Source organism: Salmo trutta, chromosome 13, assembly GCF_901001165.1.
Source record: "Salmo trutta chromosome 13, fSalTru1.1, whole genome shotgun sequence".
NCBI lineage: Eukaryota > Metazoa > Chordata > Actinopteri > Salmoniformes > Salmonidae > Salmo > Salmo trutta.
In genome coordinates, this window is record NC_042969.1 from 72,208,589 (window position 1) to 72,496,946 (window position 288,358).

The 288,358-nt window shown below is 43.9% G+C and overlaps 8 protein-coding genes across 21 annotated transcripts in view; 4 read left to right on the plus strand and 4 right to left on the minus strand.

The window, feature by feature from the left end:
- Nucleotides 1-9,142, minus strand: part of LOC115206480 (WD repeat and SOCS box-containing protein 1) — a 28,990-nt gene extending 19,848 nt beyond the window's left edge. For both annotated transcript variants that reach the window (XM_029773521.1, XM_029773522.1), the window contains exons 1-3: nt 8,726-9,142; nt 6,191-6,359; nt 1-5 (exon numbers count right to left, since the gene is read on the minus strand). The exon at nt 1-5 is cut by the window's left edge and continues 264 nt beyond it. In XM_029773521.1, coding sequence (XP_029629381.1) covers nt 1-5; nt 6,191-6,359; nt 8,726-8,765 — 214 coding nt within the window. In that variant the 5' untranslated portion in view covers nt 8,766-9,142. The remainder of the gene's footprint in view (nt 6-6,190; nt 6,360-8,725) is intronic.
- Nucleotides 9,143-20,612: 11,470 nt separating this feature from the next.
- cuedc1b (CUE domain containing 1b) lies at nt 20,613-65,804 on the minus strand. 3 transcript variants are annotated; one of them, XM_029773523.1, is made up of 10 exons: nt 65,582-65,804; nt 32,076-32,727; nt 31,205-31,332; nt 30,127-30,253; nt 29,706-29,985; nt 29,308-29,379; nt 23,577-23,666; nt 23,337-23,430; nt 23,036-23,158; nt 20,613-22,880 (listed from the first exon to the last, which is right to left on the minus strand). In XM_029773523.1, coding segments are annotated over exons 2-10 (1,227 nt in total). In that variant the 5' UTR covers nt 32,388-32,727; nt 65,582-65,804; the 3' UTR covers nt 20,613-22,879. The 3 variants fall into 3 exon arrangements, with proteins under 3 accessions (XP_029629383.1, XP_029629385.1, XP_029629384.1); XM_029773525.1 differs by lacking the exon at nt 65,582-65,804 and adding an exon at nt 46,419-46,475; XM_029773524.1 differs by lacking the exon at nt 65,582-65,804 and adding an exon at nt 35,510-35,733.
- A 2,500-nt stretch (nt 65,805-68,304) lies between these two features.
- Nucleotides 68,305-87,925, minus strand: LOC115206482 (vascular endothelial zinc finger 1). 6 transcript variants are annotated; one of them, XM_029773526.1, is made up of 8 exons: nt 87,815-87,925; nt 83,601-83,660; nt 76,601-77,403; nt 74,389-74,458; nt 73,815-73,980; nt 72,472-72,516; nt 71,989-72,057; nt 68,305-71,792 (listed from the first exon to the last, which is right to left on the minus strand). In XM_029773526.1, exons 1-8 carry the CDS (start codon nt 87,845-87,847, stop codon nt 71,470-71,472), a joined length of 1,569 nt encoding a protein of 522 aa, XP_029629386.1. In that variant the 5' UTR covers nt 87,848-87,925; the 3' UTR covers nt 68,305-71,469. The 6 variants fall into 6 exon arrangements, with proteins under 6 accessions (XP_029629386.1, XP_029629388.1, XP_029629389.1 ...); XM_029773528.1 differs by lacking the exons at nt 83,601-83,660; nt 87,815-87,925 and adding exons at nt 78,184-78,251; nt 78,896-78,906; XM_029773529.1 differs by lacking the exon at nt 83,601-83,660.
- Nucleotides 87,926-93,789: 5,864 nt separating this feature from the next.
- LOC115206840 (gap junction delta-2 protein-like) lies at nt 93,790-94,893 on the plus strand. Its single transcript, XM_029774019.1, has one exon. It carries the CDS (start codon nt 93,790-93,792, stop codon nt 94,891-94,893), a length of 1,104 nt encoding a protein of 367 aa, XP_029629879.1.
- A 23,054-nt stretch (nt 94,894-117,947) lies between these two features.
- On the plus strand, nt 117,948-217,845 carry nf1a (neurofibromin 1a). 5 transcript variants are annotated; one of them, XM_029773533.1, is made up of 55 exons: nt 117,948-118,191; nt 128,302-128,445; nt 130,124-130,207; nt 132,707-132,897; nt 135,479-135,585; nt 135,702-135,769; nt 139,104-139,179; nt 139,408-139,565; nt 139,643-139,816; nt 140,246-140,374; nt 140,498-140,572; nt 140,712-140,843; nt 140,987-141,124; nt 141,287-141,400; nt 141,553-141,632; nt 141,772-141,895; nt 142,084-142,330; nt 142,445-142,518; nt 142,613-142,696; nt 142,810-143,190; nt 143,390-143,529; nt 143,673-143,795; nt 146,768-146,968; nt 147,218-147,399; nt 147,607-147,818; nt 148,109-148,270; nt 148,380-148,483; nt 148,719-148,854; nt 157,198-157,260; nt 160,295-160,453; nt 160,623-160,720; nt 161,103-161,249; nt 161,355-161,501; nt 161,623-161,733; nt 190,500-190,932; nt 191,670-192,010; nt 192,178-192,380; nt 192,783-192,976; nt 193,614-193,754; nt 195,031-195,310; nt 195,599-195,813; nt 195,925-195,986; nt 200,280-200,421; nt 201,009-201,110; nt 201,416-201,556; nt 201,672-201,798; nt 202,295-202,426; nt 207,591-207,726; nt 207,928-208,085; nt 208,416-208,657; nt 209,071-209,171; nt 210,131-210,273; nt 210,721-210,767; nt 212,680-212,896; nt 216,775-217,845. In XM_029773533.1, the coding sequence occupies exons 1-55, from the start codon at nt 118,132-118,134 to the stop codon at nt 216,915-216,917; spliced, it is 8,325 nt and encodes a 2,774-aa protein (XP_029629393.1). In that variant the 5' UTR covers nt 117,948-118,131; the 3' UTR covers nt 216,918-217,845. The 5 variants fall into 5 exon arrangements, with proteins under 5 accessions (XP_029629393.1, XP_029629394.1, XP_029629396.1 ...); XM_029773534.1 differs by lacking the exon at nt 157,198-157,260; XM_029773535.1 differs by lacking the exons at nt 117,948-118,191; nt 128,302-128,445; nt 130,124-130,207; ... (6 more) ...; nt 140,246-140,374; nt 140,498-140,572 and having other exon boundaries at nt 140,769-140,843; nt 141,003-141,124.
- On the minus strand, nt 174,419-177,978 carry LOC115206484 (uncharacterized protein PB18E9.04c). Its single transcript, XM_029773538.1, has 2 exons — nt 177,769-177,978; nt 174,419-177,249 (listed from the first exon to the last, which is right to left on the minus strand). The coding sequence occupies exon 2, from the start codon at nt 177,204-177,206 to the stop codon at nt 175,785-175,787; it is 1,422 nt and encodes a 473-aa protein (XP_029629398.1). The 5' UTR covers nt 177,207-177,249; nt 177,769-177,978; the 3' UTR covers nt 174,419-175,784.
- A 3,829-nt stretch (nt 217,846-221,674) lies between the features above and the next one.
- Nucleotides 221,675-236,989, plus strand: akap1b (A kinase (PRKA) anchor protein 1b). Of its 2 annotated transcripts, XM_029773540.1 has the most exons (11): nt 221,696-221,876; nt 228,049-229,811; nt 231,871-231,995; nt 232,153-232,279; nt 232,382-232,509; nt 233,009-233,186; nt 233,316-233,466; nt 233,916-233,983; nt 234,173-234,246; nt 234,810-234,875; nt 235,142-236,989. In XM_029773540.1, exons 2-11 carry the CDS (start codon nt 228,074-228,076, stop codon nt 235,202-235,204), a joined length of 2,718 nt encoding a protein of 905 aa, XP_029629400.1. In that variant the 5' UTR covers nt 221,696-221,876; nt 228,049-228,073; the 3' UTR covers nt 235,205-236,989. The 2 variants fall into 2 exon arrangements, with proteins under 2 accessions (XP_029629401.1, XP_029629400.1); XM_029773541.1 differs by lacking the exons at nt 233,009-233,186; nt 233,316-233,466; nt 233,916-233,983; ... (1 more) ...; nt 234,810-234,875; nt 235,142-236,989 and adding an exon at nt 232,734-233,000 and having other exon boundaries at nt 221,675-221,876.
- Nucleotides 236,990-248,936: 11,947 nt separating this feature from the next.
- Nucleotides 248,937-288,358, plus strand: part of LOC115206486 (RNA-binding protein Musashi homolog 2) — a 406,246-nt gene continuing 366,824 nt past the window's right edge. Inside the window, exons 1-5 of the mRNA XM_029773542.1 lie at nt 248,937-249,130; nt 249,462-249,502; nt 249,798-249,879; nt 250,444-250,528; nt 255,972-256,013. Of these exons, the coding sequence (XP_029629402.1) occupies nt 249,066-249,130; nt 249,462-249,502; nt 249,798-249,879; nt 250,444-250,528; nt 255,972-256,013 (315 nt within the window). The 5' untranslated portion in view covers nt 248,937-249,065. The remainder of the gene's footprint in view (nt 249,131-249,461; nt 249,503-249,797; nt 249,880-250,443; nt 250,529-255,971; nt 256,014-288,358) is intronic.

Genomic DNA, 288,358 nt, shown 5'->3' on the forward strand with positions numbered 1-288,358 from the left:
CAACACTGGAGAGTGGGATAGAAAGAGAGGAAGGAGAGGGGTCATGTGGAAAGACAGGGAGTGAGATGGAGAGAGGGCAGAAAAAGAGAAGGGACAGAAATGGAGAACAGGGAAATGAGGGTAATGGAGAGAAAGGAGAGGGAGAAAGGTGAGTTACATGTAGGCCATGATCACATTACTTTTTAATGTAACGCACCTGAATTCAATAGATCCAGGTGCCAAACAGCTAAAAGAATTATGCACATACAGGAGGAGAGCACAGTGATACATGCAGTCTAAAGTGGTGAGAGAGGGTTGGCTAACTTGGTCCGTGAGTTTCATATTGTTAAGAAAGATGTTCTGATGATTATTCCCTATTGGAATTTGGCCTCCAGGTAACCTCTAAGGACAGAAGTCATCATAAACAGGTCTTAGTAACTGATATCTGGGCCAATGAGCCACAAAATCAGCCATGGGTGTCCTTTAAAAATGTATAGTCTATTGAACCTCGAGGTCTCAGCCTTGATTCAATGTTTTGACCAAGGGCAGGGAAGGATGAGACAACAAACATAAGGAGGAGTATTTAGGTCTACACTCCCTGCTGGAAGGAGAACGATTTGCTGCGAACCTCTTAAGAGCAGCCTCTCTCAAACCCCGGTCTGTGGAGGAATGCTTGCCGGTCCGCGGCACATTTGTCTTGAATATGATTGGGTCTTTCTTTGGTCTGCGGCATATTTGAATCGAATAAATACTTGCCATAGGCCTGCTTGGGCAATGCGCTCAACTACGCATGCTGCAGTAAAATAATGGTGTTGCCATGACGAAGTATAGTTACACCACACACATGCGCACGCGCGCTCGCCCTGGAATTGTTTTAAATGACAGTTGCCCACCAAAAGCGGTCTGTCAGACTTGCCTCAACAAAGCATCCCCATCTCAAGAATGAACCAGATGATATTTATTTTACGAGAAAGAGATGAGACCAACCCCCCCAAAAATGTTCACAATAATTTCAGACAACACTTTACTGAGGGCATCGTACTCTCTCAAAACATTTCCAAATGCCAGGCTCCTTTCGCTATAGTTGAAAAGCTGGTGATGCCATCAGACGTGGATGCTTGCCGAGAGGTTTTAGGCCCAACTGATGCGACAAAGGTCAGTGAAATCCTACTTTACAATAACACTGTCACACCTAGAATCCACAATATGGCAGATGATATTGAATCACAGGTTTTAGACAGCCCGTGCATCAAATTGGTTTGCAATCCAATTAGATGACTGACATTTCATACGCCCGCTTCTTGTGCGTGTGTGTGTATGCTACACTTATGAAGAATGTATTTGTTTTCAAGAAATGCCTCAGAATACAGCTGCAGGTGAAATATTCTGTGTTCTGAACAAGTAGGCCTACATAACGGGACATGGATTACGATGGGACATTATATCGGACTCTGTACCAACGGGACTGCTCCTCAAATTTGGTGAGAATAAAAAGAATGCGGGACACTCGTTTTAATGAGATGCGCCTTTCCACATTCTGGCTGTTCAGCAGCAGAGAATACCCACAACTCAGCGAGATGGCAGTGAAGACATTAGGCCCTTTCATTCTACATACTTATGTGAGACAGGCTTCTCTCTTGCTGCAACAAAATCTAAATATTGCAGCAGACTAGCTGTTAAAACCCCCCTCCGTGTCCCTCTCCTCCTCCCTCTGAGGTTTGACCTGTTGTTGTCCAAGAGACAGGCACACCAGTCTCAATGATTGAGTGAGTCAAACATCTTGTAATATTCTATTTATTTAACATTGTATATATTGATAGATTGTTATTTGTTTATAAAGATTCAGTTGCTATTAGTGATGCACCGATATGATATTTTCCTTGCCCAAAAAAACTGATACTGATAATTTGTTTTGTGGCCTTAAGCATTCTAGTACAGTTAAATCGTTAACACACACGGACACAGCGGTCTAAGGCACTGCATCGCAGTGCAAGAGGCATCACTACAGTCCCTGGTTCGAAACCAGGCTGTATCACATCCGGTCGTGATTGGGAGTCCCATAGGGCAGTGCACAATTGGCCCAGCATCGTCCAGGTTTGGCCGTCATTGGAAATAACAACTTGTTCTTAATAACTGACTTGCCTAGATAAATAAAGGTTACACACAACAAAAAGTTATTTTGTCGGCATTTACGTATGTCCCCATTACCAGTAAAACATAATCAAAACCTGTTTCTTTCACTTACTTGCTGTGCTGTTTCGTTGTTCATTTGTTCAGATGTTTCATTCTCAACCAGGATTTCATCATACATGTCAAGCAGTGAAGTTTCAGCTCTGTCTGTGGCCTCTTCCTCGGAGCGCACTGTCACTGTGTCCGTTTCCATCTTGTCCAGCTGTGTATGTAACATTTCATGTAAACCCTGTTTCTTGTCTACATCACAGTAGCGGTCCTTGTACATAACATCGAGCATGGTGGCGACACAGTAAAAAGAGAATGCCACCGAATCGCTTGTTCACAGCCTGTGTGGGCCGGTTTGTTGCCGGGGCAAACTGTTGTCAATGGCAACTGTTTCATACGCCAATGTGGGCCAGTAAAAACATCCAACTCGTCAGGAAAAGGGGCCACCTTCACTCCATAGAAAATAGTCAGCATTAATGCCGCATGCTAGCTAACTGGTTAGCTTAGCATTGACGAAGTCAGAATGGGCATACGCACTCCACTGTTATGTGACAGAATCGGTGGCGTTAGAAAATATATAAATGCAACATGTAAAGTGTTGGTCCCATGTTTCATGAGCTGAAAAAAAAGATGCCAGAAATTTTACACACACACATAAAGCTTCTCAGATTTTGTGCACATTTGTTTACATCCTTGTCAGTTGTGTTGAGCAGGCGTTTCAATGCCATGACAGAGGGTATCACGTCTACTGCAGGCGCGGTTGATGAGCTTATTTCTCCAGTCAGTTATTCGAATGGATCTAGCTAGTGTGTTCATGTTTCAAACATGTTCTCAAATGCCATTTAAATGGCAGCAGCGGAATGACAACCAGCATATTCCTGAGCATACAACTTCCTCAGTACGAAATCCTCGATGACCCACTCTGCTGTCAGACTTAGCATGCTCATAGGGCTGATATCGCTGGTCCAAATGTCAGTCGTGAAGCTAATAGCAGTGACGCTATTACCTTGTAACATCTGGAAAATGTGCACTTGGTAGTGTGTACCGGTGCTCGACCAGTTGGCGAAAGCCAACATCACCCACGACAGAGAACGGTTGATTGTCAAGGGCAATGCATTCCATTATCTGCCGTTAATGGATTTCGCTTTTGAGTTGTCTCGCTGAAATGTCCTTACTCTTTCAAATGACTGCTTGACTTGTTGACTGCTCGATCCACACATCAGACATTGTAGGCTAGGTGAGGAATGCTGTGTTGCATGTGTATTGCAACATTTTAGGTGGTGTCATTACATCATGTACCTACGTTATATAGGTATGCACGTCAGCTTCGACATCGTCTTTGCATATCGGCGTTAAACTAGACATCGGGCCGATACCGATGTTGGCATTTTTAGCTAATATCGTCCGATTCCGATATATCATGCATCCCAAGTTGCTATATTGTTTTTATTGACAACACAGGTAATGTGATTGTGTATAATGACTAAATTATATTATAATTTTTTGGTCATTTATAGACAGACAGCCAGCCCCTGAAGACAGCACAGACAGAGCAACACTGCCCATGAGTACAACAGACAAACCATGAAAGAAGCCAATTAAATACATAATTCATTAATTTAGTGTAAAGTAAAAAATGAATGTTCATAAAGAAAAAGCAATTATGAATTATAAAAAAAATATGTAAAGTCCCCAGAGGAAAAAGCCCATGCCTTGCTGGTCCCTGGCACAAAAAAGTTTGAGAAAGGCTATCTTCCCATATTAATATCTCTGTCTATGTCTGTCTATTAAACATTTAAATATGGAAGTTGTTCCCTTATATTCTGCATCTAGTATATCTCTACACCTTGACCGGTTTTCAATTTCTAAACAATCTCTCTCCACTAGACAGGACTTGCCTAATCCATTCTGGACTAGCTAATCACAACATCCAATAGGTAATACCAAACAGTGTACTACAACATGTCTACTATACAATAAGCCCTTTTTGCTCAGACTTGTTGAAAAGGTTCTGGGGAGGTCACAAGGCTTTATTGTGTGGAAAAAGAGCCAGATCTGCAGAAAGGCAACTGATAATACATGCCACGTGTCCTTGGCAGCTTGCTACACAGCCCACTGCGCTCTGTTTCCTCCTCACAGGGAAGGATTGCACAAGTAATGAACTACAACTACTAGAATATTCTAGAACGAGACCAAGAACTCAACTAGAACTGTAAACAACAATTTGGACTGTCAGAATCTAGAATGAATTTTCAGTTCTGTGGTGTTATAGAATGGTTGTGGATATTAGAAAATCAGATTGGATGCACCTAGGCCTTAGTCTGACTGACACCTAACTCGAAGTCCTCCTGACTTTAGAGTCTGGATAGGCTCTTTTGATGTCAGCACGATGCCTCAATAATGAAGGGGGCTGTTTTTTTTTATTTTTTATGATTAGTTATCTTGTGTCTTTCTCACTCAAATACCCACATGGTGAGCCACATACAGCCCCTGAACTGTTGGATTTTCAAAACCAAACAATGTGAAGTCTCAACCCCCCATGAAAAAAAACCTATCAGAGAACCAATCAAAGCTCAGCAAGAATGAAGCACAAATACTGCATTTACAACAGCCTCCTGTACAGACCAGGGTCGGAGCTCCCTCTCTGACCACGTGAGCCGCGCCAGCCAGGCTACCCTGGCCTGTTACTCGAATTAAAAAGGAAGTAGGCTGTAGCCCCCCACTGGTACTGTATATAAATAGACAAATCCCCCCCATGGTAAAATAAAGAAAAATCCCCCCATGGTAAAATAAAGAAAAATCCCCCCATGGTAAAATAAAGAAAAATCCCCCCATGGTAAAATAAAGAAAAATCCCCCCATGGTAAAATAAAGAAAAATCGTTGAATGAGTACGTTTGTTGTTGCTTCATTCCTGTCTCCTAATGTTTCTTACGATATGCTCTTTTGTTTTGCTTGAATATCTTGGTGTTCTGTACTAGATTCTGCTATTTTTAAAGCAGCAGCTGATGGTTGATATCGTAGAGTGGACTTTCATTAATGAGGAGTTCTCGCTAAACCAAGTTAGAGGAAAGGAGACGCTGCTTCTTGTTATTCAGAAGTGGATAGATACTCAAGAGCCTTGTGTTATTTTAGCCTATAATTTTAGCACGTTGGAAAAGCTTCTGTAAAGTGCAGTCAAACTTTTACAGAAACGGTCTTGTCTTTGGCAAGAGAAAGCAACATGCAGCAGCTTAGGGTTTTATTACTGTATTCTTACGTTGTAAAATAATGTAAGGTTTACTGCCATGAAGTCAACTACTATGGGTCAGGTTGTAAACAATGACACATCAGATCAATACTAAATAATGTAAGGTTTACTGCCATGAAGCAAACTACTATGTGTCAGGCTGTAAACCCTTCTGTAAACAATGACACATCAAATCAATACTAAAGGAAGGCTGAGGGCTATAAATGCACTTTTACATTATTTCAGGGCTACTTCCTTTTTAATTTGAGTAACAGGCCAGGGTAGCCTGGCTGGCGCGGCTCACGTGGTCAGAGAGGGAGCTCCGACCCTGGTCTGGACAGGAGGCTGTTGTAAATGCAGTATTTGTGCTTCATTCTTGTTGAAGCCTTTGGAAGTGTGCCGTAGCCTTTGGAAGTGTCCCGTGCGACCTGTTAAAGTAAGAGTGGAGGAGCGCTGAAAGGGCCTTGAAACACCAGACAATGAAACAGGCAGGGCAGCCGCCAAATGAATACCCAGTGGGCACCAGCAACACACCAGCACATGCCACATTCACTGTCTCTCTTGCTCCCCTGCTCTCTACTGCTGTCTCTGCCAAATAGGTCTCCACACCAGTCAGTGCATTCATTGCACAGACAAATTAGTTAGGCTATTCAGACATTTTAAACTGTTGAATTTCAAAACTCAAAATGAATAGTTGCTTCTGGAGGCCTCCCTCAAAATGTAAACAGACCTTTGAAGTAACCTCTTACTTTCTGATCACAATTGTACTGACCAAGAATGTGGTTAGGCCTAGTACAGGTACTTACAAATTCTTCAGGCATTTTGACCAGGGAACGAGCGTCACAATGCGATGCCCTTGAGACCAAGCGAAATAGGAACCATCAGGTGCAAAGGCTACAGTCCAGGTCTCTCGCCCAGACTTCTGGTCAAAGGGAGCAACAGGCACTAAGAGTTCACCAATGAACTTAGCCTTACCTGAAAACAGAAACAAGAGGTCCGTCAGGGATCAATAGCACAAATACCATGATGCTTGTGAGCAACATCTGAATGACAGTGTAGAAAATACACTTTGGGGCCAACTGACCTAAGCCTGGTGGAACCAGCCTGATCACTGCTTTCATCAATCTATTTCACCAGCCTGATCACTGCTTTCATCATTCTATTTCACCAGCCTGGTCGCTGCATTCATCAATCTATTTCACCAGCCTGGTCGCTGCATTCATCAATCTATTTCACCAGCCTGGTCGCTGCATTCATCAATCTATTTCACCAGCCTGGTCGCTGCATTCATCAATCTATTTCACCAGCCTGATCACTGCTTTCATCATTCTATTTCACCAGCCTGGTCGCTGCATTCATCAATCTATTTCACCAGCCTGGTCGCTGCATTCATCATTCTATTTCACCAGCCTGGTCGCTGCATTCATCAATCTATTTCACCAGCCTGGTCGCTGCATTCATCAATCTATTTCACCAGCCTGGTCGCTGCATTCATCATTCTATTTCACCAGCCTGGTCGCTGCATTCATCAATCTATTTCACCAGCCTGGTCGCTGCATTCATCAATCTATTTCACCAGCCTGGTCGCTGCATTCATCAATTTATTTCACCAGCCTGGTCGCTGCATTCATCAATCTATTTCACCAGCCTGGTCGCTGCATTCATCATTCTATTTCACCAGCCTGGTCGCTGCATTCATCAATCTATTTCACCAGCCTGGTCGCTGCATTCATCAATCTATTTCACCAGCCTGGTCGCTGCATTCATCAATCTATTTCACCAGGCTGGTCGCTGCATTCATCAATCTATTTCACCAGCCTGGTCGCTGCATTCATCATTCTATTTCACCAGCCTGGTCGCTGCATTCATCAATCTATTTCACCAGCCTGGTCGCTGCATTCATCAATCTATTTCACCAGCCTGGTCGCTGCATTCATCAATCTATTTCACCAGCCTGGTCGCTGCATTCATCATTCTATTTCACCAACCTGGTCGCTGCATTCATCAATCTATTTCACCAGCCTGATCACTGCATTCATCATTCTATTTCACCAGCCTGGTCACTGCATTCATCATTCTATTTCACCAGCCTGATCACTGCTTTCATCAATCTATTTCACCAGCCTGATCGCTGCTTTCATCATTCTATTTCACCAACCTGGTCGCTGCATTCATCAATCTATTTCACCAGCCTGATCACTGCATTCATCATTCTATTTCACCAGCCTGGTCACTGCATTCATCATTCTATTTCACCAGCCTGATCGCTGCTTTCATCAATCTATTTCACCAGCCTGATCACTGCTTTCATCAATCTATTTCACCAGCCTGGTCGCTGCATTCATCAATCTATTTCACCAGCCTGGTCGCTGCATTCATCAATCTATTTCACCAGCCTGATCACTGCTTTCATCAATCTATTTCACCAGCCTGGTCGCTGCATTCATCAATCTATTTCGAAAGGCGAACACAGATCAGGCTGGTTCCACCACCCTAAACTGGCCTCTCGTGTAGCTGGATATGAATGTTCAATGTCAGAATTGATGCTTAAAAGTAATTTTACTGAGAGATTCTGAGAGTCAATACTGTTTTGTTATTTGACATGCCATTAGAAATGTAAATCAATGATAATGAAGTTGGCTATAACACAACATATTATTAGCCCAAATACACTTATTTTAACTGGGTACCATAAAGATATGGTTGACCAAGTAGCTAAATGAGACATCATATATCACTTTGATTTATTACGCAGTGTTGCAACAAAACACACTATTGTATGTATTTATTATTAGCCGTACTTATTTCAACTGGGTAACATAAACATTCGGTTGGAATATAAATGAGACATCATATATCACTTTAATGTATTACGCAATAGAAGTGTTGCAACAAAACACCCATTTTATACATTAGCTACCTGATAAATCAGTGCGCTTCCCCGACTAATGAGGAATGAGTCATACTGCAGAAACCTCGTTACCGCCGTCGCCTCCACCACCGAATGACATGCGAAACAGTGTGCCGACTGCTCGGGTACAGAGTTTCTTCCGTACGGTCTCCACCGAGTATAATACACGGGTGAATCGTGAATATGTGACAGGCGGTTACTGTAGTGTGAGTCTCTAGTCTAGTAAATAGGTTATAGGCTATGGAAGAAACGACCTGACCTACAATAGAAAATAAAGACTACCTATGACGTCACCGACTGATGAAAGGCGTAACATAGTGGCTAGTTAGCGATCTAGGTTAATGTATCTTAGATAGCGAGATGAACATTAACGTTTGCAACCCCTCCACCTCAAACACAGAGCAAGATAGTGAAAACGATCTCAACTTACCTATTTCATTTTCGTTTACAGAATTTGGGAAGCTTGCCATCTAAATAGAAACCGGATCCGTAGAGAAAAGCCTATTGGTTTAATAACAAAAGTTTGGTGGAAAATAAACAAAGTAGCTAGCTTTATAATTAGCCAGAGAGAAAGCTGGATTCTATTCCGACGTCTGGAATGCTGTGCACGTCGCGCACGTAGCCTGCTGCAAATTGTAATATCGCGTGAGCCCTAAAAAAATATATTTTAGGAATTCTCTAATTTAAAATCCGTGTGCAGAATAGGTTTTGTTCAATTCAACTGGATGGCTAAAATCTGCGTTTATTGAAATCCACGAAATGACTGTGTTACCGCACACCGTTGAAATCCAATGGCTGAAGAGTAGACTTGATGGCATCTTTTCTTTCACTGGGGAGGTCTGTCTGAGTGGCAGTTTTTTCTAAAACGTCATCACAGCTACCAAGGTCATAAAATGGCACCTCCCCTTCATTTGTAACCGTTTTCCACTCTCATTTACAAATATTTATATATTTCTCTCTTACTGTGCACTGTTCCATTGCAACGGCAAATGGTTATATATAACAAATATATTTCAAACCAGAGCTCTTTTTCTGTTGAAGCTTAAAGCTGTGGGAAGGGGGACAACAAAATTAAATGTGCATCATTTACATTTGGGGATTTGTATTTATTTGATGTATTAATTTAACCTTTATTTACAGTTGAAGTCGGAAGTTTACATACACCTTAGCCAAATACATTTAAACTCAGTTTTTCACAATTCCTGACATTTAATCATAGTAAAAATTCCCTGTCAGTTAGGATCAACACTTTATTTTAAGAATGTGAAATGTCAGAATAATAGTAGAGAGAATGATTTATTTCAGTTTTTATTTCTTTCATTACATTCCCAGTGGGTCAGAAGTTACATACACTCAATTAGTATTTGGTAGCATTGCCTTTAAATTGTTTAACTTGAGTCAAACGTTTTGGGTAGCTTTGTACAAGCTTCCCACAATAAGTTGGGTGAATTTTGGACCATTCCTCCTGACAGAGCTGGTGCAACTGAGTCAGGTTTGTAGGCCTCCTTGCTCGCACACGCCTTTTCAGTTCTGCCCACAAATTTTCTATAGGATTGAGGTCAGGGCTTTGTGATGGCCACTCCAATAGCTTGACTTTGTTGTCCTTAAGCCATTTTGCCACAACTTTGGAAGTATGCTTGTGGTCATTGTCCATTTAGAAGACCAATTTGCGACTAAGCTTTAACCTCCTGACTGATGTCTTGAGATGTTGCTTCAATATATCCACCTAATTTTCCTACCTCATGATGCCATCTATTTTGTGAAGTGCACCAGTCCCTCCTGCAGCAAAGCACCCCCACAACATGATGCTGCCACCCCTGTGCTTTACGGTTGGGATGGTGTTCTTTGGCTTGCAAGCCTCCCCCTTTTTCCTCCAAACACAACGATGGTCATTATGGCCAAACAGTTCTATTTTTGTTTCATCAGACCAGAGGACATTTCTCCAAAAAGTACAATCTTTGTCCCCATGTGCAGTTGTAAACCGTAGTCTGGCTTTTTATGGCGGTTTTGGAGCAGTGGCTTCTTCCTTGCTGAGTGGCCTTTCAGGTTATGTCGATATTGGACTCGTTTAACAGTGGATATAGATACTTTTGTACGTTTCCTCCAGCCTCTTCACAAGGTCCCTTGCTGTTGTTCTGGGATTGATTTGCACTTTTCGCACCAAAGAGCGCGTCTCCTTCCTAAGCGGTATGACGGCTGCGTGGTCCCATGGTGTTTATACTTGCGTACTATTGTTTTTACAGATGAGGGTGGTACCTTCAGGCGTTTACAAATTGCTCCCAAGGATGAATCAGACTTGTGGAAGTCTACAAGTTTTTTCTGAGGTCTTGGCTGATTTCTTTTGATTTTCCCATGATGTCAAGCAAAGAAGCACTGCGTTTGAAGGAAGGCCTTGAAATACATCCACAGGTACACCTCCAATTGACTCAAATTATGTAAATTAGCCTATCAGAAGCTGTGATACAGTGAATTATAAGTGAAATAATCTGTCTGTAAACAATTGTTGGAAAAATTACTTGCGTCTTGCACAAAGTAGATGTCCTAACCAACTTGCCAAAACTATAGTTTGTTAACAAGAAATTTGTGAAGTGGTTGAAAACGAGTTTTAATGACTCCAACCTAAGTGTATGTAAACTTCAGACTTCAACTGTAACTAGGCAAATCAGTTAAGAACAAATTCTTATTTACAACGACTGCCTACCAAAAGGCATCCTGCGGGGACGTGGGCTGGAATTAAAAATAAATAAAAAATATATAAATATAGGACAAAACACATCACGACAAGAGACAACACTACATAAAGAGAGACGTAAGACAACAACATAGCAAGGCAGCAACACATGACAACACACCATGGTGGTAACGTAACATGACAACAGCTGCACAAAACATGGTACAAACATTATTGGGCACAGACAAAGCACAAAGGACAAGAAGGTAGAGACAACAATACATCACGCAAAGCAGCCATAAGTGTCAGGAAGAGTGTCCATGATTGAGTCTTTGAATGAAGATATGGAGATAAAACAGTCCAGTTTGAGTGTTGGTTACAGCTCGTTCCAGTCGCTAGCTGCAGCAAACAAAAAATACGAGCGACCCAGGGATGTGTGTGCTTTGTGGACCTTTACACAGAATGTGACTGGCAAAACAGGTGTTGTATGTGGAGAATGAGGGCTGCAGTAGATATCTCAGATAGGGGGGAGTGAGGCCTAAGAGGGTTTTATAAATAAGCATCAACCAGTGGGTCTTGTGACAGGTATACAGAGATTACCAGTTTACAGAGGAGTATAGAGTGCAGTGATGTGTCCTATAAGGAGCATTGGTGGCAAACCTGATGGCGAATGGTAAAGAACATCTAGCCGCTTGAGCGCACCCTTACCTGGCGATCTATAAATGATGTCTCCGTAATCTAGCATGGGTAGGATGGTCATCTGAATCAGGGTTAGTTTGGCAATACACAGCTTTGGTGAAAAAGGAGCGATTACGATAGAGAAAACCAAGTCTAGATTTAACTTTAGCCTGCAACTTTGATATATGCTGAGAGAAGGACAGTGTACCGTCTAGCCATACACCCAAGTACTTGTATGAGGTAATCACACCTGTGGGGAGAGGGGCATTATTCTTACCAAACCACAAAACCTTTGTTTTGGAGGTGATCAGAACAAGATTAAGGGTAGAGAAAGCTTGTTGGACACTGAGATATCTTTGTTGTAGAGCATTTAACACAAAATCTTGGGAGGGCCTGCTGAGTATAAGACTGTATCATCTGCATATTCATGGATAAGAGATCTTCCTACTGCCTGAGCTATGTTGGTGATGTAAATTGAGAAGAGTGTGGGGCCTAGGATTGAGCCTTGGGGTACTCCTTTGGTGACAGGCAGTGGCTGAGACAGCAGATATATTGACTTTATACACTGCACTCTTTGAGAGGTAGTTAGCAAACCAGGCCAAGGACCCCTCAGAGACACCAATGCTCCTTAGCTGGCCCACAAGAATGGAATGGTCTATCATATCAAAACCTTTGGCCAAGTCAATAAAAATAGCAGCACAACATTGCTTAGAATCAAGGGAAATGGTGACATCATTGAGGAACTTTAAGGTTGCAATGTCCCATCCATAACCTGAGCGGAAACCAGATTGCATACCAGAGAGAATACAAGACATCAAGAAAGCCATTCAATTGATTATTGACAAGTTTTTCCAACACTTTTGATAAACAGGGCAAAATAGAAATAGGCCTATAACAGTTAGGATCAGCTTGATCGCCCTCTTTAAATAAAGGACGGTCCGCGGCTGCCTTCCAAGCAATGGGAACCTCCCCAGAAAGGAGTGAGAGGTTAAAAAGGTTGGAGATATGCTTGGCGATGATCGGGGCAGCAACCTTAAAGAAGAGATTGTCTAAACCATCTGACCCAGATGTTTTTTGGGGGTCAAGTTTAAGGAGCTCCTTTAGCACCTCGGACTCAGTGATTGCCTGCAGGGAGAAACTTTGTAGCGGGGCAGGAGAAAAAGAGGGAGAAGCATCGGGGATAGTCGCATTAGAAGGGGTGGGAGATGAGGATATGTTGGACAGGCAAGGAGGCATGGCTGAGTCAAATAGGAATCCTGACTTAATGAAGTGGTGATTAAAGAGCTCAGCCATGTGCTTCTTGTCAATAACAACCACGTCATCAACATTAAGGGTCATGGGCAGCTGTGAGGCGGAGGGTTTATTCTCCAGGTCTTTAACCATTTCCCAGAACTTCTTTGGGTTAGACCCACAGAGAGAGAATGCTTAATGTGAGTCTGGAAGGAGAGTTTACAGTTTAACCAGACAACTAAGTATTTGTAGTTGTCCACATATTCTAAGTCAGAACCGTCCAAAGTAGTGATGCTAGTCGGGCGGGCGGATGCAGGCAGCGATCGATTAAAGAGCATGCATTTAGTTTTACGAGCATTTAAGAGCAGTTGGAGGCCACGGAAGGAGTGTTGTATGAAGCTCGTCTGGAGGTTTGTTAACACAGTGTCCAAAGAAGGGCCAGAAGTATACAGAATGGTGTCGTCTGCATAGAGGTGGATCAGAGAATCACCAGCAGCAAGAGCGACATCATTGATATATACAAAGAAGAGTCGGCCTGAGAATTGAACCCTGTGGCAACCCCATAGAGACTGCCAGAGGTCCTGACAACAGGCCCTCCGATTTGACACACGGAACTCTGTCTGAGAAGAAGTTGGTGAACCACGCGAGGCAGTCATTTGAGAAACCAAGGCTGTTGAGTCTGCCGACAAGAATGCGGTGATTGACAGAGTCGAAAGCCTTGGCCAGGTTGATGAAGACGGCTGCACAGTATTGTCTTTTATCGATAGCGGTTATGATATCGTTTAGGACCATGAGCGTGGCTGAGGTGCACCAATGACCAGATCGGAAGCCAGATTGCATAGCGGAGAAGGTACGGTGGGATTCAAAATGGTCGGTGATCTGTTTGTTAACTTGGATTTCGAAGACTTTAGAAAGGCAGGGCAGGATAGATACGGGTCTGTAACAGTTTGGGTCAAGAGTGTCCCCTCCTTTGAAGAGGGGGATGACAGCAGATTGCTTTATGCCATACAACTCTCCTTCCGTGGTCTCCAACTGCTCTTAAATACAAGTAAAACTAAATGCATGCTCTTCAACCGATTGCTGCCTGCACCTGCTCGCCTGTCCAGCATCACTACTCTGGACGGTTCTGACATAGAATATGTGGACAACTACAAATACCTAGGTGTCTGGTTAGACTGTAAACTCTCCTTCCAGACTCACATCAAACATCTCCAATCCAAAGTTAAATCTAGAATTGGCTTCCAATTTCACAACAAAGCATCCTTCACTCACGCTGCCAAACATACCCTCGTAAAACTGACCATCCTACCGATCCTCGACTTCGGCGATGTCATTTACAAAATAGCCTCCAATACCCTACTCAACAAACTGGATGCAGTCTATCACAGTGCCATCCATTTTGTCACCAAAGCCCCATATACTACCCACCACTGCGACCTGTACGCTCTTGTTGGCTGGCCCTCGCTTCATACTCGTCGCCAAACCCACTGGCTCCAGGCCATCTACAAGACCCTGCTAGGTAAAGTCCCCCCTTATCTCCGCTCACTGGTCGCCATAGCAGCAACCACCTGTAGCACGCGCTCCAGCAGGTATATCTCTCTGGTCACCCCCAAAGCCAATTCCTCCTTTGGCCATCTCTCCTTCCAGTTCTCTGCTGCCAATGACTGGAACGAACTACAAAAATCTCTGAAACTGGAAACACTTATCTCCCTCACTAGCTTTAAGCACCAGCTGTCAGAGCAGCTCACAGATCACTGCACCTGTACATAGCCCATCTATAATTTAGCCCAAACAACTACCTCTTCCCCTACTGTATTTATTTATTTTGCTCCTTTGCACCCCATTATTTCTATTCTACTTTGCACTTTCTTCTACTACAAATCTACCATTCCAGTGTTTTACTTGCTATATTGTATTTACTTTGCCACCATGGCCTTTTTGCCTTTACCTCCCTTATCTCACCTCATTTGCTCACATTGTATATAGACTTATTTTTCTACTGTATTATTGACTGTATGTTTGTTTTTACTCCATGTGTAACTCTGTTGTTGTGTGTTGTCGAACTGCTTTGCTTTATCTTGGCCAGGTCGCAATTGTAAATGAGAACTTGTTCTCAACTTGCCTACCTGGTTAAATAAAGGTGAAATAAAAAAAATAAAAAATTAAATCACGGGTGTTGATCGGGAGAGCTTAGACAACAATGGGTAAATGGCGATGAATGGGCAGAGAGGGTCGGTTAGGTACGCACAGGACCTGAGTTCGAGGCTGGGGCCGACAGATAAACAAAAAGATGTACCGCGTTAGTGAATAGTCCAGCAGGCATCAGCTGTCTAGCCGAGTGATCATAGGGTCCAATGAGCAGCAATAGCTAAGTCAGGGAGCCGTTCAGTAGTCGCTACTAAGCTAGGCGAGCGGGAGACAACGGCGTTCAGAAAGCTAGCGGGCCGGGGCTTACGGATGGGTCTTATGCGACATCGCAACGAAAAGCCTGTTGAAACCACATCGGATGATTACGTCGGCAGACCAGTCGCGATGGATCGGTGGGGCTCCGTGTCGACAATAAAGGGTCCAGGCCAATTGGCAAAAGAGGTATTGTAGCACAAGAAGTTAGCTGGTATATGGGCATATCTCGAGGCTAGCTCAAGGCTAACTGGTGCTTGCTTCGGGACAGAGGCATTAGCTAACAGTAGCCACTCGATTGCAGCTAGCTAGCTGCAATGATCCGGTGTAATGGTCCAGAGCTTGTGGCAGGAATCCGGTGGTGTGGTAGAGAGAAGCAGTATTGTCCGAGCTAAAGTTGGCTGGTGTCCGAGCTAAAGATGAAGACCGCTAGCCGTGGCTAACAAAGACTGATAGCTAGTAGCTAATTAGCTGGCTAGCTCCTGATGGAAGTTCCAGTTATAAGGAATAAAAATAGCAGATCCGTACCACATTGGGTGAGGCGGGTTGCAGGAAAGTATATTTAGTTACACGGGATAAGACAAAGACATGTCCGACTGCTACGCCATCTTGAAATGAGATGCTACGCCATCTTGAAACATTCAGTCCCCATAAAGTAAAATATATCATTGTGATGTATTTTATATAAATAAAAATAAAACATTTTCTTCTTGGCTTTCAAAATAGCATCAGACCAAATAATGCTCCCTCAGTTTCAGGTTGGATGGTGTCCTCAGGTCTCTGCTGTTTGTTTGCTAGAGCACCCTCCGTAGAGCTTGGAATGGGACACATCATGACATGACATACATTTGTGTCAATGGTCACATGTGATCTTACCATTCATAAAACAAGAATGTCACTATACCAACGATTGTTTATACTGAATCTAAAATTCCTTTCTGAATATAACAAGAAAGGAGTGTGCAAATGGTGCACTAAGGTATGATCGTGGACTACAGGAAAAGGAGGGCTGAACACGCTCCCATTTACATCGATGGGGCTGTAGTGGAGCGGTTTGAGAGCTTCACGTTCCTTGGTGTCCACATCACCAACAAACAATCATGGTCCAAACACACCAAGACAGTTGTGAAGAGGGCACGACAACTCTATTCCCCCTCAGGAGACTGAAAAGATTTGGCATGGGTCCTCAGATCCTCAAAAAGTTATACAACTGCACCATTGAGAGCATCCTGACCGGTTGTATCACCGCATGGTATGGCAACTACTCGGCATTCGACTGTAAGGCGCTACAGAGGGTAGTGCGTACGGCCCAGTACATCACTGGGGCCAAGCTTCCTGCCATCCAGGACTTCCATACAAGGCGGTGTCAGAGGAAGGCCCAAAAAATTGTCAGACTCCAGCCACCCCAGTCATAGACTGTTTTCTCTGCTACCACACAGCAAGCGGTACCGGAGTCTAGGTCCAAAAGGCTCCTTTACAGCTTCTACCCCCAAACCATTAGAATGCAGAACAATTGATCAAATGGCAACCTGGAGTATTTGCATTATTATCTATGCAGTCACTTTATCCCTACCTACAAAATAAGAACTTGTTCTTAACTGACTTGCCTAGTTAAATAAAAAGAGTGGTTTCGGGACAAGTCTCTTTAAGTCCTTGAGTGGCCCAGCCAGAGCCCGGACTTGAAACCAATCAAACATCTCTGGAGAGACCTGAAAACAGCTGTGCAGCAACGCTCCACATCCAATCTGACAGAGTTTAAGAGGAGCGTCATACCCAAGAAGACTCAAGGCTGTAATCGCTGCCAAAGGTGCTTCAATAAAGTACTGAGTAAAGGGTCTGAATACTTATGTAAATGTGATATCAGTTTTTTATTTTTAATACATTTGCAACAAAAAATGTTTGTCATTATGGGGTATTTTTTTAAACTTCAGTTTATTTAGTAAATATTTTCTTAACTCTGCATTCTTTCTTAAAACTGCATTGTTGATTAAGGGCTTGTAAGTATTTCTCGGTAAGGTCTACACCTGTTGTATTCTGCGCATGTGACAAATAAAATTTGATTTAGTATCTATTCCCAAAATGTTTTGTCTTAGCTAGAAACATTTCACTTCAAATCTCGCTCACGAAAGTCCTAGGTCTTTCTTTCTCTTCAAAGAGATAGGCCTCATCTGGAACCTGATGTTGAGTGTTAAGTCATTTTCACTGGTCAGTTGTGACAATCTTGTCTAAGGGATCGATAAACAACTTTAATGAGCAGAATCAGTTAATAAATCTTTACAAATGTCACACAATCACATCAGACAGGGTACAACACAATTTGATTATTTCAATAGCTATAAGAAACTTTCTTAAAGTGTACGTAAAATCTGATCCAGAAATCAATCTTGAGTAAAACAATCACTTAAAGAACCTTAAACATATGTTGTGGGTAGAAACTGGCTTCTGACCTTGGCCTTCCAAAATATGACACAAACAAACATGTTGAATCATTCAAATTCTGAAGTTCTTGAAATGTATATCAGTTTTGATAATGAGCAACGCTTTTCGGATGTTTGACCTACATTTACTGGTAGGATTAGCGACAGTCCTGTTCAGAAACAGATCTACAAAAATGCATGGAGGTTAGAGGCCATAGGGTTTGTTTATGGACAGGCCACACAGATCTCACTGAGTTCCATACCAAACTAAAAACCCTCAGGCCTGTGGTGGTAGTTTTTCAAAGTAACTATGGCATACATTCTTATAATAGGGTTATGAGCCATAGAAGATTGCAGGCTCATGAGTGCATTGTAAACAAGCATGTTGTCTGCTATTACTGGCCTCATCTCTATTCATGTACATTCATAATGAAGCATATCACTCTGTCTGGCACACATACAGTACAATAAAATAATCTGTACTTAGAAACATCTCAACCAAAAAATGATTAACCAAGCATTTGTGGTGCTGCATGTCTAATGGTCAGAAAAGGTTAAAACGTTAAAGTTTTAAATTATTTTTAGTATGCTCTTTTCCGTACAACAACTAGGCCTATATGCAGCTTTTTGGTCTATCGCACAGACCGGTCCAGTATGCATTTGAAATCATGTCTGGCCACCAACATGATATTTGACGCTTCTAAAGAAATAAACTACCAGCTTAAATATACCTTTTCATATTCTTAACTGTGCTTTTACCAAGTCGCACAAATTGGAAATGGAAGAACAGTAAAAAGAAGAGGGGTGCTTCCCTGAGAGGATAACGTATCTACAAGTTTCTATGAGCAGTCGTCAAACATCAAGCCATTTTGAAATCACATCACAAAACCATGCAGACGAGTGTTGCCCTCGACAGTGCAATAACAAAACTGCACTCATGTACAGATGTCAGTCAAAAGCCTGGAACTGAAGATACATTTTTTTTTCACTTCTCTTTTCTGAAAAGAACAAAACTAAGCAATAGACCAATGGAGTGCAAGCACTTGGTGACTTACTGATATCATGTAATGTTGTAATAGACAGACATAAACCTGCTGACTGCTCAGTGGAGAACTGTCACAGGCTTTTGTAAACAAACGTAACCTGCATCTTATCAATGATGCTTTCTCAGCTACTGCAGATATGAGTTAGAATGTCTTCTAAAGAAATAAATGAAAGCACTCCAGTATCATGGGGTGACATTTGAAACATTCTGGTACAGTAAGAGCCAAATATCTCACTACCGTTCAAAAGTTTGGGGTCACTTATAAATGTCCTTGTTTTTGAAAGAAAAGCAGTTTTTTTAGCACAGCTGAAAACTGTTGTCCTGATTGAAGAAGCAATAAAACTGACCTTCTTTAGACTAGTTGAGTATCTGGAGCATCAGCATTTGTGGGTTCAATTACAGGCTCAAAATGGCCAGAAACAAAGCACTTTCTTCTGAAACTCAGTCTATTCTTGTTCTGAGAAAGGAGGGCTATTCCATGCGAAAATTTCTAAGAAACTGAAAATCTTGTACAACGCTGTGTACTACTCCCTTCACAGAAGAGCGTAATCTGGCTCTAACCAGAATAGAAAGAGTGGGAGGCCCCGGTGCACAACTGAGCAAGAGGACAAGTACATCAGAGTGTCTAGTTTGAGAAACAGGTGCCTCACAAGTCCTCAACTGGCTGGCCTTCTAGGCAGAGTTGCAAAGAAAAAGCCATATCTCAGACTGGCCAATAAAAATAAAAGATTAAGATGGGCAAAAGAACACAGACACTGGACAGAGGAACTCTGCCTCGAAGGCCAGCATCCCAGAGTCGCCTCTTCACTGTTGACATTGAGACTGGTATTTTGCGGGTACTATTTAATGAAGCTGCCAGTTGAGGACTAAAAATAAGGCGTCTGTTCCTCAAACTAGACACTAATGTACTTGTCCTCTTGCTCAGTTGTGCACCGGGGCCTCCCACTCTTTCTATTCTGGTTAGAGCCCGTTTGCACTGTTCTGTGAAGGGAGTAGTACACAGCGTTGTACGAGATATTCAGCTTCTTGGCAATTTCTCGAATGGAATAGCCTTCATTTCTCAGAACAAGAATAGACTGACAAGTTTCAGAAGAAAGTTATTTTGTTTCTGGCTATTTTGAGCCTGTAATCAAACCCACAAATGCTGACGCTCCAGATAATCAACTAGTCTAAAGGCCAGTTTTATTGCTTCTTTAATTAGAACAACAGTTTTCAGCTGTGCTAACATAATTGGAAAAATGGTTTTCTAATGATCAATTAGCCTTTTAAAATGATAAACTTGAATTAGCTAACACAAGGTGCCATTGGAACACAGGAGTGACGGTTGCTGATAATGGGCCTCTGTACACCTATGTAGATATTCCATTAAAAATCAGCCGTTTCCAGCTACAATAGTCATTTACAACATTAACAATGTCTACACTGTATTTCTGATCAGTTTGATGTTATTTTAAATGGACAAAAAATGTGCTTTTCTTTCAAAAACAAGGACATTTCTAAGTCACTCCAAACTTTTGAACGGTAGTATATATTACAAAAACCCATTTGAAATACCTATATGAATATGAATCACAGGAGGTTGGTGGCACCTTAATTGGGGAGGACGGGCTTGTGGTAATGGCTGGAGCGGAATCAGTTTAATGGTATCCAACACGTGATTTCTATGTGTTTGATGCCATTCCAATCGCTCCATTCCAGCCATTATTATGAGCCGTCCTCCCCTCAGCAGCCTCCACTGATGTGAATAGCATGACACTAACAATGAAGTCTGGATAGTCTGATGGCAGTTTGAGTAAGCTGGATAATGGCGCCCCCTATCTGCCGCTCAATAACAGTATAAAAGAGTGGGTAACATTATGGCAAATATTTTTCATTATGGCAAGGGCAATAAACACATTTTATTGGCAAACATGTTTAGAGAGTTTGTGAAGACCTATATGAGAAAAATGCTGAGAGCAAAACTAACACACAAGAAAATGATAACAGACAGAAATTGTCAAAGGGGGAAAATTCCAAACCCAATCCATAACATCAAGACTTCAAAAAGAACACTGAAAGGGTCGATTTCAGCCTCCCTTCACACAATCAATACTTGTACATACAAAACTTTCTCCGTATGTTTACCAAACATACCTTTCTCCTTATATACAACACATGACCTATCACCAATGAGGTCTTCTGTCAACATCCTGACAGAGAAGGGGTTAAAACGTGTCTCATTCCTAAATCAAGGAAAAACTGTAAATGGGTGATTTGATTTGAATCATCTTAAATTTCAATAGTAAAAACATAAGTTTCAATCATGGAGCCATCTAGATTGAGAGGTAGCAAATCAAACATTTACATGGAAATCCATTTAAGAAGGTAGAGTGGATGAATTGGTGTTCCAATTCCTCACCCTTCTCCCTAAAGTGTGCACTTGGCTTGCTCACTTTTATGCATCAATTTTAAAACCTAGAATTTTTAGAAGCATAGTGGTGAGAGTTGCCACCATATTTCCTACACCAGTCTGTCTCTTCCTTTTTAACGATCGTGAGCAAAGAGCATCCTTCAGGGAGAAGGCTTCAGAATAAGACAGTAATAATTTCCAATAGTTGGGAAAGTGACAGATCAATGTGAAACCTTGTGAATCAGATAGTGGCTCAAAGGGTTGACTTTAAATCTAGCTCGACTGATTGGTTGACTTTAAATCTAGCTCGACTGATTGGTTGACCTGGCTGATTGGCTGATCGGTTGACTTTAAATCTAGCTCGACTGTCTGTTGAAACTCATATCACAGCGCTGGGTCATCATCAGCCTTCTCCTCTTTTCTACCGATACACCCAACAGCATCTAATCAAGATCAATGCCAGTCCTCACCTCACGGAGGCATCATCCATATCATGTTCTGCTCTCTCCATACCCAACACTTCCCATTACAAACGGTTCATTTCCCATTACACCACATAACAAAAAACACATGTTTATCAACAATGTGCACAGATCACTGGCATATTTGTTTATCAAATATTTCTACTAGTTATATTATTGTGTACTCATTAATAACACGAATTCAGCAATATGCACCCCTCCTTACTCTCAATGAGATAGGGTTAGTATATAAATGCTGTATTGAAAAAGACATGAGAATAGTGAGATATGGCAGTCAGTTAGCTTGAGGGATATTTCAGTTTGCATGAAATCTTAAGTTTGTCAGAGTACCTGAAATGGGATTAAAGGTTACACTTGGCATTTAGTTACACATTGACATAACAATATGGGATGAAATATGACCCGCTTGGAACAAGTGACCCTTTTGGCAGGTTTGAATGCCTCTTTGATATAGGAGGGTGCAGCAGAAGGGTTTGTTGACATTTGAGCAGGGCAACTTGAATAACAACCCCTTGACTGACACACACAGGTCTCTGATGATATCATCTCCTGTCAAATTGCTCCGAGGCAAATCCAGATTTACAAGGGGGAGTCAACTGTAATGTTAGAGTCTCTGTTTACAAGTTGTTTCTGGGTCCTGAACTTTCAGGAAACATGAGATTGAACTTGGATTGAGCTGTGATTCTAGTTGAGATGTTGTTTCAAAACTTGCCACATCATCAATGCTTACTGTCTGTTTAAAACTGTGACCAAATGGGCATAGCAACACATGGGTACTGGGAGTGAACATGGTTTATTATGGGACATTTCAGAGGTGCTTGTGCACACTTTGGCTCTAGAGTGACCTACCCCAGCCATATCAAAGAGATTAGACTGGTAACACTAGATGAGTCCATATGTTAAGATCATCACCAGCAAGGCTGCCAAGCATTCTGCAATGGGGATTAAAGGGAGCTGATACAACAACAAAAAAACAACTGCCAAAAGACTAATGCATCTGCCCTTTACATATGAAATCATATATTAATGAAGAGTTATAATACAGAGATTATAATGGTAATCCAATGCGGTTATGAACAGTCAGAGTTTAGGATAGGTGGTAGCAGTCTGCTTCCTCTCCTCCTGGGTGAGGGGGTGGTCCCAGGTCACTTCTGGGCCTGGGATTGGCTGGTCTGTGTTAGGGGAGGGAGGAGCCAAAGTATTGCGCGGCCACCAGCCATGGGTCATTCTGCTGTCACCATGGAAACCCTGATGTGGTGCAGCCTTGAGGAATCTGAAATGGAGGTGACATGTTTGTCAGATTACAGCCAAAAGGCCTATCTAGAAACAAAGGATGTAAGTCAACAATAATGTTTGATTAGAGCGGTTATAGTAGTTACACAGAGTAAAGTGATACAATTTCCAACAGGGAATGAGACAGGTTTTCACCATGACAAAGGCTCCTTGTGTGGCACATCGTCTTCCTGAGTGTCTGATCTTCTGGGCTGGCCATCTTCTGGGCTTCCCTCCACATCCTCCAGGAGGTTGGCTGTGGAGTTGGCTGTGCCCAGTCTTAGAGGGGATATGGTCAAGGGAAACACCTAAAGGCCTGGATATTGATACATATGCATCTGTATTATACAGTATGTGGTACTTGAACATTGAGTTCTATAAAAAGCCATCACTGCAAAAACGGAACCCATCCAATGTTTCTGATTGGAAATGAATATCGACTGGCAATGAAGGATACGACTGGTGCTTCAGGAGCGTTCTTCTTTTTAACTTTCTTCTCTTTGTCTTGTCAGAGAACGATCTGGCGATTTCAAACAGCTTCTTTCTTGTTGCTAGGTGGGAGAGAAGACAACCATTTGGGGGGTTTTGCATAAGTATGCTGTTCTAGTGATTGAGTTTGTTAACTGGCCATTGCCAGAGAGAGACAGGGGATGGTAATAATGTGTATTGAGTGCCCTGCTGGTAGAGGATGCCTTACATTTGCCCATGTGTTTGAGTTTGTCTCTGAACATGGCGTCATCTGACACAGCAGTACAAGCCTCCATCGACCTCGAAGCACAGTGCTCTCCTGGAAACAAAGAAATGAGTTGTAAAAGACAAACATAGGCATATTATGCACACACAATCACACAAGAAAACACTAACGCAGTAACACACATATAATAATGAACCTGAGTAGTGAACAAACAACATACTTCAACCATTTTTGTAAAGTCTTAATTGGTGACTACAGCCGTCATTAAATATTCTATGGGCACTTTAAGACTTCTTTTTTTTTTATTACTATAGAACAAAGATAAATTATATAAATGTATATGTGTATGTACAGTACCAGTCAAAAGTTTAGACACACAAACTCTGTAGTAACCAGAACTGACAGCCTTTGACCAGTACAAAAACATCCTGTGGCGTACTGCATTAGCATCGAATAGCCCCCGTGATATGCAACTTTTCAGGGAAGTTAGGAACCAATATACACAAGCAGTTAGGAAAGCTAAGGCTTGCTTTTTCAAGCAGAAATTTGCACCCTGTAGCACAAACTCCAAAAAGTTCTGGGACACTAAAGTCCATGGAGAATAAGTGTACCTCCTCCCAGCTGCCCACTGCACTGAGACTAGGAGACACTGTCACCACTGATAAATCTATGATAATCGAGAATTTCAATAAGCATTTTTCTACAGCTGGCCATGCTTTCCACCTGGCTACCCCAACCCCGGTCAACAGCTCTGCACCCCCCACAGCAACTTGCCCAAGCCTCCCCCCATTTCTCCTTCACCCAAATCCAGATAGCTGATGTTCTGAAAGAGCTGCAAAATCTGGATCCCTACATATCAGCCGTGCTAGACAATCTGGACCCTCTCTTTCTAAAATGATCCGCTGCAATTGTTGCAACCTCTATTACTAGCCTGTTCAACCTCTCTTTTGTATCGTCTGAGATCCACCAAAGATTGGAAAGCTGCCACGGTCATGCCCCTCTTCAAAGGGGGAGACTCTCTAGACCCAAACTCTTACAGACCTATATCTATCCTACCTTGCCTTTCTAAAGTCTTCGAAAGCCAAGTTAACAAACAGATCACAGACCATTTAGAATCCCACCGTACGTTCTCTGCTATGCAATCTAGTTTCCGAGCTGGTCATGGGTGCACCTCAGCCACGCTCAAGGTCCTAAACTATATCATAACCGCCATTGATAAAAGACAATACTGTGCAGCCGTCTTCATCAACCTGGCCAAGGCTTTCGACTCTGTCAATCACCGCATTCTTATCGGCAGACGCAACAGTCTTGGTTTCTCAAATGACTGCCTCGCCTGGTTCACCAACTACTTCTCAGACAGAGTTCAGTGTGACAAATCAGAGGGCCTGTTGTCCGGACCTCTGGCAGTCTCTATGGGGGTGCCACAGGGTTCAATTCTCGGGCCGACTCTTTTCTCTGTATACATCAATGATGTCGCTCTTGCTGCTGGTGATTCTCTTATCCACCTCTATGCAGACGACACCATTCTGTATACTTCTGGCCCTTCTTTGGACACTGTGTTAACAAACCTCCAAACGAGCTTCAATGCCATAGAACTCTCCTTCTGTGGCCCCCAACTGCTCTTAAATGCAAGCAAAACTAAATGCATGCTCTTCAACTGATCGCTGCCCACACTAGCTCGCCCGTCTAGCATCACTACTCTGGACGGTTATGACTTAGAATATGTGGACAACTACAAATACCTAGGTGTCTGGTTAGACTGTAAACTCTCCTTCCAGACTCACATTAAGCATCTCCAATCCAAAATTAAATCTAGAACCGGCTTCCTTTTTCGCAACAAAGCATCCTCCACTCATGCAGCCAAACATACCCTCGTAAAGCTGACTATCCTATTGATCCTTGACTTCGGCGATGTCATTTACAAAATAGCCTCCAACACTCTACTCAGCAAATTGGAAGTAGTCTATCACAGTGCCATCCGTTTTGTCACCAAAGCCCCATATACTACCCACCACTGTGACCTGTACGCTCTCGTTGGCTGGCCCTCGCTTCATATTTGTCGCCAAACAAACTGGCTCCAGGTCATCTATAAGTCTTTGCTAGGTAAAGCCCCGCCTTATCTCAGCTCACTGGTCACCATAGCGGCACCCACCTGTAGCACCGCTCCAGCAGGTATATTTCACTGGTCACCCCCAAAGCCATCTCCTAATTGGCTGCCTTTCCTTCCAGTTCTCTGCTGCCAATGACTGGAACGAATTGCATAGTACGGCCATTGCAATTTATTGCCCTGGCCACATCTGCAGTCCTCATGCCTCCTTGCAGCATGCCTAAGGCATCTTCACGTAGATGAGCAGGGACCCTGGGCATCTTTCTTTTGGTGTTTTTCAAAGTCAGTAGAAAGGCCTCTTTAGTGTCCTAAGTTATCATAACTGTGACCTTAATTGCCTACCATCTGTAAGCTGTTAGTGTCTTAACGACCGTTCCACAGGTGCATGTTCATGAATTGTTTATGATTCATTGAACAAGCATGGGAAACAGTGTTTAAACCATGTATAATGAAGATCTGTGAAGTTATTTAGATTTTTACGAATTATCTTTGAAAGACAGGGTCCTTAAAAAGGGGCATTTCTTTTTTTGCTAAGTTTATAGATATATTACATTGATGGAAGCTACAACCACACCATCTGCAATATTAAAGATGATCTACACCCCCAAAAAACTATTTCAAAAATAAATAAATGAGATAAATTATATCAAAGAATGATAGTAAAAAGCTCTGGAGTACCTTAAATGAAATTCTAGGCAAAAAAAGCTAACTCAGCTTTATCCTTCACTGAGGCAGATGGCTTGTTCATAACAAAACCCTTTGATATTGCCAACCACTTTAAGAACTTTTTTGTTGACAAGATTTGCAAATTTAGGCATGTTACGGTGACCGTATTACCGCCACACCGGCGGTCACGAGTCATGACGGCAGTCAAATACCACATGACCGCTTCATCACGGTAATTAGGCTTCTCCAAGCTCTGATGCTGCTGGTCATTAGTAGCCTACCAAACTTGCTAACTGCCTGGTACTCAGCACTCTATTGTCCCTCTAATCACTCTGACATCAACGCAAATGTAATAGAAAATCTAATCAAACACTTGCTGAGAGCCCATGAGTTTACGCAACATTTCTATAGGCTATGCAGAAAACAGAGTTTTGATGGCCTCTATTTAAAAGAGAAGGATCCCATCAGCTTTCTATAGGCTAGGCCTACTATACAGTGCATTCGGAAAGTATTCAGACCCCTTGACTGTTTCCACATTTTGTTACGTTAAAGTCTTATTCTGAAATGGATAACATATTCTATTCCCCCTCAATCTACACACAGTAACCCATATTGACAAAGCAAAAACAGGTTTTTAGAAATCTTTGCAAATGTATTACAAATAAAAAATGAAAATATAGCATTTGCATAAGTATTCAGACCCTTTAATTTTCTTGGTACATTGTTCAATTTCCTTTGGCAGCGATTACAGCATTGTTGGGTATGACAGCACAAGCTTGGCACACCTGTATTTGGGGAGTTTCTCCCATTCTTCTCTGCAGATCCTCTCAAGCTCTGTCAGGTTGGACGGGGAGAGTCGCTGCACAGCTATTTTCAGGTCTCTCCAGGGATGTTTGATTGAGTTCAAGTCCGGGCTTTGGCTGGGCCACTCAAGGACATTGAGACTTGTCCCGAAGCCACTCCTGCGTTGTCTTGGCTGTGTGCTTAGGGCCGTTGTCCTGTTGGAAGGTGAACCTTCACCCCAGTCTGAGGTCCTGAGTGCACTGGAGCAGGTTTTCATCAAGGATCTCTCTGTACTTCATTCTGTTCATCTTTCCCTCGATCCTGACTAGTCTCCCAGTTTCTGCCGCTGAAAAACAATCTTGTTTCTCATGGTCAAAGAGTCTTCTAGGTGCCTTTTCGCAAACTCCAAGCGGGCTGTCATGTGCCTTTTACTGAGGAGTGGCTTCCGTCTAGCCACTCTACCATAAAGGCATGATTGGTGGAGTGCTGCAGGGATGGTTGTCCTTCTGGAAGGTTCTCCCATCTCCACGAGGGCCTCTAGAGCTCTGTCAGAGTGACCATCGGGTTCTTGGTCACCTCCCTGACCAAGTCCCTTCTAACCCGATTGCTCAGTTTGGCCGGGAAGCCAGCTCTAGGAAGAGTCTTGGTGGTACTAAACTTCTTCCATTTAAGAACAATGAAGCCCACTGTGTTCTTGGGGACCTTCAATGCTGCAGACCTTGTTTGGTACTCTTCCCCAGATCTGTGCCTCGACACAATCCTGTCTTGGAGCTCTACGGACAATTCCTTCAACCTCATGGCTTGGATTTTGCTCTGACATGCACTGTCAACTGTGGGACCTTATATAGACAGATGTGTGCCTTTCCAAATCATGTCCAATCAATTGAATTTATCACAGGTGGACTCCAATCAAGTTGTAGAAACATCAAGGATGATTAATGGAAACAGGATGCACCTGAGCTCAATTTCAAGTCTCATAGCAAAGGGTCTGAATACTGATGTAAATAAGGGATCTGTTTTTTATTACTAATACATTTGCAAACATTTCTAAAAAACTGTTTTCGCTTCATCATTATCGGGTATTGTGTGTAGATTGTTGAGGATTATTATATTTTTATTCCATTTTAGAATAAGTCTAACGTAACAAAATTTGGAAAAAGTCAAGGGGTCTGAATACTTTCCCGAAGGCACTGTATATGCTCAATGGCTGCTAAAATGGGAAGAGGTCTGTCCATGATAAGATGCTGCTCTATTTTCATCTAAATCAATGTACACGGAGGGCAAATGTACACGGAGGGCAAATGTACACGGAGGGCAAATGTCAGTGGTATGCATGTCAATCTCTACTGGCTCAAAGTTGACTGCATCACTATTGTCTTTGTGCGAGGTGTTAATGGGCTAAAGGTAACAAACTATCTGTTCAAACAGTTGGACACTCATCGGTACAACACAAGACATGTAACCAGAGGTCTCTTCACAGTCCCCAGGTCCAGATCAGAGGCTGGGAAACACAGTATTAAATAGAGCCATGACTACATGGAACTCTGCGCCATCCCAGGTAACTCAAGCTAGCAATAAAAACTGATAAAAAAAATACAACTGATAAAAGAAAAACTTGCAGCACGACAGGGACTTTAAAGAGACTTAAAAAAAATGTAAATATATATTTTGTATTGTATTATCAAAGCAAAATCAAATCAAATGTTATTTGTCACATGCGCCGAATACAACAGGTTACCGTGAAATGCATACTTACAAGCCCTTAACCAACAATGCAGTTTTAAGAAAAATAAGAGTTAAGAAAATATTTACTAAATAAACTAAAAGTAAAATATAAATAAATAAAATAACAAAATGATGTAAAATATATTAATTTGTTGAGTTTTGTTTCCTGGCAGCGGATATTTGGGGATCCTAATAAAATACTAAACGAATCACTCCAGAGAAAGCCATTTATCGTGTCAACAACTACTTGGAGAAGCATTCACTATACCCAGTGGTAGCGAGCGATAAATATAGGTGGCTAGATATTGGACGTGATCAAAATAAACCCCAAGTCATTGATATGAGTAGGCCTATTGGGTGTTTGAATAAGAATGCGCGTATGCGCGCGCGCGCGCACACACACACACACACACACACACACCTTCACTGGTGAAGCTTATGAATGACATATACCTGCTGTGGAATTCTCCATGTAAGAGGATGAATGATTGGACTTGGATTTCTTTGATTCGTACTTCAAGCGATCTAAAACAGAGAGAGCTGGATGTTATGACGCAATATGGGGACACATAGCAGCATCTAATCTATTATTAAGAAACCTTTATGAAAGTGGGACATGGTTCCCAAATTTAAACTTTTGTAGGATGAAGCATCATGAGATACACTACAACTAGCATAGCATGAAAGAGAGAAGAGCATTTCCAACAGTATCTGACTCGCTCCGTAGAAAGCATAAACTTGACTAATGTACTAGCCTACTGCACTAGCCTACTGTGTCCTGAACATGTATTCTGTGTGTTAAAGTATATCATGCACATGACCATGTATGCCTATCTGTGCATGACACACACCTCTCTCCAGGGCGACGAGGAACTCGCGGTTGCGCTGCAGCTCCCTCATGAACTCCTCGTTCTGGAGGAACAGAGCGATGCGTTCATCATCCAGGTACTGTTTCAGTTTACGCTCCTGCTCCGTGCCTACCCCTGCCATGCCCCCGGGAACGCCTGGCCCTCCAGGTGCCCCTAGGGCTCCACTAGTCCCTGGCTTGGAGACACCTCCCTGGGTTGTCTGCTGGGCAATGGAGGACAGAGAGGAGGAGGAAGAAGGCTGGGACAGACTGCTCTGTGAGCCCTAGAGGAGGAGAGATGGAGAAAGAGAGTTTGAATTTAGTTGCTATTGATTTCTGTAAGCAGGATGTCACCCTGCTGTTAATGATAATGTCATACTGCTAATGTATTTTTGTGTGTGGTTTTCTTTACATCCACTGTGTACCTGTATACTGTCTAGTTGCTGTGGCAGGATCCGCAGGAAATCATCTGGCAGGTTGCCAAGCAACGGTGGATTCCAGTTCCTGTAGCTGCGGACCTGCCGGTGACCTGGAGGGAGCTGGGCCTCAAACCTAGGTCAGACAAGGGTCAAAAGGTTAGGGTCAGACTAGAGAGAGATTCATATGCCATGTCACACTAGAACTAAACTAAATGCACACATCATACATTGTGTACTGATGCTGTGAAAAATGAGCAATGCATGAAAACACAAATAATAATTAATGTCTGTTTGTCTTCACAATAAAATCCCCTTTGAGCAGCAGTCACCACATTTAACACACCACTTTGTACAGTCCAAAAAGTCAATTACTGTGAATCTCTCAGCTGGTGGTGTGAAGCAGAACAAATGTGGACATGGTTTTGATTCATAAATCATGGACAATAGGGCTTGAAGCAAATTCAATTCCATGGATTTTTGTTATTGACTGGTCCAGTGATACACAAGCACCAATCACACACACACACACACACACACACACACACACACACACACACACACACACACCCTTGAGACAGCATTGCACAGTTCTTAAAATGGCCACCAGGTGGAACCTTGAGTAACTATAACAGCATGTGGTCGGCTGTGCTATCCACAGGCCCGAGCATATAAATTCCAGGGCCCCATAGGACCACTTCCTCTGTTCCTCTGGGCTTTATAGAGTACAGGCTAGAGGATTGCATGCAAACAAAAGGTCCTGTCGGGATTTTTAAAACATGCATCCTTCCTTCCTTCCTCCCTTTCATAAAGTAATCAGTGTTCATGTTCCAGATGCACATATTCTATACAGGATTAAAGAATTACCATAGACCGATGACTGATAGGTTAAACTCTTCTCTGGGCATTTTGTAGATCTGTTGAACTGTATAGTATAGTACAGAGGAGGCTGGTGGGAATGGTACCAAACATGTCAAACACATGGAAACAACGTGTTTGACTCCATTCTTTCCATTCCAGCCATGACAATGAGCCTGTTCACCTATAGCTCTTCCCACCAGCCTCCTCTGATAGTATGACAATTTACCTGGGTGGAGGAGTGGGCGGGGCCTCGGGGTACTTCCTGTCGTAGATGTGCATGTCATAAGTGGGCGGTGAGTAGACGGGGGGAGGTTCCTCGTCGGAACTGTCCGGTTCTAACGTCCTCTCCAGAATCTGGCCCGGGGAATGGAGAGACCAAGAGAAAGAGAGAATACACATTTACCCATTCAAATCAGTCATGTCAGTAAGATAAATGATTTCAGTTTTAAGAGAGAAGCTGGTTGGGGGTTAGTGTCTGGTAAGGTAACTGGAGCACACAAAACAGCACTACTTTACTATTTATATTGTAGTGAGACGAACTGGGTTGCAGTTCCTTATTTTTTATGTGTGGTACTGATACACAATGTATTATTTATTATTGACTAAAACCTAGACTACAACAAGAACAGGAGGGGAGAGAGAGAGACGAATTCCGTCTGGCCCCGCGACCTCGCCAATGTTAACCTGTTTAAAAGGTCACAATTGGCCCAGCGTCGTCTGGCCAAACCCTCCCCTAACCCGGACGATGCTGGGCCAATTGTGCGCCGCCCTATGGGACTCCCGATCACGTCTGCAGTGACGCCTCTAGCACTGCGATGCCTCAGACCGCTGCGCCACTCGGGAAGCCCGTGTGAGTAAGACCTTTAAACAGGTTAACATTCGCAAGGTTGCTGGGCCAGACAGAATAACAGGAAGCGTACTCGGAGCATGCACTGACCAGCGGGCAAGGGTCTTCACTACGGCATCTCAAGATGGACAAACAGTACTATTGCCGCTTTTTTCTAGTTTAAGCAAAGATATTTTAAGGGCTTACGTGAGCAAACTTGTTCAGTTCGCCTAGCAAAACATGTGGAAGCCTTGACCCTGCACTAACTGACCTCTGGTGGGATGCTATCATCGGAGTCAGAGCTGTCATCTGATCCCTCTCCGTCGATGCTCATCTGGAGGAGCTGGTCGATGGTGGCGTCCACCGCCCCGTTGTTGGAGCGCAGGACGCACTCGATGACCTCGTAATCCATGGTGGGGAACATGATCTTGAAGTCCTCCATGGCCTGGTTGAACTCCAGGCGCCGCACCTGTCGGTTAGGCCGGCTGTTGTTGAGCTCTCCTGGGGTAGAACCCCCACCACCTCCCCCTCCTCCTCCACCGGAGCCTCCATTACTGTTGCTTCGCCTGAACAGGCTGGTCATCCTGCTGCCTTGACTGGTGCTACCACCTATGGGTCAGGAGGGCACCTTGACACTCACCTCGTACCCTCACTCCTCTTCCTTTCTTTCTCACCCGCTTTCAATCTGCTCCCGTCTGATTGTGTTTCTCCTGACTCACCGTCTCATCATACCACCGCATGGATGGCAGTCCTCTGAATGGAGCAGGAGAGTCCAATGCTCTTTCTTTTTCTCAGCTTGTTATTCAGCTGCATCCAACACGCCTGGCTGTAGCGAAGAGGGTCCTTAGTTTGTGTCCACTCCTCCGTCCCGTCACAAGTTTCTGGTACGGGGACCGGAATCTCTGGTCCAAAACAGTCAATGCCTGAGAGGGAGATAAGGAGGGAGGTTAGCAAAAGTTAACATATCTGTAATATGCACAGTTGATTTTTCCTTTAACAAGCACCTAGGCTCTACACAGAAGCAAACACCTAGGCTCTACTGAGAATAAATCACCTAGGCTCTACTGGGAATAAATCACCTAGGCTCTAAACAGAAGCAAACACCTAGGCTCTACTGGGAATAAATCACCTAGGCTCTAAACAGAAGCAAACACCTAGGCTCTACTGGGAATAAATCACCTAGGCTCTAAACAGAAGCAAACACCTAGGCTCTACTGAGAATAAATCACCTAGGCTCTAAACAGAAGCAAACACCTAGGCTCTACTGGGAATAAATCACCTAGGCTCTACACAGAAGCAAACGCCTAGGCTCTACTGGGAATAAATCACCTAGGCTCTACTGGGAATAAATCACCTAGGCTCTACTGGGAATAAATCACCTAGGCTCTACTGGGAATAAATCACCTAGGCTCTACTGGGAATAAATCACCTAGGCTCTACTGGGAATAAAGCACCTAGGCTCTACTGGGAATAAATCACCTAGGCTCTACTGGGAATAAATCACCTAGGCTCTACTGGGAATAAATCACCTAGGCTCTACTGGGAATAAATCACCTAGGCTCTACTGGGAATAAATCACCTAGGCTCTACTGGGAATAAATCATCTAGGCTCTACTGGGAATAAAGCACCTAGGCTCAATTGAAATACAATTGGGAAAACTGACATGGTTTGACAAGATTTTACATGGCCTTGTCCGAGATGGTGTCTCAGGGCGAAAGATGGACAGTGTCCCCACTCCACCTTTCTGCTCAACCTTGCCAGGCTAGGCCCCTGTGTTACCATGGCAACCCAAATAACATCTGTAGACTAAACAGTTGGCATTTGAATGAAATGGTGACATTTTACATGCCAGCACTGTAGGAGAATTCCATATTTTGAATCACATTATAGGCCTATATTCCAACTCACCAACAAGACTACAAGGCCAAGATGTACAGTTGCAGAGTGCATCTCTTTCCAGTTTCTTGTAAAACAAAGCCTGTTTCTTAATCTCAGAGCCAAGGAAGTGCCATAGAGGGACAAACGTCCTGCCAACTAGGCCTGAAGGAGGAACCCAAATATTGCCCTACACACGTCCAGTCCAGAGACAGTAGGATGGATGGCCAAGCTGCTGCTAACAGACACCCTTAATCCATGGGCCAAGCACCACACACACACACACACACACACACACACACACACACACACACACACACACACACACACACACACACACACACACACACACACACACACACACACACACACACACACACACACACACACACACGCCTATACAACAAGCACAAACTGGTGCCCAGCTTAACCCCCAGTTTACCTTGGACGACTTCAGGCCATGGCAAATTAGTCTAATGAGAGTATGAGACCGACTAGACCACTGAGTGACTGACTGAGATGCTACTCGAACGGCTGGGTAAAGACAGGGAGGGAGTGACAGCTGGAGCAGAAAAATCAACCAGAATCAGCCAGCCACCACAAACCAGGGCAAACACTCGAGAGAGGAAAATAAAAACAGGCAGCAAGAGCAAAGCAAGGTGCCGTCGGTCAATGCGAATGATTACGCACACAAAAATCTGTGATGCATTTAGCACAGGCTTAGTGGTCCCTTTTTCCCTCTCGGACACAATTGAAGGACCTTGTGAGAATTAAGCCTGGTAGAAACAAAGAGGGGTCAATGGGTCTGGATGACCTTGGAAGCCTCAACAGATGGACTGCTTTTTCATAACCAGCAAACAATACATCATGGATATAAGTGAATGGATTTTAACTGGGGATTCACTTGACATTGACACAAACAGATATCCCTTTCATGGCATTCAAACCACTGAAATCATTTCCATTTAACCCACCACTAAATTGAATGTGTGGACAGTTTTTCAAAAAGGTACAAAAATGTATCAGATGAATATCAAGGAAAAGTCCAAACACTAATGTTTGTCATTTCAAAATGTTTTGAGCTTAGACCCATTCTAAAATCAATGTCTCCAACATGACATATCATGGAACATACCAGTCTGTGACCTATTGACCTCCTGACTGGCCATCTGCCACCAGTCTGACTTCTCTCTGGATGTTGAGCATTGGCTGACATGCACTCCAAGGTCTGTCATGCTTGATGGAGCTTCCAAAAATGCACCATTCCACAACTGTTAGCCTGGTTTAGCCTACATTCAGTTCCAGACCTTCTGCCGGATTCTCAGAGGCCAGGGGTGTCATTTTGCCCAGGGGGGGGTTGCAATCGGTCTTCAACGAGGTCCATTGGGCTGCACTGAAAACTGGTTAGATTTCCTTGCCGTCAAAATGTGCAATAAATAGTCCTCCATTTATTGTTTTGCTCCCTGACTGTTGAGCTTTCATTTAGGTAATTATTAGCGAACTGGACACAGTCAAGAAACTTTTCATTATCATTTCTACACAGTTTCAATTTGGTTTTAGTCATTCTAAAGTATGTTGACTTTTTTTGACACCCGTAGGCTGGCGTAATGTTAAATTGAAAACTTGAGTAGGCCTAGTTTCATGCCAGCTGTAGTTTCATGCCAGTTGTTATGGGAGCTCACACCTAGACTCCACGTTAACATGGGTTCTACGTACTCTGACATCTGGTTGGCGCCTGCAGTTGAACTTGATACATATTTACATTGCTAGTTCTAAAAGTTTATGCTACGTAGAGTGAACATTAGAATAGGAAACATAAGATCCTTTACCTTCAGGTTACCTCTCCACAGCTGAAACAGAGAGCAGAGTTTACAGAATCCCTGACTAGGACTACAGCCAGGAGTCGTCTCTGAGTGCCTGGACTTTCCTCATCCTGGTTTCCATTACAAGAAAGAGGCCATGGAGGGAGAGAAAAAAACAGAATTCCAAAAATGTAAGAGTCCTCTGTGGGGAACTGGAGTGTCCTTTCGATGTCCTAGCTAATAGTTATCACTACTCTCCCCCTCTGCTCTGTCACTGTAGTGCTGGGAAGAGAAATCACTGGCTGCAATGGGGGAACAATGCATCCAGTGCCAGCCCAACCCACATGGCAGTGCCAGGCCCCATCCAGCAGCAGCACAGCCAGAGTCTGCAACTTCACCCCCTCTATGCACTACCTCCCCTCTCACCCCCACTTCACCCTCCTCTCCGCACTGCTCTCACCCCTCTCTGCACCGACCCCACACCCTCTCCCCCCCACGTCGCCCTCCTCTATGCACCGCCCCCACCCCTCTCCCCCAAAATCGCCCTCCTCTATGCACCGGCCCCACCCCTCTCCTCCCAAATCGCTCTCCTCTGCACCTCCCCCACTTCGCCCTTCTCTCTGCACTTCCCCCACTTCGCCCTCCTCTCTGCACCGCCCCCACTTCGCCCTCCTCTCTGCACCGCCCCCACTTCGCCCTCCTCTCTGCACCGCCTCCACTTCGCCCTCCTCTCTGCACCGCCCCACTTCGCCCTCCTCTCTGCACCGCCCCACTTCGCCCTCCTCTCTGCACCACCCCCACCCCCTCTCTGCACCACCCCCACCCCCTCTCTGCACCGCCCCCACTTCGCCCTTCTCTCACTTCGCCCTCCTCTCTGCACCGCCCCCACTTCGCCCTTCTCTCACTTCGCCCCCCTTTCTGCACCACCTCCACCCCCTTCCCCCCCACTTCGCCCCCCTCTCTGCACCGCCCCCACTCCTCCCCCCCACTTCGCCCCCTCTCTGCACCGTCCCCACTCCTCCCCCTTTCTGCACCGCCCCCACCCCCCACTTCGCCCTCCTCTCTGCACCGCCCCCACTCCTCCTCCCCACTTCGCCCCCTCTCTGCACCGTCCCCACTCCTCCCCCTTTCTGCACCGCCCCCACCCCCCACTTCGCCCTCCTCTCTGCACCGCCCCCACCCCCCCCACTTCGCCCTCCCCTATGCACTGCCTCCACCCCTCCCCTCCCCCCCACTTCTCCCTCCCCTATGCACTGCCCCCACTCCTCCCTCTATGCAGTGCCCCCACCCCTCTCCCCCCTCTTCTCTTTTACATGAAGACTGGCTCGGATGTAAACAGGGCCATCTTGCCTTGTGTGTGTGCATGTGTGTGTGTGAGAGAGAAAGTGTGAGTGATTGAGACAGCGGGTCTTCTCACAGTTGTGGAAACATTGCGGTAAAGTAGATTATCTCTAGGATGGCACCAATCTCAAAAGGCATTGTTCAAGAGGCCTATTGAAATCAGGGCTGCACATGACTGTTTACTACTAGTGTACTGTGCCTCCTCTCTGCAGCAGACAGTCTGAGGGAAGGCAGGTCATTTCCATGTAACAGGACCCATGAGCACCAACATGTAACAGGACCCATGAGCACCAACATGTAACAGGACCCATGAGCACCAACATGTAACAGGACCCATGAGCACCAACATGTAACAGGACCCATGAGCACCAACATGTGAAGTTCATAGGAGCCAGGGGTTGGACCCGATTCAGGGAACAGAACCGAAAAATAACAAATTACTCGTTTAGAAAATCAGAACCGGAAACAAAAAAGTGATCTATACTGTTCCAGAACAAACCCGTTCTTTTTAAAAGCAAGGGAACCGGTTCGTAACATTATTTTATGTTCTGGGCATTTTTTCCCCCAGTCCCCCCCCCCCCCCCCAAAAAATAATAATAATTGCAACAATGCGCCCATGCAAAGCCCTCATTTGCCACTCACAAACTTATTCCAGGATCTGCCTGCCAGCTGGAAATCTTTGCCAGTGTGTGTGTGCGTGCGTGTAGGTTACGTGCCCCTCCCCCTCAGAAGCATAGGTTACAGTAGCTTTCTGACGACGTTACAAGCATGATTCAGAAATTAGGGAGAGAGGTGTTTAATTAGAGAAGAATGGATCAACTTTTTTAATGCTAGTTAAGGATACTGTAGTTATCATGTTTCACATTGGATTTATGAACTACAAAAAGTTGAGACCGTTTTTAATTATAGTGCTGCTCTGCACACACAAGCTTGTTAGCTTGCTAGCTAGCTAACGTTTTCTCTGGTCCAATGTTAAGACAACTCTTGGAAGTTCTCTGGTCCAATGTAAAGACAACTCTTGGAAGACATTCAAAGGTCCTCCATAGAAGCCACTCCTCCATAAGTATAATTCTGTGGGCCTAAATCAGATCATACAGTTGAAGTCGGAAGTTTACATACACTTAGGTTGGAGCCACAAATTTCTTATTAACAAACTATAGTTTTGGCAAGTCGGTTAGGACATCTACTTTGTGCATGACACAAGTAATTTTTCCAACAATTGTTTACAGACAGATTATTTCACTTATAATTCCCTGTATCACAATTCCAGTGAGAAGTTTACATACACTAAGTTGACTGTGCCTTTAAACAGCTTGGAAATTTTCAGAAAAAGATGTCATGGCTTTAGAAGCTTCTGATAGGCTAATTGACATAATTTGAGTCAATTGGAGGTGTACCTGTGGATGTATTTCAAAGCCTACCTTCAAACTCAGTGCATCTTTGCTTGACATCATGGAAAAAACGAAAGGAATCAGCCAAGACCTCAGAAAAAACATTGTAGACCTCCACAAGTCTGGTTCATCCTTGGGAGCAATTTCCAAACGCCTGAAGGTACCACCCTCATCTGTACAAACATTAGTATGCAAGTATAAACACCATGGGACCACACAGCCATCATACCGCTCAGGAAGGAGACGCATTCCGTCTCCAAGAGACGAACGTACTTTGGTGCGAAAAGTGCAAATCAAACCCAGAACAACAGCAAAGGACCTTGTGAAGATGCTGGAGGAAACAGGTACAAAAGTATCTATATCCACAGTAAAAGGAGTCCTATATCGACATAACCCGAAAGGACACTCAGCAAGGAAGAAGCCACTGCTCCAAAACCGCCATAAAAAAAGCCAGAATACGGTTTGCAACTGCACATGGGGACAAAGATTGTACTTTTTGGAGAAACGTCCTCTGGTCTGATGAAACAAAAATAGAACTGTTTGGCCATAATGACCATCGTTATGTTTGGAGGAAAAAGGGGGAGGCATGCAAGCCGAAGAACATCATCCCAACCGTGAAGCACGGGGGTGGCAGCATCATGTTGTGGGGGTGTTTTGCTGCAGGAGGGACTGGTGCACTTCACAAAATAGATGGCATCATGAGGGAGGAAAATAATGTGGATAATATTTTGAAGCAACATCTCAAGACATCAGTCAAGAAGTTAAAGCTTGGTCGCAAATTGGTCTTCTAAATGGGCAATGACCCATAGCATACTTCCAAAGTTGTGGCAAAATGGCTTAAGGACAACAAAGTCAAGGTATTGGAGTGGCCATTAAAAAAGCCCTGATGTCAAACCTATAGAACATTTGTGAGCAGAACTGAAAAAGCGTGTGCAAGCAAGGTCTACAAACTGACTCAGTTACACCAGCTCTGTCAGGAGGAATGGGCCAAAATTCACCCAACTTATTGTGGGAAGCTTGTAGAAGGCTAACCGAAACATTTGACCCAAGTTAAAGAATTTAAAGGCAATGCTACCAAATACTAATTGAGTGTATGTAAACTTCTGAACCACTGGGAATGTGATGAAAGAAATAAAAGCTGAAATAAATCATTCTCTCTACTATTATTCTGACATTTCACATTTTTAAAATAAAGTGGTGATCCTAACTGACCTAAGACAGGGAATTTTTAATATGATTAAATGTCAGGAATTGTGAACAACTGAGTTTAAATGTATTTGGCTAAGGTGTATGTAAACTTCCAACTTCAACTTCACATGTCATAACAAGATGCCCAGCTCTTCAAGCCAAGCTTCCTCAATTCTCTCTCGCTCTCTCCCAAACCAGCTAAACCTCAGTTGCATCTCGCGCCCTGAACTGGTCTGTCCATAGCGACAAGCAGCACAGTGTGTGTGTGTTTGTCTTTCATTATGATTAAACCATGCCCTTATGGCAAAATACAATTTACCCTTAACGACTTTCTTATGCAGATTAAATACTTTACCCACTCCACAACAAGCTGCTTGAAAAAAAATTGGAGGTTTAAAAAGGATCAGAAAACAAACCTGTTCTTTTTTGCAGTTCCAACCAGTTTAGAACTTTATTTGTGTGGTCTGAACAGTGAAATGGAACTTATAAAATAAATGGTTCTGTTCAGAACGAAACGATTGGAAAATAATTTAGGTTCAAACTCCTGATAGGCGTATATCAAATTGAGAGTCAAATGAAAACTAAGAGTCATATATATGTTTGAGAAATTAAGGCATATAATAGTGCATTCGGAAAGTATTCAGACCCCTTGACTTTTTCATATTTTGTTACGTTACGCTAAAATTGATAAAAAATATTTTTTCCCTCATCAATCTAAACACAATACCCCATAATGACAAAGCAAAAACAGGTTAACAATTTCAGCAAATTTATATAAAATGTATAAAGTATTCAGACCTTTGAATCAGTACTTTGTTGAAGCACCTTTGTCATAGATTACAGCCTCGTGTATGACGCTACAAGCTTGGCACACCTGTACCTTGGGAGTTTCTCCCATTCTTCTCAAGCTCTGTCAGGTTGGATCTGGGGATGTCGCTGCACAGCTATTTTCAGGTCTCTCCAGAGATGCTCAATCAGGTACAAGTCCGGGCTCTGGCTGGGCCACTCAAGGACATTCAGAGACTTGTCCCAAAGCCACTCCTGCGTTGTCTTGGCTGTGTGCTTAGGGTCGTTGTCCTGTTGGAAGGTGAACCTTTGCCCCAGTCGGAGGTCTTGAGTGCTTTGGAGCAGGTTTTCATCAATGATCTCTCTGTACTTTGCTCCGTTCATATTTCTCTTGATCCTGACTAGTCTCCCAGTCCCTGCTGCTGAAAAACATCCCCACACCATGATGCTGCCACCACCATGCTTCACCGTAGGGATGGTGCCAGGGCTCCTCCAGACGTGACTCTTTGCATCCAGGCCAAAGAGTTCAGTCTTGGTTTCATCATACCACAGAATCTTGTTTGGGTACCTTTTCGCAAACTCCAAGCGGGCTGTCATGTGCCTTTTACTGAGGAGTGGCTTTTGTCTGGCCACTCTACCATAAAGGCCTGATTGGTGGCGTGCTGCAGAGATGGTTGTCCTTCTGGAAGGTTCTCCTATCTCCACAGAGGAACTCTAGAGCTCTGTCAGAGTAAACATTGGATTCTTGGTCACCTCCCTGACCAAGGCCCTTCCCCGATTGCTCAGTTTGGTAGGGCGGCCAGCTCTAGGAAGAGTCTTGGTGGGTCCAAACTTCTTCCATTTAAGAATGATGGAGACCACTGTGTTCTTGGGGACCTTCAATGCTGCAGACATTTTTTGGTACCCTTCCCCAGATCTGTGCCTCGACACAATCCTGTCTTGGAGCTCTACGGACAATTCCTTCAACCTCATGGCTTGGTTTTTCCTCTGACATGCACTATCAACTGTGTGACCTTATATAGACAGATGTGTGCCTTTCCAAATCATGTCCAATCAATTGAATTTACACAGGTGGACTCCAGTCAAGTTGTAGAAACAAAGGATGATCAATGGAAACAGGATGTACCTGAGCTCAATTTCAAGTCTCATAGCAAAAGGTCTGAATACTCATGTAAATAAAATACTTGTTTTTAATAAATTAACAAAAATGTCTAAAAACCTTTTACGCTTTGTCATTATGGGGTATTGTGTGTAGATTGATGAGGAAAATATTTTATTTATCAATTTTAGAATAAGGCTGTAACGTAACAAAAAGTGGAAAAAGTCAAGGGGTCTGAATACTTTGCGAATGTACTGTGTACTTTTTCCAAAAAATTCTACACAAAAAATTAAGAATAAGCAAAGGCTTTGATTTCTGGTCTGGAAAGGGGTCTTAGAAAACATCTACAAGAAAAAGTCTTAAAAATGTACCAGAATACATTAAAAACACAATAACGTTGAAGTAAAGACCCCTGCCAACTAATATCAACACATATTTCTTTTTTGAGAAATGTTTACCTTCTGTAAGTTTAAGAAATATTGCCTTGTATTTCTGTTACCAAAAACCAACATCTTTAAGATATGTTCTAACTTCTCATGAGGGAGAGAGAAGATAATGAAACTTCACAGAAGTAACAAGTAAAGGTAGACCTATCAATTCGTGTTTTTACTGATATCAATTGTGTTTGTGAATTAAGTGATTAAAACTAGAAATTCCGTTACCAAATCGGTAACAGAATTTCCCCAAAATTGGTAATGGAATTTCTGCAATTTAACTGGCTACAATGGAAAATCATAGTAGTTACATACCACAAAAAAAGTTTGGTTGGCATGCATTTTAAGTGAAAAATCTGAGCATTAGCACAATTGCGTTTCCGTGGAATTGCCTGGTAGGCAAGTGTGTGTGTGAAAAGTGTGACCAGGGTGCAGTGGCAGCCATTGGAAATCACTTTCATGCTCCAGCTCTGGGACCAGGAGAGCGAGACAGACTCTACAGGTGCATCTCAACAGTCTTAAGTAGGCTGCTCATCCTACTGATTACACATCTGCTCAGATTAAGGAAAGGAGATGAGGACAATATTGAAATGCACCCCATCCTGGGCCTCTGAGGATATTGGCAGTGACCGTCTGAGCCGTGAGCTGGGGCCCAATGTTTATGGACATCCTCTCTATACAGGCCAGGAGATAACCTAACTCTGCTAGGTCTTCATGTTGATTTGTGGAGCAATAAACTCTACATACACCGCAGTGGGCTTCTTTGAACTTCATTTCATCTGGCCTGTAAAGCACCCTCCCACAGTACCTCGCTCAGGGCATACAGCCAGTACACACATACTGCACTACAGTCTCTCTCTATGGACCTTCCCAGCATAAACCTTGAGTCACTGAACTGAGTCCAACTCTCGCAAGTGTGTGGGACTGTTAGGTGTGAATATGTATGTGCCAGAAACAAGCAACCGAGGAATGGCGAGAAAGAAAAAAAGGGGCCACTTTCACATCTAGGAGTGACCTGGAAAATCTCTTCATACCTTCTTACTACTGACATCGTTTGCTTAATTAATCCGAATCCAAATGAATTGGAAAGTGTTTGACTTTGACCTATATCATCCATCCACTCTTTTGGCCTATAGATGTCGATGGGAGATGTCAGCGATAATGCCAGTTAAGCAGAGAGAATTTAAGTGCGTTTCCTGCCCATAGTTGTTTCTACCATGTTACCCTCTGTGCAGCATGTGTGCTCTGGTCTTGTCTGTTGAGGTCACATTCGACCATACAGAGTTGACTTCCTGCTTTGCGCTGCTGAAAGGGCGAGTCACTGTCCCTCCAGCAGCTTGGAAACACTTGGTTCCCTTGGTAAGGACATCACTGGCCAGCAAGGAAACAGGATGTCAGACAATATGATAAACACCCTCTCATGCCTTCACATCATCATGCCAGCAATATTATAGTTCTTCCTTAAGACTACTAACCGCTAGGATATAATGAGGGATGAATACAGAGGCTCAATCCTTCCACTTTCCAATAAAAAATGCTGATTTAGGTGATAATATTATAAGTTCTGCAGCTGGTCCATCTTTGTGCTATAAAAATACATGTAGAAAAACTGATTGTCAGCATTACGGGACCAAAAACCTGTAAACACTTCCCTAGCTACCATAGCTTCCTTCTTTCGGGCTCAACATCCCTATTTTTGTACCAGCAGCCCAAGATTATGCAAACTTGCATATTTTTTTGGTAGAAAGTTCATTATGTATATAAAAGGCATGAAGCGTGTACGTCTCAGCACAGAACCCAGGCCCAGCCCTGGACTCCTCTCTCCCTCACACACAGACCTCTTCACATCAACGAGACCATATTCATCTGCACCTAAGAACCTGCTATATTTAGCATGGGATCCGTTGCTCTTTGTCCTCCTCGGCCTGTATGTGTGGTTGTGGTTGTCTCCCAACACACAGTTAACAAAAGGAAGCAGCAGCACTGCCCTGGTCAACAGAGCTGGGCTTACCTTCCATACATCATATTCACTGTGCTAGAGCAGGTAAGAAGAAAAAATACATTACCCTACGATAGAGTACTAGGAAGTCACCATCTGATGGATTACACTCATCTAAAGTAATTATGTGGAGCAACAGACTCTGAATGACTAAATGCAGCCAGCCATGCACTTTGATGCTGAAGCCCTTTAAGCTGGCCTACATTAACACCGTCAAGCATGAATTAATCTGCTTTCAATACGTAGGAACACGATGACAACAGAAAAATAAACTCAGCAAAAAAAGAAATGTCCTCTCACTGTCAACTGCATTTATTTTCAGCAAACTTAACAGGTGTAAATATTTGCATGAACATAAGATTCAACAACTGAGACATAAACTGAACAAGTTCCACGGACATGTGACTAACAGAAATGGAATAATGTGTCCCTGAACAAAGGGGGGGTCAAAATCAAAAGTAACAGCCAGTATTTGGTGTGGCCACCAGCTGCATTAAGTACTGCAGTGCATCTCCTCCTCATGGAATGCACCAGACTTGCCAGTTCTTGCTGTGAGATGTTACCCCACTCTTCCACCAAGGCACCTGCAAGTTCCCGGATATTTCTGGGGGGAATAGCCCTAGCCCTCACCCTCCGATCCAACAGGTCCCAGACGTGCTCAATGGGATTGAGATCCGGGCTCTTCACTGGCCATGGCAGAACACTGACATTCCGGTCTTGCAGGAAATCATGCACAGAACGAGCAGTATGGCTGGTGGCATTGTCATGCTGGAGGGTCATGTCAGGATGAGCCTGCAGGAAGGGTACCACATGAGGGAGGAGGATGTCTTCACTGTAACGCACAGCGTTGAGATTGCCTGCAATGACAACAAGCTCAGTCCGATGATACCGTGACACACCGCCCCAGACCATGACGGACCCTCCACCTCCAAATCGATCCCTCTCCAGAGTACAGGCCTCTGTGTAACGCTCATTCCTTCGACGATAAACGTGAATCCGACCATCACCCCTGGGGAGACAAAACCGCGACTCGTCAGCGAAGAGCACTTTTTGCCAGTCCTGTCTGGTCCAGCGACGGTGGGTTTGTGCCCATAGGCGACATTGTTGCCTGTGATGTCTGGTGAGGACCTGCCTTACAACAGTCCTACAAGCCCTCAATCCAGCCTCTCTCAGGCTATTGCGGACAGTCTGAGCACTGATGAAGGGATTGTGCATTCCTGGTGTAATTCGAGCAGTTGTTGTTGCCATCCTGTACCTGTCCCGCAGGCGTGATGTTCAGATGTACCGATCATGTGCAGGTGTTGTTAGATGTGGTCTGCCACTGAGGACGATCAGCTGTCCGTCCTGTCTCCCTGTAGCGCTGTCTTATGGGTCTCCCAGTACGGACATTGCAATTTATTTCCCTGGCCACATCTGCAGTCCTCATGCCTCCTTGCAGCATGCTTAAGGCACGTTCATGCAGATGAGCAGGGACCCTAGGCATCTTTCTTTTGGTCTTTTCAGAGTCAGTAGAAAGTCCTCTTTAGTGTCCTAAGTTTTCATAACGGTGACCTTAATTGCCTACCGTCTGTAAGCTGTTACTGTCTTAGCGACCGTTCCACAGGTGCATGTTAATTAATGTTCATTAATGTTCAGGTTGCAAGATTGAGGTTGCAAGATCGAATCCCCGAGCTGACAAGGTAAAAATCTGTCGTTCTGCCCCTGAACAAGGCAGTTAACCCACTGTTCCTAGGCTGTCATTGAAAATAAGAATTTGTTCTTAACTGACTTGCCTAGCTAAATAAAGGTAAAATAAATAAAATAAAATTGTTTATGGTTCATTGAACAAGCATGGGAAACAGTGTTTAAACCCTTTACAATGAAGATCTGTGAAGTTATTTGGATTTTTACGAATTATCTTTGAAAGACAGGGTCCTGAAAAATGGACGTTTCTTCTTTTGCTGAGTTTATTTTTTTTTAAATGACAAAATGCATCTCCTCTCTAAGTAGTGGAGAACAGATCTAATTACAAGGGTTACAGTGTTTTCAGATGGTAGGCTCCATCTCCCAACACAATTACGAGTCCCAGGCTCGTCTGTCCCCATGACAACCAGGCCCCAGCATTCCATCTGGGGCCATCATACTGTAGGTGGGATTCTAATCTCCTGTGTTGACCACTGCTGCTAGACTATTTAGGGCCAGAAAGCTCCACTTATACTGCGTCTCCAATTTACAGGTGAAAAACCAAATTTCAGCTATGATAAATACACACTCTATAAGTGGCACAAGTGGCAGTTGAACAAGAATGAAATTAGATTATTTTTGGATTAGGCCTCATAGTAAATCTCTGATCATCTCTGTAGACAAACTGTACTGTAGTCCCTTACTAAATCCCCCATGGAAATGGTAAGTCTGTCCGTGTCAATACTCTATAGGCCTACAGCTTCACAGACACGTGAGTGAAAGGCCATTGAGTCTTGGCTAAGCTAACTAGATAGATAGATAGATAGATATATCTATCTATCTCAACAGCAATTAAACCCGCAAAAGCAAGCAATGACAGATGAATGCCTTTTAGATTGAAGTAAACAGCAAAAAGGCCTAAACTATACATTACATAAAAATACATCTGCCAAACAACCAGTAGACTTACATGAGGGAAAACCAATGAATGAATAATTCTGCCATGGCGGCCCGGGCCATAAAGGTTGTAGCTTACCATTTAGATGAGTTGCAGCCTCCTCCATGCGGTGTTGAATCTCATGCGAAGTTTGATTCCATTCTCCTTCCTGGTGAAATGTACTTGTCAGGTCCCTTTCAAATACCAGCTGGACAAGCTTGGCTTTTCGTTGATGTAAGATGCTGAGTCTGTGTTCACTGCTATACGTTCTTCAGAGGTGAGAAGGAATTTTATAAATCCCTGTTTCAGTGCCAACAGCACAGACGGCAATGCTGACAAAGGCCCGCCGTATCTTTAAAGAACACTGAGTGAGGTCCATATGTTGTTGCTAGCTGTGGAAGCAATTTCACTTTGTTTCTTGCAAACTCTGCTTCCCCGGTTTAGTTTTGGTTAGAGGCAACAGGTCGTCAGATGCTAATGGCTTGGGTAACAAAGGTGCGGGTGCTTGTTGTGATGTTACCCTCGTGCTGTTGGTGCTAGGTCCTGGCTCTTCTCAATCTTGTTGGTCAACAGTTAGAATGTAATACCTACCCATTCCCCACGCTAACTGGTCCTAGCCCAGCTTTGCCACCCCGTAGAGCCAGCTCTGGCTAGGGCTGTGACTGTCATGGAATTTTGGGTGACGGTTATTGGTCAGCCAAATGACGCGGTCAACGTAAAAAAATTAAAATAATCCTCTCCTCTGCTCCTGACTGCAGGGAAGGGGGTGTTGCCTAAGCAACCAAAGACTTGTTTGTTACAACGCCTTGCTTGTTTCAGCAAGGAGCGACAAAGTTCCATCACTTTGTAGAGGCCATGTAACAGCAGAAAAACACATCCTCACGAATGCCCGGCGGTTCAGTCTTCAGTCAGCTGATCGTTCCACCCCAAAATGATAATACGTTAGGAGGGTCGATTTTCATGACGGTCTTCATCCATAACCGCGGTTATATGGTAATTACGCTATCCCTAGCTACAGCCATGTCACAGGGCAAAAGCTGCACACAGGCACACATACACTGCTCTTTTGAGAATTTAAAAACGTACACGCGGCACGCACACATTCGTTTTTTCTTTACTGTGTCTAATGAAGAGCAAGCGTTCAGATTGTGCACATGATGTAAATTAAAAAAGGGATCAGATCCTGCCTGCACGTTGGCTGCAGGCCAAGCAGCACAGCCAGATGTTGCAGCTCTGGATTCAAGCAGGCTTTGAATCCAGTGCTTGGGCCAGTAGCGTCATCACCGACTCACTCACTAGAGCTGCTTATAAAGAAGCAGAAAATCAATAGTGTGCAATGTTTACTAATATGAGAAGTCTGATTAAAATAGTTAATTGAACATCTGTAGATATTCAAATAGCATGAGGACCACAGGGAATACATCCAGGTGGCCCTCATTATCAAATCTGTCCAAGTCTACGTTTAGTTTGTGTTACCCCCACACAATGAATTCTTACACTGCTACCAGGTTCACATTGGCGCCAGGCCCAGGGGCCCCCAGACTTCCAATAGGGGTGATTCCATGGGACAGGGGGTGGACTCTGTGCCCCTTTGCAAGCAAGACTTCTTCCCATCTCATCTTGTTTTCACAGCTGACAAAAGGAGCCCAAAAGCAACCAGAAAGAGTCTATTTCAACAGAGTCTGGTCCAGACATGATCCCTATCCCCATTAGCACAACAGAGCATCGTGGTGCATTACAATAGGAGCATCCGGCCATGGCCTGACTGTACTGAAGACTAATCCATAAACATAACATTTATTCAGTCATGTGGCTTTGATGTACAAGTAAGTTACAGGCCTTTCAGGGTAATCATATTTTCACTGTGATCTTTTATGCACACCAGCCCTGCATTCATCTATTTATCTGGCTATTATGTTTGTAGCATTATAATTTTTCAATAATTATTTTATATGGCATAGTAGTCTAAATCAAATCTCAGCCATCGCTTAGAAGGGTAAAAGTCATTGCATGTGATGTGTCCAATAAAAACACATTATAAGGCCTGTCTCCCAGATTATCTGTGTCATTTTTATCTATTGTGAAACCTAATAACATATTTTGGAAACATTTGGCTTCCATTGATTTGGTAAGACTTTGGTGCCACAGAGAGAGGCCCTCAATCACTGTGAGGAAATGGGAAACAGGACAAATAACAGGAAGTTGTCAGATGAGATAACCCTTCCACAACAGAAGCAGAAGAAAGAGACGCCTTTAGCGGAGTGGGGGCGAGATTCTGTGAGTCAAGAGAAAGGTCATTGCTTCACACTCTGGGACAATCACCAGAGGTCTTGATATGGAATGAAATCAAGTTGTATTGGTCGCGTACACATATTTTGCAGATGTTAACGCAAGTGCAGCTCCAACAGTGCAGTAATACCTAACAATACAAACAAAAACATTTAAATAAAGAAATATCATAACAAGCAATGTGAGTGCGGAATATAAATATATGTGTACAGTGGCTTGCAAAAGTATTCACCCCCTTGGCATTTTTCCTATTTAGTTGCCTTACAACCTGGAATTAAAATACATTTTTGGGCATTTGTATTATTTGGAGTTACACAACATGCCTACCACTTTGAAGATGCAAAATATTTTTTATTGTGAAACAAACAAGAAATAAGAAAAAAAAAAAAAAACATTCAACTTGAGCGTGCATAACTATTCACCCCCCCAAAGTCAATACTTTGTAGAGCCACCTTTTGCAGCAATTACAACTGCAAGTCTCTTGGGGTATGTCTCTATAAGCTTGGCACATCTAGCAACTGGGATTTTTGCCCATTCTTCAAGGCAAAACTGCTCCAGCGCCTTCAAGTTGGATGGGTTCCGCTGGTGTACAGCAATCTTTAAATCATACCACAGATTCTCAATTGGATTGATGTCTGGGCCATTCCAAGACATTTAAATGTTTCCCCTTAAACAACTCGAGTGTTGCTTTAGCAGTATGCTTAGGGTCATTGTCCTGCTAGAAGGTGAACCTCAGACCCAGTCTCAAATCTATGGAAGACTGAAACAGGTTTCCCTCAAGAATTTCCCTGTATTTAGCGTCATCCGTCATTCCTTCAATTCTGACCAGTTTCCCAGTCCCTGACGATGAAAAACATTCCCACAGCATGATGCTGCCACGACCACCATGCTTCACTGTGGGGATGGTGTTCTCGGGGTGATGAGGTGTTGGGTTTGCACCAGACATTGCGTTTTCCTTGATGGCCAAAAAGCTCAATTTTAGTCTCATCTGACCAGAGTACCTTCTTCCATATGTTTGGGGAGTCTCCCATATGCCTTTTGGTGAACACCAAACATGTTTGCTTATTTTTTTTCTTCAAGCAATGGCTTTTCTGGCCACTCTTCTGTAAAGCCCAGCTCTGTGGAGTGTGTGGCTTAAAGTGGTCCTATGGACAGATACTCCAATCTCCTCTGTGGAGCTTTGCAGCTCCTTCAGGGTTATCTTTGGTCTCTTTGAAGCCTCTCTGATTAATGCCCTCCTTGCCTGGTCTGTGAGTTTTGGTGGGCGGCCCTCTCTTGGCAGGTTTGTTGTGGTGCCATATTCTTTCCATTTTTTAATAATGGATTTAATGGTGCTCCATTAAGTTTCAGATATTTTTTTAGAACCCAACCCTGATCTGTACTTCTCCACAACTTTGTCCCTGACCTGTTTGGAGAGCTCCTTGGTCATCATGGTGCCGCTTGCTTAGTGGCGCCTCTTGCTTTGTGGTGTTGCAGAATCTGGGGCCTTTCAGAACAGGTGTATAAATGTGTATATATACACACACTGAGATCATGTGACACTTAAATAAAGTCCACCTGTGTGCAATCTAACTAATTATGTGACTTTAGAAGGTAATTGGTTGAACCAGATCTTATTTAGGGGCTTCATAGCAAAGGGGGTGAATACATATGCACGCACCACTTTTCAGTTTTTTATTTTGTAGAAATGTTTTAAACAAGTTAAAAAAAAAAATCACTTCACCAATTTGGCCGATTTGTGTATGCCCATTACATGAAATCCAAATAAAAATCCATTTAAATTACAGGTTGTAATGCAACAAAATAGGAAAAACACCAAGAGGGATGAATACTTTTGCAAGGCACTGTATGTAATGGTGTGTATAGACAGTATGGCAAACTACCAGTCAATACATTATTGAATGAGACATTCACAAGAGACTTCGAGACATCGTCTGTTGGCCTAAATCTCACCCATGCAGGCTGTAACACAACTCTAAATTCTGTAGAAGTATCAGACAGAAAGGCTCATAATATAGCTCATTTAACACGATTCTAAAGATGGTAGTTTTGTCATTATTCAGAGGACCTAAAAAGAGGTTTCCGGAATTAAAAAAGGAAATGTTGCATTCAACAACACTGCATAATTTGCACATTGCTCATGCAGCCCCAGCCGACTACAACATCTTGGCGAAGGGATGACAGAATTGACAGGGAAGAGGAGCCAAGACCAAGTGATAGTGAGATGTGGTGTAATAAATCACACAGTCGGTCATGTCTGGCTCCAACTGCCTCCTCCACACCAGAAGCACAGAGGCTTTTAGCAGCCACAGTCAGCCGTGGGACTTGAGAAATATGGAGTTTTAATGGACAAGGAGAAACCAGAACGGCAAATGCCTTTGGTCACACATTCATTTTGAATGAAGTGCAGTTCCTTTGGAGTTTAACCCCCCATCAGGCCCCAGTTCTCTTTCCCTACTCGTCTGTGGAATACACTGCTTCTCCATACAGTAATCACATACACACGTTCCATTAACATTTATTGTGATAGGCCAGTTTGTAGGCCAGTTTGTAGACCTAGTCTGTTTATCGAGGGTACAATAATAACGTTGTAATATTTCTTCATTTTGATGTGTATTTTCAGGTACACCGAATGTGCTCTTTCCATGACAGACGGACCAGGTGAATTCAGGGGAAAGCCATGATCCCTCATTGATGTCACTTCAATCAGTGTAGATGAAGGGGAGGAGACAGGTTAAAGAAGGATGTCTTGAGTCTTGAGACAATTGACACATGGATTGTGTATGTGTGGCATTTAGAGGGTGAATGGGCAAGACAAAGGATGTAAGTGCCATTGAAAAAGGTATGAGGTGACAGGCACACCGATTTCAGTGTGTCAAGAACTGCAACGCTGGCGGGTTCTTCATGCTCAACAGTTTCCTGTGTATCAAGAATGGTCCACCAACCAAAGGATATCCAGCCAACTTGACACAACTGTTGGAAGCAATGGAGTCAACATGGGCCAGCATCCCTGTGGGACACTTGACACCTTGTAGAGTCCATGCCCTGTCTAATTGAGGCTGTTCTGAGGGCAAACGAGGGTGCAACTCAATATTAGGAAGGTGTTCCTAAGGTTTTGTACACTCGGTGTACTGCACTGTTGGAGCTACATTTACATTTAAGTCATTTAGCAGACGCTCTTATCCAGAGCGACTTACAAATTGGTGCATTCACCTATAATATCCAGTAGAACAACCACTTTACAATAGTGCATCTAAATCTTTTAAAGGGGGGGGGGGGGGGGGGGGTTAGAAGGATTACTTTATCCTATCCCAGGTATTCCTTAAAGAGGTGGGGTTTCAGGTGTCTCCGGAAGGTGGTGATTGACTCCGCTGTCCTGGCATCGTGAGGGAGCTTGTTCCACCATTGGGGTGCCAGAGCAGCGAACAGTTTTGATTGGGCTGAGCGGGAACTGTGCTTCCTCAGAGGTAGGGAGGCGAGCAGGCCAGAGGTGGATGAACGCAGTGCCCTTGTTTGGGTGTAGGGCCTGATCAGAGCCTGAAGGTACGGAGGTGCCGTTCCCCTCACAGCTCCGTAGGCAAGCACCATGGTCTTGTAGTGGATGCGAGCTTCAACTGGAAGCCAGTGGAGAGAGCGGAGGAGCGGGGTGACGTGAGAGAACTTGGGAAGGTTGAACACCAGACGGGCTGCGGCGTTCTGGATGAGTTGTAGGGGTTTGATGGCACAGGCAGGGAGCCCAGCCAACAGCGAGTTGCAGTAATCCAGACGGGAGATGACAAGTGCCTGGATTAGGACCTGCGCCGCTTCCTGTGTGAGGCAGGGTCGTACTCTGCGAATGTTGTAGAGCATGAACCTACAGGATCGGGTCACCGCCTTGATGTTAGATGTTAGCTAGAAACATGAAGCATTTTGCTACACCTGCGATAACATCTGCATGTACGCGACCAATAAAAATGCATTTCAACAGCAGTGTTGGATTGGTGAATTGTTCCAACTTCTAGGTCATTGAGGTAAAAGTCTATGCGTAAGAAAAGAAGGAAAAAGCGCTGCCTGCCTCCCTGAACCAACTACAGTAATCACTTGTGACCCATAAGCATGGTGGGAGTGGGACAGAAAGTAGAGACAACAGAGCACTGAACCAAAGCCTCGTGACTAATGTGACAGTGGCAACCCATAATCCTTCCTGTTCAATGACCTGGTTCTGGGGAAGGAGGAGGAAGAGTGTGTGAATGAGGGAGGAGAGCAAGCAAGAGGGAGAGATAGAATGTGAGTAAGTGAGTGTGTGCGTGACTGAGTGAGTGAGTGAGTCGAGGGCACATCGATGTCAGTGGAAGCGTTACTGGAAATGTCAACCCACCCTCTCTCCCATTTGTCCTCCTCCTCTTCCTGTCTTCCTGGAAGCCTTAAATGTGTGTGCCTGCTGCATCTGTCAGAACACACGTTCTAAAACTAATAATGACAATCATGGTTGTAGCAGGCCCTTTCTGGGCCATCTGTCACGCAGGGGAATAGGGAGTTTTTACCTCCTACTACCCCAGGGAGAGTTCAACGACTCACTGAGATGATTCATAGATCTAATTTCACACAACCCAGGGAAGAATGCGCTTGAGATGCCCTTCAATGAAATGGCAAATAAATGGCTTGTTTATTTTTTTACTGGCAAAGCAGAAAGGAGAGTGATAGTGAAACGTTGGATGTTAATACCATGGTTACAAAGACTAAGTGAAAGATTTCATGGTAAAACAGAGAGATGAAATAAATGTAGGGCTACAGCAAGTAGTGAAAACAGCCCATACTAGTCAGTTGGGCCCCACCCAAATCTTTCATCCCCTTATCCACACAGAACTCTGGGATAGAGGAGAACGTTCCCATGTGGCATCACATGGTCACTGATGAGTACCATCGGGTGATAGAAGAGGAGGGGGGACAACATAGGAGAGGGGGTTATCCAGATGGGCCTCACTCTGGCCCGTCTGCCTGCCTTTTCCAGCATCGCCCTGGGAGGGCCAAACGGAGGGTCAGGACTCAGGAGCCATATGCAAATCAGGGGACCCTGTGAAGGGGGAAGGGAGTGGCAGCAGCTAGCTGGGGACCCTGTGAAGGGGGAAGGGAGTGGCAGCAGCTAGCTGGGGACCCTGTGAAGGGGGAAGGGAGTGGCAGCAGCTAGCTGGGGACCCTGTGAAGGGGGAAGGGAGTGGCAGCAGCTAGCTGGGGACCCTGTGAAGGGGGAAGGGAGTGGCAGCAGCTAGCTGGGGCATGCAGCCGTAAAGGAGAAGATACAGGTCAGGTTTTTTAACATGCCTCCTCCTCCATCAGTCTTTATCTCTGATCTGTGGATGGCTAGGCAACACACTATCATCCCATGGAAGGACAGACCATTGGCCTTGTAGGAAGAGAGAGAGAGATCCAGAAGTTATGGTGGTTTCCTTGCAGATAGAAATAAAACCGTACAGAACTGACACAAACCACTCAATTTCATTAGTATGCAATAACAGAGCAATTACTAAAGCACTATGTAACAGTGTAATAAATGTTACTACACAGGAGGATTTCCATTAGTAAAATGTGGCGCCAGACAACATGACCAGGAAGATGTTTTATTTACCATTTGAGAAATCTACCAGACCCATATGCACTGGGTGAGTAACCCATTAGAGCATCCACCCACGGTGCTCAGAATGACACAAATCACATTTACATTATGGTAATGCATCTTAACAGAACATGTAACTCATGTAATGAAGCGGCCAATAAAACTGCACTTTCAAACATTTGCCAAAAAACAATTAGCGAGAACACCATTCTTAAAAGCGCAGCTGATAGTGGTTCCATATGAGACCGATAAAATCTGTTAGAAAGTTAGAAAGAGGGGAATCTGAAGATGCGACAACTGGGATGCGTTGCTAATATGACCAGGATTGTACATTTGGCTTCTGGATAACCAAAGAAAGTGGATATGAAATCCAGTAAAACGGGAGAGAAATGAAATGGCGGTCCAATAGGGAAGTAAATGGAAATACATTTGATAAATTAATTATAAATCACTCCTGTCTATACATAAATAAAATTAATTCAAAATACTTCACCAGCAAGCATGACTTAGCCACAGAGGAACCGAGGACAGGATCATTAGCGTATTTGAAAAAGCTCATAGGCCTATGCCTATTTGGGTAGCCCGCAATTTGGGCAGCACGCGTGGCAATAGGCCTGCCTAGCTGATTACTGACTTGCAGCTGTCAGCGAAAAGCATCTAAAATATATATGTGTGTGACTATAATGTTTGAGTATAATTAAAACAAGAAGGGGTATGTGGCAAAGATGTAGGTGAGTCTCTCTCCAGAATGGCTCAGCTGTCTCCCGCCAACTCTTGCACATTCATTGTGTGTATTGTTTGCCCTCCGATACATTTTTTTAATCAATTCCCCATAACATGTCATCAGTAGTAAATGTACCGTTACTCTTCGTCATTTGGTTACATACATTTCTGTTAATGCATTTATTAAATTAATTATTTACCGTTTTCATTCTCTCAGTTGAAATGTTGTTTGCAGAGTTCAAAACAAGTTAATTTCATAACCATCATTTACGAGATTTGTCAATTTTTTCATTGTCTTTTGTTTGGAGTGCCCCATGTGTCTGGTTTCTCTGTCCTGATAATGTTGAGGTAGCGATTTATCAGGAGGTGCTGCAGTACCCTCAGCACCCCTACATGTTGAGGTAGCGATTTATCAGGAGGTGCTGCAGTACCCTCAGCACCCCTACATGTTGAGGTAGCGATTTATCAGGAGGTGCTGCAGTACCCTCAGCACCCCTACATGTTGAGGTAGCGATTTATCAGGAGGTGCTGCAGTACCCTCAGCACCCCTACATGTTGAGGTAGAGATTTATCAGGAGGTGCTGCAGTACCCTCAGCACCCCTACATGTTGAGGTAGAGATTTATCAGGAGGTGCTTCAGTACCCTCAGCACCCCTACATGTTGAGGTAGAGATTTGTCAGGAGGTGCTGCAGTACCCTCAGCACCCCTACTTCTCACGGCTATAGTAGAAAAGTGTTTATTCAACATCCATTGTGAATGATAATATATCAAAACTATGAAGGGAAAAGGGAGATATCTAGTCAGTTGTACAACTGAATGCATTCAACTGAAATGTGTCTTCTGCATTTAACCCAACCGCTCTGAACCAGAGAGGTGCAGGGGGCTAGTTCCTCAGCGTAAGCTATTTGAAAAATCAATGTGTCCATATGGCAGAGGCAGTTTATCAAATCAAATTTTATTTGTCACATGCGTCAAATAACAGGTGTAGACCTTACAGCAAAATGCTTACTTATAAGCCCTTAACCAACAATGCAGTTAAGAAAAATAAAAGTGTTAAGTAAAAAATAAACAGATAAAAATAACAAATAATTAAAGAGCAGCAGTAAAATAACAGTAGCGAGGCTACATACAGGGGGTACCGGTACAGAGTCAATGTGCGGGGACACAGGTTAGTCGAGGTAATATGTACATGTAGGTAGAGTTAAAGTGACTATGCATAGATAAACAGAGAGTGGCAGCAGCGTAAAAGAGGGGGTGGGATGGGGGGACGACGACAATGCAAGTAGTCTGGGTAGCCATTTGATTAGCTGTTCAGGAATCTTATGGCTTGGGGGTAGAAGCTGTTAAGAAGCCTTTTGGACCTAGACTTGGCGCTCCGGTACAGCTTGCCATGTGGTAGCAGAGAGAACAGTCTATGACAAGGGTGGCTGGAGTCTTTGACACTGTCTTGGTGTGTTTGGACCATGTTAGTTTGTTGGTGATGTGGACACCAAGGAACTCGAAGCTCTCAACCTGCTCCACTGCCCCGTCAGTGAGAATGGGTGCGTGCTCGGTCCTCCTTTTCCTGTAGTCCACAATCATCTCCATTGTCTGGATCACGTTGAGGGAGAGGTTGTTGTCCTGGCACCACACGGCCAGGTCTCTGAGCTCCTCCCTATAGGCTGTCTCATAGTTGTCGGTGATCAGGCCTACCACTGTTGTGTCATCAGCAAACTTAATGGTGTTGGAGTTGTGCCTGGCCATGCAGTCATGTGTGAATAGGGACTACAGGAGAGGACTGAGCACGTACCCCTGAGGGGCCCCCCCGTGTTGAGGATCAGAGTGGCAGATGTGTTGTTACCTACCCTTACCACCTGGGGACGGCCCGTCAGGAGGTCCAGGATCCAGTTGCAGAGGGAGGTGCTTAGTCCCAGGGTCCTTAGCTTACTGATAAGCTATGAGGGCAATATGGTGTTGAACGCTGAGCTGTAGACAAAGAATAGCATTCTCATATACACCACCATTCAAAAGTTTGGGGTCACTTAGAAATGTCCTTGTTTTTGAAAGAAAAACTCAATTTTGTCCATTAAAATAACATCAAACTGATCAGAAATACAGTGTAGACTATTGTAGCTGGAAACGGCTGATTTTTAATAGAGTATCTACATAGGCGTACAGAGGCCCATTATCAGCAACCGTCACTCCTGCGTTCCAATGGCACATTGTGCTAGCAAATCATTTTAAAAGGCTAATTGATCATTAGAAAACCCTTTTTCCAATTATGTTAGCACAGCTGAAAACTGTTGTTCTGATTAAAGAAGCAATAAAACTGGCCATCTTTAGACTAGTTGAGTATCTGGAGCGTCAGCATTTGTGGGTTCGATTACGTGCTCAAAACGGCCAGAAACAAATAACTTTCTTCTGAAACTCACCAGTCTATTCTTGTTCTGAGAAATTAAGCCTATTTCATGTGAGAAATTGCCAAGAAACTGAAGATCTCATACAACGCTGTCTACGACTCCCTTCACAGACCAGCGCAAACTGGCTCTAACCAGAATAGAAAGAGTGGGAGGCCCCGGTGCGCAACTGAGCAAGAGGACAAGTACATTAGAGTCTCCAGTTTGAGAAACAGACGCCTCACAAGTCCTCAACTGGCAGCTTCATTAAATAGTACCCGATTAGCTAACACAATGTGCAATTGGACCACAGGAGTGATGGTTGCTGATAATGGGCCTTTGTACGCCTATGTAGATATTCCATTAAAAATCAGCCGTGTCCAGCTACAATAGTCATTTACAAGATTAACAACGTCTACACTGTATTTCTGATCAATTTGATGTTATTTTAAATGGACAACTTTTTTTGCTTTTCTTTCAAAAACAAGGAAATTTCTAAGTGACCCCAAACTTTTGAGCGGTAGTGTAGGTGTTCCTTTTGTCCAGCTGGGAAAGGGCAGTGTGGAGTGCAATAAAGATTGCATCATCTGTGGATCTGTTGGGGCGGTATGCAAATTGGAGTGGGTCTAGGGTTTCTGGGATAATGGTGTTGATGTGAGATGACCCGCCTTTCAAAGTACTTCATCGTTACAGACCTGATTGCTGCGGGTCGTTAGTCATTTAGGCAGGTTACCTTAGTCCCTGTGCCCAAGAACACTATGGTGGTCTGCTTGAAACATGTTGGTATTACAGACTGACAGGAAGAGGTTGAAAATCTCAGAAGGCACTTGCCAGTTGGTCAACGCATGCTCTGAGTACACGTCTTGGCAATCCGTCTGGCCCTGCAGCCTTGTGAATGTTGACCTGTTTAAAGGTCCTGCTCACATTGGCTACGGAGAGCGTGATCACACAGTCGTCCGGAACAGCTGATGCTCTCATGCATGCTTCAGTGTTGCTTGCCTCAAAGCGAGCATAGAAGTAATTTCGCTCATCTGGTTGGCTCATATCACTGGGCAGCTCGCGGCTGTGTTTGCCTTTGTAGTCTGTAATAGTTTGCAAGACATGCCACATCCAACGAGTGACGGAGCCAGTGTAGTACGATTCAGTCTTAGTCCTGTATTGACGCTTTGCCTGTTTGATGGTTCGTCTCAGGCAATAGAGGTATTTTTTTTTTTTTTTTACAAGTGTCTGGGTTAGAGTCCCGCTCCTTGAAAGCGGCAGATCTACCCTTTAGCTCAATGCGGATGTTGCCTGTAATCCATGACTTCTGGTTGGGGTATGTACGTACAGTCACTGTGGGAATGACGTCATCGATGCACTTATTGATGAAACCAGTGACTGATGTGGCGTACTCCTCAATGCCATCGGAAGAATCCCGGAATATATTCCAGTCCGTGCTAGCAAAACAGACTTGTAGCTTAGTGTCTGCGTCATTTAACCACTTTCTTTATTGACAGAGTCACTGGTGCTTCCTGCTTTTGTTGTTTGTTTGTAAGCCGGAATCAGGAGGATAGAATTATGGTCAGGTTGGTGAATCGAAGGGCAAGGGAGAGTTTTGTATGCATTCTCTGTGTGTGGAGTAAAGGTGGTCTAGAGTTTTTTCCCTCTGGTTGAACATTTAACATGCTGGTAGAAATTAGGTAAAACTGATTTAAGTCTCCCTGTATTAAAGTCCCCAGCCACTAGTAGCGCCGCCTCTGGATGAGCGTTTTCCTGTTTGCTTATGGCAGTATACAGCTCATTGAGTGCGGACTTAGTGCCAGCATCGGTTTGTGGTGGTATGTAGACTAGAGGTCAACCGATTATGATTTTTCGACGCTGATACTGATTAGTGGAGGACCAAGAAAAGCCGATATCGATTAAAAATCGGTCAATTTTTATATATATTTGTAATAATGACAATTACAACAATACTGAATGAACACTTACTTTAACTTAATATAATACATCAATAAAATCTATTTAGTCTCAAATAAATAATGAAACATGTTCAATTTGGTTTAAATAAATGCAAAAACAAAGTGTTGGAGAAGAAAGTAAAAGTGCAATATGTGCCATGTAAAAAAGCTAAGGTTTAAGTTCCTTGCTCAGAACATATGAAAGCTGGTGGTTCCTTTTAACATTAGTCTTCAATATTCCCAGGTAAGAAGTTTTAGGTTGTAGTTATTATAGGACTATTTCTCTCTATACCATTTGTATTTCATATACCTTTGACTATTGGATGTTCTAATAGGTACTTTAGTATTGCCAGCCTAATCTCGGGAGTTGATAGGCTTGAAGTCATAAACAGCGCAATGCTTGAAGCACAGCGAAGAGCTGCTGGCAAATGCAGGACAGTGCTGTTTGCATGAATGCTTACGAGCCTGCTGCTGCCTACCACCGCTCAGTCAGACTGCTCTATCAAATATCAAATCATAGACTTAATTATAATAATCACAGAAACACGAGCCTTAGAATCTATCATTTCGAAAACGAAACGTTCTTTTTTTCAGTGAAATACGGAACCGTTCCGTATTTTATCTAAACGGGTGACATCCCTAAGTCTAAATATTGCTGTTAACATTGAAGGTTGTGCAATGTATGTCATAATTATGTACAATTCTGGCAAATTAAATACGGTCTTTGTTAGGAAGAAATGGTCTTCACACAGTTCGCAACGAGCCAGGCGGCCCAAACTGCTGCATATACCCTGACTCTGCTTGCACAGAACGCAAGAGAAGTGACACAATTTCCCTAGTTAAAAGAAATTCATGTTAGCAGGCAATATTAACTAAATATGCAGGTTTAAAAATATATACTTGTGTATTGATTTTAAGAAAGGCATTGATGTTTATGGTTAGGTACACATTGGTGCAACGACAGTGCTTTTTTCGCAAATGCGCTTTTGTTAAAATCACCCGTTTGGCGAAGTAGGCTGTGATTCAATGATAAATTAACAGGCACCGCATCGATTTATATGCAACGCAGGACAAGCTAGATAAACTAGTAATATCATCAACCATGTGTAGTTAACTTCTCTGGGCTAGGTGGGACGTGACCGTCCCACACTATTCAACAGCCAGTGAAATAGCATGGCGCGAAATACAAAACAGCAAAAATATCAATTTAAATTTCTCAAACATACACTTCTCCTTAATGTAACCACATTGTCCGATTTCAAAAAGGCTTTACAGCGAAAGCAAAACATTAGATTATGGTAGGAGAGTACATAGACAAAAATAACCACACAGCCATTTTCCAAGCAAGGAGATGTGTCAATAAAACCCAAAACACAGCTAAATGAAGCACTAACCTTTGCCGATCTTCATCAGATGACACTCCTAGGACATCATGTTACACAATACATGTATGTTTTGTTCGATAAAGTTCATATTTATATCCAAAAACAGCATTTTACATTGGCGGGTGATGTTCAGAAAATGTATTCCCACCAAAAACTTCCGGTGAATGAGCACATCAATTTACAAAAATACTCATCATAAACGTTGACAAAATACATAACAATTATTTTAAGAACTATAGATACAGTACTCCTTGATGCAACCGCTGTGTCAGATTTTAAAATAGCTTTTCGGCGAAAGCACATTTTTTCAATATTCTGAGTACATAGCTCGCCATCAAAGCAAGCTATACAGACACCCGCCAAGTTCTGGGGTCACCTAAACTCAGAATTAGTATTATAAATATTCTCTTACCTTTGCTGATCTTCATCAGAATGCACTCCCCAGGACTGCTACTCCCACAAGAAATGTTGTTTTTGTTCGAAATAATCCATATTTATGTCCAAATACCTCCATTTTGTTTGTGCATTCAGGTCACTATCCAAAGGCATAATGCGCGAGCGCAATTCGAGACACGAAAAGTCAAAATGTTCCATTACCGTTCGAAGAAGCATGTCAAACGTCCTTTACAATCAATCTTTATGGTATTTTTTACGTAAAAATGCGATAATATTCCAACCGGACAATAGCGTATTCATTCCAGAAGAAAAAGGAGGAGGGGCGCGCTGTCGGGCTCGCGCATAACCAAGTCCTTGGTCCTCAGGCAGTCCACTCATTGACTGAGCTCCTATTCTCTGCCCGGTTACAGGAGAATGATGAAAAAAACTTTCTGATGGCTTTTGACAGCCAATGGAAGCCTTAGGAAGTGCAACGTGACCCCACAGACACTGTAGTTTTGATAGGGATTCAAAAGAAGAACTACAATTCTCAGATCTCCCACTTCCTGGTTGGATTTTTCTCAGGTTTTCGCCTGCCATATGAGTTCTGTTATACTCACAGATCATTCAAACAGTTTTAGAAACTTCAGTGTTTTCTATCCAAATCTACTAATAATATGCATATTCTAGTTTCTGGGCCAGAGTAGTAACCAGTTTAATTTGGGTAGGTTTTTCATCTGGCCGTGAAAATACTGCCCCCTACACCTTGACAGGTTAACTAGTGATTTTGTTAAGATTTATCTCATAAAAAACAATCAGTTTAATGCTAGTTAGCACCATACCTTGGCTCCTTGCTGCACTCGAATAACAGGTAGTCAGCCTGCCACGCAGTCTCCTCGTGGAGTGCAATGTAATCGGCCATAATCGGTGTCCAAAAAAGCAGCTTACCGATTGTTATGAAAACTTGAAATCGGCCCTAAGTAAATCGGCCATTCTGATTAATCGGTCGACCTCTAACGTAGACAGCTACGAAAAATACAGATGAAAACTGTCTTGGTAAATAGTGTGGTCTACAGCTTATCATGAGATACTCTACCTCAGGCAAGCAAAACCTTGAGATGTCCTTAAATTTTGTGCACCAGCTTTTGTTTACAAATATACAGACCGCCACCCCTTGTCTTACCGGAGGCAGCTGTTCTATCTTGCCAAAGCAGCGTAAACCCCACCAGCTGTATGTTATCCGTGTCGTCGTTCAGCCACGACTCAGTGAAACATATGATATTCCAGTTTTTAATGTCCCGTTGGTAGGATATTCGTGATTGTAGCTCATCTATTTTGTTATCCAATGATTGTACGTTGGCTAACACACTCACCGTCGGATCCTTACAAGGCACCCCATACCTACGTCCCTGATATCTCCGTCTCTTTCTGATGCAAATGACGGGGGGGAGGGGTGTTACGTTGCATCGGGCCTTGTCGGATGTCTGAAGTAAATCCTTTGCGTCCGACTCGTTAAAGAAAATATATTTGTCCAGTGCAAGGTGTCCTGATATCCAGAAGCTATTTTTGGTCATAAGAGACAGTGGCAGCAATATTATGTACAAAATAAAAACAAAAGTTACAAATAACGCAAAAAAAAGTATTAAATAAAAAACACACAATAGCACAATTGTTTAGGAGTCGGTAAAACGGCAGCCATCTCCACCGGCGCCATTCTTTCTATTTTTGATTTCGCACTAGTTGACTTATAACTTTTAGATGATCATTTTAATTCCGATTTTTATGATTAACCACATGACAACGATTTTGAGAAACAAAAATGTTATTGAAATAAAACTGTTCCACGAAATTGCGCATCTGAAAATCAGAACTGGCAAGCAGAATGGTAGAAATTGTAATCTTACAACTCACGTGCCGCCTATGAAGTCTTTCTAAAATAATTGCCTCCACGTTTCCATGGTGGGATTTTGCCTATAGGCTCCTTTGAAGTAAGGTAAGATATGCCTCATCATATGAAATAAAACATTAAGGTTTCAAATAATGAAATGTTTTCAAAATGCATACTGCCTCCAGCTCACATTGTAAAGTGGTGGGTGACGCGCTGATAGCCTGTTGCCTGCAATAGAATGAATGGGAGGCGCGCTTCAATGACCAGCTGAGAAATAAAAATAGTAGCTATTTTTAATTCTGCACTAAAACTGTTAACACGTGATTGCATTTAGAATTGTTGTGCAATAATTGGGCTTATAAAAGCATGTTTTAGTCCAGCAGCAACCAGCTGAGAAGCTGCAGGAGAAATCCAGTTCAAAATAGGCTCTGTATGCTGTGCGTGTGTAATAGTTGTGTTGGATAAAGATACATAATGAATAACAAAAACAGACAGGCCAATTTAATTCCACTAAATTACGCAAATTAACCTATAGACTGATAAGCATGACGGTCAAATGTATATACACAATGAATAAAAAGCATCAATGAATAAAAAGCATAATTTTGCGCAGGATTTTTTTTCTCCTGGTCATTTACGTGTGGCAGTGGTCTGGACTCGGTGGTCTCATGTTACAGTTTTATTTATGGGGAGGGGGGGTGCAGAAGCCTGCAATTGTCGGCTAACAGAAACACTGCTACACAGGTAACGCTTAACGTAAAGTAGGCCTATTACAGAACATAGTCTAATTTGACATTGTGGATCCATCGACCAACCACGTGATTGGCTTCAATGTATTGCTAACTTGCACTTTTTCAAAAGATGTGGGAAAATGATAAACAAAACAAGAAGTTAATTTGAGTCATAATGAGAGGAGAGAGAGAGAGAGGCTAACTGCAGTGCAAACCTTCAGAATACCATCTCTGTGATCTCTCAAACCATGGGCAGCGGTCCAAAACATTTCTAATGAACGATAAGAGCTTCTGACACTCATCTGGAAACACGGTGGTGAGTTCTGTTCAGCCTCACCGGGCAATTCATGGGCTGTCGTCTGAAGCTGTTGTATGGAAAAGAGTCAACCAAAGACGAGGAGCCAAAGGTGAGAACAAACTCTTGACCTGGAATATTTTGAAACCTTGAAATCCTTGGAACTGTAAAGAATTTCTAGAGCACGAAGAGGAATATTTATGGATTCAACATCAGTTCAGACTATAGACAGTGGCATCAAAGCAGCCTTGACGCTTTGGCCATATCAGAGCAGTCTGTGTTACACACAATCAATAATGTTGCACTGTTGAGAAGTAGCTGGCACAGTTTAGGAAAGACACACATGATAAATAGCCACTATTCTTTCATAATAATAGGTATACTAGCCTTACTTGCCATTTTATTGTGAAAGCTTTGTTGGCACATGTGAACTTTAATAATATACTGTGCGAGATAATGTAAGGATCTACATCTTATTGATGGTAAATAAATATTTACAGTGTGACTTTATTAACGGTGAACCATCACACCATTGCTCTGGCAGCTGTCTTTGTTCGTGTCGCTGACTAAAAAAATCAGGCATGTGTTGCTTGATCGCTTTATGAACAAATTCCTGTCAACTACAGGTAACAGTCAAAATAAAAGAAACATCAACATAGTCTATTGATAGGGCGGTGGGCCACCACGAGCCATCAGAAAAGCTTCAATGCGCATAGATTCTACAAGTGTCTGGATTCAACGCCATTCTTCCACAAGAAATTCCATAATTGTGTATTTTGTTGATGGTGGTAGAAAACTCTCAGATGCAGCTCCAGATTCTCCAGTAAGTGAGTTAAGATCTGGTGACCGTAAACCCCTTATGCTCCTTTGAGACCCCTCTTTCAAAGTCACAGAACCCACAATAACATTTGCTAAATATGTATACGTGACCAATACAACTTGATCTCTTCTTCTTGCCATGGTAGACAAAATAATGGGCAACTGAGCATTTACATACATTACCCTAAGCATGATGGGATGTTAACTGCTTGATTAAATCAGGCATCACACCTGTGTTGAAGCACCTGCTTTCATTATGCGTTGTATCCCCAATTTACTCAAGTGTTATCTTTATTTTGGCTGATACCTATATATGATGTTTGTTTAGGTTTTGAGTTTACGATATTAAAACATTATTTGACATTTACTGCTTACGAAGACAGCTAACGTTAGCTTGCATTCACTGATTTAGCTAGCTAACTAACGTTAGTTTTGTGGATTGCGTTATGGGAATTAGCTAGCGGAAATACTTTTTAGATAAACTATAGTATAAGCGAATGCGATAGCATTTAAGGCAAGCAAACATCTGTTCACTACTTAGCTAAAGTTATAAAAATATATTGTGTCCCAAGTAGCTAACGTCAACCCTTGTTCTATATGTGACAACTGTGCAATCCTGAGACGCTGCTGTTCTGAAGGGCCTCGCTGACTCCCAATTCCACCATAGAAAACAGACAATCAAGGTTCACTTTACCCAGTGTCCTTTAGCTATTCATAATCTCAGTAAATTGTGAACACTTAAAACGTTACGTCGTTGTTTGAAATCAACTAGTAAAAAAAAAATGCACATTTGGTTAGCGTTTACTTGCTAGCTAGCTGGAAAACAGTCAAATGTAGCTAATGTTACTTACTCATTGAAAAGCAGACAAATGGTTTCCGAAGGGGAACTACGACGGTGATTTCTTCTGTTAATGATATTTTTATTGCCAAACAGATTGTGGATGACTCTTCAGTGACCGTGTTTTGAAAGTCCGAATTATTGCAACAGAGGGATCTCTACAAAACTGTGCCTGTGTTGGCTGATAGTAGTAAACCAGAGCTATGAAAACAATGTCTGCCGGTCGGAGGCACAGAGGCTGCATCATGTTGTCCCAGAAACAAAGAACAACACAGCTTCCTAGCGGACAAATGGGAGAAATACAGTAGTGAGCAGAGAGGGTAGTTCATTTACGTTATAGAGGCGCACGAACAGAATGTACACTTGTGCTTAGCCTCCAGTTGAAAGCATGTATGTTTGATGAATGTCTGAAGACGTAATGACAGAAATGTACTGCACTTTTTACTGAGAAAAAACACATAGGAATACCTTTTCCTTCAGATACCCTATATTGTCCTTTTTTAGGTAAGCAACATATGAGACTGACCCAATGAATCCCTTTGGTGATACCAATAATGTAGCTAGCAAATTTACAAGATAGCGACAGTAGTTCCCTTGGTAACCAAACAAACATACTTGCCAGTTTAGCAACCCAAACCATCAGTCCTAGCTTGCTATTATGAAAATCGAATTGAACAATGACATTTTCAATTCCATTTTTGCTTTCAAAAGCAACTCAAACAAAGAACACATTACCAAAAGTCTCGTTGAACATCTCATTCCAAAATCATGGGCATTAATATGGAGTTGGTCCCCCCCTTTGCTGCTATAACAGCCTCCACACTTCTGGGAAGGCTTTCCACTAGATGTTGGAACATCGCTGCTGGGACTTGCTTCCATTCAGCCACAAGAGCATTAGTGAGGTCAGGCACTGATGTTGGGCGATTAGGCCTGGCTCACAGTCGGTGTTCTAATTCATCCCAAAGGTGTTCAATGGGGTTGAGGTCAGGGCTCTGTGCAGGCCAGTCAAATTCTTCCACACTGGTATCGACAAACCATTCCTGTATGGACCTCGCTCGGAACACTGGGCATTGTCATGCTGAAACAGGAAAGGGCCTTCCCCAAACTGTTGCCACAATGTTGGAAACACAGAATATTCTTCCACCTCCACCAAACTTTACAGTTGGCACTAGGTATTCAGGCAGGTAGCGTTTTCCTGGCAATATTTGGGGTTAACTGTCAAGTGTAAATGTGTTTCTGAATGAGAAGTGACAAATGATGTGATGCGTTTCTTGTGACTTGAATGGTAATGAATGGATCTATTATGCTGCCACATGCCAGGGCCACAACACAATGTATGTGTGGTGGTGCTGGTGGCGGAGTGAAGGTAGACTGCAAATGTACACTCACCAGACAGTTTATTAGGTACACCCATCTAGTATGTGGTCGGACCCCCTTTGCCTCCAGAACACCCTGAATTATTCGGGGCATTGACTCTACAAGTTGGTAAATGTTCCACAGGGATGTTGGTCCATGCTGACATGATGGCAATCATGCAGTTGCTGCAGATTGGACGGCATACACCTTTGACACCAGGCAGGATGGGTCCATGGACTCATGCTGCTTACACCAAATCCTGCCTCTGCCATCAGCATGATGCAACAGGAACCGGGATTCGTTGGACCAGGCAATATTTTTTGACTCAATTGTCCAATGTTTGTGATCACGTGCCCACTGAAGAAACTTCTTGTTTTTAGCTGATACGAGTGGAACCCGGTGTCTTCTGCTTCAATAGCCCATCCGTGACAAAGATCAATGAGTTGTGCGTTCCAAGATGCTGTCTGCACACCACTGTGCCGTTATTGTCTGTTTGTGGCTTGACTGTTGGCTTGCACAATTCTTTCCATTCTCCTTCCACCTCTCATCTATGAGCTGTTTTCACCCACAGGACTACTGCTGACTGTTTTTTTGCACACTTTTCGGATAAACCCTAGACACTGTCGAGCTTGAAAAGCCCAGGAGGGTGGCAGTTTCAGAGATGCTGGATCTGCTTTGCCTGGCACCGACGATCATACCACGCTCAGTTGCTTAGAATGGTTAAAACAAGTGACCTAACGTTCAATCGAAACTGAATGTCTCAATGCCGGCCTGCTTTATATAGTAAGCCACTCATGACCATGAACTCACTATCAGAGCGAGCCATTTTCGTGAACAGGTGGTGTACCTAATAAACTGTCCAGTGTGCGTGTTTAGTCCCCACTCCATCCTCTTCAGTCATGCATCTTTGCCTTCTAAATTACTTGGATCCACACTGACACGAACCTCATCCCCAGGCTAATGTGCACTGAACCAGATTACTTTGACACTAACAGTAGGAGCTGAAGTCTGGACCGCAAAAAGATGAGAAAAAAAACTACAATAGAATACTGTGTGCAGTTCACACAAACAAACAGAGACACCCCATCCAAGTTTCCAAGTTTAATTGATCAATTTAAATGAGTGAAAAGAAGAAAAAAAAACACCCACACACACACAGCATGGTTTGGCACAACACACCCCAAATCCTCTCAATACGCAGTCACACAGGCACTTATCATTCCACCATACTCCAATAGCACGCCAACTGTGAGCCAGGCAGTGTAGACACCTGAGGGGTGGGGGGACGAGAGAAAGAAAGGAGAGACCTTTTTGGAGGTGTTGGGTGAGCCAAATGTTAATTCTGTCCTCCTACACAGACTCAGCATGGACAGTCCACAATCATGTTTTATAGTTCTTTTATTTAGACAACCCAAATAAAAGGCACATAAAAACATTGCGCATATGTTTACAATTATTCTTGACACACATGTAAAAAGAAAAAAAAAAAAAGTAGGAATGTTTACCTTTATGCTAATTAGAAAGCCTAGTCTTCGTATATACAAAATTACCGTTGTTAATGTTCTAATACAAAAAGATTTATAAAAAGGTTGTTTTTTTTCCTTGCATGTGTCTATCATAACTAACATGTCCTCTGAACTAAATGGTTTTGTACAAAGATATACATTCATCAGCCTTCACAGGGCTCCAAGAACTTCCAATTCATGAAGAAAATTGAGAAAGATCAGACCAACCATCATTGCATTTAAAAAATGTAGTGTCATCGTAAACAAATTAAAAGCATTTGGTTAAAAAGAAACTGATGGTGCATAAGAGTAATGGCCCTTTATCTAAAAAAATGATTACAGAACATGTTTTCAAAATGTTTATAACGGTTTAGAATGTTGCTTACAAAACACTTAATTCAATGTAAACCATACTCCCTGCCCCCCAAAATGACAACATATCAATTTGGTTGAGGGGGCTGTCTAGCTCTTAGCCATCTGAACAGTTAAGGCTTCCTTCACCATAGACATTATGGCATCTGTGAGAGCAGAGGCAGCGCCATTGAATTCTGAAATAGTACACTTTCTTCTTCTACTACTTCTATGAGTTGGCAAACAAACTAAAAGGGTGTATACTGCCACCTGGAGTGTGTTGTTAGAACATGTATTAAGCCAAGGTAGGGCGATTTACTGCCACCTGCAGTTATGGAATGTTTCCTCATGAGTATAATTCATTTGCTGATCCCGCCTGATGACCTGGATAGAATTCTGTGATCCTTCCTTAACCCTATAGGAAGTCCCACCTAGTTGACTTCTTCAAAAAGTCCTCAATGGCGCTGCCCATGCTAAAACAGGCTTTTGGGCACTAGTGTTGTCTAAGTCCATCACATCTAGAAGAGGAAGCAGAGGTGTGAAATAGTCTTGTTGTAAAGCAGTTCAGGCACACTAGTTACGGCCACTGCGGAAGGCCAAATGACAAACATACAAGTACTTCAAAACTATTGTTTGTAGTGTTTTCTTAAAAAAAAAAAAAGGAAAAAAGTTGTCAAGTCTAATGACTATTTTTTTTACTCAACCCAAACTTGGACGAGCTCAGACGTCCACATGCAACATCGATGCGAGATCGATGGAAAGGGAATCCAATGCCAACAAGACCACAACTCCATACCAGATTTGAGTAATTCTCTTGGGGCACTGTGTTGGCATGCATGCAATACTAGCAAAGGCCTCATACATCTTGCCTTTCTCAAGACAGAGACACGGGGAAGGCGAGGCCACTGACGAGGGCAGAAGTCTCTGAAGAACGTCCACCAGTTTGACATACAGCCTGATTTTGGGGCAATGGCTCACATCGGTGCCGTGCCGGCTACACGCGTTTCAAAGAGTTCCTGCCAGTTGAGGGAGCGGCCTGTGTACTGAACGTAGGCCTAGGCAGCGCCAGTTGGCACTGGGCTGGGGAAGGAAGCAGCCCTGTGACCCTTGACCCATAACCTTTGACCATTCTAGAACACATGTAGTTGACACAGCCTCTCATCTCTGCTTCCATTCTCTTTCCGGGCACCTTGGGCCCCAGATGGCAGTTTTGGTTCTACAGTAATATAATAAAAGGACCTCAGGAGACAGAAATACTTCCCAGGTTAGTTTGAGGTTAACTATGGAAAAGTAGTCCAATGGACGGTCATATTGACATTGATAAAGTAATTGCAGCCCTGACCTGTGTTGAAGGATATCTACTTTTATTACATTTTTTGAAAGGCAAAGACAAAATAATAAAATAATTGTGTTGTAATATTTACAAAGAATGGGTATAAGGTCAACAAAGGTTGCGTGTTGACCTTAAATTGATCCTTTTACTCTCATCAAAAGAATGGGCTACTCTCAGTACGCTTCCTGAGTTCATACTTATAAGATCCTAAACCTGCAATAAAAAACTAACAAGAGAGGGGGATTAAATGGCCCTACCAAAACCTCTCCCAACATAACTATTTTCACAAAACGTTTTAAAAGGTGAACTTTGGGACTGTTTTTTCAGCATTGTGTCTACTGCGCCACTAGGTGGCTCTGATAGCCTCTACATTAACAAGGCTCACAGCCAACACTACTCATTTTGATTCTTAATAATACTGCTGTTTTCAGGACATTAACCCGGGGATATGCTTTCAGTGCGAGACATTTCCTCCTTGTGTTCCTGTAACATTACCACTGTAATGTCCTCCGGCTACTTTATCAAGTCATCTAAAAATACACCTGACAACTATTCCAAAAACAAAACTAACAAAAAGCATGTATAGGTTTACAGTAACCAGCAGTGAGAATGTGACCATTTTCTAGAGATGGCATCAGGACCTGGGAGAGCTCACCTTATGCAGTCAAAGGCATTGACCTAAGATTGAACTGTTGAGCCTTTGATATTTTTCTCTCCAGAAAAATCACCATCCTGCAAAATGGTAGCCTTTGTCCCTTTTGCTGTACTTAACACCTTACAATGCATACAACTATTAAATACTGATTAGCAGGCTATAATAATAATAACAAAAGGAAAACTAATATAAAAACCATCTGCTCTGTAAGAGAGCATTTAAAAACATTAATACCAGCAATACATTTGTTACAGTTTCATTCCAATGCCAAATGTGCAGGTATGTTCTGACGCAAAAGGCGAGGCATAACTCGTTTGTTTACGTCAGGCATCCACTTGGAGCATCATTCCAAAGCTCCATTCCTCCTTCCGAGACTTCACATGATTTCCAGGACTGTTCTCCTACCGGCAGTTAAAAGGTAATAAAATGCACCAGCATCTACAGGGGCTGGCCAGTCCACCTCTCATCATGCTGCATTCACAGCTGCTCCCACTGCAGCCAGACGAACAGACAGACGGGTACAGCGTCCAGCTAGCCCACCATACTACACCTCTGCTCTACTACAAGATCATCTATAGTACTCCTGGTAAGGAGGAAGGTCTGCTAAAGTAAGGGAGGAAGAGGTGGTGGTTTGGGGGTAGAAGGAGAGAGGTGGGAGGGGTTGATAAAGAGATGCTAACCAGGGGCCAGGGAAGGGGTTACTACCAGGGAGGGGAGGAAGGCAGGACCTGGGAGAGAAAAGGCATGCTATCCATGGGCCGCATGGCGATGTTGAGAGGCCCGGTTATATTCATGGGCATCCCAGAGGTGATGGCCACAGGGTGGGCTATATTCATGGGCCCAGTGATGGTCACTGGGTGCTGCAGGTTGATTGGAGAGGTGATGTTGACCGTGCTGGTGGTGATGTTCATCTGGGCGGCGATGGTTACCGGGTTGCTGGCGTTGCCACGGTTCATCACCGAGGTGATGGCGGCAGAGTTGGTGACGGGCGTCACCGAGCCGGAGTTGTGCACGTTGTTAGAGTCTGAGGAAAGACGAGGGAGGGAAGGAGCGAAAGAAAGACAGAATGAGCTGGATGATCGTTCATTCCAAACCATTTAGGATAGCCCCAAGCTCCACAGGGTTAGAGGGGCCGAGGTTTGAGTCACTGCAACGGTCAACACACACATTAAAATGATTAGACATGATAAAACAAAATGGTAGGATTCTTATGAACCTACCTTGAAAACGAGAGATGTCCATAAGGACTTGGAACGAGTTATTTAAGATCTCTCCTACCGTCAACTCACCTGAGGGGGCAATTCAAAAAGCAGGATCAATGTGCTAGCCAGCTAACTTTCAGCTAATATTCAGAAACACTTGATTTCATACTATAGTCAATTTGAAATGGTATAATTAACTCAATGCTTTAAACAACCCATATTCCACTTAAACCTTCCGAGTTGTAATTTAAGGTTGATCAAAGTCATTTGGCTAGCTAACTTATTGATCCTGCTTAATGAAATAAAACCCTGATACATGAATAGCCATAACACACAAGCATCTGCAACAACTTGGTAGTAAAACCACTAGAACTACACACGCTAGGCTAGAAGACAGATCTGTAGTGGAAAATGGGCCACTTCAATGCATAAGTAAGTATACAGCTACAAATTTGGAGGGGTTGGGATCGGGATGGGTTTCGGCTTTAGCTACTAGATTACCTTTTCGTAGCCCTGAGTGGTGGTTCCACTGCCAGTCACTTAGCCCTATTCAGAGATACAGACAGATAGGGGTTACATTGATTGACAGGACTGATTGGGACAGGGCATCACTTGGTTCTGCGTGCCAGAAGGGCATAGGGGGACACAGGTCATTGGGTTAGATACACGAAGGGCCAATCATTTGGCCTTCTACCAAGTACTAAAATGTTTATAGCACGTCGTAGCTGGTGAGGACAGCAATAGATCGTTGTATAATGTATGCATATCCATTTTATTGGGTAAAATGATTAGGGTCTGCTGAACAATAGATTTTGCCCATGCCATTTTAGAGTGATCAATCCTATGAAAAATGTATCAGAGGGATCTTATTCTTCCAAACTGGACTTCAACACCCATAAGTCAGTGGAGGTTTGACAAACCAACATGAGAGCAGATGTCATAAACCTCAATTTCAACAGCTGAGTAACAAGATACCCACAGAGTCTGAAAACAGCAAGCATACAGAACCATCAACACTTAAGAGGATATTAAGTGTTTTCTTTGGTCGACTCGCATATCGCATTTGAATGACTCGTATTGCTGCACTAGTTTGCTATGTGCGTCAAACGAATTGAACATCCAAAGCCCTTTAAATTTAGACCGTCTCCTACCAGATTTCTTGCTACAGGCTATCCATTTCTTTCAGCAGAGATACTTGTCATCCCCACCACACATGTAAACAACTGGTAAACCAGACAGGGCTGTGGGTTGGCCCCAGCAAACTGACATTATCATGATATGAATCCCTGAATGACTGGTAACACAGTCCTTGTCAGTTGTGGACTGTTGTGCAGTACATTTCAATCTCTAAGTCAATTTGTTGTGGTGCTGCACTGAAGGATATGAATGTCCATGAAATTGGCTAATATAAAGTAGGCCTATTCCTAATCATTGTTTATCCTGACCCAAATATATACAGACATGGGTCACTCTCCACTCCATTTCATGATTCTGAAGAAACTCTTGTATCAAAACAAGAGTTTCTACTGGACAAATTCAGGTAGGTCCCCCTTCATTTCATTCCATTTGCTTCCATTTAAGAAAGGTTAAGCAACAGAATCGGCGGAATGAATACACCCGACAGCGTGCTTTGTGCCTGCCTATGGTGTACAGGACACCACAGAACAATGCATGGGGTGCTTTCAGCATAAAGATAGGGACAGAATAAGTACCTAAAGTATTTTTTAAGAAAACAAATAAGGTTGAATACCTAGGTCTGGAGCACCCCAGGCAAGGTGTGGCTGAGGGGAGAGTGGGAAGGATGGAGGGAGTGGAGGAGGAGAGTGGGAGGCTGCTTGGCGTACCTTTAGTACAGGGGTTGTTGAAGCTGGCCTGGCCGTGGGTCTTGAGGTGGCTGGTAATGTAGGCGGCGCTCAGCATCTTGCCACAGATGTTGCAGGTCACCTTGCCCTCGTGTCGGATCATGTGGGAGCGCAGGCGGTCTTTGGTGGCGAAAGCAGAGGTGCAGGCCTGGGGTGGTATACAGGGACAATGATGGGGATATTAGATGAGATACAGCCTGATACAGATTGTATCACAACCGGCCGTGATTGGAAGTCCCACAAGGCGGCGCACAATTGGCCCAGCATCGTCCGGGTTTGGCGGTCATTGTAAATAAGAATTTGTTCTTAACTGACTTACCTAGTTAAATAAAATAAAAATATATATATAAAAAAATTCACTCAATGAGTTTGTGTGTGTACACTGCAGACATGTCTGCATCTTGAAGACTCAGGAGAGATGACATATTTTACAATTGGGAGTTAGCGTAATAATCTCATCCTTAATCCGACAAACCAGGAGTGAATGTGCGGGACAGGAAAGTGACCATAAACAGGGAAGGTGGCGTCCCGGAGAAGAGGATGCCTGGCTCCTTACCGTTACTTGGCATTTGAAAGGTCTCTCTGATGAATGAACATGCTTCACATGACAGCTTAGATGGTCAGGCCTGCAGGAGGAGAGGACACAGAAGAACACAGGCATTTTGAAACCTGGTATAATAGCTAAAACACCGGTACAGTTTAATCAATAACACCATACACTGACAGTAGCTGGGGCTACTCTGTTGACACTTGATTCAATTAACAAAATGGGCCAACAAAGATTGCAGGCAAATTACAAATTCTCTGTGAACCCACTGTTATACCATAATAGTTACATTTACTGTAGATGTTTTATTTATTAAATGAATGTTAGTCTCATGGCGTCCATATTTGACCCATGGGACACAAGCTATTAGAGCATCAATCCACTACTACACCCCTCCCAAATGCATTCCTTCCCCGAAAGTAATAATTGATATTCTTGCAACAAGACCAGAGAGTTATTCAGTTGAGCCACACCAAAAAATAACCAGAGGAATGGAATTTAGACATTTTTCAAAATCCAACTAGAACTCTCTTCTACAACATCACAACAACAACAAAAATCATCTGTTCTACAGTATACCCTGGAGAAGACAATTATCTGGCAACCACAGCCGTCCATCTGTCGCTCGGTTCTCCTCTGCCCTCACTAAGCCGCACTAGTGAAATGTAGCTACTGGACAAACGCAGCCAGAGAATTCCCCTCCAACAAAGGAGGAGAGTGTGGCTTGAAAATGTCTCTAAGGAGGCGGTTTCACACTAGCAGGCTTTTCGTGATGGCGAGCAGGAGTCCAATCCCATCTCTTCAGGAGTGCAGTGGAGCTGAAAAGCTCATATCTCCCCTCCCACACAACACTCCTTCGTTAAAGAAGAGGGGAATAGTCTCTTTCAGGACTGCCAAGCGTGAAAATGAACATGCACCTCTAGCCGCATAAGAGTAAGATTTGTTACTTTGCACCAAGTCACTATGGTTATGATACAATATCATTCACGTCGCTAGTTGCTAATAATTTAGCTCAAGAACTTCACCATTCACTGACAACTTAATGATGTCTGAAAGGGTTAGGTTGGGGGGGAAATAACAAAATACTCTCCAATATTGGAAAGAACAAAAGGGGTGGAGCTAAATCAATGATTAGAAATCAGACCAGTCAGTGAGTCAGAACACTACCATTGGCCTTGGGAGCTGCAGGAGTGACACTGGAGACCCATCTCTTCTGGTGCTGTCTGGCCCCTGCAGCAGTCTCCCTGTCCCCTGCCGATATCCCTGGGAGGGAGGACACGAGGGACTACTATGTGACGCACGCAAAGCTCCAGATACTGTTTATATACATGGTGGGGCACTGCTTGCATGTCATGAGCCAGTACTATGGTCTGAACAGAAGCTGCGTGGGGCATCGGTAATCATGGCCGAGCTTCATAAAAGCTACACACAAACAAGAGGTGGTCCAGAACAACAATTAAGGACAATGTCTCATAGGGTTACCATATAAATAGGCATTCCGGTATGTGATTTTAGGCATTCAAATTATACTCCACCTTGTTCTTTGATTGAGGAATTTCATTCAAAGTGGAAATTGTACATAACACCTTTTGGCTATGTGCATTAAAGCATCATAGTGGAAACATACTAGTATGCAAAGCAATGTTCCTAAATTCCTATCGATTGAGACTGATTAACCAGTCCAATTCAATTACATTCCAACACAAGATTTCCAAAATTCATCACACCTTTAAATTATTAGGCTACTGACCACTGAATATCAATTTCAAGTGGAATGTTTTTACCAAACCAAGCCCACCATGGACTTGTACCATCCTTATCATATTCATCCAGGGCTACATTTGACAGTTTTATGAGGCTGCACCTGTTGGATACTATCTGCCCTCTTGTCGTCCATTATGCCTGTCAGTTAGGCTTCTTCTTCTACAACATAGTCGTATCCTGAATTAAGACGACTTTCGAAAAGTTGTAATATGGCCCTCTTGCTTTTTCCCCACAATCAGGAAATATATTTGGGGCCCATTGAAATGGAAGCAGTGAAAAAGAGATCACCTTCACAGTGGTGGTAACGGTAAGAAATATGTGAAATTTCAAAAGAACCTTACACAAATCTTTCCCAGAATGCATTATTGACAATTACAGCTCAACATGTACTATGGACAATAACATTTTTTTAGGTGGACTAAAGGGAAACTTGAGTAAGTTGAACTGCGCCACGCACCTGGAGAAGCCCTTCCCACAGACAGAGCAGATGTAAGGTTTGTGAACGCCCCCGTCGTGTGAGCGCACGTGGTAGGTCATGCGGTCCTTCCTCTTGAAGCGCTGTTGGCAGATGGGGCACTCGAAGGGCTTCTCGTCTGAGTGGGACAGCTTGTGACGGTTCAGGTGGTAGACGTCACGGAAGGCCTTGCCACACATCTCACAGCCGTGGTTCTTCTTCACTGGCTTAGCAGGCTTCTTGGGCTGGCTCTGCTGCTGATGATGATGGTGCTGCTGTTGATGCTGGTGTTGCTGGGGCACCATGGTGGGAGACATGATGCTGGAGCCCGTGGAGGCTGAGGTTGTGGCCGTGGTGAGGATGCCAGCGATGGTGGAGATGTAAGAGGGCTGACCGCCGCTGTTCTCACGCTGTGGCACTGTGGAGATCATGGGCACCATGGTGGGCGCCGTCTGCATCTTCTTGGGACGAGACACCATCTTGACGCCCGTATGGCAGGACTCGTGCCGTCTGAGATGGTAACTGTCCCGGAAGGCCTTGTTGCAGTAGCCGCAGATGAAAGGCGTTTTGGACTTGGGCTCTTTCTTCACCACAACAACGGGACCACTGCCTCCTCCGCCGCCTCCCCCCGTCCCACTGGCCACATTGTCCTTGAGGAGCTCTGCGACGCTGACCGGGGGCTTCTGGTCCAAGAGGATGGGCATCACAGGTTTCTGGTCCACAGGTTCTGGTCCTCCTGACTGGAGGAGAGGCAGCAAGCTGTTCTGGGCCACCTGGTGCTGGTGATGCAGGGCTTCATTGGCCTGCTGGAAGGACAACACAAAGACAGCCATGTAGAAGCACATCAGTACACAGTCTACAGTGTCAGTCAGTCACACCCTCAAAGCTACTACAGCTGCATGTAGCAGAGAGAGAGAAAGTGAGACCTGTTTCTGACTGCTCCAGAGAGTTGAAACGGACTGCCTTGTCAGCAGAACTACCGCTGTTTCCAAGATAAGGATGACAGTAAAACAGAACTTCTCATTTTTCAAAGGACTGAGCAGAGTATAACAATTTGATTCACTTTTGTTATTTGAAGAGTCCATTTGGTTGTCAGCTTCCATTTACAGATGTTGATGAATTTCATGAACTAAGCTATAATACTCAAACGCTTTTCTGGTGATATCTAAGGGAAGCCTTGTGGGTGACGTTGACGTTTGAGGCTCAAAAAGAGGTTGCTCAATTTATGCCATTATTTATTTAACTAGGCAAGTCAGTTAAGAACAAATTCTTATTTACAATTGACTGCCTACACCGGCCAAACCCCCGACGACGCTGGGCCAATTGTGCGCCGCCCTATGGGACTCCCAATCACGGCCAGGTGTGATACAGCCTGGAATCGAACCAGGGTGTCTGTAGTGATGCCTCTAGCACTGAGATGCAGTGCCTTAGACAGCTGCGACACTCGGGAGCCCCACCAAAAAAATAATTCCCCTGTGCCATTCAGGCAGCCAAGTTACTACTGCTACAACCCCAGCCCTGTCAGCATGAATGCTGCGTTCTAAGAGGAAGGACAGGCTTTAAAAAGAGGGACATCATTAATTTACCAGAAATAGAAAGGGAGCCATTTCCAGCCAGGGCATCTGAGCTTCTCAGAAAAAACACAAGTGCAGCCCTGATGAATGTGGTGTGAGAAGAGGGTTAGGAGGGGAGAAGAGGGTTAGGAGGGGAGAAGAGGGTTAGGAGGCAGCTGTTCAAGGTGCCATATAACTAATAAGACACAGGAGAGGATTTAAACTCTGAGATTTGAGCTCAGTGGGTGATGTAGTCAGTTATGTCGTGCCAGAATGACACCAACGTACACCTGACCAACTACATACATACAATGAATCAACAGGTTTCACTTTGTAGATGTACACCTCTTGACCTTTTCACCAAATCTCGAGTTTTATTTTTTTTAACTATGATGACTAAATCTAGCGTTGTACACCCAAAATATTCAACTCGAGATCTGCTCAAACGAGTCCATCAAAGATACACAAGTAACAGGCTGTCTACACACACACACACACACACAGCTCCCTGCCACTCAATAATCTAAATCTGTTGCATGTAAGGTGATCTTTTTTCCTCCTCTACTGGTACAGCATCTAGCGCGGGACAACCTGTGTGTTAGCTAACTGTACCTAATAAAAAGCATTAGCTGGAGCACCCCCAGAGAACATTAAATAATGTAGTGCTGACTAACAGAGAACAAACTAGAATAGAGAAAAATAGTCGCGCACACACACACTCCCAGGAATTTATTGGGTAAAATACCAATGTTTCGGCATCACTGTGGGTCATTTGATTAGATGTTCAGTAGTCTTATGGCTTGGGGGTAGAAGCTGTTTAGAAGCCTCTTGGACCTAGACTTGGCGCTCCGGTACAGCTTGCCGTGCGGTAGCAGAGAGAACAGTCTATGACTAGGGTGGCTGGAGTCTGACAATTGTTAGGCCCTTCCTGACACCGCCTGGTATAGAGGTCCTGGATGGCAGGAAGCTTGGCCCCAGTGATGTACTGGGCCGTAGGCACTAGCCTCTGTAGGGCCTTGCTCGGCCTCCAACCGCAGTTGCCATACCAGGCAGTAATGCAACCAGTCAGAATTCTCTCGATGGTGCAGCTGTAGAACCTTTTGAGGATCTGGGGACCCATGCCAAATCTTTTGGCAAACGTACAATCGCTGGATTTGGTTTTGTCATGCCCTCTTCAACTGTCTTGGTGTGCTTGGACCATGTTGGCGATGTGGACAACAAGGAACTTGAAGCTCTCAACCTGCTCCACTACAGCCCCGTCGATGAGAATGGGGGCGTGCTCAGTCCTCCTTTTCCTGTAGTCTACAATTATCTCCTTAGTCTTGACCATGTTGAGAGAGAGGTTGTTGTCCTGGCATCTGACCTCCTCCCTATAAGCTGTCTCGTCATTGTTGGTGATCAGGCCTACCACTGTTGTGTCATCAGCAAACTTAATGATGGTGTTGGAGTCGTGCCTGGCCGTGCAGTCATGAGTGAACAGGGAGTACAGGAGGGGACAGAGCACGCACCCCTGAGGGGCCCCCGTGTTCAGGATCTGAGTGGCTGAGGTGTTGTTACCTACTCTTACCACCTGGGGGAGGCCCATCAGGAAGTCCAGGATCCAGTTGCTGAGGGAGATATTTAGTCCCAGGGTCCTTAGCTTAGTGATGAGCTTGGAGGGCACTATGGTGTTGAATGCTGAGCTGTAGTTAATGAATAGCATTCTCACATTGGTATTCCTTTTGTCCGGATGGGAAAGGCAGTGTGGAGTGCAATAAAGATTGCATCATCTGTGGATCTGTTGGGGTGGTATGCAAATTGGAGTGAGTCTAGGGTTTCTGGGATAATGGTGTTGATGTGAGCCATGACCAGCCTTTCAAAGCACTTCATGGCTACAGACGCGAGTGCTACGGGTCATTCAGGCAGGTTACCTTAGTGTTCTTGGGCACAGGGACTATGGTGGTCTGCTTTAAACATGTTAGTATTACAGACTCAGACAGGGACAGGTTGAAAATGTCAGTGAAGACACTTGCCAGTTGGTCAGCGCATGCTCGGAGTACGCATCCTGGTAATCCGTCTGGCCCTGCGGCCTTGTGAATGTTGACCTGTTTAAAGGTCGTGCTCACATTGGCTACAGAGAGCGTGATCACACAGTTGTCCGGAACAGCTGATGCTCTCATGCATGTTTCAGGGTTACTTGCCTTGAAGCAATCATAGAAGTAGTTTAGGTCGTCTGGTAGGCTCGTGTCACTGGGCAGCTCTCAGCTGTGCTTCACTTTGTAGTCTGTAATAGTTTGCAAGCCCTGCCACATCCGATGAGCGTCAGAGCCGGTGTAGTACAATTCGATCTTAGTCCTGTATTGACACTTTGCCCGTTTGATGGTTCGTCGGAGGGCATAGCGAGATTTTTTATAAGCTTCCGTGTTAGAGTCCTGCTCCTTGAAAGCGGCAGATCTACCCTTTAGCTCAGTGTGGATGTCGCCTCTCATCCATGGCTTCTGGTTGGGGTATGTAGTGTGTATTGTACTGTGTACTGTACTGTGGTGACGGCATTGTCGATGTACTTACTGATGAAGCCAGTGACTGATGTGGTGTACTCCTCAATACCATTGGGAAAATCCTGGAACATATTCCAGTCTGTGCTGGCAAAACAGTCCTGTAGCTTAGCATCTGCTTCATCTGACCACTTTTTTATTGACCAAGTCACTGGTGCTTTCTGCTTTAATTTTTGCTTGTAAGCAGGAGTCAGGAGGATATAATTATGGTCAGATTTGCCAAATGGAGGGCGAGGGAAAGCTTTGTACGCGTCTCTGTGTGTGGAGTAAAAGTGGTCTAGAGTTCTTTCCCTCTGGTTGCACATTTAACGTGCCGAAATTAGATAAAACGGATTTAAGTTCCCCTGCATTAAAGTCCCCAGCCACTAGGAGCGCCGCCTCTGGATGAGGGTTTTCCTGTTTGCTTATGGCGGTATACAACTCATTGAAATTGGTCTTAGTTCCAGCATCGGTCTGTGGTGGTATGTAGACGGCTACGAAGAACATAGATGAAAACTCTCTCGGTAGATAGTGTGGTCTACAGTTTATTATGAGATACTCTACCTCAGGCGAGCAAATGCTCGAGACCTCCTTAGATATCGTGCACCAGCTGTTGTATTCATGTTGTTCAGGCACGACTAAGTGAAACATAAGATATTACAGTTAATGTCCCGTTGGTAGGATATACGTGCTTTTAGTTCATCCAATTTATTATCCAGCGATTGTACGTTGGCCAACAGTACGGATAGCAAGGGGAGATTAGCCACTCATCGGCGGATTCTCACAAGGCACTCCGATCTCTTTCCGCGATACCTCTTCAGTCTTTCACCTGCGAATGACGGGGATGAGGGCCTGTTTGGGTGTCTGGAGTAAATCCCTCTCGTCCGCCTCATTAAAGAGAAATTCTTAGTTAAGTTTAAGGTGAGTAATAGCTGTTCTGATTTCCAGAAGCTCTTTTCAGTCTTAAGACACAGTAGCAGCAACATTATGTACAAAATAAGTTACAAAAAAACAAACAAAATAGCATGGTTGGTTAAGAGCCCATTAAACAGCAGAAATTCCCTCCGGCGCCATCTTTTATTTGATTTGGGGGGGTGTAAATACTGTCCAGAATGGTTGCTTTGACCAATTGGACAAGTTCAGGTAGTTTCTCATCTACTTCAACATTTCCTCCAATGTCATGCCTCCTGAACACGGTATCCATCTGCAATGACGAGCAGACCCTTTACTATTCAGTGCCGCTTTGAATGGCAGTAACAGAACCTACCAATGCTAATTGTTTGAAATGAAACTTGTGTTGTGTCTCAGTACGTGTTGTATAAGCAGCATGTTACATCTGCTATAAATATCCCTTTTGGAGCAATTTCACACCACCTTTATGTGGTGCTGTGGGTGCAGGCTGGTTGAGGCGTCAAACTCTCAAACTAATTACACCCCCCGAATCACAGTCATCCCACTGGCTTATATAACCTACTACAACCATCAACCATATGTAAATAAAACATAACATTTCCTTTAACAAACACTAAATCAGGAAATGTTTCAATAATCACCTACTAATAATCATACACTACCCAAAATGTTGCTGATTGTCTATTGTTTTGCAGTGGTTGAAAAACATGTAGCAGTGTAATGAAAACTGACAAGATAGCAAAACAATGACCCAACACTGGTAGCTAATAGAGCAGTGTACAGAGGACATCTGCAGCTGCTGGCATTGTCCAATTGGTCACGGCAGCCCCCAAAGATTGGGTGGGGGGGGGGGGTTTATGAATATTTTTGGTTGGTGCATGAATAGAGTTTCACATTGTGCCCAGCAACCTTACAACGGGCAAACCAAAGACACCACGATTGAAACGACCTTGTTATTTTCCGTAATCACCATAGGGCAGGGTTAAAGAGCTGACCCCTGGGCTTTCAGGTTCAGCCAAGCATCCCAATACGGTCAGCCAGGCAGGCAAGGGATGGGGTCTGAGCTGGGGGAGTCTGAAAAAATCCAAAATTGTGTTCCTTTTTCTTTATGCTCTTTTGTGGAGCAGTAGAGGACACAAATCCAAGCAGTGATGCACTTACGACCCTCAGGGGGGCCTTTGTGACACCAGTCCTGCCTGATTTGGGGATTGTGTTCAGCTGGCGGCCGCTGCAGACTGCTTAGTGAGGCAGCTGTGCTTTGGGGAATGGGAGAAAAACAGGGTTAAGTCACAGGGTGTCGAGTCCCCTTTTTGTCCTCCGTCCGCACTGTAGTTGGATCCAGACTGGAATTCTTACCACCATTAGCATTTCTTCTAGCTGTGAGAGTGTGTGTGTGTGTGTGTGTGTGTGTGTGTGTGTGTGTGTGTGTGTGTCTGAGACAGCAAGGCTTTCAGACTCAGACGCATAGGGAGCTGAAGCCCGCTGTGCCTTCACGCTGCTCTGATGATTTTGATACAAATCCACTCTGAAGGCTGAGGTCATTCCCAGATAAATTGTGTTGAAACGGAGTGGGGGTGTGGAAAACAACTAAAAAAATACAAAACATATAAAAGCAGCCTGTTCTGTTAGTTCAGTCAGAGATGTGGGGCGGGGCTTTACAATGATAGAGAAGTATCTCATTGACCACAATGCTAATCTGTTTAGATATCAGACAAGGCCCCCAAGAACGCAGCTTGCCATTTGCTCAGACAAGAAGTGCCCACTTTATTTTATGATCCCAGAAACAGTAATAGTTCAAATATATTGGTATTGCTTGAGTTCTCACAAAACCTGAAAAACATACTCAGGCACCAACCTGCATGAGGGAAGCAACAAGATCTGAGTGTTAACCCTGAAACCAGGACTAAGACCTTGACTACATACTTTGTTCTATGTTTTGAGGGCTTGGTTGGGGTCGTGTCATGTGCAGAACATTTTTTTTTTTCACAGGTTACAGGGATTTTACTGTGGAGGACATGAACTTACTCTGATCCCTGTGTAGTAGTCCCTACGTGGATTCCCTGGAACCATGGGACCTACAGAAGACTAATACAAAAGAAAAAGGAAAATACTGGGCTTGTTAATAAAATGTTAACATTAACAGTAAAACAAAACCCTATTACGTATGGTCTTAGGGGAATCCTAAAATGTAAGTTTGTCCTAAAATCGTGAGAAAAGAAATGAGTCATCTTCATCTGATTCAGGAGGATTACGAGAAAACTATTATTGAGAACTGCATAGCTTGACAACCCCCCCCCCCCACCAAGCATAACTTCCGATGCTTACAGAACAGTAACAAGTGACGCACAGCCTCATTAGATGCTTTATCAAATCCAGCGAATCAAATGGAGCCTCCAAATAACAACTACTTAGTTTCCATTTTCCTCCACTGCTCCATCACACCAGCTTCAGGTATTTGTGCCTTGTTAGCCACAAAATAAAAGCATTATCAAGGGTCCTCGGCTCACGCCAATTAACTGGCAGCAGCTGCACCTCTCCAGCGCTGAGGGAACAGAACTAGGCCTACCACTACGGCTGCAATATGATTAGGCAGAGTTGGGAAGAAAGAAAACAAGTGGCAAGTGGTTTGAGGACATACATTTTCAGCACTGGTGTTCACATTTGACCTGGGATTGGGACACTACGCAGTGGGCCATTTGAGATGTTGTGAATAAGGGTCTTCAAAAAGGTCCAATTCATCTAATAATTTAACCGACACTGCATTTTGTAATGCATCTTAGGTTGCCAGATAGATTGGACAGTAAAAGTTACATACATGTCCACAATGACGAAATAGCCTGTTCCCCTTAAGCTAATGATGCACATTCCAGGAAAATAAACATAAAATAGGATGTTTCAAATGTCTAGGCATACATATTCTGGATTCTTAAAATGCAATTCCCCCAGGTGTGATGGAAAGAGAGCCATTTTCAAGATCTAGCTGACACACGTGACTGCTGGTGGTTTAATTACCAATGGTTATGTAATGTCTACAATCTATGAATTTTGTGTACCTGGCAGGTTGACTGCTTTCATGTTTTCTTTCTCCATCAAAGGCAGTTTATTTTTGGGGGGACTGCTGCCCTATGTAGAGTCATTGAACACTGGTGACATTAATAAATGTTTACATGCTGTTTTACCCACTTCATATGTATATGAGCGGCAGGTAGCCTAGTGGTTAGAGCGTTGGGCCAGTAACCAAAAGGTTGCTGGATCGAATCCCCAAGCTGACAAGGTAAAGATCTGTCCTTCTGCCCCTGAATAAGGCAGTTAACTTCTCTAGGGTAGGGGGCAGCATTTTGACGTCCGGATGAAAGGCGTGCCCATAGTAAACTGCCTGCTACTCAGGCTCAGAAGGTAGGATATGCATATTATTAGATTTGGATAGAAAACACTCTGAAGTTTCTAGAACTGTTTGAATGATGTCTGTTAGTATAACAGAACTCATATGGCAGGCAAAAACCTGAGAAAAATCCAACCAAGAAGTGTGGATATCTGAGGTTTGTAGTTTTTCAAGTGATTGCCTATACAGTATACAGTGACTTAGAGTTCATTTTGCACTTCCTAAGGCTTCCACCAGATGTCAACAGTCTTTAGAACGTTGTTTCATGCTTCTACTGTGAATGGGGAGAGAATAAGAGCCACTGGAAGTAAACGACTGAGAAAATGACATGAGCTCAGAGGCGCGCGCTCACATGAGAGTTAGCTGTGTTCCTTTTCTTTTTTGAAAACAAAGGAATCGTCCGGTTGGAATATTACCGAAGATTTATGATAAAAACATCCTAAAGATTGATGCTATACATCGTTTGACATGTTTCTATGAACGTAAATATAACTTTTTTTTACTTTTCGTCGTGACATTTTGCGAGCGCTTCCTGCATTTGGAGTAGTGGACTAAACGCACGAACAAAAAGGAAGTATTTGGACATAAATTATGGACTTTATCGAACAAAAGAAACATTTATTGTGGAACTGAGATTCCTGGGAGTACATTCTGATGAAGATCAAAGGTAAGTGAATATTTATAATGTAATTTTTGTCATTTCTGTTGACTGAAAATGGCGGGTATCTGTATGGCTTGTTTTGATATCTGAGCGCTGTACTCAGATTACTGCAAAATTTGCTTTCGCCGTAAAGCTTTTTTGAAATCTGACACAGCGGTTGCATTAAGGAGAAGTGTATCTATAATTCTTTGAATAACTGTTGAATATTTTCTTAATGTTTATGATGCGTATTTCTGTAAATTGATGTGCTCTTTCACCGGAAGTTTTGGGAGGCAAAACATTTCTGAACATTACACGCCAATGTAAAATGGGGTTTTTGGATATAAATATAAACTTTATCGAGCAAAACATACATGTATTGTGTAACATGAAGTCCTATGAGTGCCATCTGATGAAGATCATCAAAGGTTAGTGATTAATTTTAGCTGTATTTCTGGTTTTTGTGACGCCTCTCCTTGCTTGGAAAATGGCTGTGTGGTTTTTCTTGTCTCGGCGCTGTCCTAACATAATCTAATGTTATGCTTTCGCCGTAAAGCCTTTTTGAAATCGGACAATGTGGTTGGATTAACGAGAAGTGTATCTTTAAAATTGGATATAATAGTTGTATGTTTGAGAAATTTGAATTATGAGATTTTTGTTGTTTTGAATTTGCCACCCAGCTATTTCACTGGCTGTTGAATAGTGTGTCCCACGGGTGGCGTCCCACATACCCCAGAGAGGTTAACCCACTGTTCCCCAGTAGGCCATCACTGTAAATAAGAATTTGTTCTTAACTGACTTGCCTAGTTATATAAAAATAATCTACTGTATTCTAGTCAGGGCTTGTACACATTTTCTACTAATATACCGTCCATACACACACCATCAAATACATATATTCCACACTCTGACATAACTAGTCCTGATATTTCTTAATTCCTTTCTTTTAATTTAGGGGTATTTGTGTATATTGTTAGGTACTGTTGGAGCTAGAAACACAAGCATTTCGCTGCACCTGCAATAACATCTGCAAAATATGTGTACAAGTTTTTATCAGTTGTTTAACGTCTTCTTACAAGCACACATTAGTAAATACTACAACTCCTCTGCATGGACATAGTGCAACAAGAGGATAGGTTTTTACATGGACAACTTTTCACCTACTGCCAGAGGGGCTGATTAAAGGTGCAAGTTGTGCATTGCTAAAAATGCTGTAACCATGTCCAGGAATTCTGAATATGTATAGATTGGCTATAGGTACTTAATAAAATGGTAAATACAAATGGCCATTGATGACTATCCCTATTCCTGGATTTGCAATTTAAATCGCACCAAAGGCTGACACCTAAGGACGTGAATATCCTCCGCAAGCTGCCTAATAGAAATCTCAGACATAGGACAGAGAGAGGGGTTACAAATGATCAGTAGTGCAAGAATTAGCTAGCATCTTGGCTGTAGATTACTGCATAGTTTGAATTCTTTCTCCAACCCGCGGTTACATATTTTGGGACGAGGAAAAGGGGGGAAATTTTAGAATCGGAAGTGCGGGGTATTCCCTCCTCGTGCCCAGCGTGTATACGAGTGCGATTTGCTTAAAGTAGAACATCATTCAAATCCTATCAAAATGTGTAAACAAAATCACTGACTGCGAAAATAAAAAAAACAGCTTTCATGCCACATTCACTCGCTAGCTAGCATGGCTCGCCGCTGGAGGTGGATTGTTCTCGTTCTTTGAGGCTAACTACAACTAGCTGGCTAGCATTCTAACTAACCAACGCGCGGCCATGATCACTTTGCTAGCTTGCTTAGTTTTTATATTTAGCTAAATGGGGCCCATTCCAATGTATCCTGTACTTATAATAAACATGCATTCGACGATTTTGCTTTAAGTATGTATTAACACCAACAATCTACAAAAACTGTGGGGGCACCCAGATCGCCCCCCTCTCCCCTCCCCTCCTCTCTCTCGAGCGTCATCCATATACCTCACAGCTGGAAGTCTGGGATTGATGTAGTGAGCTAGCGAGCTAACGTTAGCTCTTTCAGCGGATTGCTCATAGGCTAGCCAATATTAGCTAACTAGCTAACGCTACCATTGTTTTGCTTGAATAGTTTTACTAGAAATCCACGTTTAAAATCACCATTGGCAACGGTGCATTAGACATCAAGTAACATTTAGATGTAGTTAATCAAATTAACCACTCTGATGACACTTACCTGGAATAAAAATGTACTCCAGCTCGGTTCCATTGCAACACTTAAAATCTGCAGGAAACCTAGACGGAATCTACAACAAAGCAGCAAAACATGGCAGCTGCTACAACTTCCTGTAACCCTCCGGGCTGAACCATTTCTAGTCGACGTTCATGGGACGTTAGAGATTTTTCAGAAATTAACATATTATAAATTGGCTTGTATTAAAATATTGCGGCTGTAAAATGTGTTTCTAATACGTATGTATTGGAAAACGATTGAATGGTATATGATGCGGCGCGTCAATCAACAATAAAATATGTTCGATATGGAACATGTTCCCCCATTTGTCGTGCTTAACTAGTCCATTAGAGCGCCTTCCAGAGATGACATAAAAGTACATTTTCAATATGCCATCGTCAAATATGGTTACTGATTGTGCCTGTATTTATCATTACATTATGTTACAACACAAACACTAGGGGAAAAGCAACATGTTGTTTCTATACAGTTTAGCTACTATTTGTCAACCCCTTGAAATCAAATTTTAAGAAATCCTTTCAAGATTTGCTTGGATTGCAAAATATTGACCTCTAGACACAAATGCTTGCATAACACAATTAGGATGCAACATATGCATAACATGAATTAACTTACAAATGTGCTCAGAGCCTACCTTCATTGTCCATTATCTGATAACCACCATGGCCTTGCTCTATGAACTGTAATACTGTAATGATGAATCACTTACATAGACGTATATAATAATCACTTAACCATAGTAGTCACTTCAAACTAAATCAGTGAAACAATACAACTTAGATTTTTTTTCCAGATTGCATTTGGTTACTGCCATATGTTGCTCTCAGGAAAAAAAGAGAATTGGGAAGATTCCAACCCTAAACAGGAATGTCGTAAAACGTAAATGTATCACTTCCCACTGAATATATGATTAGAAATCAATGCACAAACTCAATAGTTCACAGAAAACCCAAACAGATTTCCACACACAGTGATTGACACCCATTCAAATCAATGATTTGGTCATGCAGCCCAGGGCTTGGCCATCCAACTCAAATATTGCAAGTCAGACACAATCAAATTTGTGGACATACAATTGAGAAGTTTAAATGATTAAAGGCCCTGTGCAGTCAAAAACATGATTTTTCTATGTTTTTTATATATATACATACTTAAACTGATATATATATATATATATGTATATGTATGTGTGTGTGTGTGTGTGTGTGTGTATATATATATGTGTGTATATGTATGTATGTCCAGACTATGTCTGGGGTGGCAGGTCGTCTAGTGGTTAGAGTGTTGGACTAGTAACCGAAAGGTTGCAAGATCAAATCCCAAAGCTGACAAGGAAAAACAACAGTTAACCCACTGTTCCTAGGCCGTCATTGAAAATAAGAATTTGTTCTTAACTGACTTGCCTAGTTAAATAAAGGTAAAATAAATGTGGTTGGAATAATACTGTGAAATTATGATAATGCCCTTTTAGTGTAAGAGCTGGCTGAAAAGACCGCCTGAAATTTCAGCCTGTTTTGTTGGGATAGAGTTTTGGCCTACATGGTGACATCACCCGGCGCTTAATTAGTTAAGAAAGATAGTTCCAAACCTCTGCCAACAACAGCTAATTTACCCCTCCCCACTCAGACTACTCCCAGACAGTCCTAGCAAAATTTTTGCTTGAGCATTTGCTTTTTGCTAAGAAGCTATTTTAATTTCTTATTGACCATTTTCATATAAAACAATCACAGTAAGGTACTTATTTCTTACCCAGAAAGGGTTTGATATTGAGATAAAAACGGCTGTATTGGCCCTTCAAAGAAATCCATTACCTACAGTATACCATACATACTTAAACTGATCTATACATACTTAAACTGATCTATTCATACTTAAACTGATCTATACATACTTAAACTGATCTATGCATACTTAAACTGATCTATACATACTTAAACTGATCTATTCATACTTAAATTGATCTAAACATACTTAAACTGATCTATACATACTTAAACTGATGTGGTACATGATCATAACATTACAGTAGGCACATGTGCTCTCTAGTCAATAGTGCAACACTTTATCTTGCGAGACATTTGCGTATAAATTATTTCTGAAGCATCTACAGTATATAGGTCCTATAAAGGGTTTATTAATTATCAATGGTCTACACCTCTAGGCATGACAATGCTTAGTGCTTAGTTAGTAATTTATGTCTTTGTCTTTCACAGATTGGTGTTTTTCAGAAACCCAAATGCTTCCTCAATATTCTCATTTAGATCAACAATTATTGATCATATTTGGCCCACTGGCACTGGCTGCCCTGTAGTGTTTACATACATTGCATTCGGAAAGTATTCAGGCCGCTTGACTTTTTCCACATTTTGTTATGTTACAGACTAATTCTAAAATTGATTAAATTGTTATTTTCCTCATCAATCTATACACAATACCCAATAATGACAAAGCAAAATCAGGTTTTTAGAAATGTTTGCAAATTTAAAATATCACATTTACATAAGTATTCAGACCTTTTACTCAGTACTTTGTTGAAGCACCTTTGGCAGCAATTACAGCCTTAATAAGTCTTCTTGGGTATGACGCTACAAGCTGGGCACACCTGTATTTGGGGAGTTTCTCCCATTCTTCTCTGCAGATCTTCTTAAGCTCTGTCAGATCGGATGCGGAGCGTTGCTGCACAGCTGTTTTCAGGTCTCTCCAGAGATGTTAGATCGGATTCAAGTCCGGGCTCTGGCCGGGCCACTCAAGGACATTCAGGGACTTGTCCCGAAGTCACTCCTGCGTTGTCTTGGCTGTGTGCTAAGGGTCGTTGTACTGTTGGAAGGTGAACCTTCGCCCCAGTCTGAGGTCTTGGGCATTCTGGAGCAGGTTTTCATCAAGGATCTCTCTGATCTCTCCATTCATCTTTCTCTCGATCCTGACTAGTCTCCCTGTCCCTCCCTTTGTATCTCTGTTCTTTACTGACCAGATAAGTCAGTCAATACAGTCTTTGTTCACAGTCGCTGCTGTCCTTGTCTGTTCCTAAGGATATAACTGAGATGGGGAAACAATCTTTTTCCCATAATGCCCCTTCATCCTGGAACATGCTTCAAAAGATTTTAAAGTTAGGGGAGTTAGTGTCCTTGCCTGTTTTTAAGACTCTGATTGACAACACTGTTTGTCATAACCGCAATTGTTTCTAACACCATGATGCTGCCACCAACATGCTTCACCGTGGGGATGGTGCCAGGGCTCCTCCAGACATGACGCTAGTCATTCAGGCCAAAGAGTTCAATCTTGGTTTCGTCAGACCGGAGAATCTTGTTTCTCATGGTCTGAGAGTCTTTAGGTGCCTTTTGGCAAACTCCAAGCGGGCTGTCATGTGCCTTTTACTGAGGAGTGGTTTCTGTCTGGCCATTACCATAAAGGCCTGATTGGTGGAGTGCTGCAGAGATGGTTGTCCTTCTGGAAGGTTCTCCTATCTCCACAGAGGAACTCTGGAGCTCTGTCGAAGTGACCATCGGGTTCTTTGTCACCACCCTGACCAAGGCCTTTCTCCCCCAATTGCTCAGTTTGGCCAGGTGGCCAGCTCTAGGAAGAGTCTTGGTGGTTCCAAACTTCTTCCATTTAAGAATGATGGCCACTGTGTTCTTGGAGACCTTCAATGATGCAGAAATATTTTGGTACCCTTCCCCAGGTCTGTGCCTCGACACAATCCTGTCTCGGAGCTCTACGGACAATTCCTTTGACCTCATGGCTTGGCTTTTGCTCTGACATGCACTATCAACTGTGGGACCTTATATAGACAAGTGCGTGCCTTCCCAAATCATGTCCAATCAATTGAATTTACCACAGGTGGACTCCAATCAAGTTGTAGAAACATATCAGGATGATCAATGGAAACAGGATGCACCTGAGATCAATTTCGATTCTCATAGCAAAGGGTCTGAATACTATTTCTGTTTTTAATTTTAATACATTTGTAAAAAATTCTAAAAACCTGTTTTGGCTTTGTCATTATGGGTATTGTGTGTAGATTGATGAGAAAATAAATAATTTAATCAATTTTAGAATAAGGCTGTAACGTAACAAGATGAGGAAAAAGTCAAGGGGGTCTGAATACTTTCCGAACGCACTGTATGACACATGGACGAGACCTAATCCAGCCTTTCAGCCCAACCACACAAAGTAACAATTTCATTCCTGCCCTCGCCAACTGCAGGGGAATGGTTGTCATGTCCTCTGTTCCAGAGCCACAGTGGATGGACTACATCATGATGAAGCAGAGTGTCATAGTCCGTGTATGTAGGTGGCAGGGAAGTCAGGCGCAGGAGAAAACAGAGTGGTTAAAAAATTGAGTATTTATTTCCAAAACTAACTCCAAAACCCACGTAGAAAATAATCCAGGTAAACAATAACCCGTCGCACACCGATACATAAACAACACGTACATAACATAACAAACAATCACCGACAGAGAAATGAGGGGAAGCAGAGGGTTAAATACACAACATATAATTACTGGGATATGAAACAGGTGTGTAAAGAGACCAGACAAAACCAATGGAAAATGAAAAACTGATCAATGGTGGCTAGAAGACCGGTGACGTCGATCGCCGAACACCACCCGAACACCACCCGGTAGAAGTCGTGACACAGAGACAGATGCTGCAGAGGATACTGAGGCTTGGTCTTTACATTGGATCCCATGATGGACATTCAAGTGGATGGATAAACTCTTAAAATACTTATTTTAATGGAGATACAACCTGTTCTGTGTGTTTCGTCTGTAGACTTGAATTGGATCCATACGTCATTGATGCAAGCTGCTTGTAGTGTGTTCAGTATACCATTTGAAAGGATACCACAGTCCTGTTTGGTACAGACAGTTCCTGGATGACAATTTTAGTGAACATTATGTATTGTGAGATTTTATCTCTGTGTTAGGTCTATAAGTGGATGGGGCAAAGCACTAAGACTAGAGGTCTACAGAAAGAGAAATGCTGTAGTCATAACTGGTGAATATAAGCCTAAAACTGCTGGATGATTCCTCTAATTTGTCATCACATGTTATCACATTTCATTCCAAGATTGATTGAGCATAATCTGGAAAAGTGCGAAATGTTCAATCTTCCATTTCTCTAAATTGTATTTTTTAAACTGGCGAAGAGCAGAATCTTTGCATAAACTGGCATTGTTTTCCTTTTCCAGTTTGTTCCCTGCTGTTATTGTTTGACTTTTCCCGGCTGTTCAGAAAAGGTGCCTCCCATTATATTTTTAAATCTTTGTTAAACTGTACATTGGCTGCCTTTGTATCCCCATAATACAATGAGAGTTTCAGATAGAGTGGCTGAATATGTCTGGTCAGCCTATTTTCCCATACCAGGCTCAACACGGTTCATATTGTCCATTAAACAGAACTCATATTAATTATAGTCAATGCAGACTGCATGGCAAAGCATTTTTTTACAGATTTGCATTGGAAAGAGACAAACTATCCAGGGGTGAGTGGATTTTTAACTATTTTGTTAGGATTGTTCTTCTCTGTTTGTGTTTTCAATTGTTATGATAAAGGGAAAGGAGGAACAACCTTTTCTGCTGTTACAATTTCCTTTGCATTGTATCCCCCTCACTGATATGGGCATATTCTAGCATTATTGTGTATCAACAACAGCTGTTTGAGAAGTTATGAGATAATGAGTGATATTTTTTGTGAAATTATTTATTCAACCATCTTAGACCAGATAAGAAGTCATTTTCTCTCACTGTTTGCAAAACAGTAGAAAATGTTCCTTTACATACGCTACCGTTCAAAAGTTTGGGGCCACTTAGAAATGTCCTTGTTTTTGAAAGAAAAGCACGCGGGTGTCTTAATCATTCGGACTCTGCTGTTTTAGGTAGCAGTGCACTGAGAGGTTCTGATTCACATGCTTGTCCCTTCTCAAACCTCCCCACCCCTTCCACCAGGTTAAAACATGGGAGACTGGTCCATTCTCGGACGCTTCCTGTCCGAGGTGCAGAACCAATCCACAGTGATCGGCAAGATCTGGCTGACCATGCTGCTGATCTTTCGTATCCTGCTGGTGACCCTGGTAGGGGACGCGGTGTACAGCGATGAGCAGTCCAAGTTCACCTGCAACACCCTGCAGCCCGGCTGCAACAACGTCTGCTACGACACCTTCGCCCCCGTCTCACACTTGCGCTTCTGGGTCTTCCAGATCGTCTTGGTCTCCACGCCGTCCATCTTCTACATCGTTTACGTCCTGCACAAGATCGCCAAGGACGAGAAGCTGGAGATCCAGAGGGGGCAGGTGATGGCTGAGCGGACCGCCAAGAAAGTCTTTGGGCAGCTGGGAAGGGAAGGGCTGGAGAACATGGAGACTGGTATGCCCACCTACTGCCCTGGGTACTGGGAGGAGTGGGTTGGTCAGGAGGGGGTGGAGCAGAGCCTGCTGGAGGAGGACTATGGGGAGTTGGGGGGGGACCCCACTCAGCTTTCCAGCCAGGTGCTGCTCATCTACATCCTGCACGTGCTGCTGCGCTCCGTCATGGAGATCACCTTCCTGGTGGGGCAGTGCTACTTATTTGGCTTCGAGGTGCCCCAACTGTACCGCTGCGAGACCTACCCCTGCCCCACCCGCACAGACTGCTTCGTGTCACGTGCCACTGAGAAGACCATCTTTCTCAACTTCATGTTCAGCATTAGCCTGGGCTGCTTTGTGCTCAACATCGCAGAGCTGCACTTCCTGGGCTGGGTCTACATCTTCCGCATACTGTGCTCCGCTTGCTCCACCTGCTTCCGCCCTGAGAGGGACCCTGTGGGGCTGTACAACCACCACAACCCTCTGCTGCTGCAGCTCAAACACTCTCTGAGGGACAGGCTGGTCCTGCAGACTCCCACTCCCATGGCCCAGGAGAAGGCTGGGGGCCACCTGCTCACTCACGTCCCAGCCATCTCCTTTGAGACCGATTCTACTGTGGAGTGCACCTCCAAGAGGACTCCGGAAGAGAGGGACCGGGTTAAGGTTAAACTGGCCAACATGGCCAAGATGGGACGGACTAAGAAGTCTTGGCTGTGAAAGGCCAATTCTGTGTGATTCTCAATGTAGCATTTTCCACTTTTGAAACAACAATGGGAAAGACAGAGTTTATAGCATAGGTTGCTCAGATTGGGCATTTGGAGAATGAGAGTATACTCCTGATTCAGAAAGAAAGATTCAGCTTTATCATCCATACCATAGCCTAAATTACATAAAGAACATTCAAACTGTTCCTGAGTTTCAAAAGACAGAGAAAAGTAAAACATTTTGCAGGAATATTGTATACATTCAGTTTACAGTCATTATCTTCAGTCTGTTCAGGGTTCTTCAATACAAACACACCTGTTTCATAAAACATGACACGTTTTCACATTCTAACAATGTTTGTGGGATACTTTTCAATAATTCTTTGTAACTGTTGAAATACATAGCTGGCAGAGTAGTTTTGACCTGTGTGCAGACAGTCATTTATGTTGTCTAAAGGGACTTTGTCTCTTATAGCATTATTCTTTATCAGAATAATCTAATCTGATTGACTGGTGGGTAGTCACTAACTATTTGTAGCATGTGTGCCTCTTTTTTATTGATATTTGCATGGTATGTATGTGTATAGATCTTTAGTAATTAATGTTGAAATTATCCAAGGGTTTTTATTAATTGAAATGTTTTTAGTTGGTGTCCCAATCTCAAATGCTCTCATATTTGCCCATAGTATTTAATAAACGGCAGAATCAAACAGTATTGGAACAGTGACTTGTATTTCTCATCCAGAAGTGTAAGAATTTTAGAAGAATGTAATTTCAACAGTCAAATGTTGCACTGTTTGAGAAGACAGTGTATGGAAAACCTGCATTTGAATTAATTTAGTTGTGAGTTTGAAATTTGACCACAAGAGGTCCCTATAATACTTTAATTTATCAAACAGGGTTGTGCTGAAAATCAAATGAACCACAGCAAAATAAATTATTTGTAATTAAGAGGAAGATTAAAAAAGACATGTATAACGTACTTTCTTGATGAAATACATTCTAAAATATAAATATTTGTTTTTATGAGTATGTAGTGCACATATCTGTGAGGATCAGACCCTTTTTTTCAATTTTCACCTAAAATGACAAATCTAACTGCCTGTAGCTCAAGACCTGAAGCAAGGATATGCATATTCTTGATACCATTTGAAAGGAAACACTTTGAAGTTTGTGGAAATGTGAAATTAATGTTGGAGAATATAACACATTAGATCTGGTAAAAGATAATAAAATGAAAAAAACTAGTTTTTTTGTTGTATCATCATCTTTGAAATGCAAGAGAAAGGCCATAATGTATTATTCCAGCCCAGGCGGAATTTAGATTTTGGCCACTAGATGGCAGCAGTGTATGTGCAAAGTTTTAGACTGATCCAATGAACCATTGCATATCTGTTCAAAATTTTGTGTCAAGACCCAGATGTGCCTAATTCGTTTATTAATACATTTTCAAGTTCATAAATGTGCACTCTCCTCAAACAATAGCATGGTATTATTTCACTGTAATAGCTACTGTAAATTGGACCGTGCAGTTAGATTAACAAGAATTTAAGCTTTCTTCCCATATAAAACATGTCTATGTCCTGGGAATTTTTTTTGTTACTTACAACCTCATGCTAATCACATTAGCCTATGTTAGCTCAACCGTCCTGCGGGGGGGGGGGGGGGGGGGGGGACACCAATCCCGTGGAGGTTTTAACTACTTCCTGATAGTTTTGGTTGAAAATACAGAGTACATTCTTCTGCCCAGGCGTGGCTGACTCATTCTGGATTTTACAACGTCTGCATAGGTATTTTGCATGTCAGCTAACCACATCATATGTTATAGCAGTCTGTCAGTGGATGACACAGTCAATGACTTGCACATAACCATTGGTGGATGCATGCAACGTCTGAGCAGGGGAACAAGACCTATATCTACATGGGACACATTCTTTTCACAGCACTTCAATACAAAATTATTTTCGTGGCAGGATAGGAGAGCTTTTTCGCTAACCTTAACCCTTTTCTTAACCTTAATCTCAGTCTCCTAACCTGTAACGTTAATTCTCCTAACCTGCTACGAAAAAGTAACTTAGATATTGAAGTGCTGTGAAAAGAGTGTTTCCCATGTCTACACAGCCCCTTCTAAGAGAGTACCAAACCTTTCTGCCAATAACAGCTAGTTTTACGTTTTCGTCAACCACACCAGACCACTCCCAGACAGTCCTAGCAACATTTTTGCTTGAGAAATATTTTTTGCTAAAAAGTCATTTTCGTGGAAATCTATTACAGTAAAGTACTTAATTGTTACCCAGAAATGATTTGATATTGATATAAAAATGGCTGCATTGGACCTTTAACCCTGATAAAAAAAATTGTTATACTTTTACAGTGTTAGTTTCATCAGCTATTGTACAGTATGATATAAAATCATTTTGACTGCACTGGGCCTTTAAAGGTGGGGAAACAAGTTTTCAGCGTTCAAACTAATTTAGCGGCAGTCAGATTCAGCACCATGGACAGTGAAGATTGGAATACACGCGATCTGAAGATCAGAACAAGAGTTTTTCAAGACATCCAAAGTCACTTTACATCTGCAGGATGAAAATATATAAAATCAAACATTAAAATAAGTAAGTAGGCTATATTAAGGACAGTAAACATAAGGACATACTAACCGTTGAGAACACTAAACATGATTGCAGACTAACCAGGGAAATGAACTAAACAGAGGTTAAAGCTAGGATAACAGAGAATCTGGGTAAGCCTGTGTGAAGAGGTGTGTCTTTAGTGTGGACTTAAATAGTAAACTAGTAGGCCAAGGCTATTTTTACACTGTAAACAAATACATAACTTTGTGTTATGCAGCCCAGTGTAACATGGGTCGTATAAAGGGGACCAAGGCGCAGCGTGTAGAGTGCTCATACTTTTCTTTAATGAAACACTTAACCAAAAACAACAAAACGACAGCCAACAGTTCTGTCGTGTACACTTGACAAAACGGAAAACAACTACCCCCACCCACACATGAAAAACAGGCTGCCTAAGTATGGCTTCCAATCAGAGACAACGATAGACAGCTGCCTCTGATTGGAAACCATACCTGGCCAAAACATAGAACACAAAAACATAGAAAGAGAAATCTAGAAAAACCCCACATAGAAACAGAAAACCCAAAACACCCACCTGTCACGCCCTGACCACTCTACTATGGAAAATGACCTCTTACAATGGTCAGGACATGACAGTACCCCCCCCAAAGGTGCAGACTCTGACTGCACCCAAACAAAACCCAACAAAAACAACCCCAAACACAAAAGGAGGGCAGGGAGGGTGACAAACGTCTATGGCAGCTCATGTGCTACACCCAGAACCTTCCTCTCCCTCCGATCCTCCAGCAATGCAGGTGGCTCTGGCTCAGGGCGTAACACCCATTCCGCCCGCAGATCCCTCCGCTTCCGTAACACTGGCCTGTGGATCATTATCGGAGGAATCGGACTGTAGATCATTACCGGAAGCTCCGTGCTGTAGACCACCGCTGGAGGTTCTGACCTACAGGCCGCCACGGAAGGCTCCGGGCTGCAGACCGCCGCTGGAGGCGCCGGGCTGAGGAGCGTCGCTGGAGACGCCGGGCTGAGGAGCGTCGCTGGAGGCGCAGGGCTGAGGAGCGCCGCTGGAGGCGCCGGGCTGAGGAGCGCCGCTGGAGGCGCCGGGCTGAGGAGCGTCGCTGGAGGCGCCGGGCTGAGGAGCGTCGCTGGAGACCGAGTGCTCAAAGCAGGCACCGGCCGTACTGGGCTATGGGGGCGCACTGGAGGAAGAGTGCGAGGAGCAGGCACAGGACGTACTGGGCTATGGAGGCGCACTGGAGGTCTGGAGCTTGGAGCTGACAAACCCCGTCCTGGCTGGATGGTTATTCTTGCCCAGCACGGGCGGAGCGCTGGTACAGGACGAACTGTGCTGCGCTGGTGAATGGGGGGTACCGTGCGTAGAGCAGGCGCAGGATAACCTGGGCCGAAGAGATGCACTGGAGACCAAATACGCTGAGCCGGCGCACTTCTTCCTGGCTGACGGCCAACTCTCGCACGGCAACGGTGAGGAGCTTGTACCGAGTGCACCGGGCTGTGAGTGCGCATGGATGAAACAGTGCGCATCACCGCATAGCACGGTGCTTGTTCAGTCACTTGCTCCCCACGGTAAGCACGGGAGTTGGCTCAGGTCTTACAACCACCTTAGCCAATCTACCCTTGTGCCACCCCAAAAAATGTTTTGCCGCTGCCTCTCGGCCTCCTGTTGCCTTCCTAGCCGTTCCTCCCAGTATCGCCGTTCCGCCCTCGCTGCCTCTATCTCCTCCGGCGGGCGGCGATACTCTCCCGGCCTTGTCCACGGTCCTGCCCCATCTAGGATCTCCTCCCAGGTCCACTCCTCTGAGCCATACTGCTTGGTCCCGCTCATCCTCCTGGTGAGTGCACGCTGCTTGGTCCGTTGGTGGTGGGTAGTTCTGTCACAAGGGCTGTCTAAAGGGGACCAAGGCGCAGCGTGTAGAGTGCTCATACTTTTCTTTAACGAAACACTTAACCAAAAACGACAGCCAACAGTTCCGTCAGGTACACTTGACAAAACGGAAAACAACTACCCACACATGAAAAACATGAAAAACAGGCTGCCTAAGTATGGCTTCCAATCAGAGACAACGATAAACAGCTGCCTCTGATTGGAAACCATACCTGGCCAAAACATAGAACACAAAAACATAGAAATAGAAATCTAGAAAAACCCCACATAGAAACAGAAAACCTAAAACCACCCAAAACACCCACCTGTCACACCCTGACCACTCTACTATGGAAAATGACCTCTTACAAGGGTCAGGACGTGACACCCAGGTCTATCTAGCCTGCTGCATATTTTTTGTTGTTGTTAGCTCACAGCATCACATGATAACGTAGGAAACAGAAACACTTAAAATCAGTGGATTAAAGTTGAAAGTAATTTCACGTCAAAAGGATGTGCAGGTGATCAAAATGGATGAAGAAGACAAGGTAATTCTAGTGAGTTAATTAAATGACACGGTGTAGCCTGTCAGCGTTGTAGGTTACTGCCTCCACCCATAGGCCTGGGCTTTAGTGGCAGGGGCACAGGTCAATACAGGCGCTCGCCTCTGCACTGAAGGAGCCAAGGGACGAGTCCCCGTTGCAGCTCGCATTTTCTCCTGCTACAGTATGGCCTACAATAATCTATTTGGTGGGGTTTGGCAGCCAATAATAGGATTTTATTGAAAGTTGGTTTGGATTGAGACTAAATCAAAGAATAGAACGATATTGAAATGAATTATATGAACAAATATTTCCCAGAAGATGTTGACTAACGTCTGAGCTTTAGGGTTCCACCTAAGGCTACTTGGCTTATTAAAGTTCTACATGTCGTACCTATATAAACCCACAAGAGAGACAATATAGCAAAGGCAGGACCATATGTTACTGTGTTTTGACCAATGATTGGTTTTGACCAGCCGAGAGTGCTGAAATTATTGGCAGTGCCCAGTGTAATTGTTCGATTGAAGGAGAAGGGGTATCGAAAACGTTTGACAGGGAAATTTCTCTCAATATTATTCCTACTGAGTGGGCAAGTAACCTCCTCCCCAAAATACGATTTGTGATCTCATAAAGTTCTAACATTCCATGACGTAGCATGTAGCCCCAAATTACAGTACCTGCCTGCAATATTGTCCTCACGTTTGACTTGAACTCAACTTGAATGTAACCGACACAAACAAGGACATGCTTTTCGAGATATAAAATAGCTTGAACGGATGAAGGGTAGGCTAAATGCTAAATAAATTGGGGGAAAGTAAAAAAAGAAAAGAAAAGTAATCTAAGCTGATACAGTATTTATTGTAAAAAGCTAGAACATATTGCACAAACGGATGCACTATGGATGCACAAACCCTAACATAAATAATGAATCAGCGATATAGAAATTGGCTTAATTATTTATTTACTAACTAATCAATCACAGAATTATATTATCACACACACAAATAGGTTAGACATTGGTTACTGACATGATAGAAAAGTCCCTAGTGGGCTAAGCCGATATGACGGATTGGTAGACAAAGGAAAGGGGTGGTGACAGTTCAAGAGCAGGAAACTCAGAGAGGATAACTACACTCATATAAATTGCTAATACTTTGAACACGAACAACCGCTCATTCGAAAATAAATGTCAATTTACATATTTACGAGTGTATGTTTTGGCTGTCCCACTCCGCGATCGCCGGTCCGTCTGCTGGATAGTCAGTCGACAGAAAGCCTCTGGTTTGTGACCAGAGATCAGAGTCCGTCGGAGTTGTAGGTTGTTATAATGGATATTTCAGAGTCCCATTCGGAAATGTTATAAGATCGGATGCGTTTAACAGATTAAAGTATTTAAACAGCTGCAGCCTGAATAATTGTTCTTTAGTTTGTAGATTTGTTAGCCATTTCAACATGGGCACCTTGTCCCGGCGTTATCTTGACTTTTGGTAGAGTTGCCAACCATTTCAACATGTAGCGACAGCTCCATATTTTCTGGTCTTATTTAAATTTAGTTGGAAGTGGCTTTTATACTAGAGTAGAAAAGGGGGCGTTCCATTATGCCAATGTAAATGTATGTACTCACGGGGTGTGGTGACGGACTAGTTAAAATTTTATATGAAAACCCATACTCTCATTTCGAAGGCTAACATCACATTTTATATTTTCAAAAGTATTCCTATACTCAATCATTTATTTTATCCAACATTCAGATGCAAACCCCATAATTGAGAAGTGTATACAAACAAAGAAACATTAAAGTGTGTCTCCTGTCCTTCATGAGGTCACCAAATGAAACAAACTCGACATGACTGCCCCTTAAGTGTCTATGGACCATTCCCACATTCTCAAAAACAGAAATATTATTTAATTCTCCAATTTTGGGGATTATGAGTTCTTGCAACCAGAATACTTTGGTTCCCTCTCTCAAAATTGAGAGTTTCTACCAGGAATTTATGGCTGTTGGAAGGAGAGAGAGTAAGAGAAGGGGGAGCCACGATATACAGTCGTGGCCAAAAGTTTTGAGAATGACACAAATATAACTTTTTACATAGTCTGCTGCCTCAGTTTGCATGATGGCAATTTGCATATACTCCAGAATGTTATGAAGAGTGATCAGATGAATTGCAATTAATTGCAAAGTCCCTCTTTGCCATGCAAATGAACTGAATCCCCCAAAAACATTTCCACTGCATTTCAGCCCTGCCACAAAAGGACCAGCTGATATCATGTCAGTGATTCTCTCGTTAACACAGGTGTGAGTGTTGAGGAGTACAAGGATGGAGACAACTCTGTCAGGCTGATTGAGTTTGAATAACAGACTGGAAGCTTCAAAAGAAGGGCGGTGCTTGGAATCATTGTTCTTCCTCTGTCAGCCATGGTTACCTGTAAGGAAACACATGCCGTCATCATTGCTTTGCACAAAAAGGGCTTCACAGGCAAGGATATTGCTGCCAGTAAGATTGCACCTAAATCAACCATTTATCGGATCATCAAGAACTTCAAGGAGAGCGGTTCAATTGTTGTGAAGAAGGCTTCAGGGTGCCCAAGAAAGTCCAGCAAGCGCCAGGACCGTCTCCTAAAGTTGATTCAGCTGCAGGATCGGGGCACCACCAGTACAGAGCTTGCTCAGGAATGGCAGCAGGCAGGTGTGAGTGCATCTGCACGCACAGTGAGGCGAAGACTTTTGGAGGATGGCCTGGTGTCAAGAAGGGCAGGAAAGAAGCCACTTCTCTCCAGGAAAAACATCAGGGACAGACTGATATTCTGCAAAAGGTACAGGGATTGGACTGCTGAGGACTGGGATAAAGTCATTTTCTCTGATGAATCCCCTTTCCAAATGTTTGGGGCATCCGGAAAAAAGCTTGTCCGGAGAAGACAAGGTGAGCGCTACCATCAGTCCTGTGTCATACCAACAGTAAAGCATCCTGAGACCATTCATGTGTGGGGTTGCTTCTCAGCCAAGGGAGTGGGCTCACTCACAATTTTGCCTAAGAACACAGCCATGAATAAAGAATGGTACCAACACATCCTCCGAGAGCAACTTCTCCCAACCATCCAGGAACAGTTTGGTGACAAACAATGCCTTTTCCAGCATGATGGAGCACCTTGCCATTAGTCAAAAGTGATAACTAAGTGGCTCGGGGAACAAAACATCGATATTTTGGGTCCATGGCCAGGAAACTCCCCAGACCTTAATCCCATTGAGAACTTGTGGTCAATCCTCAAGAGGCGGGTGGACAAACAAAAAACACAAATTCTGACAAACTCCAAGCATTGATTATGCAAGAATGGGCTGCCATCAGTCAGGATGTGGCAGAGAAGTTAATTGACAGCATGCCAGGGCGGATTGTAGAGGTCTTGAAAAAGAAGGGTCAACACTGCAAATATTGATCAATGCATCAACTTCATGTAATTGTCAATAAAAGCCTTTGACACTTATGAAATGCTTTTAATTATACTTCAGTATTCCATAGTAACATCTGACAAAAATATCTAAAGACACTGAAGCAGCAAACTTTGTGAAAATTAATATTTGTGTCATTCTCAAAACTTTTGGCCACGACTGTACACCCAAAAGGGCCACGTCATGGCAACGTGATTAAACTGGATCTGTAGAAGAGAAAACACCAGAACAACCTGAAACCAGTAAAAGCGAGGCCATTCTGCAAGAGGTCAACTCAATTGGACTTGGTGCTCTCCTTAAATGCCAAATTGAGAACTCTCAACCATTACTATATCTCTGTTATTCCAAAGAGGTATTTTCCCAGGTTGTGGCTATTCAGCTGAAGTCGGAAGTTTACATACACCTTAGCCAAATACATTTAAACTCAGTTTTTAAAAACTCCTGACATTTAATCCTTGTAAAAATTCCCTGACTTAGGTCAGTTAGGATCACCACTTTATTTTAAGAATGTGAAATGTCAGAATAATAGTAGAGAGAATGATTTATTTCATATTTTATTTCTTTCATCACATTCCCAGTGGGTCAGATGTTTACATACACTCAATTAGTATTTGGTAGCATTGCCTTTAAATTGTTTAACTTGGGTCAAACGTTTCAGGTAGCCTTCCACAAGCTTCCCTCAATAAATTGGGTGAATTTTGGGCCATTCCTCCTGACAGAGCTGGTGTAACTGAGTCAGGTTTATAGGCCTCCTTGCTTGCACACGCTTTTTCAGTTCTGCCCACAAATTTTCTATGGGATTGAGGTCAGGGCTTTGTGATGGCCACTCCAATAGCTTGACTTTGTTGTCCTTAAGCCATTTTGCCACAACTTTGGAAGTATGCTTGGGGTCATTGTCCATTTGGAAGACCCATTTGCGACCAAGCTTTAACTTCCTGACTGATGTCTTGAGATGTTGCTTCAATATATCCACATCATTTTCCATCCTCATGATGCCATCTATTTTGTGAAGTGCACCAGTCCCTCTTGCAGCAAAGCACCCCCACAACATGATGCTGCCACCCCAGTGCTTCACGGTTGGGATGGTGTTCTTCGGCTTGCAAGCCTCCCCCTTTTCCTCCAAACATAACGATGGTCATTATGGCCAAACAGTTCTATTTTTGTTTCTTCAGACCAGAGGACATTTCTCCATGTGGTGCAGTTGCAAACTGTAGTCTGGCTTTTTTTATGGCGGTTTTGGAGTCAATATAGGACTCGTTTTACTGTGGATATAGATACTTTTGTTCCTGTGTCCTCCAGCCTCTTCACAAGGTCCTTTGCTGTTGTTCTGGGATTGATTTGCCCCTTTCGCACCTAAGTACGTTCATCTCTAGGAGACAGAGCGCATCTCCTTCCTGAGCGTTTTGATGGCTGCGTGGTCCTATGGTGTTTAGACTTGCGTACTAATGTTTGTACAGATGAACGTATGTAAGCTTCCGACTTCAACTGTAGGTCAGAGGTGGCAGATTTGAAAAGCACATCATCTGCTGCAGAGAGTTGCTCTTACAACTCCCTTGAAGTTTGTGACTTTTTGGACGGTATCATGTCTTGCCTAGAAGACATGCCTGTGTCCGGTTCCTCGGCGTTGGAGGGATTAAGAGATACTCCAGCCTCTGTCATTCAGAAGCTCTCCAGTGAAGAGTTCCAGATGAACGCTTCCAACAAAGTGCAAAGAATACTGATAAAATCAGTGAGTAGCTTTCACAGGAAAGTCAGTTCCAGCCAGACAGATTCTCAGATGTTGCCAGCAATGTCAACAATTTCCTCCAGGCATACAAATTCAACTGCTTTTGAAATCATTGGATCAATTACAAACTACATGAAGAGCCTTTTCCCACCCACAGAGTCTTCTACTACTCTATGGGAGGCAGACTCTATGCTTCAACAGAGCGATGATAAAAGCTTAGAATTCACTGAGGCAACACCTTAAGGCTCCCAGTCTGGTGTGGAAGTATCTGAGAAGAAGACCTGGACTACTGCAAAGACTATTTACCACAATGTGAAGACATACATGAGGAATTATTTCACATGGCAAAAGCAACAAAGGCTCAAGCCAAAAAGACCCATTTCTGGTTTCAATTCAGAATGAGCTGTCACAATCTGACCAAATGGTGACTGCATGAGAGCTTTCACAAATAGAGAATATGGTTGGAATTATGTTGGAGGACGTTGAGAAGGAAGCAGTGAATGTGGTGAAGAACTGGTCTACCAAGCGCCAGAGCGGTCTTCCTCCTCGTTGTCATCCTCATCTGACAGATCACAGAAGTCAGTGTGGGAATTGGCACTCCCTGGCACTCCCATCCCTTCTGAATGACCAGAAAGTACTACTCAGCCCATTTTGAGATGCTCAGTCATCGACATGGGCAAATCTACAAAGCTAAAAATATTGTTGTGTGATGTCAGGGAAAGCATATCTGCAATATTGAATACCATCATAAATGAGGTATATCCAGAAGATGAAGGGAAGGTTGCATCCCACCCTGATCAAACAGCTGCAATAGCAAGACTGGAGGAGCTCATATCTCAGGGTAGGATTGGTGCTCTCTCCTGTGATCTTACTCACCAAGTCAACTACATAATTTCTGAGAGCAACCCTTTGGTTCTGACAGTGGTGGCTGGGGAGAGTGCATCCGATTCAGTTCTTACGAAGCTGAAGAGGAATGACAAGAAGGTGGGGAAGCCCACAGCTTACGAGCTGGGTATGTGAAGCGCATCCTGCTTCCTAGCCTTGTGCCCTCTTTAGCATCAATGAGTTGGGCTCAGGGATTCAGTGTGACGGCTACCGTATCTGAAGACAGGATTTCATGCTATTTTTCTACATCGGCATTTTGTGACACAGTCAGTCTGTTTACCAAAGTAATGGTAAGCCAAGTCATGGACTTGTGGTTTCTGATGCACAAAGCAGAGGGTCATCTCCGACCTGATATAACTGATAACAGATATAGGTAGTCTACTGAGTGGTAAGCCCTCCCCTCTGCCATCTTTCTCTGCCATCAGCATGGCAACAAGTGAGACCTACAATGCTGCATGACGCCAACATAGATGAGGAAAGGGATGTCACCAGTTGTTCCAGCGTAGCTCAGAGCATTGCTTGTGATCAGATGTCAACCAGCCCAGATGTTGTCAAAGATGTCTTGCTTTCAGCCCCATCCTCTGATAACTTAGGCTGTGATGATGACTTCACTGGCCTCATCAGCATGTCAGTGGTGAGACTTCTGTCAAAAATTCTAACCAAACTGATCTGTACCCAGTTGGCATCACATCACAAAACCTGATTCCAAAATGTATAGCCTTCAGGCTGGTGGTCAGGCTGCTTTGAGAACCAAGCTTATCCCGAGAACCTGAGGATTCATAAAGTCTACAAACATCTGTTGAAGGTGTTTGGCTCAGAGAAGATCCTCCGACTGGCCGTGTCGACTCACGACTCTACATTCAATAGGATTATTGTGAAGTCATTGAGCTAGGACCTTCTCCACAGTTGTGACGAGGCATCAAGGGTAGGCTCAAGAACATCTTTCGAAGCCACCCGGCCTGAGGCTTTTCCCATGGATGTGAAGGCTACCAAAGGGAAGCTGTCTTTCCTACAAAGGCTTGCCAGGCTGAAATTCGACTGAAAGGTACAGCAAACTTATTTAAATTAACAATTGTGTCAATGTGAGTAAACAATGCTATTTTGAGAAAATGTAAAACCATCCATTAATTCCAAAACCATTTATAAATATTGTTGTGCTGGTGTGTAAGATGTGATTGTTATTACCATGATGTTGTTCCGCTGTGACTGTTGTTTTGACATGTTTTTGTCTTTCAACTCTTTCTTGGACATTTAAGATGGGGAACAAGAAGGATTCCAAGAAGAATTCCTGCCACCTTGAATACAAAGACCAGACTACTGCTAAAGATAGCATGTGTAAGTCCATGTTTGAGAAATTGGTGTAATAAATATTATACCCTATATACATTATATATTATCGAGATATATATTAAGAGATTTATGTAAAATGAATTTGTTTCCAAGCCTCAAGATGCTGGTTCTCATTTATTTGTGAAAGTTATGTTGAGTTGAAACTGAGAATACAATATAACATAATTTCCAAATTAAAATGCATGTCAACTTTCTCTCTTCTGTAGTGCCCAGCATAGTGGCACATGCTACCACGTCTGGACTCCCAGAGTATCTTCCCTCCACCTCTCAACAGGAGAAGCCTCGCAAACGTCCCCTTCTAATCAGGATGTTTTCCGCAATCTCCATAGGCAGTGGCAATTTTAGCATGTAAATCTTGGTTGGGCAAATAAAAAGTGGGATGCATGCCAGCAAAGCCACTACACAACACAACACTAAACAATACATTAATTGCACTATAATGGTGACAAACGGTGCTCACAAACTGTTAAGGCCTACATAAAGCTGTCCCAACAGCAGTCCCAACATCTTACCACTGCTACACCTGGCTATCAGTGGAGCCTTGTCTAGCAGCGAAACAGTTCATTCAGCCTCATTTACTGCCTTTTAAAAAAACATAGCTGATTTGGCTGACTTGCTTGAACAAATGTGGTTTCTAATGAAAATTCAGATGTACAAACTATGGCAAAAAGGGACGACAAGCAGATAAGAGGCAATCAGTAATTTAGATGAAGACAATGAGCGAGCTTGAACAGGAAAGTGGCACGGTGGTCCTTAATGGGCAAATTTTGTCATCAAAGTCTGACATTCTCTGGATTTATTTACGGTGGTTTCAAAACAACTGGGAACTCAGAAAAAAACAAGGTTGAATCATGATGACGTCATTGATCTTCTGGTCGTAGCTCTAGAAAGAGGCCGGATTTACAATTCCGAGTTGGATGACCATTCAAAACATATTTTCCCAGTCGGAGCTTGTTTATTCACAACTTCCCAGTTGTCTTCAACTCACTGAAGTCAAGTTTTCGCAGTTCCGAGTTCACAGTTGTTTTGAGCACGGCACAAATCATGCTTCATTGACAGCATGTGTCACGACTTCCGCCGAAGTCGGTTCCTCTCCTTGTTCGGGCGGCGTTCAGCGGTCGGCGTCGCCGGTCTTCTAGCCATCATCGATCCCCTTTTCATTTTCCATTTGTTTTGTCTTGTCTTCCCACACACCTGGTTTCAATTCCCTCATTACATGTTGTGTATTTAACCCTCTGTTCCCCCCATGTCCTTGTCCGGAATTATTTATTGTAAGTGCATGTATCCGGGAGGGAGACGAGTGGAAGACGGCATTCAGTACCACCTCAGGGCATTATGAGTACCTCGTCATGCCGTATGGGTTGATGAATGCTCCATCAGTTTTCCAAGCCTTTGTAGACGAGATTTTCAGGGACCTGCACGGGCAGGGTGTAGTGGTGTATATTGATGACATTCTGATATACTCCGCTACATGCGCCGAGCATGTGTCCCTGGTGCGCAGGGTGCTTGGACGATTGTTGGAGCATGACCTATACGTCAAGGCTGAGAAATGCCTGTTCTTCCAGCAGTCCGTCTCCTTCCTAGGGTACTGCATTTCCACCTCGGGGGTGGAGATGGAGAGTGACCGCATTGCAGCCGTGCGTAATTGTCCGACTCCCACCACGGTAAAGGTGCAGCGGTTTCTTGGGTTTGCCAATTACTACCGGAGGTTTATCTGGAGTTTTGGTCAGGTAGCGGCTCCCATTACTTCACTGCTGAAGGGGGGTCTGGTGAGTTTGCAGTGGTCGGCTGAGGCGGACAGGGCTTTTGGTCACCTGAGCGCTCTGGAAAGGGTGAACACAAAACGGGTGTTCCCGTGCTGGCCCATCCAGATCCCTCTTTGGCATTAGTGGTGGTGGACGCCTCCGAGGCTGGGATAGGAGCCGTGCTCTCTCAGCGCTCGGATACGCCACCGAAGCTCCGCCCCTGTGCCTTCTTCTCGAAGAAGCTCAGCCCGGCGGAGCGAAACTATGACGTGGGGGACCGGGAGCTGTTGGCTGTCGTAAAGGCTCTGAAGGCGTGAAGACATTGGCTTGAGGGGGCTAAACACCCTTTTCTCATCTGGACTGACCACCGCAATCTGGAGTACATCCGGGCAGCGAGGAGACTGAACCCTCGCCAGGCAAGGTGGGCCATGTTTTTCACCCGTTTTGTGTTCACCCTGTCCTACAGACCAGGCTCCCAGAAAGTGAAGGCAGACGCATTGTCCCGGCTGTATGACACAGAGGAGCGGCCCATAGATCTCACCCCCATACTCCCAGTCTCCTGCCTGGTGGTAGTGTGGGAGCTGGACGTGGACATTGAGCAGGCGTTACGTGCAGAGCCCGCTCCCGTCCAGTGTCCCGCTGGGCGTCTGTACGTCCCATCTGCTGTCCGTGACCGGTTGATCTATTGGGCCCACACGTCACCCTCCTCTGGTCAACCTGGGATCGGTTGGACAGTGTGCTGTTTGAGCGGGAGGTACTGGCTAAGGATGTGTGGGTTTATGTTTCCCCCTGCTCGGTGTGCGCCCAGTGTAAGGCTCCTAGGCACCTGCCCAGAGGGAAGCTACACCCCTTACCCGTTCCACAACGGCCTTGGTCGCACCTGTCGGTGGATTTTCTTACCGATCTCCCCCCTCACAGGGTAACACCGTGATCCTGGTCTTTGTGGATCGGTTCTCTAAGTCCTGCCGTCTCCTCCCTCTGCCCTGTCTCCCTACGGTCCTACAGACTGCGGAAGCCTTGTTTACACACGTCTTCCGGCACTACGGGGTGCCTGAGGATATAGTGTCTGATCGAGGTCCCCAGTTCACGTCTAGGGTCTGGAAGGTGTTCATGGAACGTCTGGGGGTCTCGATCAGCCTTAGATCACCCAGAGAGTAATGGGCAGGTGGAGAGAGTAAACCAGGATGTGGGCAGGTTTCTGCGGTCTTATTGCCAGGACCGGCCGGGGGAGTGGTCGGCGTTCGTGCCCTGGGCCGAGATGGCACAGAACTCGCTTCGCCACTCCTCCACTAACCTCTCTCCCTTCCAGTGCGTACTGGCGTACCAGCCGGTTCTGGCGCCTTGGCATCAGAGTCAGACCGAGGCTCCTGCGGTGGACGACTGGTTCAGGTGTGCGGAGGAGACATGGGAAGCTGCCCGTGTTCACCTTCAGCCGGCCGTGCTGCGCCAGAAAGAAAGCACAGACCGTCACAACAGTGAGGCCCCGGTGTTTGCACCGGGGGACCTGGTCTGGCTCTCGACCCGAAACCTGCCCCTCCGCCTGCCCTGTCGGAAGCTGGGTCCACGGTTTGTGGGGCCATTTAAAGTCCTGAGGAGAGTGAACAAGGTTTGTTATAGGTTACAGCTTCCCCTCGATTACCGTATTAACCCCTTGTTCCATGTGTCTCTCCTCAGGCCGGTGGTGGCTGGCCCACTCCAGGAGTCTGAGGTGCGGGAGGTTCCTCCGCCCCCTCTGGACATTGAGGGGGCTCCGGCGTACTCCGTGCGCTCCATACTGGATTCAAGGCGTCGGGCAAGGGGCCTTCAGTATCTCGTGTAGTGGGAGGGTTTCGGTCCGGAGGAGAGGTGCTGGGTTCCGGTCGATGACGTGTTGGACCCTTCAATGCTGCAGGAGTTCCACCATCTTCATCCGGATCGCCCTGCGCCTCACCCTCCGGGTCGTCTCCGAGGCTGGTGTCGGCGCGCTACTGGAGCCGCGCATCAAGGGGGGGTACTGTCACGACTTCCGCCGAAGTCGGTTCCTCTCCTTGTTCGGGCGGCGTTCGGCGTCGCCTGTCTTCTAGCCACCATCGATCCACTTTTCATTTTCCATTTGTTTTGTCTTGTCTTTGCACACACCTGATTTCAATACCCTAATTACATGTTGTGTATTTAACTCTCTGTTTTCCCTATGTCCTTGTCCGGAATTGTTTATTGTAAGTGCATGTGCATGTTTATCTGGTGTGCGACGGGTTTTGTACCCATTGATTGTTTGTTCTGGATGCCGGTGGTTTCATGTATTAAACTGCTCCGTTGTAACCCAGTTTTTGCTCTCCTGCGCCTGACTTCCCTGCTGCCAGTACGCACCCCTTACAGCATGGCCAATGTTGAATTTTTAATTTGGAAAAGGGCCTCTTAATCACAGATTTGGGACTACACAGCCACTCCACTGAATAGCAAGCTAGTGATTGCCTTGCAATGCTTGCAGTTAGCCACTGTCACTGATTCCATCCAAACCACTCATTGTTGAATTTGCGATTTCCAACTTGTGTAATGTTCATGTCCAATGGCCGATGAGCACCGATATGTTTTATCTTTAATTTATCTTCATATGACAAGGATTAAAAAGGATTTGCCAGTAGATCGTCAACTTGATTCATGATGATGACTGCTAGCTAAGATTTTGAAAGTATGATGTTGACATGATCAGTCCAATCAAAGCTACTGTACATATAATGTGATTTGACATAATTTTATCTGTGGTCAATGACCTTGAGCCTTCTTGGATGGGCACTTGTAATGTAACTCTATGGCAGCACCCAAGGGGCTAGAATTTTCTAGCTCTACCCTTAGACTTGGCAGTGAGGTAGTGTCCCCATGAGTGACAGAACACTGAGCCAATCACGGCACAACGCTCCATATTTTCTGCTGGCTTGCCCCACCATCACAGAAAGCACTGAGCTAGGCAGAAACACCTACATTTAGGAGCTGCTTTACTCAAGAAAACAAATAAGATACCTCTCTACATATTCCTCTTCTGTCTCTGCTGCTAAAGCCACTTTCTACCACTCTAAATTCCAAGCATCTGCCTCTAACCCTAGGAAGCTCTTTGCTACCTTCTCCTCCCTCCTGAATCCTCCTCCCCCCCCCCCCTCCTCTCTCTCTGCGGATGACTTCATCAACCATTTTGAAAAGAAGGCTGATGACATCCGATCCTCGTTTGCTAAGCCAAACGACACCGCTGGTCCTGCTCACACTGCCCTACCCTGTGCTTTGACCTCTTTCTCCCCTCTCTCTCCAGATGAAATCTCGCGTCTCGTGACGGCCGGCCGCCCAACAACCTGCCCACTTGACCCTATCTCCTCCTCTCTTCTCCAGACCATTTCCGGAGACCTTCTCCCCTACCTCACCTTGCTCATCAACTCATCCTTGACCGCTGGCTACGTCCCTTCCGTCTTCAAGAGAGCGAGAGTTGCACCCCTTCTGAAAAAACCTACACTCGATCCCTCCGATATCAACAACTACAGACCAGTATCCCTTCTTTCTTTTCTCTCCAAAACTCTTGAACGTGCCGTCCTTGGCCAGCTCTCCTGCTATCTCTCTCAGAATGACCTTCTTGATCCTAATCAGTCAGGTTTCAAGACTGGGCATTCAACTGAGACTGCTCTTCTCTGTGTCACGGAGGCTCTCCGCACTGCTAAAGCTAACTCTCTCTCCTCTGCTCTCATCCTTCTAGACCTATCTGCTGCCTTTGATACCGTGAACCATCAGATCCTATTCTCCACCCTCTCCGAGCTGGGCATCTCCGGCGCGGCCCACGCTTGGATTGCGTCCTACCTGACAGGTCGCTCCTACCAGGTGGCGTGGCGAGAATCTGTCTCCGCACCACGTGCTCTCACCACTGGTGTCCCCCAGGGCTCTGTTCTAGGCCCTCTCCTATTCTCACTATACACCAAGTCACTTGGCTCGGTCATATCCTCACATGGTCTCTCCTATCATTGCTACGCAGACGACACACAATTAATCTTCTCCTTTCCCCCTTCTGATAACCAGGTGGCAAATCGCATCTCTGCATGTCTGGCAGACATATCAGTGTGGATGACGGCTTACCACCTCAAGCTGAACCTCGGCAAGACGGAGCTGCTCCTCCTCCCGGGGAAGGACTGCCCGTTCCATGATCTCACCATCACGGTTGACAACTCCCTTGTGTCCTCCTCCCAGAGTGCTAAGAACCTTGGCGTGACCCTGGACAACACCCTGTCGTTCTCCACTAACATCAAGGCGGTGACCCGATCCTGTAGGTTCATGCTCTACAACATTCGCAGAGTACGACCCTGCCTCACACAGGAAGCGGCGCAGGTCCTAGTCCAGGCACTTGTCATCTCCCGTCTGGATTACTGCAACTCGCTGTTGGCTGGGCTCCCTGCCTGTGCCATTAAACCCCTACAACTCATCCAGAACGCCGCAGCCCGTCTGGTGTTCAACCTTCCCAAGTTCTCTCACGTCACCCCGCTCCTCCGCTCTCTCCACTGGCTTCCAGTTGAAGCTCGCATCCGCTACAAGTCCATGGTGCTTGCCTACGGAGCTGTGAGGGGAACGGCACCTCCGTACCTTCAGGCTCTGATCAGGCCCTACACCCAAACAAGGGCACTGCGTTCATCCACCTCTGGCCTGCTCGCCTCCCTACCTCTGAGGAAGCACAGTTCCCGCTCAGCCCAGTCAAAACTGTTCGCTGCTCTGGCACCCCTATGGTGGAACAAGCTCCCTCACGACGCCAGGACAGCGGAGTCAATCACCACCTTCCGGAGACACCTGAAACCCCACCTCTTTAAGGAATACCTGGGATAGGATAAAGTAATCCTTCTAACCCCCCCCCCCCCCAAAGATTTAGATGCACTATTGTAAAGTGGTTGTTCCACTGGATATCTTAAGGTGAATGCACCAATTTGTAAGTCGCTCTGGATAAGAGCGTCTGCTAAATGACTTAAATGTAATGTAAATGTAATGTTTGTATGCAGCTTTATTAACTCAATGATATATATTTTTTGACATTTTTGCAAACGGATGTGATACGTATTAATGCCAAAATAACAGGCAAAACAGGCAAGCCCCCAAAATGTTAAAAATGTGGGGCTCAAAACAGATGGGCTTTGCCCCACAAATCAAATGAAATTGAATTGAATTTGTCACATGCGCTGAATACCGTGAAATGCTTACTTACAAGCCCGTAACCAACAATGCAGTTCAAGAAATAGAGTTAATAAAATATTTACTAAATAAACTAAAGTTTAAAAAAAAAAGAATCAATCACAAGGTAACACAAGAAATGTACATAACAATAACGAGGATATATACAGGGGGTACCGGTACCAAGTCAATGTGCGGGGTACCGGTTAATCGAGGTAATTTGTAAAGTGACTATGCATAGATAATAAACAGTGAGTAGCAGCAGTGTAAAAACAAAAGTTTGAGTTTATTTCTATTTTTAAGGGGACAGTGTACATGTCATCGTCGTGTGTGTAGGTGGCAGGGAAGTCAGGCGCAGGAGAAACCAACTTGGTATTGCTGGAGTTGTTTTAATAAAATAATAAACAAACAACGAACTCCAAAACCAAAATGTACATAAAATAACATGGGCAACAATACCCATAGCTCACTACTACAAAATACACAGCACAAAATAACGTACAAACAATCTCAGACAAGGACATGAGGGGAAACAGAGGGTTAAATACACAACAGGTAATGAATGGGATTGGAACCAGGTGTGTGTGAAAACAAGACAAAACCAATGGATAATGAAAAATGGATCTGTGATGGCTAGAAGACCGGTGACGTCGATCGCCACTCGAACAAGGGGGGGGGCATCGACTTTGGCAGAAGTCGTGACAGTACATTAATCAACGTTTCAGTAAAAGTGCCGGTTTTAGCCAGCCGGCTAATTTTCAACCGAAGTCCCTGGGCAGGCCATTAAAAACAATTACAATAACAATACAGACAATCAATGAGCAGTGAGCACACGCAGAGCAACATAGGACAAGCAAGACATAGCATGCACACAGAGCAACATAGCACAAAAAGCAACAAGACAAAATCCATAAAAGCAAGAAAGTGTTTCCGCACCTCACAAGCTACAGACAACAGACAACATGGAAAGCGGCAATACACAACTAGGAATTATGTTCACAAGTCTGACTGGCCTTTAGCCATGTTTTTTTTGTGAAAGTGTGATAGGTGGTGTAGTTGTGTGTGTCTGATGGCAGTATATTCCAAACATAGGAAGCTCTCACAGAGAAACAGATTGACTAAAGGTGCTTTTCTTTAAGTGAACTATACAGTCACCTCTCATGGCAGACCTTGTAGATCTGCTGCCATATGTTTGGGTTTTCTGTTTAACAAAAGTACTGAGTGGAGGGGGAGCCAGGCCATTTAGGATCTTGAATACAAGACATGCATCAGTGTATTGAACAATAATTTTCCAACTCAGGAGCTCATGCTTTCTGAGGATGTAACAGTGATGATGGCTATTGGGCTTTCTATCAATCACTTTAAGAGCCTGTTTGTAGACAGACTAAATGGGTTTTAATGTTGTTACAGCAAGCTTGGGCTCAACTAGTCAAGCAGTATGTTAAGTGGGAGAGTATCATAGATTTGAAGTACAGTTTTGATACCTCTGTATTCAAACAATTTTGTATAAATCGGAAATGAGCGAGATTGAATTTGGTTATTTGAGTTACCTTTTTTACCTGAGCGGTTGGAATCAAGTATGATGCCAAAGTTCTTAGAATCAGATACCACCTGGAGCTTCTCCCCTGACACATAGACATCTGGCTCAGTAGCATCAGTTGTCCTCTTTGTGAAGAACATGCAGACAGTTGTTTTCACACTGAGATGCGAACATGAGTCACTGAGCCACTTTGCAACCTGTACCAATACAGTAGTGAGTTCTTGTGCAGCTTGTTGTTTGCTCTTTGCATGCACATATATCACTGTATCATCTGCATACATTTGAACTTCTGACCCACTACAGACAGAAGGCAGATCATGAATGTACAGGCTGAACAGGAGGGGCCCCAGCACTGACCCTTGGGGCACGCCCACATCATAGCTGAGAGTGGGCGACAACTCATTGCTCAATCTGACACGCTGAGTTCTGCCTTCAAGGTATGATTTCATCCATCTCAAGGCATCGGGGGAAAAGTTGAACTTGGACAATTTTGTGATGAGAACCTCATGGTTAACAGTATCAAAAGCCTTCCTTAGGTCCAGAAACATAGCCCCAACAAAGCTCCCTTTGTCCATCTTGGACTTCACATTTTCCAGAAGAAAGCAGTTGGCAGTTTCTGTGGAGTGTTTTGCTCTGAAGCCAAACTGTATGGAGTGTATTGTAAAGGGGCTGTTGTTAAGGTGGGCAATCAGTTGCTCTGTTACACACTTTTCAACAACCTTTGACACCACAGGTAGTATACTAATGGGCCTGTAGTTACTCACGTCAGCAGGGTCACCCAATTTAAAGATGTGGTTATTATTGCCGTCTTCCAGACCCTTGGAAACACCCCCTGACCAACATATATGTTGGTGACCTTAGTAATGGGGCCAATGGGTGCAGTTTTTAAGAAAGGTAGAGTCCAGCCCAAACACATCTTTGGCTTTAGAGCTCTCTAGTGAGCTAATCACCTTGTTCACTTCTGGGGGGGATCTGGGGACCCATGCCAAATCTTTTCAGTCTCCTGAGGGGGAAAAGGTGTTGTTGTGCCCTCTTCACAACAGTCTTGGTGTGTTTGGACCATGATAGTTTGTTGGTGATGTGGACACCAAGGAACACCTGCCCTGAATGACGGGTCGCCAATGTTCATAGGCCTATCCAAGCCATTCAAACGGTCTTCAAAGCAGGCTTAATACAGCGATTTCCCCTAATACAGTAATATTTGCAAGGAATTGATGGCCTTTGTCTTCATTTGTGTTCCCCAGCAAACACATTTGATTAGAAAATACATGGTAGTCTATTATGCAATAATAATCACGTTGTATGCAAAACAGAGTAATGTTGTCCTGAATACTGTGTAGAACATGCCAACACACACACACACACACACACACACACACACACACACACACACACACACACACACACACACTGACCCTGGCATTAGTGTGATTAATGGAACACACACACATAGCACTTCAGATATGTCCCACAACCAACATTCAACCATATATCAATGATTCACTGTAAAATAATTGTCCTGTAAAATAAACCACACTTAATTTACAACAAATAAAATAATAAATGATGCCGGACACTCAGTGAGAAGGGAATGAACTGGTTAAACTTCTCAACAGAAACACTCAAATTTCTATTTTCTGTGGATAGCCTGCATTTACATTTTCTGTGTGCTAGTGTGAACTTTGACCTTTAGATGGTAGTAAAGGTATACTTTTGCTGCAGATCCACTTCTACAGCACAAACCTTTCTGGACAAGTAGCCTACACATTTGTCCCTAGCATGTGTGTGTATGTTTGAGGCAAAAAAATACTGAATATTGCAGTATACTTTTATGATACAGATTCATTCCTCATTCTGTAGCACTGCACAGCTATAGTTTTTTCAAATGCCAAATGTACCTGCAGCATGTTACTGGCTTGGCTTATCTGAGTGACTTGTGTTGTGAGAGGAGAACCAGAATTCAAACAAAAACTCCTGGATGTAATTTTATAATATTGTTAGATCTTTTAAGTAACATATGGTAGCATACACGTTTCACATGGTAGCAAATCAAGCTAGCTAGTTTTATGTTACAACGTTACATTATATTGCCTTGCCAATGTTTGTGTGAATCCTATTCTCGCCTACCTTCCACATCAACAAGCGACGCACGCGCATCTTTGCTCAGCTATCTCCTGTCCCTATCGGTTTCACTGGGAAGACTTCCGGCTGTGTGTCATGGCGGCATGGTAAAGCTTGCTCAAAGGGAAAAATAACCAACCCGTACTGTCTTTTTTAGACAGCGGTTTGGGGATTTATTACGGGCTTAACATAGCCACGAACGTCCACGTTCGTATTGGGAATTGCAAGCACTCATTAGCGGTCTCCATCCGCTCGGCCATGGCGGCACATAAACCAGTGGAATGGGTTCAGGCCGTGATAAATAGATTCGACGAGCAGGTAATAAAGTGTTTATGAGTTGGAAGTGGGAGTAACGTTAGTTAGCAGCAACCAGTTAATCTTTTGTAGATGGCTTGTGTCTGTAGCTAACTTATTTCTGCAATTGCAAAGTGCATGCTATCCTGCTTTCTTGTTTAGTACAGTAGGTAGGTTGGTACTAGTATATAGACAAAGTAACGTTAATAAACGTTAAGACACATTTTTATCTGTGGTTTAGATTGTGTAACAAACGTGCAAGTTACTTTTAGTTAACAAGCTAACTAGTTAGCTACCCATGTAACTAGCTAGCTAGCCAACTAAACATGCATTGTCATGTTCCATAGATTTTGGGTGTCGGTATAGCTAGGACTGTTAATAGAGGTTGCACACAAAGGCTAATATTGACTAATTCTGCCAGACAATTTGGGGAAAAGATGTCACTACCAGCTAGCTACTCATAAAGTTAGCTAACTAAACAAATGAGGTGTGACATGCACTGATTAAAATAAAGTACTCTAGCAGTGGCACCTTGCTACTAGTTTTATTAGGTTTGAGTCAGCTGAATGGACATATGCCTCTCTCCCTCCCTGAAATGTCACATGCAGTGAAAAAAAACGAAGAACACACGCTCCTTGCATGCTGTCAGCCAACAGTCATGTTACCGAATGTGGGTTTGCAACCTGGCCATGTTTCTACTCTGTGGTAAAGGCCTCAATACTAAGATAAAAAAGCATTATGGATCTGTACTAATTGGCAGACATACGTTTTTGTTCAATACCTACTTCTATAATTACTACATCCTTAAAGTAATATATTAGTACTGTGAGTTTCTTAATCAAACACAGATTTGAGTGTGCTTATGTGCTTGTGGTAACCAAAGCAGCTGTCTACAAGGCTCGCCCAACAACCACATATTCTTGGTGACATTGACAAGTCAAGCAACGGTGATTGTTTTAAGTAGATATTGCTAGATTCTGGCAAATAAAGGAACATTCCACCCTAAAACTACTTTTGGTAATTCTTTCATTAGGCCGTTGTTGACATAGTCCCAAAATGTTTTGCTTATCAGCAATCAAGTTTTCAAGCTAGACTATATATACAAAAGTATGTGGCCACCCCTTTCAAATTAGCCATACCCGTTGCTGACAGGTGTATGGAATCGAGCACACAGCCATGCAATCTCCATAGACAAACATTGGCAGTAGAATGGCCTTACTGAAGAGCTCAGTGACGTTCAACGTGGCACCGTCATAGGATGCCATCTTTACAACAAGTCAGTTTGTCAAATTTCTGCCCTGCTAGAGTTGCCCCGGTCAACTGTAAGTGCTGCTATTGTTTAGTGGAGATGTCTAGGAACAACAATGGCTCAGCCGCGAAGTGGTAGGCCACACAAGCTCAGAGAACGGGACCGCTGAATCGTGTAGTGCTTAAAAATTGTCTGTCCTCGGTTGCAACACTCATTACCGAGTTCCAAACTGCCTCTGGAAGCATTGTCAGCACAGGAACTGTTAGTTGGGAGCTTCATGAAATGGGTTTCCATGGCCGAGCAGCCGATCACAATGCAAAGCGTCGGCTGGAGTGGTGTAAAGCTCGCCGCCATTGGACTCTGGAGTCATGGAAGCGCATTCTCTGGGAGTGATGAAAAATGCTTCACCATTTGGCAGTTCGACGGACGAATTTGGGTTTGGCAGATGCCAGGAGAACGCTACCTGCCCGAATGCATAGGGCCAACTGTAAAGTTTGGTGGAGGAGGAATAATGGTCTGGAGCTGTTTTTCATGGTTCGGGCTAGGCCCCTTAGTTACATTGAAGGGAAATCTTAACGCTACAGCATACATTCTAGACGATTCTGTGGTTCCAACTTTGTGGCAACAATTTGGGGAAGGCCCTATCCTGTTTCATCATGACAATGCCCCTGAGCACAAAGTGAGGTCCATACAGAAATGCTTTGTCGATCGGTGTGGAAGAACTTGATTGGCCTGCACGGAGCCCTTAATTCAACCCCATCAAACACCTTTGGGATGAATTTGAACGCCGACTGCGAGCCAGGCCTAATCGCCCAACATCAGTGCCCGACCTCACTAATGCTCTTGTGGCTGAATGGAAGCAAGTCCCAGCAGCAATGTGAGAACATCTAGTGGAAAGCCTTCCCAGAAGAGTGGAGGCTGTTATAGCAGAAAAGGGGGGGACCAACTCCCTATTAATGCCCATGATTTTGAAATGAGATGTGTGACAAGCAGGTGTCTACATACATTTGGTCATGTAGTGTATGTAACTTTCAATATACAGCATATGCTAATGTCCAGAACTGCTACAGTATCCCTTTAAGGGTGCCAAAGATTCCTCTAATGAACTTGAGATTTAAGTTGTGTGAATCATTGGGTCAGGTAGTCTAGCCAGTCCATCAAACATTTTTACACTGTCTGTTGTCCCTAACTGTTTCTCATCAGGAGTCGTTATCAGTCAACATGTATCATATTGTAAGGTTGTAAACTTTCCAACAAATCAGCTGGAGTATTCTATGTTGCTTGAGAGCTGGTATGTCTGTAGAGCAGCTCTGGGTTTCAATTTCATCCATTGGAAACTGGGCTTTGTCTGTTTTGGTCATCGAAGACCCCTGCCAAAGGGACTGAAACAGATGGTTCTGTTGGGATGGTTCTTGCAACCATGCTGCAGTGCAAGCAATGCTGCCAGAAATTCTTCACTTAAAACTAATTTGAGTGAAAGCTGTTGTACAAATAAACTTGGAAAGGGTTAGGCCTAGTTTTGGGCTACCAGAGTTTGCACTATGCAATGGTTTGGATTTAGCCTAAACTTGCTTTAAGTGCCATTGCGCACTGTCAACTGCCCTCAACTCCAGTACAACTTCAGGTATAAGACTCTGTCTCATACCTCCCTTTCTTTGTCTTTTTGAAAGGTAATATCAGCACTTTGTGTTCAGTTTGGGTAGGTTCTGGGCCTCTGGTTTCAGAGGCTACAGAGGGACTCTGTATCACAGAGGGGTATTGTACCCAGACTTAGCGGCTCTGCTCGGTTTATTACAGTTTGATGAAAATATAATAAGGGATTAAAACCACCTTGTGTTAAGACCATTTAGAGGCCTCTAAGTCAGGGGTGCTCGAGTACTATTTGAGAAGGTCTGGTCACACACATTTCCAAGGTGTCAAAGGTCCGGATGGATAATATCATGTATTGGCGTAGTAACAAACCCCCACCTCACAACCCGAAACTGTTCACACCCCTCTTGTTGGTGTTGAGAGAATGTTTCAGTTTGAAAGTCAATTTCCCACAATTCTACACATTTTGCATGGGGCAGAGATTTTTGCTGCTGTTTTTAAAGCTAATTTCCTGGAATTCTATGCATTCTTCCATGTCTTGCGTGTTTATATGATACCAGGGGTTGAAGCCTGACCAAGTAAAAAAATACAATAAATATACAGTGCAGCCTTATCATAAATGGATTAAATAAAACATTTTCCTTCGCAATCGACACACAATATCCCATAATGACAAAGCGAAAACAGTTTTTCAATTTTTTTTTTAACAAATGTATTAAAAAAAATAAATGGATACCTTAAGTATTCAGGCACTTTGCTATGAGACTCGAAATTGAGCTCAGGTGCATCCTTTTTTCATTGAGTATCCTTGATGTTTCTACAACTTGATTGGAGTCCACCTGTCGTACATTCAATTGATTGGGCATGATTTGGAAAGGCACATCTGTTTATATAAAGTCCCACAGTTGACAGTGCATGTCAGAGCAAAAACCAGCATTGAGGTCGAAGGAACTGTCCGTAGAGCTCCGAGACAGGATTGTGTCAAGGTACAGATCTGGGGGAAGGGTACCAAAAAATGTCTGCAGCATTGAAGGTCCCCAAGAACACAGTGGCTTCCATCATTCTTAAATGGAAGAAGTTTGGACCCACCAAGACAATTCCTATATCTGGCTGCCCGGCCAACTGAGACATTGGCGGAGAAGGGCCTTGGTCCGGTAGGTGACCAAGAACCCGATGGTCACTTTGACAGAGCTCCAGAGTTCCTCTGTGGAGATGGGAGAACCTTCCAGAAGGACAACCGTCTCTGCAGCACTCCACCAATCAGGCCTTTATGGTGGAGTGGCCACTCCTCAGTAAAAGGTACATGACAACCCGCTTGGAGTTTGCAAAAGGCACCTAAAGACTCTGACCGTGAGAAACAAGATTCTCTGGTCTGATGAAACCAAGATTGAACTCTTCGGCCTGAATGCAAAGAGTCACGTCTGGAGGAAACCTGGCACCATCTCTACGGTGAAGCATGGTGGTGGCAGCATCATGGTGTGGGGATGTTTTTCAGCTGCAGGGACTGGGAGACTAGTCAGGATCGACAGAAAGATGACTGGAGCAAAGTACAGAGCGATCCTTGATGAAGTCCTGAGCACTCTGGAGCAGGTTCTCAGACTGGGGCAACGGTTCACCTTCCAACAGGACAATGACCCTAAGCCACACAGCCAAGACAATGCAGGAGTGGCTTCGGGACAAGTCTCTGAATGTCCTTGAGTGGCCCAGCCAGAGCCCGGACTTGAACCAAATCAAAAATCTCTGGAATGACCTGAAAATAGCTGTGAAGCAAAGCTCCCCATCCAACCTGACAGAGCTTGAGAGGCTTTGCAGAGAAGAATGGGAGAAACTCCCCAAATACAGGTGTGCCATGCTTATAGCGTCATACCCAAGAAGACTCAAGGCTGTAGTTGCTGCCAAAGGTGCTTCAACAAAGTACTGAGGAAAGGGTCTGAATACTTATGTAAATGTGATATTTCCGTTTAAAAATAAACATAAATTAGCATAAGGTAACTTTTTTATTATGCTGTATTGTGTGTAGATTGAGGGGGGGAAAAAAACAATTACAGACTTTTTCTAAAATTGATGTAAAAAAATGTAGAGGAAGTCAAGGGTCTGAATACACACTATATATATATTTTGACCCCATTCTGGGTCTGTACCCGGTCTGCCAGTTGATGATGGGGGCTGTAAGTCATAGCATTGTATGTGTTGGCTTTATGAGGGGAAGTACATGCTCAGAATCAGAATTTCTGTGTGAACCTTGCTTATTTTGTCCGGAAACAATGAAAGGGTTGTGAACATTGAACAGTAAGTCTAAATCACAGTTGTATGCAACTTCAGATTCCTAAATTGTCTTGGTTGTTATACATGTAAAAAAATCTCCCCCGGGTAGGTTGGCGCATGCCAATGTGATGTACTAGATTAGCGAGAAAGAAGTACCTCAACCTAGTAGTATTTGTCCTCACAGCCCAGAATTGCCATATTTCCTGTCACGAACTCTGATACCTCCTGCGCCTCAACCTGTTGCTTTGACCTATTTATTTATTTATTTGTATTTTGTTCTTAAGTGTTTGTGTCAACACTTTCTGCTAGCCAGCTTGCTAGCTCGGTTGCAATGTAGCCCGCTTCGCTTGGAATAGCAAACAAACATTTCCAGTGCTTTAGAAGCTGAGTGTATTACGCTCTTGTCCGGGGCAATGTTGACAATCCGGAGTTCCAATGCGGCAATTGTTTGCTAGCGAGGATTACAGGAATGAAGTTGCTATTCTAAGCAAGCAAATCAAGGGAGGGACTGTGAGATGTTCTGAGCAGATTGACATAAGGAATAGCTTTCCTGCACTGGTTCCTCCTCTCTTGATCTGACAGGGGGATGTCTGGACCTATCTCCGGTAACCAAAGGCGTACGTTATCCTGCTTCTCGTGGGCCCTTGAAAGGTTCAAAGAATTGTGTAAGGGGTAGGAATGGGCGGATTTCTCCATTCCCTTCTCCGGCCGTTGTATTGGGAACTTCAATGGCGAGATGTCTCAGTCCTTGGAGCAAAAACTTTGCTATCCAGGAGCATGAGTACTGGACATCAATAAGGTGCTCCCAAGCATTTTAAACCAGCATCAGGAAATTGAGTCTCATAGTTAATGTGGGATTCAATGACATTGTGAAGGGTAGCTCAGAACAGCTTTTAAAGAACTGATTGGGTCACCTTTAATATCTGGCCCTCTGCCCTCCCTAAGTCATGGCTTTGAACGTTTCAGCAGACTTTTAGCCCTCCATAACTGACTACGAGACTTGCAGCTCTGGGTGTAAACTTTTTTGGACAATTTTGATTACCTTCTGGAAGCAAAGCAAATTTTATAAGGAAGATGGGATCCACCCAAATCGTTTGGATTCCTGGATCCTCTCAGCATTATAAGACAGCATGGAGACAATTACTTATCATTGACCCAAGCACAGCTTAGTTAATCCCTAACATTGAGATGTCATAATGGTTCAGCAAATGTACATTATCCCAGGGGTGTTGGAAGACCCAATGTAAGTAACCTAATTGATTTCCCACTTACTGCCCTGAATGCCTCTGCTGATCCCACCGCTATTGTATGCAGTAATCACGTGTCTATGAACCAGTTATACTGAGGCGGTGTACCCTAGTAGGAAGTCCACTGTGTGCAGCTCACCCTGCACTAATATAAATAACATGAGCATGTTTACTTCTGCAAAGCTAGCCAGTAAAGCAATGAAAACAATCAAGCATCCCAGAAAGGTGCTAAAAGTAGCCAACGTTAACACATTTTGCTTCAGAAACAAGGTTCATGAAATCAATAATTTGCTAATAACAGATGACAATCTCTGAAACTCACTTAGATAATGCCTTTAATACAATTTATAGTAACACTGTTAACAAGGCATGTCCTATAGGCTGTAGTTTTGTCGCACCTGAATTACTAAATAGAGCCATAGCAACATGGAACTCTAATCCACATCAGTTAACTGATGCAAGCAGTAGAATCGGATAAAAGAAATACAGCTATAAATGCACCTTATGGAACAGCGGGAATGTGAAGAGGCTCATACAGGTACAGACACGCACACGGGCGCTAGCACACACTCTACACACGTACATTGTAATATTGTTGTGTAATGGTATCATACATTTTGTGTTATGGATAACAATTGGTAAGACAGACAAACATTGTTTTATTATATGGTGTCCCTTCCATGAATGGATTGATGGTATTCTAAGAGAAAGGCCCTTGTATTCGCATGAAGATCATTGAGTCAAATGTTTTATGTTACACAAATTATACATAATTCATCTTAATGTGAATGTTCTAAACTTCCCATCGAGGGACAATAACAGTTCTCTTTTCATGAAAAATTGGCCTCACTTTAATTACAGTTCTTCTTGTGGCCCTGTCCTCTCATCCAATGTTCCTCTCCTTTCCCCTGTTTACCCCGATCATGTAATCCGCACACAGTGCATTGGTGTGTACGTATACAATGTTAATCAGCTATGCCAAAGTGCACATAAGGGAAGAGATGGCTCCGTGACCTTTTAGAAATCCAATCCCGGCCTGTGAAACAAAGTGCTTACTGTCTGTGGGCCCGGACGGACCGTAGCTGAACTGGATGTGAAAGATATGAAGCAGGGATGGTTCTGTGTGGACAGTGTGCACTCCAGTTCAGACTCCTGATTATTTTCTTACCCCCGGTCTTGGGACTTTAATTCCCAGGCCCAAGTTTCTCCCTGAGGGGCCCCAGTGGTAGAGTGGATCCTGATAGTAAGCAGTCATAGGTCTGCTGCTTAAAGCTCATTAACACTCCAGCCCTGATGTGCTCTGCATACGCACTTGCCAGCCACACCTCCAGGCAAGCTTAAAGGGGCTCCTCCTGCCCACAAGGTCTGGCCCAGCTGTGGATGTAATGTCTGTGTTCACACAGATGTAGCCTGCAGGTGTACAGCTGTGGGTGTACACCAGAGTTGTGGCAGGGCGAGGTTCTTGATAGCACAGGGCTTCATTGTTCTGACTGCAGGATGACTGTTCCTTGCCCTTCGCCAGGTGTCATAGGCGTCTTCATAGCATGAGAGGTGTGTCATAACACTTCTTGTGTGAAAAATATTTAATGTAGATATTTCTAGTGTGGATAGGTCGAGTGTGGATGTGTAGACGAATGTAAACACAGGATAAGAAGGTGAAACCATGGCTTCATGTAATTCTATTAGGCTTGCTCAAACCTGCTGCATATAGTGCATTTGGAAAGTATTCAGATCCCTTGACTTTTTCCACGTTTTGTTACTTTACCGCCTTATTCTAAAAATAATTTATCAGCAATCTACACACAATACCCCATAATGACGAAGTGAAAACAGGTTTTTCGATTTTTTTTGCAAATGTTTTAAAACAACGTACTTTTAACCCCCTTTTTTTGCCCTTAATTTCGTGATATCCAATTGGTAGTTAGTCTTGTCCCATAGTTGCAACTCCCGTGCGTACTCGGCAGAGGCAAAGGTCGAGAGCCATGCATCCTCCGAAACACGACCCTCGCCAAGCTGCACTGCTTCTTGACACACTGCTCGCTTAACCCAGAAGCCAGCCGCATCAAGATGTGGGTGGAAACACCGTACAACTGGTGACCGAAGCCAGCGCGCATGCACCCGGCCGCCACAAGGAGTTGCTAGAGCGCGATGGGACAAGGACATCCCAGCCGGCCAAACCCTCCGCTAACCCGGACGACTTGGGCCAATTGTGCACCGCCTCATAGGTCTCCCGGTCGCTGCTGGCTGCAACACAGCCGGGGACCAAACCCGGATCTCTAGCGCTGTGATACAGTGTCTTACACTGCAGGCGCTACTCGGGAGGCCGATTTTAGAAATACCTTATTTACATAAGTATTCAGACCCTTTGCTATGAGCCTCGGAATTGAACTCCGGTGCATCCTGTTTCCATTGATTATCCTTGATGTGTCTACAACTTGATTGGAGTCCAGCTGTGTAAATTCAATTGATTGGACATGATTTGGAAAGGCACACATCTGTCTATATAAAGTCCCACAGTTGACAGTGCATGTCAGAGCAAAAACCAAGCATTGAGGTCAAAGGAATTGTCCGTAGAGCTCTGAGAGGCACAGATCTGGGGAAGGGTACCAAAAAATGTATTCAGCATTGAAGATCCCCAAGAAGACAATGGCCTCATCATTCTTAAATGGAAGAAGTTTGGAACAACCAAGACTCTTCCTAGAACTGGTCGCCTGGCCAAACTGCGCAATCGGCGGAGAAGGGCCTTGGTCAGGGAGGTGACCAAGAACCTGATGGTCTCTCTGACAGAGCTCCAGAGTTCCTCTGTGGAGATGGTTGTCCTTCTGGAAGTTTCTCCCATCTTTGCAGCACTCCACCAATCATGCCTTTATGGTAGAGTGGCCAGACGGAAGCCACTCCCCAGTAAAAGGCACATGACAGCCCGCTTGGAGTTTGCAAAAGGCACCTAAAGGACCCTCAGACCATGAAACAAGATTCTCTGGTTTGATGAAACCCTGATTGACCTATTTGGCCTGAATGCCAAGCATCACATCTGGGGGAAACCTGGCACCATCTCTACGGTGAAGCATGGTGGTGGCAGCATCCTGCTGTGGGGATATTTTTCAGGGACTGGGAAACTAGTCAGGATCGAGAGAAAGATGAATGGCGCAAAGTACAGAGATCCTTGATGAAAACTTTCTCCAGAGCGCTCAGGACATCAGACTGGGGGCGAAGGTTCACCTTCCAACAGGACAGCGACCCTAAGCACACAGCCAAGACAATGCAGGAGTGGCTTCAATACAAGTCTCTGAATTTCCTTGAGTGGCCCAGCCAGAGCCTGGACTTGAACCCGATCAAACATCTCTAGAGAGACCTGAAAATATTTGTGCAGCGACGCGCTCCATCCAACCTGACACAGCTTGAGAGGATCTGCAGAGAAGAATGGGAGAAACCCCCCCAAATACAGGTGTGCCATGCTTTTAGCGTCATACCCAAGAAGACTTGAGACTGTAATCGCTTCCGAAGTTGCTTCAACAAAGTACTGAGGAAAGGGTCTGAATACTTATGTAAATAGTCATTTCCGTTCGTAATAAAAATAAATAAAAACATTTGCAAACATTTCTAAAAACCTGTAGATTGTTTATTTCTCAATTTAATCCATTTTAGAATAAGACTAACGTAACAATGTGGGAAAATGTAGGGGTCTGAATACTTTCCGAAGGCACTGTGTGGTCCACTGTCTAACACGTTCACCCGTAGCTAGATTCTCTTGTGACTTTAGAAATATTTTTTTCTTTCTCTTAGCTTCCCGTTAAAACAGGACATCAGAACAACCATACCAAAGTCAGCACAGAGCACAACAAGGAATATCTCATCAACATCTCTAAGTACAAGTTCTCCCTCGTCATCAGTGGACTCACGAACATACTAAAAAATGTGAACAACATGGTAAGGGGAGCTTTTAACTTAACACTTTTAGCTGTTTATTTGACTTTAGCATGAGCAATGGGGATCACTACATTGCACGTCATCAACCCCACTAGAGGTCGACCGAGTAATCGGCATGGCCGATTTTAATTAGGGCCGATTTCAAGTTTTCATAACAATCGGTAATAGGCATTGGACGCCGATTACATTTCAATCCACGAGGAGACTGGCAGGCTGACTACCTGTTATGCGAGTGCAGCAAGGAGCCAAGGTAAGGTGCTAACTAGCATTAAATTTATCTTATAAAAAACTATCAATCTTAACATAATCACTAGTTAACTACACATGGTTGATGATATTACGAGTTACCTTGCTTGTCCTGCGTTGTATATAATCAATGCTATGCCTGTTAATTTGTCATCAAATCACAGCCTACTTCAACTTCGCCAAACGGGTGATGATTTAACAAAAGCGCATTTTCAAAAAAAACACAATTGTTGCACAAATGTACCTAACCATAAACATCAACGCCTTTCTTAAAATCAATACACAAGTATATTTTTTAAAAACCTGCATATTTAGTTAAAATAAATTCATGTTAGCAGGCAATATTAACTAGGGAAATTGTCACTTCTCTTGCGTTCAGTGCAAGCAGAGTCAGGGTATATGCAGCAGTTTGGGCCGCCTGGCTCGTGAACTGTGTGAAGACCATTTCTTCCTAACAAAGACCATAAATACTTTGCCAGTATTTTACATAATTATGACAACATTGAAGGTTGTGCAATTTAACAGCAATATTTAGACTTAGGGATGCCACCCGTTAGATAAAATACGGAACGGTTCCGTATTTCACTGAAAAAAATAACTTTTTGTTTTCATAATGATAGATTCTAAGGCTCGTGTTTCTGTGATTTATTAAAAGTAAGTCTATGATTTGATAGAGCAGTCTGACTGAGCGGTGGTATGCAGCAGCAGGCTCGTAAGCATTCATGTAAACAGCACTGTCCTGCATTTGCCAGCAGCTCTTCGCTGTGCTTCAAGCATTGCGCTGTTTATGACTTCAAGCCTATCAACTCCCGAGATTAGGCTGGCAATATAGTGCCTATAAGAACATCCAATAGTCAAAGGTATATGAAATACGAATGGTATAGAGAGAAATAGTCCTATAATTCCTATAATAACTACAACCTAAAACTTCTTACCTGGGAATATTGAAGACTCATGTTAAAAGGAACCACCAGCTTTCATATGTTCCCATGTTCTGAGCAAGGAGCTTAAACCTTAGCTTTTTTACATGGCACATATTGCACTTTTACTTTCTTCTCCAAAACTTTGTTTTTGCATTTATTTAAACCAAATTGAACATGTTTCATTATTTATTTGAGGCTAAATTGATTTTATTGCTGTATTATATTAAGTTAAAATAAGTGTTCATTCAGTATTGTTGTAATTGTCATTATTACAAATATATATAAAATCGGCCGATTTTTAATCAGTATCGGCTTTTTTTGGTCCTCCAATAATCGGTATCAGCGTTGAAAAATCATAATCGGTCGACCTCTAAACCCTACCTTCTGGTAGGCATGTGTATTGTGTGAAAACTCCAATTCAACTCAAGTGTAGGATGCACACAAAGGGCTGGAAGTGTTGTTTGCTGAATCACTGTGTCATCTGTGTCTGTAACCTCTCCTCTCTCCAGCGTATATTTGGGGAAGCTGCTGAGAAAAACCTCTACCTCTCCCAGCTAATTATCCTGGACACACTGGAGAAGTGCCTGGCATCGGTGAGGAAACCCCCATACAGTCTGCATCCACTGTATCCCTCATTACATTACTTTTAGTTGGTCTGCTAACTTATCCCACTACAGTTGTTTGTGTGCGCTTGTGTATAAACCGTTCTCCATTTTAGTTTTTAGTCCCCCCCAACTCAAACAGTTTTCTGTTATTGAATATTATCAGTCAAGAGCACTGGCCTCAATATATTGGCTCCTATTGCACCAATATTCTAAAACGCCATTGGTCTTCCAACACAACATCCGCATTACATTGGTTAGTTAGATCTCTGTTCTGTCTCTGCTTTTTCCAGACAGACCTCTGTTAATACACTGAAACCCCTTCCTTCAGTCGTGCTTTCTCTTCACCTCTGAAATAGGTGCCTCTGTTCTGCGACGGTGTAGCAGAAGATTACATTTGCAGGTGTTTCCTTGACTTTTGTTAGTGCTTTCACTGCCTCCAATGGGATTCCCGGAAGTTTCCTGTATAGGTTTTTCATTAGTGCATGTTGTCAGATGGAAGCCAGCTGCTCCCCTCATGGACGCTATGGAACTATTTTTGAATTTGTCATCTTACGTTTTAAAATATAAGTATTTTAGTTGTTTTGTTTGACTATTTCCTACATAAGGGTGAGCAACAGGTTTTGAATGCAGTTTTATGCAATCTGTCCTAGTATGAGGCTGCCAGTTTGACCCCACGAGTTTTGGAAATGAGCCAATGGGAGCGCTGGTGAATCCCAGGTGGGACATGCTGTGTTTTTGCACCTGAGAGAGGCACTTAACCCACATGCATGTATTGCATATCCAGCTGGATAAATCCAAAGTACAGTCGTGGCCAAAAGTTTTGAGAATGACACAAATATACATTTTCACAGTCTGCTGCCTCAGTTTGTGATGTCAATTTGCATATACTCCAGAATATTATGAAGAGTGATCAGATGAATTGCAATTAATTGCAAAGTCCCTCTGCCATGCAAATGAACTGAATCCCCAAAAAACATTTCCACTGCATTTCAGCCCTGCCACAAAAGGACCAGCTGACATCATGTCAATGATTCTCTCGTTAACACAGGTGTGAGTGTTGACGAGGACAAGGCTGGAGATCACTCTGTCATGCTGATTGAGTTCGAATAACAGACTGGAAGCTTCAAAAGGAGGGCGGTGCTTGGAATCATTGTTCTTCCTCTGTCAACCATGGTGACCTGCAAGGAAACACGTGCCGTCATCATTGCTTTGCACAAAAAGGGCTTCACAGGCAAGGATATTGTAAGATTGCACCTAAATCAACCATTTATCAGATCATCAAGAACTTCAAGGAGAGCGGTTCAATTGTTGTGAAGAAGGCTTCAGGGCGCCCAAGAAAGTCCAGCAAGCGCCAGGACTGTTTCCTGAAGTTGATTCAGCTGCAGGATCGGGGCACCACCAGTACAGAGCTTGCTCAGGAATGGCAGCAGGCAGGTGTGAGTACATCTGCACGCACAGTGAGGTGAAGACTTTTGGTGGATGGCCTGGTGTCAAGAAGGGCAGGAAAGAAGCCACTTCTCTCCAGGAAAAACATCAGGGACAGACTGATATTCTGCAAAAGGTACAGGGATTGGACTGCTGAGGACTGGGGTAAAGTCATTTTCTCTGATGAATCCCCTTTCCGATTTTTTGGGGTATCTGGAATAAAGCTTGTCTGGAGAAGACAAGGTGAGCGCTACCATCAGTCCTGTGTCATGCCAACAGTAATGCATCCTGAGACCATTCATGTGTGGGGTTGCTTCTCAGCCAAGGGAGTGGGATCACTCACAATTTTGCCTAAGAACACAGCCAAAAATAATGGTACCAACACATCCTCCGAGAGCAACTTCTCCCAACCATCCAGGAACAGTTTGGTGACAAACAATGCCTTTTCCAGCATGATGGAGCACCTTGTCAAAAGTGACAACTAAGTGGCTCGGGGAACAAAACATCGATATTTTGGGTCCATGGCCAGGAAACTCCCCAGACTTTAATCCCATTGAGAACTTGTGGTCAATCCTCAAGAGGCGGGTGGACAAACAAAAACCCACAAATTCTGACAAACTCCAAGCATTGATTATGCAAGAATGGGCTGCCATCAGTCAGGATGTGGCCCAGAAGTTAATTGACAGCATGCCAAGGTGGATTGTAAAGGTCTTGAATAAGAAGGGTCAACACTGCAAATATTGACTCTATGCATCAACTTCATGTAATTGTCATTAAAAGCCTTTGACACATATGCAATGCTTGTAATTATACTTCAGTATTCCATAGTAACATCTGACAAAAATATCTAAAGACACTGAGGCAGCAGACTTTGTGGAAATTAATATTTGTGTCATTCTCAAAACTTTTGGCCATGACTGTATGTGAGAAGTTGCCACTGATGACCTAAAAAGCACTCCTTGTTTTCTCAGAGAACCTAAAATAGCCAGCCTGCACACACACTTTCCTCTCATGGTTTTCCTTCTCTTTTTCTCTGTCTTCCTCTTCCCCCTGTCCCCCCAGCAATCCAAGGACTGCCTACGTCTGGACGAGACCATGCTGGTGAAGCAGCTGCTGCCTGAGATCTGTCACTTCATCCACACGTACCGCGAGGGCCACCAGCACGCTGCAGAACTCCGTGCCGCCGCCTCAGGGGTCCTCTTCTCCCTCAGCTGCAACAACTTCAACGCCGTCTTCAGCCGCATCTCCACCAGGTAATGCTAACCCTGATCCTGAGTAGCTACAGAGTGTGTTGGCTAATTCTGTGTCAATGTCACTGTTGATGAGCAGTTGATCAGGTGTATTAGTACAGGGCTGGAACAAAAGCCTGCCCACCCTGTTGTTCTTCCAAGGTCCATTGCAACTGATCTACGTTATTGTCTTTTGTCAAAAAATGCATTTGTGTCTTTTAAAAAGTTCAGCTAGACCTGATTTTTCCCAGAAGTGTAGTATTACAAATTAATTTATGCCCTCAGAAGTCATGATGAGGACACTGTTTGGGCCCCCATTCCTGCTCATGCCATGTGAGAAGTTAACTTGTTTGTGTACCTAAGCACTTCCGTTTAGCAGCCAGTCATGGACAAGGTCACTGTGACTGAACTGTTAGCCCAGTCATGAACCAAATCCCTCCCTCCCCACCCAGGATGTTCAGGATGGTGCAACGTTACAGAAAGTAAAGAGAGAGTGAACAGGATTTCCTGTTTTATTGTTCTATTAGGTTAATTGTCCCCCATAATGAAATTGGGGAGTGCACTGTGGATCTGTCTCCGTACGTTTGTCACACCCGATTTTGACGAAACTGCGATGAATGATACGTCTAGCCATAGATATCTGGCATTTATAAAATGACACTGATTGGCCCAAGTGGGGTGCTATAGTAATCAACTGTAATTCCAAACTTTGAACAAGCATATCTCCTGTCCCTTTTGAGCTATTGTCATGACATTTTGGTTCATATTTGCAGCCCCTCATGATCAACAAGTTTCCCATGACAACTTATATAATTTCAGTACTTACAAATGAAATGTCTTTCCACACAACATAACTTAGCAAATGCACTGTTTCAGACCCCTTGACTTTTCCACGTTGTTACTTTACAGCCTTATTCTCATCAATCTACACACACAAGCCCATAATGACAAAGCGAAAGCAGGTTTTTAAACATTTTAGAAAAATAAAAAAATGCCTTATTTACAGAAGTATTCTGACCCTTTGCTATGAGACTTGAAATTGAGCTCAGGTGCATCCTGTTTCCATTAATCATCCTTGATGTTTCTACAACTTGATTGGAGTCCACCTGTGGTAAATTAAATTGATTGGACATGATTTGGAAAGGCACACAACTGTCTATATAAGGTCCCACAGTTGACAGTGCATGTCAGAGCAAAAACCAAGCCATGAGGTTGAAGGAATTGTCCGTAGAGCTCCGAGACAGGATTGTTTCGAGGCACAGATCTGGCGAAGGGTACCCAAAAAATGACTGCAGCATTGAAGGTCCCCAAGAACACAGTGGCCTCCATCATTCTTAAATGGAAGAAGTTTGGAACCACCAAGACAATTCCTATATCTGGCTGCCCGGCCAACTGAGAAATTGGCGGAGAAGGGCCTTGGTTCCAGTAGGTGACCAAGAACCCGATGTTCCCTCTGACAGAGCTCCGGAGTTCATATGTGGAGATGGGAGAACCGGAAGCCATTCCTCAGTAAAAGGCACATGACAGCCTGCTTGGAGTTTGTCAAAAGGATTCTCTTATCATGAGAAACAAGATTCTCTGCTCTGATGAAATCATGATTGACCTATTTGGCCTGAATGCCAAGCGTCACATCTGGAGGAAACCTGGCACCATCCCTATGGTGAAGAGTGGTTGCAGCATCATTCTGTGGGGATGTTTTTCAGTGGCAGGGACTGGGAGACTAGTCAGGATTGAGGGAAAGATGAACGGAGCAAAGTACAGAGATCCTTGATGTAAACATGCTCCAGAGCGCTCAGGACCTCAGACTGGGGCAACGGTTCACCTTCCAACAGGGCAACGACCATAAGCACAGAGCCAAGACAACGCAGGAGTGGCTACAATACAAGTCTCTGAATATCCTTGAGTGGCCCAGCCAAAGCACGGACTTGAACCCGATCGAACATCTCCAGAGAGACCTGAAAATAGCTGTGCAGCGACGCTCCCCATCCAACCTGACAGCTTGAGAGGATCTGCAGAGAAGAATGGGAGAAACTCCCCAAATACAGGTGTGCCAAGCTTGTAGTGTCATACCCAAGAAGACTCGAAGCTGTAATCACAGCCAAAGGTGCTAAAACAAAGTACAGAGTAAAGGGTATGTATAGTTATGTAAATGTAAGATATATTTTCAAACATTTCTAAAAACCAGTTTTTGCTTTGTCATTGTGCGGCATAGTGTGTATATTGATGATGGGGGGGCATTTTAATCAATTTCGGAATAAGGCTGTAGAAAACTGTAAATGATCTGAATACTTACCAAATGCACTAAGTTGGAATAATTGAGACAAGGACCGCCACATCATTCGTCAGGGACAACGTTTCTATCTGCAACATTCTGAACGTTTCACATCATTGATACACATGTCAGTGTCTTGTCTTGAATGATCAGGGGATGTCAAAAAGGCAGCCTCTACAAGACTGTCCACTTTTCCCTCTCTTCCACCCTCTTCTTTCCCTCCTTTCTACTGAGAAGCTGTGGTAGAATAAAATCTCAGGATATCATGTTTGACAGGACGAACTTGTTCCCTGGCAGTGTATAAGATTCCTTATCCATTGTGTTCTCCCCCAGGTTGCAGGAGCTGACAGTCTGCTCAGAAGACACTGTGGATGTCCATGATATAGAGCTCATGCAGTACATCAATGTGGACTGCTTTAAACTCAAAAGACTGCTCCAAGGTAGCTACTCTCTCAATTCCCTGTATGTCATACTTCATGTATTTTTGAACTCCTGGATTCGGTGTATTTTGATGTTTTTTGCTAATACTCTATTACTTTTCACTGCGTCCTCTCAGAAACGGTATTCAAATTCAAAGCCCTGAAGAAACCTGCCCAACTTGCTGTCATTAACAGTTTGGAAAAGGTTTGTGCGCCAATACATCTGTGTTCAGTGCTGCTGTTTTATGTTTATGAAGTTGGTGAATAATATAATACATGGTATTCACTACTGCCACCTCTTGGCTGCTGGTGAAATGTTTCAAATACAATGTTCCACTTTGAGGACATCACTATGCAGGTTTCCATTGACCCAGGTTTATTTGGCAAATGATGATGATGAAAACAATATTTTTAAAATAAACGATTGACTAATAATTTCGAAGGTACGTGGGGCATGTGATGCCAGACACAACTATACAACTCCACTAAACAGTTAATTGCTAAATCATTTTTTTTATTTACTTCAAAATAATATTTATTTGCAGGACAAGGATTATCCTGACTTTCAAGAAGGCCTGAATTGCTTTGACTTGCTTTTCTGGTTGGCTGAATGCAAGTTGCACTATCCAATTATTTTACAGGAGTGCAACTTTCACCATGGCACGGACCGTTGCAATACGTTACCACATGACAATGATTTAAATATGGCATGTATTAGTCAATTCTGCATTCTATCCATGCTACCTGAGACATGAAGCAGATAGGAGGGAGGGCAACCTGAGACATGAAGCAGATAGGAGGGAGGGCAACCTGAGACATGAAGCAGATAGGAGGGAGGGCTACCTGAGACATGAAGCAGATAGGAGGGAGGGCAACCTGAGACATGAAGCAGATAGGAGGGAGGGCTACCTGAGACATGAAGCAGATAGGAGGGAGGGCTACCTGAGACATGAAGCAGATAGGAGGGAGGGCTACCTGAGACATGAAGCAGATAGGAGGGAGGGCTACCTGAGACATGAAGCAGATAGGAGGGAGGGCTACCTGAGACATGAAGCAGATAGGAGGGAGGGCTACCTGAGACATGAAGCAGATAGGAGGGAGGGCTACCTGAGACATGAAGCAGATAGGAGGGAGGGCTACCTGAGACATGAAGCAGATAGGAGGGAGGGCTACCTGAGACATGAAGCAGATAGGAGGGAGGGCTACCTGAGACATGAAGCAGATAGGAGGGAGGGCTACCTGAGACATGAAGCAGATGGGAGGGAGGGCTACCTGAGACATGAAGCAGATGGGAGGGAGGGCTACCTGAGACATGAAGCAGATGGGAGGGAGGGCTACCTGAGACATGAAGCAGATGGGAGGGAGGGCTACCTGAGACATGAAGCAGATGGGAGGGAGGGCTACCTGAGACATGAAGCAGATGGGAGGGAGGGCTACCTGAGACATGAAGCAGATGGAGGGAGGGCTACCTGAGACATGAAGCAGATGGGAGGGAGGGCTACCTGAGACATGAAGCAGATGGGAGGGAGGGCTACCTGAGACATGAAGCAGATGGGAGGGAGGGCTACCTGAGACATGAAGCAGATGGGAGGGAGGGCTACCTGAGACATGAAGCAGATGGGAGGGAGGGCTACCTGAGACATGAAGCAGATGGGAGGGAGGGCTACCTGAGACATGAAGCAGATGGGAGGGAGGGCTACCTGAGACATGAAGCAGATGGGAGGGAGGGCTACCTGAGACATGAAGCAGATGGGAGGGAGGGCTACCTGAGACATGAAGCAGATGGGAGGGAGGGCTACCTGAGACATGAAGCAGATGGGAGGGAGGGCTACCTGAGACATGAAGCAGATGGGAGGGAGGGCTACCTGAGACATGAAGCAGATGGGAGGGAGGGCTACCTGAGACATGAAGCAGATGGGAGGGAGGGCTACCTGAGACATGAAGCAGATGGGAGGGAGGGCTACCTGAGACATGAAGCAGATGGGAGGGAGGGCTACCTGAGACATGAAGCAGATAGGAGGGAGGGCATACAGCCTGTCACCAATTTATTAATGCGCAAATTGCCTAAATAAACTTCATGTTTATTCGACAGCTAGGTTTTTGCCCAAATTTTTGTTTGTTTGGGGGGGGGGTTGACGTCATTATGTCCAGCTGTTTTTTATCGACACAAGACGGTTGAATGGAAATGCACCATAGCAGGCAGTTGATATATTTTCTATGCAAACTTTCTAAATGTTGTAAAACAATAACTGGACAAGTTCATGGAAACGTACAGTACCAGTCAAAAGTTTGGACACCTACTCATTCCAGTATTTTTTTTGTATGTTGTTGAAAAATAATGAAGACATCAAAACTAGGAAATAACACATGCAGTCATGTAGTAACCAAAAAAGTGTTAAACGATTCAAAATATATTTGATGTTCTTCAAAGCAGCCACTTTTTGCCTTGATGACAGCTTTGCACACTCTTGGCATTCTCTCAACCAGCTTCATGAGGTAGTCACCTGGAATGCATTTCAATTAACAGGTGTGCCTTGTTAATTTGTGGAATTTCTTTCCTTAATGCATTTCAGCCAATCAGTTGTGTTGTGACATGTAGGGTGGTATACAGAAGGTAGTCCTATTTGGTAAAAGACCAAGTCCATATTATGGCAAGAACAGCTCAAATAAGCAAAGCGAAATAAGTCCATCATTACTTTAAGACATGAAGGTCAGTCAATGCGGAACATTTCAAGAAGTTTCTTCAAGTGCAGTCGCAAAAAACATCAAGCGCTATGATTAAACTGGCTCTCATGAGGACCACCACAGGAAAGACCCAGAGTTACCTCTGCTGCAGAGGATAAGTTCATTAGAGTTACCAGCCTCAGAAATTGCAGCAAAAAATTTAATTCTTCAGAGTTCAAGTAACAGACACATCTCAACATCAACTGATCAGAGGAGACTGTGTGAATCAGGCCTTCATGGTTGAATTTCTGCAAAGAAACCATTAGTAAAGGACACAAATAAGAAGAAGGAACTTGCTTGTGCCAAGAAACATGAGCAATGGTCATTAGACCGGTGTAAATCTGTCCTTTGGTCTGAGTCCAAATTTGAGATTTTTGGTTCCAACCGCGGTGTCTTTATTTAAAATTCAAGACACACTTAACCAGTATGGCTACCACAGCATTCTGCAGCGATACGCCATCCCATCTGGTTTGCGCTTAGTGGGACAATGACCCAAAACACACCTCCAGGCTGTGTAAGGGCTATTTGACCAAAGGAGAGTGATTGAGTCCTGCATCAGATGACCTGGCCTCCACAATCATCCAACCTCAACCCAATCGAGATGGTTTGGGATGAGTTGGACCATGTGGGGACTCCTTCAAGACTGTTGGAAAATCATTCGTCATAGTTTTGATGTCTTCATTATTACTCTCCAATTTAAAAATTAAGAAAAACCCTTGAATGAGTAGGTGTGTCCAAACTTGTGACTGGTACTGCAGCTACTGTCAGTTCAATCCTGTTCTACAGGACAGTTAAATGTTTTTGTTCCTCCGCAGGCCTTTTGGAACTGGGTGGAGAACTACCCTGATGAGTTTACCACGCTCTACCAGAGACCACAGACAGACATGGCAGGTCAGTATTCTCAATAGCCGTGTATTGGACTGAAACAGAATGCAGATCCTGTCACAACATGCACTTTGACAAAAAAGTTCCATGTTAAATCTCAAAACGGATTCAAAGGGACTGTAGGGAACAGTTAAGGACACTCAAGAAGTTAGGTGAGTTTAGGGCTATCTCACGTGTGTGTGTGTGTGTGTGTGTGCGCGTGCGCGTGTGTCTGTCTCTGTGCACTCCCTTTAGATGCTGCGGAGAGGCTGTTTGACCTGGTGGACAGCTTTGCTGAGAGTGCTAAGAGGAAGGCAGCGGTGTGGCCTCTACAGATCATCCTCCTTATCCTCTGTCCCGAGATCACACACATCATCTCTCGAGAGGTGGTGGAGGAGAGCAAGGCCAACAAGGTGAGATGAGAGAACACACACACGCTGAGATTAAATAGGTACTGTGACTGATAGTTGCTTTCTCTGTCTTGCTACAGAAGCTGTTCCTGGAGAGCTTGAGGAAGGCCCTAGCAGGCCAGGGGGGCAGCAAGCAACTAACAGAGAGTGCTGCCATCGCCTGTGTCAAACTGTGCAAGGCCTCCACCTACATCAACTTGGAGGACCACTCGGGCATCTTCCTCCTGGTGCAGTCCTTCGTGGTGGACCTCAAGGTCAGAAAAACCAACCACTCTGTTGCAATCTGGGGGCTAGGGAATGCTACGGCAGTGGTGTCAAATCAAATACACATGGTTAGCAGATGTTATTGCGAGTGTAGCAATGCTTGTGGATGCTTGTCTGGGTTTTATGTTCGTCATTTATGTCATGGAGTAAAATTGACCCTGTCCTTTTCTGTATAGACATTTCTATCTACAACGTCCTGAACGGTAAACCCTGATTGATATGCCTACGGCTACCCCTTAGGCCTTTTGAAGTGCAACTGTTGTGCTAGTGCTACCGCTATGGAGCTATGACCATTTTCTAATACCCATCCAATCATCTCAGACCTACACAAAGCCCCTTGTGGTATGGTTAATTGTGAAATTGGTTCATTTGGATATTGCGGACGGTGACATGCAGCTTCCTCCTATCTATTCCATCAGGCCCTGCTCTTCAGCCCCACCAAGCCCTTCTCTCGCGGGGCAGGCAGCCAGAACGCAGACGTGGACCTCATGATCGACTGCTTCGTCTCCTGTTTCCGTATCAACCCTCACAACAACCACCACTTTAAGGTCAGTCAGTCTGCTCAGCTCAGTGCATCGGTTGAGAAATGTGCAGACCATGTCTAAATGATGCTTTACCTCACTGTCAAAGCGGCAATTTTGACGAAACTTTGTCATTATTAATCTCCTCAGGTCTGTTTGGCCTCGTCATCCCCCTCTACCTTTCACTTTGTTCTGGTCAACTCCCTGCACAGAATCATCACCAATGTAAGTGTGTACCGTCTCCACTACTACTTACTACCAAGTTCAATCTAAGTACAGTTGATAGGACGGTGTTGATCTCAATTGCCGTTCCTACAGCAGTGCAATATTAATGATCTTCTCTTCTATCCTCTTCGTCCTTTAGTCTGATCTGGACTGGTGGTCTAAGATTGATGCAGTGTACTGCTACTCTGGAGAGCTGCGACTAATGTTCTCAGACACTCTGAGCCGAGTGATGCATGGCCTTCACACACACGCCCCACAACGCATGACACCGGTGAGAAAGGGACCACGCACATTCACACTCACTGTCCACCAATTGTTGGAAACCCACTTACCTTTTGTTTTCCTGTATAAGCCAACCTCCTAGGAAAAGTATGTCTTAGTTACATCTTAAGGTTCAACTTATCTCTCTAACAGAGTCTGTCATTTAAAGAGAAGATGACCACCAGCCTTAAGTTCAAAGAGAGAGCCACAGATGTGGACACACGCAGCTACAAGTGCCTCCTCCTCGTCCTGGTCAAACTCATCCACGCCGACCCCAAACTCATGCTGCACGTACGTCTGACACCAACCACACCATACATACTGAGACAATGTCCCTTGGCTCTGTTTGAATAGTTTTACACCCTCCCTTCCACTTGTGTGTATGTTTGTGTTTCCTCTCTACCCTTACTTTCACCCATACATGCATGTTTAACGTGTGTGTGTGTGTTGTAGAACCCAGGGAAGCAGGCTCAGGAGACTCAGAGCAGCACAGCAGAGCTGATCGCAGGCCTGGTGCAGCTGGTGCCCTTGGCCAACACAGCCCAGCTCTCCCAGGAAGCCATGGAGGTCAGTTTACACTCCTTCTCTCTTACTCTCACTCCATCCACTCTGCTTCTTTATTCTTTCTCATTCTGTCCATTTCAACTCTATTCCCTAACATTGAATTGTCAACTTCAAGTAAGGCACATTTCTTTCTGTCTCTGTTTCTCCCTGGCCAGGCTCTGCTGGTGCTGCACCTGCCTGAGACTATTGAGCTGTGGAACCCTGAGGCCCCCATTGAAACCTTCTGGGACATCAGGTACAAGGACATGGTTTAGTTCTATGGGCTTTTCAGTCCATGTAGACACACACTGTTCATGGATTCAGTAGTAGTCCCAGTCTTTAGGGGCTTGTGTTGAGATTCCATTGGGCTCTAACACTGGCCTATCCCATTGCAGCTCCCAGGTTCTCTTCCTGATCTGTAAGAAGCTGATTGGTCACCAGATGGTGAACAGTACAGAGGTGTTGAAGTGGTTGAGGGAGATCCTTATCTGCAGGAACAAGTTCCTCCTCAAGAACAAGGTGAGGTCAAGGACTCTAACCTCACATGAGAATAACCATTGAGGGCTACAAAGCACTTTCAATGGAGAATCTCCATTAAACATTATTTTTAGTCTAGGACGAGGCTTAGGTCTGAAAAACCATCCAGAGAGTTTTGCATGTGTTGGACATGTGTGTTGGACATGTCTAACTCCTCTCTGCTCCTCCAGGAGTGTGCCACGCAGGGCAGTGGAATCCCCATCTGCAGACAGGCCCAGACCAAACTGGAGGTGTGTCTATACATGTTTCTGTGGAGCCCTGACGCCGAGGCCGTGCTGGTGGCCATGTCCTGCTTCAGACACCTGTGTGAGGAGGCTGACATCCGCTCTTCCGCTGACGAGTTGCCCGTCCAGACCATCCTGCCCAACTACGCCACCTTCACAGAGTTTGCCTCCGTCAGCAACATGATGGCCACCGGTCAGTAAAAACATTGTGTTTTGTAGACCACTTTAATGTGGTCTGAGAGTCACTATATAGGCCAACGGTTTCAGAAAATGACTCCCTCTACATGTTCCAATATGTGTTTTGTAGGACGCTCCACCCTGCAGAAGAGAGTGATGGCCTTGTTGAGAAGGATAGAGCACCCCACTACAGGAAACACTGAGGTGTGAAAGAATAGAGAAACATTAAATACAGTTTATCCTTGCTTACATCCCTCTAGTATTTGACGTATCCCTCCTTGTTTCCATCTCACCCCAGGCATGGGAGGACACGCTTGCAAAATGGGAGCAGGACACCAAACAGATTCTTAACTTCCCCAAAAACAAGGTGGAGGATGGTCAGGTAAAAGCACTTCAATTTTAGGACTTAGGTTTGTTTCACCGTTAATAAAAACAACGCAGGGAACCACTGCTCCAAACTCTACCTAAATACCTGATCGCTGTCTCCCCCTGCAGGAGTGGATCAACATGACAGGCTTCCTGTGTGCTCTGGGAGGGGTGTGTCTGTCTCAGCCCAGCAAGCCCTGTGGCCCCGCCACCTACAGCCCCCCCATGGGCCCCATGAGCGAACGCAAGTACTCCATGGTCTCTGTGGGCTCCTGCGATGTCTCCAACGCTGGAACCTCAGCCACCTGCTGCTCCTCCACTGAGACCCCCCTGGGCAGGTTCCTGGACCGCCTGCTGGCTCTGCTGGTATGTGGTCATGAGAGGGTGGGTCTGCACGTCCGCACCAATGTCAAGGAGCTGCTGGGGCTGGAGCTCAGCCCGGTCCTCTACCACATGCTCTTCAACAAGCTCAGGAACAGCATCGGACGCTTCTTCGACACACAGGGGCCGGTGAGTGGCTGGGCAGGAAGATGGGGGCACGTTAACCAATGATTTGAATTGTATTAGCATAGAAAATCTTATTAGGACAGGTAGGGTGCTGCAATCAGCATATCACATTTTATTAGTTCTTTATAAAATATTGTTCCTTTGACATTAGCAGGAATGTAGTTAAGACTGATTTAATGGATTTGTCTCTATACTATTGCAGGTCCCTATCAATGATACTAACACGCAGTTTGTAGAACAGACCATCGCCATCATGAAGAACCTACTGGACAACCATGCTGAGGGCAGCTCAGAGCACCTGGGACAGGCCAGCATAGAGACCATGATGCTCAACCTGGTCAGGTGAGAGACACTCACTCACTCACTCACCCAGGTCGCAGTTGTAGCCTACCTGGTTAAATAAAGGTGAAATAAAACTCAGCTTATGAAATGCTTAATCAGTTGTCCATCTTCAGGACCTTATTCAGTCTCATCTCACCCCCCAGGTACGTGCGTATCCTCGGCAACACATTGCATGCCATCCAGATGAAGACCAAGCTGTGCCAGCTGGTGGAGGTGATGATGGAGAGACGAGACGACCTGTCCTTCTGCCAGGAGATGAAGTTCAGGTGAGAGACAGACAGCACCCCCTCCTGGACAGACCTAAACACTAGCCAAACTAGCTAAACGCTACTTAAAGTGTCAGCAGTTCAAACAATAAAAAAGTGTCTCCCTGTTTTGGTAAAAATCTGACGGATGGGGCTGGAGAAATATAACCACTCTCAAATTCATAGACAGAGCAGACTGACAATCCCTGATATAAAATTATAGTTTTAACCATGTTTTGAGGCTATATTGTTTGTTTACATTTACTTTCTTTCCAAACATTGGAGTAAAACAAGCTTATATTTTGGGTCCAGATTGGGTATGACAGTTGAACGTAGCTCATGAGGCATTTATAAGTTATATTCTTCAAGACTCAATGGGTATACATCAGAGGTGGGACCAAGTCATTGTTTTACAAGTCTGAAGTCAAGTCTCAAGTGCTAAACTTTGAGTTTCGAGTCCTAAACAAGTCATAATGTGCTCTTCACCAAATGTAATACCATTTCATATTTTTAACGAGTAATCGTTAGTATATTACATTTATGCGAATCACGAATGCTTTCTCTATTTATTACTTTCCAGATAAATTTGATTTCAATGGAAATACATGGGTAGCCATGAGAAAGACCCCCCCCCCAAAAAAAAAATAAATAATGATTGACTATCGAGATTTGCTATGGGGCGCAATCGGGCAATGTAGGCTTGTACACAATTCCCCAACAGTAAGCTAACATATGTCAATGGTTTCAGGAACAGCAGTAACATCAGGCAGGATTTAGGCTTCCAACTGCCTGGCCAGTTGTAGCTTTATCCTCTCTAGGGTAGGTGGCACCAAATCGTCCCACCTACGTAACAGCCAGTGGAATCCTGTGGCGCGTTATTCAAATACCTTAGAAATGCTATTACTTCAATTTCTCAAACATATGACTATTTTACAGCATTTTAAAGACAAGACTCTCGTTAATCTAACCACACTGTCCGATTTCAAAAAGGCTTTACAACGAAAGCAAAACATTAGATTATGTCAGCAGAGTACCCAGCCAGAAATAATCAGACACCCATTTTTCAAGCTAGCATATAATGTCACAAAAACCCAGAAGACAGCTAAATGCAGCACTAACCTTTGATGATCTTCATCAGATGACACACCTAGGACATTATGTTATACAATACATGCATGTTTTGTTCAATCAAGTTCATATTTATATCAAAAACCAGCTTTTTACATTAGCATGTGACGTTCAGAACTAGCATACCCCCCGCAAACTTCCGCCGAATTTACTAACAATTTACTAAATTACTCACGATAAACGTTCACAAAAAGCATAACAATTATTTTAAGAATTATAGATACAGAATTCCTCTATGCACTCGATATGTCCGATTTTAAAATAGCTTTTTGGTGAAAGCACATTTTGCAATATTCTAAGTCGATAGCCCGGCATCACTATTTAGACACCCAGCAAGTTTAGCCTTCACCAAACTCCGGTTTACTATTAGAAAAGTTTGATTACCTTTGGTGTTCTTCGTCAGAATGCACTCCCAGGTCTTCTACTTCAATAACAAATGTTGGTTTGGTCCCAAATAATCCATAGTTATGTTCAAACAGCGGCGTTTTGTTCGTGCGTTCAAGACACTATCGGAAAGGGTAAATAAGGGTTACGAGCACGGCACATTTCGTGACAAAAAAATTCTAAATATTCCATTACCGTACTTCGAAGCATGTCAACCGCTGTTTAAAATCAATTTTTATGCCATTTTTCTCGTAAAAAAGCGATAATATTCCAACCGGGAATCTGCAATTAGGTAAACAGACGACAGAAATTAAAGCAAGGGATCGACTCGGGCACGCGCCTAAGCCCATTGTCCTCTGATCGGCCACTTGTCAAAAGCGATAATGTGTTTCAGCCTGGGGCTGCCTCGATATCGTTCAGCTTTTTCCCGGGTTCTGAGAGCCTATGGGAGCCGTAGGAAGTGTGATGTTACAGCAAAGATCCTCAGTCTTCAATAAACAGAGGCAAGAAGAACAACAACTTGTCAGACAGGCCACTTCCTGCATGGAATCTTCTCAGGTTTTTGCCTGCCATATGAGTTCTGTTATACTCACAGACACCATTCAAACAGTTTTAGAAACTTTAGGGTGTTTTCTATCCAAAGCCAATAATTATATGCATATTCTAGTTACTGGGCAGGAGTAGTAACCAGATTAAATCGGGCATGTTTTTTATCCGGCCGTGTAAATACTGCCCCCTAGCCCTAACAGGTTATCTTGGGTGCAATGATCACGTTCCCACACTGACTGACTGTGGAGGCTCATTGATTTTACGTTACGTTAGCCTACATGATACACCAGTAAAGTTATAAATTATGTAGCTGCCGGCTATATTAGCCATGACTTACCGTTCTTTGTGCAGCTTCAAATGTCCAACAAAGTTGGAAGTTGTTGCGCCTCCGTCTGTAATTTTCTTACCACATGTTTTGCAAGTTGCAATCCGTTTTTTTGATGAGTACAGTGTCATCTTTATATCCGAAAATAATAATTTTGGGTATCATCTTTCCAAGGGCTCCATCTGAATTCACCCACCGACGTTCCTCTGCACTGCCACGCACAACTTTATCTCAGCTGGCATAATTTGATTGGCTGCTGTCCGATTGAAACTGTAATCCGTTAAATGAAGAGTTGATGCGCTGCACACTTTTTAATAGCATTTTTATTATTTGGTCTTGGGGAGGGTATCAAGTCAGTTCGAGTCAAAAGGCTCAAATCCAAGTTAAGTCACGAGTCATTGGTGTTAAAACTCAAAGTCGAGTTGCAAGTCACCATATTTGTGACTCGAGTCCACACCTCTGGTATACATAATTAGTTTAAGGTCAAAAATGTCTGTAGCAATTGCTGATTGCCCCTTTAAAGGCTACCGATAATTAACCTCTTTTACATTTATTTTTTTTAACGTTTTTTTTTTGTTAATTCAACCCCTCACCACGTCTCTTCCAGGAACAAGATGGTGGAGTACCTGACAGACTGGGTGATGGGCACCTCCAACCAGGCTGCTGATGACGATATCAAGTGTCTGACCAGAGACCTGGACCAGGCCAGTATGGAGGCGGTGGTGTCTCTGTTAGCTGGCCTGCCTCTACAGCCTGAGGAGGGAGACGGAGTGGAGCTGATGGAGGCCAAGTCCCAGCTCTTCCTCAAGTAACTACAATATGCTTTACTCATATACCTTTTAGTCATGTAGCTGACACTCTAATCCAGAGAGACTTAGTTATCTGTTGCTGCTCTTTGGCTTTCTGTTTACTGTACATGCTGTAACATTTCCACACGCAAAAAAAACTCTTGTTTTCTGTATAGAAGTAAAGGAATGCATTAACTTAAATGTGCACTTCATTTGAATCCAAACTGACAGTTAAGTGTTCTGAACCCTGCTTTACCCCCTGTACCCAGGTACTTTACCCTGTTTATGAACCTGCTGAATGATTGCAGTGAGGTGGAGGATGATGGCCAGCCGGTGGTTGGGAGGAAGAGGGGCATGTCTCGACGCCTGGCCTCCCTCAGACACTGTACTGTCCTGGCCATGTCCAACCTCCTCAACGCCAACGTGGACAGCGGACTCATGCACTCTATCGGTGATCTACTTTAGCAGTAGTGATTCTCTACATTTTTATAGTGCCAGAAAGCCATAACATTAGTCCTTCCATCTACCAAGGACCATAGCTTCCAAAATGAACAATCAAACCTCAGTTAAAATCCCCCTGTATCCACTTCCACCCTTCATCTCTCTTTGGCGCTCTGTCTCTCTCTCACTCCTCCCCCCACCATCCATCCTTCTCCAGGTCTGGGCTACCATAAGGACCTGCAGACACGGGCCACCTTCATGGAGGTTCTGACTAAGATCCTCCAGCAGGGGACAGAGTTTGACACACTGGCCGAGACGGTGCTAGCTGATCGCTTTGAGAGGCTGGTGGAGCTGGTCACCATGATGGGAGACCAGGGAGAGCTGCCCATTGCCATGGCACTGGCCAATGTGGTGCCAGGATCCCAGTGGGTATGTACGAAAAAGAGCACTAGGTCATTTTTGTCTCGTCTTGGGGTGACCAACCTTCACACTGAAGAGCACTACAATAACACATCTGTTTCTGCTAGTCAAGGTGCTGATTTATTAGTAGAATCAGACATGTTAGTGCAAGGCTGGAGTAAAAGCCTGCGTCTCCTGTAGCGCTCCAGAGAAAGGGTTGGCCACCCCTGTGCTAGTATGTGTGTTAGTTCTAGTAGTTATAGAAAGGTGTTTACGCATTTTTGTGTATTTGAGTTTTTGTCTGCGTGTGTCTTCTTCAGGACGAGCTGGCCCGTGTGTTGGTGACGCTGTTTGACTCTCGCCACCTGCTGTATCAGCTGCTGTGGAACATGTTCTCCAAGGAGGTGGAGCTGGCTGACTCTATGCAGACTCTGTTCAGAGGCAACAGCCTGGCCAGTAAAATCATGACCTTCTGTTTCAAGGTAAAACCACATTTCTCTCCCATACAGACAATTTTAAATAGTGGAACCTGAAGCGCTCACACCAAGCATGACATTTTAAATCCATTTTAACGTTGAAATCCTTTGTCAGGTGTACGGGGCGGCGTACCTACAGAAGCTCCTGGAGCCTCTACTTAAAGGAGTCGTCACCACCCCAGAGTGGCACAGCATCAGCTTTGAGGTGGACACAACCAGGTAGGAACCTTTACCGGAAGCATTCCACCAGTTAGTTTGACTGTGGTAGCCTGGTGTGGTGGTAAGGGATAGCGCATCGATTTGAGCAATTATGGGGGGTAACCTTCTTAAATGAAAGTTACCAAGGCAATTTTTAGTTTTTATTTCTTTCATGAATGACAGTTGTAGGACTCTCCCCTTCCTCTCTCCTCTGTCTCCTCTCTTTTTGTCCTCTCCACCCTCCCTCCCTCTGTAGACTAGAACAGTCGGAGAACCTTGAGGAGAACCAGCGGAACCTTCTCCAGATCACAGACCGGTTCTTCCTGGCCATTATCAACTCCTCCAGCGAGTTCCCTCCGCAGCTCCGCAGTGTGTGTCACTGTCTCTACCAGGTAGGGTCATATCCCACCCCTGGCCTGTCGCTCTCTGGCCTACACCCTCAAGCCCTGGCTTCCTTCTTCCACACTGTGCCAATAATGGCAACAGCTCTCACTCACTCTAATACACACACTGCCACAACCTTCTTACTTTCCTCTGAATTTCCACTAACATTGCCGCTATACATACAGTGGTCCCTCCTTTAAAGGTTCTGAGCTTACACCGCGGGACTTAGAGGTACCCAGTGTCACGGCATCATTCCTCCAGACCACCACAAGGGGGAGTTGGCGCACTCATTATGCATTTTAGTCCCAAGGTTTTTATATGACCAATCATATCGAGTGGTATTTGACGCGAGCCACCCGTCCCTGGTGACTTTCTTCAGCAAAGATGGCTGACAAAGCATTATGGTGGAAGTAATTATAACGTCATAACGAGTCAAGCACAAAATGTACAATTGAGAGGAATATGTTCATGTAGAAACAAACGGTTGTTTATATTTTTTTTGTCAAAGTTAATTTACGAAATTTGCTATTTAGCAAGTTTTTTTCAGTCATATCCAATACCAGGTGTATCAAACTCCATTCTTTGAATGATGCTGTGTCTGCATGTATGTATTACAATTATGCACTTCAACAGTGTTTACCACTACAGGGATATCAATGATTACACATTGTAACTATGCAATAGACTAGAAACATGATTTAAGTAAAGGCTGATTTGTAATTCATATATACAGAAAAAAACAGTCCACTACACTTCCTATGCATATCTAACTCCCTTCATCTGCATTTATCTGAGGAGGTTCTCCCAGCCATGTGGACGATTTGAAAACAGGGCAGCAAAGTTTTTGTCACCAGAGCGGTTTAGAGCATAATACTATTTACCTGTGAATAACCAGACCTTCATACAAACTTGCTATGCTAAATTCTTGACGCTCAACCGAAGGTGCTGCCATATTCTGCCAGCAAGCCCATAAGCGAGCCACCCGGGCGGCGAATGACGTGTGGTAGAGGGCGAGGAACGAGATGAGTGTAACAATCCAGGCTAATTACTCTGAGATCGGCTTAATAATGGAATGAAACATGCAGGGAGCAGGTTTCCAACCCTCAACATTCTCAAATCAAATTTTATTGGTCACATACACATGGTTAGCAGATGTTAATGCGAGTGTAGCGAAATGCTTGTGCTTCTAGTTCCGACAGTGCAGTAATATCTAACAAGTAATCTAACAATTTCACAACAACTACCTAATACACACAAGTGTAAAGGAATGAATAAGAATATGTACATATAAATATATGGATGAGCGATGGCCGTGCGGCATAGGCAAGATGCAGTAGATGGTATAGAGTACATTTTACATTTTAGTCATTTAGCAGACGCTCTTATCCAGAGCGACTTACAGTAGTGAATGCATACATTTCATGCATTTTTTTTTTTTTTTTTTTTGTACTGGCCCCCGTGGGAATCGAACCCACAACCCTGGCGTTGCACACACCATGTTGGCATTGCAAACACCATGCTCTACCAACTGAGCTACAGTATATACATATGAGATGAGTAATGTAGGGTATGTAAACATTATATAAAGTGGCATTTTTTTTGAAGTGACTAGTGATACATTTATTACATCCAATTTTGAATTATTAAAGTGGCTAGAGATTTGAGTCAGTATGTTGGCAGCAGCCACTCAATGTTAGTGATGGCTGTTTAACAGTCTGATGGCCTTGAGATAGAAGCTGTTTTTCAGTCTCTCGGTCCCAGCTTTGATGCACCTGTACTGACCTCGCCTTCTGGATGGTAGCGGGGTGAACAGGCAGTGGCTCGGGTGGTTGTTGTCCTTGATGATCTTTTTGGCCTTCCTGTGACATCGGGTGGTGTAGGTGTCCTGGAGGGCAGGTAGTTTGCCCCCGGTGATGCGTTGTGCAGACCTCACTACCCTCTGGAGAGCCTTACGGTTGTGAGCGGTGCAGTTGCCGTACCAGGCGGTGATACATTCAGACAGGATGCTCTCGATTGTGCATCTGTAAACGTTTGAGGGTTTGAGGTGACAAGCCAAGTTTCTTCAGCCTCCTGAGGTTGAAGAGGTGCTGTTGCGCCGCCTTCACCATGCTGTCTGTGTGGGTGGTCCATTTCAGTTTGTCAGTGATATGTATGCCGAGGAACTACCACCTTCTCCACTGCTGTCCAGTCCAAGTGGATATGGGGGGGGGGGGGGCTCCCTCTGTTGTTTCCTGAAACCCACCATCATCTCCTTTTGTTTTGTTGTTGTTGAGTGTGAGGTTATTTTCCTGAGGGCCCTCATCTACTCCCTGTAGGCCTTCTCGTCGTTGTTGGTAATCAAGCCTTCCGCTGTAGTGTTGTTTGCAAACTTGATGATTGAGCTGGAGGCGTGCATGGCCACGCAGTCATGGGTGAACAGGGAGTACAGGAGAGGGCTGAGAACACACCCTTGTGGGGCCCCAGTGTTGAGGATCAGCGGGGTGGAGATGTTGTTTCCTACCCTCACTACCTGGGGAAGGCCCGTCAGGAAGTCCAGGACCCTGTTGCACAGACTAGTGTAGGCACAGACCCAGGGTCTCGAGCTTAATGATGAGTTTGGAGGGTACTATGGTGTTGAATGCTGAGCTGTAATCGTTGACCAGCATTCTTACATAGGTATTCCTCTTGTCCAGATGGGATAGGGCAGTGTGATGGCGATTGCATCGTCTGTGGACCTATTGGGGCGGTAAGCAAATTGAAGTGGGTCTAAGGTGACTGGTAGGGTGGAGGTGATATGATCCTTGACTAGTCTCTCAAAGCACTTCATAATGACAGAAGTGAGTGCTACGGGGTGATAGTCGTTTAGCTCAGTTACCTTAGCTTTCTTGGGAACAGGAACAATGGTGGCCCTCTTGAAGCATGTGGGAACAGCAGACTGGGATAGGGATTGATTGAATATGTCTGTAAACACACCAGCCTGCTGGTCTGCGCATGCTCTGAGGACGCGGCTAGGGATGCTGTCTGGGCCGGCAGCCTTGCGAGGGTTAATGTTTTACTAACGTTGGCTGCGGGGAAGGAGAGCCCGAAGTCTAGCACGCTATCGACTGTACCCTTATGTATTAATTAGGGTTGGGGCCGATTGGGGCTAAAAACACAATCCATTGGTATCTTTAACAAGTGGAAAGGGGAAAAAGTATTATTATTAGTTTTTCACAAGTGTAGCAGGATGTGAATTCTACCAACAACATTTCTAGGATGGGCTATTAGCTGAACAACAGACCGTTCAACCTTTACTAAAGAATTGTCTAATAGCCGAACTAGGTGTAAACCCCCTCCCCCCAACTTGCAACAAATCATTTGTCTACCTTTGCACATCTACCTACACACGGTTCATGTTCTGAGAGAAAAAAATGATATATATTGGTCATGGCTCCCGAGTGGCGCAGCGGTCTAAGGCACTACATCTCAGTGCAAGAGGCATTACTACAGTCCCTGGTTCGAATAGAGGATGTATCACATCCGACTGTGATTGGGAGTGTCATAGGGCGGCACACAATTGGCCCAGCGTCATCCGGGTTTGGCCGGGGTAGGCCGTCATTTTAAATAAGAATTTGTTCTTACCTGACTTGTCAAAAATTAAATGTTTTTTTAAACTGGCGGCAACCGCAGCGCAATCAATAGGAGGTGAACAGTGGTTGGTGCTGAAAATATAGCTAACTTGTTATGCAAGTGTTGCACACCAACAGATGGCGAAAACCTACACCAGTCGAGCAATTCATTTTTTCTAGCCTAAACGTCTTGATGGCCTTGACCGGTTCATCTTTGCTTGTCGGCTTGGCAGAGTTCCGGATGAATGTTTCCAGTTGATGCCAAACAAGTTCGAGCGGGTTTAAATCAGGAGACATACATGTAGAGATTAAAGTAATATTTTAGATATACTGTAGGCTTTCCGTAGGTGTTGTAGGTCTTTTATTTTTATTTTACCTTTATTTTACTACATAAAGGTCTACTTACTCTGCTGGTGTCTTGACCCAGTTTATCCCCTCATTTGCAATGTAAACCCGGGCGGCAGTGTGTTTTGGGTCATTGTCTGTATTTGGAGAAGAAACTACAACTATTATTAAAAAAAATGCAATATAGCTTTCCTAATTTATGACGATTTCCTCAGCACCGACCATATGTTAGAACGAGGTGTTGGCCTCGGTACAATAAGTACAATAATAGAAATATACATGTAAATAGGCCTAAATGTAACAAAATATTGCTATAACCCTTCCTTAAAATAATTGTGGTCCCTGAAACAGCTATCTGACAGGGTCCAGCACATCTCGATGATTTCTTCCTCAAAGACATGTTGAGCCGTGATACCTGAAAAAGGAGGCAAGAGTGAATTATTGTTGTACACCTAACAGTTTGTGGGTTGTAGGCTACAATATTTTATGTACCTTTTGCTTGTAAATAGCCAAACTCAAAAATCAATTATGGGCCTGGTCCTTGGCTAGAAATTGCCATCCCGCACATGGAGTTTGAGGATATGCTTGGGACTCGGCTTGCTTGATCTTTTTTTGTGTAACAATTTTGAGCAAATATCTCAAGGGCCGCAGTTGATTTGTCTGTGAAGATGATGTCATTGAATATCTCGCCAGCTTTGATCCATGCCTGGGCCTGCAGGACGCAAAGTTCTTTGTTTGTCAGACAAATCATTGGGTCTAAACTACAGACCATTATGGCTATTAGCAGGGCTATATTCTGGCCTTTCTAAATATTGCTTTGGCCTTTATTCAGATTAGTCGCTCACTGTCATTTTTTTGAAAATGAAATAATCTCCTAAATATGGATTTATTTTTTAATAAATATATATATATATATATATATATATATATCCTTCACGCTGTGGATGTCTATTTCAGCACCGTTTCGCACTGCTTTGAGACAAGCATGAAAAATGAAAATATTCAATTATATTCCATGATATTCTTAAGATATAAGTGTTGACTGAATATAAACAAGTGATGGCTGCTAAATAATCAAGTTAGGTTTTTCCAGAAATAAATCATTCTAAATAACAAACTGGCTTTATTTATAAATGAGTGAGAATGTCTCACCCCATGTTCTAGAATAGCCTTTTTCTCACTTACTCTTGGTTAAATGAAAACGAAATCTTCAAAATATCGGTACTTTTTAATTTACTATTATATAAAAATCCCTTAGGATCTGTGAGAATATGTAAGGGGCTTTTATATAATTCTATATTAATTAATAATAATCTCTTTGTTTAAGAAGTAACGATATTTGGGAGATTTCGTTTTCATTTAATCAGGCGTGAGCGAGAAAGGCAATTCTTGAACATGGGGTGAGACATTCTCACTACTTTGTAAATAAAGCCGCCAATAACTGCATTTAGAGGATTGGAGGATTCTAAATGAATTCTGTTAGTATCTGAGAATATCTCATGGAAATGCCCCTTTGATATTCATTTAGAATCCTCCAATCCTCTAAATGTAAATATTGGCACAGAGTCACTTCATTGAAAAAAATATATGTACAGTCGTGGAAGGGTGACGCGCCCGACGCGTGTGTCATCTGATGAAGATCATCAAAGGTTAGTGCTGCATTTAGCTGTGGTTTGGGTTTATGTGACATTATATGCTAGCTTGAAAAATGGGTGTCTGATTATTTCTGGCTGGGTACTCTGCTGACATAATCTAATGTTTTGCTTTCGTTGTAAAGCCTTTTTGAAATCGGACAGTGTGGTTAGATTAACGAGAGTCTTGTCTTTAAAATGCTGTAAAATAGTCATATGTTTGAGAAATTGAAGTAATAGCATTTCTAAGGAATTTGAATATCGCGCCACGGGATTCCACTGGCTGTTGAGTAGGTGGGACGCTTGAGTTAATCCCATTGAGAACTTGTGGTCAATCCTCAAGAGGCGGGTGGACAAACAAAAAACCACAAATTCTGACAAACTCCATGCATTGATTATGCAATAATGAGCTGCCATCAGTTAGGATGTGGCCCAGAAGTAAATTGACAGCATGCCAGGGTGGATTGCGGAGGTCTTGAAAAAGACGGGTCAACACTGCAAATATTGACTCTTTGCATCAACTTCATGTAATTGTCAATAAAAGCCTTTGACGCGTATGAAATGCTTGTAATTATACTTCAGTATTCCATAGTAACATCTGACAAAAATATCTAACGACACTGAAGCAGCAAACTTTGTGGAAATTAATATTTGTCATTCTCAAACCTTTGGCCACGACTGTAGACGTACTGTAGGCCTACCATAGGTGAAATAAGTCTCACTAGTGTTGAGTAATGTGCTGTTAAAAGTGGTGTAGGTCTTATTTATTTAAAAAGCATATTGAAGTTAGAGGCAATAAGATTTTTGAAGTAATAAGATTTCAGCATCGTTTTTGCGCTGCTCTGAGACAAGCATGTGGACTTGTCTTGATAAATAAATTAGTTTTTTATTTTCACTGAATCTCCGTTTGGGTTTTGTTTAGACTAGAATTAGAAAATGATGGTGTGGAAATGTTATGCTCTTAGTGTAAACTTTTATTTAACTAGGCAAGCCAGTTAAGAACAATTTCATTTTTGGGGATTCTTTAGCTTAGTAGCCTAGTACTGTACTTTCGACAGACTCGTTGTACAGCACCATATTTTCCATTCCATCCTAACGGAAACCCAGATAGTTTTTCGTTTTTCTTGGAATAGAAACACCCATAATATTAATCAAGTTAATTAAGCAAGTATCATTCAAAAGTTTGGACACTTACCCATTCCAGGATTTTTCTTTTTACTATTTTCTACATTGTAGAATAATAGTGAAGACATCACAACTATGAAATAACACATATGGAGTCAGTTGAGAACAGATTCTTATTAACAAGGACAGCCTACTTCTTCCTCCCCGTCTGGAAATTGAACCCCTGTTTCCCGCGTGCCCGCATTCTCTAGTACAGACATGGCCTGCTCTCCCTTATGTAAGCAATTAGGAACTTTCCCATGTTTACTACAGTATGTATTGTAGGTTATGTTTACTTGTCAGACTGCACAGTAGCATAATAAACAGATGCCGATGGCTTATCTTAAATGCTTTATTATTAAAAATTTAAAAACATATTCTGTACAGTACTGTATTTCTTCATCCGCGTCTTTATGCTTTCGTTAATAAAATAATGATAAAAATACTCTTTCAAAATGCAGATGTTGATTTAGTTATGGAACCATAACGAATTACTATGGGAATAAATATCACTGATTTACAGAAATATTGGAATAAAGTTGTCTAATGAAGGCAAAAAATTTAGAATCCTCCAATCCTCTTATGCGGTAGCCTACTCCCGACCGTCCCGTTGTACAGCGCCATATTTTCCATTCCATCCTCACGGAAACCCTGAGGGTTTCGTTTTTCTCAGAATAGAAAGACCATAATATTAATCAAATGTTTTAATCAATCCCATGTACTATGTTATTACAAAAGGTTTTAAATGATCTCGTAATTCCAATATGGGAGACTTTCAAATGCTTCTCAAAGATGCCCTCTAGTGGTCAAACTAGCACTAATGCGTGTTAATGTAAAAAATGGCTGACAATTAAATAACGTGCCATAGAATGCTGCAGCAGCCCGCAAGTATGATTAAACTTTTAAAGGAGGAACCACTGTACTCTGCCCTCTCCTACATGTTCTCTCTTCATGAACTGTGACAGAACAGATAAAGGGCTGTACCTTCAATGGTGGTAGTTTGAAAAGGGGGAACATATGCAGTTGAATTACCTGGCCACAGCAACATCAAGACACCACAAAGCAGCTAGTTTGTTCGTGCTCGCAGTCACCCAACCTCTTACGCACATACACACACACACACACACACACACACAGACTTCCATCTCTATTAAGCCTAACTTTACCATGAAAGAACACCTCTGTATGGACACACACGCTACCCCAGCCTATTTCCTGCTGTTTCCATCTGCATGTCTGATGAGCCGACACCGCTGCCCTGCTGCTCTCTGATTCCACAAAGACTGACTTTCTCCCTAAACTGATCTAAAGTAACACATTAGATGTTTTGATATCTCAATGTGATGAACACAGGGTGCTTTGGAACCACTAATGTTATTTTGTGGCACACAAAACCGAACTCTCACAGAAAGGGAAGCTTATACTTATCGGTCTCCATTTGCTCGATACTCTCCCATACTACTACTATAGTGCTAAAATCTGCCTGTAAAAAAACATGCACCTGCACAGACACATGCTATGCTGTTCAATAGTAGGGCTGTGCCAGCAGATGCTCTTGTGTAGCGCCTGTGTGTGTCTATGTGGCCGGTGCTGTGACCTGTTTGTGCTCATCTCTGTTCTGTAGGCTACTTGCCACTCTCTACTGACTAAAGCCACAGTTAAAGACAGAAAGGAAAACAAAAAAGCAGTAAGTTCAGAGAACTTTTTCCTCAGCCACTTTATTTTTTAAAAGCAAAAATAATTTTTTGTTGCATTTATTTTAATTTGATTTATTTGTATGGTTTGATTTAGTGCTTAATTTGTTCATCTTGAAACGGTTTTCACATTCAAGTCTGTGTTCAGCCTTCTCTTAAAATCCTTGTACTAATACTGGCGCCAACTTAGTTGCTTCCATTTTCTATTAACCATGCCAAGAAACCAGTGCATTCCGTTACAGCAGGGGTGTCAAACTTTATCCATGGAGGGCCTAGTGTCTGCGGCTTTTTGTTTTTTCCTTTCAATTAGGACCTAGACAACAAGGTGAGGGGAGTTCTTTACTAATCCGTTTTATTAATGGTCGATCAAGTACAAGGGAGGAGCGTTAACCCGCAGACATTCGGCCCTCGGTGGAGTTCTCCCCTTTTCTTGATTTATTTTTCTTTTCTTTTTCTTTCATCAATGTAGTGCAAAAAAATGAAAAACAAGTTTAAACATAGCTACTTTAACGGGGTAAATATATATATATATATATATATTTTTTTTGTCTCCCCAATTTCGCGGTATCCAATTGGTAGTTAGTCTTGTCTCATCGCTGCATCTCCCATACGGACTCAGGAGAGGCGAAGGTCTAGAGCTGTGCGTCCTCCGAAACACAACCAAGCCGCACTGCTTCTTGACACAATACCCGCTTAACCCGGAAGCCAGCCACACCAATGTGTCGGAGGAAACACTGTATACCTGGCGACCGCGTCAGCATGCATGCGCCCTGCCCGCCATAGGAGTATGGGACAAGGATATCCCTGCCAGCCAAAACCTCCCCTAACTCGGACAATGCTGGGCCAATTGTGCCAGTCGGCTGTGACATAGCCTGGACTCGAACCAGGATCTCTAGTGGCACAGCTAGCACTGCAATGCAGTGCCTTAGACCACTGCTCCACTCGGGAGGCCCTATTTGGAGTTAAATACTTTTTGATTAGGGTTGCAGCACATCTGCACATCTGCAAGCACAGCTGGACAAATATTATTTATCTCTTTTATTTTAATGTGTTAAAATGCTGTATATAAGTTGTCAACAGGCCTAAGTTCCCAAATTTAAGAGGATTCCCGTGGTATTTGCAGAAATCCATTCAGGCTTAATTTTCCTCTAAACTTGAATTAAAATGTTCTTGTTATAGTTACGGAAGTCCAGAGAGGAGGACGTGAATAAAAATAATAATTCCCTTGTGTCGATCACAATTTATCAATCTCATGATCACTCCATAACAAAAGTTGTTGTAAACCCTTTTCTTAGGTTACAGCCTTACACACAATAACCCATAATGACAAAGCAAAAACAGGTTTCTAGAAATTTTTGCATATATGAAATACCACAAATACATAAGTATTTAGACACTTTACTCAGTACCTTGTAGCACCTTTGGCAGCGATTTACAGCCTTGAGTCTTCTTGGGTATGAGGCTACAAGCTTGGAATACCAGTATTTGTGCAGTTTCTCCCATTCTTCTCTGCAGATCCTCTCAAGCTCTGTCAGGTTGGATGGGCAGTGTTGCTGCACAGCAATTTTCAGGTCTCTAGAGATGTTTGATCGGGTTCAAGTCCAGGCTCTGGCTGGGCCACTCAAGGACATTCAGAGACTTGTATTGAAGCCACTCCTTCGTTGTCTTGGCTGTGTGCTTAGGGTCATTATCCTGTTGGAAGGTGAACCTTCACCCCAGTCTGAGGTCCTGAGCACTCAGGAGCAGGTTTTCATCAAGGATCTCTCTGTACTTTGCTCCAGTCATCTTTCTGTCGATCCTGACTAGTCTCCCAGTCCCTGCAGCTGAAAAACATCCCCACAGCATAATGCTGCCACCACCATGCTTCACCGTAGGGAAGGTGCCAGGTTTCCTCCAGATGTGAGACTTGGCATTCAGGCCAAATAGGTCAATCATGGTTTCATCAGACCAGAGAATCTTGTTTCTCATTGTCTGAGAGTCCTTCAGGTGCCTTATTGGCAAATTCCAAGCTGCTGTCATGTGCCTTTTACTGAGGAGTGGTTACCGTCTGGCCACTCTACCATAAAGGCCTGATTGGTGGAGTGCTGCAGAGATGGTGGTCCTTCTGGAAGGTTCTCCCATCTCCACAGAGGAACTCTGGAGCACTGTCAGAGTGATCATCGGGTTCTTGGTCACCTCCCTGACCAAGGCCCTTATCCCCCGATTGCTCAGTTTGGCCGGGGGGCCAGCTCTAGGAAGAGTCTTGGTTGTTCCAAACTTCTTCCATTTAAGAATGATAGAGACCACTGTGTTCTTGGACCTTCAATGCAGCAGAATTGTTTTTGTACCCTTCCCCAGATCTGTGCCTCGACACAATCCTGTCTCAGAGCTCTACGGACAATTCCTTCGACATCATGGCCTGGTTTTTGCTCTGACATGCACTGTCAACTGTGGGACCTTATATAGACAAGTGTGTGCCTTTCCAAATCATGTCCAATTCGTTGAATATACCATAGGTGGACTCCAAGTTGTAGAAACATCTCAAGGATGATTAATGGAAACAGGATGCACCTGAGCTCAATTTCGATTCTCATAGCAAAGGGTCTGAATACCTATGTAAATAATATTTTTTTATATGTATGTGTATATTCGCTTTGTCATTCAGGGGGATTGTGTGTAAGTTGAGGAACATTTGTAATTTAATCCATTTTAGAATAAGGCTGTAACAAAATATGGAAAAAGTCAACGGGGTCTGAATACTTTCCGAATGCACTGTCTTCTCTGGACTTCCGTACTTAGATCTCTCCATCTTCCTCTGCCTCCCTCCCTCTTTCTTGCACTTTTACTCTCTAACTCTTTATTTCTCTCTCTTGCTTTTTTCTTTCTCTCTCGTTCTGTGGCTGGCTTTGAGAAGGGTGGTGTGAAATCTTCTCAGTCATGTCGTACAAGCATCTTAACTTTTCATATTTTGTCTTCTCTCCACTCTGTTCCCACTCCTCCTGCTCTCCTCCCTCCCCATTGTTCTCTATCGCCCTCCTCTTCCTCTAGGTGGTGAGCCAGCGTTTCCCCCAGGACAGTATAGGGGCGGTGGGCAGTGCCATGTTCCTGCGCTTCATCAACCCTGCCGTCGTGTCGCCCTACGAGGCAGGCATCCTGGATGAGAAGCCACCACCCAGGATAGAGAGAGGACTAAAGCTCATGTCCAAGGTATGTGTTGGGAGCTTCCATCTTACTAAAATAAGCACCTCGTGAAAACGTCAGTAGTGGCTTTGACCCGAAAGAGTTTGATCAAGTAATTGTAAAAAATACATTTCATTTATGACCTTTTATTTGAGGTAAGTTGCTCTCGGTTTTGTGTTTTTGTCTCTGTCCTCAGATCCTCCAGAGCATTGCCAACCATGTGTTGTTTACCAAAGAGGAGCACATGAGGCCTTTTAACGACTTTGTGAAAAGCAACTTTGATGCAGCCAGGCGGTAAGCTAGGTTCAAGATGACAAAGGGATACAAATACAACTCTTTGCAACAATGGGACCTAGCTATGCTAGTTTGCATCGGTGCTGGTCCCAGATTTGTGACGACATCTTAACCTGTATATTTTCCGACCTAGACGGTAAGTCAGAAGAATTTTAATACCAGCAAAGCTTTTGACAAAAAAGCCCCACTTTGAAAGCGAATAAAAGCACACACTGCTCTCTCAGTATTTTGAAAAGCAGGAACTGATCTGAGTCCTGACTTTGTTATGAAGCTGAGAATTACATACCTCGACTCGTTTTCTAAAATGTTACAGATTTTTGTAATAGATTTCCAGTTCTGTAGTTGACCATTGGCTGTGTGATCCATCTGGATTGTCCTGTAGGTTCTTCTTGGACATAGCATCTGACTCTCCTCCAAGTGACTCAGTCAACCACAGCCTGTCCTTCATCAGTGATGGCAACGTTCTGGCCCTCCACAGGCTGCTGTGGAACAACCAGGAGAGGATCGGACAGTACCTCTCTAGCAACAGGTCAGTAACACGATGAGTCACCAGTCATCATCTTATTATGTGGACTACCAGTATAGCCCTCTTTGTCTGACAGCGGTCTCTCTATCCCCTCTTTCCATTCCATAGGGACCACAAGGCAGTGGGCAGGCGGCCATTTGACAAGATGGCCACCCTCCTGGCCTATCTGGGGCCACCCGAGCACAAACCTGTGGCCGACACACACTGGTCCAGCCTCAACCTCACCAGCTCCAAGTTTGAAGAGTTTATGACCAGGTAACTGTTCTCCTACTGTAGAGTTAGTGTGTAAAATGTTCTAAAACACTCAGGATGCTAGCAGTTAGTGAGTGGAGTTGATTCAGAAGCATTTTATTGTCCGCTTGTCCCTGATTTCTAGGCACCAGGTCCATGAGAAAGATGAGTTCAAAGCCCTGAAGACCCTCAACGTCTTCTACCAGGCTGGCACCTCCAAGAATGGCAACCCACTCTTCTACTACATTGCTCGCAGGTAAGACCTAGCCAAGGAGTATATGTTGGCGTCTACATATATTATTGTTATTATAAACCAGCTTGAAAACAAACTTTATCAACACAATGTCAGGGAAGCGTCCTTTTGAAGTTGATACTCATATAGATTGGGCCATCTGTTGTTTGGGAGAGGGATTGTGTCCTAAATGTTTAGCACTGCTGACGGCCAAGCTGTAAGGGAGAAGATGGGTTCATGGGGAGGACCTAGGAAGGTCCATTCACTCATTACAGCAGGCTTTATGGGGCTACATATCATAGCCTCTTAGTTCCAACTCAGCTGAAGAGGAGGGCTACCCTATGCCTCCTCCCCAGGCTGCTGCCCAATGTTCTGGGGGAGTCAGGATGTCTGGTGAACCAGATTTAGAGCTACCCTATACCTCTGTCTTTGTGTGTGGTAGGGAGTATAGTGGGGGGAATTCTGCACCTTACAATAGTGGAAAGAGGGTCACTTTCTGACGAAATGGTCAATGATGTGTGAGGATTTCAATGCCCAGAGGAGAATAGTTTGGTTTCAATTCGTTATAACTTTCAGTTATTTTTAGGAGCTTATAAAGAGCCAAGGTGTTTGTGTGCATGTATGTTAGGGTCTTAAGTACTTCTAGATAACCCCCCAAACCAAGCTGATGCCAAGGTGTAAAGATTAGGTATCTCACATCATACACTGACTCATCCAAACCATACGTAAAGTAAATGATTCTAAATGTTCCGTTTCTGTGTTTATATCATAGAAAGCATAAAACGCAGCAGCATCTGTCAACAGAACACACAAGCAGTATAGACTACATGGAGTAGAGCATTCATGTTTCCACGCCAATAGTATTATTAATCATGTATGTGTATACATTTGCCTAGATATTATTTGTATGTGCGTTTGAAAGATATAGTCATACAGCACAACTACACTCTGTAGATGGTGGACAAATTGTTGGAAGATGAGAGAGAATACACAACTATATTCATTTTTTTTAGGCAGTAACAGTCGAACGTTGTTCTTTTAAAATTAAAACAAAACTCCCTTTAACATTCTGGGTCAAATGTACAAAGGGTTAGCCCTCTCCAAAATCCATCAAGACTTGGCTCTAGTCTCTTTAGGAGGCTTTGAACGCAGTCACCGTGACTAAAAGGTTCAAGGCGACAGCAGAACACACAATCTGTGTGTGGAGACCGTGGCCTCTGCTCCGCGTGCTTCCTGTGTTGGGCTTCTTGGTGGCAGAGTGCGGACGCCCCGTTGTGCTTGTGCGTGTGGTGAGGCCATGCGAGCGGGTGGAGGTGAACACGAACGGTGTCTGATCCCCCGAGCCGTTGGCCACCCCCCTGTCTCCATGCATCCCAGGCTCCAATAACGCGGACTTAGCCAGGTACCCAGAAGTGGCGACTGCAGCCCTAGCCGGTGGGAGGCCTCCACGGCCCAGCTCTCTGGCATCAGCCCCCAGCGGAGGCTCTGTGTAGGATGCAAAGTGCCACTCCCCTCCTGGAGTTGCCAGATGGGCTTGCCCACAGGTTGGCCTAGTGTAGCAGGGGCAGCCCAACACGGCAGCGTGGGTATGTTCGGCCCAGAGCAAGAGCCTTGTGATGTTCTCCTCCTCCTCACAAGCCCAAGGGTTATCCCCAAGCGTCAACAACTCGAGCCCCTCCAACCGGTCAAACACCCCCTCCGGCACCCAGGAGAAGCGATTAGCGTGCAGGTAGAATCTCTTCAGTCTGGGCAGCCGGTCCAACGACCCCAGGAGGATCTGAACCAGGTAGTTGTGGGACAAATCCACCATCTCCAGATTATGAGGCATGTTGGTAGGCACGGTCCAGAACCGGTTGTGACTCAGGTTGAGGGCGTGTAGGCTGGGCAGGGTGTTGTTGATGAAGACCACCCTCTCCAACTCATTGGCTGACAGGTCCAGGACCCGCAGGTTCCAGTGGTAGGCCGTGTCGTTCTTGTCTAGGGCTCGGAGCTGGTTGCCGGCGGCCCGGATGTCCCACAGGGCCCTGGGCAGGCCGGAGGGGAAGCGACCCAGGAGGTTATAGGACAGGTCCAGAGTCCGCAGGTGGGCGTAGTGGCTGAGCTGGCCCTCCAGACCACGAAGGCTGTCGGGAGAGAGGGGGAGAAGTCAGATGTTAGAATCACAACTATTTGACACATCAGGGAGGATAAATAAAAGATTCCTGTGGAATTGTTAGTTTAATTCAAACCACATACTGACCAAACATGAATTGCGAGAGTTTCTTCAACTGAATATGCAAGAAAGACAATGTAATTATTAGGATCCCCTCCCTGCTGATTCTGTCTGGCTATTAGCCATGTTGCTGTTTAGAACCCAGACGTTTAGAGCTAGGATCCAACCTGATGAGAAGGAAGATGATAAAGATAAGGAAGAACTTGTCTTCCTACCTGTTTTGTGAGAGGTTGAGGAAGCGAATGTTGTGCTGCAGGCCTGGGGGCAGCTGTGAGAGGTGCCGTGAGGAGCAGTCCACCACACGGTGGCCCCGGCTGCAGGAGCACACGGCGGGGCAGATGGACAGGACCAGCCCGCCCAGCACCCCCGACAGGAGCAGCAGGAGGAGGCAGGCTAGCGAGGTGCGGTAGAGCATGATGAAGGCTCTGAGAGAGGGAGAGACACAATGAGAGGAGACACTGGACTATACCCAAGGACATAGATCTGCAACACTTCTTTGCTCACATGATTTATATAGACTCACAATTGGAAGCGCACAGTTTCGATCCTGTACTCTGCTCTACCAAGCAAAAAGGCAGTAACTGCTCATAGTGTGGAACTGAGAAAAATGGCTTTTATTTACCTTGGTTTCACAGTAACTTTATGCATTTACTGCTAACATGACCCCCATTTTCTTCAAAACACAATACAATAAAGGCAGGATACTTGTCCACATGATTAAGCATGTATTTAATGTAGGAAAAATGATTAACACATTTTTGACCAATTTAGCAATTACTTCCTTTTTGCTTGGTAGGGAAGTATGGATCTTCGTCAAAAGCATCAGTCATTCACACACATCTGCAGAATAATAATACTAACAGTTAAATTAGCTACCGACATCATTAGCATTTAAATATTCATTAGCAATAGCTCACTTAAATCCAATCCTTGCTAGCTTTTCCAAGCTGCAATTACCAGGAGCTTAAAAAGATATTTCTGGATTTTGGCGTTGAGGCCCTTTATCTACTTCCCTAGAGTCTAGGGCTTACCCCATTTAGTCGATTGTATGGTCGATAGGCTGTTGGTCGACCAAGGTTTTTTTTTTAGTCGAGCAGTGGCAAATATATTTAAAATTATGGCACACATATTTAAAAGAATGAATGCACACGAGACAACTGTCTGATTCACGCTTGTCTCAGTGGACCAATCCAACTGTCTGATTCACGCTTGTCTCAGTGGACCAATCCAACTGTCTGATTCACGCTTGTCTCAGTGGACCAATCCATTGCTGAGAACATGGGGATGGCTCACCAATAGTACATTTACCGTTCATTTTGAATCTACAATGTTTGTTTGGATACAATAATTTATGTTAATGCTTTAAATATATTACTATTACAGTCTTACCGTTGTCATTGTAGGAGTGGACATGTTGTTTGCAGAGTGCACAGCCTAGGCTACAAGTTTGTGTTTATTTCATTTACGAGTTGTCAATTTATTCATTGTCTTTTGTTTGGAGTGCTCCTGTCAATGTTGAGTAAGGACATGCATAGAAGTAGGCCTAGGCTACATGGCCTGCACGCAAATGTAGGTTAAGTGTGCCCGTTTTGGGGATCTGATACTATTTCTGATTGTCTTAACTCACCATTACTGTGTAGCTTCTCAAAGTCATTTTTTCTTCGCCTCAAACAGCAAGTAAACAAAGTCTGTTTTTACATCCATTGAGAATGACAATAGTTACTCAATGTAGCCTATTTGAAAAATCTTTCCAGCTCTCTCTCTTTCTATAACCACTGAAATGTCATGCTTTCTATAACCACAGAAATGTCATGCTCTACCCGGTGGAAACGTCATAAAATAGGCCTACCTGATTGCTTCTTATCCGTTGCGCAAATACCACAGGCTATTAATAGTTGATACAATGTTTCAAGTTCCTTGCAAACAGGCCATGCATAGCCAATGTGATTTATAGGATATTTATTCTTATCAGGATATTTTCTACCTGCAGGCTTCAATGTTTTTATTTTATGTCTTTATGTAGGTTATTTTTACATATTGGCAATAGAAGTTACTTTTAGATTTGTATCGTTTTCATTTAGATAGTGTTTTGATTAACCACATGAAATTGATTTTGAGATGAAGACTTTATTATAAATGAAATGAAACTTCCACGAAAATGTGCATATGAAAACTGGCACGCAGATCAGTAGAAATGGTAAGGTAACTTAGCACTTCAAATGGAAAAGGTTGCTGACCGCTGGTGTAGCCTGGCAACTGATGGAGCATAACCCCACAATCTGCTAAGGCCAGCCTGGCAACTGATGGAGCATAACCCCACAATCTGCTAAGGCCAGCCTGGCAACTGATGGAGCATAACCCCACAATCTGCTAAGGCCAGCAGCAGTGGGAGGAGGGTCGGGAACAGGTTTTTGTTGTCCGGTTAGGCTCTATTGATCTCTGGCTCCATCTTGTAATTTGTGTCTTAATTTTAAATTGCAGTGCTTAAAGCATCAGACAAGCTCAGTAGCCTACATATAGTTGAATTTATTTAAACATAGCGTTTGTCTATATATGGAAAAATACACGTTTTAAAATGACGTCCAATCGATTGGTCTAAAGAACAGACGACTCTCGGTCGACCAAGATTTTTCTTTTGTCGGGGACAGCCCTACTAAAGTCAAATGAACTAGTGGATACCATTTTTATGTCTCTGTCCAGTATGAAGGAAGTTAGAGGTAGTTTCGAGAGCCAATGCTGTCGAGCAGTAGCGTGAAGACTGGAGGTCTATGGGTATCTGCCAGCATGCTAGTTTTCCAACATAGATTGCTAGACAACGGTAGTTTGAGTTTTAGCTACAGTATCACCCTTATTCATAACCTGCCTAGTTTCCCCCCAGTGGAATCTCTGTAGAACTGATTTAAGACCTTGTCTGGAGCTGCTGCTGTTTAGAGATAGCCTTTGATGCATAACAACAGCCTCCCAGATGGGAGAGAGGCAGTATTAAACACCTGGACACAGTAGTAAAACACTCCACACTGGTTCTGCTGCCCACAGAACAATCTGTCAGAACAGGTGCCAATCCAGCCTGTTAGAAAGTCATGACTGGGAACCAGCTGGGTGGATTGGACCTTACTTAAACCAGAGCCCTCTGCCTTCCCATACCGCTCTCCTCCCTATAGTTCCCATTCACATCATTAACACCCCTCTGACATTTAGAACATTGTAACGCCAGGCTATATGCTAACTGTCCTCGTTGAGGGTCAGACTGATACATCTAATAGCTTTGATGCAGTTTACAAGGGCCCCAGTCAGTTTGTGTGCCGGTAAGCTTGAAGCCTTGCCAGCGGGTAGGAGCTCAGAAATACTGCAGTAAGAGCCGGCTGAATTCATTTAGGGCGGCACACACACACACACTCTTAATCCCATACACGCACATTCACGCACACAAACAGTTGTGTTGTGTCCTGTCATCTCTGTACCCTGTCTGGCACAAATGACTGGTTATCTGGGGAGTATGTGTGTGTGTGTGTGTGTGTGTGTGTGTGTGTGTGTGTGTGTGTGTGTGTTAAGAAGAGCTTGCCAAACACATGAGTGTCGCAGGGTAATAGCATTACATAGTAAGCTGAGCTCTGGAAACTTCTTCAGGTCATGGCATACTGCAAGTTAGTCTGAGGTTGCATTTAACCTGTATAACAATAGTTGCAATAGTAACATATCAAATACATTTGAAATTACATCAGAATTACAGAAATATGTTGCTATTAGAAATAGAAAATGTTGCCCCAAAAATCTATTTTAGAATATTGGAGGCTGTGTGTACATCTTCCTCCGTGTCCATTAATTGTGTTAAGTTGTGTAACACAATTGTATCAATCGGTGTATAAGTGCTTTCAAAACAACATCAAGTCATTTATTCTATGGAGCCGATCGGCATTTGCTCCATAAATAACCTGTAATATTTAATGGAGATTTTAGCGCCATTTGAGAGAAGCATATAGGTCTCTAATGAGAAGCAGTAGACTGACATCGACAAATCACCCTGCTGCAGTCCACTGAGCTAATGTGGTACAGAATCAAATACATCACTGCTCTGTGAAGCACTGTGTGTGTCCTGTCATGTGCGCATGTCTTAGCATGTACACCCGTCTCTCCTACCGTTTTTCTCTCCATGCCATTAGTCACTCACCTTATCCTCTCCATTGCTTCAGTCCGTCATCTCGCTCTTCCTCCTTCCCTCGGCCAGCCCTCTCACTCGCTCCCCCCTGTTTTTTTTCTGAGCAGCAAGTCAAATCTTGGGGGTGTTAGATGTCAACGTTCTTGCGTCCTTACTATTTCTACTCTCTCTGTTTTTGCGCTGGCTCTCTTTTGGTGTCGTTTTCATTTCTTTCAATATCTTCCTCACTTGCACTCTTGCTTTCTATTTTCTCCCTTGCTTTTCTTCCTTCTCTGGTGAAGGTGGACCTCTCTTCCCGCTATCTCCCCCCTCTCACTCTCTCTCTCTCTAGTGCTGTGTTGGCACTGGCCAGTGGTGGGCAGGCTCTCTCGTTCTGTGTCAATACCCTCTTCTTGGTTATGGCGTCCTCCTGGCATGCCAGAGCAGGATGCCCTCGATAGCGCCAGTCAGTCTCCACCGCTCCTCTGCAGGCTCTTGATGCAGCACTGTGCTCAAGGAAAGAGCAGTCTGAAAGGGAGAGAGAGGAGGAGCAAGTGAGGGAGGGGGAGAGGAATGGAGGATTGCAGCACAGTGCCGGCCCCCTCTGCTGCTGATGAGGCAGGGGGGGCTGTGGTGACTTCTCTTTTTCATACACAAACAGTGCATTCAGAAAGTATTCAGACCCCTTGACTTTTACCACATTTTGTTACGTTACAGCCTTATTCTAAAATGGATTGAATTCCCCCCTCCCTCCCCCCCTCCAATCAATCTACACACAATACCCCATAATGACAAAGAAAAATCAGGTTTTTAGAAATGTTTGCAAATGTAAAATCACGTTTACATAAGTATTCAGACCTGTTACTCAGTAATTTGTTGAAGCACCTTTGGCAGAAATTACAGCCTCGAGTCTTCTTGGGTATGACACTACAAGCTTGGCACACCTGTATTTGGGGAGTTTCTCCCATTCTTCTCTGCAGATCCTCTCAAGCTGTCAGGTTGGATGGGGAGCGTCGCTGCACAGCTATTTTCAGGTCTCTCCAGAGATGTTCGATCAGGTTCAAGTCCGGGCTCTGGCTGGGCCACTCAAGGACATTCAGAGACTTATCCCGAAGCCACTCCTGCATTGTCTTGGCTGTGTGCTTAGGGTCGTTGTCCTATTTTAGAATAAGGCTGTAACTTAACTGTGGAAAAAGTGAAAGGGGCCGATGCTTTCTGAATGCCCTGTATCTAACATCACATCTGGCACCTGCAACGACTGGCTGCCTCCACCGTCCTCAGCAGCGAATTAGCACTGTTTTTGTATTAACGGTACAGTTTTTCTCACCATCCTCCTGGTCTTCCTCCATTTCGGGTGCCCACATGAAGCACCCTGGCAGTCTACAAGCTTGTTTTTGCAAATGTGCTGAGCAATGAATAGGTGTTCTGTGACTAGTGTCTGTTTTACAGCCAATGTTGCTGCAGCGATATGAATAAAATCCTAGTTTTTAGTGGGTGTGTGTGCTGTGATTACTTCATTTTGAGTGGGGTGATTTGGGGTGCTACTGGAGATTTAGATATGTTATTAGATATGTTTTTAAATCAGCACTTCATGAAGTCACTTCTGTGCCCATCTGCCTATACCCTGTTTGGTTGGTTGTCTGTCTGTCTGTCTGTCTGTCTGTCTGTCTGTCTGTCTGTCTGTCTGTCTGTCTGTCTGTCTGTCTGTCTAAAAAGGAGTCATTCTTTAATAGTTTTGGGGCTTCTCTCGTGGAAATACACACAGTAAGCATAACATGATGCTTATTGTTCTAGGCATTCCGTACTTAGCACCACAGAACTGCTCTGTTCTGCAACTAGCCGTAAGCAAGTAGTGAATATTTCATTCTGCACTTCTGCCGAAGCAGGCTCCCCTGCTATAGTCCCGTGTGGCTCAGTTGGTAGAGCATGGTGTTTGCAACGCCAGGGTTGTGAGTTCGATTCCCACGGGGGACCAGTACGGAGAAAAAATGTATGTATTCACTACTGTAAGTTTCTCTGGATAAGAGCGTCTGCTACAGTGGGGGAAAAAAGTATTTAGTCAGCCACCAATTGTGCAAGTTCTCCCACTTAAAAAGATGAGAGAGGCCTGTAATTTTCATCATAGGTACACTTCAACGATGACAGACAAAATGAGAAAAGAAATCCAGAAAATCACATTGTAGGATTTTTAATGAATTTATTTGCAAATTATGGTGGAAAATAAGTATTTGGTCAATAACAAAAGTTTCTCAATACTTTGTTATATACCCTTTGTTGGCAATGACACAGGTCAAACGTTTTCTGTAAGTCTTCACAAGGTTTTCACACACTGTTGCTGGTATTTTGGCCCATTCCTCCATGCAGATCTCCTCTAGAGCAGTGATGTTTTGGGGCTGTCGCTGGGCAACACGGACTTTCAACTCCCTCCAAAGATTTTCTATGGGGTTGAGATCTGGAGACTGGCTAGGCCACTCCAGGACCTTGAAATGCTTCTTACGAAGCCACTCCTTCGTTGCCCGGGCGGTGTGTTTGGGATCATTGTCATGCTGACAGACCCAGCCACGTTTCATCTTCAATGCCCTTGCTGATGGAAGGAGGTTTTCACTCAGTCTCACGATACATGGCCCCATTCATTCTTTCCTTTACACGGATCAGTCGTCCTGGTCCCTTTGCAGAAAAACAGCCCCAACGCATGATGTTTCCACCCTCATGCTTCACAGTAGGTATGGTGTTCTTTGGATGCAACTCAGCATTCTTTGTCCTCCAAACATGACGAGTTGAGTTTTTACCAAAAAGTTATATTTTGGTTTCATCTGACCATATGACATTCTCCCAATCCTCTTCTGGATCATCCAAATGCTCTCTAGCAAACTTCAGATGGGCCTGGACATGTACTGGCTTAAGCAGGGGGACACGTCTGGCACTGCAGGATTTGAGTCCCTGGCGGCGTAGTGTGTTACTGATGGTAGGCTTTGTTACTTTGGTCCCAGCTCTCTGCAGGTCATTCACTAGGTCCCCCCGTGTGGTTCTGGGATTTTTGCTCACCGTTCTTGTGATCATTTTGACCCCACGGGGTGAGATCTTGCGTGGAGCCCCAGATCGAGGGAGATTATCAGTGGTCTTGTATGTCTTCCATTTCCTAATAATTGCTCCCACAGTTGATTTCTTCAAACCAAGCTGCTTACCTATTGCAGATTCAGTCTTCCCAGCCTGGTGCAAGTCTACAATTTTGTTTCTGGTGTCCTTTGACAGCTCTTTGGTCTTGGCCATAGTGGAGTTTGGAGTGTGACTGTTTGAGGTTGTGGACAGGTGTCTTTTATACTGATAACAAGTTCAAACAGGTGCCATTAATGCAGGTAACGAGTGGAGGACAGAGGAGCCTCTTAAAGAAGAAGTTACAGGTCTGTGAGAGCCAGAAATCTTGCTTGTTTTTAGGTGACCAAATACTTATTTTCCACCATAATTTGCAAATAAATCATTAAAAATCCTACAATGTGATTTTCTGGATTTTCTTTTCTCATTTTGTCTGTCATAGCTGACGTGACCTATGATGAAAATTACAGGCCTCATCTTTTTAAGTGGGAGAACTTGCACAATTGGTGGCTGACTAAATACTTTTTTTTCCCCACTGTAAATGACTAAAATGTAAATGTACTGCTGGCAATATTATTCAGCGACAAGCCAGCATGATTTACTGGCAGCATTCACAATTCTCCAGAACAAATGTCAGCCAATGAAACTCAGTAAGAAATACCCTCCATAGTGCAGTGCCTGGTGCTAGCATGGCAACACCAGACCAATCAAAAGTGTGAAACTGCATAGCTACTCCAATCTGCTGTGTTAGTTCCGGGTGTTCAACCAATATGCTGTGAGAGTCTGATGCCAAACTAATGTGGACTATTCATCTCAGATCATTAGATGGGATCACTGAAAATGACTTGCTATAATTCTGTCATGTTGCTATAATTCTGCTATAATTCTGTCATGTTGATAGCTTTGTTAATAAGTTGAAGCGTCAAGAGAATTGCATACACGAACCACAAGTGTTTGTACGAGGGAAAATACCTTTTCACAAAAGGTTTCCCACCTTGCAACCTACTTGAGTGTGAAAACCAACGGTAGTCACAGCACATGCAATTGTTTTAGAATGATAAGGACAGAAAAGTAAGATGTAAAGTCATACTAAAAGTTGTACTCTTACAATAGCTTGTCATGATAGTAGAACGAATAGACTTGTGTTGAGATGAACATGGCATCTGTTTGTGTTGGAGATGAAGGTTCACCCCCTACAGGACTGATATGACAGACTATGTTGAGATGAACATCTGTTTGTGTTGGAGATGAAGGTTCACCCCCTACAGGACTGATATGACAGACTGTGTTGAGATGAACATCTGTTTGTGTTGGAGATGAAGGTTCACCCCCTACAGGACTGATATGACAGACTGTGTTGAGATGAACATCTGTTTGTGTTGGAGATGAAGGTTCACCCCCTACAGGACTGATATGACACACTGTGTTGAGATGAACATGGCATCTGTTTGTGTTGGAGATGAAGGTTCACCCCCTACAGGACTGATATGACAGACTGTGTTGAGATGAACATCTGTTTGTGTTGGAGATGAAGGTTCACCCCCTACAGGACTGATATGACAGACTGTGTTGAGATGAACATGGCATCTGTTTGTGTTGGAGATGAAGGTTCACCCCCTACAGGACTGATATGACAGACTATGTTGAGATGAACATGGCATCTGTTTGTGTTGGAGATGAAGGTTCACCCCCTACAGGACTGATATGACAGACTGTGTTGAGATGAACATCTGTTTGTGTTGGAGATGAAGGTTCACCCCCTACAGGACTGATATGACAGACTGTGTTGAGATGAACATCTGTTTGTGTTGGAGATGAAGGTTCACCCCCTACAGGACTGATATGACAGACTGTGTTGAGATGAACATCTGTTTGTGTTGGAGATGAAGGTTCACCCCCTACAGGACTGATATGACAGACTGTGTTGAGATGAACATCTGTTTGTGTTGGAGATGAAGGTTCACCCCCTACAGGACTGATATGACAGACTGTGTTGAGATGAACATCTGTTTGTGTTGGAGATGAAGGTTCACCCCCTACAGGACTGATATGACAGACTGTGTTGAGATGAACATGGCATCTGTTTGTGTTGGAGATGAAGGTTCACCCCCTACAGGACTGATATGACAGACTATGTTGAGATGAACATGGCATCTGTTTGTGTTGGAGATGAAGGTTCACCCCCTACAGGACTGATATGACAGACTGTGTTGAGATGAACATCTGTTTGTGTTGGAGATGAAGGTTCACCCCCTACAGGACTGATATGACAGACTGTGTTGAGATGAACATCTGTTTGTGTTGGAGATGAAGGTTCACCCCCTACAGGACTGATATGACAGACTGTGTTGAGATGAACATCTGTTTGTGTTGGAGATGAAGGTTCACCCCCTACAGGACTGATATGACAGACTGTGTTGAGATGAACATCTGTTTGTGTTGGAGATGAAGGTTCACCCCCTACAGGACTGATATGACAGACTGAGTTGGTGGTTTGAAATCTACATCAGACCTAGAACTGCAGATGTGTAAAGAGTTAGAATGAAACAGGATTTAAAATAGTCTCAAGTTTAGCTACTTCTCTTGCTGCTTCCTCTCTACTTCTCTTGCTGCTTCCTCTCTACTTCTCTTGCTGCTTCCTCTCTACTTCTCTTGCTGCTTCCTCTCTACTTCTCTTGCTGCTTCCTCTCTACTTCTCTTGCTGCTTCCTCTCTACTTCTCTTGCTGCTTCCTCTCTACTTCTCTTGCTGCTTCCTCTCTACTTCTCTTGCTGCTTCCTCTCTACTTCTCTTGCTGCTTCCTCTCTACTTCTCTTGCTGCTTCCTCTACTTCTCTTGCTGCTTCCTCTCTACTTCTCTTGCTGCTTCCTCTCTACTTCTCTTGTGTTTCTTTCATGTCTGCGGCAGTATCAACACAGGGAGTTCTACAATCATTTTTCAACAGAAACATTTCCCTTTTAGTACTCAGCTGGAGAATATGTCTGGAAGAAGCTGTGAATTTGAGTAGTGGGGGGGTGGTGAGAGGGATTGGATTTATGATGGCTGTATCTTCCAGGCAACGCTCTTTATAGGGAGGGATAAAGCAGGTGCCGTGGCTGGCATCTGAGCGGCAGGGGTGGGTGGAGTGGGGGACAGTAGCTTGTGGTGTAGGCAGATGATGCTCTCCTCAATCACCACCCAGCAGAAGGAATTATAGCCTGGCGTTAACCATTGAGCCTGTAGTCTGCCTCACTGTATGAGGCTAATGTAGTACACAAATTCACACCAGTATTTACCATAATTGGGTTTATTGCATAAATACATGATTGATGAACAAGGAGCATTTAACATCTCATTTGTTGACAAGTATGTGTAGATGATTGGGTGTGGTGGTTTCTTTCTGTCTCCCATCTCGTTTCTGTGGTTTCTCTTCAGATGAGACATTGAGGCATTTTTTGTGGGTCTGACATTTCCCTCTTTCTGTCTCTCTCTTTACTGTTAGTGTACTGCTGCACAGCTCTGAAGTACACTGGGAGCGATTGCAACACTGCAGTAAGGCACTCACTAACAGTGTTGGGCCAGCCCCACTGAGAGACTAACTCCCTGCTCACTCTCTCACATTCATTCTATCCCTTTCAATTTATTGTTCCTCAGTTTAATTATATAATTCACCCTTTTGTTACATTTATTTTTAATACTTCCTCTTTCACCGTGAATGTTTCATCCTGGGTAGATTTTTTTCAGTGACTTTACTTATGCTCTGAGAATGTTCACTTGCCCCACACACACACAATTATGTTACTTCAGCAGTGCATCGTTCTCTGAATTATCTCACCACTGGGTGTGATGCTGATGTTTAGGTCTTTACATCCTGTGTGTTTCTCTCCAAAAAGTACACTGGAGAAAAGCAATTATTGTAGCATGAAATAAATATCACTGCTATAGATTGGTCAGGCTGAATTAATATGGATCTGAACAGTATCCACATCTTGGATCAAAACATTTGGGAAAGCTTTCTGAGTGTACATTTGGTTGCCTTCATACCAAAGAAAGATCATAGGGGAAAAAGCTGATTATTGTGGCTAATGTCAGTTATCCTGTTAAATAGGGAGAGGGTTAGCTTGGTTTTGACATTCAAACTATAGCTATAGGCCTAGTTGAAGATCCATTTCATGGAATGTTTCATCAGATAGAGGTATAGATAGAGGAAGCAAAACACTGATAAGCAGCCGTTTAGTTTTTTGGTTAAAGTGGTTTCCTTTTTTGGGTGGTGGGAGAGGAAAGTGGGTTTCCTGTGTGTTGCTATCTGTCACTGCTTGGAGATGAGTAAAGGCGGGTCTGGGAGGATGGAGAAATATGTGCTCTCTGGTGGTTGGGGGCTGGCCTGGTCTGAGGGGGGATGCAGGTGAACACCCAACAGTGGTGCAGGAACAGCTTCTGGGATATCTGGTGGCGTATGAGAGGGAGAGGAAGAGCGATTGGGAGCATTGTCTGGCCCCAGATCAACATCCTGGCAGGAGGCTGATGGTCATGGGTGAGTGCTGTGGCAGTGGTCTCTGAAGACGTCGGTGGCGGAGGAGATGAGGAGTTGTCTGGAAGTTGTACCTCCTCAGTCTGGGTATTTTCTTTGTTCAACGCAGCAGTCCCGTTGCATGGTTTAACAATCTGAAACCGTCTCTCTTCCGAATGTACTTCCTGCCGGAATCCCACCCATCTGGAAATCCTGGTCAGTATCCTGGATCAGAGAGAACCTCTTGGAGAGTTGCTGAGACAGGAAGCCAGAGAAGGAGATCCCATTGGAGCCCCTCGGATGGACATCAGCACTATCGTCATTATCCAGTTGAGACTGAACTCCACCGTCCAGAAACGGAGAGGGGCCGGCCCAGGCTGCATTCTGCAGCTGCATCCTCTGTTTTCTTTGCTTCCTTACGAAGATGACCCCGAACCCCACCAGCATCATGAACAACGTCCCACCAATCAGTACAGCCACCGCTGTGCCATGGTTCCCCGTCTTTTTTCTCTCGTCTTTGTTTGCAGTTTTTGTCGGAGGCTTTGGTTTCTTTTTTGCCGTGGTGGTGGCAGTGGCAACTTCTTTTTTAGTGGGGACCATTGGTGTGGATTGGCCCTTGCTGCTGGTAACGTCAATACTAGAAGTAACAGAGGCTTCAGTGGTGGCAAGGGTCTTGGCAGGCTGGGTCGACGTCCATGGAGTGGAGACGTGGGTTGAAGATTTGGTCATGGCTGTAGATGGGGGTAGGGTGGTGGGTGAAGTGGCAGCACTAGGCAGCTCAGATGGGCCTGTTGGACTTCTTTCAGTGGGGTGTGAAGGGGTTGATCTCCTGCTTGTGACTGGGGCCTGGTCGGGGGTGCTGGGTCGTTGAGCCTCTCCGCCTGTGTTCAAAGTATATTCCGCTCTAGTCGGTGTCACTCCAAATCCAACACCAGTTGGCGTGGGTCGGTTCCTCTCTGTGGAGTTGTTGGATTGCGACATTGGAGGATTGGACAGAGTAGGCCCCGTTTGGATCTCTGTTGGTTGATTTGGTGTCGGTGAGGTTGTTTGAGTGGACAACTCAGAAGGTCTAGGTGATGCTGTTGGAATTACTTCGTCCTTGCCGGAGGGTGTAACTTGCCTTACCAGAGGTTGATTCCACATAGTGGGCGAAGTTTCCTGGGCTCCATCTGCTGTGATCCCCACCGTAGACTTGTTTTTATATCTGGTTGTTTGGCGGTCCTGAGGTGACTGGGAGTTCCTCTTTGTGCTCATACGCAAAGGCTGCATTGAAGGCCGATTGTGGCTGAGAATGTTTCTGGTCAACACCTGGTCTGAAGTCTGTGGTTCACTCTTCACTGTGAGCTTCAATTCAACTGAAGGTGCTACGGTGCTATGGTGTCCTTCATCCGGTGCATTGTTGAGGGGCTCTTGAGCCAATTCTAAGGGTGAAACTTTGTCTGAAGTTGCAGTAACCTCACTGCTTCTGAAGTTGGTAGAGTGGAGGTCAGGCTGGAGTGTCACTGTGCCATTCAGTCCCCGTGGCAGCATCCACAGAAATGACACAATAACAAGATGCTTTCCCTCCATTGCTGTTTCCTGTTAACGTCTGAATTCTGCTGTATCCTGATGACTGACGGATGAAAAGAAGAAAAGCAATTGTCATTACTGTATCTATAAACGCGCTGTACCATGAGGAAACAAGCAACATTTTAGCATAAAGGGCTGCGTGGTAAAATGTGATCGCTACTTTTGGCATTTCCTTCCTCAAACTACAATTCAAAGTAGGCATAGAATATTTAGAGTAAATGTGATCTATTAATACGATCAGAATGTTTAATGGGGAATCAAAACAATATTTTCTGGTTCTGTCCCATTTCTAAGAATGAATGGCTTATAATGTTTCACATCAGGATGTCTTTGTCCAATCAGTATTGATTAGCTTACATTAGTGATAGTGTTTGTATAATGTGCTTTTTCCCCCTCCTGCTTACCATTTAAAACTCCCACAAACAACTCTGTATTTAAAAGGCTTTTGTTCAAAACTGCTTGCACATTCTCTGGCATAGCACACATGTCCTCATTATAGCCACAGATTCTGCAGTAACCCATTTATATTTACATCACCCACCCTAAAGTCGGTTGTACTCACCAGAGCCTACACAGGATGTAACCCTCGAATCCTGGCCGGCCTTAACCTGCTCCAAGTTCACAAAAGTCAGAAACCCTGTATGAGTTGGTGTGTCTCAGTTGGTAGAGGTCCCCATAGTTTGGTGTACATGAAGCCCAGATAGCAGCCGCTGTAGAAGGCTGCGAGGCCACAGCCTGGTAGAATACAGAACCTTTTCTTGCCTCACTTGACAGGAAGTGAGAGCTGTGAAACTGAGGTCTGATGACACCCTGTTCTTTTTAACAGAGCAAAGTCTCTGGTGATCTAAGAAGAAGTGGTTTGTGATTTTAACACTGGATGTTTCAATACAAAGATGTACATACCGTAATTTCCGGACAATTAAGCGCACCTGAAATGTTTTTATTATTATTATTTTGAACATAAATAAGCCGCACATGTCTATAAGCCGCAGGTGCCTACCGGTACATTGAAACAAATGAACTTTACACAGGCTTTAACGAAACACGGCTTGTAACAAAAATAAATAGGCTTTAACGAAACACGGCTTGTAACAACAATAAATAGGCTTTAACGAAACACGGCTTGTAACAAAAAATACAAAATTAGCAGTAAACAGTGGCCTGCCAAGAAAGTCATTGGTCACCATCTTCCTTCTCCTGTGCACTGAAACCATCTCCTTCGGTGTCGGAGTTGAATAGCCTCAGAATTGCTTCATCTGATATTGGATCGTTTTCATTGTCGCTCTCGTCACTTTCATCCGGAGGCAAATCCCCCGCTGGGCCCTCTTCAACATGCAGCAGTCCAGCATTTTCGAAACCCGTTGATGATAGTGGATTTTTTGACAATGCTCCACGCTGTCAGGACCCACTGGCAGACTTGACCATAAGTTGCTCTTCGCACGCGGCCCGTTTTAGTGAAGGATTTCTCCCCACTTGTCATCCAAGCCTCCCGCTGAACACGGAGCGCCACCTTAAATGCACGATTTACACTGATGTCGAGTGGCTGCAAATACTTTGTTGTGCCCCCAGGAATCAGGGTGACAAAATGACTACCGTAATCAGAATGATGGGAAGTTTGAGAGCGCTCGATTTAATCTAAACAGTAAACAAAAAAGATGTTTGACCTTAGCCCGTTCGGCAATTTCATTGGTCTAATGAAAGCTTCATGCCGCCAAAAAACTGAGCAGAATGTGTTTTTTTGGAAATAAAAATTGAAAGCGGGACAAATCCATATATTAGCCGCGTCATTGTTTAAGCCGCGACGTTCAAAGCCTGTGAAAAAAGTTGCGGCTTATAGTCCGGAAATTACTGTATTTAATTTTAATATGCACTCTGGGATAGTTGAGTCTTTGTCAAATAGTTTGTTACAGACAGTACTGAATGTTGTACTCTTGGAAAGTTTCTGTTAAATAAATAGCTGCCTCACACCTGCAGAGAAGGCGTGAAAGTAGTTGGCTGCCTTGCTGCTGAAGCCTGTTACATGTGAAGTGTTTCAGTTGTCACTATCACTCATTCAGTTCAATTATACAGTCGTGCTTGTTTTCTGTATTTGTTCTTTTGGTTTAAAACTGTCAACAGAAATAAGATACACAGTTAAAAATAATAATTGAAACACAGGAAGGTCCAGGATGTAGTGTCAAAGACAAGCGGTGGTTGTTTCAGTGTTTTCAGTTGAATTGTTTAACATAGACTGTGGTCACCACTACAGCTTTGCTCTCCTTCCTTTCACACGCCAACAATATCAAGCCCACATTTCTCTTTTCATGTACACTACCGTTCAAAAGTTTGGGGTCACGTAGAAATGTCCTTGTTTTTTTTAATAGAAAAGCTATTTTTTTTGTCCATTTTAAAATAACATCAAATTGATCAGAAATACAGTGTAGACATTGTTAATTGTAATCGAGTATTGTAGCTGGAAACGGCACATTTTTTTTATGGAATATCTACATAGACGTACAGAGTTCCATTATCAGCAACCATCACTCCTGTGTTCCAATTGAACGTTGTGTTAGCTAATCCAAGTTGATCATTTTAAAAGGCAAATTTATCATTTAGAAAACCCTTTTGCAATTATGTCTGCACAGCTGAAAACTGTTGTTCTGATTTGAAGAAGCAATAAAACTGGCCTTCTTTTAGACTAGTTGAGTATCTGGAGCATCAGCATTTGTAGTTTCGATTACAGGCTCAAAATGGCCAGAAACTCACCAGTCTATTCTTGTTCTGAGAAATGAAGGCTATTCCATGTGAGAAATTGCCAAGAAAATGAAGATCTCGTACAAGGCTGTGTACTACTCCCTTCACAGAGCAGAGCAAACTGGTTCTAACCAGAATGGAAAGAGGAGTGGGAGGCCCCAGTGCACAACAAAGCAAGAGGACAAGTACATTAGAGTGTCTAGTTTGAGAAACAGGCACCTAACTAAAGTCCTCAACTGGCAGCTTCATTAAATAGTACCCGCAAAACAGCAGTCTCACTGTCAACAGTGAAGAGGCGACTCCGGGATGCTGGCCTTCTAGGCAGAGTTGCAAAGAAAAATCCGTATCTCAGACTGGCCAATGAAAAGCAAAGATTAAGATGGGCAAAAGAACACAGACACTGGACAGAGGAACTCTGCCTAGAAGGCCATCATCCCGGAGTCCCCATAGGGCGGCGCACAATTGGCCCAGCTTCGTCCGGGTTTGGCCGCGGTAGACCGCCATTGTTAATAAGAATTTGTTCTTATTTGACTTGCCTAGTTAAATAAAGGCACCACACACACCAAAAAGTTATTTTGTTGGCATTTACGTATGTCCCCATTACCAGTGAAACATAAACAAAACCTATTTCTTTCACTTACTTGCTGTGCTGTTTCGTTGTTCGTTTGTTCAGTTGTTTCATTCTCAACCAGGATTTCATCATACAGTTGAAGTCGGAACTTTACATACACCTTAGCCAAATACATTTAAACTCAGTTTTTCATAATTCCTGACATTTAATCCTAGTAAAAATTCCCTGTTTTAGGCCAGTTAGGATCACCACTTTATTTTAAGAATGTGAAACGTCAGAATAATAGTATAGTGATTTATTTCAGCTTTTATTTCTTTCATCACATTCCCAGTGGGTCAGAAGTTTACATGCACTCAATTAGTATTTGGTAGCATTGCCTTTAAATTGTTTAACTTGGGTCAAACGTTTTGGGTAGCATTCCACAAGCTTCCCACAATAAGTTGGGTGAGTTTTAGCCTATTCCTCCTGACAGAGCTGGTGTAACTGAGTCAGGTTTATAGGCCTCCTTGTTCGCACACGCTTTTTCAGTTTTGCCCACACATTTTCTATGGGATTGAGGTCCTGGCTTTGTGATGGCCACTCCAATACCTTGACTTTGTTGTCTTTAAGCCATTTTGCCACAACTTTGGAAGTATGCTTGGGGTCATTGTCCATTTGGAAGACCCATTTGCGACCAAGCTTTAACTTCCTGACAGATGTCTTGAGATGTTGCTTCAATATATCCACATAATTGTCCTACCTCATGATGCCATCTATCTATTTTGTGAAGTGCACCAGTCCCTCCTGCAGCAAAACACCCCCACAACATGATGCTGCCACCCCCGTGCTTACCGGTTGGGATGGTGTTCTTCGGCTTGCAAGCGTCCCCCTTTTCCTCCAGTCATATTTTTGTTTCATCAGACCAGAGGACATTTCTCCAAAAAGTACGATCTTTGTCTTGTCCCCATGTACAGTTGCAAACCGTAGTTTGTCTTTTTTAGGGCGGTTTTGGAGCAGTGGCTTCTTCCTTGCTGAGCGATCTTTCAGGTTATGTTGATATAGGACTCGTTGCACTGTGGATATAGATACTTTTGCGCCTGTTTCCTCCAGAATCTTCACAAGGTCCTTTGCTGTTGTTCTGGGATTGATTTGCACTTTTCGCACCAAAGTACGTTCATCTCTAGGAGACAGAATGTGTCTCCTTCCTGAGCGGTATGACGGCTGCATGGTCCCATGGTGTATATACTTGCCTACTATTGTTTGTACAGATGAACGTGGTACCTTCAGGCATTTGGATGAACCAGACTTGTGGTCTGCAAATATTTTTTTTTCTGAGGTTTTGACTGATTTCTTTTGATTTTTCCATGATGTCAAGCAAAGAGGCACTGAGTTTGAAGGTATGCCTTGAAATACATCCACAGGTACACCTCCGATTAACTCAAATGATGTCAATTAGCCTATCAGAAGCTTCTAAAGCTATGACATAATTTCTGGAATGTTCCGAGCTGTTTAAAGGCACAGTCAACTTAGTGTATGTAAACTTCTGACCCACTGGAATTGTGATACAGTAGATTATTTCACTTATAATTCAATCTGTAAACAATTGTTGGAAAAATGACTTGTGTCATGCACAAAGTAGATGTCCTAACCGACTTGCCAAAACTATAGTTTGTTAACAAGAGATTTGTGGAGTGGTTGAAAAACGAGTTTTAATGACTCCATTGACTCCAACCTTGACTTCAACTGTGTCAAGCAGTGAAGTTTTAGCTCTTTCTGTCCGTGGCTTCTTCCTCGGTGAGCATTGTCACTGTCTGTTTCCATCTTGTCCAGCTGTGTGTGTAACATTACACGTAAACCCTGTTTCTTGTCTGCATCGAAGTAGCAGTCCTTGTACATAGCATGGTGGCGACACAGTAATGAGTGAAAGCCACCGAATCGCTTGTTCACAGCCTGTCGGCAGTTTTGTTGAGCAGGCGTTTCAATGCCATGACAGAGGGTATCACGTCTACTGCAGGCACAGTTGATGAGCTTATTTCTCCAGTCAGTTGTTCGAATGGATCTAACTAGTGTGTTCATGTTTCAAACATGTTCTCAAATGCCATTTAAATGGCAGCAGCGGTATGACAACCAGCATATTCCTGAGCATACAACTTCCTCAGTACGAAATCCTCGATGACCCACTCTGCTGTCAGACTTAGCATGCTCATAGGGCAGGGTAACATCTGGAAAATGTGCACTTGGTAGTGTGTACCGGTGCTCGACCAGTCGGCGAAAGCCAACATCACCCACGACAGAGAACGGTTGATTGTCAAGGGCAATGCATTCCATTATCTGCCGTTAATGGATTTCGCTTTTGAGTTGTCTCGCTGAAATGTCCTTACTCTTTCAAATGACTGCTTGACTTGTTGACTGCTCGATCCACACATCAGACATTGTAGGCTAGGTGAGGAATGCTGTGTTGCATGTGTATTGCAACATTTTAGGTGGTGTCATTACATCATGTACCTACGTTATATAGGTATGCACGTCAGCTTCGACATCGTCTTTGCATATCGGCGTTAAACTAGACATCGGGCCGATACCGATGTTGGCATTTTTAGCTAATTTTGGCCGATTTCTGATATGGTCACTGATATATTGTGCATCCCTAATATCCATTATACTCTATAACTGTTCTAAAGTCACCATTGGCCTCATGGTGAAATCCCTGTGCAGTTTCCTTCGTCTCCAGCAATTGAGTTAGGAAGGACGCCTGTATCTTTGTAGTGACTGGGTGTATTGATACACCATCCGAAGTGTAATTCATAACTTCATCATGCTCAAAGGGATATTCAGTCTGAGTTTTTTTTGTTTTAGTTTTTTTTCTACCCATCTACCAATAGGTGCCCATCTTTGCGAGGCATTGGGAAACCTCCCTGGTCTTTGTGGTTGAATCTGTATTTGAAATTCACTGCTCAACTGAGGGACCTTACAATTATCTGTATGTGTGGGGTACAGAGATGAGGTAGACATTCAAAAATCATGTTGAACACTATTATTGCACACAGAGTGAGTCCATGCAACTTATTGTGACTTGTTAAGCAAACGTTTACTCCTGAACTTATTTAGGCTTGTCATAACAAAGGGGTTGAATACTTATTGACTCAAGACATTTCAGCTCTTCATTTGTAGTTCATTTGTTAGAAATCTTACAAACATGTTTCCACTTTGACATAATGGGGTGTTGTTTGTAGGCCAATGACAAAACATCTCAATTTAATTGATTTTAAATTCAAGCTACAACACAACAAAATTAGGAAAAAGTGCAACTCCAAATTAGGACGGTGTTAATGTTTTGTACACTCAGTTTATATCCTATTTCTGTTTTGTCCGAGTTTGGATTGCAATTTGACTTGACCCTTGGTTCTTCATCGTGTTCTTCAATGCAGTTTGTGTCAAAATAAAGCATCTTCAGTCGACCTAATCGAGGGCACAGATTTTGTTAATATTTAAATTAAATAATAGTTGTTTTTAACTGCCCTAGGGGCTATGTTCCTGATATAAATTGAAATACGACATACACTTTTGTAATTGACTATATTAATCGAACCTATTAAACTAGTGCCAGGAGAGGTTTTTTACATTAATGGAATCATTTCACAGCATCTATTTCACTGTGATCGTTGTACTCATGCAACCCCCTGTATTCATTGCAGTCAGTGCTTGACTTGGGCAGGAGCTCACTGGAGCTGAGTACCGGCACTTTTAAATGTTCTACTGCTTGAGTTTCTGTTCCTTTCATAGAATAATAGATCAACAGTATTGTGGAGTTCCTGTTCCTCTTATAGAATATTAGATCAACAGTATTGTGGAGTTCCTGTTCCTCTTATAGAATAATAGATCAAAAGTATAGTGGAGTTCCTGTTCCTCTTATAGAATATTAGATCGACAGTATAGTGGAGTTCCTGTTCCTCTTATAGAATATTAGATCGACAGTATAGTGGAGTTCCTGTTCCTCTTATAGAATATTAGATCGACAGTATTGTGGAGTTCCTGTTCCTCTTATAGAATATTAGATCAAAAGTATAGTGGAGTTCCTGTTCCTCTTATAGAATATTAGATCGACAGTATTGTGGAGTTCCTGTTCCTCTTATAGAATATTAGATCGACAGTATAGTGGAGTTCCTGTTCCTCTTATAGAATATTAGATCAACAGTATTGTGGAGTTCCTGTTCCTCTTATAGAATATTAGATCAACAGTATTGTGGAGTCCCTGTTCCTCTTATAGAATATTAACTCAACAGTATTGTGGAGTTCCTGTTCCTCTTATAGAATATTAGATTGACAGTATTGTGGAGTTCCTGTTCCTCTTATAGAATATTAGATCGACAGTATAGTGGAGTTCCTGTTCCTCTTATAGAATATTAGATCGACAGTATAGTGGAGTTCCTGTTCCTCTTATAGAATATTAGATCGACAGTATTGTGGAGTTCCTGTTCCTCTTATAGAATATTAGATCGACAGTATTGTGGAGTTCCTGTTCCTCTTATAGAATATTAGATCGACAGTATTGTGGAGTTCCTGTTCCTCTTATAGAATATTAGATCGACAGTATAGTGGAGTTCCTGTTCCTCTTATAGAATATTAGATCGACAGTATAGTGGAGTTCCTGTTCCTCTTATATAATATTAGATCAACAGTATTGTGGAGTTCCTGTTCCTCTTATAGAATATTAGATCAACAGTATTGTGGAGTTCCTGTTCCTCTTATAGAATATTAGATCAACAGTATTGTGGAGTTCCTGTTCCTCTTATAGAATATTAGATCAACAGTATTGTGGAGTTCCTGTTCCTCTTATAGAATATTAGATCAAAAGTATAGTGGAGTTCCTGTTCCTCTTATAGAATATTAGATCAAAAGTATAGTGGAGCTCCTGCACCTAAATATAAACAGTACCCAAAATGAGTACCGCAACCTATTTCAGTCACAGTCGAGCACTAATTGCAGACCACCATTTTCTGAAGCTCTTGTCTGAACACCATTGTGTTCTTACTCCATCAATTTCAAACAAGAATGCCATTCATTCACACATGATTACAAAACAGCCATTTATTTGGGTTGGGGCATTTAAACAGACATTGTATTTTTACAGAAAGGAGAAAAGAAGTTTGACTTAGTAGAGAGATGAGTGGAAACAAAAGATTTAGGAGTTCTGTGAGTGCTCGACTGACACATGAAGGTTGAGGGGGAGACTTATTAATGTAGCAAGGAGGCTTTGCAGACCCAATGCCGTCTCTGTGCCCAGCCAAGGATGGCAACAAGATGTTCAAAGTCTACCCTTGGTATAGTATTTGTACATGGAATCACTTCAGATGAGGGAAAGAAGTTCACATTGAGTTGGTGTAAAGTAATAATTTTAACTTAACTCATGTCTGACGAGCAAGCATGTTGGCATATTTGAGGTTTTTATTATTTTTTCTTATTTAACAAAAAAACATCAAACAAGATATATAGACATATAAGACCAATGTTCAGCAGGTACAGGACCGGACAAGTAAACAGGATAGTTAGACAGGACAACATATAATAACAATTTTGACATTTAAATGTCTTGGGGAGAAGTGCCAACATGAAATGATATATTGGAGAACATTTTGGAGTGCTTGTTTGCTGAGAAGTAATCTTTTAGCCAACAGTGTCAATAGAGACGGGGCTTCCATTCTATTACATATTGTAGTTGTGAATGTACAACCAGTCCAAAACCAGATATCTCAATTTGACGCATGTCTTATGTTAAACAAAATATACTTTCTACATATACTCAATCTTTTCTTACACTTAAATATTCCCAGTACTACTACTGCCATTGTGTATAGTTGGTATAGTGTACTGTTAATATGATTGAATGGGGCGTCACGTAGCCTAGCGTTTAAGAGCGTTGACCCAGTAACCAAAAGGTCAGTTTCAAATCCCAGAGCCGACTAGGTGAATAATCTGTCCATGTGCCCTTGAGAAAGTTAAAGGGGCTTTCTCAAGGGCACTTGGACAGATATTTCACCAAGTCAGCTAAGTGAAAGTCGCTCTGGATAAGATGCCACTAAATTACTAATATGTAAATGATCCACCCGTACAAAGGTCCTGAACCTTTGCAGTAAGGGTATTTAACTTGGGCAGTTGAACCTTTGCAGTAAGGGTATTTAACTTGGGCAGTTGAACCTTTGCAGTAAGGGTATTTAACTTGGGCAGTTGAACCTTTGCAGTAAGGGTATTTAACTTGGGCAGTTGAACCTTTGCAGTAAGGGTAAATTCACTTGGGCAGTTGAACCTTTGCAGTAAGGGTATTTAACTTGGGCAGTTGAACCTTTGCAGTAAGGGTATTTAACTTGGGCAGTTGAACCTTTGCAGTAAGGGTATTTAACTTGGGCAGTTGGACCTTTGCAGTAAGGGTATTTAACTTGGGCAGTTGAACCTTTGCAGTAAGGGTATTTAACTTGGGCAGTTGAACCTTTGCAGTAAGGGTATTTAACTTGGGCAGTTGGACCTTTGCAGTAAGGGTATTTAACTTGGGCAGTTGAGCCTTTGCAGTAAGGGTATTTAACTTGGGCAGTTGGACCTTTGCAGTAAGGGTATTTAACTTGGGCAGTTGGACCTTTGCAGTAAGGGTATTTAACTTGGGCAGTTGAACCTTTGCAGTAAGGGTATTTAACTTGGGCAGTTGGACCTTTGCAGTAAGGGTATTTAACTTGGGCAGTTGGACCTTTGCAGTAAGGGTATTTAACTTGGGCAGTTGGACCTTTGCAGTAAGGGTATTTAACTTGGGCAGTTGGACCTTTGCAGTAAGGGTATTTAACTTGGGCAGTTGGACCTTTGCAGTAAGGGTATTTAACTTGGGCAGTTGAACCTTTGCAGTAAGGGTATTTAACTTGGGCAGTTGAACCTTTGCAGTAAGGGTATTTAACTTGGGCAGTTGGACCTTTGCAGTAAGGGTATTTAACTTGGGCAGTTGGACCTTTGCAGTAAGGGTATTTAACTTGGGCAGTTGAACCTTTGCAGTAAGGGTATTTAACTTGGGCAGTTGGACCTTTGCAGTAAGGGTATTTAACTTGGGCAGTTGGACCTTTGCAGTAAGGGTATTTAACTTGGGCAGTTGAACCTTTGCAGTAAGGGTATTTAACTTGGGCAGTTGAACCTTTGCAGTAAGGGTATTTAACTTGGGCAGTTGGACCTTTGCAGTAAGGGTATTTAACTTGGGCAGTTGAACCTTTGCAGTAAGGGTATTTAACTTGGGCAGTTGAACCTTTGCAGTAAGGGTATTTAACTTGGGCAGTTGAACCTTTGCAGTAAGGGTATTTAACTTGGGCAGTTGGACCTTTGCAGTAAGGGTATTTAACTTGGGCAGTTGAACCTTTGCAGTAAGGGTATTTAACTTGGGCAGTTGAACCTTTGCAGTAAGGGTAAATTCACTTGGGCAGTTGAACCTTTGCAAATATGTAAAAGCTCCTAATTCGATTACATATAGATGCAGTACTTAGAAAAAATAACTGTCTTGGTCTTGACTTGTTGAGGCATAAGACTGGAGGTCATCTGGCCTTTTGATATCTCTGTGCCTTAGTGAAGTTAAGCTCCTAGCCAGGCATGGCTCTCTGAGGCTATAGGGAGTGCATGCATTGCTCATCACACTGCTAGGGGCATGTTGTCTAGATCCTGGGGGACTTCCATACACGAATTCCTGGAGCTGGAACACTGCATCTGCATGGACATTTCTCCAGCCGTTCATGAATCCCCCGTTTGGCTCCTTACCCCTTCTCTTGCCTGCTCCTCCTCCCTTTCCTTCCACTCTTCTTCTCCCTGCTCTTCATCATCCACCTGGACCTCCTCAAACATGACGCTGGCATCGCAGGGCCCCACTATGCCCCTCTCTGTGTGCTCCGTGCCCCAGTAGCCTATGCCACTCACCAGGTCCACATTACTGCGGGTGGGGCGAGGGGCACGGGCCTGGTGCCAAAGACGGCACACCTGGCAGGCCAGGACCACAGTAGAGACCAGCAGACACAGGACCAGGCCCCCGGCGCAGGCCACTAGTATGAAGCCCATCTGGGGCTTGATGAGGCAGCCCGGGGTGGCCTCCTTGGGGGAGCTGGAGTTGTCTGGCTCCGGGGAGGGGTCGGGGAGTATTGTGCTGTTGTTTTCCTCTGAGCTAATGGAGTTTTGATCATGTAGATCTATGTCCACATCGGTCTGAGGCTGACTACTGCTGGTATGTGAAGCTTGTCCAATCAGAAGGAAGAAGAGAAGATGGAGAGAGATTCTGGAGGCTTCCATGTTTCAGGTTCTCTGAAATGGTACTAGAGGAAGAGAATAGCTTTTATTGTTCCTGCCAGCAAACAGTCTCTGTATTGTGACTTTTGTTAATGTTTGAATATAGTTCTAGAAGTTGTATGAGATACGTATGCTTAGGGGTCTGCAGAGTTATTTCAGGGTGTTGTTTTTTAAAATGTATTATTTGTGGACCCCCCTCCCAATGTTTTTAGAAATATGCCTACCAACAACAAAATAAACACATTTTGAATGACATATTTACAGTAGAAAACATCTTCTTTCTGATGATGTCAACTTTATTTCTCAACTCCTGATATTGAGCTCATTACACTCATTGGAGCTTATTACGCTGTCTGACATAAACTTTGAAAAGCAAAGTACTTCCCGTACTCACGGGAAGTGCTGCTGGTAAGCTTTCTTAACTTGCACATTTTTGCCAACACATGGCTAACCTTTGTTTAACCAGATAAACTGCTGCTTTTAGCGAAAATGTGTTTGGATTACCTTTTCTACAAATAGGCTATGTTGGAGTTTACACTTCCTCTTCCAATTATTACGTGAGGAGGTCAAAATAATGAAAAACTATCTACCAAGTCCTCATAGTTTATTACTTCTCCCTGCCATTATCATTCACCTGATAAGACAAGACGTGATTTATATAACATTTTGCTAACTAGCCCAGATAAGTCTTCCACTCACTGTCACAGTACATCACAATTGACTAAATGAATGAATAAGTCAATGTGTTACTGAAGTAGACTTGCCTTACCATAGAACTAACTGGCTACAAGTTATTTATGCAGTACCTTTCAGAAACGTATTATGTACAGTAAATGTCAGAATAATCTAGACGTCTTTGTTAAATTTGTCCAAATCGTCGTTTTGTCGTTTTCATTGCAATGTCCACTTAAAATAAGCTGAATCATACCACAGAAACACATTATTTTGTCATTACTTTTTTTGAACAATGTATGTTGGAGATTGTGTGGGCATCACTTACCTGGGCAAGGGGACAGCCTGTGAGTGTGTGTGTGTGTGGGCGCAAGGTGAACTAGACTGGGAATATGTCAGTATAAGGAGCGGGCGGTGTGTGTGTGTGTCAGAGTCAGAATTGGCACCTGCTGTGACCCAAGCCTCTTGAAATGCACCCCCCCTCAGTCTTTTTCTGACTTGGTTATTTCTGGGCTCGTTGAGCCTCCACCTCTGTAGCACACGACGTCTGAAAAGAGACACAGAAGGGTGTATGTAAATTAGTATATGCCCACAATTCAGTCTGAGACTGCCAGCTACCAGTAAATTATACTAATAATACTGCTAGCGATGAACTCTTTCTAGGCCTGAGAAGCTGAATAATTTTTATTTATTTAACTGTTATTTTGAGTTATGCTTAGACCAAGGTCTCTATTTCAGAAGAGCCCTGTAACAAAAATATGTTGTGTACAGTATTACAATAGAAAGATCATTCACAAGTTCATGCACAAATTAAGTGCTTTCAGAATGGGATGAATTTCAGATTTTCATCTGTATGAATCCACCGTGAGACTGTTCTATCTAAACCAAAGAGACCAGAAAATACCAGTATTTTGGAATTTTTTTAACCGGTAAGAGTATTTCTTTTTAGAGGTAGTGCACTCTCAGCCAGCCAGGTCTATCTACCTACTCCTCTTCCATCAGACCTATCCTCAACTTCTCCTTCCCTTCTCTTTCTGCAGGTTTAAGACAGGCCAGATCAACGGAGACCTTCTAATCTACCATGTGCTGCTGACCCTGAAGCCTTACTACGCCAAGCCCTACGAGATCATAGTGGACCTGACCCACGTGGGGCCCAGCAACCGCTTCAAGACAGACTTCTTGTCCAAGTGGTTCGTGGTGTTCCCGGGCTTTGCCTACGAAAACGTGGTGGTGGTCTACGTGTACAACTGCAACACGTGGGTGAGGGAGTACACCAAGTACCATGAGAGGCTGCTGACAGGCCTAAAGGGCAGCAAGCGGGTGCAGTTCATCGACTCGCCGGTGCGCTTGGTGGAGCACGTAGAGGCAGAGCAGCAGAAGCTCCCCGCAGCCACGCTAGCCCTGGAGGAGGACCTCAAGGTGTTCCACAATGCCCTCAAAGTAGCCCACAAGGACACCAAGGTCTCCATCAAGGTCAGTAGCACACTGGTCTGTGTGTAACCCTAGCGTTAACCATAACTTTCAAACTGGCTACAAGAAAAACAGGGTATGGGGAACAAGGAAGTATGGAGATCGAGGGCAGGCGGGAACAGCAAGAATTGTTTACAAAAAAAAAGTACATTGGACATTTGTCGCAATATCAAATCATTTTTGGGTAACAATGAAGTACCTTGATGTGATTGTTTTACGTTAAAATGGTCAAAAAGAAAGAGGAAAAAAATATTTTGAGCAAATGGCAGTTTCTCAAGCAAGAATTTTGATAGGACTGTCTGGGAGTGGGGAGGCAAACTGAAAATTAGCTGTGATTGGCATAGAGGTTTGGTACTCTCTTTATTATTGGTCTATTAACTAATTTACAGCATAGTGATGTCACCATGGGAGGTCAAATCTCCAGAGCACCAAAACAGGCTGAAAATTCAGGCAGTCTTTTCAAACAGCTTCAATGTCATTTTCAGAATTTTACAATATTATTCCAACCTCATAGTGTAGAAATATGCAGTATAAAAAAACCACAGAAAAATCACGTTTTTGACTTCTCTATGCCTCAATCAGTTTGAATAGATTCGTTTGTTGCCAAAAGGGAAAGTGGAAGATTGAATTGATTGGTTATTAAGTCCTGCTTTGTGTTAGCAGCATGACAGCTGGTCTGTGTTGTCATTGTTGTCATGTACACACTTGTCTCTCAACAACAACCCTCCCTATTATCCCAGGTAGGCTCCACGGCCGTCCAGGTGACGTCAGCAGAGCGTACCCGTGTCCTGGGCCAGTCCGTGTTCCTCAACGATGTGTACTATGCCTCTGAGGTCGAGGAGATCTGCCTGGTGGACGAGAGCCAGTTCACCCTGACCATGGCCAACCAGGGCACGCCCCTCACCTTCATGCATCAGGAGTGTGACGCCATTGTCCAGTCCATCATCCACATCAGGACGCGCTGGGAGCTGTCGCAGCCAGACTCAATCCCCCAGCACACCAAGATCAGGCCCAAAGACGTGCCGGGCACCTTGCTGAACCTCGCCCTGCTCAATCTGGGCAGCTCTGACCCCAGCCTCAGGTCACACATTCAACATAGCTAGCTTCTAGGGGTCAATCAGGGCAGGTCTTGGTGTAGCATGTTCTCTGAAATATGAGCAGTAGCTAAATGAAACAATTAATTTACTGCAACTTCATCCAACTTCCTGATTGGAAATGGAATATAATAGCTAACTGTCCCCTCTACAGGTCTGCAGCCTACAACCTGCTGTGTGCCTTAACCTGCACCTTCAACCTGAAGATCGAGGGCCAGCTGCTGGAGACCTCAGGCCTGTGTATCCCTGCTAACAACACCCTCTTCATAGTCTCCATCAGCAAGACGCTGGCCGCCAACGAACCACACCTCACCCTGGAGTTCCTGGAGGAGTGCATCTCCGGCTTCAGCAAGTCTAGTGAGTCTAGAACACAGAACGCGCATAAATGCATTGACTGAAATTCATTCCAAAAGATGACCACTCTCTCTGTCTTTTCTACCTCACACCTACTTGCCCGCTCTTTTTATTTACAGACTCACACTGACACACTAACTTTCTCTCAACACACAAACGCAGACACGCACTCAGACACACAGACCGGCCCAACGATCCCCGTCAACCTGACCAGTTGCCATTTGTTTTGGGAGGACTGTTTGATTGCCATATCCATCAGTGTGCATTGAGCCATGGTTTCAGAGCCCTCAGCTCTCAGTGCGGGTGTCTTGTCATTCATCCACATGCCAATCTCTGCTCCTCCACACTGCAGCAACAACAGAGAAGCTCGTGTTATTGACCCTCTGATTCTGTGTCTGTGTTTAGGTATAGAGCTGAAGCACCTGTGTCTAGAATACATGACCCCCTGGCTGCTCAACCTGGTGAGGTTCTGCAAGCACAATGACGACGCCAAACGTCAGCGCGTCAGCGCCATCTTGGATAAGCTCATCACCATGACTATCAATGAGAAGCAGATGTACCCCTCTATACAGGCAAAGATCTGGGGCAGCCTCGGCCAGGTGAGTAACCACACACACACACACATTCATACATCCTTGTTGTTTGACCTCAGATTTACATTTTAGTCAAACACTATATTAGAGGGTACATGTTTACTTAATGTACTGTTAAATGTCTCTAAGCCCAATAAAAACTGCCCATGTTGGCTTTCTCAGAGATTAAGGCTTACAGAGATGGGAGGCACTCATGTAGAAGATAGGGACATATTGCATTTTTATAGGCACAAGGAATGCTTTATGAATCCAACATGCCGAATCATAGCCTGTTTTTCAATAAAAAAAAAAACGTTTTATTTCGTTTTTTTTAATTGACGGTATCGAAATGACAGTACTTTGGGGTTTGAGGTGTTCTTCCTAAATAGCATTAGCTATCTACGTTGTAAAAGTTTAATGGCTTGTCTCAAATGACCGCAGTATAGACATCTGAATATATCTCCATAGATAATAAACAACACATTCTAAACTCCTCTGTAATTTTTCATACCCAATCCATTCTGGGTGGTGAACAAGTGTACTTTTTGGGGAGAAGGGCAGTTCTGTATTTCTGAGATATGACCTGTCAATTCTACACAGCCCAACTGAATGCAACCCAAGTTGTATGTGACCTGGTTGCCTGACCTGTGACCTCTGCCCTCAGATAACGGACCTGCTGGACGTGGTGTTGGACAGCTTCATCAAGACCAGCGCTACAGGAGGCCTGGGCTCCATCAAGGCTGAGGTCATGGCTGACACGGCCGTGGCTCTGGCCTCAGGGAACGTCAAACTGGTCTCCAGCAAGGTGGGTATCTACACTTCGAGCTAGTTTACGCAGGCTAACACATGCTAACACATGCTATCTGGGCTAACTGTTTTCAATGGCAAAAATGCTAACAGTTAACTGTCAGTCTAGATGCACTGGGAACACTGTCACTGTTTTATGCTAACAGACACTCCTCCATGTCAAACCCAGTGTCCCAACATGGATGACGTCACTGTCCTTGTCTTAGTGAACCCTCTGGTCGGAGACCGTTTTCCTCTCAAACTCCACAATGTCACTAACTCAAAGTATACTTTAGAACAACTCTGTTAGAATCTTAATCGTGGCTGTTTACATTCCCAGTTGGGATTTTCTAAATCATAATTTGGGATTAAGCAAATAAATATTTCTGTATTATCAATATTAAGATGCATACAGTTTTAGTATGATACAAAGATAAACTCATCGAAACATTGTCCTAGACAACATATATTAAATGCTGTTTTTAATCTAAAATGTCTTCCAAACAAAGAACATTTGCATTTAAATTGATTAATACTTACCAATTTGCCTTAGTAACAGTTTCTTTCCACATCATCCAATCTGACCGACTCATCAACCCCATCTGTGAGCTGTTTATCCCAATTGTCCCTCTTACTGAAATAGAAACACACACCCTCACAGCCCAGGCTGACAATAGTAAGCCAGGCAGACACTGTAAAGCATGGCAGTGAATGGTCGTCATTGTGAAGATGTTTTGCTAAGGAACAGCAAACACAGTGCTCTTTTAGTTGAGGTGTCGCAGCACCCATCTTAGTCATTTACATCTATTTAAGTGACTAATCAATGACTTTAAGCTTGACATTTGATGAATCATTTGCAGGGTTTGTGTGTTGTGATATAGTGGTCTTAATGTACACGTCATCCATCAGAAGGTGGGCATTGTTTGGTTGGCATGTTCCAGCCCAGCCACTACTGATGTCATGACAGGCCAGCTATTGGGGACAAAGGGGACTTTGTCTGGTCCCCATGGCCTATTTGTCACCCGGGGCTTGTGCCAATGGTGTTTTATTTACAGATATAATCACTGCCATCTTCTCTCTGCCTCCTATTTCGCCAACATCCCAGAATACATCTGAAGTTTTTTTAGGGATACCGCTCGCATTTAAAATAAAATAAGAAAAAAACAATTCTGTTGATATTAACGTCATCAGGAAGTAAAAAAAATAGTCCAGCACAAAGTATATGATATCATATCACTGACTCTACCTTCTAATACCTCATAATGACTGGCTATCTCTACACACCCTCTGACCAGGTGATTGGCCGAATGTGTAAGATCATCGACAAGACGTGCCTGTCTCCCACGCCCACCCTGGAGCAGCACCTGATGTGGGATGACATTGCCATCCTGGCCCGTTACATGCTGATGTTGTCCTTCAACAACTCTCTGGACGTAGCAGCTCACCTGCCCTACCTGTTCCACGTGGTCACTCTGCTGGTGGCCACCGGACCCCTGTCCCTACGCGCCTCCACACATGGCCTGGTCATCAACATAATCCACTCTCTCTGCACCTGCTCCCAGCTCAACTTCAGAGGTGAGGAAGCACACCTTATCTTCCCTGCAGGCTATATACCATCTGTAGTTAAACAGCATACCCTTCCCTGGTCATTAATGTGTATGGATGCCACTGGGCTCCCTTGCAAGTAAGATAATTGAAAGACCCAATGTAAGCACTGCATGCAGTGAACCATGAAACTGCTTCAATAGAGGTAAATGTCTTATCTATGTTTGTTTAAAACAGTTTGCTATAGATATGTGTTCAGGGTTTCTCTTTCAGAAGAGCAACAAGGTCATCTTCTCCTCTTGTCATGATCTCTTCTAGAGGAGACCAAGCAGGTCCTGAGGCTGAGCCTGACAGAGTTCTCCCTGCCTAAGTTCTATCTGCTGTTTGGCATCAGTAAGGTCAAGTCTGCTGCGGTCATCGCCTTCCGCTCCAGCTACCGTGACCGCTCCTTCTCCCCCAGCTCCTACGAAAGGGAGACCTTCGCCCTCTCCTCCCTGGAGACCGTCACTGAGGCCCTGCTGGAGATCATGGAGGTGAGGGAGACACACACACACACACATTACTTGATATTATACATTATACTATATACCGTCCAGAATACAAGCAAAATACCAATATCTGACTGAATATGTCCTCTCTTGTAGGCGTGCATGAGGGACATCCCAGCGTGCAAATGGCTGGACCAGTGGACCGAGCTGGCTCAGAAGTATGTCAGATTTCTTTTGAGACAGATTCACTTTGACCACTATCAATGAATGCCTCTCAGTGCATTCGGAAGGTATTCAGACCGCTTTACTTTTTCCACTATTTGTTACGTTACAGCCTTATTCTAAAAAAAATTATATTTATTTAATACCCCAAAATGACAAAGCAAAAACGGTTTTTAGAAGTGTGTGCAAATTTATAAAAAACATAACTGAAATATCTAATTTCCATAAGTATTCAGACCCTTTACTCAGTACTTTGTTGAAGAACCTTTGGCAGCAATTACAGCCTTGTCTTCTTGGGTATGATGCTACAAGCTTGGCACACCTTTATTTGGGTATTTTTCCCGTTCTTCTCTGCAGATCCTCTCAAGCTCTGTCAGGTTTGATGGGGAGTGTTGCTGCGAGTTGTTCGATCCGGTTCAAGTCAGGGCTCTGGCTGGGCCACTCAAGAACATTCAGAGACTTGTCCCAAAGCCACTCCTGTGTTGTCTTGGCTGTGTGCTTAGAGCCTTTGTCCTGTTGGAAGGTGAACCTTCGCCCCAGTCTGAGTTCCTGAGTGCTTTGGAGCAGGTTTTCATCAATGATCTCACTGTACTTTGCTCCGTTCATCTTTCCCTCAATCCTGGCTAGTCTCCCTGGTGCTGAAAAACATCCGCACAGCATGATGCTGCCGCCACCATGCTTCACCGTAGGGATGGTATTGGCCAGGTGATGAGCAGTGCCTGGTCTCCTCCAGATATGAAGCTTGGCATTCAGGCCAAAGAGTTCAATCTTGGTTTCTCAGACCAGATAATCTTGTTTGTCAGACCAGATAATCTTGTTTGTCATGGTCTGAGATAGGGTTGCATATTTTGGGGAATATTCAGAGGTGGAAACTTTCTGTGGGAATATATGGGAATTAACGGAAATATATGCAAATTAATACTAATTGTTTTTTGCATTGGATATATTTACCATATCATATGGAGACAAACATAATTGCTAATGATAAAATCCTTCCAATAGAAATTAAAAAAAATGATTAAGTTACGAATTTAACTTTAATTAAATTAGTTGACTCTTCACACGGGATGATTTCACTGAACAACAAAAGAAAGGGAATATTGAATGATCCCCAATGATCCATCACATCTCCCAAAAAGGTTTTCAACATATATCTGTAAAATGATAGTCTAGAAACTAAAGCTTTGGTTGTCTTCCTCTCAGGCTTCCATGTCTTTTCCCTGGACCTCCTCAATGTCCACCTCTTGAACATCAGACTCTGAGGCCTCATCTTCACTGTCACTTTCCAACCTTGTTGAGGATGGCTTGTTGTCAGGCTGAAAAGCCTTAAATTTGCCCGGATGGCCACCAATTTTTCAACCCTTGTATTGGTCAGCCTGTTGCGTGCTTTGGTGTGTGTGTTCCCAAACAAGGACCAGTTGCGCTCTGAGGCGGCTGATGTTGGTGGGATTTGGAGGATGATGGAGGCAACAGGGGAAAGAGCCTCAGATCCACAAAGTCCCTTGCACCAGGTGGCTGATGAGATATGTTGGCACGACTGCCATATTGCATCTCCATCCCAAAGACCTTGCTTGGAAGTGTACTTCACCAGACTGCCAAGAACCTTGCCCTCATCCAGGCCAAGGTGGTGAGACATGTTAATGATGACACCATAGGCCTTGTTGATCTCTGCACCAGACAGGATGCTCTTGCCAGCATACTTGGGGTCCAACATGTACGCTGCGGCGTGTATGGGCTTCAGGCAGAAGTCTACGCTTTTTGAAGTATTTCAGAACGGCAGTTTCCTCTGCTTGGAGCAACAATGAAGTGGGCAGGGCAGTATGGATTTATTCTCTCACATCTGCAAGCAGAGACTGAACGTATGACAGGATGGCTTTGTCTCCCTCAATCCGTGCAATGGCTACTGCTATAGGTTTCAGGCTGCTCACCACTCTCTCGGCAGACTGTGATATGGCCATTTCTTGGAGAGACTCCTTCCCCTCCAGGAGACTGTCACACATGATGACAACACCAACTCAACGGGTGTTGCTGGGCAGCTTCAATGTGGTGCTCTTATTCTTCTCACTTTGCTTGGTGAGGTAGATTGCTGCTATAACTTGATGACCCTTCACATACCTAACCATTTCCTTGGTTCTCTTGTAGAGTGTATCCATTGTTTTCAGTGCCATGATGTCCTTGAGGAGCAGATTCAATGCATGAGCAGCACAGCCAATGGGTGTGATGTGAGGGTAGGACTCCTCCACTTTAGACCAAGCAGCCTTCATGTTCGCAGCATTGTCTGTCACCAGTGCAAATACCTTCTGTGGTCCAAGGTCATTGATGACTGCCTTCAGCTCATCTGCAATGTAGAGACCGGTGTGTCTGTTGTCCCTTGTGTCTGTACTCTTGTAGAATACTGGTTGAGGGGTGGAGATGATATAGTTAATTATATCATCATATACTTTCTCTTCCTCCTTAAAAGATTTAGATGCACTATTGTAAAGTGGTTGTTCCACAGGATATCATAAGGTGAATGCACCAATTTGTAAGTCGCTCTGGATAAGAGCGTCTGCTAAATGACTTAAATGTAAATGTAACATTGCCTGTGAGCATCAGAGGTGAACCAGTTGCATACACAGCTCAAGCAAGACGTTCATCAGCATTTCTGACTATGTTCCTCCGTTGAGTCAAATTTTTTTTACTATCGATAAGGATTCATAATTTTCACCTCAAAAAGAAGTAGAGGGACTTTTGTCAGAGGTTGCTTGTTGTGAGCGCTGAGGTAACTTTATGCACTTGGTCAGATGATTCTGCATCTTTGTTACATTCTTCACATATGATTTGGTACAGCATTTGCAAATGTACACTGCTTTTCCTTCTACATTAGCTGCAGTGAAATGTCTCCACACATCAGAGTGCCCGTGGCATTTTCTTGTAAAAATTTGAAAAAACCAAATACAATTCCATGTACAGATAAATAGTTAAGCAGTTAGATTAAACAACTCCTTTGTAAGATAAATGTTTTAAATAGAAACATGTATGGAAACAGGTGAATTAACACTCAGTTAGCAGGCTCAAGCAAGCTAAAACCAACATGGTAGCAAAAACTAACTAGCAGAAATGTTGTATGTTACATAAAATATATATGTAATATAAAATATATATATATATATATATCTCTAAAATATATTCACCCCACCCAGTATTGTAATCAAAACTTAACAGAAAGCATGTAGTCCTTGGCTTAGACAGTGTAGTAGTGTGGGCTCAATAGCATCTCATTATTGTGCAAGATCTTGAGAATCAGCTGTACATGTGATGGAAGAATGCACTGCGCATGCAGAGTGTTGCAATTACATTGAATTGGTGATAGTTTAATCAAAATATGCCACAAGACCTAGAATTGCCTTGTGTATCTCACAAAAAAGGTTCACTGTTTTTCAGTTAACTTTTTTTAATGAATTTAAGCAAAATTCCCAGGCTTAACTTCCCTTGGAAAATTTCCAGAACAATTCTGGAAATTTACCTGAAAGTTTTCAGCACTTTGCTACCCTAGTCTGAGAGTCCTTTCGGGGCCTTTTGGCAAACTCCAAGCGTACTGTCATGTGCCTTTTATTGAGTAGTGGCTACCGTCTGGCCACTACCATAAAGGCCTGATTGAGGGAGTTCTGCACAGATGGTTGTCCTCCTTGAAGGTTCTTCAATCTCCACAGAGGAACTCTGGAGCTTTGTCAGTGACCATTGGTTTCTTGGTCACCTCCCTGACCAAGGCCCTTCTCCCCCGATTGCTCTTTTTGGCCAGGCGGCCAACTCTAGGAAGAGTCTTGGTGATTCCAAACTTACTCCATTTAAGAATGATGGAGGCCACTGTGTTTGCTCTGACATGCACTGTCAACTCTGGGATCTTATATAGACAGGTGTGTGCCTTTTTCAAATCATGTCCAATCAATTGAATTTACCACAGGTGGACTCCAAGTTGTAGAAACATCTCAAAGATGATCAATGGAAACAGGATGTACCTGAGCTCAATTTCGTGTCTCAATAGCAAAGGGTCTGAATACTTAAATAAATAATGTATTTGTTTTTTATTTTTAATACATTTGCAAACATTTCTGAAAACATGTTTTTGTTTTGTCATTATGGAGTATTGTGTGTAGATTGAGGATTTATTTTTATTTTTATTGAAAACATTTTTAACAAGGTTCTAACGTTACAATGTGGAAAGTGTCAAGGGGTCTGAATACTTTCTGAATGCACTGTATACTCACTCTATTGTGCACTTCTCAAATGCCACCTATGTCGTCCACCAGGTTTGCGTTCCAGTACAACCCGTCCCTGCAGCCCAGAGCCCTGGTGGTGTTTGGCTGCATCAGTAAGAGGGTGACCCACGGCCAGATCAAACAGATCATCAGGATCCTCAGCAAGGCCAGCCCCCTGCTCAGCATAGACCGGGTGGGTCTACACACACACACAGGCACACACACGCTGTTGGAGAGCTGAGTTTTAATGAGCAACTCCGTCTTCCAGAATTAACTCGCATGCATACACACACACACACACACACACACACACACACACACACACACACACACACACACACACACACAGGCTGTTGGAGCGCTGAGTTTTAATGAGCAACTCCATCTTCCAGAATTAAAACACACACGCAAACATTGAGGGGTGGTGGTGAGTGTATTTTACCTTTCCTTAGTTCAGTCTGACAATTTTTGTCTGGCTCAGTCTGTACAGGCTAGGCTGCCTGTGGGCGCTATCTGCAATATCTGTGGGCTCTATCTGCAATATGCAGAGAGCTAAGTGTTTGAGTGCACCAACCCACTAATCCAATGGTTTCTAATCCTCTAGCTAACATTATGGATACTATGATAAACTCTCTCCCTCTTCTTCTCTACCCACCTACTCTCTATCTCTCCCTCTCGTTTTTATTTCCTCTTTTTCATGTTTGTTCTTTCTTTCTTTTATCTCTCTCACCCCACCCCCTCTCTCTTTCACTCATCCACTCCTGTCCTCTTCCTCCACAGGGGCTGGAGAGCTGCTTAAAAGGACCTGATAACTACAACAGCCAGGTGCTGATTGAGGCCACAGTCATTGCTCTGATGAAGCTGCAGCCCCTTCTCAACAAGGTACACAAACCGCAAACACAGAACACATGCAATACATAATGTGATTGTCTGTGGTCCACTGCTTGTCAAATTAAAGTTTTTTTTGGTCACGTACACAGATTTGCAGATGTTATTGCATGTGCAACAAAATGCTTGTGTTCTACTATTCAATAAAGAACCCAGCTATAAGTTGTTGGTTCGTGATTTTTAATAACAATTTGGAATCGGAGAAAGGCTAGATTTGTTCTTTGTTATCTTAATGTGCTTGGTGCTGTTCCCTTATATAATGTATGTAACCTCATGGGTTATACTCTATGCTCCTCCAGGACTCCCCCATGCACAAGGCAGTGTTCTGGGTGGCTGTGGCTGTGCTGCAGCTGGATGAAGTCAACCTGTACTCTGCTGGGACGGCCCTGCTAGAGCAGAACCTGCACACTCTGGACACCCTGAGAGTATTCAACGACAAGGTAACAGGCAGACACTCACGCTCAGTTCAATGACAAAAATGAAACATTCATATATTGACACTATGTACATGCTGAATGTGTTTCTACACACACACCCCCCCTCCCTCCCATCAAGAGTCCAGAGGAGGTGTTTATGGAGATCAGGCATCCTCTGGAGTGGCATTGTAAACAGATGGACCACTTTGTGGGCCTCAACTTCAGCTCCAACTTCAACTTCGCACTGGTGGGACACCTGCTCAAAGGTAAGGGAGAGGTCACAGGGACCTGACTTCATCTTGGCCCTAGCAACCCCCCTTCCTGTGACTGTACTGTGTATCATATAAACCATGGCTTCTCTGTCAATATTTCTTAAGTAAACATTCTGAAAATGTTTGAAATGATTGAATTTGTTTGGGTCTAATCTACCTAGATAAAGGATAGACGAAAGACGTTGGCCTAACTTGCCGAGCCAATGCTGAAAATCTGTCTTCCCCACTCAGAGACCCAAACTAGCAATATTGACTTGTCCTGCAGTGACAAAGAGCTTGGCAGCAGTTGTTGGTGTTTTCACTTGTCTCTGTTGTCTGTACTTGTCATTAGCTGCATTTAATGTTGTGTACTCTGTAGGCCTTGATGTGTTTTAATGCTAACTGTGTTGAATTAATATGGCCATGTTACAATCTACCAAGCTAGCAGTGGAGTGGTGTATGGCTATGACTAATGTGCCACCGTTTCCCTTGTGTGCGTGTCAATGTGAAGGCTACAGACACCCGTCGCCCTCCACGGTGGCTCGTACGGTGCGTATCCTCCACACGCTGCTGGCCCTGGTCGGTAAACACCTCAACTGTGACAAGTTTGAGGTCAGCAGCCAAAGCGTGGCCTACCTGGCAGGTCAGTTCCAGTCACAGTCCTACACACTGACTCTACTCACCAACACTTTGTGTTGACTCACCAGACCATTTTTTGTCAACTCACTGAACCTGCAATGTGCTTTTTGGATAGCAAGCAGTGTGTTGCTTTAGAAACATGATTTGTAAAACAGATATGATGGTCTGTCATTTAGTGTCCCCCATTGTTGGAATTGATTCCCTGATGCCGCTGAGGCATTTTAAGACTGGTGTTAAATTCATTAATTGAGGATTGCAGTTGTTCCCATTGACGTAATGATTTATTTGTTGAAAGTGTACTATTGTAATTGTACCCTGTAGTTTATTTTTATTCTTATTTTATTTGGAATGTTCATTTTAAAATGTTTGTGCTCAGGGCACCATTGTGAATGAGACCCTGGTGTCAATAGGGCATCCCTGAATAAATACGAGTAAAAAAAAATTATAATAATCGAATCAAAATCAAATTTTGTCACATGCGTCGAGCACTTCAGGTGTAGACATTACAGTGAAATGCTCACTTACAAGCCCTCAACCAACAGTGCAGTTTTAAGAAAAAAGAAGTGTTAAAGTATTGACTAAATAAACTGAAGTAAATAAAAATAGATAACAGTAACAAGGCTATATACGGGGTACGGGTACTGAGTCAATGTGTGGGGGCACAGCTTCGTCAAGGTAATTGAGGTAATATGTACAGTACCAGTCAAAAGTTTGGACATAACTACTCGTTCAAGTGTTTATTTTTACTGTTTTCCACATTGTAGAATAATAGTGAAGACATCAAAACTATGAAATAACATATATGGAATCATGTAGTAACCAAAAAAGTGTTAAACAAATCAAAATATATTTTACGTTTGAGATTCTTGAAAGTAGCCAACCTTTGCCTTGATGACTGCTTTGCACACTCTTGGCATTCTCTCAACCAGCTTCATGAGGTAGTCACCTGGAATGCATTTCAATTAACAGGTGTGCCTTGTAATAACTTAATTTGTGGATTTTCTTTCCTTAATGCGTTTGAGCCAATCAGTTGTGTTGTGTCAAGGTTGGAGGGGTATACAGAAGATAGCCCTATTTGGTAAAAGACCAAGTCCATATTATGGCAAGAACAGCTCAAATAAGCAAAGCGAAATAAGTCCATTACTTTAAGACATGAAGGTCAGTCAATACGGAACATTTCAATAACTTGGAAAGTTTCTTAAAGTGCAGTCGCAAAAACCATCAAGCGCTATGATGAAACTGAATCTCATGAGGACCGGCACAGGAAAGGAAGACCCAGAGTTACCTTTGCTGCAGAGGATAAGTTCATTAGAATTACCAGCCTCAGAAATTGCAGCCCAAATAAATGCTTCACAGAGTTCAAGTAACAGACACATCTCAACATCAACTGTTCAGAGGAGACTGCGTGAATCAGGCCTTCATGGCCGAATTGCTGCAAAGAAACAACTACTAAAGGACACCAATAATAAGAAGAGACTTGCTTGTGCCAAGAAACACGAGCAATGGACATTAGACCGGTGGAAATCTGTAATTTGTTCTGAAGAGTCCAAATTTGAGATTTTTGGTTCCAACCGCAGTGTCTTTGTGAGACGTGGAGTAGGTGAACGGATTATCTCCGCATGTGTGGTTCCTACCGTGAAGCATGGAGGAGGATTTGTGATGGTTTGGGGGTGCTTTGCTGGTGACACTGTTTGATTTATTTAGAATTCAATGCACACTTAACCAGTATGGCTACCACAGCATTCTGCAGTGAAACGCCATCCCATCTGGTTTGCGCTTAGTGGGATTATAATTTGTTTTTCAACAGCACAATGACCCAAAACACACCTCAAGGCTGTGTAAGGGCTATTTGACAAAGATGGAGAGCGATGGAGTGTTGCATCAGATGATCTGGCCTCCACAATCCCCCGACCTCAACCCAATTGAGATGGTTTTGGATGAATTGGACTGCAGTGGGAAGGAAAAGCAGCCAGCAAGTGCTCAGCATATGTGGGAACTCCTTCAAGACTGTTGGAAAAGCATTCCACATGAAGCTGTTTGAGAGAATGCCAAGAGTGTGCAAAGCTGTCATCAAGGCAAAGGGTGGCAACTTTGAAGAATATAAAATATATTTTGATTTGTTTAACACTTTTTTTGGTTACTACATGATTCCATATGTGTCATTTCATAGTTTGGAAGTCTTCACTATTATTCTACAATGTAGAAAATAGTAAAAATAAAGAAAAACCATTGAATGAGTAGGTGTGTCCAAACTTTTGACTGGTACTGTAAATGTAGGTAGAGGTCAAGTGACTATGCATCAAATTTTATTGGTCATATACACGTGTTTATTATATGTTATTGCGGGTGTCGTGAAATGCTTGTGTTTTTAGCTTCAATAGTGCAGTAATGTCGAACAATTTCACAACAATACACACCAATCTAAAGTAAAATAAAATATTAATATTTGGATTAGTAATGTTAGAGCGGTGTACACTAAGTACAGTATATATGTATGAGATGAGTAATGCAAAATATGTAAACATTATTAAAGTGGCCAGTGATTTCAAGTCTATGTATATAGCGCAGCACCCTCTAATGTGCTAGTGATAGCTATTTTACAGTCTGATGGCCTTGAGATAGAAGCTGTTTTTCAGTCTTTCGGTCCCAGCTTTGATGCACCTGCACTGACCTCAGGCAGGCAGTGGCTCGGGTGGTTGTTGTCCTTGATGATCTTTTTGGCCTTCCTGTGACATCGGGTGCTGTGTGTCCTGGAGGGCAGGTAGTTTGTCCCCGGTGTTGCGTTGGGCAGACCGCACCACCCACTGGAGAGCGCTGCGGTTGCGGGTGGTGCAGTTGCCGTACCAGGCGGTGATGCATTCTGACAGGATGCTTTCAATTGTGCTTCTGTAGAAGTTTGTGTGGGTTTTAGGTGCCAAACCATATTTCTTCAGCCTCCTGAGATTGAAGAGGCGCTGTTGCGCCGCCTTCACCACACTGTCTGTGTGGGTGGACCATTTCAGTTTGTCAGTGATGTGTACACCGAGGAACTTGAAGCTTTCCACCTCCACTGCTGTCCTGTTGATGTGGATATGGGGGTGCTGTTTCCTGAAGTCCACGAACATCTATTTTGTTTTGTTGACTTTGAGTGAGAGGTTATTTTCCTGGCACCACACTCCAAGGGCCCACACCACCTCCCTGTAGACTGTCTCGTCATTGTTGGTAATCAGGCCTACTACTGTTGTCACCTGCAAATTTGATGATTGAGTTGGAGGCGTGCTTGGCCACGCGGTCATGGGTGAACAAGGGGTACAGGAGGGGGCTGAGCACGCACCCTTGTGAGGGCCCCGTGTTTAGAAAAAGCAAAGTGGAGGTATTGTTTCCTACCTTCACCACCTGTCAGGAAGTCCAGGACCGAGTTGCATAGGGTGGGATTCAGACCCAGGTCCTCAAGCTTAATGATGAACTTGGAGGGTGCTGTGGTGTTGAATGCTGAGCTATAGTCAATGAACAGCATTCTAACATAGGTATTCCTCTTGTCCAGATGGGATAGGGCAGTGCGATGCCGATTGCATGGTCTGTGGAGCTTTTGAAGTGGGTCTAGGGTGTTAGTAGGGTGGAGGTGATATGATCCTTGACTAGTCTCTCAAAGCACTATGAAAGAAGTGAGTGCTACTGCGCGATAGTAATTTAGTTCAGTTACGTTAGCTTTCTTGGGTACACGAACAATGGTGGCCATCTTGAAGCATGTGGGGACAGCACACGGGGAATGGGAGTGATTGAATATGTCCGTAAACACACCAGCCTGCTGGTCTGCGCATGCTCTGAGGACTATGGTGTTGAACGCTAAGCTGTAGTCAATGAATAGCATTCTCACATAGGTGTTCCTTTTGTTCAGGTGGGAAAGGGCAGTGTGGAGTGCAATAGAGAGAGCATCTGTGGATCTGTTGGGATGGTATGCAATTTGGAGTGGATCTAGGGTTTCTGGGAAAATTGTGTTGTGAGCCATGACCAGCCTTTCAAAGCACAAAATGGCTACAGACGTGAGTGCTACAGATCGGTAGTCATTTGGTCAGGTTTCCGTGGTGTTCTTGGGCACAGGGACTATGGTGGTCTACTTTGAAACATGTTGGTATTAGACTCGGTCGGGGACAGGTTGAAAATTTCAGAAGACACTTTCCAGTTGGTCAGCCCATGCTCGGAGTACACGTCCGAGTAATCCGTCTGTCCCTGCGGCCTTGTGAATGTTGATCTGCTTAAAGGTGTTATTCACATCTGCTACTGAGAGCTTGATCACACATTTGTCCGGAACAGCTGGTGCTCTCATGTATGCTTCAGTGTTGCTTGCCTCAAAGAGCGAATTGAAGTAATTTAGCTCGTGTAGTCGGCTCGTGTCACTGGACAGCTCGCGGCTGTAGTCCGTAATAGTTTGCAAGTCCTGCCACATCCAACGAGCGTCGGAGCCAATGTAATGGGATTCAATCTTAGTCCTGTATTGATGCTTTGCCTGTTTGATGGTTCGTCGGATGGCATAGCGGGATTTCTTGTAAGCATCCGGGTTAGAGTCCCGCTCCTTGAAAGCGGTAGATATACCCTTTAGCTCAGTGTGGATGTTGCCTGTAATCCATGGCTTCTGGTTGGAATATATACGTACAGTCACAATGGGGATGACGTCATCGATGCACTTATTGATGAAGCCAGTGACGGATAAACTGGATGAGCTCCTATCAAAACTATTATCCAATGATTGCACGTTGGCTAATAGGACTGATGGTAGAGGCGGGTTACCCACTCGCTGTCAGATTCTTACAAGGCACACCGACCTACGACCCATATCTCTCTCTTCTTCATGCGAATGACTGGGATTTGGGCCTTGTCCAGTTTCTGAAGTAAGTCCTTTGCGTCCGACTCATTAAAGAATACATCTTTGTCCAGTATGCGGTGAGTAATCGCTGTTATGTTATCCAGAAGCTCTTTTCGGTCATGAGATGGTGGCAGAAACATTATGTACAAAATATGTTACAAATAATGGAAAAAAACAAACACAATAGCACAATTGGTTAGGAGCCTGTAAAACGGCAGCCATCTCCTCCGGCGCCATTATGTATATTCATGAATGTTTATGCAATGATGGAATCGTGTCCCATTACTGGTTTTCACCCTGCTCGTGTGTGTGTGACTGTTTGCAGCCCTGCTCACCGTGTCAGAGGAGGTGCGTAGTCGCTGCAGTCTAAAACACAGGAAGTCTCTGCTGCTGTCTGAGATGGCCATGGAGAACATTCCCATGGATACCCACTCTCTGCACCACACTGACCCCAGCTGCAGGTGAGGTGCTCTCCACATCAGACACTTAGATCCTGAATAGGTTTTAACTTTAGCTGAAGACAAAGCCCATTTTCCTTTATCCAAAGTTGCATCTTGGTAAGTATCTTTACCAAGATGCAACTTATGTACTTGGTAAATATCTTTACCATCAAGCTTGAAGTGTTATTTCTGTACCTGTGGCCCCCCATCTCCTCCCCTCAGGACACTGAGAGAGTGCCAGCTGTGGGCATCTCCCAAGGTGTCAGAGCGCTATCTGAATGCCTACTACCCTACGGTGGGGCAGGTCAGCCCCCGTACACGCAAGTCCATGAGCCTGGACATGGGCCAGGCCTCCCATGCCAACACCAAGAAGCTGCTGGGTAACTATAACATTGCTGCTAAACTACACTGGTAATGTTGTCTAGGTGTTCCCCATAGCATTGGAGTAGCATTTTATACTGCTGCTCCAGAAGTGTATCATGCAAGCTGTTTTATTGGGTGTATACTCTGTCTATGCTTTGAAGCCATGCTAATGCTGACTGTGACCAGGCAGTATTGACTACAGCGTTAGTTCATGTCCGGCAAGAAATACACAGCTGATGTAAGATGGACATCCCATGTCACCACTCACCACCTTATCTGCCTAGACCCTCTCCTCACCCGCTTCAATCATTAGCTCTACACTGTCTGTCTGTGGTGTATTTCTCCAGGAACCAGGAAGAGTTTTGATTACCTGATATCCGACTCCAAAGCACCAAAGAGACCAGAGACCGAGTCTGGCGTCACCACCCCGCCTAAGGTTAGGTGCGTGGCCGAGAACGACTACGAGATAGACAACCAAAGAATGGGCCACTCCCACCTCCGCAAGGTGTCTGTGACCGAGTCCAATGTCCTACTGGATGAGGAGGTGCTGATCGACCCCAAAGTCCAGGCCCTGCTGCTTACTGTGCTGGTGAGAGGATTATCACACAAACTCACACCTGGCAAAATAAGAAATACTTCTAAAGCGGGTAATAAAAGAATAAAAACATATGTAACACACTCACTGGACATACAGTACATGTTACACATACTCAGTGGACCACTAGTTACTGCTCGTGTCCAAGTAGTCATCATGAATGGATTGCACATCGGGAGGCAGCAACATGCAGTGCATTCGGTAAGTATTCAGACCCCTTGACTTTTTCCACATTTTGTTACGTTACAGCCTTATTCTAAAATGGATTACATTGTTTTTTTTCCCCCTCATCAATCAACAAAATGTGGAAAAAGTCAATACTTTTCAAATGCACTGTAGTATACAGCTTTCTACTGTATATAACTGGTTCAGTCTGTAAACGTATGCGGTCTGTTTCTCTGTCCAAGGCCACCCAGGTCAAGTACACCACAGATGATTTTGACCAGAGGATCCTGTACGAGTATCTAGCTGAAGCTAGCGTCGTCTTCCCAAAAGTCTTTCCCGTCGTGTAAGTAAACAAGCCCAAAAATCCCCCAGGCAAAACCAAATACATAGCCTAAGGGCCTACTTTTCCATAAGAAAATATAGAGACTGGAGAAAACCAGGGGAAATTATTTGAGAGCTTGAAAGCTGTTTTGGCCCAAGATGGTTGTTTTTTGGGGGGAGGAAAGTCCCAATGATCTTCTGAGGAGAAGAGGCCTGTCCTGCTCCAAATGCATCATGGGAGTTGTAGTGTGCTTTACCTAGCTATAGAAATTCGATGTGGGCGGCTGTATACAAGTAAAAATGTCACAGGTTCAAAATATAGATTTTAAAAAAAATATATTTTTTAAATCTATATTTTGAACCCGTGACATTTTTACTTGTATACAGCCGATCAAATCGAATATATATATATATATTTATATTTCACCTTTATTTAACCAGGTAGGCTAGATTGAGAACAATTTCTAATTTGCAACTGCGACCTGGCCAAGATAAAGCAAAGCAGTTCGACACAAACAACAACAGTTACACATGGAATAAACAAACGTACAATCAATAATAGAGTAGGAAAATCTATATACAGCATGTGCAAATGAGGTAGGATAAGAGAGGTAAAGGCAATAAAGAGGCCATGGTGGCAAAGTAATTACAACTTACCAATTAAACACTGGAATGGTAGGATGTGCAGAGGATGAATGTGCAAGTTGAGATACTGGGGTGCAAAGGAGCAAGATAAATAAATAAATACAGTATGGGGATGAGGTAGATTGCATGGGCTATTTACAGATGAGCTATGTGTACAGGTTAACTAGAGAACTGTCTCGTATGAGGCCTAGTTATTCACCAGTGTGTTTGAGTCCTGTCATGATATGTGTTGACAGGGTCACTGGGAAAGGGTGTTGCCATGCAGAGTGAGGTGTGTCTGTATTGATTATGGGGCCTACCTAGCTGATGTTTATCTTTGTTTCCTCCTCTTCTCAGCCACAACCTGCTGGACTCCAAGATCAACACGCTGTTGTCTATGTGCCAGGATACCAACCTACTGAACCCAGTGCATGGCATCGTTCAGAGTGTGGTCTACCATGAAGAGTCTCCTCCACAATACCAACCCTCCTATCTACAGAGTATGTACATTCATCTACAGACCTGCTCTACCCATCTGTCTCCTCTCTCAGTCCTCATCTACCTCATCTCGCATCATTCATTTCTCTCTGCCCCCTCCCTTTCTGTCTCTCTCTCCTGTCTATTGCTGTCTGTATCTCTGCCCCATCTCATCTTCTACTTTTCTCATCTTTCATCTCTCTCTCTCTCTCTCTGTGTCTCTCTGTTTCGCTCTCTCTGTCCTGATCTCCTCCTCTACTTTTCTCATCCTTCATTTCTCTCTCTGTCAGTCCCTATCTCCTCCTCTACATCTCATCTCCCATCCTTCATCTTTCTCTGCCCCCTCTTTCTCTCTTGCCCTCTCCACTAACTGTTATGTTGTGTTTTCTTCTTTAGCAGTTTAACTTTGCCAATGATACCTTTCTCCCTCCATTACTTTTTTTCCCCCTCTCTCTTTCTCTCTAACACAGGCTTCGGCTTCAATGGACTTTGGAGGTTTGCCGGACCCTTCTCAAAGGTATGATTCATTGCCCTCATATTTCCCTTTCATTCTCCCCAAGGCAGTGCGGTCGTGCTGGAAGAATTCAGCCCCGGTAAGCAATTACAGCCTTGCCAGGGAGCCTGCCGATTGCCCCAAGATTTATTGGACATCCTCCTCTCTCGCGCTCTCTCTCTCTCTCTCTCTCTCTCTCTCTCTCTCTCACTCGCTCTCTGGCCACCTCAGTTTCCCTTTATGATGGTTTTGAGTAAATAAGACAAGGAGATGCTTCTAACTCTGAGTTGAAGGTCTGGTTTCAGAATGGGGCCACATATACAGTACCAGTCAAAAGTTTAGACACACCTTCTCATTCCAGAGTTTTTTGACTGGTACTGTACATGATTACATCTTGATTTGTAAATCAGTTTGGATCAAAACATCTGCTAAATGACTGTGTATTATGTCTAACGTGTATTATATATAATGCAGAACCGTTCTGTTACTGTTCTATGGCCAGCATGCCTATTTTTACTCAGAGGGCAGAATACTAGAGCTGGGAATTGCCAGGGACTTCACGATATGATCGCAATACTAAGGTGCCGATACAATATGTATTGTGATTCTCACACTGTTCTATATGTGTTGTGATTCTCACACTGTTCTATATGGGTTGTGATTCTCACACTGTTCTATATGTGTTGTGATTCTCATAGAAACTGTTCTATATGTGTTGTGATTCTCATAGAAACTGTTCTATATGTGTTGTGATTCTCATAGAAACTGTTCTATATGTGTTGTGATTCTCACACTGTTCTATATGTGTTGTGATTCTCACGCTGTTCTCTACGTGTTGGGATTCTCACGCTGTTTTCTACGTGTTGGGATTCTCACGCTGTTCTCTACGTGTTGGGATTCTCACGCTGTTTTCTACGTGTTGGGATTCTCACGCTGTTCTATACGGGTTGGGATTCTCACACTGTTTTCTACGTGTTGGGATTCTTACGCTGTTCTCTACGTGTTGGGATTCTCACGCTGTTTTCTACGTGTTGGGATTCTCACGCTGTTCTCTACGTGTTGGGATTCTCGCGCTGTTCTATACGTGTTGGGATTCTCATGCTGTTCTATACGTGTTGGGATTCTCACGCTGTTCTCTACGTGTTGGGATTCTCACGCTGTTCTCTACGTGTTGGGATTCTCACGCTGTTCTCTACGTGTTGGGATTCTTACGCTGTTCTCTACGTGTTGGGATTCTCACGCTGTTTTCTACGTGTTGGGATTCTCACGCTGTTCTCTACGTGTTGGGATTCTCACGCTGTTCTCTACGTGTTGGGATTCTCACGCTGTTCTCTACGTGTTGGGATTCTCACGCTGTTCTCTACGTGTTGGGATTCTCACGCTGTTCTCTACGTGTTGGGATTCTCACGCTGTTCTCTACGTGTTGGGATTCTCACGCTGTTCTCTACGTGTTGGGATTCTCACGCTGTTCTTTACGTGTTGGGATTCGATGTTTCTAACATACAGTATTGCTCACCATGTGTCTGCTGCAGAATATGTAACTGTATCGATCCTTCCCCATCACTACAGAATACGTGGACGTTTGACACTTGTAGATGTTCTTAGACTCTCTGTTTTCACTGTGCACCCATTATCCCTCGTGCCACTTTCCTCCAACAAAAGGTGCCATTTGCCATCTGCTTGTTTGGGGGAAAGTCAAGCCTGGTCAAAGGCTGAGGATCAATTTCTCCTGATTTAGCTCAGGGAGACATTGGACTGTTAGACTGTGATTTGTTGGCCTGTGTTCCCCTCACACTCACTCTTTCTTGCTTTTCTTTTTTTCTTTCTTCCACCCCCCCATTCCCACCCCCTACCTGACTTTCTCTCTCCTTTTCTGCCTCAATCCCTTTCCACCTCTTCCTCTACCCCCCCCCTCCATCCCATGTCAAACCATCAGCAAACTCAGATCCCAGACTACGCTGAGCTGATTGTGAAGTTCCTGGAGGCCTTGATTGACCGCTACCTGCCTGGTACAGAGGAAGAGAGGAGCGAGGAGCAGCTCCGTACCCCCACCTCCCCTTACCCCCCCGTCACCCAGAGCCAGCTCAGCATCACCGCTAACCTCAACCTCTCCAACTCCATGACCTCCCTGGCCACCTCGCAGCACTCTCCAGGTTAGCATAGTATACATGCATGAACACAATCTTTACTGATCCACCCTGGGAGTAACACAGGGTTAACAGCAGACCAGTACCCCTAGAGCACACACCATTTACACATAGAGGCCGACACACAAATACACCATTAACATCCTACTGATGATGCTGGCTGTGTCCTACCAATGTAAGGTGTTCTGTAGAGTGTCTGTGGGTGCTGTTGCTGTGGGTTATTTCTCCCGCTAGCTTTCTCTACATCTGATGCTGATATCTCTTCTGACAATATGATGATGATGCTGGCTGAGTCCTACCAATGTAAGGTGTTCTGTAGAGTGACTCTACAGAACACTAGAGGTCGACCGATTAATCGGAATGGCCAATTTAATTAGGGCCAATTTCAAGTTTTCATAACAATCGGTAATTTTGGCCACCGGTTTGCCTTTTTATATATATATAAAAATGTACACCTTTATTTAACTAGGCAAGTCAGATTAACATTTACATTTTACATTTTAGTCATTTAGCAGACGCTCTTATCCAGAGCGACTTACAGCAGTGAATGCATAACATTTTTTTTTTTTCTGTACTGGTCACATTCTTAAGAACACATTCTTATTTTCAATGACGGCCTAGGGGGTTAACTGCCTTGTTCAGGGGGGATTCGGGGATTAGTTTTTGCAACCTTTTGGTTACTAATCCAATCCAACGCACGAGGAGCCTGCATGGCAGGCTGACTACCTGTTACGCGAGGGCAGCAAGAAGCCAAGGGAAGTTGCTAGCTAGCATTAAACTTATCTTATAAAAAACTATCAATCTTAACATAATCACTACTTAACTACACATGGTTGATGATATTACTAGATTATCTAACGTGTCCTGCGTTGCATATAATCGATGCGGTGCCTGTTAATTTCTCATTGAATCACAGCCTATTTCGCCAAAACGGGTGTTGATTTAACAAGCGCATTTGCGAAAAAAGCACTGTCGTTGCACCAATGTACCTAACCATAAACATCAATGCCTTTCTTTAAAATCAATACACAAGTATATATTTTTAAACCTGCATATTTAGTTACTATTGCCTGCTAACATGAAATTGTGTAACATCTCTAGCGTTCATTGCAGGCAGAGTCAGGGTATATGCAACAGTTTGGGCCGCCTGGCTCGTTGCGAACTAATTTGCCAGAATTGTACGTAATTATGACATAACATTGACATAACATAACTCGTAAGCATTCATTCAGACAGCACTTTTGTGCGTTTTGCCAGCAGCTCTTCGCTGTGTTTCAAGCTGTTTATGACTTCAAACCAGGTGGGTATAATTTGTGGAACGTTCCAACAGGAATCTATTCCAAAAACTTCGTAAATAACAAGGTTGCCAAAAAACAACGCATACAAAGTTGTATAGCGGCAGAATAAGATACCGGGTAGTGAGTGGTCTATTTCATTGCGTTTTTCACTCATCACGTTTATTCCGAAAAATGTCTGTCCTCACTCTGGTTGCCTATAGACAAACATTAAGAATAAGCTACGTGGTGAGTTGATGCCTATTCGGCAGCTAGTTAGCTAGGCTTGTATGCGTTGCTACTTTGTATGCGTTGTTGGTTGGCAACCTTTTACTTTACGTTTTTTGGAACAGATTCCTGTTGGAACGTTCCAGAAATTATACCCACCCCTTCAAGCCTGTCAACTCCCAAGATTAAGCTGGTGTAACCGATGTGAAATGGCTAGCTAGTTAGCGGGGTGCGCGCTAATAGCGTTTCAAACGTCACTTGCTCTGAGACTTGGAGTAGTTGTTTCCCTTCCTCTACATGGGTAACGCTGCTTCGAGGGTGGCTGTTGTCGATGTGTTCCTGGTTCAAGCCCAGGTAGGAGCGAGGAGAGGGACGGAAGCTATACTGTTACACTGGCAATACTAAAGTGCCTATAAGAACATCCAATAGTCAAAGGTATATGAAATACAAATTGTATAGAGAAATAGTCCTATAATTCCTATAATAACTACAACCTAAAACTTACCTGGGAATATTGAAGAATCATGTTAAAAGGAACCACCAGCTTTCATATGTTCTCATGTTCTGAGCAAGGAACTTAAACCTTAGCTTTTTTACATGGCACATATTGCACTTTTACTTTCTTCTCCAACACTTTGTTTTGCATTATTGAAACCAAATTGAACATGTTTCATTATTTATTTGAGGCTAAATTGATTTTATTGATGTATTATATTAAGTTTAAATAAGTGTTCATTCAGTATTGTTGTAATTATCATTATTATAAATAAATAAACAAAAAAATCTGCCGATTTAATCGGTATCGGCTTGTTTGGTCCTCCAATAATCGGTATCGGCGTTGAAAAATCATAATCGGTCGACCTCTAGTAGAGTGTCTGTGGGTGCTGTTGCTGTGGGTTATTTCTCCCGCTAGCTTTCTCTACATCTGATGCTGATATCTCTTCTGACAATATGATGACGATGCTGCTACTGCTGTGCACTAAAGATATCAAATTTGGCAAGATGTCAGAAAAGCACTGCAAGATTTTAACTATTGCCAAAAACAACACAATTACTTGGACAAATGCTGAAATGTAGTGTGTTTGAAATATGCAGGGGTACTTAGTTAGCACCATCAAACATTTGAGATATTTCATTTTTTATGTTGCGTGTGTCGACTGTCTGTCGTGCTAATCCCCTCCCTCTCTCTCTGGGTCTGGTCTGTGTGTAACCTCCCCATCATGCTCTACTTGCTGTGGTGTAGTCTATAGACGGTCCCCAACTCTCTCCCATCCCAACAAAAACATCTAGTACAAATCACAACCATGGAGCCTCTCCGGGGCCGCTGACGCTAGCCCCAGCCGAGCCTGTAGTTTGCAAACTGTGGTAACTCGCATCACGTGTCCATTTCTGTCTCTGTTCTCACTATGCTAGCTGCAAGCTTTTAGAAATCACCTAGCTAATACCACTGTTTTTGTTATTACTTGTAGAATAAATGGATTGTATTATTCCTATGTATCAGTGCTATATTGCTGAAGTAGTTGTAATATATTGTTAGCCTTTCCACAGAAAAATATACATTTCATTCTTAGTAGACGTTCATACAGTTATTCATGCCATTTAAAACACCACCAGGTATTGTCTTTGCGTTACATTCTGTTTCTGGTTACTTTTCAACGGTCTGTATCTGAAAACCACCTCATTGAAATCTCTTAATTCCTTCACGTCAATGCTAAAGATCCATCTTGCTGTCTGTTTATTTTTTCATTCAGTGTATTTGACTCTCATTCTCTGCCTGTTTTTGTTCTGTTAGCCTTGTTTTAATGTGTTTCTCATCTCAGTTGCTGTGCTCATTCTTTCTCTGTCTCTTTCTGTGAAGCCTCTCTGCCTTGCTCTAAGTCAGCCGTTTTTGCACCACACCTCCTCCCAGGTACTCTTCCTCTTTGACCTTGTGACCCCAGAAGTCAAACAAGGTCAAGTAACCTCATCCCCCTTAGTAAAAAAACACCAAAATGACTAATCTAATGTGAAAAGTGAGTGTGAGAAATCCACTAACTGTACCCAGTGCCAGAATAGCAACTTAAAATCGGCCACCCACTGCCAAGCAAAGGGTGATCTTGTTGTTTGTGCTGGTGTGGTTGTAAGAAAGGAATAAGAGTCTGGGGGCAGAATTACCATTCAACACTAAAATACTTTATTAGAGGGTAACTTGTGCTCTGTCTGACAATGTAGAGGAAGATGGAGATGTTGAATTCATTCAGGGTGAGAATATGTCTTTAGTTTTATACCAAAGCTATGGCACAGCACCATCTGCTCTTCAACAGTGGTATTGAATCTGAGTGACTGAGAATGACTCTCTCTCTTCTCGTCTTCCCTCTCTATTCTCTTCTTCCCTCTGTCCAGGCGTGGATAAGGAGAATGTGAAGCTGTCCCCCAGCGCGGCTCTCTCCACCAGTGGACGGATCCGCCATGGCTCTGCCAGTCAGGTGCAGAAACAGCGCAGCTCAGGCAGCTTCAAAAGGCCCAGCATTAAGAAGATAGTATGAGACAGAGCGATGGAGAGAGCAAAAGGCCTCTCCTGGCCCAACATGCCACACATCTTCCTGCACTCCTCTTTTTACCCTTTTTGTTTCGTTATTTTCATGATGGATGGTGAATCAACCTGAGGATCAGTGTTGTTTTGGGGAAGTAGCTGCGTTTGTCTCTGTGTACCTTTGGTTGTCAGGCATCTGGAGCATTGCAACATGAGAGATTCGGATGGGTGAAGTTATTTGCGTACAGAAAGTTGGGCCAAGATTTTTTAAATGTAGTTTTTGTTCGTTAAAGGACTGAAACTGTCAAGGTGACTGAAATAATCCATTCATTCAGTCGTCATCTTGATTTTTTTGCTCTTACTAATAAATTCTCAAAGAATCCAGATCAGTTTTTTATATATATAATGTATTCAGTGTAAGAACTGGACAACATGATGTTTGGTGACTGCTGCATTATGTGACATAGGAAGATGAATGGGCGAATCAATGTAGGCGTCCGTGTTGGACCATTATGACATTGAAAAAAACAGATGGATTTTGAACCTGTATACTGAAGGACAGGCTCTTGCCTCAGCTCCAACTCCACAGTCTACTCCAAACCAACCCCACTACTGCCTCACACCACCACCTCATAGCAAGGCTGCAGCAGCCAGTCGCCACCTCCATCTATGCCGGGTTGACCAAATGTCGTTAGCAAAACCTTCAAACCACAGTCTTAACCTGGATTTGGATGCATATTGTCATTTTGATTCTTCCCAGTTGTGTACATATTTATGTATATAGATGTATAGAAAGGATATACTCATCATAATAATAATAATAATAATAATAATAGGGTTGTTTTTTCCATGGTGTGCCTTTGTCAGGGTTTTCCGATGTGTATAATTATGTTTCAAATAAACTGAAGCCTTGGTCTGGAAAAGAACAGGTACTAATTATATAGAGACTATTATGTTGACTCTAGGTGAATGTAGAGCTGCGTTAACTATGTCATGATCAAGTATACTATCACCAATAATACCCTGCTGCCTGAAAGTATTTAACCTGTACAGATAGTCCTCACTAAATATTGAAACTATTCTTTTTTTTTTAAATATTTGCCATACAAGAATATGAATTTCAAGATACTGTGTAAACTTGTAAATATTTAAAGGCCTTTATTTTATTGAATTGTATCATTTTTTCACTATATTTCATTTGGATTGGATTACAGTTCTGACCGTGACTAGGAAAAGTAAGCAATATGCCAAACCCCATCAGTATTAGCAACTACGTGAATACTTAAATTCACATAATATACAGTTGAAGTCCGAAGTTTACATACATTTAAACTCAGTTTTTCACAATTCCTGACATTTAATCCTAGTAAAAACTCCCTGTCTTAGGTCAGTTAGGATCACCACTTTATTTTAAGAAAGTGGAACGTCAGAATAATAGTATAGTGATTTATTTCAGCTTTTATTTATTTCATCACATTCCCAGTGGGTCAGAAGTTTACATACACTGAATTAGTATCTGGTAGCATTGCCTTTAAATTGTTTAACTTGGGTCAAACGTTTAGGGTAGCCTTCCACAAGCTTCCCACAATAAGTTGGGTGAATTTTGGCCCATTCCTCCTGACAGAGCTGGTGTAACTGAGTCAGGTTTGTAGGCCTCCTTGCTCGCACGCGCTTTTTCAGTTCAGCCCACAAATTTTCAACAGGATTGAGGTCAGGGCTTTGTGATGGCCACTCCAATAGCTTGACTTTGTCCTTTTTGCCACAACTTTGGAAGTATGCTTGGAGTCATTGTCCATTTGGAAGACCCATGTGCGACCAAGCTTTAACTTCCTGACTGATGTCTTTAGATGTTGCTTCAATATATCCACATAATTGTCCTACCTCATGATGCCATCTATTTTGTGAAGTGCACCAGTCCCTCCTGCAGCAAAGCACCCCCACAACATGATGCTGCCACCTCTGTTCTTCACGGTTGGGATGGTGTTCTTCAGCTTGCAAGCATCCCCCTTTTTCCTCCAAACATAACGATGGTCATTATGGCCAAACAGTTCTATTTTTGTTTCATCAGACCAGAGGACATTTCTCCAAAAAGTACGATCTTTGTCCCCATGTGCAGTTGCAAACCGTAGTCTAGCTTTTTTTATGGCGGATTTGGAGCAGTTGCTTCTTGCTTGCTGAGCGGCCTTTAAGGTTATGTTGATATAGGACTCATTTTACTGTGGATATTGATATTTTTGTACCTGTTTCCTCCAGCATCTTCACAAGGTCCTTTGCTGCTGTTCTGGGATTGATTTGCACTTTCCGCACCAAAGTACGTTCATCTCTAAGAGACAGAACGCGTTTCCTTCCTGATCGGTATGACGGCTGCGTGGTCCCATGGTGTTTATACTTGCGTACTATTGTTTGTGCAGATGAACGTGGTACCTTCAGGTGTTTGGAAATTGCTCCCAAGGATGAACCAGACTTGTGGAGGTCTGCAATTTTTTTTCTGAGGTCTTAGCTGATTTATTTAGATTTTCCCATGATGTCAAGCAAAGAGGCACTGAGTTTGAAGGTAGGCTTTGAAATACATCCACAGGTACGCCTCCAATTGACTCAAATGATGTCAATTCGCCTATCAGATGCTTCTAAAGCCATGACATTTTCTGGAATTTTCCAATCTGTTTAAAGGCACAGTCAACTTAGTGTATGTGAACTTCTGACCCACTGGAATTGTGATTAAGTGAAATAATCTGTCTAAATAATTGTTGGAAAAATGACTTGTGTCATGCACAAAGTAGATGTCCTAACCGACTTGCCAAAACTATAGTTTGTTAACAAGAAATTTGTGGAGTGGTTGAAAAACGAGTTTTAATGACTCCAACCTAAGTGTATGTAAACTTCCAACTTCAACTTTATTTCAAAATATTGCTGTTGATCACTGTTTGTCTACCACCTGTATTAAGATTGTGATACAGAATTGATTGCATTGAAGTTCTGGTTTGATAAGATTACAATTTGATTTCCTACTCACACACAGAGGTGTCTCTTCTCTCTGGTTGAATGAATTCTACCTATGAGTTATCTCCTATGGGCAAATGAAAAGTAGTGAGGGGAAATGAGGGTGGCCATTACTTTATGTTGTCTAAAAGTCGTTGTTCCTCCTCTAAAGTATCAGAGTCATTCACACCCTTCCTCTTGATCATAACCTTTCCATTTGTGCATATCATTAAGGCTATATGGTGGAAGCTCCACCATTACACTGCGTATACCCATCTAGATTCCTGACCCTTAGTATCTGCAGACATGGAAGGGTTGGGAACGGCTGTTAATGAACAGTCATTGGGACATGACCTCAATCCCAGATGCCCTTGCGTCAGATCCAGGGACACTGCACCAAAGACTAGCTTGCACTATGGGAAAGGATAATGATGATATCCATTCATTCAAAACATGTTTTAGAAATGTTGCTCTTAATGAATAATGATTGATTTTGTGTGTGTGTGAGAGAGAGTGTGCAAAGCTGTCAAGGCAAAGGGTGGCTACTTTGAAGAATCTCAAATATAAAATGGATTTGGATTTAACACTTTTTTTTGTTGGTTACTACATGATTCCATATGTGTTATTTCATAGTTATGATGTCTACACTATTATTGTACAATATAGAAAATAGTAAAACTAAATAAAAACCCTGGTATGAGTAGGTGTGTCCAAACTTTTGACTGGTACTGTATATCAGAACTTAAGAAGGGTACCAAATGCAATTTACACATTTGGATATCAAGGAAACCAAATAAATGAATAAATATTGTTTTTGAATCCATGCGACAACTAAGATTAGACAACTGTCAGAGCAAATAGCTTGGATGAATTCATCAACAGAGTAACCGTCAGAACATGTCAGTTTTCCATTGCCGCCTTCAGGATCTAGAATAGCCCTTTGGTGTCCATCGGGATGACAAGGACATATATTGTGAGTAACCATACTCTTAAATGAGTGGTTGACATGCACTATTCTGATTCACAGGCAAGGGTTTTGTGAAGTTGAATATCATAAAATGTGGCATGTTTTATTTGGGGTGCCAAATATTTTGTCACGAGTGTTGTTCCGAATGTTTTTCTTTAAGTGGTATATTCACATTTTATGTACAATTTGAAAATGGTATATTTACTACAATGTAAATACTTGTGATAATATTGTATAATTTCTTTTTTTGTATAACAGTAATTTACTGTATAATGTGTATAACACATTTAATTATTCCATTGTTAATAAAAGTTTTGCTCCACTTAAAAGCCATGATTTGTTAACGCAAGTGTTCATGAGGAAAATCTACAATGCAGACCACAACCTAGGCGCCCCCGCTCTTCTTCAAACCCATTGGAGGAAGGGGTCAGAGGGGAGGGACTTCTGGTTTTCTCATCCAATGGGTTTTGAGAAGGAGGCGAGGAGAGATGACGCAAGGAGTGTGCTATTGAGATAATCCCACATGTTGGCGGCGCCCTAATTGGGAAGGACGGGCTATTGGCACTGGCTGTAGCGGAATTTAATGGATTCGTATTTGATGCCATTCCATTGACTCCGTTCCAGACATTATGTGCCGTCCTCCTCTCAGCAGCCTCCACTGGACTTCTCTCAATGTGTCAATGTACTGCAAGGACATCAGTTTCATATCAAATTACATTATTTAGTTGAAGGATTACTGGGAGATAATTGTGTCCTTAATTACAATAAAACTTGACTGCATCTGTCTAACTTCGCGAGACTACATTCTCTATTGTCGTCTCTCTTCTGCACCATTATCGCGAGGTTTGATCAGCTGTTAGGTCTGTTTTTAGATTCTAGTGCTTGGACGGTCAACACGTGGGGAGGATCGAGAAAGAGACACAGACACAGAGTAGGGGAACACGTTGGGATTGAGTCGGGCCCGGAAAACGTAACATATCACGATCATTTAATTCACTGTGGCGGCACGGTGGACGTTTAAATACTGTAAGTATAATCCAAAGGTGTTAGTGTGAAATTGACAGCCATGGGCCCACAGATGTCAGATTGATATGTAGTCTAACTACATTCTAAATATCTCGAGTTGTTTAGCCGGTTGGCTACAATGTTGCGCTACTAAGTGTTTCATTCCAAGAAATGGAACAGTCGTTTTATTAAATTGGTTATAAATGTTCTGCTACTTTAGTAATCTGCAACCCATGTCATTGAGTGTGTATTTCACGCAGACATCGAACTATGTCATTTTAGAACGCAGAATAAACTACAACGAACTCAAAATATAAATGTTATGTTAATTTTGTGGTCTGTAGTCACCATTTTGTGTGTATGAGTTTGCTTGGACGGATAATGTGAATTGCTAGCAAACAAGGTGGCTATCCATTATGTCCAGTTAGCAAGCTAACGTGAAGGCTTCGAGGCCCACGATGCAGAGTTAGCCTAGCATTGCCAGGCTCGCCTACATGGCGACCACAATATCATAATGCAAGATATATGCGACGTTTGGTCACGAACTACTGTCTTGATTCTCTGCCAGGACACCATTGAGATGATATTGCCCCTACATTGTAGCGGAACGGTTTGTCGCATGCCTAGCATCTACACTGAATGGAGTGTCAGTCATAGTTCAGACTCAACGAAGATGGCTAACCGTATTCTAATGGTGGCTTAATGAATTAGGCAAGTAAATGCACTGTTTCCCCAAGATCTCGATTATATGTTTGGTTAGATCATGAATGTAATAATGTTGGGATTTTTAACTCTTGGTCCATGGGTTTTTAACTGGTTCATCAGTGTTTGTTACAATAGTGTAGGGCTAACCGGCTAACTTGATAACGTTACATTGTAAATCATCAAGTGCTGCGGCCACCATGTTTTTATTAACTCAATGTGTAGGTCATAGCTAGAAAGTTACCTTGCCCAGACATTATGCAGCTATTGCTCAAGCACTGGGAGCCTCGAAACTTTGCCAGTTATCCTACATTTAACCGCGTCATTTGTCAGTCTCTGCTTTGGAATGACAAGTTGTAGCTATAGCCTTGCTGTAGGTTATCAAGTAGCGGTGCACAGGCTATTTCTGAAGCCCCAAAGCAACGTCTCGGATTGTAGCCTGACACTTTAATTCAGAGGTCCACTTTTATGGGACGCTGTCGGTTCACAATGAAACTGTAATTTAAATATTCGCTATCACAATTAAAGTATTATTATAGGGCCTATAATAAACTATTGTTGGTCCCGCGTTTTAGAGTACTGCTATGGGAATAACTCTCGTAGGATAGACTACAACTGCGGACCAGAAATCTCTCGACTGGGGGAGAAACATTATTATCGTATGTATGCTTTGTAAGATTTCCTCGTATTCCAGGTGCAGCATCGCTGTGTAATAAACTGCTCGTGCTCAGTGCCATGAATGTTTTGTGAAGTGTAAAGCAAATGCCGACTGACCCTTCCCTTGTCTACCTCCAAGGTCGTACATATCTCATCTTGATTCTTTCGAGTGTACAGTCAGGCCTGCTAGGCATGCATATGCAGAGCGAAAGACTAACCAAATCCTTTTATTAGGCACTGGAGTAACTTTGTGTAGTTGGCCGTTATTCTAACCTTGTCAAAGGTGAATGTCAACAACTTATGACACTGGTTTTTCGTGTTTTTTTGCATTCCAGAACTTTTCCTGTTGAAAAACAATATCCCAAGTATAAATAAGTACACACACGTAATCATACCCAAAATGTTTTGAGCAAAACTGCAAACTTCAAGGAGTTGGTCTGATGAGTGCACTCTGTCACTGGCCTCCCCCTTGCTCGAGGGAAAAATAGAGGATCAATAGACAACAAAAGGGGCGGCAGGTAGTCTAGTGGTTAGAGCGTTGGGCCAGTAATGAACGGTTGATAGATCAAATTCCTGAGCTGACAGGGTAAAGATCTGTCGATCTGCCCCTGAACAAGGCAGATAACCCACTGTTCCTAGGCCGTCATTGTAAATAACAATTTGTTCTTAACTGACTTGCCTAGTTAAATAAAAAATATATAAATAAAGAGCAAAGGCCCACCCCCATCTTGTGCCATGTCATGAATACCTGGACTACCTATTACAAAGTGGCTTTGGTTATGTAAATCAGGTGATTTAAATTGGGTGAAAAGGAGCCTGGAGTGCATCTTTAACATGGACCTTCAACTAGTCTGCATAACGAGAGGAATCTGGTGAATTTGCCTTGAGTACAGCATATATAAAGTGATTTAAAGTTCCAACATGTTGTTTAATCCGATATGGTATGTCGGATTTTTATAGTATTGTGTGTGTATTCTACAATGTAGAAAATAGTAAAAATAAAGAGAACCTTAAATGAGTAGCTGTGTCCAAACTTTTGACTGGTACTGTAGTTGTGGCGATCAAGAAAATGGAGGGTATAGGAGTTAGCGTTGCTTGAGTATTTTGTGCCAAACAGATGCTGTTAGATTACAGTAATTATTTTTCTGTCCATTTGGAACACTGTAAACAACATTTAATAAGTGTACCAGAGAGTCTATTCTAACGGAAATTATAAACTGGGTGGTTCGAGCCCTGAATGCTGATTGGCTGACAGCCGTGGTATATCAGACCAGGGGGGTTGTGGTATTTGGCCAATAGACCACGGCTAAGGGCTGTATCCAGGCACTCGGTGTTGCTTCGTGCATAAGAACAGCCCTTAGCTGTGGTATATTAGCCATATACCACACCCATTCATTTGCTTAAAAATAATATATATAAAGCCTTTATTACAGAAGACTCAAAACAGTTGCATGCATTCCTGAATTGCAGTTTCTTTTTTAGGCTAAATATTCAAAGCTCCCTTTGTTTAATTACTAAAATGCTTGATTGCATTTCAAAGAATGAATGTCTAGTATGCTGTGTGATGGCATGAATTAATTAATGATTGATTGATACAGTAGCCTTTTGATTGAAATATCAGCCTAAGTAAGGTATTAAGGCTAAACAGGAGACACTCTTAGGCCTTCGGCTTGATGATGGTTATGCTGGGCTGCTATACAAAGCCTACTAATGATAACAACGTGACTTATTATGATAATGAGGATCATGATAATAATTGGAATAAGGAGATCAAGAAAAGAGGGTATAGGAGTGAGAGCTGCGTGTATATTATGTGATGAACAGGTGCTGTTACAATATTTTTCTGCCTGTTTGGGACAGCGTAAACAGCACTAAATTATAAGTAATGCCATTCTGTTCTAACCCAAACAATTGTAAAGCCTTTATTACAGCATAGCAAAGATTTAAAAACAGCCGTATCTGTGAAATTGCTTTATCTGACATTTTGCCGTTGTGAGAGGCTTGGCGCTGACAGAATCACTAGGATATTAAACAAATACTCAGGCAAGCAGGAGCTGTCTTATTTCTTTAGATATATTTGGAGGATTTTTAAAGCCAAGCACGTTTAACAGTTAGGATATTTGATTATAGACCTAGCCAATTAGGCCAAGGCAAGAGCTATTTCCTCGTCGCTGCTGCCTCCGCCGCATTGTTGTCAATCCCAATATTCTGGTAAACTTTGCTATTATTCACGTAGCAACATAGGGAAATGTGCGTATTCTACAGCGCAATGAAGATTGTTTCAGAACCAAGGACGGCGACCATATCTAACGCAGAAGAAAGTGCATTTCTTATAAAATATTAGATTTTTTAGTGTTGCACCATTATTTTTACATAATATGCCATTTCAATTTCACATGTTTTAGAGTGATGGACTGCCATCCCTGTGGCCTCCGCAATGGATTAGTCCACTGAGACAGGTGCCAATCAGACAGGTGTCTTGTGCACTATGGGGGGGGAAAGTGAATTGCGACTGCTTAACTGAAGAAATCTTGGTAGACTAAATTGGGCAGCCCAAAGTACATTACACAAACCGTTGTGCCTGGCACCTACAACAATACCCCGTTTAAAGGCACTTACATATTTTGTCTTGCCCATTCACCGTCTGAATGGAACACATACACAATCCAGGCCTAAACATCCTTCTTTAACCTGTCTCTTCCCCTTCACCTACACTGATTTGAGTGTGACATCAATAATAGATCATAGCTTTCACCTGGTCAGTCTGTCATGGAAAGATCAGGTGTTCTTAATATTTGTATACTCAGTGTATTCTAGTGTTAGAAGCTACACAATAATCTATATAATTTGCCTACAGAGTATTGAAATGGACAGCAAGGAATGTATAATTTGCTAACCAGGTCCAAGCACCTTGCCATTCACTATGGAACATGCCACGAGGCTCTGTTTTGATAGAGAAGCTACTGGGTCATGACAAAGGGAGAACAGGTTTTGAAATGGGTTGATACAGGCAGTCCTTTTTTTTCCTACTAGTTGGTCTTTTGACCAATCAGATCAGCTCTGAAAATATCTGATGTGATTGGTTAAAAGACCAATTTGTGGGAAAATTCTCAAAATTGGGCTTTCTGTGTAAACGCAGCATTGGTGAACATGTCTAAGAAACCCTCATTTTTGATCTCTCTGCCCCACTGAAAACGGCCCTTTGTTTCTCTGGAGGCATTTGAAGGCTACCTGTTTTTCCCCTGCGCATCAACATCTTTACCTGAGTCATTTTTAAGGCAGCCCACCATTCACCTCTAATCCTATGTCATTCATCAACAAGCCTCTTATAGGTCCCTCCATCAGGTGAAATAAGTGATGGACGCATACAAATGGCAGAGGAAAGCCCTCATTTTCTGCTCATTGGAAAGTTCTGTCTGCCTCAGTTTTGGGGTATGAAGAAACTGAAATATGGTTAAAATCCCAGTGATTAGAGCCTCCTCACACACAGCTCCCATTCAGATAAGGCTATCATGGTCCCTGGCTGTCTACCTGTACAGTGCAGACTGACTCTGTCAATTCCAGCTTTACAATGGCCTGGAACGCACAGAACACGTAGTTCAAAGTCCATGGTGATCAGACCTGGCTCGTGTGTGTGTGTGTGTGTGTGTGTGTGTGTGTGTGTGTGTGTGTGCGCTAAGGGGCAGTGGAAGCCCAGCTGCCACACACCCTAGTAGGCTGGGTGAAAGAAGAAGGGGGGGGAGAGTTCCTTCCTTCTACAGGCTGGACCTGCTCTCGGTCTGTTAAGGAAAGGCATGCACAGACTTCATTTTTTAATATGGAGTGCTTCGACCAATCAGCAGTGGAGGAGCTGGGCATGCCCAGTAGGTACAGGGAGGTTAAACATTAGCCCTGATGGTGGCACAACCACTCCTCCTGCTAGAAACTAGATCTTTGTGTTGCAGCTTGTTTTGGTTCACAAGTAGAAACAAATATTACTTCTAGGCCTCGGGAATGGGAATTTCTGTCTTTGAACGTTTCTCAACAAGGCAGTAGAAAACCATGGTGTGACCTATGTCTGGTATGGGGCTTTTATAGGCATACATGTATGTTAGGTTCAGGCTGCTGCGTCTTTCTTCACCGGGGGCTGTTGACAAAAGTGCTGTGTCTTCAGTGTTTTATGTATCCCAAAACATTGTGCAGTTCATCAATTCAACTTGTGTGGCATGAGAACTAATTTTCAGGAATGATTTCACTACTTTACTATAAGTCATTTGTTCATCTAGGCCTATTCACAGGAGTAACGCCTTATCAGGTTTCATTTCAGTAGTTTCTTTGAAGCTCTGCTCCCACCTGTTAACTGCCATGCTAGTTTTTAAAGCATTTATTTCCTTAAAGCCTTTTTGGCAAAGCTACCTACCATAGGACAGTTTCCTTTTGACCATCACATGTTGTTCTCCCAGTGCCATGCTTATTGTCAGAGCTGTGTGAACAGGGCAGATGTTTGGAATCTGTTTGCCACTCACGCACCCTTCTAGTTGCTGTGGGTGTCATTACACACGATAGAATACCTATATAGAATATACGCACTATAGAATACCTGCTATGGTCTTTACACTACATTACCCAGGCGTATTATGCCATTTTTGGGGTGAGTGTCAAATGAGACACTTAGGCTATTCAAAATGTCTTAACTTTAATATCTTGTTTGACACTATAATCCTGCACTCCAAATTAGTGAAACTGAAAGACTCACAGATCTCCCTCCAATAAGCTAACCTCAGTCTTTCTCGCTCTCTTTCTCCCCCTCGCTCTCTTTCTCCCCTTCGCTCTCTTTCTCCCCCTCGCTCTACAGGTGTAGCTGCTAGGGTCCTGAGGAGATGCCACTGAGGTTCCGGTCCATTGTCCCGTACACACTGCCTGGAGTGCTGGCGCTTATAGGCTGGTGGTGGTACATCTCGCGCAAGAAAGAGCGAATCACCAACCATGACAGTGAGGAGGGGGCAGCGGCCATGGGCCTGCTGGCTTCCCCGGCCCCCAGTGACGGCAGCAACGGCCTGGTAGAGAAAGGAACAGTGTCCGTCTGCGCCACAGCCACTACCCCCACAACCAGCAGCAGCTGCAGAGAGAGAACAGCCAGCAGCAGAGTCAGACCATCCAAGACCAAAGAGCAACGGTCAACAGAACAGGAGGTAGTAGCTCAGATTCACATCCCGGCCATTAAGGCCCAGGCAGTAGAGGTACAGAGTACATCCTGTTCACCTACAGAGAGGGCCTCCCACCACCCAGACAGAGCCAACGCAGTCACAGACCCTGGTGTAGATAGGTGCCAACAGACACCCAGGAGCAGTTCTTCTCCTGCAGCCTCAACCTTACCAACACAGACCAGGAAGGAGAGCTGGGCTCTCCAGGGAGAACGCGGGGCCACTGGGCAGAGACCGCCAGCCGCCATTGCCTATGTTACAAAGCCGGTGAAATCAACGGTTACTGAGCAGCTCCCTGCTTCAGTGAAGGAGGCCATCTCCACAGCATCAGAAGCACTTGTACTCTCCCAGACGGCCCACGCCACGACTAGTTCCTCCACAGCAGACCTGATGAATGCAGAGAGGCCTGAGCCAGAGGGGGAGGTGGCAGCAGCACATGAGGCAGCAGTGGCCTTCACCCAGAACCTACAAGTGGAGCTGGTGGCTAAAGATGCCCTCCTGGTCCCCTCCAGCAGTACCAAAAATGAGTTGCCCTCCTCGTCTTTCGTCCCAGCTGAGACACGGGCCCAGGCCCTGAAAGTAGTCACACATGAGCCTCTTTTCCCAGAGACCCCCACATCTTCGCAGGGCTCCTACCATGCTGTTGTGACTAGTACTTCGGCCTTCCCGGCCCAAGGCCCCCAGCAGGAAAACGGGCCCCCCTGCAGCAGCGAGGAGCTGGAGGACCTGGCAGCAGGTCTGATCACTGAGGTCATCTGGGCAGCCACCCAGGAGGTCCTCAGTGTTACCTCCTGTCCAGAGACCTGGCTCGGCCAATCCGCTGCCGAGCCCTGCTGCAGAAGCACCCCGCTGGCCAATGGGAGGCAATGCTCTGAGCAAGAGCCACTCACAAGGAACATGGATGAAGGGCCCTCCCCAATAAGCCACGCTGAGACGGAGTGGAGAGCGCAGCAGAAAGAAGGGATGCCCAACGGTTGCCCGCCCGCCCCGGCATGGGAGCCAATGGGGACAGCAAACGCACTGAGTAACCCCTGGGCGGCGGCAGCAGCAGCATCCTCGCAGGAGGGGAGGCGTGAGGTCAGCAGCGTACCTGTCAACCTGGACAAACTGAAGGGAAATGGAGGGGTGGTGGTCGAGGACTCAGCCTGCAGTACGTGCCACTCTGAGGATGGGGTCAGCAGTGAGGACCAGCAGAGCAGGGAGAGCCAGGAGGATCTGATCCAGGTGTCAGGGATGTCTGAGGGGGAGGGTGGTCTGCGCCAGGCCCCAGAAGAGGTAGTGACCAAGGAACAAGTGATGGCAGCCCTACCAGGCCATGTGCTGGGGGCTGTTGGCGACGTGAAGAGGCTCAACGGGATGGCCCTGAGGAACGGTTCTCATGGGATGAGTGAGACTGAGACCGATCAGTCTGGAGGTAGGAGTACAGACCACACCACACCCTGTAGTGGGGTCAGGCTCATAGCAGCACTGATCTACACATGGCTCCTCTCAGCTGCTCAAATTCCCAAACAGCGTGTGATGGAGGCTCAGAACACAGACTCATGGGCTCTCTTCTGTCGTAGGGTCTCTCCTCCCTAGTTTCTCCAGACATGGGGGCAAACTAAGGGCAGAACAAGAGCGCCTTCTGTGTCATCACAGAGAGCCCTTTGTTCAACATTAGATTACATCTAACAACATTAAAAAGCTGAGGGAAATGTTTGATTGCATGGACTATCATTTGGAAAGTCACTGGCCTTGGTCTTAGATCTGATAAAATAACTCTGTTCAGAAGTAGGCAAGTCTGTGTGAATTGGGGGTAGGGCATTTAATGGTCTCTGCTTCTATGCTGTACCTTTCCAATTCTAACTAATGACATCGCCAAATAGTAGCTGGAAGAGTAAAGGCCTGAAGTGGGCCAAAACAAGATGCCCATCTAAGAAATGCTTGCAGAATCATGTTGTGACTACCAGCTAGTCTGCCACCAGCAAAAAAAGCATACAGTAGAGGTGATAATATTCTTTACTTAATGTTCTTTGCTGTTGATGGTGGCTAATACAGAACAGTGTGGCGGCTAGTTACCCTTCATAGTGTAGGATGAAGTTAGTCCTTAGATGCTGTTTTACTACTTTCCACCCTGAGGCTATAGGGGCTCTAGCTGGGTTTCTACTAGATACCACCCTGAGGCTATAGGGGCTCTAGCTGGGTTTCTACTAGATACCACCCTGAGGCTATAGGGACTCTAGCTGGGTTTCTACTAGATACCACCCTGAGGCTATAGGGACTCTAGCTGGGTTTCTACTAGATACCACCCTGAGGCTATAGGGGCTCTAGCTGGGTTTCTACTAGATACCACCCTGAGGCTATAGGGGCTCTAGCTGGGTTTCTACTAGATACCACCCTGAGGCTATAGGGACTCTAGCTGGGTTTCTACTAGATACCACCCTGAGGCTATAGGGACTCTAGCTGGGTTTCTACTAGATACCACCCTGAGGCTATAGGGACTCTAGCTGGGTTTCTACTAGATACCACCCTGAGGCTATGGGGACTCTAGCTGGGTTTCTACTAGACACCACCCTGAGGCTATGGGGACTCTAGCTGGGTTTCTACTAGACACCACCCTGAGGCTATGGGGACTCTAGCTGGGTTTCTACTAGATACCACCCTGAGGCTATGGGGACTCTAGCTGGGTTTCTACTAGATACCACCCTGAGGCTATGGGGACTCTAGCTGGGTTTCTACTAGATACCACCCTGCGGCTATGGGGACTCTAGCTGGGTTTCTACTAGATACCACCCTGAGGCTATGGGGACTCTAGCTGGGTTTCTACTAGACACCACCCTGAGGCTATGGGGACTCTAGCTGGGTTTCTACTAGATACCACCCTGCGGCTATGGGGACTCTAGCTGGGTTTCTACTAGATACCACCCTGCGGCTATGGGGACTCTAGCTGGGTTTCTACTAGATACCACCCTGCGGCTATGGGGACTCTAGCTGGGTTTGGGGAGCTGTACTTTTTGCTTAGGGGGCAAGTTGTGATGTCACAAAATGGAAGAACCACACCTAAAGCCTGCTGGGTGTTCCTGAAAGGTTAGCGGTCACACAGAAGGTGAAGACTCAGTCCAGTGAAGGTGTCATTGTGTTTTTGGTCTGTCAGAGCAGCACTGTGATCAGATGTGCCTGGTAAGAGCCATAGTGGTGTGCACGTGTGGGTGGACTTTGGATTAATGTTGGGTTAGTGGCCTTATGCCCTGTGTGTGATTTGTTTGATTAACAGCTCAATGACTTATGTGTGGGGTGAAGTGGGTGATCTGGTGTATGTGTCTTAAACTTTGAGTTGTGTGTGTAAATGTGCACGTGTCTATCTTTTATTTTGTTTTATTTATCCAGTTGTGTGTTGTTTTTTAGGGTACATGTTTGTTAGACTCCAGTCATGTTTGGATGTGTAATTGTGAGTTGGTAAAAGACTTGTCTGACTCAGGACTGTGTGTGTTCAGGCTCGGATGTGAACAGTATGGATTCGGTGGATAGTGGCTGCACCATGGGGGCTAGGGACAGTAGTGGCAGCCCTGCCATGGCTCTGGGCTCTGAACTTATCGTTTGGGAGATTGAGGTGCCAAAGGTGAGCCTGCTCCATCCCAACACCCACACCCAGAGACTTGACTAATATTCAGAGGAAAATCCACTAGTTCCTTAGAATTGAGTCTCTTATCACATTCATTCTAACCCAATATCTCCTTGTAATGTCTTCTTCCGTTTCTGTTCTCTCCCTCTCTCAGCATCTGGTGGGTCGGTTAATTGGGAAACAGGGGCGATACGTGAGCTTCCTGAAGCAAAGCTCTGGTGCAAAGATCTATATCTCCACCCTGCCTTACACTCAAGAGTTCCAGATCTGCCACATAGAGGGTGAGTGGGGTAGTCCTCTACCGTCAGGAGCAAATGAGTCACTTGGCTGTAGATAGTGTACTGGTAGTAGAATTCTGCTGTTTTATTGTGTGTCCCTACTAGGCTCCCAGCAGCAGGTGGACAAAGCGTTGTCCCTGATCGGGAAGAAGTTTAAGGATTTGAACCTGACCAACCTCTATGCCCCCCCACCTCTGCCGCTCACGCTGCCCTCGCTGCCCATGACCTCCTGGGTAAGCATGGTACCTATAGAGCCTGGATGGGTTGTGCAGGGTTCCCTTCTCTTTCTGTCTTTTTGTCTCTCCATCTCTCAAATCTGTTCAAACATGCTTTATTTGCACGACAGTTAAGGTGCTGCTAATTGATTTGAGAGAAAGTGGTTTAACTTAAAGAATGAGATCTGCCCTTATGGCTTCTCATTTGAAAGTTGTTAACTTAACTCTGTTCCTTCTCTCAGCTCCTGCTCCCCAGCGGTGTCACCGTGGAGGTGTTAACTCTGTTCCTTCTCTCAGCTCCTGCTCCCCAGCGGTGTCACCGTGGAGGTGTTAACTCTGTTCCTTCTCTCAGCTCCTGCTCCCCAGCGGTGTCACCGTGGAGGTGTTAACTCTGTTCCTTCTCTCAGCTCCTGCTCCCCAGCGGTGTCACCGTGGAGGTGTTAACTCTGTTCCTTCTCTCAGCTCCTGCTCCCCAGCGGTGTCACCGTGGAGGTGTTAACTCTGTTCCTTCTCTCAGCTCCTGCTCCCCAGCGGTGTCACCGTGGAGGTGATCGTAGTGAACATTGTGTCGGCGGGTCACCTCTTCGTCCAGCAGCACACACACCCTACGTACCACGCCCTGCGCAGCCTGGACCAGCAGATGTTCCTGTGTTACTCCCAGCCAGAGACACCCACCCTGCCCTCACCTGCTGAGGGTAAGAGACCCCCAAGGAGGGACGTGCATGGATGGATGTCTTTTGAACCAGTTGTGTGTGTGTGTGTGTGTGTGTGTGTGTGTGTGTGTGTGTAATCCAGACTCGATGCTTACCTTCTCTCTGTCTCAGTGGGGGTGATCTGTGCGGCGCCGGCGGTAGAGGGAGCCTGGTGGAGAGCCCAGGTCATCTCCTTCTACAAAGAGACCAGCGAGGTTGAGATACGATATGTGGACTATGGTGGCTATGACCGAGTGAAGATTGACACACTACGGCAAATAAGGTGAGCCCCCTTCAGACTCTGAAGGCTGAAAAAAAACATGGCTAGTTGATGCACATTTTCAGAGTTGCGGTCAATTTCTTTCCAACTCAAGTCTATTTCAGAGGAAGTTGTCAGAACTGGAATCTTTTCATACTTTCTAAGCTGTTTTCATTCCATTTTCCTTCATTTCTTTCCTAAGTTGACTTTTTTAGGTAAAATCGACACCAGTCTTGCTAGGTATAGCAGCCCTTCATTGTAAATAAGAATGTGTTCTTAACTGACTTGCCTAGTTAAATAAAAGTCAAATAAAAAAATATGAAGTATTCATTCAACCATTTTTGTTTGGAAATTGTGCCCCCCTCTGGTCAAATAGTTGTCATTTTTAGAGAGAACTGAATGTTATGTAAGAAAGGATGGTGGGACTTTCTGCACACTGACTGAATGCTCTTATTTAAAATCTGTATGTTCAGGTCGGACTTCGTAACATTACCGTTCCAAGGTGCAGAAGTATTACTGGACAACATCGCCCCCCTTCCAGGTAATGTCAAATAGCTAAAGAAAAGGACATGGTACAGTTTACTTGCGATATATGTCTTATTCTCAAGGACACTCTCCAAAATCAAGAAACTTTCCCAATTGAATGTCAAACTGTTCCAAAGTCAGCCGGCCTGTGGAAGTCTGCTGTTGTCATTTATGTTAATAAGTCTGTAAATGCATCAATCCACAGGAGAGAATAGCTTTTCAACCGAGGCCACCTCTGCACTGGAGGAGATAACGAGAGGGGTAGCACTGCTTGCACAGGTAACAAAACTATAGCACCCAGCACCAGGCAGATAACAGGAAGACACTGTACTATACTGCACTCTACTGTACTGCACTATACTCTACTGTACTGCACGCTACTGTACTGTACTGCGCGCTACTGTACTGTAGTGCGCGCTACTCTACTGTACTGTACTGCGCGCTACTGTACTGTACTGCGCGCTACTCTACTGTACTGCGCGCTACTGTACTGCGCGCTACTACTGTACTGCGCACTACTCTACTGTACTGTACTGCGCGCTACTCTACTGTACTGCGCGCTACTGTACTGTACTGTGCGCTACTCTACTGTACTGCGCGCTACTGTACTGCGCGCTACTACTGTACTGCGCACTACTCTACTGTACTGCGTGCTACTGTACTGTACTGCACGCTACAGTACTGTACTGCGCGCTACTGTACTGCGCGCTACTGTACTGCACTGCGCGCTACTGTACTGCACTATACTCTACTGTAATGTACTGCACTATACTCTACTGTAATCTACTGTACACTAATCAGAAGGTAATTGGTTGCTAACCTGGCTGTTTCCTTTCTTCCAGGTCACAAACTACGACAACAACACTGGTCTCCCATTGGTCCAGATGTGGAACATGGTTGGAGAAGAGGTACATTGATGATGGGATTTGGCATGAAAATGTTTACTTTTTTGGAAGTTTAGACAAAAAGTGTTTGAAATATTTCAATGTAATTGTAAGCATTTCCATTTGGTGCAGTGGATAGTCTTTCATTGTGGTGTATGGTTCAAGAACTTCTGTATTTAACAATGCAAGACATTTTCACCTAAACATTCTGATGGCTGACAAACCACTCAGTATCAATTGTTATTTTACACTAATATGATGAATCTGTCTTTCTCTCCATTTCCGTCCAGCTGGTATCAGTTAACCGCACACTGGCAGAGCGAGTGTTGGGTACCTGGGTGGACAGCTTTTGAACCTCGCTGCCCCCTACTCATCAACCCCTTCTCAGTTCTACCACACCCCTCCTAGATCCCTTCTTCTGACCTAATCTCTGGAGTCTGACCCAACCAGCCCTCCAGAAACACCCCATAACACTTCAATGGAAGAACACAACCACTGGATTTTGGGAATAATTTTGTTTTTTTTGTGGCTTTTTTACACCAGATTTCACAAAGAATAAAAATGGTTGTATGCAGAAAAAATATGAAGTACTACTTCAGAATAAGCCAACTCCCCTCCTCTCCTCCCCCACACACCAAAAGAACTTAAAGAAGGAAAATAAAGTACTTGTACATTTTAAAAATAGATCTATATTGTAAATAAAGGTTGGTCTGATTTTTCGTCCTTCCTGACATTTCACTCCACAACTTTGCCTGTGGATTCTCATCATGCTGTGGATGTATAACTCAACTCAATAGGAAAGAGTGTCAATGGAGAACTAACCTCACTGTCAGCTGTAATTACATGTATACACTTGTATAGTGATATCAAAGGAATTGGGCTTTGAAGACTGGGCTAAGTGTGGGGTTTCTATATTATTGTATGTAGTGCAGTAGCCAGTCCCCATTTCATGTGCCGGCAGGCTGTGTCTCGTCGTTTGGCCTCATCATGACAGCCATGGACATACAGGCCTGGGGGCTAAGAATGGCGTCTGGATTCATGGTTGTGACTGACGCCCTCGTCTATGGAGACAAATAAATGTAGATCTCTGCTTTGTTGCCGTTAACCACAGTCAAGGAAACGGACGGAGTGGGGGGGATTCCTTTCTCCGACCACCTGACTTGGGTGACTGACTGGGAGAATGTGCAGAACCGGGATCCCAGGAGTCGCTGAAGGCCTGCTCATCTGCCCTGGCCTCTCCAGTCTGTACAACACTGTGGCCTTATGGAGAAACCGAACGGGCTTCCTTTTCTGGGATCTCCAACTGACCTGCAAGCAGACCAAGCTGACCCATCTTTCCCCATGCAATCGCTGGTTGCCTTCAGCATCTATCCATTGTCCTGCCTGGCATCTCAGCTGATGCACCCACCACTACATTTCAGATCCACTACTGTTGTCTGGCACTGGAGTTGTTGAGTCTGGGACATGACATGGAAGGGTAGGGGTGCACTAGCTCCACCCCCCCTCCTTCTTGACTGACTCCAGGGGCATCGCGCAACTCTTGGTGCAACTGTCTAAGGACTTTGAGAGAGGACACCACTGTGCAGTTAGCATTGGTGTGTGTGTGTGGAAACACTACAGCCACGGACAGGCCTCTGATACCTGACCAGGAACTCTTACAAAGCATCTTACGTTAACATAACTTAGCCCTGCTCAGTCAGGATAGGTCCAGTGCTTATATTAAAATCAGTCTGTCTTCTAATATGCATGTTAACCTGCCCAGGTCTGCGTCCCTCTTAAGGTCTTCACTGTGTTTTCTCCTACATACTTACCCCGTAACATTAGTACACTTTACATTTGTGTTGCAGTTTCCATACTTACAAGCAGTTTAATGGATCCTAAATGAAGTCTTGCGGACAACACGAGGGTTGAATGTGTTTTTGTAGCCCATTTGCACTGTGGGAAATTAGGTCCTTGACGCTACCGGTCCTCTTCACTCAGCAGCGTATGAAAGTGAGCCATGAGAATCAGTCTCTCACGCTGCAGATATTATTGTAAAAGATGGCTTCATACTGTGATCTGCTTTGGTCTTGTTGGGTTTTGCATAGGAATTAATTGCTTTGTCATTTATTGAACAGAATACACTTTTTAATATTTAACTGCTTATTTTTCCTGATGGGTGGTGGTGTTGTTGTCGCCCCCTTAATTGAATTGCTCTGGTAATAAGGCAGCTTCCGTCCCTGTGCTTGGTCTTATTGAAGTTAAGAACCAGGATAGATTTTGGATTTTACCTAACGGTTTCGCTTGACTATTCCTGCATTGCTATTAAACTTGACAGCGTTGGCATGTAAACCAAATGACAATACTTACCTCCTATACATATTGATCACATAGGTTAACTGCACTTTATCAACCTTGCTACTAGAGTATATATTTCACACATTTTGTGGGATTGATTGAACCATGTTTCAGGAGTGGTTCGTTATGAGGTTGATGCACATGCTGCTAGTTCAGAAGGCAGCTGTTGCGAGGTGTTTTTAAATGTCACTTATTAGTCAGTCCAGTGTTGGTACTGTATCTCCCCTACCCGATAACTGTTCATGTTTCTGGAACCATAGGAAATAAGGCTTCTAGCTACTATACTGAACAAAAATATAAACGTCAAGTGTTGGTCCCATGAGCTGAAATAAAATTACCCAGAAATGTTCCATACGCACAAAAAGCTTATTTCTCTCAAATTTTGTACACACGTTTATTTCCATGCGTGTTAGTGTGCATTTCTCCTTTGCCAAGATAATTCATCCACCTGATAAGTGTGGCATATCAAGAAGCTGATTAAACAGCATGATCATTACACAGGTGCATCTTGTGCTGGGGGACAATAAAAGACCACTATAATGTGCACAACACAATGCCACAGATGTCTCAAGTTTTGAAGGAGCGTACAATTGGCCTGCTGACTGCAGGAATGTCCAACTAAGCTGTTGCCGGGGGAAGTTTGTTTATTTCTCTACCATAAGCCCCCTCCAACATCGTTTTAGAGAATTTGGCAGTACGTCCAACCGGCCTCACAACCACAGACCACATGTAACCACGCCAGCCCAGGACCTCCACATCCGGTTTCTTAATTTCTTTCTGTAATAATGCCCTTTTTTGGGGAAAAAAACTATTCTGATTGGCTGGGACTGGCTCCCCAGTGGGTGGGCCTATGCCCTCCCAGGCCCACCAATGGCTGCACCCCTGCCCAGTCATGTAAATCCATAAATTGGGGGCAAATGAATTTATTTAAATGGACTGATTTCCTTAAATGAACTGTAACTCAGTAAAATCTTTGAGATTGTTGCATGTTGGGTTTATGTTTTTGTTCAGTATAACTTGCAACATATTCAAGGGGCGTACATGTCATGGCTTGCTTGGGTTAGAGTCCAAAGCTGGCGTGGAGCAGGAGCCATATTGTTTGATATTTTCAGCCCCTTAACTTCATGTTTCAAAGAGCCATTTCAAGCAATGTCCTCTTTGATTCCAGCTTGATTATGTCACAATCAGTAAAGATGAATTAATCCATTGATCCAAATGACACCCTTCTGTCCTGTCATCCAAACTCCTATCATGCTTGAAAGAACTAGAATTATTTCTTGACTTGTGCAGGTCTGTGTAAATAAGATATTTATTTCACTGGACTTTTGTATAACACTGGAAACAAAGGGAACATGTTTTTTTGTTTGTTTTGTTTTTGGTTCACCCCTTCCAAAACAGCTCGTTGTTCTGTTGGTAGGACTGGTTTGAAGTGTTTGCTTAGCTAGATAATTAATCATTTGATTTTTTAAACGAGTGTAAGAAATCCTGCTCAGAGCGTTTAACATGTACATGTCAGTTTTTGCGAGGCTCATCAAAGGTTTGGTTCTTGGTTGTACAGATCTATTAAAAAATAAAATAAAGTTATAAAAAATGCTACTCTTATGTTCTGAAGATGTTTGATTGTCTCTATATTACACCATATATGTGGAGGTGAACATCTAGTATACAGTTTATCATTATGTCCAAGCAGTGTTGATTCAATACTCCCACATGTACAGAATCACATATAGCACTTTATGACAACTGCTGATGTAAAAAGGGCTTTATAAAGTTTGATTGAAATTTCATAGCAAACAGTTAAAGGGCAACTCCACCACTTTTCAACCTAATTTTCATTGTCTCCAGTCCATTGTTTGCATATGTGAAAACAGTTCATTTCTACATTTTATAGAAAAGAATACAGCCTGATATAGAGGTCCTGGATGGCATGGAGCTGTGCCCAGTGATATACCGGGCCGTACGCACTACCCTCTGCAGCGCCTTGCGGTCGGATGCCAAGCAGTTGCCTTACCAAGCGGTGATGCAGTAAGTCAAGATTCTCTCAATAGAGCTGTAGAACCTTTTGAGGATCTTAGGTCCCATGACAAATCTTTTCAGACTCCTGAAGGGTGTTGTTGTGCGTTGCCTTCTTCACGACTGTGTTGGTGTGTGGACCATGATAATTCCTTAGTGATGTGGACACTGAGGAACTTGAAGCTCTCGACCCGGTCCACTACAGCACCGTGGATGAGGGTGTGCTCAGCCCTCAATTTCCTGTAGTCCACGTTCAGCTCCTTTGTGTTGCTGATGTTGAGCACCACACTGCTATGTAAAGTCAAATACAATTTTATTGGTCACATACACATGGTTAGCAGATGTTATTGCGAGTGTAGTGAAATGCTAATGCTTCTAGATCTGACAGTGCAGCAGTATCTAACAGGTAATATCTAACAATTCCACAACATAACCTAATATCTAACAAATTCCACAACAAAACCTAATATCTAACAAATTCCACAACAAAACATAATACAATCTAGTAAAGGAATGGGATAAGAATATATAAATATAAAATATATGGATGAGCAGTGACAGAGCGGCTAAGATGAAATAGATAGTGAAGGATACAGTATACATTATATACATATGAGATGAGTAATGCGAGATATGTAAACATTCTTAAAGCTGCATTATTAAAGTGACTAGTGTTCCATTTATTAAAGTGGACAATGATATCAAGCAGTCGCCTCTGTGCTAGTGGTGGCTGTTTTAACAGTCTGATGGCCTTGAGATAGAAGCTGTTTTTCAGTCTCTCGGTCCCACCTTTGATGCACCTGTACTGACCTCACCTTCTGGATGATAGCGGGGTGAACAGGCAGTGGCTCGGGTGGTTGTTGTCCTTGATGATCTTTTTGGGTAGTTTGCCCCCGGTGATGTGTTGTGCAGACCGCACCACCCTCTGAAGAGCCTTGCGGTTGTGGGCGGTGCAGTTGCTGTACCAGGCGGTGATACAGCCCAATAGGATGCTCTCAATTGTGCACCTGTAAAAGTTAGTGAGGGTTTTCGGTGACAAGCCACATTTTTCAGCCTCCTGAGGTTGAAGAGGTGCTGTTGTGCCTTCTTCACCACACTGTCTGTGTGTGTGGACCATTTCAGTTTGTCGGTGATATGAACACTGGGGAACTTAAAACTTTCCACCTTCTCCACTGCTTTCCCGTTGATGTGGATTAGGGGGTGCTCCCTTTGCTGTTTCCTGAAGTCCATGATCATCTCTTTGGTTTGCTGAGTGGGTGGTTATTGAGTGGGAGGTTATTTTCCTGACACCACACTCCGAGGGCCCTCACCTCCTCCCTGTAAGCTGTCTCGTCGTTGTTGGTAATCAAGCCTACCACTGTGGTGTCGTCTGCAAACTTGATGATTGAGCTGGAGGCGTGCATGGCCATGCAGTCGTGGGTGAACAGGGAGTACAGGAGGGGGCTGAGCACGCACCCTTGTGGGGCCCCGGTGTTGAGGATCAGCGGAGTGGAGATGTCGTTTTCTACATTCACCGCCTGGGGGCGGTCCGTCAGGAAGTCCAGGACTCAGTTGCACAGGGCAGGGTTGAGACCCAGGGTCTCAAGCTTAATGAAGAGTTTGTAGGGTACTATGGTGTTGAATGCTGAGCTGTAGTCAATGAACAGCATTCTTACATAAGTATTCCTCTTGTCCAGATGGGATAGAGCAGTGTGCAGTGTGATGGCGATTGCTTACCACCTATTGGGGTGGTAAGCAAATTGAAGTGGGTCTAAGGTGACCGGTAGGGTGGAGGTGATATGATCCTTGACTAGTCTCTCAAAGCACTTCATGATGACAGAAGTGAGTGCTACGGGGCGGTAGTCATTTAGTTCAGTTACCTTAGCTTTCTTGGGAATTGGAACAATGGTGGCCATCTTGAAGCATGTGGGGACAGCAGACTGGGATAGGGATTGATTGAATATGTCCGTAAACACACCAGCCAGCTGGTCTGGGCATGCTCTGAGGACGAGGCTAGGGATGCCGTCTGGGCCGGCAGCCTTGCGAAGGTTAACACGTTTAAATGTTTTTATGTCACGTTGATTACGGAGAAGGAGAGCCCACAGTCTTTGGGAGTAGGCCGCGTCGGTGGCACTGTATTGTCCTCAAAGCGTGCAAAGAAGTTGTTTAATTTGTCTGGAAGCAAGACGTCGATGTCTGCAACGGGTCTGGTTTTCTTTTTGCAATCCGTGATTGTCTGTAGACCCTGCCACATACGTCTCGTGTTTGAGCTGTTGAATTGTGACTCCACTTTGTCTCTATACTGACACTTTGCTTGTTTGATTGCCTTACGGAGGGAATAACTACACTGTTTGTATTCTGTCATATTTTCAGTCGCCTTGCCATGATTAAAAATGCTGTGGTACGTACTTTCAACTTTGCGCGAATGCTGCCATCAATCTATGGTTTCTGGTTAGGGAAGGTTTTAATAGTCACAATGGGTACAACATCTCCTATACACTTCCTTATAAACTCGCTCACCGAGTCAGCGTATACGTTAATGTTATTGTCTGAGGCTACCCGGAACATATCCCAGTCCACGTGATCGAAGCAATCTTGAAGCGTGGAATCCGATTGGTCAGTCCAGCGTTGGATAGGCCTAAGCACAGGCGCTTCCTGTTTTAGTTTCTGCCTATAGGAGGGGAGCAACAAGATGGAGTCATGGTCAGATTTGCCAAAAGGAGGGTGGGGGAGGGCTTTGTATGCATTGCAGAAGTTAGAGTAGCAATGGACGAGCGTGTTACTCGCTCATGTACAGCAATCGATATGCTGATAGAATTTAGGTATAATTGTTCTCAAATTAGCTTAGTTAAAATCCCCAGCTACAGTAAATGCAGCCTCAGGATATATGCTTTCCAGTTTGCATAAAGTCCAGTGAAGTTCCTTGATGGCCGTCTTGGTATCCGCTTGCGGGGGGATATACACGGCTGTGATGATAACCGAGGAGTTCTCTTGTGAGATAATACGGTCTGCATTTGATTGTGAGGATTCTAGGTCAGGTGAACAAAAGGACTTGAGTTCCACTGACCTTCTCCCTATAGGCTGTCTCATCATTGTTGGTGATCAGGACAACCACTGTTGTGTCGTCAGCAAACTTGATGTGGTTGGAGTCGTCCATGGCCACGCAGTCGTGGGTGAACAGGGAGTACATGAGGGGACTAAGCACGCACTCCTGAAGGGCCCCCGTGTTGAGGGTCAGTGTGGTGGATGTGTTGTTGCCTACCCTTACCATCTGGTGTGGCCCGTCAGGAAGTCCAGGATCCAGTTGCAGAGGGAGGTGTTTAGTCCTAGGGTCCTGAGCTTAGTGATGAGCTTGGTGGGCAATATGATGTTGAACGCTATAGTCAATGAAAAGCATTCTCACGGAGGTGTTCCTCTTGTCCAGGCGGGAGAGGGCAGTGTGGTGTGCAATACAGACTGCGTCATCTGTGGATCTGTTGGGGCGGTATGCGAATTGGAGTGGGTCTAGGGAGTCTGGGATGATTGTGTTGATGTGAGCCATAACCATCCTTTCAAAGCATTTCATGGCTACAGATGTGAGTGCCACGGGGTGATAGTCATTAAGGGAAAGGGAAAGGGGGATACCTAGTCAGTTGTACAACTGAATGCATTCAACTGAAATGTGTCTTCCGCATTTAACCCAATAAGACAGGTTACTTTGGCATTCTCAGGCACGGGGACTATGGTGGTCTGCTTGAAACATACAGGTATTACAGACTGGGTCAGGGAGAGGATGAAAATTTCAATAAAGACACTTGCCAGATGGTCAGCGCATGCTCTGAGTACACGTCCTGGTAATCTGTCTGGCCCTGCGGCCTTGTGAATGTTGACCTGTTTAAAGGTCTTACTCACATTGGCAATGGAGAACGAGATCACACAGTTGTCTGGAAAAGCTGGTGCTCTCATGCATCGTTCAGTGTTGCTTGCCTTGAAGTGAGCTTAGAAAGAATTTAGCTCATCTGGTAGGCTCGCTCACTCCAGATTTTGTATTTATTTCTTTATGATTTTGTGATTGCACATAAAGGAAAATAGTTCCTACATCTTGTGTCCTTTCTGTCATCCTGTGAACCCTGTTCATTGCTGCTCGCAGCTATATCTTCATATGAAATACCACTTACAAATATAGCTGCGAGCAGTAAGAAGTAAGGTATTTAATTTAGGATAAACAGGATATATCTGACATGATTGTCCATGTGTAGGCTATTTTGGACAGAAAAGGGTTTTATTGCTCAAAATAGATCACATTCCAAAATTATTACTAAGAGTTAGTTTTAATGAGCCGATAGAAAAACTATACTATCACTACCTCAGGCTGAGAAATTAACCCACTAGTAATAATCAGTCATTTGAGGTTATTTCCATATCTATACAGTGTATACTCACATCGATTTAACACTAGCCTTTCACAGGCAATAGATCATGCCTTTTGAAGATGTACCGTGCAGTGCTGTTTAATGGAGCTGCCATCCAGGTAGTATCTATCTCAAAGAGGTCAGTACACTCTGAACAAGCTCCTTTTGCCTCTCTCTATGAGGTGGCAATGTGAAAGCAAGAGGCCTCTCTAGGTAAAGATTCATGAATTACAAAAAGTGTTCTGCCCTTTGACTCTGGCTGCCAGTGAACTGTTCTTCTTTCTTTACAGAGGAGCAGTGAGGTGGTGCACTGCTGACTGGTTAAGTACAGTACTCCAACCAGGAAGAATAAGTGATTCTCTCTCTGCACAGGGGCTGGGCAAGAAGAGTGGTGCAGAATAAAAAGCAGCTGGGTGACTGACACCTAAAATAATTCAGCTCTGGTTACAAGCAGAATGAGGAGAGCAGAGGTAGTTGGACAGAATGGGTCAATAGACATCACTAGTTGTGGTGGCTCTTTCTTGGAGTTCTGTAATAATGTTGTTGTCATGGTGTTTTAGTGACTAATTCATTTATTTTTGGACCAGTATCTGTCATCCTATCACCTCATGTGTGATATCTGTCTCAGACAAAGACCTAGAGCAAAACCTAATAGATTAGGGCGTAGAGTCACAAATACCTTCTTTATTCTGCTTCTGGCATTGTGAGTGCTGTCAATTGATAGCAGCATCTTGATAGTGGGATCTTCCATTGACAACAGAGGCCTCGGGTGAGACATGTGAAATGGCCACAAGATGGTGTAAGAAGTCAGAAGATCAGCTGTAGATAGTGTGCTCCTGACAACCCAGATATTGCTATGCAAAGAGCTGTTGCTGTCTAGGAACATGATGAGCTTCCAGATCCATTGAAGTCCCAGTCCTAGTCCCAGGCGAGGGAATGAGTTTGGTGTTTTGGATCCACAGACAGCACATATACTGTATGGTCGATGTAACAGCATAGATAGTCCAAAAATGATATATATTTCAGAGCACACCGGCTGGATGCAATTGAATATTATGAGCTCATTCATGTTGCCCATAAATCAAAGCCAAAGTTTTGCCTACTGTACCTCTTAAACATATTTGTTATTTAACCTTAACCCCTGAATTAATGCCACTTAGGCATCTTTACCATGGGTTTGTGCCAGGCTACGTAGGATGGCAGTTCTCATTGAGATGCAGTTACAGTCTGTCCATAAGTGGGACCTGTCACTGTGAAAGGTCTACTGGGACTGACAAGTCACCCATGAAGACAGCTTAACAACACAGTAGCAAAGCAAAGCCTAGAGATGTCAGTCAACAGGATGGAACAAGTGGCACTTAGACTACTATAGAATTATAAGTGGGCAGGCACAAAAAAATAATATTGATACACAATAACTGAGTGAATACATGTATATTAAGATAATAACAAACATCAGGTAACCAAAATGAGCATATATGAAAGTGTTTTGTGTGTTTTTGTAGTTCAAGTATGAGTGGGTGCTCAACACCATTTGATCTACTAGTGTGTCTTGGAGAGTATTACAAAGTAGTGTGGATAGCCTACCTGCTCATGCAGGAGTCTCTCTCTCTAACCAGCTGGTGAGAGAAGCTGTGTCTTTGATGCTCAGACCCATAGCTTTTTGATGAACGTTCATTAGAATGAAAGCTCACAGCTTTTGTTTTAAGGCTTTTCTTGATGTGCCAGGTAAAAAAACACACAAAAAAACAGGATGGATTTTTATTAAACTGAATGTGCCTGTGTGTGTGTGACTGTGTGTGGCTGTCACTGCACTAAAGCTGTTGGCAGCAACAGGCATCAGACAACGCTGACACATCACACTGTAACCAAAACAAAACATAATGCAACCAGTCGACAAAGGCAAGTAATGTGATACTGCTCTGGGCATGGAGAGCTTTTTTCATGAGCAAATTATATGTGTTTTAATTAGTAACAAATAAAAACAGATAGGGGTTTGGTCCACTTGTGGAAATCTTTCAACATTTAATGAAGACACATAAAAACAAAACAGGATCTTTGCCATGCAATCAGCCCACGCGAAATGATCAGTCTGCATTTCAACAGGATGGAAGGAAAATACACTTGGGACATGTTCACATGGGGAATTCTGTTCTAACATGTCTTGTTTTTCTTGGTGTTAATTGAGCAGAAAAAACATAAACCGCTGCAGCACACTAATCTGGTATATTTCAGCCATGTCAGTTTGGTCAGCAATATGTTACTATTTGGACACTAATATGTCAGTTTGGCCAGTAATATGTCTGTGGTAAAAATGCCATCTCGAAAAGGGTTTATTTCTCTGCTTAGCGGGTTTCTCATTCTCATTGGAATATCTGTCTGCCACGCTATGACAATCCCAAACCATTACATTTATTAGAAGCTGACTTCTAAATGGTATGATATACTACAGATCTGGGGCAGGACAATGGAGTGGCAGACAATAGCATGCTATGCTGCTCATTCTCCCACATAGAAGGAACTCTCTCAAACGTTGTATTGCTTACCTAGTATCATGTAGCCTTGTGAGGACTAGGACTAGTTAGGACGAGGACTAGTTAGGACTAGGCAACATGTTGCTCATTACTTGTAACTACTAAATGACTAATTAGCAAGTAATGATCATATGTTGAACCAATCAAATTGTATTATTTAAACGTATCAGCAGGTATTATATTATATTTATTAGTAACATTGTGGTTACCACACAGTAATCAGAATAGCGACTTTGTTTATTTTCCTTTCCAGTTCATTGTCTTTAGAGAAGCGTCTGGTGGTAATATTGCAATGCATACATGGTGATTTAAATGATAGCAGTTGAATATGTTGTCTACAGTCGGTTTGAACAGACTCAGAGGCCACCGCAACATGTGTAGGGAAATGAAGAGACTCCTCCAAGACCCCAGTTGGTTAATGAAGTCACAGTTTGTCATTTCCTATTATCTTTGGTTTTGATAATGCTACAGTCTCCTCTCCTCTCCTCCACTCATCTTCCCAAGAAGAGAAAGTCTTGGGGGATCCTCTTATCTCCGTTACTTGGTGTGATCTGGGAGAATTGCCTCTTTACAATACATTCTAATAGCAGCTCCAATTTGTCAGAGATCCCTGTGGCTCCAGAGGCTCCAACTAACTCCAGTCTGCCAGGTCTGTTGCTTTATTTCATTGTGTTCCATCCGTGTTAAAGCCCACCACCAGTGAACCTGTCCTCTCTGTATCTGAGGTAATCAATGCACACATCTCTGTGTGTAGCTCTTCAGATAATGTTGACTCATTGATTGAGGAACTGGCTATTATTTGCTCACCACAGCTGTGTACAGCTCCAGATTAGGTTCCTAGATGGCAGGTTGTACATTGTAACCTTTAAACCAAATAGTTTAAAATTAATTAAATAACATTACACTTAATGCATAAGAAAAGTGTAGTTGATAGATATCAAGATAAACAATGTGTTTTATGATAAATGTAAGTAATATATGGCATATTGTTGTGGAAGTGACCATAGACACCTACTATAATAAACGGAGCATGTGTGAAAATGAGAGGTCCTTTCAAAGATGTCAAATCACAGGTTGTTGATGGCTGGAGACATTTCTATACAGTGATAAACATTCAGTAGAGCTATACTGTCCTGACTCTCTCTTTTTTAATAACCCGATTATATTTTACAACAATGTTAGGGCTCTGTCTCCATTGTGTTGTATCCTGATGTCCTCTGGTCCTGTCCTCTTCCCACCTCTGTCCCTCATGTGGTTCTGGAAGTATTCTTAGGATGATTATTATGTTGCATGTTGTGAGGAGAGAACATCATTTGAGGAGAGGAAATTTGAAGATCATTTTTTCAATGAGCACTGTCTGCTCCAAAATGATTATGAAGCCATGGACCTAGATTTGAACATGTAGCTTTAATACTGACACCAACCTTGTCTTTCTGTGAGCAGCCTCAGATGCAGATGCAAACATGAATTCCAACAGGTGCAACCGAGTAAGCAGTCATTAGATTGTAAAGATGAAATGTCAACAACAACAAAAAGCTCCTCAGCAAATATTGTGTTTTTCTGTCTTGCCAACTGGAATCTATCCATCAACAATTAATTAATCCCTTAATGTCAATCATCTGCAATGAATACAAAATAACATTACACTGTCATCTAAATGATTGCGTGGGATGAACTATGATTTTGGTTACAGCGTAGGATTTTGTTGTGCTCTCACATTGAATTTCTGAGTAAAAAGTAACCAACTGCTATGGGAGGAAGAGGCCCAGCGGTGCCTCTCTCTGTGTAGTTAGCCAACAGTAAGACAGCTCCTAAGTGCTAGCTAGCCAGTGAGGTGAAACCGCAAGCCTTCACATGCCAATCAATCGGTCAGATTTAAGTCGGCTTGGCCAAGTCTTTGGCTTGATGTGTGCAGCCTTTATTTCATGTGGTTTGAAAGCTCTACTTAAGGGGGAAAAACATAAATAAAGAAGTGGGGAAACAAAAGAGTGATGACCTGTCAATGGGCCCTCTTCTTCCACCCCCCTCTCTCTCTCTCTCTCTCTGTCTCTGTCTCTGTCTTTCTCACTCTGTGTCTTTCTTTCTTTCTCTATCTCTTATATGAAGTGAGATTTGTTAAGCTACCCATCAAGCTGCAGAGAACTGATCTGGTGTTTTATGTCAAATGCACAGATGTTACAGACGACTGAGTGGCCATCTGAAATATATTCCAGTATCATGATAATCTAGGAAATAGTCTATACCAGGTAAGGACACATACATTCTGTGTAAATGAATAGAACATGTTGTTAGCATGCTCTATCGTTTTCCACCAACTAACTTCACAGTTATGGTGGCATAGTAGAGAAAATGTTACCCTAAAATGGTTTAGCAAATCATATATAGGATTTATAGGATTTGCTACAGTAACATAATTGTTGTTAAATATTAAAATATTACAGTAATGTAATTTTTTTGTAAATGTGTTTTTACACACAACAAATCTAGTTAGCTACATCTGTATTTGGGTGGTGAATGCTTAATGACGTCAATTGAATTGGTTAGGTGACAGCCCTTACCCCGCCCCATGTGGGTCAAGGGAGGGAGAGAGGGAGGGGAAGAGAGAGAGGGAGAGAGGGGAGGGGAGGGGAGAGAGAGGGAGGGAGGGGAGGAGAGAGATGGAGGGAGGGGAGGGGGGAGAGAGAGGGAGAGAGGGAGGGGGGAGAGAGAGAGGGAGGGAGGGGAGGGAGAGAGAGAGAGGGAGGGGAGGGGGAGAGAGAGAGAGAGGGAGGGGGGAGAGAGAGAGAGAGGGAGGGGGGAGAGAGGGAGAGGGGGAGAGAGGGAGAGAGAGAGAGAGACAGGCTGAGCTGATCCCACGTGTGACGCTTGCATTCCCGGCTCAGTAAAATTGTCTTTAGCGTGCTTCGGTGTAGCGTTGTGCCGCCTGTCTTCGTTAGTTACTGGCTATAGTTGGGTTAGCTATGGAGGGAGACGGGAGCCAAGCCACATCTGGAGGAAGCCCTAATGATTCGCAACACGACCCGGGGTAAGACTGGACAGCACTGACACTTTTATCGTTATAGCTACGTTGTATCAATATTGCACGGCTTATCAAAGCACTGACGTTGATGTTCCTTCCGGATGCAGTCAACTACACCTTTGTTTGATTATATTAGCAAACGGCCTGCCCCCTTTTTCTATAGCAATAGCTCGCTGGGCTTGATAACTACAGCTCTCTTTCTGCTGCTCTGCCTACGTTTTGTTCGCTTTTTGTCGCTATATCAAGTAGTTAGCTAGAGCTAGCCAAGTAGTTAGCTACACGTCAAAATGGCCGATCTGACATCTGGACTCACTTCTGCTGTGTTTTCCCCTTACAGTAAAATGTTTATCGGTGGTCTCAGCTGGCAAACTTCACCAGGTAAGAAATTAATTTGTGGACTACAGTGTGGCATTGTCGGGTTGTGTTCTGTAGTAGCCGAGGCTGCGGGTGCTAGTTGCAACGTCTGATTGTGTGTGTGTGTGTGTGTGTGTGTGTACCTACCTACTTCAGTGCGCGCAAGGTTATTTTTATTTGATATCATTTGAAGTCCTCTATTCGACCCCTATGTGCATACTAGTAGCTAGAGGCATTTAAAGCTCATACATATAGTATTTTCTATATTTGACAGAAGAATGAAAACGACCAGTAACCTCCGTTTGTGTTTCTTTTGCAGACAGCCTAAGAGACTATTTTACTAAATTCGGGGAAATCAGAGAGTGTATGGTGATGAGAGATCCAACGACAAAACGCTCCAGGTAATTAGCTAATATATTCCCCCCCTGTGTTTGCAATTGTATTAATTGTGGTTTTGCAGTGTCTTTATGATTACGCTAAATCAGTTAGCAAGCAAGCAGCCATTTATTTTTGTCGCACGTCGAGTTTTTACAAGCGATTGAATCAGCGCTTTGCAAAGGTAACGCAATTTGACATTGACCACCACTAAAGATAGAATACCTGCGGATCTTTGAATATGCCTGAAATAATTAGATGTCACTTCATTCACATGATTCTTTGTGCAGCATTAAAAGGAAATGGCATTTACATTTAAGAAATAATTGAAAATGAAAGGTAAACTATTTTCATATCAAGTAGCCTATGGATACACCAACATAGGCAACTTTGGTAAATATTTGTTACAATGTAACATTTGGCTGCATTGTATATTTGTTAGGCTACAATGTAGCCTGGCATTTGGCTTTATTGTTTGTATCAATGTAACAGCTGTAGTTATACATACTACTGACTGATAGGCTGTTTGACCACTCTCCTGCGCCTCTGACTGACTCACTGATTACAATGTTTCTTGTTTATTTCCACAGGGGCTTCGGATTCGTTACTTATGTAGATGCTGCCAGTGTAGATAACGTCTTAGCTCAGCCACATCACGAATTAGACTCAAAAACGGTATGTCTCATCTCTTCTGTCACTTTTTTATTAAGTGTTTGTGCTTTTGTGACCCACCTGCCTGGCATGATTGACTATGTCGTATTGAATGTCTTTTACGGAGTTGTGATATGTTATTTGAATTAGTCACACTCACAGCCACATGCACTTAAAGGCAATAAGTAGTCTAGCTAATTGTGTGTCCTGAGCATGCCCCCCCCTTGATATGACAAGACCTTCTGCTAAACCTTTCTTTACCATTGAGTGCCATATTACATAAAGTAATTTGAGCACTGATGGCAACTGCAAAGCTTTCTGTCCGGCAACATCTGAGTGTTTTGAGATGGGGAGCAATTTTATTGTTAAATCTGCATATTATATAAAGTGATTGTCATTCTGTATTTGTTTTCTGTGAAAATGAATTCCCAGCTGTCTTTATAGATTTTAGTAGGCTATATATACATTGTATGTTTTTGTTTTTCATGCACCGTATTCATGCATCAGGCATTTTCTGTTTACAAAATGTAGTTATAAATAAATGTGGTTTTTAAAAAGCACCCCACCTTGAGTTAGCTTTAATTTTTCATCCTCCCAAGTCTGTTGTCTGCATATTATCCACTTCCTCTGTCTGCATGTTATCCACTTCCTCTGTCTGCATGTTATCCACTTCCTCTGTCTGCATGTTATCCACTTCCTCTGTCTGCATGTTATCCACTTCCTCTGTCTGCATGTTATCCACTTCCTCTGTCTGCATGTTATCCACTTCCTCTGTCTGCATGTTATCCACTCCCTCTGTCTGCATGTTACCCACTTCCTCTGTCTGCATGTTACCCACTTCCTCTGTCTGCATGTTACCCACTTCCTCTGTCTGCATGTTATCCACTTCCTCTGTCTGCATGTTATCCACTTCCTCTGTCTGCACGTTATCCACTTCCTCTGTCTGCACGTTATCCACTTCCTCTGTCTGCACGTTATCCACTTCCTCTGTCTGCACGTTATCCACTTCCTCTGTCTGCACGTTATCCACTTCCTCTGTCTGCACGTTATCCACTTCCTCTGTCTGCACGTTATCCACCTCCTCTGTCTGCACGTTATCCACTTCCTCTGTCTGCACGTTATCCACTTCCTCTGTCTGCACGTTATCCACTTCCTCTGTCTGCACGTTATCCACTTCCTCTGTCTGCACGTTATCCACTTCCTCTGTCTGCACGTTATCCACTTCCCCTCTGTCTGCACGTTATCCACTTCCCCTCTGTCTGCAAGTCTGCTAAAGTGCACACATTCCCACAACCTGACCCATTTTAAATAACAAACCCAAGACTAACTGTTATCTCCAGAGAAAGGCATAAAAGATTGGTTCATTTATTGTTGCAGTATATTGATTTTCTGAATGTATGGATGGATCAAAGGATGCTGGTGGAGGTGCTATAGGAGGACTGCCTCATTGTCATGGCTGGAATGGAATAAATATAACGGTATCAAACATATGGCAACTACATGTTCCACTCCATTCCATTCAAACCATTACAATGAGCCCATGCTATAGCTCCTCCCACCAGCCTTCTCTGATATTGGATAGCTTATAACTGACACTTGAATTAAGTTTCATGTTTCTCTGAAGGTGAGAGTTGGTCAGAGTAATGCCTTGACTGCAAAAAATGGTATTGTGATGATTCGCCCTGCATTTAGTGTTTGATTTTCCATATGGGTCAGTTTTCTTGTTCTTGCTGATTCTCGTGCTCCTCTGTTGGCTAATATATATTTGATTGGAATGCCCCTGTGGCATTCTTTATGTAGCATGCAAATACCATGGTAGGTACATTGTAATGTGTGTGACCTGTTTGAAATGAGAATACACAGATTTTCTTTACATGCATTAATGATACATTTGCACAACAAACTTATATATGTTTGCAAAATAATTTCTCAATTTTTCATTTCACTTAACTCAATTTGTGAGTTCATAAAATCTAGGAAATTGTGCATGACACAAACATTACACTAGTTGTAGGTTAAGTAATACTGTGTAGCTACACTAACTGCCTATGTAACTACCATGTAAAGATGTATGGTAATACTGATTCATTGTAAAGTCACACCGTACTCATGTTCTGAATGAGGTTGTTGTAGTGTATGCTCTAACTTAGCTTTGTGAGCGAGTGCTCAAAACGCTCGTTCTTTAGGAGCGGTGGAGTGAATACAAGCAGCCTGTATTGTCCTCAAGGACTCACACACACTAACTGCTCTGACATTGCCAGAAGCTCTAGGTTTATGAAACAGATAGCTGAAGATGGAAAAGGAAATGCGGTAACTTTCCACATGTCACTTCTGGAAAACTACACTGATATTTTAAATGCGCATTTCTTTGTTAATGTATATTCTATGTATTTTGTAGCCTAATGAATTGTTTATAATACAGGGATATTTATGATTGCAGATTTAAATGTAATGTTGAGATGAATTAGGACACCTCTAGGAAGAACCTATTGATAAGGGGCAAATGTAAGTCTTGCTGAAAAGGGGAATCGGTACTTGAGAGGACATGCCGTTTCAGCCCAGCAAAGGAAGTAGACACACACACACACACACACTCCCTAACTCTCAATGTGTACCTTAAAGTGTGCTTTGATGCTATCTCTCCCCTCTCCTTTCTGGACCTGCGTCTACATAGACTTATTTGAAAACGGCTAATGACATTATCCATGCATTAAGGTACCTAGTGGAGTCTTTAGAGCATCCACTGCTTGTGTGGTATAATGTAATAGAAGCAACATTGAGCTGCCAACTCACCTCTCTGTGCCTTGGGAGGTGTTCTACATTAAAGTGCTGAAGTGCAGTGTGAAATAGAGTCACATCTCACCTTAAAGGTCCAATGCAGCCAATTTATCTCAATATCAAATCATTTCTGGGTAACAATTAAGTACTTTACTGTGATTATTTTAAATAAAAATGTGTCAAAAATAAACAATAATAGCTTCTTAGCAAATAGCAATTTTTCAAGCAAGAATTTTGCTAGGGCTGTCTGGGAGTGGTCTGATTGGGAGGGGAAAACTGAAAATGTGCTGTTATTGGCAGAGGTTTGGAACGCTCTTTCTTATTGGTCTATTAAGTAATTTACCGCCTGGGGATGCCAAAACTCCTGACCAAAACAGGCTGAAATTTCAGGTGGTCTTTTCAAACAGCTCTTACACTAAAAGGGCATCAGCATTATCATTTTCCCAGTATTATTCCTACCTCATAGTGTGGAAGTGTATATAAAACACTACCAGGTGAGGCTGGGCTGGGAAATTAAAGTCCATGCAACAAAGACATGGTTTGGTTTGTCTGCATGGGGAATTCAGTGCTTCTCTGTGTTTTGTCCTTTCACCAGGGTACAGTCAGTATATATTCCTCTAACATTCAGTCTACATGAATCCCTATTAGAATAGCATATCCTTGCAAAATGCCCTTAAACCCTAATTAATTGTGCAACGTTAACTTGTTACTAGTTTTAGTACAGAGTCACTTCACAGGTATACGAGCAGTTAGCATTATTTCAATTGGAGATGCCTGTTTTACAGTGTGGCACATGTATTTCCCTCGATTGGATACGCCAAGGCTGCAGCACGTGCTGCATGTACATGCATCATGCTTTATGTGATCCTTTACAACATGGAAATAAAGGCTTGGGGTTGAATAATGCTCAGTGTCTGTCGACGATAGGATTTCTGCTGATGTTATTTGTGAAAACAATCTCTTGTAGACTAAACACTTTTCTGGGTAAAACATATCTCCACTCCACTAATGCAGTCAGTCAGCTGAATTCAGACAGTCACTTTCTAACAGTCTATTTTTGTCCGTCACACACTGACAGCTCTCTCTGTTACATTTCCCTCCGTTCCTACTTTTTTTTAAAAGCAATTGACAAGCTCTCAACCTACTTTATGCACAAAATTCCACTAATGGTCTTTTCACCCTTTAGCTATGTGGCCTTAAAGATGAAAATGTGAAAGGAGAAATCCTTTGTTCACAGGAAGAGGGAATGTTGGTGTTGTATTCAACCTTACTGTGACAAATGGAAAATGTGTCTTGAATGTCCTGGCTTGTTTTAATGCACTGACTGTCCCATTTAACAGGATGTGTTCTTGTGCATGATTTCACCTTTAGAAGTGTGTGTCAGAGGGGAACATTAATAGCCAAATGAATGTTTCGCAGTTGATTTGCACAAGTTGTTCTTGAGGAAGTCCTGTGGTTGTGGTTGGTTCTAACACCTGCCTTGATATCTCACACATTTTAGTTTTAGCAAAACATGTATTTTTGTTGACAAGGTACAAATCTGCAGTTCAGCACACAGAGAAAATCCTGTAATAAATAGTGAAAACATAAATTACTGTTGTGCAGTAAACTGATGCAACAATTAATAATACAATACCTTTTGTTTTCAGGCCTCATTGTATTCAATCCAAACCCAAATGTGCCAATTCACATTGGCTGCCATAATAACCCCTTGGATGGAATCAGGAAATAATAACTAGCTGGTCTCCATAAAAGCATGCAGCGAAGTAGCCTTGTATGACCCATGTATCTGAAATCCATAATAGAAGCTAAAAGAGTAGATGACGCAGGACAGCGTTGTGTTTTGAAATTAAAATAATGTTTTCCAGGAGGGAAACATTTAGTGGCTTTGAATAGCATTAAATAAAACCCTCTCATTCAATACATATTGAATGGACTTTTGATTTAGACTTAATTACTGCACAATTATAGCATTAAGTGGTCTATGTGCCATCAATAAAAATTTATAATTCTATGGTGCTTTTTTGCTGCTACATTTTTCACATCGTGCTTAAATAGCAACCTGGGCATTAATGCTAGTTACTCATTTTCCTGGTCAATATACGTTGACTAAACCATGTGTGAAGGGCTATTGAGTTATTCATCAGCTATGCTTCTATGGAGTAATGCAAGATTGTGTGAATTGACGGACCTGGACTTTTTGATGAGGCAACGGAAAATTAAAATTGTGCTTTTGATTTAAATCAGCCAGCTTTAATATGACTGTTGATTAATCTGTGTGAAATCCCACACTGATAATAGTTTACTAGTGTAGGGTGCTTGAGCCCTATGGTTCCCCAGAACAGCTGGTTCTCTTCTCTCCCTGGTAGTTCATTGGTTGATTCATGTCATTGATTGACTAAAGAAGTCCCAGGTCTGAATCAGTCCTTGATCAGAGGGAATGGATGGAAACCAGCAGTCCTGAAGGGGACTTGCGGACCTCGAGGCCTGATTTGAATAGCCCTTGTGTAGTGTCTCTGTACTGTCAGTTTTGAGGGTGATCCTAATATTGTTCGTGTCGTGCATGCCATTATGTGTGATCCATGAGGAATGCTTTAAACCCACACATCCAAGTCCCTGTCATTAGTTGTGTTTAAGTGATTGACAACTTTGATTATTGAAACTAATCCTCTTTTTTTCTATTTACCAGATCGATCCTAAAGTTGCCTTCCCTAGACGTGCTCAGCCCAAGGTAAGACAACATGCACTTTGTTTAACCTCTCATGGAGAGCTCTTTTAGGTTTTGGTTTGTTGGTTGGTTTCTATAACACTGGGTGCATTGCTGACCTGTGATGAAGAGAGTACTCTGTGGAGCTTTTGTGAGGGTCTGGTCATGAAACAGCAGCTGGAGCTGCCGATATTTAGTTTTGGTATGTAAGTGTCACTGTGAGGCAGGCTGGTCTGGAGCTTGCTACAGGTAGATGACTGGCTGTCTGATTTCTCCCATAGCTGCACCACCACCGTACTTGTTTACATCAGCATGTTGTCTAGAAACCGTAGTGAGGTAGAATTTCCCTGGGTGACTGCTCTAAAGGCTTCGCTGCATTTGATCGAATGAGAGAGTATCACATTGTAGTAGTTCACACAATGTTTTTTCCCTGAAGACGCTGAGATTGATTGGGGAATTTTCTTTTTTTGGAGACATAAAAAGAGCCATTGTTACTCTGTTACCAAGATCAAGTTTCAAACTGAGAATTGACAGAGGTAAAGCTTTCCAAGCCGAGGCACATGTTCTCTTAAGGCTGGGTATTACTACAGTATGAAATTGAGAAACATCTAGGGGATGTGCTTGTTTCTTGATACAGTCTCTCTTCTCCCGTTGTTTCCAGCGGCAGGTAGCCTAGCAGTTAGAGCATTGGGCCAGTAACCCAAAGGTTGCTAGTTAGAAAACCTGAGCCGACAAGGTGAAAAATCTGTCTGTGCCCTTGAGCAAGGCACTTAACCCTAATTTGCTCCAGGGGTGGCGTACTACTATGGCTGACCCTAGAAAACCACACATTTCACTGCACCTATCCTGTGTATGTGACAATACAACATGTTTCTTTTTTTTATGCACCTGTTCATGCCAAGTCTAATGGTGTCCAGTAATAGTGATGATACTGACAGAAGTCCAGTCTGACTGTACAGTACTTAGTTCAACTGCAGACTGTTTTGATATTCCAGCGTATGTTACTCTATTCGACAGATTTGTATGGTGCTTTGATATTTTCTACTGTGTGTGCAAAAAAGCACCCTTAATATAAATTATGCAATCATTTTTTAATAAACATGAATTAGACTCAAGAACATTTTTAACAATAAAGAAAGGTGCATGCACTGTGCAGGCCGAAGTAGGTGTTTGTTTCTAAAGACCAATAACACTGTAAAGGAACTTGAAGGTGAAATCACACCTTGAGTTGTCTTTTGACCCTTGAGAGCAGGCTCATTAGCAGAGAAACAGCCTGTATTTGTTTTAAACCTGAGTGGAGAGAGAATGTGGCTGTCAAAGAACATAGAGCTATAGGATTGAAGGGCATTTACATCAGCATTGCAGGAGGTTTTGGTGCATGTAAAATTTATGAAAGAAAGGTCTTATGTACAGTAATGTTCAAGCCCTCAGGTTATCGTTGTCGTTTAGAGCAAAATTAGTTTTGTTTTCTGTTGGTCAGTAACTCTGGCTCAGGGTTTTTATTGCCCATGTTGGATTTCCCAGTCAGTGCTTACCTCAGATCATGCTGTCGGCTGCATGCTCATTCCCCAGATTTGAGTGTGTACAGTGTGTGTTTTTACAGTGTGTGTGGGACAGCGCAGGAAACATCCACCTCAGGCCTTTTAAGGCTGGGTAGGGAAGGACTGCCTCTGGCTGGCCGGTAGGCTAACTCTGCAATACGGGAATAGCTTCAAGGGTGGCAGGTGTCCACAGCACACTTGTCCAGCTCATTGAAATGAAGAACTTTCCCTGAGTGGACAATCACTGAAGGAGAAATTATGCACTCACTCCCTTGACCGCACACATGCCAGTCCAGCCACTCTGGTCCAAGGCAGCGCAGGCAGGCAGGCAGGCAGGCAGGCAGCGCAGGCAGGCTGGCTCAGGGCCTGGGGCTCCGAGATGAACAGGCATTAAATTAGGCTGCAGTTCTCAGCAGAAGTCAGAACACAACACATCCGCTAGGTGTTTTTTGTTAAGCGAATCACCCAATAATAAGCTTTATGCAAATATACAACTGCCATCGCATACAATCATGTGAAATTATGGCAGTGTATTTGTGACTTACTTTCCCCATATTTTGGAGTGTGTTGAATATAAGTGAAAGAAGCAGGCGTATGTTGTGTACTGTGGTTAGCTAGGGTGTCAAGTTTAACTACATGGGAAAATAAAGCTGAGTTTGGGGGATTATTACCAAACAGACATATAGCGCCTTCGGAAAGTATTCAGACCCCTTGACTTTTTACACATTTTGTTAGGTTACAGCCTTATTATAAAATGTATTCAATTGTTTTTTTCACCTCACAATACACAATACCCCGTAATGACAAAGCAAAAAACAGTTTTTTAGATTTTTTTTTTCCACATGTATAAAAAAAAAAAAAAAAAAAAAATGTACATAAGTATTCAGAACTTTGTTGAAGCACCTTTGGCAGCGATTACAGCCTTGAGTCTTCTTGGGTATGACGCTACAAGCTGGGCACACCTGTATTTGGGGAGTTTCTCCCATTCTTCTCTGCAGATCCTCTCAAGCTCTGTCAGGTTGGATGTGGAGCATTGCTGCACAGCTATTTTCAGGTCTCTCAAGAGATGTTCGATCGGGTTCAAGTACGGGCTCTGACTGGGCCACTACGGGTAAAACTCCGGACCTTTTACAGTATGATGTGATTAATCTGTTGTAAAAAGGTTGAATATGTGCTATGGGATCAGAGTTTTTAGAATCAGGTCACATGGTTAAAAATATATATAAAGGAAAAACTCCTGGCTTTGGGGAGGATGAAAACCCTGTTGAACTGCAGCAACCTTATGCATATGAATTAGATTTTATAGGACTAGAGGAGTTTCAGATACACAGAGAAAGCATCATTTGACAATAAAACTCACAGGGCTGAGCTTGCTTTATGCAGGTTTGCATCTTGTAGTCCTGCCCTATGCAACTGAACAACTAATAAACAAGATACTTAGTCTCAGTTATTGTGTTTACTGATTTAATTCCAGTGGATTGAAAAAGTTTAGGTAGCCTTGTCAGCCTAAATTTGAATATAAACCAAACAAATGGGCTATAAATACACAATGTTCCCGCTTCGTTTCCCCTGGCCAGAGGGACGAGGCGCATAGTAGGCCAGACTGAAAAATTGTCTCGTTTCCATGAAATCCAGCATGTCAGATCTCTTGTGTTTAGCTGTATAGGCTGCTACATTTATGGAAGAGTTTTGCTTGTCAGTCGGCAGTGATGTGTTATCACGCTTGCTAAATGAATACCGGAGGAAAGTGTAGAGACCCCTTGAGCTTTGTGCCCTGCGATTTCCGTGAATGTGATAAGTCTAGACACGCAAACAGCCTGCCAGCAGCACTCTGATGTGAAGGACGGATAAATGTGCGCGAGTTGACAAATCGTTCCAAAAAACAGCATTTTCTCCCTCTTTTTAACGCTTTGCGTCAATATATTTTATTAAATTAAATCAAAAGTGGTGTGGCGCTGCCCCACACCTGATTGAAAAGTGCTGTGGCAAATTATAGTCAAGTCAAACCTTGAGTAGTTAGCAGATAGTTAATATACTGCCTGGCAAGTTGGATGTAGGTGTAGCCACCTAACGCTGGGTAACAAGCTAACATACCGGTACATACTGCTGGAATGCTATGCGGTTCGGGAGGACAGCTTAGCCAACAAATTGTCAGCCAACATGACGTGTAATGAAACTTATTTGAGAAGTCTTTTATTACATTGCGTAACATTTTGTCAGCATTTGTCATTATGTAAAGCAATGAATTTGTATCTGCTCTCGTCGGACTTCGGCTCCATATTTTCCAACATTTTCTTCAAATCTGAAAACGTTGAATTGCATTATGGGCCCTAAAAGTACGGAAAAAGTGTCCGCTGCATGTGTACTTCGTTTTTTGTTGAATTTATATGACATCTGGGAACTTTTGGCATACTAACTATATCCATACTGTAATGAAACAGCGGGGAGCAGGTCTCGAACCCTCAACGTTCTAGCTCGAAGTCCAGCGCGCTATCGACTGTGCCGCAAAAGTATGCTCAAACGGCAGAGTCGATATCCGCGTTTATAAACCCACGACTCCCTCCTTTCAAAGATTAGTAGATTGTTGACAAAAAAGTACAATTAAATACATTTTAATCCCACTTTGTAACAAAATGTCAATGTGAGTACTTTCTGGAGGCACTGTATGCCATTGTTTGAACTCTTGAAGTGTGTCATGATTGTAAATGCCTGTTCTTGTTCTCTCCCCTGTCATCTAAGAAAATGTTCTCTCTACCACTTTCAGAGCCTGACATCCATTGGTTTTGAGAACCTGTAGATGTCTCTATAATCTCTGTTCATATTTTGTAGGTTGAAAAGAATAATAATCATATGCTGGGCCTGTGACCAAACCACCAGAGAGAATATCCTCCACAAAATGTTCAACACCCACAATTTGGCTAATAAATGGCTGTTATTTTTGAAAAGAAAGTAAACTATGAATGGTTTTCCAACTCCAACGCACGGTGGGCTCGTGAGAGACCATTCTCTGGGAGAGAGAGAGGGGAAGAAATAAAAATGTTGAGCACACACTGCACAGCATAATGGGCTCCTTGAGTTCCCCCCACTAACATGCACCCTCCCTGAGTGGAGAGGCTTTGGCATTTACTGCCATGAGAACTGTCAAAACAATACCTCAGTGGGTGCTGCTCTCTCTGCACAGCATCCCACATCCAACCCAGGCCTCTACAACAACCCCCTGTGTGACTACTGGAAGTGTGTGTGTGTGTGTGTGTGTGTGTGTGTGTGTGTGTGTGTGTGTGTGTGTGTGTGTGTGTGTGGGGTGTTGTGTGGAAGGTGAAGTAAGGGTAGGGGGTTGGTGGTAAGTAGGAATTGAGTTCACAGTTTTACTTTTACATGTGATTTTCCTCTTTCTTCTGGTGCCCTGGTGTGAGAGCGGTGTGTACTGAGAAGTAGCTGAGCTGTTAGCTCTGGCCGTTAGCTCTGGCCGTGAGGGGGTAGATGGAGGGTGAGTGTGTTGCAGAGTGTGAGAACTCCTGGCCAAGTTTTTAATGAAGTCCAAAGGTGAGGATGTGTGAAGTGCTGAACTCTCCCTCTCTCCCTCCTCACAGTGGATGCTTGGCCCTCACCAGGAGAGGGGCACCGGTCCAAGAGCCCAGTTCTCAATCTCCTGTGTGGCCCAGCACTCCGACACCAATTAAGAACCCAGCAAACCACTGTTTAGTCCCATTCAATCTGCTCTCCCTTCCTTTCTCTGTGTGTGCCTCTCTCTCCCCTCCCGTTGCAGTTCTAGCAGTCCATGTTTTTTCTGTTGACGACCTGGCAAAGTAGTTCCTCTCCTTTTTTTTTCTCAGTTCTCTGATATTTGCAGCAGGTGCTCCACTTTTCTGCTGTTGGAGTAATTGAATTGGACAAGAATGCTTTGGTTAAACCTGACACCACTTTGATTCTTTGAGGGTCTTGACGTATACATTGCATAGACCTATAGATGTTTGATGCTCTGAGATGAAAGGTAGGATAATACAAAGAAAGGAGCCTGCAGTCTACCTTTGACATCACAACAAGGAGTTGTTTTGGACTAAGAAAACTGCTATGTACAATGAACACCAACTGTAGTAGGGACTTATTTCTTTGTTTTGTAGTGGTGTGGGCAATTCCAGACAAAGTGAGGCTGAGACTCAGATTTTTCACACTAAAATATATTTCAATCAAAAACCTTTTTGATTTAAAAGTTAAACAAACCATACAACTCTATTCACAAGGACTACTTTCAATAATTTACACAGAACATTTTACAAAAATACATTTACTTAAAGAACAGTGCAGATGCAAAGTTTGGTAACCGAATGACGGCACAAAACAGAAACACAAAAGCACACACTTTGTCTCCACTGTTCTTCAAGTAGATGTTTTTGGAAAATGTTATGTGGAAATGGTTAAAAGTAGTCCTTTTAAAGGAAGAAGGGAAAAAATATAATATAAAAGCAACATGCAACAATTTCAAAGATTTTACTGAGTTACAGTTCATATAAGGAAATCAGTCAAATTAAATACATTCATTAGGTCTTCATCTAAAGATTTCACATCTGGGAATACAGATATGCATCTGTGGGTCACATCTTGAGACATCTGTGACCACCATATGCCTCATGCAGCGCAACACATCTCCTTCACATAGAGTTGATCAGGCTGTTGATTGTGGCCTGTGAAATGTTGTCCCACTCCTCTTCAAACTCTTAAATAATTATGAATAGATCCACCATTGAGCACAAAAACAACACTTGTTACAGAATATTTTACATCAATGTTATTTCTGTCAGACAAACCATGCCTGACAACATGTTCCAATAAGACAGAAAAATAGAAGAACATTTAAAGTTGCTGGAACTGGAACGCTGTCGTACACGTCGATCCAGAGCATCCCAAACATGCTCACTGGGTGATATGTCTTGAGTATGCAGGCCATGGAAGAACTGGGACATTTTCAGCTTCTAGGAATTGTGTACAGATCCTTGCGACATGGGGCCGTGCATTATCATGCTGAAACATGAGGTGATGGTGATGGATGAATGGCACAAGAAGGGGCCTCAAAATCTAATCAAGGTATCTCTGTGCATTCAAATTGCCATCGATAAAATACAGTTGTGTTTGTCTGTAGCTTATGCCTGCCCATACCATAACCCCACCGCCACCATATACGCTATCGGCCCAGTACAGTTCAAACCTGGACTCATCTGTGAAGAGCACACGTCTCCAGCATGCCAGTGGCCATTGAAGGTGAGTATTTGCCCACTGAAGTCAGTTACAATGCCGAACTGCAGCTAGCTCAAGACTTTGTTGAGTATGATGAGCACGCAAATGAGCTTCCCTGAGATCGTATTTGACAGTTTGTGCAGAAATTCTTTGTTTGTTCGAACTCAGTTTCATCAGCTGTCCGGTTGGCTGGTGTCAGACGATCCTGCAGGTGAAGAAGCTGGATGTAAAGGTCCTGGGCTGGTGTGGTTACACACGGTCTGCGGTTGTGAGGCCGGTTGGACGAACTGCCAAATTCTCTAAAACAACGTTGGAGGCGGCTTATGGTAGATAAATTAAAATGTAATTCTCTGGCAACAGTTCTGGTGGACATTGATGCAGTCAGCATGCCAATTGCATGCTCCCTCAAAACTGGAGACTTATGTGGCATTGTGTTGTGTGACAAAACTTCACATTTTAGAGTGGCTTTTTATTGTCCTTAGCACAAGGTGCACCTGTGTAATGATCATGCCGTTTAATCATCTTCTTGATATGCCACACCTGTCAGGTAGATGGATTATCTTGGCAAAGGAGAAATGCTTACTAACATGGATGTAAACACATTTATGTACAAAACTTGAGAGAAATACGTTTTTCTGTCCGTGTGGAACATTTCTGGGATCTTTTATTTCAGCTTATGAAACATGGGACCAACACTTTACATGGGGCATTTATATTTTTGTTCAGCATAGTTTCGCTTTGCAATCATTGGTTTTAGTTTGACGTACATTTTAAAGTGAAAACCTGAGTCTTAGCATCACTCTTTTACCGTGCAATTGCCAATATGTTTTTCTGAAACTAAATAGTCTTGGACTGAAGCTCTAGGTTGAACCACTGTGTCTCTCACTCCGGGTCTGAAATGACATGACTGGCCACAGTTGGTCAAGCCCTGCCTCCCTCTGCTCTCAGCTCACTGCCTAGGCATGCGTCACAGAGGCCTGCTGAATGTATCCCTACCATGCTGCTGCTGCCCTGGCGTCTGGAGGGGGTTCGTTGGGGAGTCAGTCAGTGTGTTCGTGTGGAACAGAACAGGCAGGCAGCAGGACAGGAGAGGGTCAGGACCCGGGAGTGGAGGCCACTGGGGTTGGCCTTCCCCAAACTGATCCTGAGTGACGTTAATGAGGAGCACGCCAGAAGAGAGAGAACCATGAAAACAAAAGTCGCTGGTTCTCAACAGTCAACATGACTGCTTCCAAAGCCCTGCAGTCGACCTCTACTAGACATTCTCTGGTCTCTGGATGAAGGAGGCAGGAAGGACTCCTTCCCTTTCACTCTATCCCTGTCCTCCCTCCTTCACCTCTTCATCTTCAAACAGAGCAATGTAAACATGTATGTCATGACAAGCCTTTCTCTGATTGTCCTCTTGTAGAGCTGCACATGAGGCTGTTGTAAAAGCATGGAGTTGAATGAAAAGGACAGAAGACATTGTTTTGACAGGTGTTTTTTTCCTCTGTCTATTTAGTATGCACTGATAGTATTGTACCAGTCACCATTGATTTGCTTCCTTTAATCCATTGTTCTAACTGCTCTCCTCCCATCCCTCCTTTTACCCACTCCTCCCACCCAGGCACAACCCCATCCGTATAGCATCACCTTCTGTGTTTCCTCACAATACACTATATATACAAAAGTATGTGGACACCCCTTCAAATTAGTGGATTTGGCTATTTCATCCACACCTGTTGCTGACAGGTGTATAAAAGTTCCAAACTGCATCTGGAAGCAACGTCAGCACAAGAGCTGTTTGTCGGGAGCTTCACGAGATGGGTTTCCATGGCCGAGCAGCCGCACAAAAGCCTATGATCACCATCCTCATTGCCAATCGTTGTCTGGAGCTGTGTAAAGCTCACCGCCATTGGACTTTGGAGCAGTGGAAATGCGTTCTCTGGAGTGATGAATCTCGCTTCAGCTTCTGGCAGTCTGTCAGAGGAATCTGAGTTTGGCGGATGCCAGGAGAAAGCTTCCTGCCCAAATGCATAGTGCCAAACCTTTAAACTTTGGTGGAGGAGGAATAATGATCTGGGGCTGTTTTTCATGGTTCGGCCCCTTAGTTCCAGGTAAGGGACATTTTTGTTACAGCATACAATGACATTCTAGACAATTCTGTGGTTCCAACTTTGTGGCAACAGTTTTCGGGAAGGCCCTTTTCTGTTTCAGAATGACAAGGCCTCTGTGCACAAAGTGAGGTCCATGCAGAAATTGTTTGTCAAGATTTGAATGGAAGATCTTGACTGGCCTGCACAGAGCCCTGACCTCTACCCCATGGAACACCTTTGTAATGAATTGGAACGCCGACTGTGAGCCAGGACTAATCGCCCAATATCAGTGCCCAACCTCACTAATTCTCTTGTGGCTGAATGGAAGTAAGTCCCCGCATCAATGTTCCAACATCTACTGGAAAGCCTTCCCAGAAGAGTGGAGGCTGTTATAGCAGCAAAGGAGGGACCAACTCCATATTAATGCCCCTTATTTTGGAATGAGATGTTCGACGAGCAGGTGTCCACATACTTTTGGTCAAATAGTGTATATGGATGGAAAATTGGTGCAATTCTTTACTCTAAACTTGATTCCTCACGGTGCAGGGCTGTCAGACATATTTCAAACACCCTGTGGACTGAGACAGGTTATTAAACAGTGACAAACTGGGTTTGGAGCAACCTCTCATTTACCACGGTGATGTCTGCCAGAGAGAGAGAGAGCGATGCTGTTGTAGGAGCGGGGAGAGAATGATATCGTGTAGGAGCTTGGAGACGACAGTCCACTCCCTTCTCTTTGATACTGGTGCTATTCCTTCTTAAGGCTATGCAGTATAGCTGTGTGTGTGTGTGTGTGTGTGTGTGTGTGTGTGTGTGTGTGTGTGTGTGTGTGTGTGTGTGTGTGTGTGTGTGTGTGTGTGTGTGTGTGTGTGTGTGTGTGTGTGTGTGTGTGTGTGAAAGACAGGTGAGCGGACTAGAGTTTTAGTGGCATCTTCTACTAGGACTTTTTAAGAGTCAATGAACAGCGATCCACTTTTTAAAGGGGATTTGGGAATTAGAATGTGTTTGAACATTTATTGATACAAGCTTATAAAAAAGTGTGTTGCCATTCAATTTTTGTATATTACTGTCTGACACCTTGAACCGCTTCTGAATTTTAATTATCCATTGTAAATTGGGACATGGAATTAAAGTCTGCCTGTAGCCAGCTATTATGACTGTGAGTTTAGACATTTCTTATGGTGCTTCATGCTAGCAGTCGGACACTAGCCAGTCGGTTGTCAGTGCCGAGGGAGTCCGACTCCTTTAACGCCACTGCGCCCTGTTCCTGTCCGTCTGTCTCTGTCTAAGGCACTGGATATTTTGCGGAAGGCATGACTAATCAATCCTGTTTGTGTATGCCACAGAGAGTGAGAGGGAGAGCAGCCCAAATAACAAGGGCTGGCTGACCTGCCGCGTCGGCGTCCTTGCCTGCCGATTGTCCTTCAGCCGGCTGCTGAGCTGTGCTGTGTTGGAGCCTCACCAACACCACAACACTTATCTGACTGGGTGACTGTGGAGGCTGCTCTGCTCTGCCCCTCTTTTCTCTGTTGCTCATTCACTGCAGCACAGAATATACCCTTTTTGTCTGGCAACCTAATCTCTGTCTCTCTGTCTCTATCTCTCTCTGTCTCGGTCTCTGTCTCTCTCTGTGTCTCCCTCTGTGTCTCTCTCTCCCTGCCTCTCTTCCTGCCTCTCGTTTGCTCCAGCTTTTCCTACAGCATGATAAATCTGATGCTAAATTTAGAGGCCATTTTTATTGAGCAGTGAGGGATTACTGGCACAGAGAGAGAGCGGGCGAGAGAGAGAGCATGTGTGAGAGATGGGGAGAGAGGAGAGGAGGGAGAGAGAAGAGAGAGGGAGACAGTTGGAGGGAAAGAGTGGCAGGCTTTCTATCTCCAATAGGCCTATCAGGAGGAGCTTACGTTCTGTTTTAAAGCACCCTCTGTGTTTATATGTTGTACTGTCACACCAGTACACCTGTCTAATAGCTACATGCTCTGGTCTCCCACTATCAATCATTCCTGTTACAAACAATGGGTTCGGTTAAAGAAGACACATTTCTGTAGGACATTCATGTATACATTACACAATATCGTAATCTTCTAAGGCCTGTTTTCTGATATCCATCTTCATTTCTGATGTGTAGGCTGTAGTTTCTCAGAAGAGGATGGTAGCCCTTCCATGGTGCTGACTCCGCACACCCCATGTTAACTTGTTCCTAGTGCTCTGACAGAGTGAGGTTGTTACAGATGCTGCTGGTCTTTAGGTCCTGGACATAATGCTTTGCTCCAGGAGGAAGGCAGTGCAGCAAAGCACTGCTCTATAATCTCGCCACACACAGAACAGGGTCCTGGCCTCTCCCAGATGTTGATGTGTAAAAATGTATAGCCCTCTTCCCAGTCTCTCCTCTCCACCCATCCTATACACGTCTACACTGTTACCCACTCATTCACCTTGGCTTTCCTCTGGAAAATACACTGTTACCCACTCATTCGCCTTGGCTTTCCTCTGGACAACACACTGTTACCCACTCATTCACCTTGGCTTTCCTCTGGACAATACACTGTTACCCACTCATTCACCTTGGCTTTCCTCTGGAAAATACACTGTTACCCACTCATTCACCTTGGCTTTCCTCTGGAAAATACACTGTTACCCACTCATTCGCCTTGGCTTTCCTCTGGAAAATACACTGTTACCCACTCATTCACCTTGGCTTTCCTCTGGAAAATACACTGTTACCCACTCATTCGCCTTGGCTTTCCTCTGGAAAATACACTGTTACCCACTCATTCACCTTGGCTTTCCTCTGGAAAATACACTGTTACCCACTCATTCGCCTTGGCTTTCCTCTGGAAAATACACTGTTACCCACTCATTCACCTTGACTTTCCTCTGGAAAATACACTGTTACCCACTCATTCACCTTGGCTTTCCTCTGGAAAATACACTGTTACCCACTCATTCACCTTGGCTTTCCTCTGGAAAATACACTGTTACCCACTCATTCACCTTGGCTTTCCTCTGGAAAATACACTGTTACCCACTCATTCACCTTGGCTTTCCTCTGGAAAATACACTGTTACCCACTCATTCGCCTTGGCTTTCCTCTGGAAAATACACTGTTACCCACTCATTCACCTTGGCTTTCCTCTGGAAAATACACTGTTACCCACTCATTCACCTTGGCTTTCCTCTGGAAAATACACTGTTACCCACTCATTCACCTTGGCTTTCCTCTGGAAAATACACTGTTACCCACTCATTCGCCTTGGCTTTCCTCTGGACAACACACTGTTACCCACTCATTCACCTTGGCTTTCCTCTGGAAAATACACTGTTACCCACTCATTCACCTTGGCTTTCCTCTGGACAACACATACTGTTCAGTATAATTAGTTAGCTGCTAAGATGAATAGAGTAGTAACTACCTACAAGATGCAACAGCGGGTAAGGTGCCTTTTAAGACAGGCAGTGAGGGTTTTAAGAAGGCAAAAAGCCATCGTCGGTCAAAGGACCTAATTGGCCTATTTTTGTTGATTGACAGCCTGAGATGGTGTTTTCTCCATCCTTGTCAACAGCAGACAGGCCCACCCTCTTCACAGAGGTGGCATTCTCACAGCGTGTTGATACCATCCGGCTCCGCTTATAATCAACATTGTTTTAGTCAAATAGCTTTATTTGACTGTTGTGTGTTTCTTAGGCCTGTCATTGTTTTTTCCCTTTCTCCTTTAAAAGCCTGTGAGGCCTTGAGAGCCTGTTTGAGTTGATCCGACTAAACCACTATAATCAGCCTCACTGAGAGCAGGCAGAGAGTGGGAGGGAGGGACGGAGAGGGAGAAACAGAGAGGGAAGAAAGAGAGCACTTACACGGCAAACCACTCCTCTCCCCAACGCTTCTCTCCATCAAAGACAAAAAAAAGCTATTAAAGTCATAAGCCACATGAGGGGAAAATGACGGCAGGCACAATAGGCTTTACCCAGAGAGAGGAGCACCCGTAGGAGTAAATGTCAACTCCCGCGGTGAGCCCAGGTTATGTTCTGGGTTGCTATGGCACTGTGTCTCTGGAGCCAGGCCACAGACAGTTCTCCTCTAGTCTCCTCTCTTCTCTGTTCGGGGTGAAAAGTCTGTGTTTGCATTGGCTTTGCAGTTCTGTACCACACATGTCGTCTATTGACTGTGTGGTCATGTAGGGCACTGTAACATTACTGTACAGTGTAGTGTAGGGGCTTAAGTGTCCGTTGTTGATTTGGACTTCAACATTACACCATGGATCCTCTCTCTACTCCGTCAGTGACCAGACCACCTCCAGGCAGTCCCCACAGCTGTGACCTCTCTCGCCCTCTCAACCCTCCCCACTTCTCCCTCTTCTCTGTCCTAGGGCATTGGTACCCCAGCCTCTCTCTCAACATGGTATTGTGAAGCGGTGGACTCTGGGAGAGAGATGCGTGCTCTCTGGAGTGTATTGTTTCCACAGCTGCCACATCACGGGTCAGTCCCGTCATGTGCCTCACCACACTGACCTTGGGGACCAGTGGCAATTGATGTGCCCTCAAACAGGGACACGGCCAGCAGGGACACTCGCACTGCTCTGGACAAAAGTCCATTAACAACATTTACCATCACTGCAATGCTGTCAGATACTGTTCAACAAGCCAAGGCAAAGAAAGAGCTATTGTTTGCTGTATGTGTAACTAAGCTACAGGGAATCACTGGGTGTATGATTTGAGTTATTTTGAAATACTTTAGCAGGAATTAAATTTGGGACACTTGTTTTGCAATAAAGAAAACAACCCAACACCGAAGTATTACAATTGCATAATAGAAGGGCATAGGTGGAGGGAGAGAGGGAGAGAAGGGCATAGGTGGAGGGAGAGAGGGAGAGAAGGGCATAGGTGGAGGGAGAGAGGGAGAGAAGGGCATAGGTGGAGGGAGGAGAGGGAGGAGAAGGGCATAGGTGGAGGGAGAGAGGGAGAGAAGGGCATAGGTGGAGGGGAGAGAGGGAGAGAAGGGCATAGGTGGAGGGAGAGAGGGAGAGAAGGGCATAGGTGGAGGGAGAGAGGGAGAGAAGGGCATAGGTGGAGGGAGAGAGGGAGAGAAGGGCATAGGTGGAGGGAGAGAGGGAGAGAAGGGCATAGGTGGAGGAGAGAGGGAGGAGAAGGGGATAGGTGGAGGGAGAGAGGAGAGAAGGGCATAGGTGGAGGGAGAGAGGAGAGAAGGGCATAGGTGGAGGGAGAGATGGAGAGAAGGGCATAGGTGGAGGGAGAGAGGGAGAGAAGGGCATAGGTGGAGGGAGAGAGGGAGAGAAGGGCATAGGTGGAGGGAGAGAGGGAGAGAAGGGCATAGGTGGAGGGAGAGAGGGAGAGAAGGGGCATAGGGGAGGGAGAGAGGGAGAGAAGGGCATAGGTGGAGGGAGAGAGGGAGAGGAGGGCATAGGTGGAGGGAGAGAGAGAGAAGGGCATAGGTGGAGGGAGAGAGGGAGAGAAGGGCATAGGTGGAGGGAGAGAGGGAGAGGAGGGGGTGGAGGGAGGGAGAGAGGGAGAGAAGGGCATAGGTGGAGGGAGAGAGGGAGAGAAGGGGCATAGGTGGAGGGAGAGAGGGGAGAGAAGGGCATAGGTGGAGGGAGAGAGGGAGAGAAGGGCATAGGTGGAGGGAGAGAGGGAGGAGAAGGGCAAGGTGGAGGGGGAGAGAGGGAGAGAGGGCCTAGTGGAGGGAGAGAGGGAGAGAAGGGCATAGGTGGAGGGAGAGAGAGAGAAGGGCATAGGTGAGGGGAGAGGGAGAGAGGCATAGGGAGGGAGAGAGGGAGAGAAGGGCATAGGTGGAGGGAGAGAGGGAGAGAAGGGCATAGGTGGAGGGAGAGAGGGAGAGAAGGGCATAGGTGGAGGGAGAGAGGGAGAGAAGGGCATAGGTGGAGGGAGAGAGGGAGAGAAGGGCATAGGTGGAGGGGAGAGAGGGAGAGAAGGGCATAGGTGGAGGGAGAGAGGGGAGAGAAGGGCATAGGTGGAGGGAGAGAGGGAGAGAAGGGCATAGGTGGAGGGAGAGAGGGAGAGAAGGGCATAGGTGGAGGGAGAGAGGGAGAGAAGGGCATAGGTGGAGGGAGAGAGGGAGAGAAGGGCATAGGTGGAGGGAGAGAGTGGAGAGAGAAGGGCATAGGTGGAGGGAGAGAGGAGAGAAGGGCATAGGTGGAGGAGAGAGGGAGAGAAGGGCATAGGTGGAGGGAGAGAGGGAGAGAAGGGCATAGGTGGAGGGAGAGAGGGAGAGAAGGGCATAGGTGGAGGGAGAGAGGGAGAGAAGGGCATAGGTGGAGGGAGAGAGGGAGAGAAGGGCATAGGTGGAGGGAGAGAGAGAGAAGGGCATAGGTGGAGGGAGAGAGGGAGAGAAGGGCATAGGTGGAGGGAGAGATGGAGAGAAGGGCATAGGGGAGGGAGAGAGGGAGAGAAGGGCATAGGTGGAGGGATGAGAGGGAGAGAAGGGCATAGGTGGAGGGAGAGAGGGAGAGAAGGGCATAGGTGGAGGGAGAGAGGGAGAGAGGGCATAGGGGGAGGGAGAGAGGAGAGAAGGGCATAGGTGGAGGGAGAGAGGGAGAGAAGGGCATAGGTGGAGGGAGAGAGGGAGAGAAGGGCATAGGTGGAGGGAGAGAGGGAGGAGAGAAGGGCATAGGTGGGGAGAGGGAGAGAGGGGAGAGAAGGGCATAGGTGGAGGGAGAGAGGGAGAGAAGGGCATAGGTGGAGGGAGAGAGAGAGAAGGGCATAGGTGGAGGGAGAGAGGGAGAGAAGGGCATAGGTGGAGGGAGAGAGAGAGAGAAGGGCATAGGTGGAGGGAGAGAGGGAGAGAAGGGCATGGGTGGAGGGAGAGAGGGAGAGAAGGGCATAGGTGGAGGGAGAGATGGAGAGAAGGGCATAGGTGGAGGGAGAGAGGGAGAGAAGGGCATAGGTGGAGGGAGAGAGAGAGAAGGGCATAGGTGGAGGGAGAGAGGGAGAGAAGGGCATGGGTGGAGGGAGAGAGGGAGAGAAGGGCATGGGTGGAGGGAGAGAGGGAGAGAAGGGCATAGGTGGAGGGAGAGAGAGAGAAGGGCATAGGTGGAGGGAGAGAGAGAGAAGGGCATAGGTAGAGGGAGAGAAGGGCATAGGTGGAGGGAGAGAGGGAGAGAAGGGCATGGGTGGAGGGAGAGAAGGGCATGGGTGGAGGGAGAGAGGGAGAGAAGGGCATAGGTGGAGGGAGAGAGGGAGAGAAGGGCATAGGTGGAGGGAGAGAGGGAGAGAAGGGCATAGGTGGAGGGAGAGAGGGAGAGAAGGGCATAGGTGGAGGGAGAGAAGGGCATAGGTGGAGGGAGAGAGAGAGAAGGGCATAGGTGGAGGGAGAGAAGGGCATAGGTGGAGGGAGAGAGGGAGAGAAGGGCATGGGTGGAGGGAGAGAGGGAGAGAAGGGCATGGGTGGAGGGAGAGAAGGGCATAGGTGGAGGGAGAGAGAGAGAGAAGGGCATAGGTGGAGGGAGAGAGAGAGAAGGGCATAGTTGGAGGGAGAGAGGGAAAGAAGGGCATAGGTGGAGGGAGAGAGGGAGAGAAGGGCATAGGTGGAGGGAGAGAGGGAGAGAAGGGCATAGGGAGAGGGAGAGAAGGGCATAGTTGGAGGGAGAGAGGGAGAGAAGGGCATAGGTGGAGGGAGAGAGAGAGAGAAGGGCATAGGTGGAGGGAGAGAAGGGCATAGTTGGAGGGAGAGAAGGGCATAGGTGGAGGGAGAGAGGGAGAGAAGGGCATAGGTGGAGGGAGAGAGAGAGAAGGGCATAGGTGGAGGGAGAGAGAGAGAAGGGCATAGGTGGAGGGAGAGAAGGGCATAGGTGGAGGGAGAGAGAGGGAGAGAAGGGCATAGGTGGAGGGAGAGAGAGAAGGGCATAGGTGGAGGGAGAGAGGGAGAGAAGGGCATAGGTGGAGGGAGAGAGGGAGAGAAGGGCATAGGTGGAGGGAGAGAGGGAGAGAAGGGCATAGGTGGAGGGAGAGAGGGAGAGAAGGGCATAGGTGGACGGAGAGAGGGAGAGAAGGGCATAGGTGGAGGGAGAGATGGAGAGAAGGGCATAGGTGGAGGGAGAGATGGAGAGAAGGGCATAGGTGGAGGGAGAGATGGAGAGAAGGGCATAGGTGGAGGGAGAGAGGGAGAGAAGGGCATGGGTGGAGGGAGAGAAGGGCATAGGTGGAGGGAGAGAGGGAGAGAAGGGCATAGGTGGAGGGAGAGAGAGAGAAGGGCATAGGTGGAGGGAGAGAGAGAGAAGGGCATAGGTGGAGGGAGAGAAGGGCATAGGTGGAGGGAGAGAGGGAGAGAAGGGCATAGGTGGAGGGAGAGAGAGAAGGGCATAGGTGGAGGGAGAGAGGGAGAGAAGGGCATAGGTGGAGGGAGAGAGGGAGAGAAGGGCATAGGTGGAGGGAGAGAGGGAGAGAAGGGCATAGGTGGAGGGAGAGAGGGAGAGAAGGGCATAGGTGGACGGAGAGAGGGAGAGAAGGGCATAGGTGGAGGGAGAGATGGAGAGAAGGGCATAGGTGGAGGGAGAGATGGAGAGAAGGGCATAGGTGGAGGGAGAGATGGAGAGAAGGGCATAGGTGGAGGGAGAGAAGGGCATAGGTGGAGGGAGAGAGGGAGAGAAGGGCATGGGTGGAGGGAGAGAGGGAGAGAAGGGCATAGGTGGAGGGAGAGAGGGAGAGAAGGGCATAGGTGGAGGGAGAGAAGGGCATAGGTGGAGGGAGAGAAGGGAGAGAAGGGCATAGGTGGAGGGAGAGAAGACCTAAAAAGAAGAGAAAACAATTCAGTTATTTATTTGATCAGAGTACAGGCTAGGCAGCCATTGGTGAACATACTGCTCATCATATATCTGCTGCAGAGGGACAAGAGAGAGCCATGAGAAAACGAGTTTTGATCCGTCATGGAAATAAAAGTGCTGAAAACCAATGGGCTCCCTATTTCTAAAGAAGATGGAGAACGAGCTATGAAGGAAAAATACTGGCGTTTTGGTGCAGGCACAACAACCTAGTTCAAAAATAATATTGTGATATTATCAAAATGATACGATATATTGTCAACAATAATATCTCGATATGTAACTATCAATTTGTTAATCTCATCACTAGTAAAAAACCACCACAGATAAAACTGTTGCCACTTTACAGGTGGTTTGGGAACAGTAGAGTGCAGACCTTTATTCTTCTTCAAAGATAATATATTCCCAACTATTTAATGCATGATTGTGTTTATCCACAGCCTTAAGAGGCATCTGTCCTTACACCTGTTGTCTCACTAACATGGCAGAGAGGAATAGCTCGGAGCGGAGACAGTCAATGATAGGTGATTTATAATGTCTATAGTACAACACACTGGCTCTGCCTGCCGCTCACACAATTACACACTGGTTTAATATGGCCACGTCTATCAAAGCAGCCAGCTAATGGAACAGAAATCATACAAAGTCATTAACATTGAAAGAGCACAGCTTTTCTAAAGGATCTGTCTGTCCGCTCAGTCCGGACTGCAGTTCTGTATGGCTTGGGGAGTGTGTGGGAAGGGAAAATGAGAGGGGGAGAAGAGAGAGGCTAGTGCAGAGTGATAAACGGTGTAAAGATGGTGCTTGAAATGCTGATTCTCTCCATGCAGTTATTTAAGTGTGTTAGAAAGGCCAGGTTGAATGGTTGTGCGGTAAACTATTGTGATTGATGACACAGGGTCTTCTACAGTGATTAGCCTATTTGATTTATTTTTCAAATTCATCGCAGGTTGTACTAAGGTATTCATTCAGTGCATAACTTACAATGCGATTCAAGACTGATTTTACTTTCCTTATTGAGTAAAAGGGATTCATGATAGGTTGATGTAGGGAAGTTTTCAAGACGTGTGTGTTTCTGTGTGTGTTGGTGGAGCTGATATCTTTAAGGAGCAGTCCTGGTGGTGAGGAGGCAGATGAGACGGTGAAGAGTTCTTGGTGGCTCTGTGAACATGGACTATATCAGTGGTCTGAGGGCTCTTGTTCCTTAGTGACTCTAATGGGGACTACATCAGTGGTCTGAGGGCTCTCTCTTGTTCTCTAGTGGCTCTGTAATGGGGACTGCATCAGTGGTCTGAGGGCTCTCTCTTGTTCTCTAGTGGCTCTGTAATAGGGACTACATCAGTGGTCTGAGGGCTCTCTCTTGTTCTCTAGTAGCTCTGTAATACGGACTACATCAGTGGTCTGAGGGCTCTCTCTTGTTCTCTAGTGAATCTAATGGGGACAACATCAGTGGTCTGAGGGCTCTTGTTCTCTAGTGACTCTAATGGGGACTACATCAGTGGTCTGAGGGCTCTCTCTTGTTCTCTAGTGGCTCTGTAATGGGGACTACATCAGTGGTCTGAGGGCTCTTGTTCTCTAGTGACTCTGTAATGGGGACTACATCAGTGGTCTGAGGGCTCTCTCTTGTTCTCTAGTGGCTCTGTAATAGGGACTATATCAGTGGTCTGAGGGCTCTCTCTTGTTCTCTAGTGACTCTGTAATAGGGACTACATCAGTGGTCTGAGGGCTCTTGTTCTCTAGTGGCTCTGTAATAGGGACTACATCAGTGGTCTGAGGGCTCTCTCTTGTTCTCTAGTGACTCTAATGGGGACTACATCAGCGGTCTGAGGGCTCTCTTGTTCTCTAGTGACTCTGTAATGGGGACTACATCAGTGGTCTGAGGGCTCTCTCTTGTTCTCTAGTGGCTCTGTAATGGGGACTATATCAGTGGTCTGAGGGCTCTCTCTTGTTCTCTAGTGACTCTGTAATGGGGACTATATCAGTGGTCTGAGGGCTCTCTTGTTCTCTAGTGACTCTGTAATGGGGACTATATCAGTGGTCTGAGGGCTCTCTCTTGTTCTCTAGTGACTCTGTAATGGGGACTATATCAGTGGTCTGAGGGCTCTCTCTTGTTCTCTAGTGACTCTGTAATGGGGCCTACATCAGTGGTCTGAGGGCTCTCTCTTGTTCTCTAGTGACTCTGTAATGGGGCCTACATCAGTGGTCTGAGGGCTCTCTCTTGTTCTCTAGTGGCTCTGTAATGGGGACTACATCAGTGGTCTGAGGGCTCTTGTTCTCTAGTGGCTCTGTAATGGGGACTATATCAGTGGTCTGAGGGCTCTCTCTTGTTCTCTAGTGACTCTGTAATGGGGACTATATCAGTGGTCTGAGGGCTCTCTTGTTCTCTAGTGACTCTGTAATGGGGACTATATCAGTGGTCTGAGGGCTCTCTCTTGTTCTCTAGTGACTCTGTAATGGGGACTATATCAGTGGTCTGAGGGCTCTCTCTTGTTCTCTAGTGACTCTGTAATGGGGCCTACATCAGTGGTCTGAGGGCTCTCTCTTGTTCTCTAGTGACTCTGTAATGGGGCCTACATCAGTGGTCTGAGGGCTCTCTCTTGTTCTCTAGTGGCTCTGTAATGGGGACTACATCAGTGGTCTGAGGGCTCTTGTTCTCTAGTGGCTCTGTAATGGGGACTACATCAGTTGTCTGAGGGCTCTCTTGTTCTCTAGTGACTCTAATGGGGACTACATCAGTGGTCTGAGGGCTCTCTCTTGTTCTCTAGTGGCTCTGTAATGGGGACTACATCAGTGGTCTGAGGGCTCTCTTGTTCTCTAGTGACTCTAATGGGGACTACATCAGTGGTCTGGGGGCTCTCTCTTGTTCTCTAGTGGCTCTGTAATGGGGACTACATCAGTGGTCTGAGGGCTTTCTCTTGTTCTCTAGTGGCTCTGTAATGGGGACTATATCAGTGGTCTGAGGGCTCTCTCTTGTTCTCTAGTGACTGTAATGGGGACACATCAGTGGTCTGAGGGCTCTCTCTTGTTCTCTAGTGGCTCTGTAATGGGGACTACATAAGCGGTCTGAGGGATCTCTCTTGTTCTCTAGTGACTCTAATGGGGACTACATCAGTGGTCTGAGGGCTCTTGTTCTCTAGTGACTCTAATGGGGACTACATTAGTGGTCTGAGGGCTCTCTCTTGTTCTCTAGTGGCTCTGTAATGGGGACTACATCAGTGGTCTGAGGGCTCTCTCTTGTTCTCTAGTGACTCTGTAATAGGGACTACATCAGTGGTCTGAGGGCTCTCTTGTTCTCTAGTGACTCTGTAATGGGGACTACATCAGTGGTCTGAGGGCTCTCTCTTGTTCTCTAGTGACTCTGTAATGGGGACTATATCAGTGGTCTGAGGGCTCTTGTTCTCTAGTGACTCTGTAATGGGGACTACATCAGTGGTCTGAGGGCTCTCTTGTTCTCTAGTGGCTCTGTAATGGGGACTACATCAGTGGTCTGAGGGCTCTTGTTCTCTAGTGGCTCTGTAATAGGGACTACATCAGTGGTCTTAGGGCTCTCTTGTTCTCTAGTGACTCTGTAATGGGGACTGCATCAGTGGTCTGAGGGCTCTCTCTTGTTCTCTAGTGACTCTGTAATGGGGACTACATCAGTGGTCTGAGGGCTCTTGTTCTCTAGTGACTCTAATGGGGACTATATTAGTGGTCTGAGGGCTCTCTCTTGTTCTCTAGTGGCTCTGTAATGGGGCCTACATCAGTGGTCTGAGGGCTCTTGTTCTCTAGTGGCTCTGTAATGGGGACTACATTAGTGGTCTGAGGGCTCTCTCTTGTTCTCTAGTGACTCTGTAATGGGGACTACATCAGTGGTCTGAGGGCTCTTGTTCTCTAGTGACTCTAATGGGGACTATATTAGTGGTCTGAGGGCTCTCTCTTGTTCTCTAGTGGCTCTGTAATGGGGCCTACATCAGTGGTCTGAGGGCTCTTGTTCTCTAGTGGCTCTGTAATGGGGACTACATTAGTGGTCTGAGGGCTCTCTCTTGTTCTCTAGTGACTCTGTAATAGGGACTACATCAGTGGTCTGTGGGCTCTCTCTTGTTCTCTAGTGGCTCTGTAATGGGGCCTACATCAGTGGTCTGAGGGCTCTCTCTTGTTCTCTAGTGGCTCTGTAATAGGGACTATATCAGTGGTCTGAGGGCTCTCTCTTGTTCTCTAGTGGCTCTGTAATAGGGCCTACATCAGTGGTCTGAGGGCTCTTGTTGTCTAGTGGCTCTGTAATAGGGACTACATCAGTGGTCTGAGAGCTCTCTTGTTTTTTAGTGGTTCTGGGATTGGGGACTGCACAAGTGGTCTGAGGGCTCTCTCTTCTATCTCTCTCTCTCTGATCAGAGCTGGGCTTTATCTTTATCTCCCACATCATCTGTAGCTTAAACATACATTGGCACTCTTACAGAACTTTTAAACAAACATTGACTGGATCCTGGCAGGAGTGGGGAAGGAAACCCATCTCTGATAACAGGGTAAGAAAGGATATCTTTAAATAAAAACTGTACCATAGAGGCTCAGAATAAGTTGGAGGAAAACAAAAGGAAATGGAGGAACTTATTCAAGAAAGATCAAGTTTGGCCTCCCGAGTGGCGCAGCGGTCTAAGGGACTGCATTGCAGTGCTAGAAGCGTCACTACAGACGCGGGTTCGATCCCAGGGCTGGGTTGCAGCTGGCCGTGACTGGGAGACCAATGAGACGCCGCACAATTGGCCCAACATCATCCGGGTTAGGGGAGGGTTTGGCCGGCCAGAATGTCCTTGTCCAATAGCGACTCATTGTGGCGAGCTGGGCACATGCACACTGACTTAGATTGCCAGCTGTACGGTGTTTCCTCCGACACATTGGTGCGGCTGGCTTCCGGGTTAAGTGAGCAGTGGTACTTTTTACTCCCATGCATGAGCCCGGCCCGCCACAAGGAGTCACTAGAGCGCGATCGGACAAGGACATCCCGGCTGGCCAAACCCAATCCCCTAACCTGGACGACACTGGGCCATCATGGGTCTGTTGGTCGCGGCCGGCTGCGACACAGCCTGGGATCGAACACGGGTATTGGGTGACGCCTCAAGCACTGTACCACTCGGGAAGCTATAATAATACTTTTAGCAAAAAAATGTATCTTTAATTTACCATCTGTAAAACTATGAGAATAGAAAGGTTCAGAACTTTTTTGAAGCATCACAGCACAGTTGAAAAATATATGTCAAATAGAAATTGAAATATGGATGGTGTTAAGAGATAAATGGGAGGGGTTGAATGGAGCTGAAGGCTGGGACTAATAACAAGATAACAAATGCAAAATATACTGTGTCTGTAAAATCTATATAGGTTCACAACTTTTGTGAAATATAACAGATAAAAATATATGGCAAATAGAAATCAAACTAGATGGACATCAGAAATAGATGGTTGAGGGTAGAGGAAGGACAGGACTAAAAACAAACAAAATATAACTATTGTAAAATAGATTGTGTCAGTAAAATGAATATATAAGCTGGAAGTAGAAGCCTAAGTGTTGTTGTTCATTCATTTACTCCAATTAGGGTGGTAGGGTTAGTGGAAAATAATAAAGGAGAAAAAAAGGTATAGCATTCAAAAGTGACCAAAACATCAGCCAGGAAGCATAGGAACTGAGAAGTGGTCTGTGGTCACCACCTGCAGAACCACTCCTTTATTGGGGGTGTCTTGCTAATTGCCTATAATTTCCACCTGTTGTCTATTCCATTTGCACAACAGCATGTGAAATCTATTGTCAATCAGTGTTGCTTCCTAAGTGGACAGTTTGATTTCACAGAAGTGTGATTGACTTGAAGTTACATTGTGTTGTTTAAGTGTTCCCTTTATTTTTTTGAGCAGTGTATATATATGTATGTCTGTGTGTGTGTGTGTGTGTATGTATGTATGTATGTATGTGTATATGTATGTGTGTGTGTGTGTGTGTGTATGTATGTATGTATGTATGTATATATATATATATATATATATATATATATATATATATATATATATATATATATATATATATATATATACATATACACACACACTAATATATATACATACATACATACATACATACATACATATATATACACACACTAATATATATAGTATATATATATATATATATATATACACTAATATATATATAGTATGTGTGTGCAAGACACAAGTCATTTATTCAACAATTGTTAACAGACAGATTATTTCACTTATAGGGAATTTATACGAGGATTAAATGTCCGGAATTGTGAAAAACTGAGTTTAAATGTACTTGGCTAAGGTGTATGTAAATTTCCGACTTCAACTGTACAGTATATACACACTATACATACATACATATATATATATACACACACACACATACTATATATACACACACACACACTATACATACATATGTATATATATACACATACACATATATATATATATATATATATGTGTATAGTGTGTGTGTGTGTATATATAGTATGTGTGTGTGTGTGTATATATAGTATGTGTGTGTGTGTGTATATATATGTATGTATGTATAGTGTGTATATACTGTACAGTTGAAGTCGGAAATTTACATACACCTTAGCCAAGTACATTTAAACTCAGTTTTTCACAATTCCGGACATTTAATCCTCGTATAAATTCCCTATAAGTGAAATAATCTGTCTGTTAACAATTGTTGGATAAATGACTTGTGTCTTGCACAAAGTAGATGTCCTAACCGACTTGCCAAAACTATAGTTTGTTAACAAAAAATGTGTGGAGTGGCTGAAAAACGAGTTTTAATGACTCCGACCTGAGTGTATGTAAATTTCCGACTTCAACTGTGTATATACACACATACACACACACACACACACACACACACACACACACACACACACACACACACACACACACACATATATATCCATATATATATATATGGATTATAAATTATGCAGACAATTACATTAATGGAAGCTACAATCTCTTTGTATTTTTAAAGCTGATCAACCCCCTAAAAAAAATTGCCTGTCTGCCGATAACATTGTGCTCCTAATCAAGGAGAAGCTCCTAATCAAGGAGAAGCTCCTAATCAAGGAGAAGCTCCTAATCAAGGAGAAGCTCCTAAAGCTCATTTAGCTTTCCGGGGGTTTTGATGTAGCCTGACCACTGACTTTAGACTGGTGTGTGTCTTGTGTCTACTGTGGTCTGTCTCCAGCAGTGTGTGTGCTGTATTTAGCCCTCACTTGCCTGGAGGGTGGGTGTGTTCGTGAAGGAGGCGCATCTCTATTTTTTTGGCAAAATCTACATCATCCATTGACCATTTCTACGAAAACAGTAACCAAAATGAATGCTTAAGCACTTGCTCACACTTTTCTCACTCAGTCAATGACCTTCCCATCTCTCTCCTGATCATTTTACATTTTGCTCCCTAGCATTCTCCTGAGCAGCCTCTATAAGGGAGAGCAGCCTCTTCTCACTTCCAGACCCATTATTCTCCTTCACCTAATAGAGGATACTTAAACCTCTCTGTTGTGTGTGTGTGTGTGTGTTTGCCCTCCTTCTCCATACATTAGTCAGGAGTCCCTCTTTTTCTCAGGATGGGCAACAACTATGTTTAACCTTTGCACCTAACCTGTTGTGCAGTCAGCATGTTGTGTCTCAGTTCAGGGAATGCCATCTTAGCAAGATGCTTGCTGCGCAGAAAGAAAAAATAGTGTTTGCTGGAGACTGAGGTTGTCTAAATCAAATCAAATTGTATTTGTCACATGCGCCGAATACAACCGGTGTAGACCTTACAGTGAAATGCTTACTTGGTCAACCCATGCTCGGAGTACACGTCCTGGTAATCTGTCTGGCCCTGCGGCCTAGTGAATGTTGACCTGTTTAAAGGTCTTACTCACATCGGCTGCGGAGAGCGTGATCACACAATCGTCCTGAACAGCTGATAGTCTCATGCATGTTTCAGTGTTACTTGCCTTGAAACGAGCATAGAAGTTATTTAGCTCGTGTCACTGGGCAGCTCTAGGCTGTGCTTCCCTTTGTAGTCTGTAGTAGTTTGCAAGCCCTGCCACATCTGACGAGCATCAGAGCCGGTGTAGTATGATGCGATCTTAGTCCTGTATTGACGCTTTGCCTGTTTGATGGTTCGTCGCAGGGCATAGCGGGATTTCTTATAAGCTTCCGGTTTAGAGTCCTGCTCCCTGAAAGCGGCAGCTCTACCCTTTAGCTAAGTGCGAATGTTGCCTGTAATCCATGGCTTCTGGTTGGGGTGTGTACGTACAGTCACTGTGGGGACGATATCCTCGATGCACTTATTGATGAAGCCAGTGACTGATGTGGTGTACTCCTCAATGCCATCAAAAGAATCCCGGAACATATTCTAGTCTGGGCTAGCAAAACAGTCCTGTAGCTTAGCATCTGCATCATCTGACCACTTTTCAACAGTGCCGTAATATAACTGAATTAGTTTAGTATTAGTTGCGCATTGTTCTCAACAATTTTCCTCGCTCAGGATCTGCAGCATAATGTTCTCTGTCTTAGCTGGGAAGCAAATAGTGTCGAAAAATGAGAAATTGTGTGCTGTCATCGGTTGCTAGTCTATTAGCATTAAACACCAATGCATTTCCATTGGTTCTGTCAGCTCCTATTGCTCTGGCTCTAAACAAATAGATGGGCTTCTCCTTTTTTCCCCTTTGTCATGATACGTTAACAGAGTTGTGTATTAAGATTTACCAGCTATGTTTCTCTGGGATTTTCTGCTTCTCCACTTGCCTGTTACTCTGTCAGGTTTTTATTGAAAAACAAGGCACACGTTTAACATACTGAAGGAGCCAATCGACAGCTGGAACAGTGTAGGTGACAGCTCATGATTTATTCAATAATACTCCGCTTTTATTTATTTATTATTTTGTCAGAGAATTATACTTTTGAGTTAGAGGATTTGCTGATTTGAGTGTACTTCTCTTGGTGGAGTTAGTCTGTCATCTGTCTGCGGCTGAGGCCATGTTTAACACTCACCAATCAATATTTTTTTCAGTTTTTCTCAGTCAAATTGCAGCAGAGATGACTTTGTTCCCACTTTTTCTCTGTCTATTTCACACTAATGCATTTCCATGTTAGATTGACGTTCCTCATCAATGGTTTCTCTCCCAACATGGCTCCCATCAGGTTGTACTGTATTGTGAGTGATGGAGATGGTAACACGTCTGCCATTATTCAGTAAAATAACTGACGTTGAGCCATTTGTATTGGCACATTTGCTCAGCCTATTTGAAAAGAAATAAATGTTTGTTTGCCAAACATGACGTGAAATGTGCAAGCAGCATTGTTATAACCAGTCTGTCTGTCTGTGTTTGTTTAAAGAGATGAACCACCACTGCTGTCATTGTTAAAGCTGCAATATGGATCTTTTTGGAAGACCTGACCAAATTCACATAGAAATGTGTGTTATAGATCTGTCATTCTCATTGAAAGCAAGTCTAATATGCAGTAGATATGTTCAATATGAGCTATTTCTATGCTTCCCATTCTTAAGTTTCATTTTTGCATCTTTACTGTTGGTTTTGTAAACCAGCTTCAAACTGCAGAAAATACAATATTTTTGGTTATTGAAAATGTATTTCACAGGGATTTAGATGGTACAATGATTCTCTACACTATACTTGCTTGTTTTGTCACATAAACAATTTGGCAAACTGTTAAGAGTTTTTGCCCTCGGAAATGGCGGAGCCATTTCTGCATATTCCACCTTTAAGTTAAAATCCGTCTCAGGCAATTTCATCCTGGGTATTCACTCAGGCTCATGTTGAATTCCAGTGGCATTTTATCAAAATTGTGCAATAATGTTTGTCATGCATTTAAAAATAAAGTGATATTAGGAAGTTGAGTGAAGCTGGTATGTGAAGTGTGTTTGAGTGGCATGTTGGTGTTTGTTATCCTTGTGGGTGAGTACTGAACCCTTACAGACCTGTTGTTATTAATCAGCTATACCTATGTTATCCTTGTGGGTGAGTACTGAACCCTTACAGACCTGTTGTTATTTATCAGCTATACCTATGTTATCCTTGTGGGTGAGTACTGAACCCTTACAGACCTGTTGTTATTAATCAGCTATACCTATGTTATCCTTGTGGGTGAGTACTGAACCCTTACAGACCTGTTGTTATTAATCAGCTATACCTATGTTATCCTTGTGGGTGAGTACTGAACCCTTACAGACCTGTTGTTATTTATCAGCTATACCTATGTTATCCTTGTGGGTGAGTACTGAACCCTTACAGACCTGTTGTTATTAATCAGCTATACCTATGTTATCCTTGTGGGTGAGTACTGAACCCTTACAGACCTGTTGTTATTTATCAGCTATACCTATGTTATCCTTGTGGGTGAGTACTGAACCCTTACAGACCTGTTGTTATTAATCAGCTATACCTATGTTATCCTTGTGGGTGAGTACTGAACCCTTACAGACCTGTTGTTATTAATCAGCTATACCTATGTTATCCTTGTGGGTGAGTACTGAACCCTTACAGACCTGTTGTTATTTATCAGCTATACCTATGTTATCCTTGTGGGTGAGTACTGAACCCTTACAGACCTGTTGTTATTTATCAGCTATACCTATGTTATCCTTGTGGGTGAGTACTGAACCCTTAGAGACCTGTTGTTATTTATCAGCTATACCCATGTTATCCTTGTGGGTGAGTACTGAACCCTTACAGACCTGTTGTTATTTATCAGCTATACCTATGTTATCCTTGTGGGTGAGTACTGAACCCTTAGAGACCTGTTGTTATTAATCAGCTATACCTATGTTATCCTTGTGGGTGAGTACTGAACCCTTACAGACCTGTTGTTATTTATCAGCTATACCTATGTTATCCTTGTGGGTGAGTACTGAACCCTTAGAGACCTGTTGTTATTAATCAGCTATACCTATGTTATCCTTGTGGGTGAGTACTGAACCCTTAGAGACCTGTTGTTATTTATCAGCTATACCTATGTTATCCTTGTGGGTGAGTACTGAACCCTTAGAGACCTGTTGTTATTTATCAGCTATACCTATGTTATCCTTGTGGGTGAGTACTGAACCCTTAGAGACCTGTTGTTATTTATCAGCTATACCTATGTTATCCTTGTGGGTGAGTACTGAACCCTTAGAGACCTGTTGTTATTTATCAGCTATACCTATGTTATCCTTGTGGGTGAGTACTATGCCGTCTCCTCTCCTCTGCCCACAGTGTGTGGTGTCCTCTACTGCTTTCCTCCCTGGGCCGTCTTTATAAACGCCAACCCAGGGATGTTTGAGGTAATTGGTGTGCACCACAGTCATGCGTGTGTACAAGGATCCCTGAGCTGACACTTGACTTTCTAATCCTGCTGTGTTTCGCTTGGCTCAGTGTCTCAGCACTGATATGAAAGCAAAGATGGCGTCTCGGGGCATGCATTTGTCTCTGCAGGGTGCAAACATTGGACGACTCTGGTTGTTTGCTTTTCTTCAGGTGGCCATTTACATCCTGATTTACATGTTTTCCCAGCATGCTTTCTGTGTTGCGATAGGGGGGAAAAAAACAAAGTGACCTGGTCTGAAAAATACCCAGTTAGTATGCAGTGTTACAATTTTGCAGAGCAGTGTTTGGATTTGAACCTATGCTCGCAGCAGTACACAGTACAAGTGATCCAGAGACTCAGCATCCCAGCTGTTGCAGGAGACCAGGGGGAGTGTGACACTTTCCATCCACAGGTGCAGGCAGCCAGGCCTGTCCTCTCCTCTCTTCTCCTAAGCTTCGACAGATAGCATGCTGCTCCAGCAGTTTGTTTTGCTGTTGTTTTAGTAAAGCAACACTATGTTTCCCTCTGTGTCAGCTGTCGTGTCTCTCAGCATCAAAGTGAGAGGGGCCTCCTTGAAGTTCACTTCGCTAAGATAGAGCAGCTCCCTCCCTCCCAGGCTGGAGCTAGACAGTTCAACAGATTTATACCCCCTCCTCCCCTCCTTCCGTTTTATTTACCCATCTTTTACAGTTGTTACTTTGGGGAAATTGGGGATGTTCAAAGGGGACAGACGGGAACAGGACGAGGTCCAACTTGTTCTTCTCTCCACTCCAATCTCCTCAGTGATAGCTAATGGAGCTTTGGGCTTCAAAGGCTCAGAGCCGCAGACTGACAGACTGACTCCTGAGTCTCCACTCCAGCCACTCAATCGGGCTACACCACCAAGATTAAAGGTAGCCTGCATCGGCCTGGCCTGCTCTGCCCCAACCCCAGCCCCCGACCCAGACCAGCTGCTGCTCTCTGACTGGCAGGGAAGAGGAGGAGGCAGGAGACGGGTAACCAGCAGCACCTGGTTGTGTAAAAGGGGGCGTTGGTCCCACACCTGAAAACAGATGTCCCTCTCTGAATCCTTTAGATTCAGCTCCTTTGATAACAAGCCACTCGGCATGGAGAATGGGATTCATATTCTAGTGAAATGGTCAGGAAGGAACAGGCTATTGGACACTTAAAAATTATTGTCATGTGATTGTATTTGTGTAACAAAGTAAAACATGCAACATGATGATAGAAATATAGTAATGATGATATAATTATAATAAGTGTATTTTGTCCTATTTTGATAATATCTATGAATAATGTATTTCCCATTTTGTTAGCTTAATTAGCAACAACAATGTTTTATTTCTGCATGTTCCTTCCAATGGAGTCCCAAAGCCCATTGTGAAAATGATCAGAGGTTACGCAATTGATGATGTTCTTCCCAGATAAATGTTATCATCAGTAAGTAGCTCTATTTTTAATGACTATTGAAGTGCAGCAGCAGCGGCTAGGCAGCCTGTCCTGAGACGTGAGTCTGTGGATAGCTGGATCTACAATACCAGCCAAAAGTTTGGACACACCTACTCATCCCAGGGTTTTTCTTTATTTGTACTATTTTCTACATTCTCTACATATGGAATCATGTAGTAATCAAAAAGTGTTCAACAAATCAAAATATAGTTTATATTCTTCAACGTATCCACCCTTTGTCTTGATGACAGCTTTGCACACTCTTGGCATTCTCTCAACCAGCTTCACCTGGAATGCATTTCCAACAGTCTTGAAGGAGCTGAGCACTTGTTGGCTGCTTTTCCTCCACTCTGCGGTCCAACTCATCCCAAGCAATCTCAGTTGGGTTGAGGTTGGGTGATTGTGGAGGCCAGGTCATCTGATGCAGCACTCCATCACTCTCCTTCTTGGTCAAATAGCCCTTTCACAGCCTGGTGGTGCGTTTTGGGTCATTGTCCTGTTGAAAAACAAACGATAGTCCCACTAAACGCAAACCAGATGGGATGGTGTATTGCTGCAGAATGCTGTTGTAGCCATGCTGGTTAAGTGTACCTTGAATAAATCACTGACATTATTACCAGCAAAGCACACCCACACCATCACACCTCCTCCTCCATGCTTCACAGTGGGAACTACACATGCGGAGATAATCCGTTCACCTACTCTGCATCTCACAAAGACACGGCGGTTGGAACCAATTTGGACTCATCAGATCAAAGGACAGATTTTCACTGGTCTAATGTCCATTGCTTGTGTTTCTTGGCCCAAGCAAATCTCTTCTTATTGGTGTCCTTTAGTAATGGTTTCTTTGCAGCAATTCGGCCATGAAGGCCTGATTCACGCAGTCTCCTCTGAACAGTTGATGTTGAGATGTGTCTGTTACTTGAACTCTGAAGAATATTTTTTTTTGCTGCAATTTCTGAGGCTGGTAACTCTAATGAACCTATCTGCAGCAGAGGTAACTCTGGGTCTTTCCTGTGGTGGTCCTCATGAGAGACAGTTTTTTCATAGCGCTTGATGGTTTTTGCGACTGAACTTGAAGAAACTTTAAAAGTTCTTGACATTTTCTGCATTGACTGACCTTCATGTCTTAAAGTAATGATGGACGTTCGTTTTCTCTTTGCTTATTTGAGCTGTTCTTGCCGTAATATGGACTTGGTCTTTTACAAAATAGGGCTATCATCTGTTTACCACCCCTACCTTGTCACAACACAGCTGATTGGCTCGAACAGATTAAGAAGGAAAGAAATTCCTCAAATGAACTTTTAACAAGGCACACCTGTTAATTGAAATGCATTCCAGTTGACTAGCTCATAGGCTCCCAAGTGGCCTAAGGTACTGCATGTCAGTGCTAGAGGTGTCACTACAGATACCCTGGTTCAATTCCAGGTTGTATCACAACCAGCCGTGATTGGTAGTCCCATAGGGTGGCGTACAATTGGCCCAGCGTTGTCGGGGTTTGGCCGGTGTTGTCCGTCATTGTAAATAAGAATTTGTTCTTAACTGACATGCCTTGCTGGTTGAGAGAATATGAAGAGTGTGTAAAGCTGTCATCAAGGCAAAGGGTGGCAATTTGAATAATATAAAATATAAAATATATTTTGATTTGTTTAACACTTTTTTTGGTTACTACATGATTCCATATGTGTTATTTCCTAGTTTTGATGTCTTCACTATTATTCTACAATGTAGAAAATATCAAAAATAAAGAAAAACCCTTGAATGAGTAGCTGTGTCCAAACTTTTTACTGCTACTGTATGTGTGAGTCATTTGCAGACCTTAAACACAGTGTATCTGTCCAGTCAATGAACCCTCTGGATTCCTTACTCAAAGTGCACCGAGCAGCAAGCTGCAATAATTATACTGAACAAAAATAGAAACGCAACATGTAACAATT

Coding starts and splice junctions, on each gene's coding strand:
- cuedc1b (XM_029773523.1), bottom strand. CDS start 32,387: ATGACCAGCCTGTTCAGGCGAAGCAACAGTAATGGAGGCTCCGGTGGA. Junction 30,254..31,204: donor CCGCCCACTCCTCCACCCAG/GTAAATTGTCAT, acceptor TGTCTGACCTAG/GTTTGAGGCCCAGCTCCCTC. Junction 23,431..23,576: donor ACTCAAACACATGGGCAAAT/GTAAGGCATCCT, acceptor TCTCCCACCTAG/CAACAAGAAAGAAGCTGTTT.
- LOC115206482 (XM_029773526.1), bottom strand. CDS start 87,847: ATGGAACCGAGCTGGAGTACATTTTTATTCCAG. Junction 77,404..83,600: donor ACTACTACACAGGGATCAGA/GTAAGTTCATGT, acceptor TTGTCCTTCCAG/CAGGCCAATGAAGCCCTGCA. Junction 72,517..73,814: donor CAACAACCCCTGTACTAAAG/GTACGCCAAGCA, acceptor ATCTCTGAATAG/GGCTAAGTGACTGGCAGTGG.
- LOC115206840 (XM_029774019.1), top strand. CDS start 93,790: ATGGGAGACTGGTCCATTCTCGGACGCTTCCTGTCCGAGGTGCAGAAC.
- nf1a (XM_029773533.1), top strand. CDS start 118,132: ATGGCGGCACATAAACCAGTGGAATGGGTTCAGGCCGTGATAAATAGA. Junction 147,400..147,606: donor CGGACTCATGCACTCTATCG/GTGATCTACTTT, acceptor ATCCTTCTCCAG/GTCTGGGCTACCATAAGGAC. Junction 157,261..160,294: donor GAAAGGAAAACAAAAAAGCA/GTAAGTTCAGAG, acceptor CTCTTCCTCTAG/GTGGTGAGCCAGCGTTTCCC.
- LOC115206484 (XM_029773538.1), bottom strand. CDS start 177,206: ATGGAGGGAAAGCATCTTGTTATTGTGTCATTTCTGTGGATGCTGCCA.
- akap1b (XM_029773540.1), top strand. CDS start 228,074: ATGCCACTGAGGTTCCGGTCCATTGTCCCGTACACACTGCCTGGAGTG. Junction 234,247..234,809: donor GGGTAGCACTGCTTGCACAG/GTAACAAAACTA, acceptor CCTTTCTTCCAG/GTCACAAACTACGACAACAA. Junction 234,876..235,141: donor GGAACATGGTTGGAGAAGAG/GTACATTGATGA, acceptor ATTTCCGTCCAG/CTGGTATCAGTTAACCGCAC.